Below are 238,798 nucleotides of genomic sequence, written 5' to 3' on the forward strand. Positions count from 1 at the left end.
ATGGCAACTCAATTGCACAGGACTCTAAAAGCAAAAAGCTGAATGAATAAATGCAAGACATCTCTATGCTGTTGTTAAGAATATGAAGACAAGAATTTATTTTTACGTTTCAAAATTAAGATTCTAGTACAAGGGCTTTTCTGAAAGTATTGGCCCACGACATCAGAGGTGAATGTTTATGGGATGGTTGTAGAGGCTGAACCTCCCTGCCAGTATCCCATTACATTTTGTTGCTGTGTGACAGATGGCAGCGGGAGGGCAGTCTGACCAAATGGCATCTGACATGGAAGTCTGTCTGAAGCAAAAGTGTATCACTGAATTCCTCCATGTGAGAAAAATTGCACCCATTAACATTCATCAATATTAGCTGAATGTTTATGAGAACAACCAGTGGGTGTGAGCACAGTGATGTGGTCAGTAGTCTTTCATCAGTGACAACAGTAAAAGTGATTCATCTCCTTTGGTGCAGATTTTTGTGAGTGTGGCATGCAGGCCACAACACTGATGAAAATGCAGAGCTAGTGGTGGTGGCTCTGTTAGAAAATAGTGTTTTGTAGCTTAGAATTTGCTCCATCAAATGGTGTTCTTGTTTGCTTTTTCGTTGTTGTAGTTTCCATGGAAATAAATAGGAGGCATTACTTTTAGAGGGACCTACATATTTTAATGCTGTATTAGACATATGAAGAGAAGTTATCATATGTTACTCTAACAATGTTTTTAAATTTTCCTGGTAATGTATATTCTGACATTTGTTCTGTCAGAACAAATTGAAACTGTGTTTAGACCTGTCAAGCAATGGAGAAAGGAATGGTATTTGCAAGTTACTGAACCCAGTTATCTGCCTATGACTATTGTGACACTGTCTCAGGATGTGTCACTGGTAGCCACTATTCTGTATTGTCCAGAACATCTGTGATGTAAACTTTCTGTAACATAAACCCTTTATTTGTCCTTAAGATGCACTTCCATATGAACAGAAAATGCCCTTAGTCTTGGCACATGCCAAGAATCTGAATAAAAAATATGCCTATTTCTGATTTCAAGAGTTGTCATTAAAAAGCAGCTCAGAGGTAAACACATAAAGTAGTTTTATTTTTCCTGGTATTGTAAATTTATGTAGCGTGAACAGGGAAAAAGAAACGATATGAATTTGGTAGTTCTGATAACCCTTTCTGTTACCTGTCTAATATTTTCCTGATTACCTCCTGCATACAACAGAAAAACCCTTCTGTATTTTATTTAACACTGACAGTTACCACTGATGGAAACAAAATTGCAGTCCCCTGAACAGTATCCGCGTTTCACTGTAAAGACAGTAAGCCAAATCTGTGAGGATGAATTGCATTTCTATGAGACATTCTACATATCTTTAACTCTCTTAGGGTCAAGGAGTCATTGCATCTTCAGCGTTTAATTATCTTTATCATCTAAAAGCAATTTACATTTAAGAAGAATGTTAAATCATTTACTGCTTGAAGAAGCAAACAAAATACACAATTTTATGCCTCGTCTACCTGAAAAATTTCTTGAAGTTATTCCTTGTAATGGGCCAAAGACCACTCACTGTTTAAAATCCCTGGCTTCTATTTTTGCTTCCTTAATAGTCTTCAGAATGTTATCACTCAAATCTTGAAGTAGAGAACAATAAGAAATAATTTATTGTTTGAATCCTTCTGGTTACAAGCAAAGGACTGGAACTATCGGAATTCTATCATCTTTCATCTGTGTCAAATGTCCAATAAGGATGTTTCTGTTCATATCTCCTTTCCGTACTTATCATTGAATATCTCCATTATGTTTTCAATTTATTTCTCAGAACTTATTAGAAAAGGAAGAGGAACTCATGTATGCAAGCGGTGGCTGCGTGGAGTCTCTGTATTGGAAATGTAAGATCTCACTTCTCTGCATAAATACAATATGATTCTTCATTTTGGAAAGTGTGATTTCTAGGGATAAAAAAGGCTGTGGTCAGTGTCAAGCTGTGTCGTCTTCTTTGTAAGAGCAGATGTAATGTTAAATCACTTGCTTTGACTTTTCTAACATGTTCTATACAATGGTGCTTGTAGGATTCCCACCAAGTTATTCAGGAGAGGAAAATTTGCAGGGAGGTTTGTGGAAAAACTGCTGAGCTTCTCCAAAATGAATCTGGTTTAAAAATATATATGTACATACTAGCCAACAAAAAACAAGCTTGGAATTGGGTTGTAAGCTACAAAAAATATTTGATATGTACTCATCTACTTACTAAATACAGGTGTTTTAGAGTTCCTCTTGAATTTATAGCAGAACCTGCAAAACTATCAGAGAAGGAGAGTTTCCTTAAAGTCTTTACCTGAACAATGCTGGTCATTGTTTGGTAAGCAGCAGAAATTGACTTCTTTATAAATATTTACATTGTAATAGCATGGAAGTCTCCCACATAGCAGCTTATGGTAGACACTGAAATGTATTTCTTCTCCCTGGTATTTTACAGACCATGTACCAGATTGTGCTGTCAGATCCATACCACCTGAACCAGACTTTTGGCACAGAGGACTTTGTGCAGTCAAAACAGTGTGTGCCTGTGTGGATCTGATTACAGGGTCCGTGGCTCTGAGAGTGATAAAAGCCAAATCATCTTTCACATGCCATGCCTGGATATCAGGGCAGGATGGGAGACACTACCTGTAGGATGGTGGCATGGCCTGCAGACATGGAAGTAGCCCTGTGACCATCTATTTCAAACTTAGAGTAGTTACTGTGACTACGGAAACTATGGAGTCTTTGTTATATGAGGCTGCAATTCATTTTAACCTGCACTGTGCTAATGCAAGTCGCGTCTTAGCACTGACAACATTTATAAATTCTTTTCTAACCCTACCTGATTTCATTCTTTTTTAATCAACTGTGAATGAAACATTTTGATTTGATAGAAAATGTGGCAGTGCACTGGTGAAGCTATGCCTGATAAAATGATTTACATGGAGTGAAATCCCAGCAGGGTTCAAGCTTTTATCAGTTTGGTTTTGATAAGATATAATTTTCTGTGTCTTCCTTGATTTTTCCATCACAATGAAAAATATAGATCTTGAATTTGCTAGCTGGACCCTTTGCTCAGACTGTGCCAAGGACTTTATCCACCACTATGATTGAAAGTTCTTCCTTTCTGCCTTAGGGCTTCCATGCATAATTTTGACAGCTTGTGCTTTATCAAAGAAATTATGTCAATAGTTAAAACCACTGCTTTCCTTATTTACTTGCAAGTTTTGAATATCAAATTCCAAGAGGAAAAGAAAAGCAATGTGAAAGAAAACTTTCAAGGGAATGTAAAACCAAAGGGAGGAGGTATGAGGTATCCACACAAATGTGCGCAAGAACTTCTTTACAGTGAGGGTGATGGAGCACTGGAACAGGCTGCCCAGGGAGGTGGTGGAGTCTCCTTCTCCGGAGATATTCAAGACCCGCCTGGACACCTACCTGTGTGATGTGGTGTAGGGAGCCTGCTTTGGCAGGGGGGTTGGACTTGATGATCTCTAGAGGTCCCTTCCAACCCCTACAATTCTGTGATTCTGTGCTTTTGTTTCAGGTCTTTGCTAGCTTTGCTCTGCAATGCTGCTTTGCCTTTCAGTTATAATTTTTTAAGCTTCCTTGGAGCTGTGCTGATGGAATCTTCTCAGCACTCTTCTTCGTGTTCTCCTTGTTTCCGCCGAAGGAAGAGAATCATTATTATACTTTATATGTGTGTTGCCTTAAATCTGCCAGATGCTCCATCCATCTCCTTTTCAGTGGGTCCTTCTCCCTAGCCTCCTTGCTCTTGACTCCCTCGTTACAAAGTTGCTAGTGAGGCTAGAAGTAGTATTTTTAATCCTAAAATATTTTCCTTGGTCTGGAGCCGCACACACCATGGTGCTGTCACTAGTGTGATTAATGGGCACCAAAGAACAGCAGGAAAAGGCACATTTTAAGCTGGTTCTTAAGCTGATAACTTTTGAGGAGGCATTGATTAAGGCACTTAAGGCATTTTCACTCATTTTATTGGAACGTTTCCTTCTGAAACAAGGAAATGCTCCTGAATTTGAGTGGTTCCTATTCTCAAGTAGCTTCATGACCTGGCAGCTGGCTGGGTAGTTCAGACAATGTATAATTTGCCTGTGAAAAGATGGCTTGGCTACTGCAAGTATTCTCACTTATAACAGCACAGTGGTTTGTGTGAGTTAATTTACTGCATCATTCAAAACACAAGCACTGTAGAGAAAATCTGTTTTTCTGAAGTTCTAGCCGGCCATTGACTAGCTGCTTGATGCCCAAGCTTGTGGTTTACATGTATTGCTTATGAGGTCTTGACTTTCAAACTGTGCTTCAAAAGCAGCTTAATGAGGAGGATGTTTGTGGGCAAAGGCTAAAATGGGTGTTAAGAGCTGTTCTTTAATGTAACAGTTTTATTCTTATTTCTTTGTCTTTTTTTTCCCATACTGTACCTGTCTTATGAAATATCTACAGTGACATTGCACAGTTATTGCTCCTGATTTGGTGATCAGGAGTGATTTTAATAGTTGTCAGGTCACTCTAGGCCTGGAATTTTAAAAAAGTTGGATCAAAACTCCAAAAAAGCTTAAATGAATTTAAGGGAGGACTGAAAGTTACATTACAGTAATAACTTTTCTTCATTTATTGAAATAACTATGAAGAGTGCATAATGATTTTCATATTCAACCAGAACCACTAACACCAAAGACAGTTCTGTACATGAATCACATATAATAGTATGTTCCTTATGTGTATGTTTATACACTAATGAAAAGAATGAAGTGCAGAAGGCAGGTCACAATTGGAACAACTGGTCTGCCCTTTGCCAGATAACAAGTGTAAACTCAAAGGGAAGAGATGAATACTTGCAGATAGAGACTCACATAATCTTTCAAAGTCCAATTTTAAACTTGCCCCATTCTCTTAGACATGCGTCTGTCAAATCAGATACCTACTGAGGAATTTATAAGAACAAAAAATGTCTGTGACTTTGTTTCATTTTTGCAGATTTTATTTTCTTCCCAAAAGAGATCTTTGAATACATTTATGTTGAAGGAGTAGTGATGGGAAAGAGAAAGAGGGCGTCAAGTCTTCCTAGATGCAGTCTTATGAATGCTTTCTCTTTGTATAAAATAGCATCAAGTAGGCTACATATCTTAAGATTTTTCTCTTCCTTACATGCAGCTCTGGCATATTTTTTTGTTTACTATTCTCCCAGGCATGTGGGAAGTTCTGATTATAGTAACATTAAGCTGTTTAATTCCCTTTCTCACTTATAGATACCATAACAGAAACATTTTTTGCACCATCCAAAGTCTATTAGTAAGCTGTGGAATTTTCTGCAATCTGACTGCCCGTGCAGATATGTTCCATATTTCTCTGTGTATTGGTAGCATGTATGCTCATGGACATTTCTCAGTTTTTATGCCACTGTGAGCACAAAGCAAATTTTAAGAGCAACTTCTACTAAAGAACTCAAATTGATATTGGAAATCAATATTTGAAGCATTTTTTAGGTTTTATTGTTCTATTTTCTTCTTCTTGTAGTCATTTTTAATATCCTGTTGCATTTCCAGCTTGCATGTCCTGAGTTTTCTTTTCACCATTATACATAATTTCTGACTTGTTATAAGTAATTCAGGGTTAGTTGTTGGTAAACACTAACTATGCTTTTTTTGCTGATGCAGTATGTAGTTTTTAGTGGGAGGAGAATCCCCTGATAGAATCACCTGCTCTTTGAATGACTCCTGCATAGGGACAAGAGGGAGAGAGAAATTCCTCGCACAAAAGAAGCAAATCTGTTGTGACAGCTGTCACTGTAGCAGTGCAAACCACACCACTTCAAAGCTGAGATGCTATTTCCCATCAGCATCACTATCTGTGCTGCTGCTGGGCTTTCTCTGGTCACTCCACAGGGAGAGGATAAATACCTGAATTCTCAAATATTTTCTATTATTTAAGCTTCCTTCTGGCTTAGGTGAAGATATAGTGCACAGCTGTTATCTGCAGTCCTCTCTCAATGACATAGCAGGTAAATTTGCAAGGTTAGTCTGTTAGCTAGTGATAAAGGCTGTCTCTGGGCAGGCAAATGAATGACAAGTCCAGGACATAAACATTAGTAATGAAAAAAATTTAACTGAATAGATGACGATAATAATGTACATTCAACCACCTAATTCAAAACACTGCTTCTATTGTGACACAGTTGCTATTTCCATTCTTATTTCTTCTCTATTGGAGGAGGAAAAGCACATATATATGTTAGCAATCAGTTCTTTGGATGATTCTCCCTATCTTCAAAATCATACAAATATGGCATATACTGTACTAACTGTCTAATTTGTGCAGCGATCCTGGCTCTTTTTGTGTAACAATGTTATCAAATGAGAAGCAAAAAATGCAAAACACCTGAACTGCAAACAGTGCAGTGAGCACATTTCACAGCATCTTGCACACTCTTCATCCACAGGCTTCTACTTGTAAAACACAAGAAATGGGGAGAGACAATGAATGCCTGTCTCTGTTCTCAAATAAATCAAATCTCTGAACATTGCTGGTAGCATAAAAATAGATTAATTATGGAAAATGGAAAATTGTGATTGAATCTTAGCTAGATGTGTGGCTGAGCATTTCATTGATGTTTGTCAGACCTAGATATTTTACACTGTCATTTTTCAGCACTTTTCAGATCTATTATGAGTAGACTAGGCATTCCAGGACACTGGAGATAGACATGGAGGGGAAGAAATAAGCAAAGGAAAAACTCAGATTTGGAGTTAATTACTAAAACTTGCAAATGTAGAAGTAGGTCAATATGACTAACACAATTCTTAGGCTGCAGAGAGTGAAAAAGACTTCAGTGGCAATAGATATGGAAATCTAAGATTATCTGAATTAGCTTCTGTGAGACATACTATTAAATAGAGCAAATATTTAAAAAACACACACCACTTCATGCAGTGAAAATCAGTATGTATAATGTAGGCATTGTGAAATTATTAGTTCCTACTGTCATTTCAGTTCCTAGTGAAAAACTCTGTAGCTCGTATGTACTGTCCAGTTCTTGAGATACTCGGGCTATCTGAGTTTTTAAGTTTCCATGTAATAGTCTTTGCTGTATCTTGGGTCAAAGATTTCAGTACCCTCCTTGTGTGTGTTGGCTTGAGTATTCCTACACCCAGTTCCTCCCATCCTTTCAGTTCTAGTGGAAGCATGGAAAACAACTGGTGTCTCTGTACTCATTCAATCAGTGTGCAGTTGCATATCCAAGAGTTTGATGGAAAAATCCATCTATGCTTGTTGGAGCTGCCTGTGTTAGACTGCTCAGAGATGTTACTTGGAATCTGGGTCATAGTTATTTTTTCATCAGACTAATGATGATTGTGAAATCAGTCACCAGATGATATGTATTATAAATAAAAATATTTTCTTGTATCAAATGTTAAGAATCTAACTTTCTTGGATTATTGATACAGGAAAAAATACTTAGGGGCATAGAGACTGACTTCCTGTACAAAAACCAAGTGTCTGAGGTCAAGCTGTTTCTCTATGTTGGCCATTCTGTACAGAATTGTTTGTTTCACTTTGCCTATATTGTGGTTTAAATAATACACTCTGAACCGTGGTTAGAGTAAATCAATTTTCAGATTATTTATATTGAAAATATGTTGGTTTTGAATTTTATTTCTTAATGGTAGAAAAAAAAAATAGCTAAGAACATAGTGATAATTTTCTTCTATACCACCCTTTTATTCAAATCCAAAGGATTCTGCGGTTAAGAAGTGTAACATGGTTATTCATGTTCATTGGAATACGTGCTGTGATCAAAACACAGACTTGGAAATGCATATAGAATTGGGCTGCAGGATGTGCGCCTGTTACAGAGGTGGTCTAGGCTGGAAAACATTGTTCAGTAATGACTCACTTTCATTTATTAAATATAGCTATCTACTCCACATTTTGATCTTTCTTGTGAAGGCAACTGATTGAGTTAACTTTAGCAAATATGTCATGCAAAACGCCCCACTGACAGTATGCTAAGTGTATGTAGAGCCTGTATATTTTGATTGCTTTTGACTTTGAATCAAAAGCTTCTCTTGCCTAGTGGATGAAACAAGTTCTTCATAGAAAATAGGCTGTGTCCCATTGCACAGCAAAGAGCAGGCCCTCCCTTTGACCTGATGCAGGCACAGCTCCTGCCTACAGTGTATCCAGGGATAAAGATTTCCTTCTTCTACCTGGTCTGATTACTGTGCTAATCTTGGATGTCTGAAAGGAGAACACAAATCTGATCTCTGAAAACTTTATACAGTACACCCTACTTCAAGTTTCTAGCACTGGTTTAAGATAATTGCTTCGGGAGATCAAATTTAACAACAACAGAAACAAAAATCCACCCAAAATCTAGATCTATTCTGTGATGAAAAGAGGATATGATTATTAATTTATTTCCATATGACAGCATGAGATTCAAAGCACAATCACAGTTCCTTATAAGTTGTTGATATATTGTTTCCATTTTTGCTATTTAGACTGCTTTATAGAGTGGCAGAGTATTATTGTTGCTTAATCCAGGATTCTAATCATGGCAGTAGTACAAGTAATCAGTAGCTGGTGATGAAAGCAAATGCATTTTTCTGGATTTGTTGGGGCAGTTTTGTCAGTAGCTATTGTTCACTGAGCAAGACCTATGTTATTAAAAACTGATTCACTGGGGTATTTTCCAGGTACAAAGATGAAGTTTGAGTTAATTAAAATGCATAAGGAAATCAAGAGAGGGAAGCAAATGAATGTTTCTGCTGAAAAATATGTTTCCCTAACCTGCTAATGTGCTGTTCAGAAGCAGAGTTTCTAACAAGTTTAGCTGCAAATGTTACTTTCCCTTGGATTAGTTACTGTTTTCATGGTGTACTGTATCAGCTATTTTCTGGTTACAATATAATAAAGGTAATTATTTCATGAAGGTATTATAAACATAATTACCCCTAAGTTAATTTTAAAATACTGATATATTGCTGTTTTCAGAATCAGTAAATTTTAATTTGCAACATTGGAATTGAAATTACATGGAATTAATTTCATTAATTAATGTATTAACTAAAGTGCAAAAATCACCTCTCATTTCGATAGAAATATATATCTGTTAGTTATCATAATCTCCTTGCTGTTTTCCAAATTATGCAGTGTAAGTTTCTGCTGCAGTTTGTGGATCAGTGTAGCTTGCAGATATTTCTCAGCTTACACTAAAACCTTGCCAAAAGAAACAGATTCTACAACGTGAATGTTTTGAAGCAATTCTTAGTTTAAGAATAATATAAGTTATGCAGGCTTTAGTTCCTAGCTCTTAACTAGGATACGAATATGTGATAAAATTAAGATGCTTAGCTTGGTGTCCTTTCTTGTTTCAGTTCCTAAGGGACTTTAGACGAAGGATATTGTATTTATCAACATTTTGTGTTTTCTATGCACAGTTTTTTTCCCTGGATCTTATTGAGCTGATTGAGATAACTGTATGATCCTGAAAAAGAATGAGATTGTTTTCTCTGTTGTAATGAATGAGATAGAAATAAAGGAAGGAGTACAGGCTCATGAGCTTGGAAGCATTTCTTCTTGGCAGGAGGTAGGCTGTCTGGTGCTAGCAGTCATCAGAGGGTTTTTCCCGAAAGGCTCTGGTGATCAGCGTGACTCGGGAATTTAGAGGATAGCATTTCCTCTGTTCTCCTAGATAAGAAGCTTTCTTTGTACGGATTTGTCTGCTGTATATTTCTTATGTGAGAGATGTGATCTGAATGTCTGTACAGCAAATAAAGTAGCTATCCACATGCACTGAATTCACAAGAAGTACCGAAACAAGTTTTTAAAGAGATCTGAGGCTGTGCATGGTTGTTATCGTACACAGATTTTTAGTAAAGTCTCTTAAGTCTTACTGTAAGAGCTTTGATTGTGTTTGCTGTTTGGCACCAACATGTGGTTTATAGCATCCTAGGCATATGCACAACAAGAAGTTACTTAATTTTTTATTATTATTTTTGCATGGATAAAACATGTTTTAATCTTCATTTTCAATTTTTACAGGTTTCTTTTCAAAGACCAATCTGGTCTCATGCTGATTCAGTTGCCTGAAAACACCTGATATGAATGACTGAGCTTGCTTCTTTCTGTCAATCAGATCTTGTCCTTGGTAGGAAAAGAGAGAAAAACCCAGGATAATGAATGAAATATCACTTTAATGTCAAATCCAGAAAACAAAACTCAGTCATTAAAGCCAGAAGTGCACAATACCAAAATCTTCTGTAAATTTACTGTAAAACTCAGTGAAAAATTTGGTCCTTCAGACTGTGGAAAAGCAACTTCATACTCTGCCTGCATGTCTTTCAGAAGAAGTCATCTTTTTGTATATGAATGATGCTAAGGCACCAACTCACTCAAGCATCTTTTTTTCTCTGAGATTCTCAAGTTTTATATAGATTACAGATAAGGAGATGCATTCCCTTCGTGTATAGATTTACAGTTAGGGAAATATTTAAATGATACATTTCATGGCTTCGCTTTGAAACATTTTCTTTGCTTCATTTAAGAAGTACCTATTTTTTACCTACTTTGCTCATTTCAAACTCGTTAACTTTTAGGTTAATTTTGTTTAGAACAAGCAGAGTTAGAATGTTGGCATCTTTGCAGTACAATCTCATGTAGATCAACAATTTCCACCAATTTCTTAGGCTTTTTGTTCCCCCCTCCCCCCCCCCCCCTTGTTTGTTTTTCAAACTTGCCAAATGCTCCCACTTTCATTTTAGTTAGTTTTTGGCAGATAGAGCTTACCAACTATCATCCTACCATCATCATTTTTGGCAGTAATAAAAGCCTTGCCAGTGCTTATATACCAATAGTTCCTGTATTTCAGCATTTACTGGCTAGCAGCTGTCATAAAGTATGTTCCAGAAACCTGCAAGTGAATTATTTTGATTTACTGTCTTGGCCCAGTGTGTATGATGCCTACTATGTCAGAACTGACAGATGTGTAGGAGAAGGCAGTAAATGATCTTGACAGAGAGTTTAGAGCTCTCTGTTGGATAGAGATACAACATTTTTGTTCCACGTTGGGCAGGAGCCCAGCAGAAACTTAATACTCTTATTAAGAAACAAGTGAGTTTCACTCTGATAATCCTATTGTTGACCCTAACAGTGGCAGTGAATTTTCTTTATTGGTTTTAATTCTGACATTAATGGACTCATCAGAGACTTTACAGTAGGGTGGATTTCCTAGAATTTTTTAAACTGTTTTAAAGTTAGGATAGGAAAAACTTTCCAGAATGAAGAAGAGATAAACATTTCTCTGTGAGAATGCCAAGAAAAAAGACTGTTTCCAGAATCTGATGTGATGACATTAGTTTCCAGATAGTTCAGCACACTTGGATTTAAAGCTTTTTCATATTATATTCAATTTCGTTTGCAGTCCTTTCTAGCAAAGTACTTACAAGTTGTTCATATTAAGGACATACTCTTTAGCAGATATAACGACTTCTGAAGCTGGTGAGCCAAGGGTAACAACCCAGGGAGCTCCTTCTTACATGCAAATGCCTAGTAGTACTGAGAATTTGATCACTATGAAAAATCAGATTTGCTGCAATGAGCTTATTTGCAACCATCTCGTTAGGAAGCCTTTTTGCTCTGATGTCTGTGACAGTTAAGGCAGTTCTGTACAGCTTCAATCCTGGATAGAACTTGAGAAATTCTAGACTGGCTCTAGTGCTGAAATACCAGCCTATGCACCATGGGCAGACATAAGGGAAAGGGGCTTAGCAGTAGGGCTACCTACTACCAAATTCTAGTGCTTAGATCTGCATTATTCTTTGTGCCGCACCTATCTGGAAATATATTCAAATTTGGCAGACAGATGATAAAGCATTTCCAATTCTGCAGCAGGCACTTTCAGCCAGGAACAAATATTGGTCAAAAACGGTTTGTGGAATAATAAAGAGACCCCACGTCATGAATAGATCAGAAGGCTGCTATGATTTTTGTAGTGGGGAGAATTTTTTTACTTATTACAAGAAGGTGTAATCTTTGCAGCTGAATGTACGTTAATGGTTTTGCAACAGCCATGGCAGCTAGTACTGTAATTTAGTACTTCAGTCACGTAACTCTGAAGTTGATTACCAAAATCAAATGCTATTGAGTTATTTGGATTCACGTGAATAAAGTTGTTTATACAAATATGCATTCTGTTATTGCCTGAAGAGATACCAGGGCAGAAAATCTGTAGCTTGCAACATCCCCTACATCTGGGAGTTTTCATACTGAAGGAAAAAGTCTTTCACTACTTCTCAAAACAAGAGAATACAAAACTCAAACCCCTGAAATGTTCCAAAAGAACTGAAAGGCAGAAATAACAGAGTTAATGGGTATACATTTATGTTACTACATTAAAATTATGTAAGATTCTTATAGGAATGACTTACATTATGTGTTGGCTGATGCATTTGTGGAGGCAGGGATGGGGAAAGAGAGTAAGCCTGTGAAACTACAGCACAGAATTAAAGAGCAACTCTGTATTTGCAGTTATTTTGAGATCAGATAGAATAGATGCCTCAGAACAGTTTAATTTTTTTTGTCTGTGTGACATTTTTTGATGGTATACACTAATAGAAAGCAGTTATGAAAGTGTTTGAAAATCAAAGTGATTGCTGAGCTAGCCATAAACAGTTTAACTGTCAGAACAGTTTGAAGATATTTCAGTTGATGTAAGAATTAAACTCAAGAGTTGATTTACAGTCTAGCTAATTGTAGTACATGAGACATGAAATAAAGTACAAAGGCCAAAAGTTTATCTCTAGAGAATCTGATTTGTCATCTGAAGAAGGTCTGAAGTAGATGGAGGAAGTAAATAATCTGTATACTCAGGTCAAAAAGGGGTCTTCTTCCTCTTATGTGTATCAGAGTAATTTGGCATCTCATACAACTACTGTTAGGACTCTGACCTACATATTTTCTGTCAGTGCGCCTAAGAGAACCCAGTGGAAAAGTTCATAAGCAGTCTGCATTTCACCATCTGCAATGTGTGCTGTGTTAGGGAACTTCTATTCTCATAAAGCTAAATGACAGTAGCTATAAAAACTTGGTAGCTTTATATCAGAAAGACCACTGCATTTAACAGATAGAGGATTTGCTCTCCTTTGCCCTGGATAGTAACTTTCAACAACTGGGTTTTTCGGATGTGTATTTCTATGTTTTGGGGATGGGATAGACAAATAAAGTGTATGTTTCTCAAAAGGGTCTGTATTATCAAATCACAGAATCCCAACTTTTGGCATAGATTGTAATTCTAATTTTTTGGCAAAAGGAATCCCTGAAAAAATGTCAACAAAATGATGTATGTGTTGAATAACTTGGCCATCTGACTATATGCACCTATTTCTCTCAAGAATGTATTGTGAGAAACAGATTTTCTGTCATCTGTGGTATCTCAGTAAAATTGTCAGAAAATTACATAAACTGGTTACAGATTACTCCAAAGTGATTGATACAAATGCTGCAGATTCCAATCAGTAAATGTCAAAACCTGGACCAATTGGAAATGAGCTAAACAAAGTTAATTACCAGCCTCATTAACTGGGGTGATATGGGGAGGATTGTGTCCTTGGCAATGCAGTTTGTGAATAATTAGCGTGATGAATGGACCTGATGGAAAACAGTTCTTTGACCACTTTGTATTGGCTATTGTGGTAGTGGCTGATGCCACTTTTTGTGGTTTCGGATTGATCTGTGCACTAACAATCAAATGATTAATAGCTCTGTGTGAGGTATCTGTCACTTTTATTTGATTCAAGACCATTAAATAAACACAGATAAGCAGCAGTTTTGAGGAAAATAAACCAGTACAAAGTTGTTTTGCAATGGAATATATTTGTTGTTCAGTGGCAGCATGTGACAGGAGAACCAGAGAAGCATATTGAGGAGGAGTGGTATAGTTTTGGTTAACATGAAACACTAGCTGAAAACCTGGTGTTTAGTTAAGGAGTCTTACTTGCTGATTTAGGATGCTCTAGTTACATGGATAGCCATGGGGGGCTCTTTATTCCTCCAGCTGCTTCCTGAGCTCATACTTTTGTACTTGTTCAAAGCAGAGGAACCTAACCTTGTACACTTGTGATTTGGGGATAAAGCTTGATATGCTGTAATAAGAAATCCAGTTTTGATGGTCTGTCTGTGGAGCCTGATAGAGTGTCTGTCAGTTATCTGAGGATCTTATGTCTTTCATCTGAATGACAGCCCATTATTCATCCTTTCTGCTAGGTTCATCGGCACAGGAAAACACTGACACACACACGTCCTGGAGCAAGAAAGAATGTAGACAGAGTGGTAGATCTGAGTCTTGTTCCACCATGCAATTATGTTACTCCCCCCTTCCCCCCCTTATTATCTTAAAGATAATTCTTTGGCCAAAATGATACTCATCCTCCTCCAGACCATCTGCAACATCTCAGATTCAGGCTGCTGTGAGTAACAAAAACCTGAATTGACTTTCTCATCCAGTACTTGTTTTAACCCTTTTAAATTGTGACAAATTATCTTACCTCTGCAGGTTAAAATGATAAAAAGCTTAAAAACTGGATTCTAAGGTAGGAAGGGGAAAGTACTCTGCTGGGGATTCAGTTGGTTGAATAGAATAGTAAATGCACTGTAGTTGTGAATGTTTTTGTAAGAATTTTGTTTTTCAGCGCATGTTTTTCATTTTCTTCTGACTTGTAAATGTGAACTAGGGGATACTAAGTAGCTAACGTGAGCCAAGCATTAATCAACAGAGGTGTTTTTTATACTGGTACCGATCGCTGATGATAACTTGGAATGAATTGTTGGTTTCCCAATATTAAGAGTTTAAATGTACTGTAGTATTTTTCCATAGGCCATGATTGTCTTTAAAATTTGTAACAGTTTTATTACTATAGTATTAAACATTCTGAAGAAAAAAGGACAATGACGCAAGGACATCATTGCTAATGTATTAAGTAGTGCTATTCATGGAAGTTTGTAAAAGGCAAGTGTATGGGAAACTGCCTGTACTCACAGCCTGAGTAACTGTAATCACAGCCTGAACCTATGATTAATCAGCTGAGGCAAGTGTTGGGTCAGCTGTAGGAGCACAAGTGAGAGTAATTTAGCTGTGCTCCCAGAAGGGGTGGAGTTTGACTCCACCTCCTCTAGACCTCATTTAAGGGCTGACCACCACTAAGGCAGCATCTCTTGGAGCTTGTTCCCTGGTGGAGATTGCCTCAGCTTTTCCTAGAGAAGGCATCTGTATTGGTGAGTCTTTCCTTATAAATAACCTTTTGAACATCTGCTACCATCTTTGTATCATTTTACCTTACAGTATGCTAATAGATAAGTGTTCTGTATCTTTGAAAACAATCAAATTGCATGAATTAAACCCAAAGATACAGTAACATTTAGTAAAAATTTTGAACATTTTTGAATAAGGCTGATGGAACTTCTAGGGGCAGTCCAAGGAGTGCTACACTTGTAAAACTATGTATGTGATTTATGTACCAAATTGACTCTGTGGCAATGAAAGGCACTGCACACAGCAACTGAAGCACAACCTAGAAGACAGAGGCAAAGATTCTGTAGTTTTTTACAAAGTATGTTGTAGTGTAAATGCTAAGTCATGGCCTGAAACAGTGATGGAACGCTGGGAAGACAGGGCCAACCCAGAGGAGCTCTGGATCCACCCCTTTCCAGATCTCATTTAAGTGTTGGCAATGGAGGTGAGGGTATCTTGCTGGAGATCCCTGCCTACTGGGGCCTTCCAAAGGTAAATTGTTTTTCTCTTTGTTTCTGTGTTTGTAACTGCTGTATTTGGGCTTCTTGTTTACTGCAGCCTAGTATTGTGTCTCCCTGCTACTATCACTGCACTTTCCATCACATTATAACATTACATATGTCTTAATCTTTGGTACAAAATACATGTAGAAATAAATTATATTTTATTTTATAATTTATATAAATTATATAAACAGATACTGCAGGCATGGCAGATTTTCAGTTGTAGGTGCTACGGCTGTGTATAAAACACCCACTTCAGGATTTGGCTGAAACAGAACATGTCACTGAAGGTATTCTTGCCAATGAAAGAGTTGGATCCTGATGGCCAGTTCTTTATCTCTCTGTTTTAGAAGATTTTTTTGTGCTACAGGGATTTTGGTGCTAACCATTGATCATTGTTTTATTCAGGAGGTTTGATGCTTCATTTCTTCACACTACTGAACTGAAAATTTGATATTTTCTTCAGGAGCTCTGTATTAATTGCTGAACTAAGCATGATTTCAGATATTCATGATAAAGAACTAGTGTGTATGGATAAGCTGCATTTGACACTGCAAGACAGCATTGGGCAGTGGCACCACACAGAAGTATTTATGTGGAGAAGTGAAACAACTTCTCCAGTATTTGTACCCTTGGTAGTAACTTACACTTCTGCTTCTCTCATGCTTTCAGGTGCTGTTAGTTTTGTCTAGCTATTTCTCATTTAATATGGACATTGTTGGCACAGACCTTGTGATTACTGGTTGTAGTCAGATCAGCAGCCACAGGCTTTGGCATTAATGGTATACTGCATGATTTCAATCTGCAGGACCTCTCACAGGATTAGATGAACTGTTTATTATACAAGCAGCAAAATGATAAACTAGGAAGTGTCAACTCAGGCTTTCACTTGTGTTTGAGATTGAGTTACCACACTGACATGCAGTATGGAAATATCGGCTAGCTGGGTAGAAGCATCCAAGTAGAGAAAATGAAAGACTATTTTAATATTCATATCTCCCATCCCACACTTTTTCAGAATATTGGGTAGAGAGCCAAAGGGTTGGAGATGTAATCTTTACAGTAGCCAAGGTGGAAACCTTCACATTTAGCAAAAGTACACTACAGTCCAAAATTTGGACCTGTGGGAAATGGTTCTTTGCACATATTTGCTAGAGTGCACAATATATGTAATAATAAGAAAAAAAAAAAAAGATCCAGAATTGAAAACTTAAGAACACAGGGCATCAGATATATGACTAAATGAAACAGCCATCTTTAGTGGATGATTATATTTTCCGTACATCTCATGTAGTTATGCAGTACAGTTCATTTTGTGTCTGTCCCGATGTTGGCTTCTCTTATGAACCAGTTTGCATAGTCACCACTCCAATTTTTTTTTTTTCAGTGATTTTGTGCATTTTGAATTTTTAAATATAGTGGCAGAGTTTTAGTGTTTATTTTTATTTTTTTCTGCAAGTGCACCATCCTTTTTGGCAGCTGACATTTATAGACTTAAATACAAATCGTTGCATAGCCTTATAAGCAAAAATTGCTTATTTTGTGACAATAAAAGGCAAATGTTCAACATCCTTGAAGTTTAGGCTCTTCCAAAGCTACTTTTAGTCACATACTACTTCACTTACAGAGTCAAAAACTAAATTCAGTGAATTATTTAGGTTTTCCCCAGCTTGCTTCTTCAGAAAATGATATAACACAATACATAGTTCAGAGTGAATGCTAGATACTTCTGTTTTTCTCTTCAAATTTACACTTTCTTTCTTTCAAACACTGTATGTTTTATACTGAAGTAAAAAATTAGGAATGTAAATTTGACTATTGCTGCATATGGAATGTTAAAGTAATGCTTGCTAATTTCTCCCATGTTGGGAGATTTTTTTTTATAGATTCCCAATACTCTCAAGTTGCAAATCATTTGCATCACAAATAATAGATTGAAATTACATTAAGCAATAGTTACTTAGAATAGACACCCTGCAAAATCTCACAGTGCAAATAAAACTAATTAGTTCTTGTCACCACTGTGCTCTACAGTATCAAGATAGAGTATAAGACTGGATTGCAAGGGGGAATGTTTCCTTCAGAGGAAGAGCATCCTAGTCCTTGGACCAGCAACAATGCTTTCTGTATTGACAAGATTTAATTCAGATATCTAGGTTCTGGAAGTTCTTTAATTTAACATGAGACATTGCAATTTGCTTCTGACAAAATAACCATAGTATGGTAATTACACAGATGAATGAAAATGAAGTAGCTTTCTCTGTAATTGAGTCGGTATAGTCTTTATCAATTTCCATGCTTTTTATCTGTTTGATTTTTAAAGATCCAAAAGAGTGAATCACATTTTTCAAGATGGGAGCTGGAGTTATGCGTATTTTAATGTATGGATCTAGCATCTTAAGTTCTTCCCTGTGGTCTCATCTCTGTGCAGATATATTTGGAGAAAGGAGTTTGCTCCTGTAGGTTTTTGTTTTTATGCTCATAATAAATGTATAATATGACAGAGAAGCTTCAACAAACCAATGTGCAAATATTTTCTGGCAGAATATTTTTCATATGCAGGTATGTGCCAGTTCCTTTTGATAAGATGTCTGTAATGTGTCAATTATTTCTGAGTCCATTTAATGGATAGTATGTGTACCAACTGAGAGGTGTATATGTAAAGTAGAATGTTCTTCCTTCACTAGAAGAGAAATACCATAATATCCATATTTAATGATTGACTGCCTTATGTCTTTTTCAAAGCAGGAACTTTCTGTTGTGTATTTAGAAAGCTTGTCCTTTTAGTCATTGCCTGACATGACCATTTGGAGTCCAAGCTGATTTTCTTGTTTTAGGCTTATTGCCTAGCCATTTGTATCTGCATTGTGTCATAGTTCTGGTTTACTCTGGCTTGCCTAGATAGCATTTGGAAAAGTGAATGATGTGTGCAGCTCTTACGGTGTGCCTGAGAATAAGAACTGCTCCCTTTTCTACCTAGTGGGTCAGTCATGACTGGGGGACTGCTGGTCTCTTGAATTTTTGTGCTCCCCTACCCCGAGGCCACTGGCAAGTCTTGTCCCCCAAACCTAATTTCTTTGAGAAGAATGGGTTCGGTTTATAACAAAGAAATAAATAATAATAATAAAAAAAATCAATCAAGGTAATTTTGAAAACAATTCTTTGTTGTAAATGAAGAAATCTGGTTGATAAATAGTTGGTAGTGCAACCAAAAATTAAATGAGTTTGAGTCAAGAAAAGCATCCACCGTCTCAGACACTCTGTAGCCTGAAAATACCCTGATAAATTTGTAATGAAGTGTTTATTAAATGTCTGCTGTTTCTTTCTAATTGAATATTACTGCTTCATTGTTTGATTAGATCTCAGATCTGATTTTGACAAAATGTAAGTGCTGCTAATTAGTTAATAGTACTGTCAGTTATTAACAAGTTAGTTAGAAAGCAGAGAAAGAAATTAGCAACATTAGTTAACATTAGCTGTGCAAAATAAACATTCAGTTTGGGTTGGAATCTCCTTTTAAGCTGTTCTTACATTTTTAAAAACTGCCATTTTCTATTCTCCAGTTTTGTGCAGATAAAAAAAAAATCTGTGTTGAAACATAGAAAATATCCCATTATTAATATAGAATTCGTTGGACAATAAAGGAAAAATGTTCTAATGAAAATCATCTATTTGCTTTGAAGCAGTGATCAAACATGCTAGAAATGGGTGGTAATAAACAGTGAAAGCTTATCACTTCATCACTTCATGAAAGAATTAATTTATTTTAGCAATTAGTCATCTCAGGGGGCAGCTGTAACTCATATTTCTTAAGATAATTTTATTTAAATATAAATTGGTTAGAGAATGATAAGGTATTTTGTCTGTACACTCATATATCCCTCATATATTCCTCATCCATAGTCAATACACAGAACAAATGTAGTTTTTTTGTTTTGTTTTGTTTTTTCTCTTAAACTGTTTAGGGATTGGCTGTGGTTTTTGGCACCAGAATGTACAATTTCTGGTCTAGATTGATTTAAAACTGTTGTGGGTTGACCATGGCCAGCAGTTAGCCATCCATGTGCTTGCTCACTCAATCCTCCTAGTCAGAAGAATGGTGAGAGATAATAGAACAAAAGCAAGAAATCTTGTGGGTTGAAATAAAAACAGTTTAAGTGCAGGAAAGAGGGGAAAAAAACCCACAAACAAGTGATGCAAAGGCATCACTGCTTCCCACAAGCAGACCAATTCCAAGGCAGTCTCCAAGCAACAGCCAGCCACCTTGGAAATCATACCCCTCTACTCCTCTGCACCAGGTAGAGAAAGGTACGTGAAATGTGTTGCTAGCCTTTGAAATAGTTGCAAACAATTAGAACAAGTTGATTTCAATCAGCATAATATCTGGTCATGGATATGTTATGTATTAATCGAAGATCAAAAGTCAGTGCTTGATCCTTTTGTACAAATAGCAACAGCATTTGATTGCTTAATAGAAGTAGATTTTATGTATGTGTCAAGAGTAAATGCAGTTTGTTGGTAACTAGATGACAACTGGAAAAAAAAAAAAATCCTTTGAGACAGATTATTCTATATTTTTTAAAAGATTTTTTACAACTTCCTAAGAAGAATTTGATCCTCATCGCTAGCTGAATTTAAAAGAACTGTGTAACAAGATTTTATGGTAGTTGCTATACTGTAACACGTAACATTTTTGTTTGTTTGTTTTAAAAACTTCATTGTGAGTGGCTGAGTATCTCTTGGATTTAGATGTAAATTAATGGGAAAAAAAAATCATTTACTTTCATACCGTTTTCCAGAAAGGAGCAAGAGACAGCTTCTACTAGGCCTGCAAGGCAACATACTAAGTGAGTGCTTGTTATAGACTGCTTGTATGCTAAGGAATCGTTGTGTGTTTTCCAAGTGAAACATATAAAGTTAACTGCCATTTCTGAAATTAATCTTTTTTTCTTTATCTTGCACATTACATTACAGGATAAATGTATTTTTGCCACTTAAACTCTGATGTGTCAGATTCTATAAATGCAGTCCTTTTTTTAACTTCTAAGGTCTTAAAGATCAAGTAAATCACCCCACTCAAAATTGCTTGCCCTACCTCCAGCAAAAATCCAGACAGCAGGTGACCCTCTTGGCTAAGTACTGATATTGCTCACTCTTCTTCTCACTGCAGAAATAGTATGAATGAGGACAGTTAGTCTAAGTAGGGAGGGGTACCTAGGAGTCAAGCCTTGCCCCTGACTGCATCAATTCTGTATTGTATAGAGTTATGTGGTAGTAAATTTTAAAATGAATAGAATCATTGTTGTATGAAAAGTAAATTAATGTCCTGTTAATTTAGAGATAGGTAAATAATGCTTTACTTGACTTCACTTTTGATTCCTGTTTATCCACAGAAAAATTAGCTAAATCTTCAGGCCTACTGTCATCTCAAATAAGGGAAAAGCAGGACTTGTATTTATTTATTTATTTATTCCCCTACACAAGACTTTTTCTCTGAGAAAGCCATTTGAATTTTGTTCAGTTTCAAGTTCTTTGTTATAATGGCAATTTTTCAAATTGAAATCTTGGCTTTGACACCAAGATTTTGCTTTACATACCCTGAAAGAACTGAGTACCTAAAATTTTGGCTTGATTTATGAAATCTCAAAATTGAATGAGTTTGAATTAGTCACTTTTTTCCCCCTTGTATTCCAAGTAATCAATAACTTCTTCCGAAGGGCTTATGTACTAGTATTAGAGATAGCATTTGAGGATCAAAAGGCATTCATGCTGCGTAACAGAGCTGTAAGACCTTGCAAAGAGTGGTGGAACCTGGTTTCTTTATTGATACTGGATCAAATGCAAGAACTCTGTTCAATCTTAGAGCTGTCTGTGTCTGTAGACAACAGCAAGCATTTCTGTACTGGCAGTCAGGTTTCCTCTTTTCTTCCTATTTTAACCATACATTTTGGGTTTGAAGTAGTTAACAAGTGAGGTTAAGAATCAGTCTAAACACTGGGCAATTTGAGGGGGTTAAGGGTTATAGAGACTAGTGATGCAGTTTGCTCATGTGGGCTAAATTGCAGAAGCTAAATACTAAGAGGAGTGCCGGGATCCTTGACATAATCATTGCCTGACAAGGGTCAGAATTGGTGGATGATGTCATGTTTCAAGCAAGAAGAGGACCTTCATTTTTTGAATGTTAGCTATCTGAAGGCAAACTTCTGCTTCTCAGAGGAAACCATGTTACATAAATGTCATGAATGTTTGGCCCAGTATATAATGATGCAGATTTCATCTTCATCTCTTCATTTTAAGTTTTTCCTCTGCATGGAATTTGAATAAGAAGCTGTCATCTTCTAGAACAATTGTGTGCATTGTTTTATATTTGTCTTTTACTTCATAAAATCTGAGACAACAAAAATAGGGTGACTAGAAGTAGCATTTTCATAATTTTTTATTTCTTTTTAATGTCTCAAAGGGTTATGATAGTATGAAATGCTACACCAAGAAAATAAATATTTGAGAGACTGTTTTAACATTTGAATTTGGTTCAACTGGTAAGTTCCCACACAATTTACCACAGTTTTTAATGAATGTAGAAGCCTCCCACTCTTATAAAGTGTTACATTAATTAAGGGGTCTGTTGGACAACTAATGTCCTCCATAAAAGCTGCTAGGAGGTGATGGGTTCTCATGAGTGTGAGAGCGGTATGATGTGAAGCATGATAATATTTCTAACTAGAGACAAAGGCTATTACTTATTTACAATAATGTGAGCTTGGCTGTTTAGTATACTTGTATAAATTGTCTTCCCACCTTTCAGGTGTTGGGAAAGAAATACAAGATTTCCATGATATAAAAGTTGTACCCATATCTATTATCATTTGAAGTGCTTGTGGAAAGTGTCTACTCTATTGACAACCATGCAATCAAAACAAATAATGCTAAGAACATGAGGCATTTTCTCAAAATCAGTATCTGTGAATATCAGTTACCATGAAAAGTAGTACTATAACAAAGCCAACAAGCATTTAAGCAATTAATGTTTGTTTCTCAAGATGTATTAAGCACATGGGCAGGCAGAAGACTGGCTGCAAATACTTAAAACATCATGTGCTATGAAATAAACTTTGAAAGATCTACTTGCTAAGTGAAAGAAAAATGCTGTAATTTATGCCATGACTGTAATACCTGCAAAGTTGGTTCTACATGGTCTTTTTCAAGACAAAAAATTATGAATACTTCAGCCAAAGGCTCTCCCTCTTGCTGTAATGCTATTGATGATATCTTTTATTTTGTCCATGTAGTTACAAAAGTTCAATTTTGATTCTCTAAGATGTAGTTTCTGTAACCAAACAGAAAGTGTAGCATTGTTAAGAAGCCTTTCCTTCAAGGAAAGCTTAATTACTGTGTCTCAGGGCAGTGAGGTGGTAGATCTGGAACCTTACTGCTCAGTCCTGAGGAAGAGTTCTGCTTAATCACACTGAATTCATGATACATCTTTCTGAGAATCTGCAACTAGGCCTCTGTATGATGTTAACTGCAGTTAACATATTTTGAAACAGATTTTCTTATTGGATCATGTTGAGCTATGTAATGCTCAACACGAACTAAATACAACTACAATATAAACACAATATAAAAGTTAGTTCCTGAGATCCAAAACACTGGCTTCTCTTTCTAGAGAAAATGGAGGTAACACAAACTTGCACAGTGACAAAAGCTCATTGAAACTATGTACGTATAACTGCAGTTACTGCAAGATCCTTCTGCAGAATTTCTTTTGTCAAGCTTTTGCTTTCTACTGAGCAACCTAGGACTGTGATGCCTGAACTAGATCTCTAGGTACTGCCACATTTAAAAAATAAACAACAACACAAACAGCAACAGAAAGAAAATATAGAGACGTTTGGTTGCAGTGACAGTTCTTCGAATTAAAACGTGTGTTAGTTCATTTTGAATTAACTTGAAAAATAAGAGAATTTGTTTCCAAGAAGCTTGTATAAATTATGTATCTACATCTTTTGAATTCTGACTGATTGCTATTAGTTCCTAAAATGTATCTTTTAATGACTTTCTGAAGTATCATTAGTGCATTAAGCAAAACTGTAGAACTTAAGACTGGGTAAACTTTGGATCCCATTAAAAACCACATCTTTCTGCTTGAGCCCTCATTCCAAGAAAATGTAAAAGTTAGAGTTCTTCCTACAAGCCTGCAAAATAGGAAATAGCTTTGCTGTTATATCACCCTTTCTGTCACCTGTTATGCACAATACTTGCTAGGCTATTTATCTCAACAGGTCTTTGGGATACAGATTTCATATCAGATCACCTGCCAAAGAATTTTTGCATGACAGATAAGTAAAAATCTCAGTTTATTCAAACAGTTGCATGACTTGGGGAGGAAGGGAAGGCTAGAAGAGCATGTTTAACCAAAAGTAATTTAATACATTTATTAGTAACTTCTAATTATTGGTATAAAGTGGAAAGTAGATGCTGGGCAGAGTGAGGGTAAGCTTGTGCTCTCTGCACAAATTACTAAACCATAATAATATTCCCAAGAATATCAAGAACATTGCCACAGTCACATTAAAAATGTCATGGTGCTGAAGCTACAGAATCAGACACTGAAACATCTGGTTGAGGAGAGTATCTTTAGGCTTCAGAAACTTGAACAAAGCTGAATTCAAGTTTCTGACAAACTCAACATCCTCTCTGTGGCCTTCAGTAAAATTCAGACACTGCAGACCAAGGAAGTGAAAAATTGGCAGCCATCCTCTCACAGTCTTAATTTCATTGAACAGTGTCTGCTGTTGTCTTTAACCACCACAGTCTCCCAGTTTTTATAAATACTAAAAATTCCTTTGGAAGACTAAAACATAGTACCTGTCCTTTCCAAATACAACCTTTGCCTACCCCTCAAGCTCTTCTTACTTTCACCACTGCCAGAAAATAGAATCATAGAATGACTTAGGTTGGAAGGGATCTTAAAGGTTATTGAGCTCCAACCCCCTGCGGTAGGCAGGGTTGCCATGGCACATCAAGTGACATAGAACAACCTCTATCTGCTGACAACATCTTCTGTTTTTCATGTGAACTTGTGAAGAGAAAACAGTGTGAGAATCTGTGAACTGAATTCAACTGAACATGTGTTTTTTCTTCTGTTGTTATTACAAGCTGTATAAATTTGCTAAGCTGGATACTACTGATTACTGCATTTTTTTGTTGTTGTTGTTTTTTTTTTGCTAAAACTTCGGTATGCTGTTCACATTAACCAAAAGGGAAGCATGTTAACTAATTCAAATTACATCAAATGTCTCAGTCTTGAAAACTTACAGTTTAGGGCAACAAAAAGTACGGAGGCATAAGAAGTGCCAGCAGCACACCGTAACCGAGCAACTTTTAATCTGTAGTCCAACAAAATTGGCTGTAAATGTGAGTCTGCATTTAACTAGGTAAAGCATTTTAGTCCTGCTTATCCCTGTGAGCAAAGCATGATATATGAATGTCTTTCTGTGGATATCTGAAGCCACAGTTCATCTTTATGCTTTGAGGAATAGTGGTTCATTCTGTGAAAATGAAAAATATGTTTCTTTTGTCTTAATAACCAGCTTACCTGGAGCTTTTGCCTTGATTTGCAAGGTAAGATCATTGTGTTTGTTCTTCAGTACGTGCACATTTATCCTCCTAGATTTATTTATGTGAGTGACATTACTGCAATCAGGCAACAAGGGTGGGTCAGGCTGACTTTTCAGATAAGTTGTTATCTTTTTGTGTGTGTTATGTTATGAAGATGATTGTCTCCCACAAACAGTGGATGAGTCTTGTTGGGCACAGGAGGAAAACTGATCTTTAGACATTAGTAGTAACTGGAGATAGAATTCAATGAAGAAACACATCTGAGCATATTTAAAAAGGTTATTGACTGAACTTTCCTTTCTTTTTTGTATCCTGCAAATTCAGCAGGGTTTTTCTTTCAATGTAGACTTGTGTTGCTAGGCTTGACTAAATCTTCATCAGCAAGTAAAGATGGCATACATTTTAAATTAAGTGAAACTTCAGTTAGTTACTTTTAATCCACTTCTTGTGCTTGGAAAAGAGCCAGTGCAGTTTGTATGCATGTACACATGTGCAAGTTCACACTCACACATACTCCCAGAATTATGCTATCTACCTCAGACTTCATTTCTGTAAGCAGTTGTGTATTCACAGTCATCAATGATTAATTCAGTATCTTAATTATATTTAAGTGGTTTTCATAGTGTGAAACAAGAAGTGATTCCTGTTATCTCTCAAATTTAGAGATGTTAGTAAGCAACAACATGAATTCTGGATGGTAGTTTTTAAGCTTTGATCATTACTTTCTTAAAAAGAAGTAAGAATGAGGCATGAGGGAACATATTACAGAGTTATGTCATCAATGAGGTATGTTGAGACTGATGATTTTACTGTTGCTAGAAAGAAATACCCCTGTTAATTAAGAACAACAAACTGAATGAGAACCTAGCAATTATAAGTTCTGTATCGAAATGAAAAGCAGCATAGGAGACCAGTCTATTCATATATCTCTGCCAGCATGCTGACTAGGAAAGAAAATCTGGGAAGATGACACACTGGAAATAAAATAGCAGCATTTGAGGATGGCCCATTGCCAGTACAGCTAGAATATCCACTTCATGGGATATTTGAGCACCTTCAACTCAAGTGGAAATGTGGAAACTAGAAAGCAACCAAGTGAACAAGATCAGAAGTACTTTGCCCATCTGTGCACAGTACAGCAATTCTAATTCAAATAAAGTTCACTGGGCCGGGCTTAGACACTGGAATCAGTCTTCCATGCCCGAATGAATGGGAAGCTGGAGCATCCCAATAGAGAGTTAACTCTGTCAGTGTGGGTGCTTGAGAGAACAATGCAAATGTAGCAATTGCAGATGAAATTTGGGTATGCACTTGTTTAGCATCTCTAGCATAATGCCAGACTATAAAGAGATATGAAGGTTCCTGTAGAGCCATTAATTTATTGTTTCAAGATAAAAAACAAACAAACTATTGATGAGGTTTGAGTGGGATGTGGTTGTAAAACACATTTTTTATAGTGATGGAAAATGCCTGTACTGCTTTAATAATAAGAATGAAGTTTATATTGCTTCTGTGGTAGGTTGCTGTTAAGCAGCTGGAGAATGTGTACAACAGGCCATATCCTTGATACTTAGAGAAGCAAAATATGAAGCTTGGAAGCTGCTTAAAGAATAGCACAAAAAATGAGACAGCCTTGTTCTAAATACTGTTTGGATGGCACGAGGTGGATTCGGATTATTATCGCCAGAGTCTGAACCACTAATTAAGAGAAGCACAAGGAATAAACTGAAGCACTTTGTGTGTTGAATTGCTATTTAAAAACTGAGAGAAGAGAAAAACTTTATGTGTGTACGTACTATTCATGGGGGAGCATAACAGGTTAAAATAAGACACCAAGATAAATATGGACCTCCTTATCTTTTCAGATGATTAAGAACTCCTCATACAGGGACGAAGGTATCAGAACTGGGGATGAGGATGCAGTGTTGCAATTCCCATGAAGTTGTAACAGATGGTTTTTTCTAGTGTCTGCATATTGTCATTTGAGAAGAAGGGAACACCATGACAGGACAATACTGTGAATCCAGAGTGCTTCCTGGATTGCTCCACTGGTCCTTTTTTGAAAATGTAGCAATTCTCTGTATGGATAATAACTTAAGCATATTTTAATTATAGCATCACACAGTTTTTAACTGCTTATGAATGTGCCTTTGTCTCTTCTATAGCTTCTAAATCCCATATTCCTCTATGTATGGAAGTTAATTTTGCAACTAGAGAAGCTGCAGATTACAGACTTATCTTGATCTCCTGTCCAGGGATACTACTGATAATTAACTACTCCATTTATACAAAGAACACTGTAGTATTGAGCAGACAGTACATTTCAATCCATTATGTTCTTTTCTATTCTCATGATGTCCCTTTTCTGATACACTTTGACTGTCTAAGGCACTGAACACTATGTAGAAGGCAAAAATGCATATTGCCATAACTTAGTATGGCAAACTAAACATGACACCAATTTGATATTAGCATAACAAAGTAACTCCTTTTCAGAACAGAACTTGTGTTTAGTACACAGCAAATATTTCCTGTACATGATATCCCTTAGTCCTCAGTTTGAAATGTTTTCATTTACAACAGATCAAGGTGTTTGGCTTTCAGCAGACACTTGCAGAGTGAAGAAAAACAAACGTCTGCATTCTACAAAGTTAACAAAACCCAATGCTACTAACAGCTTAATATATCAGTAGTCTGTGGAACAGCATATTGCTACTCTGTGTTGCTTTAAGATGAAGAAATGAGGGAAAGGAATAAGTTTGTCTTAGGATGAAATGGCAAAAATGTGTAACTGGAAACAAAATGCAGGGGGTTAACTTAAGAGAAGGATGATAAACATATGCCTTGCATTGGAAATACCTTGAGTAGATATCTCCCCATTCCAAGGAAAATGGTAAGGAAACCCATCAATCATTGACAGGTGTAACATTATGGTGTTGGTTACATATATGAAGAGATCACTTGCATAATTTGTCCAGCTGGCTTGTTGATGGTAAATACGGTCAAGGTGAGAAAGTTAAAGCACTTATTTTTAACTTGGCTAGTTCAGACAATGGAAAATATGTATTTCTGTTGTTGAATGTAAAGTAGGAAATAACTTGAATTTGCCTAACTTGGTTGAGTTTTTTACACAGAGGAGGGAAAACAACAAGGAAAACAACTTCTGTCCTTTCTCTGTTGTATCTGAATGGTCATACTTGAAATAGCTCTACCTTTCTGTTACCACCTCCTTATTCTGAATGCGTATGAACTCATTTCTTACAGATCTAGCAGCAAGGCAAACAGCAGGCTAGGGAAGAGCTTCAGTAAAACAGGAATAAATGGCTGGCTGGCTTCTGTGTTGTGTTTGTTATTCGAATATGTATCTTTTATTGAGTCTTTGAGATGCATATTTCTAGCATTGTTGCACCATGGTTACCTTTTATTCAGATTCTAATGTCAATTCAGACATGCAAAATGAAGTATTTTGAAATGAAGAAAATCTGCAATGAAGAAGTAATTACAATGGAAATGTAATTATCACATTTTAATTACTGCTATACCAATTGTTAATAAGAAAGAAGTAACAAAGACAGAAAGGTAGAACTATTTCAAGAATGACCATACGGATACAATTGCCATACCATTTGCTAAAATGCAAGTAAAATACATTGCAGCTGAGCTGTAACGAACTTTGAGGATCTACTGATTTAATCCGTCTTGTTTTGAGCCTTTCTGCTGTAAAGTACAGGTAGTTAGCAAGACACCTGTTTTTGACTTAGTGAAACTATGTCAGCAGAAGGAAGGGAAAGCAATGCATTCAATAATACCATCAGTCTTTGTCAGGAAGATAATTGCTTCCACTTGTGTGCTTCACAGATGGCTTGAGTCAGTGTAACCACATTTCTGCTGGAGGCTTTCTCTCACCCAGACCCGCAGGCTAAATTGCTGTCCTGGGGTGAGTTCCTGTGCACCAGTATGAGCTCTGGTGATTGGTAGCAGTTGGACGAAGGGGAGGGAGAGATGTAATTTTATAAGCATCCGGCTTTGTTGGCAGCCTGGTAGATAGACTTAACTTGCTTAGTTCATCAGCCATCTATTCATTAATGTGGACACCAGGAGGCTTATGAATACCTGACAGGAACAGTTCGTTCTTTTGGTTGTAGCGCTTTACTCAGGCTTGAACTGGCAGTGTAACCACATCCTGACAGCACGGTAAAGTCTCAAGTCATTAAGTTACTGACTGTTGAATAGGAGAATGGTATTGTTTCTATCTTTCATTTCATGGATTGAGTCTGCATATCCTGATTTAAATTTGGTAATAGCATTGGGAAATCTAACTTGCTCTCATAAGTCAATTTGAATCTCATTGCAAAAATTATCATGAGGTATTCATTGTAAGACTTCCTACCTTAATTCCCTTTCATAGTTGTAGATTATATTTTGCCTTAAATGATGTGCATAGCACAATTCTTTCTTTCCTCCCTTTTGCTTGCCGATGTTCTCCATATGAAAGATGCTGTGCTTTTGTTTTTTAACCTGTAATTTGACATATGTTTGCATGTGGATTTTGTGACATGTACCTGTAGAAATGTTCATTATGGGAACTTAAGAGAACTTTGTAAATGCAGTATTCATCTCTGATATATGGGAGGAGAACTTGTAAGAGTTTAGCTGTGTATCTAAATGCTATGATCTTGAACCCATAAAGCTACCTTGGTTAGCACAAACTCTTCCTTAATTTTACAATCTCCTTAAAACCCCATGTGTGCCAGTTTGCAAGAATGCTGAACCTTGATGTCTAAAGCAAAAATTTTCAGGTATGGTAAGTGACGAATGCAGACACCTTTTGGTTTTACTACGTTGCTCAGTTGTGCAGTTCTTGGTCTTCATAAGGAAGCAGTGTAACTGCAGTTGGAGTTGTTATTTGGTTGAGTGTACAGTGGTGGCTCACTTACACTAATTCACAGAAATCCGAAAACATTTGCAGCTCTGTTCAAGCTAGTATTTTCCCAGTGCTAACTGATCCAGTGTAGCAATTACAGCGAGCCTTTTCCACTGCAGACTCATGTTCTGCTGAGAAATCCACTGAGAGGAAATCAGTCTGTCATGTTAAATTGAGACAGTTCTTTATATGAACTTATCTCAAAGAATTATTTAGTCCACATCTTTTTTTTTTTTTTTTTTTTTTTTCCCCCAGTTAAATGCTATTGACCAAACATCGCCTTGCCTTATGCTCGTGGCTACTTCACTGTTCACTTAATAGCAGTTGACTTTGTGGATTCTGGGTATTTTTTGTCTTTTAAATTTCATGCTTCATTTAATGAAATCATGGAAGTGTCATATTAAGCTGAAATGGCACTGGAACCATGAGTTCAGTTGCCATTACCAAAGCCAAGAGATTAATCCACTTATCAGATGCAACTAGCATAGGTTTCAGGCTGCCTCTGCTCAGGGCTTCTGGATCCCAAATGAGAAGGATTTTTGGTTGTTGGCTTTTTTTTTCCTACTGATCCAGCATTTGAGAAAATCATTCAGAGAGATAACAGCAAACAATGCCTGAACACTTCCTTTGGAAGGGAGGAAATGATTGATAAGTTTTGATGCTGTGAATGGTAATGCCGAGCGGCAATAGTTAAGGCTGATGCGGCTTCGTTTTCAATTATGTTTTCAAGGTATGCATTTTCTGATATAGACTTGATTAGTTGAAGCCCACGTTAAGATATAAAGTTTGAATATGAGTGAAAATGTATCCTCATATAGCTGAAAATTAAATATTTTTAAGCTAATGCCAGCAGGTGCGGACAATTTTGAATGTTTTATTTCCTTTTCACTGTTCATCAGAAAAGGAGGTGTGTAACAAGCAGATACAACTGGTGTGTAACAAGCAGATACAACTGGTGTGTAACAAGCAGATACAACTTCAGAAAACCTGACACATTTTGATCTTTGGATGAGGTCCCAGAAAAACACCAGAGTGAGTTGAAGCTGTTGGAAGGAGCTGTCTGGGTGCGAGTCTCCCCAGAGTGCTTCTGTCATGTGAAGGCAGCTCTCAGTTCTGCCTGTCTGTGTCTTTGCCCAGAGAGCTGCGTGTGCCCCATCCCTGGAGGTGCGCAAGGCCAGGCTGGATGGGGCTGGGCAGCCTAAGCTAAATGTGTATGGGTGGGCGGCAGCATGGCAGGCGGTTGGAACTGGGTGGGCTTTGAGGTGCCTTCTACCTTAAGCCATTCTGTTGTTTTCTGTGGACTTCTTGCAGGAAGCCTGTTGTTTGTACCACTGGTTTCCACGCTGCAGCTCAGCCCGAGAATGGCTTTCTCAGCGGGAGGCTCGAGAGCACCTGGAGCTGCCCAAGGCACCGCTCCGAGCTGAGACTCTTTCCTAGCACGAGAAGCGCTGGGTCCGACCCGCTCCCCCTCGGCTCCGAGCAGGTCCCTCCCTCCGAGCACGCCCCGTTCCGAGGGTCGAGCGGCGGGCGGGGCCGCGGCAGGTGCCGGGCGGTCGGATGACGTCACGGGGCGGGGCGGGCCGGCGGCCGCTCGGCGGCGGGCCGGGGCGGACGGCGGAGCGCGGGAGGTGGTCGTGCCCGCTGGGAGGCCGCCGGTGAGTGGGCGTCTGCGGGCCGCGCCGCGTAGCTCGGGGCTTCGGAGGGCGCTCGCGGCGGGCGGCGGCGCGTTCCTATAGCCTCCACCCCGTCGGGCGGAACGGGCAGGGGCGCGGGGCTGAGGGTTCCGCCTGGCTGCTGCCCCGCGGTGCCGAGCGTCCCGCCGCGAGAGCGCTGGGAGCGACCGGGAGCACCGTCCTTTGTTCGCCGTCAGCTCTCCTGCGGCGCTGCTCCGCGTGCGTGCGGGGAGGGCAGCAGCTGCACCGCCCTGCTAAAACGGGAGAGCAAAACCTGTGAAATAGCGAAGGAAGGCGTTCGGAGTTGCGCTGCCGTCAGCGTGCCGTGCCGTAGCCAGCCCGGGTTCCTCTTCATCGTAAATTTGCCTTTACTTTCCGTGCACCCCGTGCGCTCTTCCCGCACTTCGGGGGATATCGGCGCTGGACGCCGTCTTTCCCGGCCCTCCCGTTCGCCGTGCCGGCACGCCGGCAGCCCGAGGAGAGCGGGGTGGAGGGGCCGTTCCCGAGCGCGATGTGTATCGGCTGTGTAGCACGAGGGGCAGGGCAGTGCGCTGCCTTGGATTTCCGCTTTTCTGCTTGTGCTGCGAATATCAATCGTCCCGCTGCACGTGGAGGTGCCGATAACTGTTGCAGCGTGTTTTCTCAAATCCCTCTGGTAATTACGGGAATTGATGTACATAACTGATGTATTGCCTAAGAGAAAGCTTATCTTGCGTGGCATTTGCTTTTTAATACGGAACAGCTAATGTGGACACAGCCACAGTACTTCATTAAAAAGTTGGGAGCTAATTAGCTGTTTCTTGCAGCCAGCGTTCCAGATTTTAATTAGGGTTCCTGTCTCCAAGTTTAAACTGATTAAAGCTAAGCCAAAGCCTCTTCGGTTCTTTCTGAGTGTTTGTTTAAAAACGATTGAAAAAGGAAGAAGTAATTTTCAGCTCTTTGAACTTCGTGTTGGAAAAACAAACCCTTCTGTTTGGGGACCGTCTCTGGCTGCGCTGGCCTGCGTGTTGTGTGTTTGGTGTTATGGGGAGGGAGGAAACTAATGATGGTGGCAAAGTGTGTAGCTTTGTGGCTTGCAGGACATTGCAAGTTTCAGTTGGTAAACCATCGTTTGAAAAAGAAAACTACCAAAGGCAGCACTGGGTACTTTGGAGTCGTATGGGTGCATTTCCCAGCACACAAACAAGGTGTGTGTTTGGAGATGCAATGGTGATGCTTCTAGTAATACTAAAAACTTTCCTGCCTACTAATTCCTGACCAAAAAGTTCACCCACATATAAATGAAGCTGTCATGATGATTAAATATTGCTCCCTGTTACTTCTTCATTCATCTGATGCATGTACTTATGTCTATTCTGTTGAAGAGTCGTTATTTGCTCCAGATTGTTTTTTAAGAACATCCCTATATGGCTCATTCATGAGTACCCTGCTATGTTTTTAACAACTTTTCTACCCCTTTGAGGTGTTTGAAGGACTTGCACATTGGTAATTCCTGAGGGAGCTGTTATGCTGATGAAGCTTGCGTAGCTGGTTTATTCTGAATATTTCAGTTCTCTTGATATCTTCATGGGAAGAGCTTAGTATGTCTTTTTCACACTATCTCCTGTGATGATGCTTTGCAGTGGGTGTGTTAAAACATTTCAATATATATATGTTTGGAAATTGCATGCTAAGTGATTGAGGTTCTGACGTGCTTCTAAGGTGCACAGATGGGTCAAGCAACAAGTGCCTTCAGCTCTTCTCTATGGGACAGCTGAGCTCAACTCTGTGAGCTTGCACCACATTTGTGTTCAACCCAGTCAGCTAAGTAATATTAATCTGATGATAGAAATCGCTCCTCACTTCTAGCATTTAAATTATTTTATTATTGTTATTTAGTAGTGACTGACTTTTGTGCTTTATTTTGAATACCTGTGCAGAACCCCCTATGAGGACAGACAGAGAAAGCTGGGGCTCTTCAGCCTGGGGAAGAGGAGGCTCTGGGGGACCTTATAGCAGCCTTACAGTACCTGAAGGGAGCTAACAGGAAAGCTGGGGAGGGACTTTTTAGAAGGGAATGTAGTGACAGGACGAGGAGAAATGGCTTTGAACTGGAAGAGAGTAGATTTAGACTAGATATTGGGAAGAAATTCTTTCCTGTGAGGGTGGTGAAACACTGGAGCAGGTTGCCCAGTGAGAATGGGGATGTCCCCTCCCTGGAGGCATTCAGTGCCAGGCTGGATAGGGCTCTGAGCAGCCTGATCTAGTGAGAGGTGTTCCTGCCTATAGAAAGGGGTTGGAACTAGGTGATCGTAAAGGGCCCTTACAACACAAACTACTCTATCATTCTAATTTGGCACTGCAAGGTATTGACAATCAAGGTGTTTGGATGCTGTGGTGTAGACATCATTAGCTGGTAAATCCAGGTACGTGATATAGGAACAAAATTGCCGAAATGAGCATTACTACACTTCCACTGTGTAGAGCAGGGGAACTGGATGTTTCTATAGCACGCCCAGTCTTACAAGATTGGTCAAGCCAGGAGCTGCTTCATATGCTTTTGTTTTAGCAAGCTCTGGATATCTGTCTGTGCTCTTGGTTGTTTATTCCTTTTCTAGCTGTTGCTGGCTGCCATGGCCATGTTGCTACCAAGTGCCCCTCTTCTATTTTTGTTGCTTTTTGGTTTACTACCTTAGCACTTCATGGTTTTCAAGTTGGATTTTTTTTTTGTTTGGTGTCCATATGTATATTATTAATTCTTTCATCCAGTAGATTCACTGTCATGTAGTGTATGTGGCAATGAAATTATGTGCCTTTATAGTAATATCCCTAAACAGAGAAACACCTTATGTGAAATTAAAACCTGAATAAGCTTGTTTTCTACTAGCAGCACGAATTCAAATAATGAGTTAATAGAGGAACTTAAATCTTTTATGGGATGAGAATAACCTGGTTAATTACCAGAGTTAATGAGGTGTGATCCTTTGAAATGAGTAGAGTGATCACAGGCCAAGAAAAAAAATCAACAACTAAAAAAACAGCAGCAAAAAAAACCCCAACTCCTCAACTGGAGAGTATTTTTCCAAATCATTGGCAATTGAAAAATTGATTTTCTTCCAGGCAGATGTGAGGTGTTATAGCAGTTCTCATCACATTCTTTGTAAAAGAATAAAATGCCTGTTAAAGAGCAGACTGTGTGATACAAGCAATCAAACCAATGTGAAACGGTCAAAATAAGTAACTTGTTTTGTGTAGCTGTCCTGTTGGCTCAGTGTCTTTTCTTCCAAAGTCGCTGGCAACCAGACAATCACTGAAATGTGGATCTCATTAGTTGGAGTGCTGTTATTTGCAAGGAGAAGGGAGTTTGATAATTCTGCACACTCCATATTGTTCTACACCTCCCCAGAGTATTTCTGTGCTACTCATAAATTCATCCAGCTTGTCCTGCTAAATGACCAAGGCATGCAAGGGAATTTAAGGTGATTGCTCTGTACCATGATACTGTACTGGATACAAGTGTGCAAATTAGATCCTGTGCTGTCAGTGTGAGGCTGAGGGATTCGTCGGTGTCAAGCAATGGAAGAGTATAAGGTTAACTTAAGAGGAGATGACTAGTGAAAAACAAATTTCTGATTTCCTAGTGGATATGATGCTATATTTATAGCTCTTTTATAGTCTTAGAAAACTAATGTGGTGGAGTTTCTTGTTTGTTTTGTGTTTTTTTACATGAGGAGTATAGTATTTAAGGTGTTGAGAGTGTTTCTGGTAGCTGATTATAGAATCATAGAACGGCCTTGATTGAAATGGACCACAATGATCATCTAGTTTCAACCTCCCTGCTATGTACATGGTCACCAACCATCAGACCAGGCTGCCCAGAGCCACATGCAATCTGGCCTTGAATGCCTCTAGGGATGGGGCATCCACAGGCTCCTTGGGCAGCCTGTTCCTGTGCAGTTCCAGTTCCCTCTGTGTGAGAAAATGCCTTCTAAAATCTAACCTAAATCTCCCCCATCTCAGTTTAAAAATACCCCCCCTTGTCCTATCACTATCCCTCCCTTATAAACAGCTGTTCTCCCTCCTGTTTAAACACTCCCTTCAGGTACTTTAAGGACACAATGAGGTCTCCCCAGAACCTTCTCTTTTCCAAGCTAAACAAGCCCAGTTCCCTCAACCTTTCTTCATAGGAGAGGTGCTCCAGCCCTCTGGAGTGCCTCTCCTCAGGACCCATCCAAGAGCTCTGCATCCTTCTTGTGCTGTGGACCCCAGGCCTGGATGCAGTACTCCTGACGGGGTCTCACAAGAGCTGAGTAGAGGGGGACAATCACCTTCCTCTCCCTGCTGGCCACTCCTCTTTTAATGCAGTGTATGAAGAGTTCTGCAGTTCCTGCCTGAGTGATGTCCCATGGGCTTTGCTTGTCTGCTGGAGATGTCTTCACAAGCATGCAATCTGGAACAGGTCTGTGGCTTCCCAGGGTCTGTGAGAGTGCCTGCTCTGGGATATACTGTGAGATGAAGCACCACAGGAAGCCTTTGCTGCTCTCTGGTACTGACTGGGGTAGCCTGGAGTGTACTGTCAGGAGCCTGCTGGCTGTGCCATGTGCTTGGGTTGTGCCTACACAGGCAGCTCTGAAAATATGGTGAGGGCCAGTGGTTCTGTCTGAACTCAGGGAACTGTTAATGGTGAGAAGTAGTTGATTTTGAGGATGGGGGAAAGGATGGTCAGGGACTGTAGCATGAACAAAAGGTTCAAATAGGAAATATTGATTAATACATTGAGTCATCTGTAACACTGATGTAGCCTGACCCAAGGTAGATGGATGCCTGACCTCAGGGACAAAATATTGGCATGAGATCAAGTAGCAATAAAGTAAGGACAACAAACACTGCTGGAGCTGTCCTCTGGCAGAGGGATGGTGTACATATGTTGTGTGGTTAGAATTTTAAGGCAGAGAGTGAGCTCAGTTTAAGGCACTGTAGGACTTGATAACTGATAAAAGTAGTACTGGAAAATAATCTTGCTCATGGAGAGTAGCATAAATCCCGGTGTGTTGCTAGAAGTGATTGGCTAGCTGCCTTTTGCATAGCAAATGAATGGAGGTGAACTCCAGCTCTCTAGCTATCAGGCCCAGCTGAGTGCAGTGAGCTCTGTTGTTCAGCTGTTCGAGGACCTTGTTGCCATCGCTCAGAATAAGAACAAGTCTTGTGCAAGAGTAGGCTGTGGAGTGAGTCCTCTTTGTTAGCAGGACGTGATGTGTAGCAGAACTGAATCTGATAATGCTGTCCTGATTTTGGGCTCTCTTGGGAAGGGGTTGGGTATGGTCCCCATGGGAAGACCTGTCATGCATGCTTCAGCAATCTCAATATGTCAAACTCACATCAGGCTGTGTGACCAGATGTCTGTCCTTGCAGTGTGATCCATTTACACAAGCAGAGTCCTGTCCCAGCTGCTGACTGGCAATGTGCTGTTTCACTTCTTTACTGTTTCAGAGCAAAGCAAGTCTTAATGTTTTTTCTTGTTGTTGTTTTGGAGATAAACCAAAAGTGTGGATCCTGGGTACCAAACCCTTTGAAGTATGTATGTTGTCTTCTTGCAGTGCTGTGGTCTCCTCTTTAAAGCCCTTCTACTAGATGCAGCCAAACACAGGTCGGGCAATGTGAATTAATTGTTTCTCTGGGGAGTGATGATAATTTCAGTGAAGTGCAGAAAATTCCTCTACATAATAATAGCTTCAAATTGTCCTCCTCTGTACTAGCTCTACATATGGCTAAACAGTAGTATAAGGGTCAGCTGATGGTTATGGGTTTTTGTGGGGATGTGCTTTACTACAAGGCCGGTAACGATTTTCAGTTCTCTAATGTTATCTTGAAAATGCATTTGTCTTGTGTAGTACTCTTTTAAAATCATATAGGCTAGTAAATGTCCTAACAGAAAAAATGTGATAGTGAATTTGCTAAAAAGCCAAATTAATCTCATCTCTGCTTACCCCTCGAATGCTGGTCTTCCCAGTCAGATAGATTCAGTATTCTGTGGAGCTGGAAGGGAGCGGCTGACTGTTCGTATAAGGCAGAATGCTTCAAAAATTGAAAAGCTCTCTGATAAACTCCTGCTAAAGAACTTAGTTTTGCAACCACATGGAGATTTACTAAGGCTGTAGCTTGAGGTAGTACAAAGCCTGGGAATTGAATTTGTGGAAAGAGAAGTGTGTGAAAGTGGTCTCCTTTCTGCAGCCACACACAGGGAAAGAGGGAATAGAGAAATAGTTAATCGTAGGATATTTTCTTAGTGGGTTTGTTACATGTGCGGTCTCTCTCTCTTTATGACAAACTCTGTTTTCTGAATTTTTTGACTCTTTTGAACTACGTTTGTAGTAATAGTCTGTAGATTTTATTCTGTCCTCCTATGAAAAAAAATTGACTACAAACCCTGTTCACTCAGTAAGTGTTTGAAAATAACCATGTTTTATTTAAGTGCGGAGAAGAGTGCCTCAATTGTATGTGTTTCTCTTTGAAGAAGAGCAAAAGGTGACGCTACAGAGAATGAATTTTGGCAAGCAGGAAGAAAGCTGAAGAGAAATGACAGACTGTATAAGGGGCAGTTTTTATCCCTGCTGAAAAGGATGTTGAAGAATTTAGAGGAAATGATAAAAAGAATTTCTTGAAGAGGAAGATGAATGTAAGATTATAGAAAATGGAGAAAGGCCTAAGCAAGCTTGAGGAAAACAAACCTTCAAAAACTGAGGTGGGGGTAGAGTGGGAGTGAAAAGGAGGGGAGGAAATATCTGTGATAAGAGAAAACTGATATGAAGTGGGTGAAATGATCTGAGTGGGTAATAGTGGAAAAAGAACAGAATTGAGTTATAGAATGAAAGATGATGATCATTGTATATGGAATGGAAGAAGAAAATCTCATTTTAAGTATGCGTTACGTTCAACTTTTCAGAAGCCTTTTCTTTGCTTGTGCTAGGCGTAAATGCCAAATTGGAGCCAGGAGCTGGAAAGAGACGAGGCAGCCACAGCTGTGGACATGCATGTCCCTGTTCCTCCTCTATTTTCTCACAATTACTCCTCCCCAAATAATGTAAAACCACTCCTTTCATTCCTTTTGTATCCCACAGTAACCCCTGTACAATTCCCAAATGCTCTTCCCTTTCATCTTATAACTTGTCCTGTACCCCTCAGTCCAGAAGTTGCTCTGACACTTGCTTATCCTACTTGGTTTTGCTTCTGGGAGGGGTCTGGATAGGATGTCCCCCCTCCTTTCCCAGCCTTTTCTTTGGGTTCTTTCCCATCTCTGCACTCTGCTGGCCTTGTGAAGGCAGGCTTTTGGTAGGCCTGGGAGGAGCTGGGCAGGATCTTGTTTACGCTTCCCTCCTGCCAGTGTGCTCTCTGTGCTCTTTTGCCAGGCTGCAGATGAACTTCTTTCAATATAACTTAATGCTATACAACCATCTTCATGTTCATTTTCTATGGTTACTTCGAAGAACAAGCTTGTGATGAAACTACTTTGTTAAATAATATATAGGAGAGAAGTTTTGAAGCGATATAGCAGGTGCCTGCTGCCTCGTCTGGATTTATGCTGTGGCATACAATATGTATTGTATGACCTGCTGAGCTTGATGAAATTAGATTTATATTTTAAATGTGAAAGGTGTTATTTCTCAACTAAAAGTCTAGTCAGTAGCAATAAGTTGCAATGCATGTTAAGATCTACCTAAAACATCTGTGAGGAGTCCAGGTAATGATGATATACATGAAACAAAACCTGAAGGATTGATTATGGCTGCCTGCAGCAAAGTTGTTGTCAATGGAATGACATGCAGTTTTTCTTCTTCAGGATTGCTATAAATGTGTCTTTATGCATCTTGGTAAGAACTTAGACTACTTTTAAGAGCTGTAACCATTGTAATCCTTTATAAACTGTGTTCAAATGGTATACGTGCTTGGCAGAGCTGTCATTAAGATACACTTCAAGATGGAAAAATGATCATGTTCATCATCACAGCTGGGTTTTCCAGTGTCTTAGAACTGAAGATAGCCTGCACAGTTCAACTGTTGGGCTGGATTAAAGAGTACAGACTTCATCTGGTATGTTTCCAAGAAATGAACGAACTATTGGAAGGCTGCAGTGGAGATGAGGAAGCATTAAAAGTTGGTTTGCTTAAAAACTCATGTACGGTGATTTTTCACCAAGTGATTACAGCTCAACAGTATGGTGCAAAGAGGTATAGAAATAGTCAAGGTAGAGACTGAGTACAGATCTGCAGGAAAGTAGAGGTCTTGCTATTTAGAAGTTAACAGTGCATTATATTATCTCTGAGAAAGGGGGAAAATTAATCTGGTCAACTGCATGATTATGAGTCTGACCTTAATGTTATTCAAGTTCTTAAACTAGGCAATGAATAGTTCTATACATAAGGGTAAAGGGAAAGTAGAAGAAGGTACTGTGAATTTACCAAAGAAAAGTTGTGCTCAACTAATGGGATGTGGCTGATTGAAGGCCCCTTTGCCTCAGCTGTGATTATATAGCGGTTTATGTAGCTGTACTTAAATATACTCTCAACCTTTTTGATACATCATGTTGTTAGGTGGGAGCTTGGCTTCTTGGGATAAAAGGGAAAGTTGAGAGGAGGTATGTGCGCTCTGTAAATGTGTGGAGATGGAGACAAGGAAAGAGTTACGTAAGACATTACTAATGGGAGGGAGCAAAGGAATGTACAGACTGAATAAATTTACACTAGAAGTCAGAATAGGGTTTCTAATTTACCAAACAGCGTTTTAGGTGTAGTAGTGGATTTCAAAACATCTCGTACTGCATTAAAGTAGAGCCCAGGAAATTTAAGAATTTTCCTTTGTGAAGGTGATGAAATGCCTGTCAGAGCAAGGAACTAAATTTGTGGAGCAAGGCAACTCTTTTCTGTATTATTTTTCTAAAATGAAATTCACTTGACGTGAATGTGTCAATATAAAGAAAGCAGAATTGAAGTCTGTGGTCCAAAGATGAGTACGTTTGACAGCACGTCTGGCTCTTTCTCTCTGGTATAGAGAGAATGGAAGTGATATGAAGAGAATTTTTGCAAACAGAAACAGCGTTTCCAAAACAACAAAGCAAAAGCAATTTGGAGGTAACAGGATTTTCTACTGAAAGGCAATGGAGATGAAACCTGTGGAAATATGAAATTGATATAAAAAGCTAGAAACTGGCTAAATATTCTAAAACAGATTGTGGAAAAACTTCTGAAATAGTTGAAAAAAGAACCTTGTATAGTCTAATGTGATAAATCATGCATGCTCTACTTTTACCCTAATAATCTGTTTACAGTTACATTTCTTTGATATAGGACGCTGGTCACTGTTACCTGTGCCTTTTTCTAGGTATTAGATGCACAGTGTGATGTGTATCAGTCTTTTGAGCAGAAATTGTTGCTGTTTTCAGCAAGGTTAGAGAACTGAGCTGGGAGAAGAAGATAAATTGTTGGAAAGTTACGTGCACCAATGCTTTAAGATGGCGCCTTGAAACAAAATAGTTTTGTTCTTGCGCAATGAATGTGCTTCTCCCCTTGCTAAGGAGACTTATCCATTTGTGTAAGACAGTAGACAATGAAAACCACCTGTTCTTGTACTGTGAAGTCTTAGACTTCATTAGCTAAAACCACTCTAATTTTTCATGACTGAGGCAAAGCAGGACTCTGAAACTGTGGATGTGAGTCACTTGAGCTGTGGGAGATCAGGGGTGTGCTCAGCTTTGCTGGGATGGGATCCAGAGTCCCAGCTAGAAAAGTGAGATGTACTTGAAAAGAAAGTACAAGATGTCTGGGCATGATTCAGATGAAGGGAAGTGACAAGGAGGTGGTTCAGCAGAGTGTAGGCTCAGCAACACCTGTACCATTTGAGTGGGGGAGGCAAGTGTACCTGTTTGCTGTTGGCATGGATGAACTGTCCCATTGATCTGGGCAGTTGATGGCACAGGTAGTGGCACCTTGGCACTTGGAATAGCGCAATAAACCTCTGCTGCTCTGCAGGTTTTTGAATGCCTTTGAGTATGCATTGCAACTGTGCTGAGCTTTCTTCCCCTTCTCTCCGCAGAAGTATTGCATGAGATTCTGATGTGCTGGGGATAAATCAGAGTTTTAGACATTTTTATCAGTAGAGCTCTAGCCTTATTTTATTGTGCATGGTGAATGAGCAGGGATTACTAGGGGAGAAATGTAGTTTGTAGGTAGCTAAGCATTGCTTAGGAGATAGGGCTTATATCCTTTCTGCTCACGTAGGTCCTGTTTAATGTTGCTCAGAGTATATGCAGATGTCTTTTAACTGTATATTCTTCTCATTTTCTGGATGCCCAATGAAGAAGTCAAGATTTAATCATTAGAAGATAAAGAATTAGATGCTTGCAATGAAGTTGAAGGAATGCTTGTTTGCTGTAGGCACAGTGATAGCTCTGCCTATTAGTATCTGGTGATTTCTGAGCCAGGTGTCATATCTGTGTATTAAAGTAACCCTCAGTATTCTTTAGGAGATTGTGTTATGAAGGATGGCTTTTGGTTCAGTAAAGGTAATGTAAAGAAGAATTCTATTCTTACTTTTAATACTTTAGCCTCAGACTTGTCTTCTCATACTGACATGGAGTAGTGTGAAACTGACTCCAGTTCCCCTTCTGCTTTACTTTGTAGTAGCTGTGGCCTTTGGAAGACCTTTGCAGCTGTGTGAGCTTCATTTTTATTCTCTTGATACAGCTGGAAAGTTCTCCATGCCTCAGTGCTGTATTGGGTATGCAGTTTCATGGTAGTACTTCACATATTCTATTGCCTGATTTCTTGTGCAACCATTGCAGATCCTGCTGCATTACTTAAAAATGCAGAGTGAGGATGTAATGAATTACTGGAAGTAGGCAACAAAGTAGCCTATCTTTTTTTTTTTTTTTGAAATACATTATTTTTCCATTTCACTTGTAATTGAATAAGAATTGAAGCCCATTTTTGGATCTCTAAATTACAGTGATTCTCCCGCTCCCGAAGCGTCAAAAACTTTGTTACTGCAAGGCCAATAAATGACGTTCTTTGTGAATGAACTAGCTAGAATTGCAACAGAAAGTTTTGTTTTGTGAATAATAGGAGAGTTTCTTAATTTCCTCAAATAATTTATCAGATATCTCACAACATGGTAATTAAAAATCTCAGAGGGAAAGGTTTCCTTTCCTCAATGCTATAAACATAAAGGAAAAATAGTAATAAGGATTCTGTTTAGAGTATAATAAATATCCAGTACATTATTTGCACCCTAGATCCCTTTATGTCTCTTGCAAAGGTGAGAGATGCCAGCATTGATGGAGACTCTAGGTAGTGTTTAACTGCCTATAAGAGGAACTGTTAACCTGAATGGTCCCTCAGCTTTATAGGAATAAAAAATGGCATAAAATAAATAATTGGATGAGATTACAGGAATGAGGACAAAAAGATAATATCTACTTATTTGCCTAGGCTGTAAACTGATAAGATTAAAGAAGATGCATCTTCCCCAGATGAGCACATTTAACTTAAATTTCACGATCTTATTTCCCTTTCATATTAAAACAAACAATTAAAATTATCCTACCATCATTTATCCTTTTATTTTTCCTTGGTAAGATAATTCCTGTAGCCTATGTTGCATAAGATAGTGCTAAGCAGTGCTTACTATAGGCTGGGAAGTCTAATAAAATATTTATACCAATATTTAATTACAGGACATAACTTTTAAGATTTAACGGACCACCTGCTCAGCATCTCCAATAGAGCAATTCTGTTTTCACAGATCAGTGTTGTTATTCATGGCCAAGGAAACACCCTGGGTAGAAATCCCAAAAACCTGTTTGCTCATCCAGTTAATTCTGCTCAGCCTCTAAAAAAGAATTCCTTGAGAAATCATCAGGCTTCCCCAGGAAAAAGAAGCATGGGGGTGGGGAGTAGAAGGGAAATGAGGAGAGTGTTCAAGAGAAGCATTTCAGCTTAGAATCCTAGAGCATTTGCTCTTAACACAGTCAACTCAAGGTCGAACCTGTAACAGCTCTGCCTTATTCTAATTGCCGGCTAGTTTAACACAGGAGTTTTTCACCTGGTATTCAGAGCTGTCTGTGCTTAGCTGTTATATCAAAAGCAAGATGATGCTCAGTTGGTGTGACTGAATCCAGCTTGCTGGCACTGTTTCATGAGCCTTATTAGTGGCAACACAGTGCTCATCCTGGATTTTCATGTTTTTGTGCGCTGAGGTGGCATGTGTTAAACTGAAGGGGAAAGCAGAGAAAGTTAGCACTCCTGTATCATCAGCCCACATAATTCTTTCTGTGAGACTGCAGAGATTAGGTTTTTTTGCTGTTAGTGGGATGTGCAGATGCTTAAATGTTGAGTATAGAGGCTCTTTGGGCTTCTATCTCCGTATTCCAGAATCAGGAATTCATACGCGCATTTGTGTTTGTATCTTCTTTGTACATTGTGGGACATTGCTGGGTGTCAGGAACCTGTATTTGTTATGCTACTGTGATTTAAGTTACACATGGTCCTATTTAATTAATCCTGGAACTTAATCCCATGCTAACATGCAGTTGTTGAAAAGTAAATGCTTTAGTATTTAGTCTCTGGAGTTGGAAAAGGAAACTGCCTTCTCCAGTGCTCTCTCTCCCCTGAACCTTGAGCAAAGGTCAGTTTAACCCGTTATATTTATTCATTTATTTTTCCTCCAGGATTAATATCACACACATGCTGTTGTAAATAACTTAATACAAGATGCATAGAATGCTATTTGTTGACATCTGTTGGTGGCTCTATAGGTGTACACTGCTGTGTTTTTATTGGAGAATAACATAATAAAAGGCAAAGAAGGCAGTAAGGGAAGCTTTCAGGTTCTGCAGCTCTCAGTGTCAGCAAAATAACTGATCTGCATAGCAGATTCTGGTGAAGTTTTTTTGAGGTTGCTTTTGTTCCTTCTTGTAGACAGTCAATATTCTGTAGAAAGACAATTTCAAGAAAAGCTGTTTTCAAAAAAATCATTAATTGGCCGCCATGCTTCTAATATGCTTGTGAATTCCAGCAGTTTTTTAGCCCCGACTCTTTGCAAACCTGGGAGAATATATTCAGGTTGCTTTTTTTTTTTTTTTTTTTTTTTTTTTTCTTCTTCTTCTTCTTTTCTTTGGTCATTTGATGCCATTCCCTGAAACTTTATAGTTGTGGTTGCAGATATCTTTAGCTCTGAAACTTAACAATATTGCTAAATACAGTGGGCAGCAGTTCTTTACTTCCAGGCTCGCAGAGCTGGAATGGCTCTAATTGCTGTCCATTTAAGAGTACTTGAAGCAAATGTCACCTGTTATGACAAGAAATATCACTGCCTTAACTGCTGGGATTTTTCTTCTAACTATAGAAATCCAGGAGCAGACAAGCATATCAAAATAATTTTTACTGTATCTGTTCCAGTAAGTACTCAGTCTGAAATAAATAGATAGATGCATCTTTCAAGTATAGCATCAGATAGTGATTAAGTGCAACATTTTGTCTTGCAGGGGTTTGAGATACTTGTTAGACACGGTTGTTGCACTACCATTTTTTGCATTTTAAAATTGTTTTCATCTTTCTTCAGCCTGTGACAGTGGCATGGCCTATCCTCCATAATTGTGTCTTGAACAAGATGAGATTCTCCAGGTTATGCAGTGAATGCCGCTTCAGCGGCGTTCACACAATGGATACCTATCTGTAGGTTCTTCTGCCCAAACAGGCAACGAGGAGAGGACTGTAGAGGAGTTCCACAACTGGAAAGAGTCTGAAGAGTTAATTTACCAAATACACACCATTGACTAATTAACAAACTGTAGATGTGGAATTAGGAGCCTAGAATTTGCGAATTTGTATCTGAACTGCTACAAGTCACTTCTGTTGTGAACATGGAAAAATGATGATTTATTTTCCTGTAAAATGAAAGGAATTGTTCTCAAATAGATCTTGAAAGCTTGATCCTTTTTTTCACAGATAAGGAATATAATGTTATCCACCTTTTAGGTCCATGTTTTGTATGCTGAAGCAACCAAGAAGACGATTTCCACTATTTTAGTATGTTGGTAGTTGCCACCATATAGTTACCCCTAACTGTTATATAGCTACTTTGTTAGTACCACATACAGTAGTAACTATATGATAGTAGCTACCACTGGGGAAAGACATCTGTCATACTCTGCAGGAGGGTGGAAATCTTGGTTCGTACTAGAAATTTGCTTCTCTCTGTGAACAATTGTAGCATCCTCACTAGACAGATATACCAAGTTTTACTCAGCTTTGAGAGTGGACAGACAGGGACAAGCTCCCACAGCTTGCAGGACATGAACTGAATATTCATTGTTGTAAACTTAAAACTGAAAAAGTGAATGTGCTGCCACAGCTCTCATTACCACAATGTCAAGATTTCAAGTTGAAACAACTTGCTTCTCATTTTTGGCATAGCATCCTAAATGTTGGGAATCAAGCCATTTTCTCCAGCGTTAAGTCAGCATTTTAAGCTTAGAGTTTGTATTTTTCCTGTTACAAATGTTATAGGATTGCAGAATTGGCAGGTACTGCAAGTACTCCAAAATTACAAATAGAGGCCTTTTCAGCTAGCAAAAGGTTTGACAATTGTATGACTTTCTGCCAGGCATCATTGCTAGCATCCAATTAAGGAAGTTTCTGTGACAAGAATGCCCTGTATCGTTTTTTATATGGGTTGGAAATCACTTTTTTGACACCACACCTTGTAAAGAAAGCAGAAACTAATGGTTAGTTCAGAGCTTTGTTGGAGAGTCTAGTTTGAACTGTTGGTCTAGTTGCCTTTCTCAGTATCGCTGCTTGTTTACTTAATGGGCGACCTAAAAATGGATTTAAAATTCAGTGTGACTTACTAATTTCTACTGCTAACTTGGTTCTCTGTTGTAAAAGTTTTCATAATTAATAATAATAAAACGATTTTGGCTCAGAAGGAATCCGTCTCCTTCAATCATAAGTTTGTTTTTCCGGTTTTATAAGTTTATGTACTAAATCATAAGTTTTTTTTAAGAACGTGAGTTCTCAGAGTAGAGGTGTTAAACATGAGGCTTGATAGCTGTTGAAAGTATGTGCAGTTGATAAATTGTCCCATATATCTACAGCTGTATGGAACCTTTGGGCAGAAGGACTTGGACACCAGCTCAGAGAAAAGTAGGGACAATCATGTGAAACTGACCGTACTGAGCCTCTTAGCATTGTTATTCATTTCTTGAGGCAAATACAGTTTTTAGCTAGTTTGGTGGTAGAGGTTAATTCCTCTTTGTTAAGCTGGATGTTGGATAGGGTTTGCTGTGCTACTTCTATGTTTCCACTGAAATGCTTTTTAAGCTGATAGCTTTGTAACTCTGAAATTCTGAAACGTGTCTTCAAATAATACTTATTGATACTGTTCACATATTTAGTTATAGTAAAAATGTTTTAGGGGGTTTTTAAGTCCTCTTGGCAATTTCCATTGGGTAGTGCATTCTTACAGTTCATGCAGAATTTCTGCAGTCAGTTGATTCAACCTACACTTAACTTTAAAAAGTCAGTTCAGTTGTTGAGGAAGACTTGATACTCAGAGCTGGAAACCAAACTCTTTCATTACCCATGGGACATAGCGATGCACCTACAATCTCCTTCAAGCAGCTCCAAAAGCACCTCAGTGCTTTTGGGATTGAGCTGCATGCGTTGGGATCTTAATTTTTGGTAGTCAACAGATTTTGATTTCTTTAATGAGATTTCTAAGGAATTTGTGCCATTTGTGATGGCTGGACTTTCTTTAGTAAACCCTTTTTAGAGATTTGTTAAAGGGTTGACGTGAATGATGTAGTAATGGAGGAGTGCGTTTGAGTATTAGCAGCAGCAGAAGGGTTAAATGAAAGACCTGTTTCACTGATGAAGAACAATGCTCCAGGATACCATTCCCAGTGGTAAAACTGAGAGATGTGTTAGTTATGTCAAGACAAGAAGACTTGTGCTCAGACTAGACTGCTGGGCAGATGACTCACCAGGGGAAGCTTGTCATGTATAGTGTTTCTTTTTCTGCTAACCCAAGAGCAGGATAGACTATATACAGTATAATTTCAAAATGAGGAAAAACAGAGGGGTAGTGGCTTGGCTTAAGATTTATGGAGACCGAAGTAAGTAGGATTGTGAGGGAGATGACTAGCATGTAACAGCTGCTTGTTCTTAATCACAACAAAAGAGCTGTCCAAACACCAATTTGGTGTTGCCAGTCAAGAAGTGCAGAAATACAGTGCAGACTTGAGAGCTGAGCCTGTTGACCTCTTTGTCACATAGGTGATTTTGGTCAGACAACCTGAGCGTATTCCACTTGTGTGCGTATATGTGAGGCTGTAAGCAGATAAGTAGGATATTTGTAAATATGCGTCCTCCCATTTCATAAGAGCTAGCAAAAGGTTCTCTTACAGTAACTTTCCCTGCACTAATACTATCTTGTTTCACATGGAAATCAAGCTGTTGGTCATCCCCAGATGGGAGCAGCTTGCAGTTTCCATGACAACCTAGGAACTGTCAGTAGGATTAGGTGTTGCCAGAGGGAGAAATGGGCTAAGCTAGTTTAGAGTTTTGGAAAGTCTTGTGGGACAAGAGAATTCTAAAATGTAAGCAGTAGACGAAAAACAGGTTGGAGGGGAAGGAGAAAGACAGGATAGAACATTTGCTACTGAGTATCCTCCTAGGCATTTTGTGTTTAGTATCAGCATATGTTTGTAGTTTCATTTTAATACATCAGTATTAATTTTCTAAATTGGGAATGTTAATATATACAAATATTAATGTGTTACATTTTACTATTTGTTGTTTTTTTATGTAAGTGCTTTTAAAAAGGATGCATAGGATCCTTAAAGGCACCAACATCCTTAGATTTGATGAACAAACCCTGCAAAGCCTTTGTCCATGGTCATTTCTGCACCAAAAATGTGACACTATCACCATCACTGTTGCCTCTGTTTGCAAGAGGTGTGTTATTGCTGATGGTAATTTCAGGCTAGGTAGTAAGGAGGAAAAACAGAGAACAGATAGGGGACAGCAAGAAGCAGCTGTTTTGTAGAGTTGAGCAAGGAAAAAGGCAGGTGAGCACGAGGCATTTTGTAAGCCTGAAGAATAGCCATGTGGCACACTCTATTTTGTGAACTGTGTTTTCAGCCTGAAAACAAGCATCAAGATAAACTTCTGTCTGAACATGAGCTGTGTTCAGTACATGTTCAAATGTACACAACAAACAGGTGGGAAGAGTGCATAAGAGATGAATTGATTTACTGTCTAGGAGAGATTTCAGGTTATTTTCAGTATTTAAAGCAGTTTGTCATTTGTAGTATTTTGTATGCTCATTAGATGTTTAGTAGAATACAACATGGAAGTTCTTGTGCTTGGAACCTGTTGTTTCCTAGAGCCTTGCATAAAGATAACTGACAGCAGAGTTTCGGGGGAAAATTTTGGGACTGAGCTTCTTTAGAGAGCTGTGTGGAACTGTAAGAATAGTAGAAGTAGCAGTGTGCCTGGTTGCTTTATGTGTACCTATAGTTCCACTGAAAAAGAGCCTACGTGGTTAAATTGAGGAGCACTTCTAAAACAAAATCAAATGCTGTCCTTAAAATATTTTCTGCTGTTTTTCTTACTGGAAGCCCATACAGTAATTCTGAGCTTTTGTTTTGTTTTGAATTAAAAAATAAAATAAAAAATTGTAGTTCATTAAACCTCCTTGATAATATCCTGATTTTTCAGACTCAGTTACTTCTCTGACATCTTTTCCTCATTGCTTATGTAGCAAACATATTTTGTTCTGTTATGAGCTCTTTCCTAATTTCAGCGTCTGGAAGAGAGTGTGGTAATTTAACTGCGTTGATACTTTATTTGATTTTTATTTTGTGTAGAGTATAGAGATGCTCTGGATTCCTTAATTGCTCGGGGAGAGTGCAGTTGAATCCATTTGCTGGGTGTAATGAGAAATTCATGCGTTATTTCATGCTGGCAATGTGAAGCAGTTGTCTTGAGTTTTCATATTGAACAAATTGTGCTTTGAGCATCTACCTTTGACTTAAACTGAGAATCAACAACGTGAACTAAATGGTGGGTATGATTCCATATGAAATAGATTAAACTGGATCAAAAATTTTGTCATCCTGAATCTGTTTAGTGCAAGTTGACCTTGCAACCATTATTTTCCTTCTTGTTTCTAAGCAACAGGAAACTTTTCTGCACGATGACTATTTAATATCCTAATCTGTTCTTGAAGTTTTTATACCTAAAGGGGAACAGATGGTTTAAGGAAATTTTGTTTGTAGCAGTAGAAATAGGAAATAGCTATAGGTTTTTTTTCCACCCTGATTTTATACCCTATTGTCCTGTGTATACCATTATGGAGTATCTTGTTGATAGCAGCTAAGAACTTCTGTTAGGAACAGGGAAAAAATAGCAGTCTTCAGATGCTGCAAGTTTCTTTCCTCTATATGATGCAAAACAGTGGTTATATTTGTACAGTCGTGATTGTGTTCCTTATACAAAGCGCTAAAAATGAGTAATTGCATTCTCAAAGTGTTGAGTTATACCTTAGTAAATGAAAAAAGCCTTATCTGCAACGTAATGCCCGTGAATTTTTATTTGGCATTGCTTACTCTCAGAATCATGTGGGTTTTTTTCCTCCTTTATTATGGATTCCAGAGTCTCTTTATATTTCATGAAGAATAATGTCTGAATGGTTATTTTTATGTGACATGCCATTCATGGAAAATATCATTTAAGTTATTATATATACTGAAATGGGAAGGTTTGAAATGCTATGCTGTGATTATTTTATTATGGGCTTAGTGAAGAACTAATTCTGTTTATTTTTCTAGTGACATGAACCTAAATTCCAAAGAAGCAGGCTGAATATTTGTGGAGATTGGATATTCTTGGTCTTTTCCTCCGTGAATTTAAAATAACACGAGCCTTGATTCTTGTTAGTGCAGCAGTCAGCAAGGGATGCAGCAAGAAGACCTGTTCCCTTCTAATTCTTCCTCTGAGTGCTGAATGGCATGTTCCCTTTGTAGCTCTTGAAGATCTTTGTGCAAAGAAAGTTAGGTACCCCATTACTAAGTTGCTGTCCTAATAAAAGGCCTGCTATGATGCCTGTGAACACCTGACAATAAATTCAACAGGCTGACTGTGATTGCTGCTTTATCATGGAGATGCTTCATACTCTGTAAGTCCTGGTTAACAAGCAGAGACATGACATGAGTTTTGCTAAAGTGCTGCTGTGAGGTATGTTTAAACAAATGACGTATTCAACACTATGGCATAGTTCTCTTTAGTAAATCATGTGATGTAACTTTTTTTAACTTTGTTTAAGTAATACCTAGAATCCATTAATTTTCTTCTCATGCATAATACAGCTCTTAGCAATTTTAATGCATAAGGTAGCACTTTCTTGCTTTGCTTATTTTAGATTTCTTAATCAGGAATATAACCTACTCCTACTGTCCTCAATAAAAATAACCTGATGGCGTCACAGTTGGCTTCTTGAAAGCAGTTTACTGTATGTAATCCATTGTAATATAACTCATCTGTCACGTTCTTTTACTAACATATGTCAGCATCTGTTAACTGGTTCTCAGTAGACGTCATTGTAATGGACTTCAGGTTCCTTAGTTCATAGTTCATCTTTGTGCATCAGCCAGACAAGGATTATTTTGGTCTCGGTGAGCATTTTGCCCTTCCTGGGGCAACAAATCTAACACTAGTGATTAATTAAAAAAATATATTAAAAAAAAAAAGTATTTCATTGATGCATTTCTGCTGAATTCATGTTGGAGACAAGTTTGAGTATATTCTACTATATTTGAACTCTCTGTATGTAAATATCATTTTACAAAGGTGTTTGTTATGCCAGTTGTTTTGTAATTTGGTTTTGAAGCCACCTTCCGGTTTCTCTTTTCATTCTTATGTCATTGCAATATTTGAAGAGAGTAGGGAAATAAGCTCATGTAGCCTTTTAGTCTTATTCACACGTGTTTGTCTTCTGTTCGTGCATGGCTATATTTTCAGGAAAATGGAAAATTGCATTCCAGATAAATGCAGTTTGCCTATAATGTTAGACGTTGCAAGAATTTGTTTTAATACAAATGCACATGACTGGTCCATTGAGTATGAAAAAGCAATTTAAATTCTTTAAACATATCAGAATTCACACAGACCCACACAGAAGCTTTGGGTATGGTGTGTCATCTAATCCTTCTTCTCGGTTTGGCTCCAACTTCCTTGAGATTGTGTCTCTCTTCTCAGTGAATATTGATGGCAGGGACAATAAGATAAATGTGTAGCAATATATCAGTTTCCCTCCTGGGATATTGGTCTGTACATAATGTGTTGATATTTATTTATTTTTTTAACAATAAACAAGCTTGAGAAAGTTTGGAACATTTAAAAATTCATGTAATGATCCCCCTCTTCCTCATAGCATTGTGATGTGCTTTGTGAAGCCTACAGAATATGTGAGAAATGTGTTAAGAGACATATTCAACATATAACAAATCATAGAATAATTCTAGTTGAAGAGCATCTGTGGTGGGCTGATCTTAGCCAACAGCCAAATACCAGCCCGGCATCTTGCTCATTCCCTTCTCCCATGGAATAAAGATACAATAGAAGGAGAGAATTGCTTGAGATAATGATTACTTAATAGGGAAAACAAAAGCCTTATGCTCAAGTAAAGCATAAAAGTAAATGAATTCTCTACTTCCCAAAGGCAGACAGATGTCTGAGCACTTCTTGGAAAGCAGGGTCTCAGCATGTAGAGCTGTTACTTTGAAGAGGAACACCGTAACCACAAATGTCTCCCTTCCTCCACCTCCTCCCCCAGAGATGAGGTAAGCATCATCTCATGGTCAGTGGTGTGTTGGCTGTGGCTCCCTCTCATCTCCACCCTACTGCATTGGTACTGTGCAGGCTCTTTTTTGCCATAGCTAAAGTGCAGTTGTGCTGCCAGTGCTGTTTTGGCCACAAACATGACACCAGAAGGGCTGCTGTGAAGAACTTTTCCAGCCTGGCCAGCCCCATATAGTTGCCGGCTAGCATAATTCCAGAATGTTTCTGTACCATCTGGAACTGATCTGCTGCAACTGCCTTCCCAGTGCAGAACCAAAGGTATATGGGATATTATAGGCTGTGTCCACTTGTTCTGAATGTTTTCAAGGGTATAGATTACTTAGTTTTTCAGAGCAACCTGTTCCAGTTTTGATGACTCCAGCATTTGAGATTTTTTTCCTTATATCTAATCTGAATTTCTTTTGCTGTGTTTAACATCTGTTGTCTTCTTTCAGTTGGACTTGATGATCTTGAACTTGGACAGTTGTGATTTCCACAGTAATTTCCTTTTGTTGAATTTTTCCCAGCAAGTCTGTTTGTTTTTACATAGTAGAATACAGTGAGAGGGATTGAACAGACTGTTCTCTCAGCCTCTGCTTATGTATCCTGGATGCACGTAGCCTCAAACCATTTTGTTGTCTCTGCACTGTAGGAATTTTTTGATCACTAGTATAAAACATGACATTGAGTGCTGAAGATGTGGCCTTACAGATGAGGAGAAGGGTAATTATATCTTTGCTTTACTTGCTGCTTTCACTATAGCTGGTGCAGTCTGGGTCTGGTATGCCCCTAGCATTCAGTTCTACAAGGGTGCAGTTTTGACTCAGTTTCAAGTTGCCTGTCAGACCCTGCCTGTTTATTTGTGATTAGTGAGCCCCAGTGCTACATTGGGCTGTTTTGTTGTTGTTGTTTTTTCCCCCCTCCATTTCCAGTATGCTGTGTTCACCTACTGTTGGTGATGTTTCTGTCAGCCCATTTCTTTATTCTGTTGAGTTCCTTCTGTGCCAGAGCCATATTCTCTAGTATGAGCCCCTTGTGTGTATTGGCGGCCAACTTGCCAAACTATGTTCATCCCACCGCCTCCACATCAGTAAGTTAAATGCCATTGTTTTAGTGATACTGCTCATTCTGTGCTCTTATGGACAAGAAACTGGAGGGGGGGGTGTAGGGAAAGGGGCTTTTGAGGTTTTCAGGCTGCAGTCTGTAGTGCTGAATGCAGTCTGTTTCAAAACAAATGGCAGCTTAAAGGTTTAGATGTCGTTTGGGTTCAATTTGTAGTCAAATGGCTGAAATAAATCTGCAGTACTCATTCTGCTGGGAGATATTTATTGCCTGGGGAAAGGGCAGTTGATTGCAATACTGTTACTAGTGAGAGGTGGAAGAGGGCTGTGAAAGTCTGATGGCAATGGAACATCTTCCTGGGGCAAGTGAGTGTTCTGGTTATGGCTGTGCTCTTCACCTGTTCTCTGAGCTTTAGAATCGTAGAATCATAGAATTACTCAGGCTGGAAAAGACCTCAAAGATCATCAAGTCCAACTACAGCCTAACCATAGTACCCTAACTCTAACAACCCTCTGCTAAATCATATCCCTGAGCACAAGATCCAAACAGCTCTTGAAAACATCCAGGGATGCTTTAGCAAGTCTCTGTGCTTCCAGTATTTGTGTTGCATACATTTTGCTCAGTTTCAGCAGAGGTATAAGAATATAGGTAAAATACTTAGGTTCAGCCTAAGTATTGTAAATTCAGCTACCTACTTAAGTTAGCCAATGACAGCAGAGGATTTTGATGATGGAGTGAATTAAGGAGAAGGTTGGAATTGTGGTAGTTCATAACTTTGTTTCCTACGTTCTGTTTCTCTACAGTAACTTTGAGTAATATATTGAGATAGTTACCTACTCATGTTATAGAAAGCCCCAGATAACCTACAGCAAGTTGGAGCATAATGGGTATTAAATTGTAAGGTTAAATGTTTTGTAAAGTAGTTCAAATTTTGTCTGTGCTCAGAATTTTATTACTGAAAATTGGACAACTCTTAAAGAATTTCTGACTGAGGCACTCCAGATCACCCACAAGCTGTGAAAGATGCTGCATGACTGGTAGATCATCTTTCAAATATGAACCTACTGCTGTCAGAAATTCCATTTTTAACTATGGGCAATATAAAAATAGTTTCTGTGTTTCACCTCTACTTGGCACAATTTAGCTTGAGGCTAAAACAGTTTGTTTAGGGCTCCAAGCTATTGTTAGAGATGGAATTGCAGGAGTGCAGCGGTTACTCTGATTACTGGTACAATTTAATACAGAGAAAAATACTGGGAATTAATCCCTGAATTTCTTAAAACCAACAACAAATGAAAAATACTGTAATAAAATCAGTATGTAACTGAAAACACAAGCTCTTAAACTTTCTTTTCAGAAGTCACTGCAGTGTATACACAGTCATGATCTTTGCAAAGATGCGATCTTTGCAGCTTGCTAGGAGGCTCCTTTTCTCCTAGTGAAAGTACTGGAGAGTTGTAAAGTTGAGGTAGAAAGTATGATAAGAATGAGTAAACTTGGTCATGCTTTGAAGTCTACTTGCTTATATCTTTGTTGGTGTGTTTTCCTACATGCTGTTTGTGCTGTACAATACAATACAAGAACATAGTTTAATTGTCAGAATAAGAAAGACCAGTAAAAGTAAGCCTCTAGTGAATTAATTGATTTGTGACTGTTGCACTGACAGGAAGTCTAAGTTGTTTCTCATTTTCCTTGTGTAATTGAGTTTTGATATCTTTCCTAAATTGTTAAAGGCTCTGATCTGTTTTCAGAAGCCTTTATTAAAGCAAGAGTTCTGTGTATTGATGGTAGGGGAGTTTTGCTGATTCCCAATAGAATATAGCAGTAGAGTAGGATAAAGCAGTTGCAATAAAACGTTTGTAAAATTTAATTGCCTTTACTGTTGATTAAATCAAATTCGATGCACTAGCAGAATCAGCTGAGTTTTAATTATGTCCTTTTAAACATCTTTTTTTTTTTTTTTTTTTTTTTTTTTTTTTTGCTGGTGTTTGCTACTTTTTGCCAGTATTTATATGTAGAATAAATGAAATAGTTGAAAATGTTTTCTTAGTTCCTTTGTCAGTCTTATTAAAGCTCTGTGTTTATTAATGCTTTTCCTCCTGTAAGTTTTGTGTGACTTACCGAACACTTCACAGTAGTTTTGGTGAGTTTGATGGCTCAAATGGTCTTCAAAGCTGAAGAAATTATTTAACAAGCAGAAAGATGCCATTTCTTTATACAAACAATTTTATTAGCATATCTTTCAACACTTCATTTATATATATATATATATATATTTATATATATATATATATCTGTGGTACCTCAGAGTTTAACTACTGGTTGTTAACTGTACTTATGTAGGAGTCTGATAAATACAGCATTGGTATTTTCAACTAATTTGCATATTTGCACTCTGAAACACATTGCTTATTTAAATTTTGAGTTACACAGCTGTAATATTGATTGTTTCCAGGTATATTTTTTCCCTTCCTAACGACTCAATCTCTCCATATAGTCATTATTGGCCTAGTAAGTTCTTCCATTACTACCATGGCAAAAAAAGCAGGAACATTGTGTGGCAGCTTTGACATCTCCTCATTGGACACAAGCATCTGAAACACTCTTGTTACAGCTACTGATTGCTCTGGTGCTTTGTCAGAAGGTTGAGGACAACTTTTCTTTGCTGTATTTCTAAACTGTAAATGTCTTCCTGAGGATAACATTTCTTTCAAGTCATAGCAAGTATATTAAGTTGCCATGCATGCAGCAATTCATTTAAGTCATCATTTGATTTCTTGCTGGGCACTGAATGCTGTAATCTTGTTTACAAAGTGGTGTGCAGCTTTCACACGTCTCTTGCAGATGCTTTCAGAATTACAGAATAAATCTCTTCTTGATTCATCTGTTGAGGGACCAATGAATCCACGAGTCCAGAATTTAGTGAAAACCCAGGTAGTACGTATTTTTTTGCGTATGAACAGATTTTTACTTGACTTTGACTCAAAATTCTGGCAGCTTTTCCTAAATCTTTTAGAGTGAAATAAAACTTGATTTCTAGAGGTCTACCAGGTAAACCTTCAGTTGCTGCCTCACACTGTGTTTGTCCAACCTTTATATGAAATTTGTGTGGAGGAATCTGCAACCCCATGCAATCAAAAAGAAAAAGACAAAACCTCTCAAAGAAACCTGTCAGGTTTAGTGTGTTTGTTCAGTTATTTTCTCTTCCCTCTTCCCTGCTCGTTTCTTTTATGTCATATTTCCAGCAGTGCAAACTATTGTACTTGATGTTTCTCTTTCCTTTCTGTTCTCACTGCTCACGAAGCTTGTTTCCCTGTATTGTTAACTCCCTCCCCAGACAATTTGTTGGCTTTTCCCTCCTGATTTTAGACATCGCTCTATCCTGTGTTTCCTCTATAGCATTAATTTTGAGTGATGTTTTTGTTTGAAAGTTAGTTGCTGGCTTTAGTTACAAGCTGCAAGTCTTCTTCTCTGTAAGTATGCCAGAGATGCAATTCGGGGTTGGGGAAGGGGAGGGGTTATATTAATTTTCTGCAAATATTTTTTTTCTAGCTTGTTTGTAGTCTGTTGAGAAACATTGCAATCATTCTATTGCACTTCGTAGCTCTCCAAGCACTTATGCAGATACATGCCGTAATTTTCTGTTGATATTACAATGTGAATATACAGAGTTGTCAAATGTGACTAATCTTTCCCTGCAAAGTATTTGTTGTGTTTTGGCATTTAGATAGGTCTATTTTTCATATGCGTGTAATGTGATATAGCTAAGTTCATAGTGTCGCTAATTTACAGCAACATAGTTTTTGGGAAAGTTTAGCTTTTCTTATTATTCATTTGTTGACAGTTATCTGATGGGAAGATGTGAGGGATTGACATGGAGGTAGAGGTAGGCTTTGCTGCTGTGTGTATTGTGCATTAAACAGTGGTTGCATTTCAGTGCAAGCACTTGAAATTAAAGCAAAAGGATTATGCTGTTTGTTGATTTATAATAGAAATTGTGTGAAATGAAAATTTTTTTATCTGCTTCAAAATCACAATTTGCAGTGTAGTTTTACAACTAGAAAACAGGAAAAAGTTTAAAATTGACTCTATAGCATCCTATCTGTTTCTTTCACTTTTTGTCCTGTTTCTTTAAAGCTTTCTGGTAAATAGGATATTGGTTTTATCTTACAGCAACAAAATGCTGCTATGTGAGCAGCTGTAGAGTGCTTTAGTCACGTACCATCTGCATTTCACAAACTGTATAAGAGAAAATCAAGTTGCTCTTAAATATTTTACAGTTACAGCCAATCCCTTATAAACCACCTATGGCAAAGGTCAAAACCTATTTCATAGACGTTCTTTTCATGCTGCTGCAAATTGACTTAAGTTCATTTAAGACAATTTTGAATATGACAATATTTGGGAGGGTGGTGATGGGGAAGAGAGTCATAAGACAGTGAGAAGGATATACCATTGACAAAAAGTTATCCTATTCTAAAGTTTGCTAAGTATGAGCTGTGAGGTGCATTTGCCTATTTCTGCTGTCTTGAAAACTGTACTTTTAAGTTACCAAGTCTCTAATTTGCATGGAAATGGTCTTGCAGGTTGTGTACGTGGAGACATGCTGTCTGCATCTCAGTCGTGTTTAACGAAAAAAAAAACCCCACCAAACTAACCACTAATCTTTTTTATTACATTGTTATTGGAAGCAGGCTTGCAGTTGAAGAAGATGAAACAGGCAGTGCTTTCTGCTAAAGAGCAATTTTGTTTTCTCTTACAGACAGTGGTTCTCATAGAGTTTAGACAGGCTCTTTAAAACTGTTCTGTGGATAGAGCAAACCAAGAAGATGAAATAAAGCATTCTTACCCTTTGATGTAATCTAAAAAGAAAGTATCTGCTGGCAATATATTTTATACAAAAATCAATGCGTAGAGTTGTGGAAGAATAAATTGATGTCTAATTACCTAATGCCACAGATGGAGAACAGAAAGAGCTTGTTCTTTTAATTTACCTTGTGTTTTAGTACTAGAAAGCTGCAGTACTTGTTATCGATATGTGGTAATTCAGAACAGAACAATATTCGCATGCTCTAATGACTTCTTGTTTCCTGTTCGTTCAAGTTGTGGAAACTTTCAAAAGTTAATGAAGCATTAGGCCAAGGAAATTATCTTCAAGGGTTTCACTGTGTTGACTACCAATTGTCAGTAATCCATGCCTAGCATTTTTATTGTTTATTGTCTTCCAGTTTATTTTGTTCTGGTTGTACTGTTTTTCAAAAAGAAACTTTGAGTTTCCTTGGTGATGGAATGGATAATAAGTAGAACAGTATCTGATGCTGTGTGCTGCTGATGTGTCCTACGGAGCAGGCATCAAACATTGTATCCCAGATGCTTCTCCAGCATTCAAGTGGTTAATGCGAGACATTTTTGAATTACTTGCTCCAGTTTACTCTGTAACTCTGAAATGCTGTTGTAGGCTAAGGAAGTTGACAACTGAATGCTAAAATTTTTTGGAAAAGTAAGGATTAGGACTCTTAGGAGTAATTTTAAATTAGATTTCAGTTCAGTAAATAGTTTTCAAAATAATGGATACAACATTTATTTAAAAAAAAAATAAATAAGTATCAGTGGATTAGGAGAATATTTGGATATCTAACTTAGGAGGACCTGTGGGCCAGATTGCCCTTCTTTGGGAATGCTGCTCCCCTTCGTGTGTAGCTTCTTCAGGATCTCTGGGCTAACTACAGTCAGCTGTGCAACAAAAGGCAGTGTGGTTTGCTTAGTTATTTTCATCCTTGAAGGTCTGCTCAAAATAAGAGTTGTTATATTTCCATTCTGGCAACTATCATGTAAGTTTTCTGGAACAGGTCTTGCCAATTACTTGTAAGAATTAAATTATCTTTGAAGTTTCTCCGGACACAGAGAACGAGGTGTTCTGCTTTCCCGCTTTCTTTCTTCGAGTCCGTTTCTTTGATTTCTCATCAGCATTCTTAGTCTGGACTGATGTTGCCTGCCCTATTCACTGTTATGTTCAGTAGTTACACTGCTGACTGGAAAGATTACTGTCTCCATACAGTTACCTTATTCTGCCTTAATCGATTCACACATACTCAGGTATCAAATTCAGTCATGACTCGTGTGTTGACTACTCCTGACTTCTTGGCGTGATAAATAAAGTAGTTTTGAATTTGCAGGCAGGCAGTCTCTGTTCTGCGACAAGTTGGAAATTTTCCTCTAAATGAAGTTATGGAGCAATGAGCTGCTGTGTGTGCATGCTGGTAAGCTCGTGTTCTTTCTGTGTTTTGCAAAGGAGGAGCAGGAGTCATCTTCAGGTCTTTGCATGGAGTACCCCAAGTGCACTTGTGTGGTGAAAACACTGTTGTGTATGGAGATACAACTTCACACAATGGTGGCCTGCAGTGGAGCACTCAAAGCTAGGTAGTCCCACAGCTCTGGATGGGCTGGAGGCTTTTGTGGACCAGGGCAATGCTTACTTCAGATCTTCAAACTGACTTACAGAGCATTTCTATCCATTTGGGAAACACTCGTGTCGGGATTCCATTTACCTGATGGTTAATGAATTCTCTAGGATAGTAAGTGTTTCAAGATAGCATGTAGTAATGTAACAGAAGCCAAAAGTCTTGTTTTATTATACATGAAGAAATGTTAGATTTGTTGATCTACATCTCATACTATGTTTTTTTCTAATTTCCTGGAATCTGTCATGTGCTGTTTGAAATGTGTGAGTTAATCAAGCTCTCAATGGGGTTCTCACAGTCTAATTATGGCCTGTTTTGTGTTAATAAACTGGTTTGCTATAGTGCTTTAAGCAGCTGATCTGTGTTAGACAAACTGGCTGAAACGTTCACAGGAATTGGCTGATTTGTTTTTCTTTGCTTACTTTCCTGTTAAACAAAAATGTGAAAGAGATCCTACTGAAAGTTACTGCTCTCTGGGTAGCCACTAGCTATCTTTATATTAGTGAAAAAATTCTTAAAATGTGAGTGAAAGTACTGTAGGGAAGGACTGAGAAACACTTAAGTTTTACTTTTTAGATGCCTGTATGTAAAATACTATTAAAAATAACAACAACAGCAACAACAAAAGTAAAATGAAACCTTGTTCCAGTGCTCCATCTTCCTGTTCTTGCATTGCTTTTTAACAGTTGGAAGAATTGCATTTATTCCCATGGAAGGGCAAATACTGAAGGCCTGTATTTCAGTAGCATCTAATTTGCTTTAGGTTTCAATTTCATTTTTTCTGCTCTGGTCAAGCTTCTTCAAAGGATTTATTCACAGCCAACAAAGATTCTGTCAGGTAGGTACTTGTACTCTTGACTACTCCATCATCCCTATTGTTCATCTCTGGAACATTACACAGGTAAGATGGATTCTGTAGCTACTTCCAGATTCAGCTGCCAAAATTCTTTCCCGCCCTGCCTCCCACTCTGTTCTTCCCAGGCATTGTTACTGCGACAAAATGTCACAAATCTTCTGTGGTAGCCAATAGGGAGAAGAAAGTTGTTATGGAAAACTCCAATGGTTTCTCAGAAGCTTCACATTTGTTTTCTCATAATCAATTTTAGACCTTCCTAGAAACTGTAAATGCTAATTTTTGAAAGCTAACACTAGTGTTAATCAAACATAAATTATTTAATGTTGTAAAATTTCTAGTTATTGTGTGGTGATTTGGATTAATGGCTCGATGAAACAATTGAAATTGACTATAACATTCATGGTAATAGTCTAATTTGCCATGTTAGAAATGGAGAATGTGTATGTGTGTGTGCCTGTGGGGAGGGGGATGGGGGGAAGGCCACAATTTTAAAATTAAAAATGGAAAATCTTAATTTTTTTTCATTCGAACTATTCCATTAATTTTATAGTACTGTACTCTTAAGGAAAGTAATTTGCTTTGAAATCACATGGGAAGAAGATAGTGAGGAGTATGGTTGTTGAAGTCACTGACTGTGGTGTGTGTGTATGAAGTCATTCTAGGGTCTTCAGATGTGGGAGGAGGTGGCCATGGAAGTTTTAGGAGACTCATTTCACACTGTGCTTAGGATGATGTGGAAGTATTCACTTCATCTCTCCATAATACTGGAATAGAAGTGATGAAAGCTGAGCCTAAGCCTGAGAATTGGGTAGTTCTGACAATGTGGTTGTCTATTGAGAATGTGTAGATGGAGATATTTAAGGACTTAAATCAATACTGCACGGTTAGACAGCCGGGAAAAAGCCTTAATTTTTATTTTTGGCATTATTGCCTGTGGGAGAAACTGCTGAGAAGTTCACGCTGTGCATTCTCAAGATGAATGATGCAAGAAGGCTGATAGAAGTCATTCAAGCTTCTGATTTGCTGTAGTCCAATTGCTGCGAGTTTCAGAGCATTCAGCCAATGGGAGAATTTGTTCTTCCATCATTTTAGCTACATGTGTAAAAATATTAGCTTCACTGCTGTATGGTTCAGTAACTAGTATCAAAACTATAAAAGCACTGAACTGAAATGGGTAAGTGTGGTTTGTGTGCAGCACGGGAAGTGATGCAATGACATGGAGCTGCAGAACTATCTGATTAGGGTCTAATTGCCATATGACATCCCTTAAATACGTGAATACTGCTGCTTTCTGTAAATGGCATTTCTTTGTAACTCTTTTCTCTTGGCAGTTGTGTGTGAATATTTTAGCTTTGTGTTGTTCTTCATAGACTTAAATAAAATTTTACCCTATGAGAGAAATTATAGCGCATTAATCACCCTGCAGTCAGTTTTGTTCCTCCTTTTGTTAAAATTAGATATGAAAGCCAATTAGTTTTGAATATTTCCAAGCTAGATGCTTAGTTGCCACTGATTTTAAAACTGTGAGGATAACATGCAGAAAGCAAAGAGGCCTGAATATCAGAAAAATAAGGAGCAAATAATGCTATAACAATTCAAAGTATATTATATATGTTATGAGAAGAAAAAGTGCTGATTTTCAGCGAAAACCATACCCTTCTAAACATAAGGATGATAGGCTTGAAATAAAAGAATCATTTAGTTGCACGTGGTTAACTTTATGATATGTAATCTTTATGATGTACCGTATTTTCACGGAGGTGACTAGAAGTTTGTTTCAGTTCTTCTTTTTGTTTAGGTGTCATATATTCTACGTACTATTTTTAGTGTTCTAAGCTAATGAAGACCACTGTAATTTTGTCCCAAAAGTGTTGATATAGAACTTTCTGAAAATATGCGTAATAAATAGCAATCATAAAATTAACAATTGGAAGCTTCAGTGAAAATCAAGAAAATAGAAAACTCAGATGTGTTCAATATAAGTTTAATTCAAATAAAATTGTTTAATATTAGTGAGTGTTGCATTGTGCAAGAATTCCTGGGAAGTCACTGGTTACAATTCAGAAGTGTAGGCCATTACTGATTTACTGTCTAGTTAATGGAGCAAACTTATGTACGTACTAAAAGCCATTGCTCAGTATTTAAAAAAGTGTATTTGTAAACTCATCTTGAGAGCGGTAACGCTCCAACCAGATTGATGTTTCTTCTCCAATTATGCAATTTATAATCTTTATTTTTCTACTTTCTGAATTTTTTCATGATTGCTTCTATAAAGAGTAGTGCATCCTGAAAGGTGTAAATTGCGTTCTTATTAGAGAAAGAAATGGATATTTACCTGGCTTTTTAACATCTAAATTAGTCGCGACAGGAGCAGTTTGAACAGTTTGGCAGTGTTCAGAAAATACAAACTGCTAATTGTTTGGCTTCTTAGGAAATCCTGAAATTTACTGCAGTTAGTGATGAGTGGAACTGAATCCTTCTCCATTTTCCTTGCACATAGATCTATTAAATCTTCTCAGTGGTGTAAGTAGACATTGATGGAAGCTATTTATGGCTTAACCAAGAATAAGTAATTGTTTACCTAAAACTAGTGGGAGACTAAATACTAGCATGCTTGTAGTTTAATCAAAACAATTGATGGGCCACTTTTCCTGTACTGAATTTGGTTGGTTTGTTTGTTTGTTTGACCAGTCATTTCAGATCATAGTAACCTTTGGTACATGCAGCCACCTACATTTACACAGTAAACTGGAGCTGTTATTATACAGATGTTTTGGAGGTAATTAAGTTAGTCTATAGTCTTAGTCATATTAGTATTATCATGAGAAGATATATACATTCACAGAAGGAAATCAACATTTGTGTAAATGTTTACACCTATGCTATCCATTTCAGTTTTCTAGTTTCCTGTTCTGATTTGTAACTGTTCTATTTAATTTATACGTAATGTATTAAAAGGACATAAGAACATGTCTGGGCACATAGGACTGTATTTTAAATTCAGTGACTATCAAAATGATGATAGCTTTCAGCATCTGTAGGAGCAAACATTATCTGAAAACAAATATCTTAGGCTTTAAGTGTTGTTTTGATGATATATTACAGAGAAATGTACCACAACTGTAAGAGGAATGCTAATAACATGGCTGGCCCAAATCTAACCTCAGAAAGTTCATCAAAGGTTCAGTGAGCTGCTGATCAGGTCAGAGGGAATGATAACTGCCTTACAGTTTGTCTTGTAGTGGTACAAAAGCTTTGTAGACCGATCCTTAAAAAGAAAATCAGAACATCCGTAGTGTGATTTCAGAGTAGTTAATGGTCCTTTGAATGAGCTCTAGAAGGGTTTCGAAGTGTTTTGACTCAGTTTATACATTAAACGTGTTTTGTCTGGGCAATTAATGTTGCGCCTTTAATGCAAGATGACTGCTCTGTACATATTCTCAGTATTACTTAGAGAAATGAATGGCAGATGTGCATCCTGTCTGCCTAGAGTACCAGCAGGCAAGATTTTCTGGCCTCCATACTAGAGTGTGGTGGCTTTTTTCAAATACAAAAGAGTGCATGTATATTTTGAATGGAATTGAATTGAATGCATATAATGTTATGACATACTTTACTTTAAGGCTTCTTATGTCATTTAACTGACAAATCTCTTTGCGTGTTTAAAATGTGTAGAAATCCATAACTACCAGTATTTGAGAAGAAAGATGAATTGAAGGAGGAAAACAGGGGAGAATGTAGGTAGCAAGAGGCTAATTCTTACAGCGTAACTTTAAATGTCAGGGATTTTATCTAGCTGTCAGAAAGTTTTTCTTCAGTGTAAAGTCAATATTAAATTTTGACAAGTTGTTAGATCGGGGATTGGGAAGAAAACAAAAAGGATGAATCAGAAACTTATTCTGTACAAGAAGTCTCTAGTAGTCTACTTCATTGTGTTGCTTAACTTCATTCCTGCAAATCATAATGTGCATATGAAATAAGTGAGTTTACATCAGTAGTTTATGTAGAGGCTTTAAAATTTCTCAAAGTAGTCATTTTCATGGTAGAATGGTTAACATGTTCTCCATATGTGCATGGCTTCTGTTCAACCAGTAATTGATGGCTGAATGGATTTTAAATCCTTACCAAGAAGATGAAAAAAGGAGACATCATGTATATTAGCATATTATTGATATATATACTCTTATGGTTATTCATTTGTTAAAACATCGTGTTTTCCTGATCCTGTATACCAGTTCTGAGTTTTGAAATATGTTGTCTTTGTATGAAGTCTGTGTGTTGGCTTTCTGTGTATAATATTGTTATACAAATATCATTCATTATAGAAGCACCTTCTAACTTGTAAAATATGCTTTCCCAAGAGATTAGAGGTTAGGTTACTTAGCACATCTGGAATTGATTTACATTTGCATTGCTAACTTGATTCAATTTGCTTGGCTTAATAGAGATGAATGTTAGTGGTTCAGTTTCCAGTTGTAGTGATGAGTAGTAATTTTATAAAGGTGCAGTAAGGATTAGCAAGCTTTTATTAAAATATGAAATGTCTGAAGGTAAAAGTGTTGATTATTATTATATATTGAGGGTTGAATTTTTTGTGCTTCAACATTTCTGTACCCAAAATAGAAAAGAACATTTAAAGACAGCAAATAGCAGTAGGTTTCTGTTGCCAGAAACTGGCTTCATTTGTCATTTGGTCCCAGAAGAGCTGACATATGTAGTGTTCACGGTAGCATTGTGAATGAAGGTTTCTGGCCACCCGCTTTCCATCATTTTTATCTCTGTATGATTCTCAGGATGTGCACTGGATGAAACAACTTGAACAAGGAACCAAAATAAGCTTTTAGGTTATGGAATCTTAATGTAAGAGGGAGCTTTTCTTAAGGTCCTCCTAACTATAACAGATTATGGTACGATTAAAGGCTGAAAAGCTGTGCAAACAATATGTAATTATTCACTTTAATTGAAGCATTCCAACTTGTTTTATACACACATATGACATTATGTACCCAAGAAGTTAAACATTTAAATACAGTGGAATTTAAAAGTTCCTTTCTGTTACCAGTACCCTACATATAAAAATTGCAAAGGAAACCAATGTTTTTAAAAGTAATTTAAGTTTCTTATAAAGGCTTTTTTTTTTCTTTTTTCTTTTTTCATCCAGGCAGCTTTGTAATATTTGATATTAATGAATAAGTGATATATTCTAAGGTTAGAACATAAGGATTTTTGTGCCATGGTTTTTTTCATTGATGTCTCTACTTAGAGTGTAAAGAACAGTATTCTTTATCCTCAAGGGCATTTTCAATATTTTTATAAATGCATTCATTCTGGATGGTCAGGAGCATGGAAACTTATCTTTGAGAATGTGTATGTGAAGCTACAGCTGTTTGATGGTTGATAGTACTTGTAAAATGAGGTCATTCACTTGAGGTGACAAATGCTGTTTTGGTTTCATTTAAAAATTGTAATGGGCAATTTTTTTGTCTCTCCGGTATCCAAATGAATGCCTGATATTTTGTCTAATATGTCTAAGTGTGTTTTTGACCAAAATTCTGCAATGACCATAAAAATTTTCCTGATTAAAGCCTTACAATTGGTATTCTGGCTTGAAGTGACTGTGTTTTGAGTTAACCCAGCAGGCAGCTCAGCACCACACAGCCACTCACTTTCTGCCCCTGCAGCGGGATAAGGGAGAGAATCATAAAGATAAAAGTGCGAGAACCCATGGGACTGAGACTTAAGATAGCTCTCCATGTAAAGCAAAAGCTGCTCATGCAAGCAAATCAAAACCAGGAATTCATGTGCTTCTTCCCATCAGGAGGCAGATGTTCAGCCACCCCGAGGAAAGCAGAGCTTGTCACATATAATGGTTTCTTGGGAAGGCAAGTGCCATCACTCTTACTGTCTTTTCTTATCCTTCTTTCCTTCAATTTGGATTGCTGAATGTGACACCATACAGTATGGGATGTCCCTGTGGTCACTCTGGGTCAGCTGTTCTGGTTCTTTTCCTTCCCAGCAACTTGTTTACCCCTAGTGCCTCGCAGGCAGGGTGATAGGAGCTGAAACAACCTTGCCTGTGTGCAAAACTGTTCTGTAGCAACTAAACATCAGAGTGCTGTCACCATTATTTTTTTATCCTAAACCCAAACTTTCACACCAGCTACTAGGGAGAAAATTAATTAGATCCCAGCCAAAATCAGGACTAACTGATATTTTCCTGTAAGATTTAATTAGAGTGGGAAATTCTCAATGTTTTGGAATTTAAAGTATAATTAATATTGCTGATTAGAATTGGTATAGAGTGAACACATGCTTGTATCATAAATGTGTATTTTAAAGCAGAAAAATATCTTTTCCCCATCTGTTTGAATTGTTTGGTTTCATATTTTTCAAATGCATATGTCAAAATAGGATCCCATAGAATGTTTTTACTTGAGCAAGTCAATGCTTCTTAAGAACAAAATATGTTGCAATACATTTTGATTAATGATCTCCTTTTAGACAAGCATTCCATCTTGCCCAGCATCTACCAGTGATTGTTATGGACGCCTACTGGGAAGACTGTAGCAAGTCAGATGTAGCTCTTTTCTGGTACAGTTTGTCAATAAGATTTTGGCATCTTTTACTTATACAACCCACACTGAGAGACTCACATTCAAATCATCATGTCTAGTAACCATCAGCTTATTTATCCTTCATGTGTTATGATTTATCCATGCTTTGGAACTCTTGGAGATGTTGAGCATGTTTTTTTTTCTCATGGTGGTAACACAATGTGATTATGTCATATGTGAAATTAAAGAATTATTTTCGTTTCTAACCTGTTATCCAGTAATTCTCTGGGAAGCTCACTCGCTGTCATGCTCTGAAGGGTATTGCAGCCTTACAGGTGGCTGCCATCGTGTTTTCCTGTGAAGACAGCGGTTGGCTGTGTGATGACTGGCCCTATGGCCAGGCTATAGGAGCAGAGAAGGCATAGTGATGATCAGTGGGTGTGGAGGGAAGGTACTTTCGAAGGGAATTGGGGAGAAGGAGGGTTAAAGGCTTGTCAAGGCATCAGGAGCCTGTGGAGGTCCTTCTGATGTGTTCCTGAAGGTGAGGGAAGCAGCCAGAGGATGGGAAAAGGTTGTCCTAGGGAAATTTTTTGTATAGGAGGACTTACGTACTGGGACGTCAGATTGCTTTAATGGATCAGGGTCAGGAACCATGTGAAATGTACAGTGAGGCTTCTCAGTTTCTCCTCTAGCAAGTACCAGAAGCTGTGATACAAGTCCAAAAGAGTTGGAGGAATTTGTAACTCTGTTATAACATGGAGGAAAAACCTGTCCCTGAAAAGACCACGTGGGAGAGGAGAAAGAAGCCTGTAAAACTTAAAAATATGAGAAAGGGAAATTGTCCAAAAAAATGGGTTTTAAAGACTGGATGTAATGTAGTTGTTCTTCAAAATGGCAGAAAGTGAACATGCCATTTGCAGGCTAAAGTGGGGTGGACTGTAACAGCATATAAACGCTCTGTCATTGCATTTCATTTAACTGCAGCGCAGTCTCTTTCAGGGAAAGTACTTGGGCAGGGGGATTTTTCCCTTTGCAGTAATGCCCTCCTTTGCTGGTATCACCAAGAGATCTAACTGCTGTTTTGTAATCAGCGAAGCGGGAGAATTGTAAAGCACAGCAGATTTGAAAAGGTAATCTTAAATGCAAGGAAATCAGCTTGTAGTTGCTGCCGCTTCCTGTGGATTGTCTTTATTTGAAGTAGTTATGTTTTCTAATTCTTAAAAGTTTACTGAGTTGGTGACTTGCACAGAGCTTAATGATGAGTGATGTGTTTTGGAAAGAGGAAGAAACCACATGGAAGAAATATTTTCCCCCATGAAAAAGAGTTCTGAAATCAGTAGTTTGTTCAAACTGTACTTAAGTTTCTGGAATGCTGGGTCCACAGAAACCTCAGTACTACTAAAGTTTCTAATATTTTTCTTCGTCATATAATTATCCCCGCCTACAGTTTTAAGATGGCAATCCTTGGCTGACAGAACAAGCGCCTCCTCACCTCTCTTTAATCACACTTTCTATTTATTTATTTTTTTCTTCAAGAATGTGTCTTGATTCATATTCACAAGCTGTTTGTTATGTTTCAAGCGTGAAAATTGTTTGTGGGTGGCATGCTTTCTTTTATTGTGTGCCTGTATCAGAAATCATCTGTCATCTGATTTCACCTTCAATTTAGTCAGCACAGTATCTCAATTCAGAGAAAATTGGACTCCATTATGAAATACAATCCAATAAGATTATGGTTTTATGGTAATGTATGTAATTTATCATTCTTATTATTATGCAACAGATTGTAGAGTAATGTTTTGACTTAGTCTTTTAAAATTGCTTTGGAACTTTAAAATGATGATACTACTTTGATGTGCTCTTTCCATTTTCCCTTTTCATCCAGAATTTGATGGCGAGATACAATAGCTTGAATTTCCTGGATAACATTATAAGGCATTCTCTAAATAGTTTTGTTACTATGAGACAGGTAAATAAGGGATACAGTATTTGAGCAAGAAATTAGGATGGGATGTTTATTCAGTAATGACGTGAAGATCTTTGAATTAAGTTGTATTTCATCTATTTTTATTCAGCAAAATGTGGTACTTTGCAGTATAGTCTTTAAAGATTCCTTGTCTTTGAGCAGATTTAATGGTAAAATGGTAAAATTTGCAAAAGATGTAAAACGAAGCAAACTTTGTTTCTCAGAAAGAACTGAATAGCAATTTAGCAGATGTGGAACTATGATAGCAGTTCTGAGATTATAAGAATTTGAAACTGGGCCTTATGGACCCTGCAGATATGCAACCCCCCAAGGATTACGTGACCTGGGATTATAATTCATAATAATAATGAGGTTGTCAGTTGTTGAAGTGAATTTTGAAAACAGTAGTGTCCATAAAGAATTTAAGGATTGGGGTTGCAGTTAGTATTGTCCTTGAGAAGCTACATTCTGGACCCAGGTAGAAATTTTCATCAACCATTGTCCCAGTCTGTGTAGTCCCTGAGAGGCTGAATTCTGTCCTTTGGATTTGCAGTTTCTCCTTAAAACACCATACCTGTGCTAGTGTCCACTAGTTCCTCTGCTCTAGAAGGGTGAGGGCTGAGATGGTTGAGTTTCTCATGGCTGTTGGTTAACTGAAAACCTCCCTACAAAATAGGCAGCTCCCTTCCATTTTAGAAATGTGGTTTGCAATGAATGCCAAACGTAAAGGTTCTCTCTGCTGTTGTTGTTGATCAGTTTTATTTCATATGTCTGATTTATTCTGTTACCAGAGTACATTGATACATTTACATATTCAGTTGCATTTAGCTTATGTTTTTTTTTGTTTGTTTGTTTGTTTGTTTTTTGAAGTGCTGTAATCAATATGTAATAATTTGAGGTTAGGCTGAAACTCATTATTTCATTCTTTGTCAATTCTATTTGTTTCTTCTTTATGTAAGTGATGGGGAACCCCAGGAAATTTGTATGGGCAAAATTATATCTAACTTAGGAAAATGAATTCTTAAAATGCTACATTAATTGTTTTCAGGCACTGACAGTCTTGACCTCCACAGAAATTGCTGCTGATAATCATGCACTGTGCAGCGTCCTGAAGCTGTATATATGTATACAGCTATATATATATATACACACATATGTATATATATGTATATGTGATGAATTAGATGAAAAGTGGTGTTCTTTGAATCCTCATAAAGTGAACTCTGTGATGATGGTGAAAAAGCTGTTAATTTCTTGGAGGAGCTCTTGTCATCATATGAAACAGCACAAGCAAGGATTTGCAGGTGGGCTCTGCTGATCAGGGCCATTGCCTTGTGAAGGCAGGAGACCAGGCAGCAGGATATTCACTTGTGAGATGTGCGTTCTTATGTCAGTGCTGCAGAGAAGGACAGCAGTGGGAGTGAATGCTTGTCAGATCTCCTCAGTACATCGTCAAGAATAGTTTGACAGGGTAAAAGTGAAGATATTGCTGAATGTTTTTGGAAGATTTTTATTTTGTTTGGAAAAAACAAACAAACAAAACCAAGCAGAATTTAGTCTTAATCTCATTCAGATTGTTTTTAATTTTTTCCTTAATATATGCATTTCAGAGTATAGTCCCATGGCATACTTCCTGCAGTAGTCTTTCTTTGCTCTAAGCATGTTTATTCCCTGAAAAAATGTTTAGTTCTTTTGTTTTCTTGTACTAAATGCTGTCCCTGCCAGGCTGGAGAGCAAATGGACAGTAAGATAGGTGGAATTAATTTTGCAGTAACAGAGGTGAGCTACATAATATGATGCAATGCAAGCTCATGTACTGCAGTCAAGCTTTTGGCTAATTAACGTTGGAGCTGTTCTCTTGATCAGTAATTAACCTTATCCCCAAGTCTGTGCTCCTTTAATAAAAGGAAGCTGAAATTTTCATTGCCAATCTTTTTTTTTCTTTGTTTTAACTTTCAATTAATTAAATTTATACAGATTGTTTTGTTCACATCCTCTGTCTGTTTTTGTACGGCAAATTATTTATCAGTTCATTGCTTTGCCAGTTTTTTCAGCAATAGGCTTCCTTTTTTTTTTTTTTAAATCATAAGATGTAAATACAGCTTTAATAGTGTCTTTCAATGTAATGGATTAAAAAAGAAGATTCAGGGGAAATTGGTACAAGCAAAGTTATAATTCTTTGTGCTGTTTTTCTTTGCTTATCTAATGTCAGCTTCTCCTGTGGAATAGACAAGCTTTTATGTCTCTCTGCAGCTGTATCATGTGATTGTTACTTTAAGCATATTTCTTGATAAATTCTCAATATTGGGGAATAGCTTTTGGTCTAGTAGGAAGGACTAAAGAATCTGTAAATGTCAAGTCAATTTACTGAGCGTTTTTCTTTTTCTACAACCTGTTTTTTTTAAACCCAGGAGGGTAATTTTGTCATAGCTATTCTATTCTGGGATTTTAAGTTTGATTTATTCTGAGGGTTGTTAAGTTTTTGTAATGGGCCAAGACCTCAAGAAACGGAAAGGTATAAAAACAAAACCAAGACAAAATGGAATCAGAAAACCCTGAAGTCACACCTCCACCTCTCCTTCAAGAATAACAAAAGAGGAAGGAGGAGGAGGAGGAGGACTTTCTCTGCTTGGAAGTCTTGCAGTAGAGACACAAATTGTAATACAGATTGAGAAGAGAGAACAAGGTGACAAGATGATGTTATTGATTTATTTTATAATAAAAAGCAAAAAATTGTTCAGTGATTTGACTGCTTTAACCTTATACGCTGTGATACCTTTGCTGTGGTTTCATGACAAAGTGTGCGAATCTCTTGTTCACTTACACATGGAAACCATGGGGACTTGGACGCTGGAGGACAGTCTCTACCTCCTGATGAAAAACTGTACCATTTGGTTGCCTCTGCGAATTCATTCTCAGTTAGCTTGTATTTAGTCATTCTAGTGCCAATTTTTCATGTTACTGTTCTTTCTCTTCAAGGCTTTTAATTGTCTGTTGTCCTGCCACCTCTCAAATTGTTTAATTAGTCCACTATTGAAAAACTGGTTATAACCAATATAGGATATTACTCTCTCTGTTCTCTCTCTCTATGCATATATTCATTTATATTTTAAGTAAGCCTCAGTACATTTCTGTTCCAGTGAAGTTCTTGGTTTCTGAAAATGGTTGCTCAGGAAAGTGCATAACATTTATTGTGTTGTTTGTTATGCTATGTTTGATGATATTGAATTCCTTTTCTGTCAGGCTAAAAATACCTTACTATTCTCACCTTTTCATGCAATCATAGAATGGCGCGGGTGGAAGGGAGCTCAAGCATCAAGTTCTAACGCCTGCTGCAGGCAGGATTGCTGACTACTAGATCAAGTATTAGATCAGATTGCCCAGGGCACCATCCAGTCTGACTTTGAACACACCTCCAGGGATAGGGAATCTCCAGCCTCACTGGGCAGTCAATGCTAGTACCTCAACACTCTCTCAGTGAAAAACTTTTCCATGGCTGCTTGTTAAGTCTTGGTCTTATGTATTGAAAATGAGTACCTGAAGGCTCAGTTTGGTCTTCTGTTATACAGGATTATTATTTTGGGCTTTTCTGTGAGAGTTTCTCCCTTCTTTAGAAAGGCAATCAGCAGCACTCATAGATTTGAGCAGGGATTTCCCAACTAACTTTGGAAAACAAAAAACAAAACCCGCTGAAGGAAATGTGTTAAGCACTGCTGATGGCCCTCAGCTCTGCAAGCAACTGCTTCCATTTATTTGAGATATCTTAGGATCTATGACAGAACTCTTCAGCTGCAACCATTTGAATTTTAAATTACTTGTCAGCATGCTCAGAATTAGCTACATCATCAGACATACTTTTAGTGAAATGTATGAACGCTAACATGCAGATATTTTTTGCACATAGCACTGCACAGTGTGTAGGTTCCCCAGCTGGAATCTCCTTATGATGATAATATAATTTTAGCTGTAATGGTGCTGCTGAAGACGTCTCACTAAGGATTGATTTGTTAAAGCTACATTAATAATAATGGTTCTCCTTTAATTGAAAGGGGCTGTTTAGTTCCCATCTGTCTACATGCCTGTGTTTTCCTGCTCTTTTGAGCAAGATACTGTAGGTTCTCATAGGAGTATTTCTATTTTCAGAAGACTGGAATTCTAGCATAAACGAATTCAAAGACTGATGTAATTTCCCTCTTTCTATGTAGTCTTGTTTACAGGTATCTTCCATTGAGATACTGATATTTACTCTATTTTTCTGTCCTGATAAAGGGCTTGTGTGCCTGAAGTTTATCTGTGGGTTCACTTGCTACCAATGGGTATTAGTGTAATCAAAATAATATTTTCCCCCTGCAAACTTTGTTTCTTAATAAAACTCATTACTTGTTTTGGTACGGTACTGATTGAGTGGTGTTGTTTTGGAATTCATTGGAAAGTATCACAGCAGACAGTAGAAAAATGTAAGCTTTGGGTGTGTTCAATTAATTAGATGAACAGTTTTTTGACAGACACCTAGTAATTAGAATTATAAGTGATCTTTATTTTGCATTTTAATTAAGTTTTATTTCAGTTATTTGCTGAGAAGGTTTTCATAAGCTGTTGTCATAACTGTATTTCATAAAGGAATGTACATCCTGGCATTGTGGCCATTCATGTGTAGAAGTTTTTGAATTTGTTTTACTGAAATGGTCTCTTAAGCTCTGGGTGCTGTGTATATACTAAGTAAATTGTTTTAAGAATCAATTTAAGCAGGGGGAAATAAACTCAGATTGTATATAGCTGGTCATCCTGTCCTATTACAATTTCTAGTACTGTTGAATTATGTGAGTACGGTAACTGTGTTAATTCTACCCACGGTTATAATTAAATCTTCCACGAAAGTATTGTACTTCAGTTTATCCCCTCAGTCCCTGGGTTCTTAGGTAAGACAGATGGGCAACCTTTTGCTGTTACTCCTTTTCCTTGAAACACTTGGTGTGAGAACATTCTGCTGATGCTGTTCGGTGGCACTGATTAGAAGCTTGTTTCTATCTGAAGCACTGATTTGCCTTGTTTAAAAAACAAATCTGAACAAACAAATGAAAAGGAAAGAAAAAAATCCAGTGTGTAGGACTTGTTTCTCTGACGTGCTTTTTCTTAAACCTTGATGCAAGCAATAAATAGATGCAAAGACCATTTTTATCATGAAGGAATTGAGTGTATACATTTATTCTTCCATGTTCCCCAGAGAGTGTTAAGGTATTTATCTCTCTATTAACCTCCTCTGTCAAGTTATGGCATAGCTTTTGCAAATGTATTTTTCTTATTCTATTTTGAATTACACATGTAGTACATCCCTGTGCTCACAGATGCAGCAGAGAGGCATAATACAACGCATGCAACAATGCTCTTACCCTGAGTCAATTTGTGATGTGCTTTCTTGACATACCAGGTTTTCTTTCACATTTAATTTGAGAATATTAGTAAATTTGTCCATATGGTGCACACAAAATTGTATGGCTCACAATATACGCTTTTGTGAGCACTGCATATGAACAAAAATCATGAATTATTCATGACTATCACTCATTTGGAATTCATATGTTGAGAGAGAGGTAAGGAGCCACGTGCCTCTGAGCTGTGATCAGGCGGCTGTCCGTTTTAATCTATCGTTTGATGCAAAGTGTGGAAGGTTAAGTGATCGCAAAGACCTGTCTCGAATGCCTCAGGCTCTTCAGATCTTTTAATGAACTCTTTCACTGTTGTTCTTTCTCATTTTGATTTATTTATTTTGCTGTTCAGAAGTCATGGCAGTGGTGAGAGTATATGGTGAGTTTACAGTGTAAAACATTGAGGAGCCTTTCTACTTCGGCAGTCCTTAGAACAAAAAGAGAACAGATTAACCTAGAAATCTGTTGTTTAATTTGAGTTACTGTAGGAGCTGAGTGTGAGAATTTATGAAGAACGGTGCTGGCAAAGAAGCATCTCTTCCAATGTGTAAGAAATAATTCTAGCCTTTTCTTAAGGAAATCCCCCTGAGTTTCAGAGATTTTTGTGTGGAATCTGACCTGAAGAAGCTGAGTCAATGGAGTGCCTGCAGGACTCCTTACTCTGGAGTAAAAGATTGGCTCTCGTATATATCTTCAATAATCTTTTAACTTTTTTTCCCCTCTGACTTACTTATATCTAGATGTGAAAGCAGCGGCATTAAGGAATGTTCCTTTGGGTACATGTGCTAATGGCTTCACATCTGTTTCTTTATTGTCTTTCAGCATTCTTTAGTTTGTTACTAACTTATAGGGGGAATCCTGAACCTGAATTTAAATACAGCCATTAAACAGTGGAGAGATGTGTTGACATCATAGACAGTACATATTTGCCCCATTATTCAGAAAGCACTCAGTTTTCACCAACCAAGATGATTATTTTTATTTAAAAAATGCAAATTAGAAAAAGCGTAACTGTATAAAAATGAAACTGTAACTGAGTCAGTTGACTACAGAGCATATAATACTGCCTGACAGCAAATAACCACATGCTCACAGGGGTAAGGTAGGTGTCTAATTTAAGTTCTGCTTTTGGATGTAAAATTCTATCACTTTTCTTAACAACAGAAGTGAAAAGGTATGACAAAATTTCAGGAAAGCTGACAATCAAAGGAGGCTGACAGGAATGTTTTCACTACAGCATCACTTGTCAAAAGGAGTAGTCTTTGCTTGCACTAGTGTTTTCCTTTACCTCTGCATTATCAGATGCTATCTGATGCTACTTAAAAAACAACAACAACAACAAAAAAACATTTAATAATGTGATAAAATTCCAACCAACATTTTTACAAGATCTTCGCGTGCATGCATTTGTTTTAGTAAAGTGTGAAATGAATGTATTATTAAGGAGCAACCCAGGAGAAGGTAACAGTCAAAGTGGTTCATGTTGTGTCTCTTCTTACTACTGGCTTACTTTTATGACTAGCTATATCAGTTTGTCATTAAGTCATCTGATCTGCACAGTTCATTGATAGATGTGTGGCACAGTAGAAGTAAAATGTTTTAGGCTCTCGGAATGCTCCTTATTTGTATTGTAGATTTTGAGTGACAGCCCTTAGTTGTTCTTCCATTGAGACTGAGATTTATCCCTCCTAAATAGAAAGTTAAAGTGAATATTAGAACAGAAGCCCAACTAGTTAACATGAATATCATTTTTCAGTCCAATACAGCATTTTCTGAAAGTGGAACGTCTCTTGAAATATTTGGAAGCTGCAGCCAGTTAGTGGCAGAGAATGTCAAAACTGGACAAGGGATCATATGGCTGCTTCTTGTGGTTTTCTTTCTGCTTTCCATGATACGTGACAACACAAGTGTTTGTTTTCATGTCACTAAAATGTCACGGTGCTCTGTTTTATTTTTCCTTTTGTCATTAACTGATGCTGCATCTATTCTGGCAGATATCCATCTCTGCTTCATGTTGGTTTTAGTATGTAGCTTTAAATTATGAGTTACTCTTCAAACTTTTTTCTAGCCTTTGGTTTCTTTTGTTCGGTTCACTGAGGTGTGCGATTCTTTTTATCATCATCTGAATATAACCTAAGCTTTTTATTTTATTATTATTATTTTTTAATTTCAAATTTAAATTTTCTTGTTCCTGGAAGCTTCCCTTTGGCCTGCTTCTCCATGTCAGTTTCCTTTTAGCTTTTAATCAAGCCTTTCTTGATAAGTGATATGCACTTATGACTCTGTTTTCAATATGGCACCTTCCGGTGATGTCCACGAGGTCTGTAGGGATTCAGTTCTTTTAGCAGTTCTTAATGTGTTCATTTTAATAGGCTGTTTTCTTTGTGTCATATTTCTCTTGGAAGTTGCACATAAGTCTGGTGGATTTTCTAGCTTTTGTATATCCTGTATGGTTATTGTATCCATTTGTGTTATTAGCGTGCCTTTTCAACAGACACATTTTGAACAAGACCCTCTCTGCGATTCAATAGCAAGTTTCTAATAGTTTCCCTAATTATCTGTCCATGATGTGATTTTGTGTCCCAGTGCAACACTTGCTCATCATTTATGGGTCTCTCTCATTACAGTTGTATTTCAGTCCCTCGTTGCTCTTGCCTCTCTTATAATGCCATAATTGGTCAGTGCCAGCATTCTATTAATGAAACTGATAAAACAGACCTTCTTTGTGCTCTTACATTTAAGTCCAGAAACACAGATTTACTGAAATCCTCATTCTCTCCGATGTTCAGCCAGAGACCAAGTATTACATTGGAACTTGACAGCTGAGGCCATCTACTTACAAAACTTCACTCAACTTAATACCCTGTTGTCATCCAATTGAAATAGCAATTTACCAAGTCCCAGGTCTTTTATTATGGGTCTGACAAGTGTGGAATTTCACAAGAAAAGGGCAGTACAAAAGACTTCAAGTTTGTTACTATTCCGTTACTGTGTATTTTCAGTTTTCTTTATTAACCCAAACTGTTACCATCTTCAGAGCTCTTTATTGTAATCACATACTTAACATTCTTGTTGTATTGTGGGAATTGTACAGATGCCCTCAGAATGTCAAATGATAATTGAAATTAACAGGACTTCCTGTCTCTTTTTATTCAGATATCTGCTGGTTTCCACACACTAGTTAACTCTGCATTTATTTGCTCAGATTACTTTCTGTTCAGAACATCGTATTACATCTAGTAATAGTTGACTGGTATTTTAATGCTAATCCATACTATTCAGCTTCTGGGACCAATTACTTATTGTTGTGGGACTAGAGAAATCAACGGTGATATATATAGTATATATACTATATAGCTATATAATAATAAATATATATAATATATATAGTATATAACTGTTTAAAACTAAAAAAAAAAAAGTTTGATTCCAAGAATAGAACGCTATTATTGTATTGCTGGCTACTTACTTTCAATATATATATGAAAGGTAGTTTTTTTTTGTTTTGTTTTGTTTTTTTCCTTTTTTAGTGGGATTCATTTAAAGTGATAATATCAATGGTAATAATGAAAACATTTGAATAAGCTATTGTGGTTCAAAACATTGAGCTTTTATGTATTACTCCATAAAAGCAGTATTTGCTCAACTAAAATTAGCTCCATGGCAACAGTTACTTTTTTCTTTTTTTTTTTGTTTTGTTTTTTTTGTTTCCTGCATGTCTTGTGAAATTTTTATGGCTTACGCATGAAAATGTTTTTCACATCAGGCTTTGTAAATGACTTGCATGGCAGTGCCACTTATTAAGTAATTCTGAAAGAAATCTGCTGAATTAATTGTACTTCAAATTAGACAGATAATTCCACTCATTGCAGACACAATTTTTGCATTAAATGTGGGGTTAGCTTGCTGTCTTAAATGAGGAAAAATGTAACCTGAAAGCCAGACAGGGAAGCATCCATCCTAATTTTAATCACAAACAAACTATGAGAATATTTCAAAGCATAGAAATTATTTTTTTTACTGCAAAGATGTAAGTGAAGTGGTGGTAGGTGCTCTTACAAAGCAAACGAAAATAAAGAGAAAGAAAATAATTCATCATGCAAGTCTTTCTCTGATGTAAGATTGTAATAGTCTGATGAATCTGAAAAGTGTAATTGTTTCCTGAAATCATACATAAGATTTGAGATTATTCTGAGAATTATTGATTTTTAAAGTTTGAGAAGAGTGTCTGTAATCACCATAGCAATCTGACTTCTTAATTAGTCTATTCCCTTGAGTCCCATATTCTGTGTTCATGAATGTAATCAACCAGACAGAAAAACATACCAAAACAAAACCAAACCCAAACTGATATAGTTACTGTATTTATTTATTTATTTATTTAAATTCACAAAGGAATAAGAAGATACATATTGGGGGTCTTGGTTCTGTGATAATTAAAACATGCATCTGAAGAAACAAATGAAAAAGAAGTGCCCAAGGCATATATGAATATTAGAGAATGAGGCCCATAAGAAACTAACAGAAATGAGAGAATGAAAGAAACTCTTTGACTATGCCTGAGATCAAATACTGGTTAACTATTGAACTGATATGCAGCGACTTTTTTTTTGCTGAGGATTTATCAACTCACAGTAAATCATACGTGAGGTTTTGGTTTTGTTTTGACGTTAGTCTTAACACAAAATTTTGTGCTGCCTGTTGCTAATTATGATAGATTTGTCTTGTTTCTTACTGATAAAAGTGTTGGTAATTTGAATTTGTCATTAGTTGTCCTTACTGCATGAAATTATTTCTAGTGAAAATATCTAGAAGCCATAGTTAGATTACACAGTATACTGAATCTGACTTTGATATTTCTTGGAGAAGAGCTCTTCTGTTTCCTCTACTCAGTAGATTGGTTGATCATTCAGCATCTATTCAGGGCTTGAAGATTTTGAGCTCTGTATTTGGTATCGAAGCCAAGTTCTCAACTGCAAATATTTAAACTTTGAATTATGCTCTGGTTGTTATGCAGACAAATTGCCATAGGAGTTCAGGAGCTAGCATCTGTCTATGGTTTATTCATGCAGTTTATTTCTTTAGGGAAGAAGTTTATATGGTGGCCTTCTTGTCATAGATACGGAAGATGTAGTTTTTGGTTGTGTGCTGTGCTTGTACCGAAAGGTTGAGTTCATAAATGCCTGTAAGAGAGTTGTGATGATTTCTGTGGTAGGTCAGAAGTCCTTTACAACTAAAGAACTCTGGTTTTACACAGATAAGCTTTTCCTAGTGGCAGGCAATTCTGTTTTGCTTCTGGAGAGATGCTGTTCTGTTAATTTATTCCTGAGTTCTTTTACAGGCTTATCTCTATACTTACACTCAGCCAGTGGCCACTTGAGGTTGTGGACTGAACCCCAACACTTGATACTATTTCAGATAAAGAGCAGAATACAAAATACAAAATTATTGTCTCAGAAAAATTAACTTTATTGTAAATAGTCAGAAGAGACTTACAAGGTTACTTGTTTCTAACCCTGGGAAAAAAATGGTGCTCTGGAAGCTCTTTGGTGTGAGTTCCTCTTTAATAAGCCACCTTATGGCAGCTGTAAGAATTAGAGGTATTTCATTAACTTGGTGAGATCTGCTATTGTATGATGCCTATTACAGATCAGGATTTAGCCCCACGATCGTGAAAGCAGTATGCATACACGTATGGATGTACTTAGTCACTCTTATTCTGTATGCCTCCAGCACACTGAGTGGACTGTCTTAGAAGCCAGAAGCACATTTCTGCATAGAGATCCTTTTTCTGTTATCATTCCTGGTAGGCTTGCCTGGGTATTACCTGTTAGTGGTGGGTTTTAATTTTTTTCCCCTCTTTTTTCCCTCTTCCCCTTAAGGTCCAGTTTTCAGCTAGGACCAATAACAAGGTGATCGTGTCCTTTTTCAGTTCAGTAAAATTTCAAATGAAATGTAATAGGAAGGCAATCTTCAGCATCTACAGATGATGTGAAAAAATACACTTGATAATAGGGATATTTATTTAAGTGCTACACAGTGATGGAGCTTTTAGATGCTGAGCTTTAAGATGCAGAACTTGATATCTGAAGTAATAACGAAAGTCTGCCAGTTTCTGCTATGGGATCTTTAACAGCATGCTAGTCATCATGTCATGCTTCTTTGAGGCAGAATCTATTGGAAGAACATCACAAAGTAGCAAAGAACAAATGCTATTGAGATACGAGGAAGGAACCTATAGCAATTGGGTGTTTCTCCTAAGAATTTATTCAGACTTTTCCAAAATTGCCCACATTTTCTACCTAATCAGTGAAGAGTCAGCATGCATGAAGGACAGCTGGTGGTATTTGCAGCTTTCTGTAGGTTCTGTATCCTGTTCTGCTGGAAGGGGGAGCAGCTGGAGCTGTGTGAAAGAGGGCTGCTTTCCTCCAGGTGCTATAAATTGGTTGAGTATGGATCTTGGGAAGGAAAGGGGACACAGTAACCACCTTGCAGATTCACCTAGAGAGACACTTTGCTAGTGGTGGATAGTTCAGAAAGTGGGAGACCGTCACTTAGCTTTCAGAAGTCTTAAAACAGGAGGTACAATGGGCTTTTGAGTAACAAAGCGAAGTGTATTTCTGCAGGGACAAGTTTTAAAGGTCATTAGAAATGTATTTATATGAAAGGTTAACAAGGAACTGCATGGAGTTTGTTAGAAGGAAGAGGGTTGCTAGAAGTTCAGGCTTGATCTGGGACCAGAGAAAAGCAATGTACTGTGCAGAGATAGGAGTGTGAAGTGATGTCTGTGTTCAATTTGGTGTTTTTATGCTGCTTACCCTTTAGAAAGAGATTTATTTTAGGATTTCATTGTTCTAGTTAATTTTGAAAGAAAGCATTCTATGTAAATTTGAATGCCCTTTTAGTGTTCTTGATCATTTCAATTTAAAGTGGTAGTGTGGGCAAATCCATCTGAAGCTCTGGTCAATTTGAAATGCATATATATAGCATATATATATATATATATATATATACGTGTATGTGCTATATAGTATATCAAATATACTTTTATAGTAGAAGGGGTGAGGGGGGTGTCTCATTAATGTGTAAAAAAACTTGAAGGAATGATGAAGTGATGTAACCAGGCTCTTCCAGTGATGCTCAGTGATGGGAGGAGAGGCAGTGTGCACAAATGAGAACGTGGGAGGTTCCCTCTAAACACCAGGCAACACTTCTGTGCTGTGTAGGTGCTGAAGCCCTGGCACAGGCTTCCCAGAGAGGCTGTGGATTCTCCTCCTTGGGGATCTCCCAAAGCTATCCAGACTTGGGCCTGGGCAGCTGCTGTGGGTGACCTGGCTGGGACTCACACTTAGTTTTAGATTCTGAGGATGTAGATTCATAAGCACTAGATCAGTAATATCCTAAGGACCCTCTTTTTGTTTATTGTTATTATTTCCCTAGTGTCACTTTCTTCCTTGTGCCTAGAAGAATCATTGGAGCAACCTACTGGTGACTGAAAGTGTTTGAAGAGACACAGGTTAAAATGAATTCGGCAAATTGAAAAGAAACTAGTCATGATTTTTAGTGAGGAAAGAAAATCTAACTAGATTCAGAGATAGGAGGAAAATGTTTCAGGAGGAGGCAGAATATCTCCCTGCAACTCTATGAGGAATGAGGTTCTGAAATGGGAGATAGCATTTGGGAGTATGTAGTGTGTGTAATAATTCCCCATGTGGTACTTCCATGTGACAGCTTGCTGAATATCCCCTGACAGCAAGGTATTGCAAAGTATCAAATTCATGAGCTATGCAGAGCTGAATTTTCTTCAATTAAATAGTAGTTTAAGTGCTGGATGAATATTCTATTCACAAAGCATCAAAACTCAACATTAAAGGAGGTTACGGATGTATAACATACCATTTAAATTTTAAAAGTCTTTTCATAAGCATGAAATATGAAAGGAGAGGTACCACTAACTTCACAGAGGATTACAAATGCTGAGAATACCTTCTTAAATTTGGAGTGAAATGCACGATCTATTTTGTACAGTAATGAGGGTGGTTGGAACTTAATTGTGGGAGATATCAAGGACGAGACTTACCAGGAGTGGGAAAACAGCTGATAGTTCAAATAATTCATGCACTAAAACCCAAGTATGAAATTGTTTTTGAAAGGTGGCTGAGAGATTGCAGAATATTGGCTCCTATAAACGCTCTTCTTTATTTTTAATCTAAGGTATGTTTATGTGCTTCAGCTCAAATGCAAGGGAGGGACTGAAGTTTTGTTTGGAAATAGTTGGGCATCAGTGGTACTGATGAATATAAGAATTGTCCTTTTTAAATAGCTAATAATGAGAATATGAGTTCATTTGCTCATAAAGTCTGACACTGTGCAACAACAAAGTGGATTGCAGCAAAGTATTGAATAGGCACAATAATTCTCACTGTGGGAGAGAAACCTCAAGCAGGTTCTGTTTTAAGCCAGAGCTCTTAGTTCATAGCAGAATCACAGGAGAGTGGAGGTTGGGTGCAGACTCTGGAGATCCCAGACAGACTAAGAAACAAATGTGTATGCTGCAAAGGGCTGAATTCTCACAGATGGCTTTTTGTCTGTTATTCTAAGGTTAGAACTGGCATGAAATTTTCAAGTACATTCATATAAGAACAGAGTTTTAGGAGAGCAAGTGCAGGGTGATGTTGCTCTGCATATAAAAGATCACAGAATTTCACAAGATGAATATCAAAATAACCTCGCATTATTCTCCTTAATACTGTTGAGCTACTGTTATTCTGACTATGATTTACAAATTGTTTATATGCTAATAGGTGGGTGACATTCACGTAACTTTGTTTGATACTTTTGCCTCAGCGTCATATCAATGTGACCTGGATGGGTTCTAAATTCGGTGACTTACCTGTTATGGGCATAACACCTGTCTTTTAGATTATCATCGCTGTGACTTTAGTCGTCTCTAAAGCTTAGGAAAATGGTTGCTATTGGTGTATTTTGTGCTTCTGAGTCAAGTTCTTATTCACCTGGATGTGTAGCAACTCAGTGGGGAACATGAATCTGTAAGAGCTGTAAGTTCTGCTTACTCAGGTGTGACTTAGGAAACAGTTTACGATTTTTCTTCTTCTTTTTTTTTTATTTTTTTTTATTTTTTTTTATTATTATTTTTTTTTTTATTTGGAAAGAGAAACCTGGTTACATTTGGTTCCAGTTCATGCTTTAAATCCACTTGAATTAAAATTAAAATGACTTGTCTAAATGATCAGAATATAATCAAGAGTCATACCATGGTTTTAGTTCCTATACCTTCATTGTGACAGAACTGCAAATGTAATATTCACTCTTCAAAACAAGCTTTTGTCTGAATGCTCGTTGGCACCTGCCAATCTTTCTGTGAAATTTTGTGGCAGAATTTCTTTGCAAATCCTGAAATATTCTGCAAGCTCAGAGCCTTTGGGTTTTTATTGAATGTGAGATCATTACTTAGTCTATGGCCATGTAAAATGGTAGCCATGACAACTGCAGCATGTTGGAATGGAGGTGAGCAGGGAGGCTGCTATGAAAACAGTCGTATCCTCTCACATAGAAAACAACTTCTCCAGGCGTCCTCTGGTAAAGATATTATCAGGTTGTTTTATTCTTAGGGTCTTCTGTTGTTTTCTAATGTCATGGAAAACTGAACTTTCCAAGACTAGTCCTCTTCCAAGTTTAATCAGTACCATGGGTTTTAGAGAAGCCTACTTCATAATTTAAGCATGCTAGAATATTCTTGGGGCTTTAAAGGCATTAAATGCTTAGAATTTAATGCAGCAAAACCCAAAGCTATGAGAATACTTGGCTTTGCATGCTGGGATTTCTTTAGTTTTATTAAATAAACTGGAAGATCAATTAAAAAACAGGAGGAATATTTGCTTTTGAATTTTGAAAAAATCAAGTATGGAATAATGCTAAGATAACAAAAATAAGCATGTTCAAAGAGAGTGGTATATTCTTATATGAAGCTCATGGGAATCAAGAAGGTCTTCTGTTTCTCAAGATATTCAGAGATGGACAGTTTGCAAAAAGTCTCATTGGATTCTATAGCAACATACAAGTCTTCTGAAAATGCCTACACCTATTCCTATTGTATCACATTTCGAGTTTTTCTAAGTTTTGTTTTCAACTCTCCACCCATAGATAATTTCTCTTCCCACAGCTTGATTTACTTTCCTGTGAGTTGTCCTATCAGTGCTGCTTCCATGTATAAGTGTTTTGCAAAAAAAGTTCTGGGTGAGGAAAGTGCTGATATATGGAATCATAGAATCACCAATGTTGGAAAAGACCTCCGAGGTCATCCAGTCCAACCATGTGTTGCTCTCTTCTCCAAATATTATTGTTCAAATATTATTATGATGCTGCTTTTATTTTTTTTATTATTTTATTTTTTGGTGGTAGCATAGGACAAAAGATTTAATCCTGTTTTATACCTACATTTTCCTTCAGGTGTATTCTTGTGCTTCATGCCAACACCCATTATTTGTGCCGTTATACAGAAGTGTATCTTCATGGATTGCATATGGAAGCAACAACTGATTTTTTTCAACTACAACTTTGTGTAATGCTGTGTGAATTTAGAAGCTTTTTTTTAATATTCAAGAATTACATTATAAATGGAACATACTTCATTGCAAATAGAACTACTAACAAAGATTTCTTTCCTTGCATATGGGAAACTGTTGATCACAGCCTGAACCTCTGATTAACCATCTGAGGCAAGCAACGAGTCAGCTGTGGGAGCACAGGTGAAAGTAGTTCAGCTGTGCTCCCAGAAGGGGGGGAGCTTGACTTCACATCTCCTAGATCTCACTTAAGTGCTGACCACCACTAAGACAGGATCTGTTTCTGGAGATTGCTCCTGTGTGGAGTTTACTGTGAGCCTCAACGTTGGTGAGCATTTATCCTTTTTCTACTACATAACCTCTGTTTATCCATCAACTTTATAACTGTACAATTGTAACCATATACCTTGGCAGACATTTCACTTTTGTCTGAGTCATGCTTGATTCTACATAATGCAGATGTGAATGGAAGTGTAAAATGAATATAGCAGAATTTGATCTTGACAACTCAACAGCTGAGGTAGCAATGAAAATTTTTAGTTAAGGAATGTGTTATTTAATACATCAAATACTTGAGGAGTCCTTAATTTTTAAGTTAGTGGCCCAAACATTGTATTTCAACGCTGCCAATTCTGACTTTCTTGCTGAAAAATATAGCACCTGCTAGGTCCCAGGTGTAAATGCTGGCCAGGAAGGTTCAAGCAAACAGTGGCAGTGCCACTAGGGCCAGTTCTTTGTGTAACTAGTGTCAGGACTAAGCTGATGCTGAAGTGTCCCATGACAGAAACCACCATATCCAAATATGATCTGATAAAGCTTAGCCTAGTCTTCTGCAACACTTAACTTCTTTTAAAGTTGTCACACAGAAGAGGAATCCCGTATTTTGCAGTGCAAATCCTGGTCTTCCAGATACCTTCAACTTAGTCTGCTGTTGGAACAGGTAGTTTTGTTGTGAGTCTGATTTGAGAAATGTGTGATTCCTGATGCTGACCAAGGTTTAAAAGAGAATTTGAATTTATCTTTTGATGTCTTTTTAAACTTTTGGTTTCTTTTGCTGTTGTGGATAAGGAATATGAATGCAGAAACTGCTTCTAAAATAAACGCTTGTCACAATAATCTTTCTTTATCATATATATTTTTTAAAAAAATCTTTGGCTTTGATTTTGTGGTAGCATTGAATTCCAGATTGAAACCAGCTAATGGATTTCACAGAGAAGAGGCATAGTTACTATGGCTACACAGCACCCTGAAAGCTTAAAAGGACAAAGTATAAATGAATACGGTAGGGGCTGCTTAGCCATTTCTGGAATAGATTCTAATAATTTAAAGGCTTTTATAGTCTTTCTGATACCGTCAGGGAAAGTAAGATGTTAGTCCTTAAAGATTTCACTTTTTATTCTTAGTTTAGATCATTACTTTTGAAGTAGCATATTTGAAAATTATTTTTCAAACGTTCTCATCTTCTAGCCAGTTATATAGCTCAAATGTATCTGTTGCATGTAATGAAGCTGGCTAGTCCTTATAATTTTATCACTGATATTTTTTACTATGGTGCATTAAAATTAGTAGAAATCCAGTCTTCATGTGGAGAAGCAAAACAGAATAAGTGAGGCTTGGTCAAAACATGTAGCAGTGCACTTAGGACTAGCGCTCTAATTTTGGCTAAAATACTTGTCTTAAATGTGTAGATCGATTTATCAGAAAACAAGAGTAAAAGTAAGTTGAATGTAGTAAAGAATAACAGAAAACATTAACTTAATGCAATTAAGGAATTAAATTATTTTAGCATTTCCTTGGTGGCTGATGACAAGTCACTGCTACTTGGTTTTGCTCGAGAAATAAACTGTGGGTAGAAGTTGTCAGTAATTGCCTTCAGTGTTCTTTGGCTGATTTGGTAGTAAAACATCAGTGGGAAGGTGGCAGGTAGCCTTGCCTAAACAAGATTTTGCTTTTGTTGAGAGAGAGATTTCATGTGGTGCTCTTCTTGCAGGCCAGGAGATTTTGGATTTCTTTTGCATTTATCTGCCTAGCAATGTTTGCGTGTATTAATAAAGCCAACGGGACTTTCAGTTTATGCAGTAGACAAGTGGAGTGGTCCTCCTGTTGCAGATCTTCTCTGTGGTCTGTAGAGATGCCAGATTTGCTATATAGTACACAGTTTTATTTATGTTCAAGATGGGAAAGAAGCCTTTCCATGAAAGACCATCAGAACTTCAGTACAGAGCTTCACTGGTAAGAGATCTGTATTAATCTGTCAAGTCTGTTTGGTTCAAATTCAGAGATGAGCAAATGAGAATGTCTGGAGAAAACCGAGAATAATGAAGGTAAAGGTATAGGTGAAAAGAATACATACTTAAAAATGTGGGAGTTTGATCCTGTTGTTCACTTTGGTTTTAAGAATGCATAAACATACGTAGGGTATTTTTAGAGTAGCTCCAAGTTATAAATACAGAACAATGATGTAGAAGTGAGCCAGAATCTATGATTACAGATAAACTCACCAGAGGTCCTGTTCCTTGCTGCTTCTGATCGCTTTGGTTTGGCAAACCTAAAGTACAAATATTAGACCTTAGGAAAATTCTGCTTTTGTGAAAGCTGTAAATTAATTAATTCAACAAGGGCTGTTTCAGTCTCACCATGAGTGCACAGAACCCTTGTACTCAAAACTATCTTATGGTATTTAGTGTTGGTGGTGGTGTTGTTGTTTTTTTTTTTTTTTTTTGAGTTTTTTCAAAGGTTTTCACTTAAAAATCAATTTTGTATATGCTTACTACTACTTAAAATTGATCAGGGTTTCTCTAGATAGCTTCTCCATTGAAATTTCAGCTATTTATGGGAAATTAACGTTAACTGTATTTAATAAGTGTGAAATGTATCGCAAAGATTTCATTTTTATTTCTTTGATCATTGTAAACATGAAGATGAAAAAAATTGGATCACTGATAGTTTGTAGGTGATGTTTGTTGTCCCAGAGTAGGCAGAAATTGTGGACTTCTGATTCTAAATCTTACATCAGCATAGTGTATTCTTACTCTATATCTCTGAATTGTACGCATCATTTGCTTTTCTATACGTAAAGATTTTGAAATTTTAATCAAGAAAAAGCTATCAACAGGTCACCAGTTATTTTCTCTCCTGCCCCTGCCAAATACTGCTTAAATGTCATTCTGTACAGAAATAGCTTGCTAATGCAGAACAAAAACCCTAATTGCAGGGGTTATGTTCATGGGTGTTTATTTCATTCATGTGTGCTTTTTCTTTGGTGAAAGACTGCATTTATTTCTTATTTAGTTAAGTACTGCAGGAAAAAAAAGATGGTGCTTGAAATTCAGAAGTGGATCAGTTAGAGTGCTTCAGTGGAAGACTGGGACTGTGATATTTGATGTTGCTATGGGAAACTGCTTTGTGAGAACATTTGCAGAGCAGATGGACCAAGATAGATAAAACAGATACAGGTATTGAATAGAGATTGTGCAATGTTCTGTGAAACAACAGGAAAACATGAGCTGAAATCTGTGTAACATAGTTCCTTGATTCACCTTTCTTTTAATGGATATGCTGCTAGCTAAAATTTGAACACACAGCTCTTTATAGCAAACTCGCTGTGTTTTCCTTTAAATGGGATGGTATGTTTTCATGGTATTTTATCTTATGCTGTTGAATTGAAACAACTGCCTGATGTGGATTGTTCAGCAGTGAAGGTTTCTCAAAGTTTTGGGCTTTTTAACGTGTCAAAGGCAACGGGAGAGTTTATCCACCCCATCTTCTGTTATATGCAAAAACAATTACATCCTAACTTTATTGCTGTTATAAATCTTTCTGTACAAGCCTTGGAAGTTACGTCAGTACACAGACACTGTGGAATGGGAAAACTTTGTATTTTAGATGTTAAGATTTTCATAGCTTAACATACTCTTGGCTATTGAGAACTCTTCTGTATCCTTGTACGCTAGCCTTATTTCCCTGTTCATAAATAAATAAAACAAATACCCATCCTGTTTAAAAGTGAAATGTGTTTGGAATTGTTGGGCGCAGTATTGGTTTCCCTAGCAACGTGGTACCCAAAGATACCCATGTGATGGCATATGTGCAGTGTGCTTTAGTAAGAGTGTATATGTGCAGGAATACTTTGTTGATCTAACACATATTCTTTGTTCTCTCTGGCAATGAATGAAATAGTCGCGTGTTATTTAATTCTTCTCTTAGAAAAATAGAGAATTTGAATATTTTTAGTATCTGTGCCTTCTCAAACACTGGAAGGCAGGCTTGTTAAAAAAAAGTGAAAAAAATAAAACCTGTTCTCCTGAGAATTTATAATTTCAATTGCTGAATTTTTATATAAATAATACATTGGCAGTTAATAATAATAATTATATGTGCGTATTTATATATATAAATCACGCACATCACAGTATCACAGTATCGTGCGAGTTGGAAGGGACCTTAGAGATCATCGAGTCCAACTCCTGGGTTTCGAGCCCCCTGTGTAGCGAAGCAGCACTTGTACCCCTGCGCCACAGGGGGGATTCGAACCCGGGCCCTCCGGTGCCGCAAGCAGCAGCTTATACCACTGCGCCACTTTATATAAACACTTTATATAAATACTTTTAAGCTTTAGTGTATCCCTCCTATTCTTGATGAGTTATAAAATTTATTCCATGGGTTGATTTCTGCACATATGCTGAAGCTGTTTGTTGGGTTATGCAAACACAAACCTGTGACTGCACACATAATCATCTAACCATCAGTGCTTTTCATTTCTGATTTCATTAGGAACTACCATACCACTCAATACTGTATAATTGATTAATATTTCTGGAGTGTATCTTAAATCTTTTGAGAGCGGCAAGAGTAATGTTTGTTTGTGGGGGTATTTCTTATTGTTCAACAAAATACATCTGATGTGTTTGTCGTTAATCCATTTTAAATACCGCTGCTGAATATCTTCTAGAAGATATGTACTGCTGTATTTTCTGCTGTTTCAACATAGGAAGAATGAGAGAAGTTTGAGGCAGAAATTACTGATGGAAATTGTAGAGCCCTTGTTGTACAGTGAAACGGGCCCAAAATATCAAAATTTCTTCTGTTAATTCTCCGAAACTCTTTCTTTGAGCCCAGTATGTTTATAGTTATGCAGCTGCATATAGACTTTTTACAGTACTTGTTTTTGTTTTCTGAGCTGTGAATGTTAGTGGACAGGCCCTTCAGAATCTGCCACAGCCATGTAGTCAGCGCTTGGTGCTTTGCTGATCTCTCTTGATGTCACTTTGTCTCACATATAAACAGCCAGGGGTGATAGTCTGTAGCAGCCTTCCCATGACACCCAAACTCCCAGGAAGAAGCCATCTTCTCTAGGCCACAGGTTAGAGGCCAGCTGGGTGTCTTAGCATGGAGTTGCCTGCTGTGAACACCCAGTGCTTTCTCCTGTATGGCTTATGTTTGTTTAGCTGGTCTGGGTACTTTGCTACACTGTGTTTCTGGGTACTTTGCTACACTGTGTTTCTGGGTACTTTGCTACACTGTGTTTCTGGGTACTTTGCTACACTGTATTTCTTCCCCTTTGAAGACAGCTAGTTCAGTTAAATATTATATTTCACTCTTTGTTTGGCAAGCAAATATGTGTAAAAACATTACTAATGAACTAATTATGTATTTCAGTCTTTTTATTAAGCTTTATTTATCCTTGTTTACGTAATGATGCTTTGCAAGCACTATGTATAGGTGTCTGTAAAAAGACTTCTTCCACTAGTATGTCTAATAAACTCAAGTACAGTTTTCCTCTGCTTAGGGAGATCAAAAATAATCTCACATCAATTTGAGAGTCTACAGAAATATGAGTGGGAACCAGTATCTAGCATAGGAGATGATAAATATTGTTTAAGACTTATGTTCAAGTCCAGAAGTGTTGTGTTAGAATTATTTGTACATAGGTTGCTTAGAAGGTAATGCTGCCTATTGATTTCCTTGAAAATTATGACAGATGCAGCACAGTGTGATAGAGCAAATTCTCTTCTACAAAATAATATCTTTCAACATAGTCACCACCGTTATCTGTGCATTTTTCACCAGCAATGAGCAAGAGCCTGCATGACATGTGCTTGAAGAAACACACCACCCACCCACTGCTTCACTATGCTCACATTTACAGTTTGGTCTCCACCAGTGTAAAACAAGTGTCAGTGAATATCTGTGGGTGCCATTTTTTCCTCATGGAGGGATTCAGTAACACCCATTTGCTTCACACGCACTTCCGTGTTAGAAGTGATTTTGTCAGACCGCCCCTCTGCTGCCATCTGTCACAACATGTAATGGAGTATTGGTGGGAAGGTTCAACCTCTGTTGCTGTATCATCACTAGTGGCCTCTGGCATCATTGGCCAACATAATAAAATCAGAGGCATTACTTTCAGATCAGCCGTATATGATCTGAAAGACACTAGTATTTTTTCCAAAGTGACACAGCATGATTTAAGGCAGTTTACATACATTATATGATATTTTAACATAATATAGCTAGTTTCATATGACTTGTTTCTGTTTATTCTAGGAAATGAAACCAGGAAGTAATGTGAAGGGCCATGTGAAGCTCCTGCATAGCAGAAATTTGCTAAAAGATTGCTTTACCTGTAAGTTCTACTTTTCCGTTGTTAAACGCTAAGTTATATTCACATTTGTGGGAAAAAAAAAAACACATTTATTTTGGCATTTTGATTTGCAGCTTGATTGTGAAGAAAACCCTACCCAAATGTTGTGTGTTGAATCTGTGCCATTATTAATTGACTGTATTTCAGCAATATCAGCGTAGAGCAAATGGACACATTTTTCTGTTAAGAATTTGAATGGAATGATTAAATTTTTCATGTTTTATCATTACACATTATGCATGCAGTGTAATGTATGCTAGGCTGCAGTAACAATTTTCAGAAACTCCAAATGAAAAATAGAAAATGCCTGAATTTGTATAAAAGCACGAAACTTTACAGTTGAAAAGTTATTTAGCAAAGATTGCCTGTGCAGATAGATGCCTGTGGTAACTCAAGCCTGTTCTGGTATGGTCATGTTTTCCCTGAGTTATTAAATGATATGATAGCACCACTTCCAGTCTTGCTATTTGTAGAAAACACTTTTCTTTGAGCTCTGGGCATTTAATTTTATATACGTTACTTAACAAAATCCACTTAATGTAAACTTTTGTTTCCATCTTGACTTTAGTTGCCCACATAGAAGTATTTCAATGTATGAGAGAAATGAACTTAGCCTCACAACACTACTGCAAGGAAAATATTAGAAATTCAGTTTTACACAAAGAAACAAAAGCATTTGACTGAGTATGGATTTTTGTAGATTGATTGAGCTGAGAACAGAATTCAGAAGTTCTTAGCCTCAATCAAGAGTTATTATTCAGAAATAAATTATGCCATTGGGAAGTGAGATGGCTCATGCCAAAAAAGTACATCTTGAAGGAAATTGAGAGTTTACAGAAATAGTTAGCAATCTGGAATTTAAATAGTATGTTAATTATCATCATTGTTTATTTAATTATTATAATTTAACCAAGCATAATCTAATAAGATCTTAAAAACTGTGGGAGGGAAAGAATTAGCTAATAGTGTTTCAGAATTGGTAATGTCTACTTAATACAACAAAATTTATTGTCTTAATTCTTTTTCTTTATAGTCTAGCACTCCCTTTGAAAGTAATGGCAGCTTCTACAGCTGGGGGCAGCATGTAGGGAATGTAACATAACCCACAACTAAACTGAAACTTACGACTTCTAGTCTTCCACAATTCAAATTCTTAATGAAGTGTCAGAAAATGCTTTGATATTTATTTGTAATTTTCTTGAAAAAATTCTTGTCCTAGTGTGTCTTTATTTTTCTATTATAGCTGCTGAAACAACCACAAATGAAATGCAGATGCAAAGATAAATGTTAGAGAGTAGAATCTGAGTTATGTTTTTTTGTATGTTTTAAAGTAAAAATTGAATGTTATTTTCTTCATTTTATTAATATTCACACAGTACTGGGGAACTTCAGTCATTAGTCTTCTTGTTTCCTAAGTATATTGACATTGAAGAATGTCCTTTTGGTTTCATTAAAGAATCTGGGGGGGATATTCCAAGACATTGCTAGGAAACTTTTCATGATGAAGTCAGTGAAGAGAGAAGGGAAACTGCTGCTCTGGTCATGCTGCCTTAATAACTGAATTTGTCTAATGTTCGGTATTGTTCACTAGATTTAATTGCTTAGCACTTCTTGGGCAAGTGGATTTCCAGCGAAACAGAGTTAGAATTTACTATAGCTTACTTTAACCTCTCCTTTGAATTTTTATATTTTTCTCTTCACATCTGCCTAAGAAACACAATAAGGTATTTTATATGTTTATCTATGTAAGAGAGCATCAATTATTTTATGTAAATGTAGATTCTCTGGAGGGAAGACAGTGGGACAAGGTACTGAGTTGGCTTGAACAAGTCTTAGGTGAGAACATGGAGGAAAGCTGCTGGCAGTTTGCAAAAGCATTTGATACAACATTGAAAAGCACAGAACTGAAGTATTATTTTAAAATTCAATATTAATAGGAAAGGCAAATGCATTTCAATGATTTTTTTTTTTTTTTTTTTTTTTTAATCTGGAATTCTTTTACAAGATAGCTGTTGGAAGATATTAAATGTAGAAATGACCTTTTTCTCTAGCAGTGCATTATTGTTCATTACAGTGTATTCAAGTTGCTTAAATGTGAGTCTGTTCCATTACTTTTTCAAGGCACTGACTAGAAAGAGATGTTAGAGCTGAACCACTGACTGGGTCCATGTGCTGATTTATTAGCTGAGCAGTTTTTCTCATTCTGCTTTTCTTAGCTTTGCATACTTGGAAGTAACATCAGCTACTTATTCATGCTTTAGGTTTTGTATTGAGCTTAATGTGTCCACAGCCTTACTTCTTTTAAAAGTAGCCTGGGTGTGTTGCATGTTGAACAGCTCAAGTTAGGTGATGTGAAACTTGCCATGAAAGGGAAAACATAATCTGGCTGTAAACAGAATTACAATAATTACTTTTACATTTCAAGTATTAGTTGTCTGTTACTATATACTGATTGACAGTTCTGAGGTCTGGATAGAGAGCTGGTAATATGTATGCAGATGTATTTTCTTCTCTGCCTTAAGAACTGAACTCGTATCTACTCCTACCAAATGCCTGTGAACTGGTGTGTGTTATGGTCGAATCATCACTTGCACAAAATTCTAGCAGAGTATGAGCATTCCTAAAGTAGAACAAAGGTGTTGTAGTCCTAAACTCCATTACCACCGCTTTTACTCTTACACAAACCATTGTCCTCTGTGTGTAACTTCACTTCAGCAGGAGTGTTGAGGGTATTTGTACACTTAATGTAAAGATCCTTCGTATGGTACTGCTCTTATGTAGAGTTGCAGGTTTCTTTGAAGACCAGAGATTTGAGAATTACAGCGGGCTGCAGTGTGGGTAAGGATGGCAAAAAACAAACCCGTGCTCCTTATTCACGTGGGCAAAGGAACTGTGTTTTGTAGGAAGTGCTGCTACAGCTTGTGCTTCTGAAACCTGCTGCACTGGGAATTAGTGCTTGGCACTAGTGTCCATTTCTCCATTTTTAATCTGCACACTTAGCGCTTGTGCATTCTGATGCCCTGGCAAGAGTGAGCAAAGGCTACGCTCCATCTCATTGCTGGCACACTGTCATACTCTTCTGTGCAGCTGGATTTTATTAGGCATTATAGAAAGGAAGATGTACTTCTGTCTCTGATATATTTGTATTGAAATGCTTTTAGGAATTTAATTTCTTCAAAGATTGTCTATTTGTACAATTCTGACCGTGGGCATTTAAAATGCTAAAGATGGTGTTGAGAGTTTCTGCAGACAATTTGTACTGAATAACCTGAACAGGAAGAGGCTTGTAAGCAATGATTAGATAAATGCACTAGCAGTTTTCTAAGATTGACATCAGTCAGTACAGACTTTTGGTTAAGCTTTGGATGTACCATTTTCATTAAGTCTGCCTGCTTTGACAGCATGGTTCATAGAAGGACTGGGAAGAAAAGGAAAATGGTTCTGGAGACTGATTGTTGATTTAATAAGGACCAAATAAAAAAATGTAATAATGCAGTTTCTGTTTGGAATAACTTCTGACTGATACTATAGGCAGGCCAGAAGGAATAGCGTTCATTATTTAATCAATTAAATCTTGCTTGGAGAGCTGTAAATAAGCAATTCTGGTTCTGTTTTCTTTGAATTCTCTTTTGTATTGGTTGTCAATAAGTTAATGAAGCTATGGCAGCATTCTGTTTTTTCACAGATGGCTGGACTGATTTATTTTAAGTCCTTCTATACATCTCTTTCTCGGTGCTAAATCTGTTCACTTCTTGTTAAAGAAATTGTGAACAATATCACACAGGCATGTCTCAAAGCAGCATCTATCTATGCGGCTTTGTACTCAAGGCTGCAACTGATTCTGGAATTCACGTATTCAACCATCATATTGATATAAAAAGAGAAAAGACAACATGGGGGATAGGAAAAGGGTATTATGTATTCTGAGCACAAGTTGCTGGAAGAGAGAGAAATTGAACATTATCAAACATGAGGTAGTTCCAAGTTCTTTGTCTTAAGTCTTTTTGCCAGGAATAATACCATAGTAACTGTTAATTGTGATACCAATTAAAGTATTTATCATACATTTATTGTATCTGGTAGTAACCCAAATGAGTTAATCAGTATTGTAAAACTGCCTTTCATTAAATACAGACGAGTAACAATATGACTTGCTGATATTGTAGATCATAGTGGCAATTAATTCATTATGATAACTTTTGTAGCTGTTATATTTTGATTCCAAGGGTAATTTGCATAATTCCCGTTAATGCTAGTTGATGAACAAATAAGAAAACAATCTTCTTCTACTTTGCATAACCCTCAGCTGGGTCTTCTATGTTTAGCCAGTGACTCTTAACGTCTGTCCTTTGAAATATTGAATCTGTTGATATCTTACCAAGCTATATGTAAAATAAATAGTAGCACAGAGTGTACTTGTACTTTGCTTACAGAAACATGGCAATTTCTAAACATGACAGCTATTCATTTTGATAGAACTTTAAGAGCCCAAATGTTCTGATTACATAGATGAGACTGTAAATCATTGCTGTCCATGAAAGGCGCCTTTTCTGATGCAAGATGAGTTCATCATTTTCTCTAAATACCTCTCTTCCTGGATCTCTGGAGCATGTGGTTCCTTCCTCCCCCTGCCATTCTTCTCATGCCTTGTGAAAAAAGGTTTGAAACACCTCTTCTTGTTTCTACTGAGAATACAGGATTGGCTCGCTTATTTGGAGATCTTGTGGAGAGTCCAGTGCATCCTACACAGAAGATGAAACTGACCACATGAAAAATCAAAAATATGGTGTCAAAATCAGTAGAAAGACTTTAAATTGTATATGATTTAGTGAAGAGTTGAGTAGAAGATTGTGGTAGATATTCACTGTAGAAGACTGTGAGTCCCTGGGAGTATATTAATTTCAAGGAGTGTCTGCACAGCTCTGATCAAGGTTTCACTGGTTGTTTATCTTCCTCTGCTCTCCCCATGCCTTCCTTTTGTCTTTCTCAACCAAACCTGTATTTGAACTTCAGTCTCATATGCTACCTGATTTAAGCTTTTGTGTCAGCTACTGTGAATACATTCTGGGTGATATCAGTTTTAATTATAGTGTTTTGGCATACTGTAATAATCTTCCTGATCGTCAGGTAGTGCAAGGGTATCTTACAGAATAGGGAGAATAAAATTACTGCAGAGTTCTTTCATCCTTTCCTTAAGTACTTATGTTTTGTTGTTGTTGTTTTTTAATAAAGGATCTACTGAGGAAAATAAGTTGGTGTTTCTAAAGTGATGATATTAGGAAATACAGCACCTGTTCCTGGTGTTGCTTGTTAAATTACTCTGCTGAGAGATAATTTCACGCCTTGTTAGAATCAGATGGACACAGCTACAATTCACTGAAGGTGAAATAATGGCACAAGCTTAGGAAGGAACTTGTTTTATTTAAAATGTTTGATACCAAAATTTCCACTGGCTGTACTGAAAACTGCAGTCAAGAGAAATGTCCTACAGTTTCAATGGGATGATGTGAGACAAAAATATCAGTGCAACTGAGTAAAAATATGTATTCCTTGGGTCAGCATGCAGCCTAGGCTTTGCTTGAGATGCAAACTTCCTGCATCTGGTATAGTGTCAGAATGCGCATAGTTATTAAAACAGTGCTGGTGAGTTTATAAGCAGCATTTGCGAGCCACTAGCCATGGCCTCTCATTAGCTTCTGAATGTGAGGAAAGCTGGAGAATTTTGCAGCCTGCCTAGCCATTCGATGATTGCCAGACACACGCTTTTCTCCTGCTTTGCTGTTCTGTTGTGCATGCTGTGAAAAAAAAGAACTCAGGTTCAGATTTTGTTTTTGACTTAGACATATACCAGAATAGCAGTAAACTGTATTGCATTCATCCCCATGCATCAGTCAGGATTATTGATGCAAGTGTTTCTGCTCATGGTGCTAAAGACAGATAGAACTTTGCAGGTGTGCTTTTGTTCCTCAAGCACATTGTGTGATGCTGGAGACGGGGAGTGGATGTGAGGAGAGGAGAAAGTTTATCTCAAAAATAATAATACAGTGCGAAGGGAGATATTTCTAAGTTTCTAAACTACAATTATATATGATAGAAATGACATTTGTCCCTCTTAGCTTTTAGCTGAGGTTTATATCTGAGAGGTTCCCTGATTTTCCAGGATTGTAGCAGCTGTTTTCTTCCTGTATGCTGATGTGGCATTGTGGATTGTAGTTGTCAGTCTTAGGAAATAGATTTCTACCTGGAGACCGTAATGCCGTTGACTTTCCTTGCCTTCCTCAAAGCCCACAGGAATAATTATAAGCATTTCCTTAATGTAGTGGGCCAAAGCCTCCACAGTTTTTCTGTGCTGATTGACGCAAGAGTGATCTAAAGAGTATTTATTTCTGCTGCCACTAATGCCGTTTCCTGGAGAAAGTATGATTTCTTGGCTTTAACTTGAATGGGAGAGGCAAATTCATGTTCTGTAACTATTTTGGTTGCACTTTATCGTTGCAGACTATTAAAAAAGAAAGAAAAAAGACCGCACTGCATGAGTCATAAGAATTTACAAGCTTGAATTCAGAGTTAAAATGTTCAGAGGTGCTTTTGCTCCACAAATAACTAGTTCTCCATGGATGTCGGGTCTGTGTGGCTGGAATCTTTTCTGATTCTTTTGTGTGTGCGTTGTAAAAACACTGCTTTTCTACTGTGCAGTAATCTCTGGTGGGAGGCTTGTACTTTCAGATGCAGTATGACTTCTGTACTTGTCAGATTTTAATGTAGCAGGTTTTTTTTTTTGTACAGGTTTTTGTAATATTTCAAAGTGACCATGACTATGAATGGAAGGCTTATTTAAGCAGAAAATAAGCTAAAGAAGAACATGTGAAATAACTGTTCCACTGATGAGAGGGCAGTATAAATACCGATGTTTCCTGTATATGTTTTTATTTATTATTTACTACTATTTATTAACTTCTGTTGCCCACAGCTTCCTTTCAACCATGAAATATTAACTGTTAGCAACCTTTTTTTTCCCTTTGAGTAGCCTGGTAGCACATATTATATAGAGCTAGGCACAAGACCTTGAGAAAACAAGGTTTTGTGTAAGATTGACACCTCCTAATCTGACATAGCATAGTTCCAGGCCTTCCTTCCAAAATCCTATACATGTGCAAATGCAGCTGAAGATCTGAACTTAGAGGGAAAACTGCCAGAGATGTCAGTCCTGTCCTAGCTCAGAAGTGGCATTTATGACTGGGCTGAGAACTGTCTTCTGCACAGGGAAACCCTACTGAGACTCCCAGGCAATGGAGCCGCAGGCTCATGCTTTTTATTTACTTTTTAATGAGCTGAAGGAAAGAGAAATCCCTTGCTTGTTACATCTTGTTGTATCAATACCAAATGTGAAGGTATGGTTGCATCGCTGCAAGACAGCTTTTGAAAAGATTAATGAAGAGATGATGTTTATGCCACTAGTAGTGTTTGTGGTAGAGGATTACATTCTGGTAGAACTTTCCTACAGTGATGATCCCTTTATAACATTAAAGTTTGCTCTATCATTTAAAACAGAAGACTATTAGAAACTGCAGAATGAAAACTTGGGAGGCAGGGAAGAGGGCAGATGAGAAATGCCTAGAGCAAATGTCAGGTAAAGTCTTGGTCAAGCAGGTTACTGAGGGGACAGTGTCAGGCAAACCTGCCAGCTCTGTTTAAATGGAGCTGAATATTTGAAATAGAGAAGACTTAATGCAGAAGCAGAATTTTAAAGAGAGAAACAAATAAAAAGGGAGTTGCTCTTTTTTTCTGGAAAAGAATAATAATATTTTCAATTTTTTTTTAACAATTGACATAAAGCAGTTTTTTAAGTTGTACTCTAACAGGGTCACTATGAGTAGTAGTTTGGTTATTAGAGATTTGAGGTGTGTGTTTCAGTACATCTGTAGTAATATTTATAATTATTAATTGGACTGGTGCGATATTAAAGTCTTGGAAACAGGCAGATGTGAAACTGTACGGATGAATGTATTTGTAACCAGTAATAATTTTATAAACTCTCAGAAGTCTGTCTAGGACCTAAATTTGGACTTTGCTAATATTTCTGAGAAACTCTGCTTTTAACTGCATATGTAATCATTTGCTGACTCATAATGTCACTTTGGCTTTAAATCCAACCTGCAACTGAATTCTTCTATGTTTTATGAGAATTCCATCCTTTAACAATTCATGATTTTTTTAAAATTTTTTATTTTTTTATCTTTTGACTTCACAGTTTCATTTAATAGGCCTTTGCTTTCCTGGTTTTCATCCTGACAAATTTCATCTACTTTTCTCTGTGCCATTCATTGCTCTGTTTGTTTTTTGTTGTTCTTTATTCATCTACCCCAATTAAATTATCTGTCCTTCTCATCTGTATTTCTACAGATGAAATTTATGGTTTCTAGCTTCTAACTGCGTAAGTGAGCCTAACAGGTTAGGAGAGTTCATACAGAATCTTTGTGACTGTGACAGCTGTCTCTGTGAAACAGAGACAGTTTCCTCAAAAAAAAAGGAGAGTGAGAGCATGACAGATTTTTTTTTTTGTTTGTTTCATTTGAGATTTTAGAGTAATTTTTGCCCATTCATCTTCTCTAGTCTCTCTTCCTTCTGTTAATTATGCAGAGTTTTGATGTGATCCTGTTAGGTTGCATCTGCAGTACACTTTAATGTGATTCATAGCTGTGGTCTGCCTTGCTTGTGGCAATAAAAATACCCCAATACCTATGATTAGTTGTGGTCTCTGAATGGAAAAAGACTGCTGTTTGCAGACATAAGTTGAACACTGTTATTATTGCAAGAAGTGGGAGGTGGAAAGGGTTGTAAATATTCTAATTTGCTAAATATGACATGCATGTAAAGAAATAGTCTTTTCCTGTGGGAGTGCCTGCTGTCCAAATGTACAAAACATGCATGGGCTGAAAGTCAGGTTTTACTACGCTGGCATTTCTTTTGAACCTATGAACTTACTTCCTTTATCCATTTATCTCTTGTATCACGATTTAATGTTTCTTGAATAGTAACTTGTAAGGAAAATTGCTATGGAGTGGTGATTCACTGCAAAGAAATCATAACAGGTGGCTCTTGAAAGCAGGAAGTCGTATGTGTGTGATACGTAGTCATCCAGTTTGTTGAGTAAACTGGTCTGTGTAATTTATCCTTTGCAACTTTTAGTTTTCCATCATTTACCCCTGATGACTTGTGCTCCAGGGGTGGTGGGGAATTTCAGCTCTTCTCTAAAGAAAAAAATTCCCAAAATTGCAGCTGCTGGCAACTGTGGATCTTATTTAAAAACAGATTTGTACCTGCTTTTAGCCGAATCTGGGAGTGGGCTTCACAGCCTGCAGCAGGAAAGGAAGATTTTGTCTGCAACATGAATGTACTGAAAGTCTTGACCCACTGCAACTAATAGCCGCGCCTTTGGTGCTACTAGTAGCTACACCTTGGGTGACCCAATCTTGTGGCACTGCATTTTTAAGTTAGTAGGTCAGCCCTGTCTCCGGGCTGTGAATAAGATTTCATTCTTCACTGAGTAATAGCTGAGAACAAAACTGCTTCATTTGTTTCTTTGTGTCACAGAGGCATCTGGTTTCTAGCATTTCTGGTAAATGCATGTTACTGTATTGTTATTATAGGTCTTATTCTCTGTGGTGTTGCTTCGAGTTTCCTTAGTACCAGTAAGGACCCTTTTTTTTCTTTTTCTTCATGTGTGTCTGAGATGAGAATTTCAGTGGGATAAGAGTAATGGCTTTTCATTTTAGTTGGCTGAAACTTACTGTTTACATTGGAAAAGCCAGTGTGAGGAGATGTGGGTTATAAAATATCTTGATAGGCAGCTGAGGGTTATTGGAGGAGGTGAGCAAGAGAGAATTAAGATAAAATTCTAAAAGCTATTAATAAAATTGATTTTTTTTTTTTGAAGTAAATGATTCTTTAAGTGTCACATGTATGAAGTTTATCAGTGGGTGATTAGAAAAAATAATAACCAGAACAAGATGTGCCTTGTTAGTTTTTGTGAATACTTAAAGGGTACGGGCTTTGTTCAAGATGGTTTGAGACATGTCACTCTGGGAAATATTGAAATGTTGTGTATGCATCCTTGCCTGATGGACTTCAGAAATGGCCCTGCTCTGCTTCAAACTATTGTTTGACTGAAATAGAAATTTTGTTAGTGTGAGGTATCTTTTGGTTTTAGCTTAAAAAGTACTTTTTTAGGTTTCTGTTACTTTGAATGAACTGGTTCGTTGACGTCATGAAGCATGTTTGATATGTAATATATCCTTTTTTTATGGTAAGACCAAAATTGAACTTAATGAGGAAAACTCAAAGAGGAGTCAAGAAAATCTTCCAAGGATATTTGGAAAGTGATAATGCTTTTATTTATTCATTTTAATACTACAGCTAGCATTTGTTTCTTATCTGGTGCTTGTTAAATGAACATAGTATCATCTAATAGGAATATTGTACAAAGCTTTTGTTCATTTCATTCATATTGTATTTGCCTCTGGTATATACAAGGCTTTAAAATGAACACTTAGGTGTATATGCCTCATTAGTCAAAGCTTTGAAGAAACGGGTTTTTCACACATTAGCTGGAGCTCGGGTGATGTGGTCTGATGTCTGTATGTAGTGTCTACTTTGAGACAGAAGATGTTCCCCTGTGTTTGCCATACTGAGTACCATAATGATAACTGTGATACTCTGCTTGCAGGATTTATTAACAGAAAATGGCAAATATGACCCACAGAATGGAACGCCCCTCCTAGGAGGACAGGCAGAAAGAACTGTTCATAGTTCAGGTTCATAGTGTAAGTGATTTTGAAATGGGAAGCCTTCCTTAATTTCACACTGAAAAAGAGTTTTCCAGTGAAAAAAGGAAGAAGAGGAAAACAGTGAAAACAGGGAAAAAGGTTGTCAAAATTACAACAAAAATGACTATTTCCTGTGATTTTGTTTTTGAGTCCACATTTCCTAGTGGCAGCTGTTTCTGAGTGCATCCTTGCTGCCTAAGAGGCATGTGATGCTTCCTTCTAGGCAGTGATCTTGTTTATATCTTCAGTAGTAACTTTCGAATCTCAGAAGTGGGTAGCTGGGAGTGATTTCTTAGAGTCATACAATGGTTTGGGTTGGAAGGGACCTTTAAGATCACCTAGTTCCAGCTCCTCTGCTATAGGCAGGGACATCTCCCTCAAGCCCAGGCTGCTCACAGCCCCATCCAGCCTGGCCTTGAGTGCTTCCAGGGAGGGCGCATCCACAGCCTCACTTGGCAGCCTGTTCCAGTGTTGCACACCCTCACAGGAAATGATTTCTTCCTAATATCTAGGGAGAGGGAGGCGATTGTTCTCCTTTACTCAGCTCTTGTGAGCCCCATCTGCAGTACTGCATCCAGGCCTGGGGCCCACAGTACAAGAAAGACACAGAGCTCTTGGAACTGGTCCAGAGGAGGGCCACTGAGATTATCAGGGGGCTGGAGCACCTCTCCTATGAGGCTGGTTTTGATTAGAAAAGGGAAGCCTCCAGGGAGACCTCATTGTGGCCTTCCAGTACTCAATGGGAGCATATAAACAGGAGGGGGAACAACTGTTTATGGGGGTGGATAGTGATAGGACAAGAGAGAATGGTTTTAAACTGAGACAGAGGAGGTTTAGTTTAGATGTTAGGAGGAAGTTTTTCACTCAGAGGGTGATGACACACTGGAACAAGTTGCCTGGAGAGGTTGTGGATGCCCCCATCTCTGGATGCATTCAAGATGAGCCTGGATGTGGCTCTGGGCTGCCTCTTCCTATTGGTTGGAAACCCTGCACATAGCAGGGGAGCTGAAACTAGATAAACATTGTGGTCCTTTCCGGGCTGTTCTGTGACTCTATGATTGCTGGCTCATGTTGAATCTTTCATCAACTGTCATACCCAAGTCCTTCTTCTCAGGGCTGCTCTCAAGCCATTCTCTGCTCGTTCTGTATCTGTCTTGGGACTGCCCCTACCCAGGTGCAGGACCTTGCACTTGGCCTTGCTGAACTTCATGAGGTTGGTATGGGCCTACCTTTCAAGCCTGGCCAGGTCCCTCTGGATAGCATCCCTTCCCTCTAGCATGTCAGCTGCACTGCTCAGCTTAGTGTAGTCTGCAAACTTGAGTTTATATTTCACTTTTTATTTGTAGTTTTTTTGTATTACACTTGAGTGTGTATTTCATCCAGCTGTCAGTTTCTCTGCCCATTTTCCAGATTTCTGCTTAACCCTGATGCTGTCATTGTGAGCTACTGGAAAACAAACTTATTTTCATGAAGGTGGGATTTCCTTTACATGGTGTAAGTGGTGTCAGGGCCATTGCTACTGCATGGAAATTGCTCTTCTACTGTAATTTGAAGGACTGTTAAATTAAAGCTACTCTTTAAGGATGCTGTCATCTTACACTTGTGAACAAGGACAAATTTTAGCCTGTAATGAACACAAAATGTTCATGTGAAGAAAACAATCTGAAGAATTTTGTTTTCTGTTGTCTTGTTCTATTAATTGCTTCCTGACCAGAGACTTTAGAGGCTTTTGTAAGTGTTATTTTGTACCCTAGATTCCTAGTGAGTCTTAGAGCTGTTCTGCTTTGTGATAATGACTAATGTGGTAAGATATTATGCATTACAAAATAACCTATTTAAAGGATGTGCTGTGAATAAATTGGCAAAGGGGGCAAACTAGTCAATCTCACTTACTTTAATGCAATCTTGAAAATGAATTTCAATAGTTTTCAAGCCAGAGATTGACAAATCTGACCCTTCTTAAATTAAAATTCTTCATGACCACTTCTAACTGCCTTTAAAAAAGAAAAGGAAAAAAACAATTTTTCATTGAGATGCTATACTTGTTTTGTATAATAGTGTTCTTTAGAAGGATGTCTTTAGCAAGTGTAGTGGATAGTAGCTTTTTTCCTTATTGATGTGTGCAAATGATGAAAAATCCTGCTCAGCAAAGACAAAGCAGCGGAGCAGGGAAACTTGCCTCTCTGAAGTGCTTAGTGAAACTTAAAGAATGTGACTTTTCAGATTGGTTTTTACCCTAATGCTGAAGTATTGGTGTAATTAAAGAGCAAAGTGGTTTTCTTGTATTGTCTTCATGCAGGAGTTCACAATAAAAACAGTACCTTCATATGTTATTGAAGAGTATTCAGTCTTAAATTGAATCTTGAAAGACAAACAAATGTCATTCATCTTTGTCTGTGAAAGCAAATGTCCAGGTAGAGGTAAGATAAAAGAATAATTACATTACTCTTTTAATGTTTAGGAAGCCAATAATGGGTATGTGAACAAATAATGTGACTTAAGTCTGTGGGAGTGTTGTGCTAGTTAGTGACTGGAGAGCTGGGGGGGGGGGAAGGGAGGTGGAGGTGTTAGTCAGCAGCTGGCAGAATATGATCCAATAGTGTGCCTAGGTGGCCAATAAGACCAAAGGCATCCTGGCTTGTATCAGAAATAGTGCGGACAGCAGGAGCAGGAAGTAATCATCACTGTACTTGGCTAAGTAGGATAAGGCTGCATCTTAAGTACTGTGTTCGTTTTTGGGACCCTCACTACAAGGAAGCCAATGAGGCCCTGGAGTGTGTCCAGAGTAGAGTAACAGAGCTGTACTCAGTCTGGAGCACAGACTTTATGGGGAGTGGCTGAGGGAGCTGGGATTGTTCAGTCTGGAGAAGAGGATGCTCAGAGGAGACCTTGTTCTCTACTATGACCTGAAAGGAGCCTCTTGTCCCAGGTAGCAGCAATTAGGACAAGAGGCAATGACCTCAAGTTGCTGGGAGTTTTAGGTTAAATATGAGGAAAAATTTCTTCTCAGAAAGAGTGGTGAGGCTTTGGTACAGGCTGTTGAAGGAGGCGGTGGAGTCACCATCCCTGGAGGCATTCAAGAACCATAAAGACGTGGTGCTTAGTGACATGGTTTAGTGGGCATGGTAGTAGTGATGGATTGATGATTGGACTAGATGATCAGAGAGATCTTTTCCAGACAGAGCAGCAGAGAGTTGTCTATGTTGAAAGGTGCTTTTACTTTAGGAAGTAATCTTATTGTTCTTCTCTGTCCCCCTGCCCAAATTACCATTGTTGTATCTCTGACTCCATAGTAAAGTAACAGACTCTCGCAAAACTCTTGGCTACTTGACAGTGAACACCATATGACAACCTGAGTAGGTCCTACTTCAGTGTGCTTCTTCAGAAAGTGCAAACAGATCTGATAATGGCATCACATCAAACCTGTCAGAAGAATTTGAGGAATTTGTTTTCTGAATCTGGGTCCCTTAAAATGAAACAACTCTGTTATGGTAGTAAACTCATGCAGCATTCATCCAAAAATTAACAAATAATTACAGAGTTATATAAGTATCATAAAAATTATATTTTGTTAGAACAAAATGTCCTTTTATTGTTATGCAGCTTAGCTTTTGGTATATAACTTTTATATAAAACTAACCTTCCTATCTTTTGACGTGCCATATATAATGCTTTAGAATTCTTTTTTTGTTTTTGTGGAGAAAATAAAGAGAAACTGAGAAGAAAAGGCTTGCCTATGTAAGCATGTGCAGTAGCATGCCTCTAGTGTGTGTTTCTAATTCTAATTATCTTATTTAATCAGAAATGTCTTCCATTTGTTAAAGAAACAACCTCTTCTGTTTTTGTTAGGCTTCTCAGGCATGGAGTTTCAGCCAGGGAATGTGCTTTGTTTTGAACTCAGTCAGCAACCCCTAGAAAAACTGTTTAATTAACTTTTTGCCAATGTCAATTTAATTCTATTATCCTCCGAAGGCTGGATGGGCTCCCTCTGGTGGCTCATTTGCATTGAAGTTCTTCACTTTACTTACGGATCTGTGTACTCAGGCAAACAAGGCTGCTGACCCTATGTATCAGTCAGACATCAGTTCCTTGTGGGCTTACTTTTTAATTGAAAAACATCAGTAATTTCCTTACATAATGAAACACCAGCATTTAAATTCACAGCCATTTCAATTTGTTAGCAAAAGAAATAAAGAGATACTGAGTAACAAAGTAAGCAAATAATACGGAATTTATCTCCTTCAAAGTATAAATTGCATAGTAGGCAGCAATGCTCTAGGAGTGGTACTGATTTATAATGGATCAGTTTAGTCTTAAATTTATGAAATATTTGGATATTAAGGACAGTTTTTCAAGAATATGAAGTCCACGTTTTAAAAATTATTTAATCCTATACTGGAACTACAATTAGATGTGAAATGAATCTCAGTATTAGAACTTACTTTAATCTGTTTTATAGCATTACAGAGAAACATAATACATCTCACTTGAATGCAGTTGTTTTATGATGATGAAGCTAGGAGGTTTTGTGGGTCAGAAACACCAGTGAGTTCAAAGTGAATTTTCCACCTCTGTAATGTAAATTTCCACAGGTCTTTTTGAACTCCATGCTGCTATAATTTAATGGTGTCTTTATCATAATGGAATAAGCCATCCTCTCTCTGAAGCAGCAGGAGGAGCCTCAAAGCCAGACAACATGCAGGCTGGACATAAGGGTGAAAACTTCCTCATATAGAAGATTTCTTTTATTGAGCTATTTTCAATAAAAGCTGATTAAGGAATTGAATATCAAAAACAGACAGCAGAGAAATGATGGTTTTTATAATATGAATATTTTGTCAGGGTTAAAACTCTATCCAGGCATTTCTGAAGAAGGTGGGCTGGAGGGAAGGGGTCACTGCAAAATGAGAATAGGGGGAAATGGCAGTATTTTAAGTTTATAAGAAATAATTATAAAATAAAGGAAGAAATGCAGAATAATAAGCAGTGAGCATCTGTGGGCAGTTGACAAAGTATAAAGGGTGTTTTTAATGAATATTCTTTTGAATTTTATACTCTTCTTGCATTTTTTTTCGAGTCCCTTGAGCATTCTGGTACCTGAAGTTGACAAAGCAGCTAATGCTCAGCAAGTATGAAAGATGTTATCTAAAAATAAACTTTTAATATTCGCACAGTTGGATCTGGTTGTAAGGTTTTAGCTTTGCTCACTAATTGTGAGTGTCTTTGTCATTTGTCAAACAGCAACAGAGAGAATGATTGATATTGTAATCTCAAATATCCTGTGCACCTGAATATGCATTTAAAAACAAACAAAAAAATCCCAATACTAGAAGCATCTTTGGTCTTAAAATCTTAATATATGTAGCCAGTAGCAGATGCAGGTGGGATAGCAAATAGCTACTTCTTGTTGGGCACTTTTTTTTTTTTTTAAAGAAGTCTCTCACTGTGTCAGTGTCACCAACTCCAGGATGGTGATAATTATCTCTGAGAGTAGGGAAAAGTCTAATGTTTGAGGAAATTACTGGTGAAGTTTGTTCAAACAAATAAGAGTTTGGAATAACTTGCTCTGTGCACTGTAGCGCATATTTACAGCTGATGGTAATTAGCATTTCGTAATCATCCTCTGGACGTTCTTACTCATCTGGACTAATGGCTGCTACCATCCCTTTTTTTTTTCCTGTTCTACCAGAGCTCTGGCCTAATGCTACTGATCATGTTTCTAATGCTCGTATCTAGATTTTCAAGGTCTTCCCACAGGGCACTGGCCCTGTGTCAAGTGATAGCTTTGAATCTTGGCCAAGAACTTACATCCAGACTTTCTGAGTAATGCCATTACTTTTGAGCTTGCTGATCTCAGTTTTGCAGCATATAACCTAAGTCTAAGCAGATGGATTCCACTGACTGCTTTGTTTCAGTGATTCTGTCGTAACCATTGTTGAGTGCTTTCTGAGAGCTAAGCTGAATTAACTTTACAGGAGTGTCATTAAGAAGTTACCTAATGAAGAACCAAACATACTGCTATGAGTGGCAGTACCTGTATTTACCCTCTACTCTTTAGTATTTTTAATTTTTTTTTCCTGTCATAAGCATAACCCAACTACTTGGTAGTCACTTGCCAGGCAGCTGGGCTCATGTGCACAGAGTTCTATGTGTTGACTGTGGTAAAACCAAGAATGTGAAGTCATACAATAAAATTTTATGAAATAACGTTGTCTTTCTTTTTATACTGCTAAGGCTTGCTAGTGCTCCTAGGGAGAGCTGTGGTTGTGAGGGCAGTGTTCATCTTGAAGGTGGAACTACCTGAACTGGAGAGGTGATAGGACAGACTTCTCAGCACCTACAGACATAGACACAAGTTTGCTGCTGCAAGTCAAGGCTGTCTGTGTAGTGAGTAGCTACACATCACTAAAGTGTAGTCGCTTCTTGAGTGCTTCTTATTTTATGATGTACATTGATTAAAGAAGGAGCCTCACATTCAAAGTACGAGTTTGTCATTTAACTTTTATGTTTATTTTTTTGAGGCATAGTTACATGTAGACAAATATCTCAAGTTGTTGCTATACTCTGTGAAAGTGATAGGCTGTTTAGACAGCTGGCACTTCGGAGAAACTTCTGTGCAAGTCTTCCCTTGTTTCCTGGAGTCACTGTGGCATGATGAGGGAATAGTGTGCTTTGTTTTGTTTAGATAAGACAAACTTAGTGCTAACACTGTATTGGAGGTATCCATTTGAAAGATTTTTCTGTTTAACAGTACAAATCAGTCACTGCTTTTAATTCAACTATTGAGCAGACACAAAAATAATTATTTTAAGAGCTAGGGGCAGCATCTGTTTCAATTTATCATTGTTCTGTTGTTTCATATCTCACTTTTATTGAATCTAACCTGCAGCTGTATCTTAGGTAAACATTTTGATACTTTGGTTACAGTATGCTTATGGAGCATTTTGGAGAAAGAAGCATCCCAGAAACTTAAGACTGCTGAATAGAATGTCTTCTGAGGAGTCTCAATTTATGTGTGTTGCTTATACTACATTTTTGATGTGTTGCTATTCACTGGAAAGATTTCTACAGTGAGTCCTGTCAATTTGTTGAATATTGTTCCTGTACTGTGTTGCCTTAAGTTTTACATTATTTTCTAAAACCACTTTACGTACTTATAGAAAAAGTGGAAGTGATGAACATATTGGCAAACACAAGCCTTGACAAAAAGAAATGTAGGAATCTCTGAAAGGGAAATATCCAGAACTAGTTGTTCCATGCAAAGCAGAAGAGATGGGACAGTCTCAGCTGCTTTTGATATTAACATTTGAAATCATGTATTTTCTGTGCAGATGTGCAATTGGCAGGCAGTACCTGTGGTAGTCTGTGACTTGAGGGAGGTTGATGTACTGAAGATACATTACTTCAAGTGCATGTCATTTGTAGGTGTCTGCCTTTAGCATAACAGTGGTAGGAGGCAAAGGCAACATTGAATCTCAATGCAGCTTTTAGTCCCTAATTCCACTTGTTTATGGTCCCTCTCTCTTGTTACTGCTTACTGCCATATGCATTTTAATTTCCCTTAGTGTAATCTACAGTGTTATTTGAGCCATTCCTGGTCATAATTACAAAAACAAAATAAATGAATGCATGCACCTCTTAAAAACTGAAGCCATCTGCAGAGCTTCGGGACCAAGATCATATCAATCCTGATGAAAGTCAAGGGGCACTGCCAGTTTCTTTGGTGCAGGCACTTAATGAATTTCTAATGTAAGTTCTGTAAGTGCATTTATACTCTTGTTCTGAAACTTACTTACAGGAAACTGCACTGGTAGCGTAAATTTTGTTTAATTGCTGGAATTAATATATGTCTGTCTGTCTGTCTGTCTGTCTGTCTGTCTGTCTGTCTATCTGTCTATCTGTCTATCTGTCTATCTGTCTATCTGTCTATCTGTCTATCTGTCTATCTGTCTATCTGTCTATCTGTCTATCTGTCTATCTGTCTATCTGTCTATCTGTCTATCTGTCTATCTGTCTATCTGTCTATCTGTCTATCTGTCTATCTGTCTATCTGTCTATCTGTCTATCTGTCTCACCCTAGCAGCAGTCTGCTGGTTTGTTTGCTTCAACAGGCAGAGGGTAATAATCCAGTCTTGTGAGATATTCTTTCTTGATTCGCTTTAATGAATTGCTTCCTTAATACTTTCAGCACAGTGTATTCATACTGCATCAAGTACTACTTCCCAGCACTGAATTCAGTTATGATTCTAAAGGTGGACTGGAGGGGCAGCTACATAGTTGTCTGGTGACATAGGATCATAGATCATAAAATCGACATGATGGCTACATTCAAGTCTAGGCATATCAACTCAATGTGTTGTTTGTAAAGTGGCTTCTGATAGGACATCTTGGAACCATTTGATGTTCTAACTTGCAAAGAAGTCAATTTCTATTCACTTTGTTTAAACAGCTTCTAAATTGTGCTTTTTATGAGGCTTCTCTTGTGCAAGAGTTCTGCTTAAAGCTCTCATTCCTGGGGCATCTCTGCTGGAAGTTAGCACACAGTATGATGGTTAAGACTTACTGGTCAGACAGCAGAGAAGAGCAAGTGTTCCCGTTCAGGAAAATTAGAACAATTAAAAATAATCTCCTCAGTTATATTTTGCTGAAGATATCTTTCATGTTTGCCCTAATTCCAGGATTAGCTTTTCACTGCAGTAGGTTTTAGCTTTTATTTTCATTCTTTTTAACTCTGAGGGAAGGGAGATCTAAGGCAATTTTTCATTTATCTAAGAATTTCATTTGGTTCTGATGTGATGTAATTTGAAGATGCTGTGAAGCCCAAGGGTTTGGTTTACACTGGTCTTGATTGGTCTGTTTTAGATACCTACTACCTGCATTTTTAATTTAGGTGATAGAAACTATTGCTCATATCAGAACATCATCCTGGCTGATCATTATCTAGTGTAGGTATCCACTTCCACAGGTACTGTGATGATCAGACTTGCTTCTCTGTACCTAAGGTGCAAATGTGGGACAGACTGAAAGTTCCAACTGGTACCCTGAATAAAAGTTTCTAATAAAGATGAGATTATTTTCTTTCTTTTCTCAAAACTTAATATAAGAGAGAAAATGCTGTGTTGAGGGAGGGGAAACCACACTATTTATTTGAGTGAAAGTGATCTCCTTTCTGTCTTTTTCTTTCTAATATGACAGTAAATTTTAAATTGATCATACATGTAGAGATTACTTAATTCTGAATTTTCTGTAAAACAGAAAAGAGAAATATTCTGTTTAGAGAATGTTATTGGAAATACCTTTGTGTGTGTTTAGTAATAAATACATGTGTAGGATTACATTTTTTGTATGTAAGCTTAAGTCATAGCTGTGTGCTGATAGAGTGTTGTTAGGCTGTAAGGCTGTAGACAGGATTCTTTGTCATTCGATGGTTGAACTAGATGATCTTGCTGATCTTTTCCAACCATAATGATTTGATGATTCTTTAACAGTTCTTATCATTAATTGTCTGCAGTTATATGCTTGACCCCTCTGTAATTTTGTCATCTGTGTAGATCAGAGGTGGGATCTCAGTTGATTTGATGTGCTTGTTAGCATGAGAGAAAAATGAAATGATACCATTGATGCCATTGCAGAAACTGTTTCACAGACAGTTTTGTACTTCACACACTGATCTAGAAATGCTGTGCATCTGCCAGCCTCTTTTGATAAAAACACACTGTGTGTTGTTTCCTTAAATAAACCTGTGATGAGAATAACTGGGATGGTAGAGTTATACTTATTGTAAGTTTCCTATTAATAAAGTAATGGTAACATAGTTCTGGTGGGCCATATATGTTGAAGTGGCCCTTGATGGCAGTGGAGATAGAGAGACTAGCTGTCAGAGGAGATGTTTGAAGTGTGTGGGGAACATTCTAATATGTATGGAAACCTTTGAGGGAACACGATCTCCCCGCTTAGGTATTAAAGGGAGCACAGTATACACAGTGTAACTTTTCTGCACTATTTCTGGGAACCATGCATCTTATTGCTAGATATCAAAAGTACTGTCTATAAGTTTCTACCTTTTCTTACAACTTGCATTCATAGCCAGTGTTCAGTTGTGATTAATTATATGCAATCTACTATATCAACATCTAAAGACTTTTATAGTCCTTCTTCTATAGTTGTTAGTGGCATAGTTAGGTTCATTGGGAGGGAAAGGGGCCACAAGACTTAGTAATTTTAAAAAGAACTAAGCACATCACACCCTTTAAGGTCTTTATTCTGACTAACTCAGAAAGACATAGATGAGATTACAGAGATTACTGGCTAACCTAGAAATCTGATTTGAACCTCACATTTAGATGATTTAAAATGGAGAATTATTGGCACAGTATTAAAAGGCAGGTTGACTTTTTAAAACTTTGCTAGACATGGTAATACACTAACAGAAAGCTCGTTTTGATACCTCAACATGCCTAGTTTCTGACCAGTGATTTTATCAAAGGGGTAAATGATTAGCATGACAAAGCAGAGCCAAGTTCAAGGATTCTTAATCCTCTTGTTCCTTAGAGGAAAGAAAAGAGTTTATCTGTAGCTTTAAAACTTTTTGTAACACTAAGGAGGAGTTTCATTTACATTATAGTACAGTTTAAGATCAATAGTTAAACTTTACCAGTCTGAGATATGACATTTCTTGTTTTTGAATGCTGTCAAAGATACAGTTGCTTTGATAAGTGGGTTCTTTTATTTTCTTCCACTGGATTTATATTTAAAATTCAGAAAAATCTGCCTGTGTTAACATGCATTCAGGCTGACTTGGACATTAACTGCAAATCAATGTCATTAATACGAATATATATCAACAGTGCTTTAACTTCTCACCATGTTGTTCTGTAAGAAAAAACGTAAGCTGTTTGTATTCAGTAGTTACTTGGGAGAATTAAAAATCATGGAATCATAGAATTGCTTGGGTTGGAAAGGACCTTAAAGATCATTGAGTCCAACCACAATTTAACCATACTACCCTAACAACCCTCCTTTAAACCCCGTCCCTGAGCACCACCTCCAAATTGTTTTTAAACACATTCAGGGATGGTGACTCAACCATGCAAATGCATGAAAATGCGATTGTATAAAGCTAGATATGAAGATCATTTATCCCAAGAAAGAGTAATACTTTTCTTAATTGACAACATATTAAAACATAGTTGGTGTTTACTCTGTTTATTTTTCCTTGCTTTCATTCCTGTGTTATTTATACAGTGCTATGGATTGGATTTCTGATCTTAAATGTATCTTCGCTTTTTCTAAAATTAAAATCAGTTTTGCATGAATTCGTAATTTTTATCAAGACTAGTTGATATGTTAAGAGGTACAAATTATATAAAAATTTGTCTTCTTATCTGCTTTTGTTATGCTGCACCTTGGATATTCTGTTCTCTATTTTTGGGGTAGAGGAGATGGTGAATCGTTTTTTTTTTTTTGGTGGGTTTTGCTTTTTATAACAGAGAGCTGAAGCTGTTGGATGGGTAAAGTTCATGTAAACTAAGTGTTCAGTGCAGGTGACTGCTGTAAAGATATGGGTCTGCCTTTGGCTTCTTGTACCAAGCTTGCTTCTGGGGGTGTCTCAGGAAAACAAGAGCCCAGCAAAGGGTTAACATTTTACTATCAGCTTCAGAAAGGCACATTTGCAATTGCTCCCAGTCTTGTCTTCATTTTTACACCTCATTCACTCAATGCTGCTCTTCACTTCAAGGCAGATCCTTTGACCTAAGCAGATTATTGTAGACGCATGAAGGACACAGCAAGCTCTCCGTGCTTTTGAAGGAGGAGATTTTGACTCCAAAATAGGGCACTAAGCTTTTCAGCCTTATGCTGCTTTACCTAGTCAGCACAACGAACGCGGTGCCTCTGGGTGCTTAGCGGACTCCTGTGGAATCAGATGGGAAACAAAAGCAGAAGTGGCAGCCGCTGCAAATGTGGGAGTCTGTGCCATTAAAGGGAAGCGATTGCTAATAAGGGCCTGCGAGACCTAGGTTTCCTTGGTTTCCATGACAGTTATTAGGTAACACAGAAATTGAATCGTCTCCTACAATGCTTTTGAGGGCTAGGGGGGAAAGGGGGTGCTCTAGGGACACGGCAGAGGAGTTACAACTTACAGCAACTCATCACTCTGAGAATGTGAAACTCTGGATTATTACACCTTACTTCTTTGCTCATTTGTGATTTCAGTTTGCTTTGCTTTACGTTTTTTGAAGGAAGATCCTGGCATATGCTACACGGTTTCTCAAATAATATTTTCCCATTTTTATTTAGAGCTGAGCTTGGCAAAGCAAGGATATGAACAATTATACAGGTGGGCTTCACAGGGGGAGTGAAGATATAAGGCATCCAATCAGGTATTGGCAACCTGCAGCACTGTAGAAATGCCCCTCCAACAGATTTCTGTAGTTCCAGCGCGGGAGACTGCCAGCAATGGGAGAAGTTCAATGGGCAGAAACAAAGAGAAGAGCAAGGAAGTCGAGGTAAGAGAGAGGCTTTACTTTGGTACGGTAGAAAAAGTCTGCCTTTTGTAGCCAGTGTTTCTGGCTCCTCAGCAGGATGCACTGTGCTGTAGATGCAGCCTGCTTTAGCACGCTGAATCAGGCTCCTCTGAGAACATCTCAGCTTTATAAGAAAAAAGAGCATGCTGGAAGAAAATAAAAGAAGTTACAAACTGCACTGGGGAGTGGGGAGGTTTTAACATTTTTATTTCTGTGCATGTAGCCCACTACTGCTGACAAGTCATTGTTCCTTAAAGGTTTCAAGTAGCAGTTGCTTTATTATTGGTTAGATGAAAAAGTAGCCTTAATAAGATTCCTATCTCTGCTTAAAAACAGCAAAATACCATGTTAAAGCCTGCCTTTCTGATGTGCATGTGTCATTCATAGCAAATGTAGGCATGAGCTTAGCAACTTACTCTTTATTATCATTTAAAAAGCATCAGTGTTTTTTGATTCATAAATGTAGTAGTGTTCCTTAAGTATTGTATGCTGTTGTTCCAATTAAGAAATTGTAGGTTCATATTACAGTTATGGTTAAAAGAAAAAGTACAGAAAAAATAGTGCCATTTTCTAATGGTACTTTTACAGGTAGACATTTCTTTGTATAGTTTGAACATACAAGACCAAAAAGAATCTCCAACAAAACCAAACATCCCTCCCCACTCCCCTGAAAAAACAAGCAGCTTGTTTCTATATGTAGCAGTAGATGTACGTAACAGGCATCTGCTGTTTCTTGTCTCTGGTGTTTTATTTATTTCTTTTCCCCCTGTTGCTGTATGGAAAGTAAGAAACTGTAAAAAAATAAGTGATTTTTTTTTTTAAGTATTATCTTGTGTGATTAGGTGGTAAGCTGCGTCCCTGTGTTTTAACTTACTGTTGTGTGGTGTGTTTGACCTAGTTTGCAGGAAATTGTAACGTTCAACACATGATTGATACTCCTAGCATGTTTGATTGCAGAAAAATATTGGTAAGCTTGCAGACTTTTCATTTAGCATGCCTTTTTTTTCTTTTTTTTTTTTTTCAATATTTGGCTCCGACAAGTTCATGGGTTATGGTTATGCTGCTGTTGTTTGAACACCTATGTATAAATGTTGTCCTTATCTGGAAGTAGTTACTTATTGGTACTATTGACATCAGAATGAATTGTCTCGATATCTCTGTTCTGAAACAGAAAGCTTTTGCTTTATCTTTTTTTTTTTTTTTTTTCCCCTAGTGATTGGTTAAGGGTCAGGGTTCAAGTGGAAACTGTGCTTTGTATTGAAACTTAACATTTGAAAAACAGAAGCATAAAACATAGCCTTAAGAATGCATGCAAAAATACAAAACATGCTCATGGCTTAAAATTGTTCTCTAGCATTGTAGCTTTGGCTTGATCAGTAGACTCATCTGGGGAATGCATGCAACGTGTACAGATCAGATAGGTCTGGTAGTTAATTTAGCGTGTGTAGGGGGGAATTGTGGAGCATTTGAATCAGAAGAATAATTTGATATGCTTTTATTCATTTCCCCCCCCCCCCCCCCCCCACCGTGGACTAGGTTGTATGCTTTTGTTAATACTTCAATATCTCAGTGTACAGTTGTACAATCAATAGGTAAACAGGTTTAAACAGATGTTTCATTAAGAAAGATTATCGTGATGGAAAAATAATACATAATAAATGGAGATGCTCACCAGTGTTGAAGGCTTGCTGTAAACTTCACAAAGGAGTGATTTCCAGAGAAAGAGATCCTGCCTTAGTGGTAGTCAGCCCTTAAATGAGATCTGGGAGAGGTGGAGCCAAGCTCCACCCCTTGCAGTAGCACAGCTGAATTACCTTCACCTGCGCTCCTGCAGCTGACTCATTGCTTGTCTTAGGTGGTCAATCAGAGGTTCAGGTTGTGATCAGCAGTTTCCCATACACTCAGAAAAAACGCAAGAAACTTTTCTCATTTTTTTTATAAATTATATAGCAAAAAAATAGTAAAATGGCCTGGTTGGCTAAGCTTGTGGAAGTTTTCTTCCTTTTAGAAGAACAATATTAAATAACAAACAAACACCCAGCTTCCAGTTTGTCAAACTGTCCTCCACTGGCAGAGCTGAATCCTACTGCACAGAATCATGCTCCTCCCTTATGACTATCAGTTATGCAGAGTGATGGACATGGTAGCTCAAGTATTATACTGTTTTTCACGTAATACCTACACCTTTAGTAAATTATGAAGATAAAGTTGTTTTTGTGGATGTGCATTTGGAATAGTGAACAAGGCTTCTTACTGTCCTGAAAAAACTTCTCAAGCCTATTGAAATAGTTTTCTATCCCTGCCTTTCCTGCACAGCATGGTTATCACAAAGGGAAACTTTCTTGCTTTTACCCTGCGTTTCTTTGTGTTCCTGGATATACTGCTTTTCAGTTGCTCTGTATTCATGTTATTCACTGATCCCGTTTGTGTGAGTACCTGCTCCCTCTGCCTTTCCACTAGTAGGGATCTTGAAGTGAAAAGAAATAGAGAAAGAAATTAAATGATCATTCTAGGGTGGTGAGAGCATCGTCATGTGGAAAATTGAAGTATTTTCCAATTGCTAGGATAGCAGTTTTTAGGATTGTGTGCCAATTACTATTGCTGCTTGGGAATTTTACATGAGATATCCTTATAACAGTGTTAACTGTAAAGAAGTGTTCATCTTCTGTCTAATTGCAAAGCTCTTTGCAGAGAATGGTTCACCAGGTTCACAGTGAATTACATAGATTTGTATGAATTAAGAACCTCTGTTGCATATGATTCATGATGCAGCTCATTTTATAATGCTCTTCTATAATTACAGTTGCTTGAATACATGTTTTATCTGAAAGTTTTCACAAGGGACTTCACACTCTTACCAGTGCTTTCCAAATGTTGTGAATGCGAAGTGCAATATTTGTTATGGGCCACTTCATTATTAATTATGGGCCATAGGTTCCTATAATGAAAAAAAACGATGAAAGTTAGGAATGCCAACATGATAATAATGTCTGGATAGTCCTTCTATACTACATCCCTTGTTTGAGAAAAACCTTTTCTGCCGTCAACTCCTGTAATCTTTAGTGACTTGCCTCCTCTGTAGTTACTGAAGTTGTAGTTAACAAGAGCTTGTGTAACAAATGTAACTAGGAAGCTTCAACTGTAGTCTCAAGACAAGGTAGCTTTTTTCCATAATGAAACACTGTAAATGCTGAAGTGTTTTGTAACTTGTTACAGCAGCACTGTACTATAAGTCCGTATGCAAATACAATATGGCTCTAGGAAGGCTTAACACTTATTAATGCTATTGGACTTGCAGTGAATAACTGAACATGTTGTCTATCTTATTCTTTATTAATGCTGTTGGAAAAGATTGTTGCAGTAAGGAAGACTGAAGTGTAGAATATTGGATGTATTTGCACCGCTATGTAGACTTCTTTGGTATTCAATAGATAATTCAGCTTGATTCGGTATTTGAGAAAAGTCATAGATATACATCAATACTTGTGATTGTGTTTCTGTGATGGAAAAAAACCCACACAGACTTCTCTTTTTGGAAGAGTTTGTTAATAAAACTTTTAATCAAAGTGAATTAAGTCAGTGACCAAGTAATCAAATAATGCTATCAGGACTCCAAATCTTTTAGTTTTTTAAAACATTGACTTGATTGCATTGGGGCTACATAAATAAATGTTCCCCATTTGGTATTTGTATAACATTTAAACCATTATTCCGTACCTGCTTTTCTTTATTCTGGTAACACGGGCTGAAGAAATGAAATGTGTGTGTTTTCTGAATAAACATATTCTTGTTTCTCAAAGAATATGGATGATGATATGCTTGCTCTGTCTCATAATTGCATTGATTTGTTTGTGAATATACACTGTTTCATAAAACAGCCTTTTTACATTGTTTTGTGTACACAGTTGGATTATTATTTTAAGGTGAGATTAAGCACATAAAAAGTTTTCATACATAAAAGGTTGGACTGGGTAGCTGAGTGAAGTTTAGTGAGCTTATCAAGAGAAACTAACCTGGAATTTGCAGGTGTTAAAGAACAACTACCGTGACCACTGTGCAAAAAATAAATGTATGCTCAGACTGATAGTAGTACATTTATAAAAGCACAGTTGCACAAGTTACACAATCTTTTTAAAAAGGATTAGCATAATGACATGTTTTTGATGAACTGTCAGTGAGAAGCAAAAATGATTTTTGTTTACCTGAGAGTAATTGTCTCAGAGAGTACGAGACAGTGACAGACACAAGGCAGTACTTGACAGGTTTACCTTACAAGAATTTTCTTTAAAAGAAGAAAAAAAAAAAAAAAAAAAAAAAAAAGAAAGCCAAACCCAATGTCCTCAAGATATTATAGTACTTGGAATTTAGTAGTTAGTATTAGCAAGCAGTGATTTTTCTATGGTATTGTTGCTCTATTTTTAACTTTGAATTTTCATGAATGAAAAGTACAGCTGTTAAATTATCATTAAATGTTGATTTTTTTTTTTTCTACTTGTGCCTACTACATTCCTGTAGTCCTAATCTTGTCTGATAGAAGTGATGAGGAACATTATTTTCCTTCATAGAACTTCATAGTGTGTAATAAAACACAAGGAGGAATTTTCTTTTTCTCCATCATATGTAAAAAATGAGTGCTGCTACATTCATTTGTGAATGTATCTGATCAAATGCCTTTCTCTTTCCCTTTCAGATCCCCAACCCAATGTTTATCATACTTTAAATTAAATGTAGTTCTGCTTTGTGTTATGGAAGAGGCATAGGACTTCACTTTCTTTTTCAGTAATGATTTCACATTCTGCCATCTCCAAGGCAGAAAGACTACAACTTTTGAGAATATAAGTACTGTCCAAGTAGTATGTAGACATTTAGGGAGATGGTACAGTACATTAGATTTGAACCTGTTATTTTTACTGTGATGTTTGTACCTTTTAAAAAAAGCAAATCATTTGATTTTTTTTCTTAACCTGATGTATGTCCATTTTATTGTGGTCTGCTTGTGTGTGTGTATGTGTGTGTGTGTGTAAACAGATCTTCTTTTCAAGTCAGAAATGAAGCTGAAACCTAATGGTGATTTCAAATGCCAAAGTAGAGTAGCTGCTAACATTTACTTTAAATGCCAGACTAGGGTTAAAGCTAATATTTTCCCTAAATCTTATAAACAGGTTAAGAGATGTTGTCTTGATTTTGAGTGGTAGCTCAGTGTTCTTTATGGGAATATATATATATTTAATAGGTACTCTCATGTGATACTTGCTTAACTTTAAGCAGATGTAATGACAGATAACATTGTAAAAAACATTTTCTTGCGTGCTACAAGAAAATACTTACACATCACTATGAAATTATTTTTGTGGCAATTGTGAAGCACAGTGGTATTTGATACTCAAAACCTGTCCGTAATTGGAGAAAAATAGTATGGTTTTACATGTCTACCTTTGTTTTATTGTCTTATAACTTAAAGTCAAGCAACACATTGGATGTTTTAGACAGGGAATCACAGTGCTTAGTGTAGTTAAATTTGTAAATGGCTTTGATCACTTTATCAGAATGGAAAATCAGAGTGATTTGCCAAAATTTCACTGATATCAGTGCTAATATATTTTCATTCATTCTCTTTTTTGCTTTTCTTTTTTGCATGTCTTGAGGACACCGAATAAATGTCTTATAATTCTAGGAAATTAATGAAATAATTTTTAATATGGATAACAGATGTTTGTGTTTTTGGTGGTGATTGTCTTACATTCTGCTCTTTAATTTTCATAATTATAATTTAACAGCTGAATAGGTACAGTCATCTATTACCTAACATACAGTAATGCTGTTCCGGGAAGTGTAAGGATGTTTGTTTTCAAGTATAGCTGTGTCTAAAGCACCATAAAATTCTTGTCTTTAGGAGATTTAATTTTCATTCATGTTGAGGAAGACGGGGAGTCATGGGTTGAACTCCAGCATACGAATCTGCTTGTTGACACATACTTTGACACACGTTTTTTTTTTTTTTTTTTTTTTTTCCATGTTTGAATATAACACACCTATTACTCATGATTTTAAATACAATAGATGATGAAATCTCTGACCATGTATTTGTCAGTATTTCCTGGTATTCTCAGAAGACATAGGGTGTTATTTTTCTTTTCTTGACACGACCACTGTTTGGACAATCATACTTGGCTTGCGTGGAAATCCACCTGTATCTGCAGTTATAACACACTTAATGCTTGCTGGTGATGTTTTTCTGTAATGCTGTGATAATAACTGCTGTTATTACTTTGAACTGGAAATTTCATGACAGTAAGAGAAAAGAGAAGTGTTACTTAACACAGGTTAGGTTTGTTCTACTAATTTGGGGTACTTTTATCTTTTTAAAATTTCTTGTGAATAAAACCTATTTCTTCTGCTGTCAGTAAGAAAATAGTTTTCTTGGTGTGCTTGTAGTAGCTTACTGCAAGATACTGCCAGTTCTTTACAGGCTGCTCTTCCTGATAAGACTGCATAAATGATACTGATTGCATAGAATGATTGTCAGGCCTTTTTTTTTTTTTTTTTTTATGAAAAGAAGATGGTAAAAGCATATTTCAGCAACTTGAGTTGCTGTGTATTGACTGTGTGTCAAATAGCAGTATTGATTTTAAAATTGGTCTTCTCACTAATAAAGGACTTGAAGCTTAAGATTTTGTATCTCTGTAGCTTGTTTCCTGAACTCCTGAACGTTTATAGACAGGACTTAGAATCTGCTGACACATGTGTTCTGGTGTTGGATGCTCATAATTCTTTTTATCTTTGAAATTCCCAGTTCCAATAAATTGAAAATCCACGAGAGTGTGAGTGCCCTTTCCCTCTCCTTCTCAAAAGCTGTTTTCAGTTCAGAACACTAGGATTTCACTATGGATTTTCTTCTAATGTTAGTTTGAGATTTTATGAAGGAAGCATTTGCCACACTAGAAAGTTAATGTAATTTTTTCCTGCTAAATATTTGTTGTTGTTTTTTAAATAAATAAATAGGAAACCTATTAAAACAAACCAACCAAATGAAATAATCTGACATCGTTTCCAATTAGCGATTGTTCTGTCTTCAGATATAACCTTCCATTCACTTGAGCTTCATGACTCAGATCCTGAATTATGTTGAAGTAGTAGTTGTGATTGAGCTGGTTTACTAAATCAGTTCTCGTTTCTAAGTCTGGTGGCTGAATGGGGTTATATGGAACTGGAAGCAAATCAGGAAGAAAACACGCTGGTAATTTGCTCCAGGTATTATTCATACTGACTTCTATTATGAACTGTTGCAGATGATGCAATTCAAACAAAAGTTATCTGGGACAGGGCTTAGTCATCAATAAAGCCTGCGTTCCAAGACTCTTTTTAGAGGAATACTCTCAAATCTAAAGAGCATTTTAGCATGCAGCTGTTGTGGTCACATATAGCCACAAAATCTTGTTCTCATTAAAGGCAACTTACTGATGTGGAGATTCAGATGATTTCAATTATTCATTTAGTTAAGGAACATCAGGAAGGCTGAGAGACTGTGAGTGTACTCCCACCTTATGAAAACTTGTGATGCCAGTACTACAGGTATATCCATTTTGTCTAAGTCTTGCAATCTGAACAAGAAGAATTTTTAAGGAAAAATCCTGTAAGTTCTGGCTACCTTAAGAATGTAGTCCACCAACATATTGATTTATATAAAAATACTTTTATGCTTATATTTATTCTTCTTGATGATGGACAAAATAATACTGAATTTGACTCATTTTATTTCTAAGGCAGATCAGACTTTCTGTCACAAGATTTTAATTGAGCTCATTTTAATAGTGAAAGTGAAAAACCCTTTTCTTTGTAGCACAGGCAAGGCTTTCTCCTTTAGTTTTGAATTGGACTTTGTTTGAATGGAGTTCAGTCTGCTGTGTTCTGCATGCATGTGACTCTGTGTGGGACTTCAGCACAAGGGACAGCGCCCGTGGCCTCCTCTCTCCCGTTTCTTAGCTCTTGGTTGATAGGTTTATGTGAAAGCTTTATTATTTGGGGGAGGTTCTTCCTTTAGTTTTGTATTATTTTTGATTAAAAGAGAAAAGGCAAGATTACGTATTGAGGAGTGGAATGTACTAGGTTGGGATTATTTAAATAAGAAACTGGTTCATAGTATACTTTGAAGTAATAGTAGATCACTGCACTGTTTTCTGCGCTTCTCAAGAGTCATGAATAATTTATCATTACCTTAAATTGTGGCAGCAGTAACAGTCTGCAGCCAATGGAAGCACTTCCTTGTTCAGAATGTGGTTGTAGACTGCATCCATATTGTGTAATAAGACCTTTCAGTCATTACCATGAAATCTGTACCTTTTATGAAACACTTTTATGAGCCAGATTTGACCAGCTATACCATCTTGAGTTTATAGAAAGGTGAGAGTGTTTTAACAACAGTAATTAGAAAAATGTCTCTTAGATTCAGACATCTCATCTACTTGTTCTATATTTTACAGCATTTTCATGCTGAAACATTTTAAAGCAGTTGTAGTGTAATGCCACCTTGATTTTAAAGTTTTGTTTCTCTTCTTTGATTTCTTGTTGCATCCTTGATTTTAAAAGCCAACAAACAAAAAACAACCCATACATGCTACTTATGGTCAGAAAATGAGGTTCCGCAGAACCTTAAAAGGAAGCTTCTCCAGTCTGTTCTGTACCATTACTGAAGCAACCTGTTGCCCTGCTTTCACTGGTTTTGTAGATCATAAAAAAGATACATATAACATTTCACCGTCCTGTTACCTGTTACAGTTCTAAGCAAGAAAATTTAAGTCAGTGCACGACTTAAATTTCAAGAATCTGCACCAAGTGCGGTTCAGGTTGGATGTTAGAAAAAATTTCTTCTCAGAAAGAATGGTGTATTATGGGCTGATTAGAGAAGTGGTGGAGTTGTTGTCTCTGGGGATTTTCAAGGAAATAGACATGGCACTGAGTGATGTGGTTTAGAGAAGGAAGCAAAATAGTGGAGTGTGCTATATCCCATGATAGATATAGCCAGGGAAGGTTGCAATTGGACAGTGTCAAAAGGACCAAACAGGTGTTTGTTCAGTTGCTAATGAGGGCTGTAGTGCTGCATGAGGGAGTGGAAGGTGCTGAACTGCATGAAATGGCGACTGCATGGGAGTTGTGAAGGCTCTCTTACTCCCTCTCCCAGGCTTTTGATCAAATCCAGCCTATTGCGTAGAATACAGGAGATGTGGTATAGATGTGGATGTGAATGGGTCTTCCCAAGCCCTGTGTCAGGACTGTCACACTTTGAGATATGTGGTGCCAGGAAGGCATGTTAGGAGTCTTGAAATCTGTTGCTTCTGCCTACAGTGCAGAAAGGAGGCCACAGCAAACATAGAGATGATACTGCTGTGAGCTCAGCCTAATGGCATGCCTTGCCTAAAGTGTGCTTAGAGTCTCATTAGTGAGTAATCCCCACTGTAAGCTCATGTCTGCAGGTAGCACTGTCTGACTCTCCTAAGCTGTAATGGTTGAATCATTCCTGGTTCTTTGCTGGACTTCATTAAAAAGTCTGCTCCAATTAAAAAAACAAAACAAAAAAAACAAAACAAAAAAAAAAAAAAAAATACATATCCATAAACTTTAATATATGTATATATTCTCACAGATTGCATTATCAAGCTAATTGCAAGACAGTAGATTTTCAGAGAAATTTGATATTGTTTCTTAGTAACACTGCCCTATGAATGAGCTTAACGTTCTTTACTCTGAGATTTTGTAATCCAAGCATCTGTTACCAGTAAGGCTGGATGGAAAATTTTGAATTATTTGGAAAAACAACAACAAAAACACACCACAAACCACAGCAAGAAAATGTTGTTGTAATTCTGCAGCAAAGTAACCTTATGAAAGCTTGATTTCACTTTAGAGTAAGTTACAGTGTGGAAAAAATACATTTTCTATGACCTGCAGTGAAGTTACAGTGCAAAGTTTCTTTTCCTGTTCTTTTCTGTGGCCTTACTAATTGTTCCACCCTCCAAATTACTGTTTAGAAACACTGAAAGTTGGAATACTTTAAGGAAGAAAATATCACAGAAAAGAAATACAGATTTTTTGGGGGGTTTCCTAGCTCAGTTTACTCTGGCAAGTTTCAGTGAATTCTTTAACTGTGGAAGTGTTCACTACTCCATTCAGTGTCTCTCCTGTGGATGATAGATTGATCTAGAAGGGGAATGTGCCATGGGATAGATTTGGGACTGACTAAACTGATGTAACTGCAATGCAGATCATTTGTGTGCTGTAGAAGAGGTGGGTATATAAACATCTAAATGCTAACAGGTGTTTCTGTTGATTTCAACTGTCTTTTTTGGGATAGGTACAAAAAGAATATTGAATGAAGTGCAAATCCCTCAGCAGGAAAGAATTATAAGCATTCCAGTGACATATTTAGGTTAAAGGTATATGAATATAAATACAGGAATATATTTAAAAGATAGATGAATATGCCTAATATTGAATATTAATGCTTGTGTTGCTGGTTTTCCTGGAGAAATGATCCACCATGTGCTTCAGCTGGGTGCTAGTTAACAGATGAGATTTCAGATGATTTAAGAAATTAGTGAGGCATTAAGCATTTGTTATCTTGCTCAGTTTGAATCCTAGTTGATATTTTAACTAAACCCATCTTAGCTGAAGGTAGACTGAGATTTTCTTTCTGACTAGGAAGGTTAAGGAGTTGTGTTGGGCTGTAAGAGGCAGGTCAGTGCAATACTTAATATCTGCAGATACTTAGATACTCACGTTACCTAGGTTAATCTTTAAACTTCTCATTCTATCTAAACTTTTTCTTTTTTTCTTTTTCTTTTTTTTTTTTTTCTTCCCATTTTTTTCCCCTAATGGGTTTTAGATGCTTTACATCACTGCTATCTTGACTTCATCAATGTGACCGATCATTTCAGGTTATTAAGTAATGTGTAAAGGAAGTGCTTTGGCTGTAAAATGAGTTCTGAAAAAATGTTAAAATAAATCTATTATGTGCTAAGAATTTCTTTTTGGTGTGGCATATAGATTGCTTTTCTATCTATTTGAGCTTCTTGTAGGGTCTTGTCCTTTATGTTAATCCCAAAGGGTTTTATTTTATACCTCCATGCAGCTACCTGGTGATAAAACTTCAACAAAAGGCGGCTGTCAGGGATTGAATAAAAGCACGTATAGAGTAGTCACAGGTCTGTAGAAGTACTGTTGTGAGTGACAGAGTCTGGGAAAAATATGAACCACTTGAACAGTCCTGTACAAGTTTAATACGACTTTTGATTTAAAAAGCAAAAAACAAAAAAGTTTTGGAAAACCTGGGGAATGGTGATTGTTTCAGGATAAAGGTCGTGTTCTACTTTGTGCACAAAACAATATGGTACTTTTACCAGATGTCCTCATAAAGTTAGTTATAATTCATATAGTGTTAAGGCCTCCAAAAAACACATTATGAAACATTGGCCTTCACTTCTGCACCTGAAAATAATGTCTAACGAGCTATGATTTGTCATGCATGTAAAATTGTGGGTATAAAAACAGCAGAGCGTGTCATAATGAAAATCAATTCTAAACACTTTGAGCACTCGATAAATGTGCCATAAAATTCATCTTACACAAAAGGAAATAAATGCATAGGCAGTAAAGAAGTGCAAAGCAGAAGTGTTTGTAATTTTAATTTTTTTTTTTTTTTTTTCTTACTAAAGAACAAAAGGTGTAAAAATCTTTCCAAAAATCCCCCCTCTGGTGAGCTAAGCAGCTCATGGACGGTGCCCCTTGACATCAGTGGCCGTAATGATCATGTGTTACTATAAGTTTGTACAACTTTAATAGCATTTGGGACTAAAAATCTGTGGCTTGAAGGTACCACACAAGTGAATTAAATGTGTATATGCCTGCAAGTCCCTAAAGTCTGACTTGAGTACATAGAAGTCTCTGCCATGTATAGTAATTATCTAACATAGTTACTTTTTCATGCTGTTGTGGACATTTGAATATATTTCTGCAATTGCAATTAGTTTTTTTTGTTGTTGTTGTTTTGTTTTGTTTTTAATATATATATATAAAAATAAATATAAAACTGTAATTTCAATTAAGTCTGAATTTGTATATAACAATTAATAGCTCATCAAATAATTACGACAAGATTGAAAACCCTATTTCACACCAAAAAAATGTTGAAGCTTGTGATCAAGCATTTTAGTATACCTGCATTGTTTTTTACCTATTAATGTGTGGGAAATTATTTGCAAAGATTTAAGTCAAATCATTACATTTTGCTCATTCTGCTTACGTGTTCCTCATGGTTTCTTAAAGCCCTTACCTATTTGGCTTTTAGAAATGAAACTTCCTAATACCTAGTACTCTCCTACTTTCAGTTCTGGAGTAAGGGATTCATGAAGAAAAATAACTTATATTAAATCTGAAATATTACATAGCTGTTAAATACAGAGATGAAATACAGCATGCAGTGTTATATTTGCAGAATAATAAGTAGTATTTACATTCAAATGATGTTTTCTGACTGCACAACTCTAATAGAGAAATCTTCAGACTTGAAATAGGATGAAAGTTCTCTGGATCCTTGATCATCGCTCTTGATGGTCCAGTCCAGTTCCCTTTGCTCAGAAGAATGGTTTAAAATGAGATGATGGCTGAGAGGGCTCTTATTAGCACTTCTTATTGCTGTTGAATATAAGTGGTCAGCCTAAGTTGTCAGTTGTCTCATTGGTTGCATAGCCCTAGCTAATCTCTGATTTTTTTCCTGTATTTCAAAAGCCACATAGTTATTGTTACCTGGGTAACTATTACTTTATGGTCTTTACTTACAAATTTGTTACAATGATGTAAAGCCATAGAACAGGATAAACCTTCCAATTTAGTGATTTGGGTAAGCTTCCCAATGGTTAGTTGTGTTATCTGCGGCAATTATGTTTGTTTTTTGGGCATGTTCAGACCCTGTGTTTTCTGAGAAGTACCTTCAGATGAGTATTACCCTATGTATACAGGTATGTGAATGTATTTATTCCTTTTAAAGAAGATTGGTAACACAAACGAATCCATTTCAACAGATAACAATATCTACTCTTACTGATGCTCAGCGCTTCCCATTTTGAGGATATTTTTAGCTGCTAATGATTTTGCTGGTCATTAAATGTTTGGCTTAAGTACTCTGTGCTCTCTGTAATACTTTCAGAATACACCTTAAAAACTTTCATCTTGCTCTCCAGAGTTTATTATTTAAAACCTTTAAAGTTGTTTTGCTTCCAAAATGCAAAAGACTGTCATGCCATTTAACAGTAAACAACAAAAATATATTTGGATAGGTACACCAGCAAAATTTACAACCCCAGTAAATTGAGAACACATTTGGCATTCTGCTACAAGTTTAATTATATTGCACTGGGAATGTAATACTGTAATCCTTGCTTCAGTTCCTTTTCATGAGTCAAAAACAAAATAAACAATAAGAGAGAATTCAGCATCATGTGAGATACTAATAGAAGGCTTTAAATCTTTAAACTAGATAGTATTAAACTTTTCTAACCAGATTAGACTATACACAAAAAGTGCAGTTTCTTAAATCCCCTCACTGCTTTTTCAGTGTATCTAATCACAATATAATGTTGATACTGCAAATGTTTTCAGTTTGCTCATTTATTCGTAATTACTGTACATAACTAGAATGACACCAAGAAGTACAAGCAGTTCCTGCTGAGACACATAGTGGAAACAGATGAAGAATGATGAAAAAGACCTGGATGGGGACAGTGAATGCACCCTTAGAAAATTTGCAGATTACACCAGCTGGAAGTGTTGATCTGCCTGGGGGTAGGAAGGACCTGCAGAGGGATCTGGACAGGCTGGATCACTTGGCTGAGGCTAGTTCAGCAAGACCAAGTGCTGGGCCCTGCACATTGGTCACAACAATCCCAGACAGTGCTACAGGCTTGGGGCAGAGTGGCTGGAAGACTGCAGAGCAAATGGACCTGGGGATATTGGTAAATACTCAGCTGAATATGAGCCAGCAGTGTGCCCTGGTGGCCAGAAAGGCCAATGACGTCCTGACTTATATCTGAAATGGTGTTGCCAGCAGGAGCAAAGAGGTAATCATCCCCCGGTACTCCACACTGGTGATGCCACACCTCAAGTACTTCATTAATTTTTGAGCCCTTCACTACATGAAAGACTCTGAGGCCCGGGAGCTTGTCCAGAGAAGGGCAACAAAGCTGTTGGGGGATCTGGAGCACAAGGCTTATGAGGAGTAGCTGAAAGAGCTGGGATTGTTCAGTCTGGAGAAGAGGATGCTCAGCGGTGACCTTATCGCTCTCTACAACTATCTGAAGGGAGGTGGGGGTCAACCTTTTCTCATGTGTAACTAGCAATAGGGCAAGAGAGAATGGCCTCAAGTTGTGTCAAGGGAGATTCAGGTTGGCCATTAGGAAATAATTCTTCTCTGAGAGAGTGGTCAGGTGCTGGAATGGGCTGCCCAGGGAGGTAGTGGAGTCATGAACTCTGGAGGTATTCAGTAAATGTTTAGGTGTTGTTACTAAAGGACATGCTTTAGTGGGAAATATTGTTGATAGGTAGATGGTTGGAATGGGTGAACTTGTAGGTCTTTTCCAACCCTGGTGGTTCTGTGATTCTAAGTTCAAGAACATCACTTCCCCTCACAAAAGATTGAAGTCCCACTGGAACTTAGAAAAGTTGAATCAAAAATAGTTAGTTTAAAAATTAATTATTCTTAACACATTTTACAGGGTTCCCTTCTTTTTCCATATGCAGAAAGCAGTAAATGTTTTGAGATTAACATCCCTGGGAGTCACTGGCAGCAGCAACTTTTTCATTCCCCCATGGATAAACAGCATGGTGTTACTGAAAATGCTGACTGAAATGAGGGTGTTTTCTGTAGATCCTAGAGCATCAGAGTAAGGAATAAGTAGAAATAGGAAGGAAGCGTTGTTTGACCTTTTGTATGTTTTCTAGTTAATTTCAATGTGATTTGCTATTTGTAATCCATAATAACTTCTTTTCTCAATAATATCCCAGTTTCTAATTATTACTAATACACTACTGTTGCTGTATTATTAAGAGCAAGTGTAACATCTTTTTGTTAACAACTTTTTAGTTGTTAAAGAAGCTTTTCTGCTTGTTAAGTATGATTGCCCATGTTCTACCTGCTATAGGACTGTATTCCTTGTGTCACTGTTGCTTGTAACATAGCAGTTCAATTTTTTTCTCTAAATAAGGTAAATGGAGCCTTGCTCTTTATGATTGTGTGACTGTACAGTCAATATGAAGTAAGAGAGCAGAAAAATGCATGTAAAGCTATTGCAGAGTTCTGCTTCTGCAACCTGACCAGGATCACTGAAGCCTAGACTTTGAAAGTCAGAAGTTTGAGTCATAGCTGGTTTCCAGACTGCAACCAGCACAGTTGCTTTACTGCCTTATTTTCTGAATGTGATGTGACCCCATAATCTGTACAGGAACTATGATGACAGAATAGCAAACCAACAGCAAGAATAAACTGGGCCTGCAGTAGTGAAGATTACAAAGGTATCTTTTAACTTATTATTGCTAAGTTATTGCACCCTATTTTCAGGAACTTAGGCTCAGATATACCAAAATATCGTGGTGCCCAAACTGACCTGATGCAGGTTTAGCTACTGAATCTCTTCAAAAGTCTTGAGTGTGAGGCACAGCCATAGAAATTTAAAGATGTTTTATAATAGTAGTTAAAGGGGCAGATCTTATTTCTGTTTTCCTTTTTTTAGGAAGCAATAAAGTGCATTTGATAGAGGTGTCCTACAAGCTTAACATTGCTCTTCATGTTTACTAGAATTCTGCAACCAGAGAGCAGGAATAGAGTTAATTATTTAAAGAAAGAGTAATGTTTATCAGGACACTAAGTTCTTCATTTTAAAGTTATTGTAAAATACATTTTTTTTTTTGTTTTTTTGAAAAAGTAGTTTGGAATGTAGACTCTGTATTGAAGGAGCATACTGAGTGGATTTTTTTTAAGTAGGAAAAACAGTAAGAACCTATTTTAATTGGCCCATGGTAGCAGACTTCCAAGAAACTAGATTAGGTATAATTGTCTTGGGAGGTTAAGCAACCCTCTTATCCCCATTAGTGTACTTACATAATGCATATTTTAATACCGTCTCACAGTAAGACTATGGGTAAACCATATGAGATATGCAGATTCCCAGTGTTGTCTTTTCTTTATAAAAGTCTCAGAAGAGTTATCACATTTCCTGGAAGTATGGTTTATTTCCTTACCCTCTTTTTGATGTAGCATGTTACAAACAGTTTTAATTTTCCCACTGGCTTAGCCTCATGTATTTGGTTATTCTCAATGAAGGGAAAAGGTACTGTGACTAACTGGGTTTTTTTGGTCTCTTGGGAAGAGGGTTGCTCAGCTAATTAATGTATGGTCAATCTGCTGGCAGAAATTAGAAGTAGAAAAAGAAGGATCATGATTTCATGGATTTTCTGTAGGGGAGAAATATGAGATTTGAGGCAAATATATAAGAGAATCAGTTGTGGCTCTAACTTTGCTAGTAAGGAATGTATATAGATAAAAAGAGTCTTAAAACAGTTGAACAGGTAACATGAGTTAACAAAAATTTTAGGTTAAGTTCAGTGTAACTACATATTTGGCAAAGCACTTTTATTTGATTCTAGGCTGACTTTTAAGAAAACCACTGTGTGGTGATTTTTTTTCCTTTCTTTCTTTCTTTCATCCCCCCCCCCCCCCAAAAAAAAAGGGGGGGGGGGGGTTCAGATATTACAGTGGTTCAGTGTTTTCTGTGTTTGGAGGTACTGCATTTATTGCTTCAGAATGCAGTATTTTTGTGTGTGTTTGAAATGCTCAGAATATATATAAAACAAACCTTTTGGGACGTCACTACAGGAATTTGTTCGAAAACTTCTTCCTTTGATTTCTTTTGTTTACTTTGTTTTTACAACATATATTTCAGGAAGAAAAGTTCTGTTTTGGTGAGTTCACCTCTTCCTTAAGGGGAAAGGATATTCTCCAACCACGTTTAGATAAGAAAAAAATGTAAAACGTGAGGGTTTGGGTTTTTTTGAAGGATGAGAATAAAATATCAAAGATACAAGGCAGTCTGTTTTTGATGTTTTTGATTAATAAGATGAGTTATTTCTGGTGGACTGCATTTTTAAAGAGGGATGTATTAAGTGAAAGTACTGTGTGAGGTCTTACAAAGACATTTTGAGTAACAAACTTGTTTTTTTGAGTAGTTTATTTGTAGCTATGTGCTTTGCTTTGTGTTTGAGTGAGTAAGCTGTGTAGTGGTCATAGTAATACTTATTTTATTTCTTTTGTCAATATTCATGACTGTGAAAACAAGATAAAATCCTTATGTCTTAAATATAGAATTTACAAACTACCGTACAGAAATATCTGTAAATATTATTCTGAATAGTTAAAAAAAAGTTTCACGTACGTGTTTTGACCTCTCAGTCAGTTGCTTGCCTTTGGCTATGAGATCGTTATAAGCTGAGGCTCATTTACATTGGCATATGCTATCAGATGAGTTTAAACACAGATCTTACTTCTATGTGTTATTCTTCCTACTTCCACAGGGATGACTACATTAATATGTCTTCCTTAGTGTTCTCCAGTCTATATATGCTCTCTCCGTTACCTGTGAACTCTGCCACTTGTTTTACACAATAATTTGTTATTTCACAGGTCTCTTATTTTTTCCCCAAGTTTTGTATTTTCCCAGACTATAAACTCATGTAGAGTGACACCAGGTTTTTTACTTGGAGAAGTTCCTTATTTTCTATTCCTGTTCATTTCTTTTATTTGTACTGTTAAAATGTGAGACGATGCAAAGCAATAATTGTGATTTTATTCCTTGTGTGCAGTTAGTACTGTTTTACTAAATTCCGGGCACTTTCATCCATATGAGAAACAGTAGAATTGCAAAGCTATGAAGAGAGAATGCTATGTAGCTTGTGGATTTTTTTGAATGATAGATGAGAAGACAGGAGCTCATTTTCAAATTCTAGGCGGATTTGGCAGCATTTACTTTTGGTAAATGTGTTGTATTCAACATTTCACAGTGAACACTGAAAAAGGAATTCTGAGATCACAGCACCGTTTTTACTTGTTGCAATTGCAATACAACTAAATTCTGTACTACTTAACTATTTAATTCATGGTGCTTAACTGGGTAGCTTCACTGCCATCTTTATGGTTCCAGTAATGGAACATGGCAAGAGGAGAAAGTAAGAGTATTTTAAAATATCACTTTCTGTTGTTAAAACTGCTGGAAAAAAAACAAACAGGTTTTCCCATAAGCTCTGTTTGTTATTCCTGCTCCAGCCTCTTACCGCACTGTATGTAGACAGAAGTGTTGTGTTTGCATCTCATTACTCTTTGCTACTGTCTTGTGTCCACCTCTGTGCTATATGTTTCTTTACTCCTAGAGCATTTGTGGGCATAGTTGTGAGCAGAACACAGCATATGCAGTAAGGAAGGAGATCTGATCATATATACTGTTCCTCTAAAGCTGGGCCTCTTGGCAAAGTATTTGTTTGCCAGGCCAGATTTCAACTTGTTCTTCATTTCAAATCAAAGTTTCTCTTCTCTGAAGAGCTGCTTTCCTGCTGGATTGCACCCTCCTTCTGTCGGCTTTGAATTGGTTGAAAAATATGCCACAAAAAGCTATACTTCATTCTTTTATGTTTTTAAAACCAGAACGATTTCATGGGAAAGAGCTACCTGCCAACATTTAGTATCAGCTGAAAAGGTAAATATTTCAAATATTGAAGACTGTTTTTTGTTTTTTGTTTAAAAAAAACATGGCATTAAATATGATCTAAATTATAGATCTAGCTAATAGTATTTTTTTCATTTGAACAGTAGTTCAGATCATCACACAAGAGGTGTTACATGTTAATTTGTTTAAATTAGTGTAGGTGGATAAGTTGTTGGTTTCTGATTATAATACTGATTCTTCTGAAATTTAGAATGCTCTGCCATCTACTGTGTATTTGGTTCTCACTCTTAAATAGGGAGGGATTTATTGTTCCTTAGTCTTGCTAAGTCCTATGGTTATAGCAGAGAAAATATGGAAGTCCTTATAGAGATTTGTGTTCATGGAATGTTAGTTTTGTCCCATTTTCATATGAGTTTCTTTGAAAATTTTAACCTGAATTACGCAAAGATTGTTTTGTACTTTGTTAGAAATCTTTAATTCTTCAAATGCCCCTCTAATGAAGCAATGAGGTAGTGTTTTACTAATTACTTTACATGCAGGAAAATGGAATTTTCTATAAAAATCAGTTATCCATTTTCAGTATTTGATCAAATAAATCTCTAGCAGAAAAATGAGGCAAGGGAGGTATGTCAAGTGAGAGGCCATCAAAATGACCTATTCATTTCTAAATTAGGTTACTACAAGTGCTAATTTATACAGAGGTGAACATAACAGTGCCATCCTAGAAAACATTTTGCTTTTTTTTTTTTTCTTAAACATGAGCTGAAATCAAGTATAACAACAAGTATCACATTTATATAGGCATATTTGTCTGTTTGAAAGCCTGTGATACATGGTAGTTTGATTAATTAAAAAAACAAAAAAACAAAAACAACAACTGTAGCACTGGAAACTTTCAGAATTTTTTCCCCAAAACAAAACTCTATACTTGCTGGGAAAAATTCCTCGTATTTATTTAAATGTTATTGATGCCAGAGACAAATCAGTTTGGTTATTGACTTTGTTCTTTTCTACTAAGCTGAGAAATTTCTCGACAAAATGCTGATTTTTTTTTTTTAAATTATTTTATTGATTTCTGGAGCAAATGTTTGTTTTCTCTATGAAACATAAATTGCAGGATGTGGTAAAGTTCATGAAGTTTACGGTTTCCATAGCCTTCAAAAGTTGTTGTAAAATAGCACCAGCTGTGTTCTCATGGGCTTGTCACTAAAGTGCCCTGCTTGAATGTACATGATCCTTGAAAGTTTGGGAATGACAGATTTCACTGAGTCAATTCTGAAATTAAATAATATGGATTTGCTTAATTAGGTGAAACATAATCTTGAAATATGAGATTTTTACTTTCTCTCAAACTCAGAGAAATCCTTCTTAAATGCCTAGGCCCATATGTTCGTCATGCTGTGCGAAACTGTTCAGAGGGAACAAAGCCAATTAAAACTTCACATATCAAGTGGAACTAGATAGCTGAGTAAGATGCATGATTCCATGGGTTTGCATGAAGGATTTCAGTCTATAGCCAAGGACTAGTGGGTGTTTAAACCCAGCTGACTTTTTCTTTCTGTTGGCTACTGAAGAATTCCTGGCAGTTCAAGTAGGATGTGGTAGTGCTGCAATCCAGGATGAGCAGAGCTGTGGTGAAGACACTGTGCTGTGGGGATGTGACAGCGTGAACCTTAGGTGAACTAATGATCTGCTACTGCAAGTCTGGCAGCCCCTTCCAGGCTTTGTGAATTATGTACAGGACTGCTTTTACCTCCAGAGTGTGTTAGGAATAGAAAGGCAGGAATGTTACTGTGAGGCAGATTTCTTTCTCCTCAGTTATAGTGTGGAATAACATGTGTTGCAGAGGAGAAGAACAAAATGATGCTATATATCTGTGAAAGACTTTACAAATAATGCTCATGGTTGTAACATGAGTGCTCTAATAATAATGAAAATCTTATTGAAAGGTAAATATATATTTTATTCCTAGTAAAAGAGCCAGAGCGAGAGAATAGTTGCGGGAAGAATTTTTCCTTCCTAGTTCTGGCTGCGTGCATTGCAGTGAGGATTGCTCATTGCATAAATCCAGCAGGAGTACCTACAAGAAGCATCTTCCCTTGAAAGGGGCATAATAGTAAGAAGAGGTAGTAACCTGTATTTCACAAGTATCAAAGTGCGGAAAAAAATGCAACAACTTAACTCTAAGATTATACATGTATAGGGCATAAAGGGAGCTGACTTGGAGAATTTTCCTGTTCACTTGAACTGATTCATACAGGAATGCTTGAATGTTTTTGCACAAAATTTGCTAGTGCTTTAGGTGGGGAACTGATCTTGCTCAGGTGTGTTGTGGCTTCATATGGCTTTGTTTGTTCCTGCTGTGGCTTTGTTAGCAGACCTTTACAGGCTGTGGGTCCTGGCTTTTTGAAAATCACTTCCATGTAGATTTGCTTACCATCCATTTTATTGTTGACCTGCTTCTTGCCTTGTAACCCATGCAGCTACAGCCATCCTGTACTTCAACAAAAGGAAGTGCTGAGAATCAGGCTGTGAGGATGGCTTTGTGACAGCATCTGACATGCAGGTGATTCAACACTTCTGTGGTTAGTGACATCTGAATGATAGAGACTTTTTTGTGCATCTATTCCTGCTGCAGTCAAAACTATGATGAAATAGACTGGTTTTGTTTTGTAAGTTTTGTGGGTTTTTTAGTGTTTGTTTGTTTTCCCCGGTTTGTTTGATTTGTCAAATTCAGTGACTGCCTTCAAGCAACACTCAGTAATTTGCAGAATTGAAAGATCACAGTGTAAAAACGTGGAGCTATACTATTTCCACACTAGGAACAGTTCTTTTATTCCTGTGCACAGTTGTGCATGTACGATTTTTTTGCAACTCAAGGCTATGCAGGTTGGTTGTGAATAGTTACTTAAAGATCTTTTTCAGTAAATAACGATCTAAAGAATGTATCTCCAACCTCTTGGCTTACTAGGTCCACAATGAGTGAAGAGGAGTCGTCTTGGGCAGCATATACATGTTCTCTGAAAGTAATGCCTTCTGTTTATTTCTGTGGAAACAATACCAGATACAAAGAGCACAATGACACTATTTAATAGAGTACATTCTCAACTACAAAGCACCATTTTTTTTCAGCGTTTTCACCAGCATGAGCTGTGCATTTTCACCAGGGATGAACAACGCCTGCATGTTGCACATGTAAAAATCTGCATGTCCATCCAGAACATGACTTATATTTTAGACTGCTGTTGCCACTGCTGAAATGCACCACCTGCCACCTCATTGCACTCACATCCATTGTTGGGTCTCCATCAGTGGTCAGCAAATGTCAGTAGGTGCCATTTTTTTCTGCAGGGAGGAACTCAGTTACTCATCTTTCCTTAAAAGCACTTCCATGCCAGACACCACTCTGCTGCCTTTGTCTTATGGCACCAAAATGTGACAGAATATGGGTGGGAAGGTTCAACCCCTACCGTCAGAGCACCTTCCTCTGACACTGTGGGCCAGCAAAACAGGATAGGAGACATTACTTTCAGAGCAGCCTTTGTAAAATATATGATATTGTTTGTATTTCAGTGACAAAGCATTTTTTTCATATTTTTTTTCTTAAACTATTTTTTAAAAAGGAAAGAAAACCATGAAACTAGTGGGATATCTGACCTTGTTTTTGTGGAACTAAAACGTCTCTCTGGTTCAGTGACAGTGACTGGAATTCTCAGTGAGCTCAGAAGGTCTTCATCAGATATTCTTGATGAAATTTTACTCTTTCTGTACTTAGTCCTTGAAAATATTTTTTCACAAATATACATAGTGCTAAAAAGTGATGACATGAATAATGTATGACCGTGAAGAGAAGGGTTTTTCTTTCTGGTAAGAGAAGGATCATGATAGTCTGGTAAAGAGACAATCAGGTTTTTGAGTTGAATGTTTGATTGGAAATCTGTACATGCTTTTTAAAAATTTGCAGGTGGTGTATTTATATCAACTGAAAATAGCATTGCTAACAAATTGATAACTTTCATACAATCTTGAAACCTATTCTCAAGCTCCTTCATCAAAACAGAAAGCATGGCTTCATGTTCTTCATTGTTCAGAGGGACATACCAAAATGCCATCACTTGAGTCTGCACTGCACAGCATTGCCCCCCCCATGCCCTGGTTTCAATTGATGCTGATGGTTTGGATGTTGCTGAGTGAGCCACTTCATAGTGAAGAGCTGCCACTTTTATTGTGTAGGGCAAAGGGTGGGCTGCATTGCTATATATACTAGGCAGCATGTGGCCCACGGGCCATGGGTTGGACATGCTAAAAAGTTTTTAGCGAGTCCAGGCAAATAGTAATTTCTCTTCTGCATTTGTTTTACTGTTGACTTTCCTCCAAGAAGTGTAAGGAGTTAGAGAAACAGGATTTGTCTTGCTGGAATTCTGTCCATTCATCTGTATTACATCACGGTTCCCTGTTCTAGTTTAGATTTAGCTCATCCTGAAGTAATTTTCCCAGTAATTCTGGAGATCAATGCTAGTGTTTCTTCTAAAGGGAGTGATGACACTAATTGCTTAGGTAACCTCCAGCTTTTACATGAATCCAAAGAACCAAGGCCGGCTTTCACCTCTGTATGAGTTCTAACTAATCCAAACCATATTATCTAGTAATGCAGAATAATTTCATTACTTGCAGCTTTTGCTCCTTACAAATATTGTTATACCTCACTATTAGCAAATGATGCTGTCAAGTGAACATATCCCAAATGTTTAAAGCCACTCAGTGTAATTTGCTATTAAGCTGAGATTCTCTGCCTTGTAAAACAAAGTAACCACAGTTTACAGTAATCTTAATGTACAATTGTTGAAAACTGTACTTTGTAGCTTAAATATTTAGGTACTCAGAATCTTCAGAGTTGTAATAAGCATGTCTGAAAATTAGATTTGTAACAACAATAGCTCTGTTATGACTTGTAAAATGCTTTTAGCATAATGATTCCCTTAGCAACACGTAGTTCATCAATTCTGAATATATAAGTTCAAAAAGTGCTAGAGAGGTGTCTGGAGGTGTCTGTGGGGTGTTTCTCTAAGTAGCTTTAAAATTTTGAGAAGATCCTGTTAGATTTCCCTCCAAGGACAGTTATTCTTAACCTAGTTGTCACAAAACAGAAATATATAGAAATAGTTAAAAAAAAAAACAAACCAAGCTCCTTGAGGCAATGTTATAGGGAATAAGTCTCTTCCTATCCGGCCTGTTAACCTATCAAGCAATCTTGATTTGATTTCGGCTTCTTGACACAAATTGGAAGATTGAGCAGCTGCTTCATTTTCAGAAGAATATTTGACATATTTATCTACTTCTTGATGAATGGAGAGATGAATTATTCTGTGAAGCAAAGTCTGAGCGATGAGTGTAAACTATTAGCAGGGAATTTTAATTGATGCCATGCTGAGAATGCTGCGGGTTGTTTACTGGTAGTTCTTAACTTGGGAGAAAAAGATTTCAGCATTGAGGCACATTATTCCTGCTCCTGTTTACAGTTTGTTTCCAAAGGGAGGGACAAAAACCAGTGAGCATGAAATATTTCCTATTTTGGGGAGTGTATTTAGTTCTATTGCCATATGTTTTTTATTGTAAGCCTGTGATAACTTTCTGCTGATCTGATAAATTGCCTAGACTGATTAGTGGTTGTCAGTAAAGTGTGTCTATATAGTGTTGTCTTAACATCTAATTAGATTTATATAACCAGCATCCTCTGACATTGCTGTGTTAACTGTAATGTAGAAGACTAATTAGTGAACTCCCATAGTGTTTAAAGGGTGTGCCTGACATTCTTGTCAGTACGTTTTGATAATTTTGCCAGTTTTTGAATATGAAAAATACACATTCTAGTATGCTGAGTAGATTCTATACCCTATTCATATTGCAGGACTCATTCTCCTTTTTTTCTTTCTTTCTTTTTTTTTTTTTTTTTCTTTTTTTCTTTTTAGAAAGTAGTTAGTAGTTAGTCTGAGGAGTAAAGAAAATGTGTAATTTTCACACTTCTGATATCATGCCACTTCATACTTGATTTTAGGTGTTGTTTCTATTTCAGGATACTTTTATAACTTATTATAACTTGAAGGACTTATATGGTGCCTTCTGTAGCAGAGCTGCTGCACCACTCAAAAACAAATGTGAGTTGGCGCCTTCATTCTTTGCCACTCCTCTAGTGGGTTTTTTACTTGGTGGAAAAGTAACTTTTTGGAATAAGATTTTATATATATGCTAACGACTCAGATGTATTTCTTTCTATTCTCTTGTGGAACATGTATTTAAATGCCACTTGAAAAAAAAAACCAAAAACAAACAAAAAAAACCCTAAAGTTTGTTGCACCTGTTTTGCTTGATGAAGCAATCATAGGTATCAAGTATAATTATATTATTAGTGAAAATACATTTTCTATTTTCTTATATTCCAGTTTCTTTTATAATGCATATAAATGCATAATATTAATCTGTAATAACAACAGGCATTAACACTAAAATGTAGTTCTATGGATTGTCAGTAAAGACTTAAGTAAATGCATACTCGGTAAATCAGTATGTACAATGTGTGTGAATATTCTGTCCCTTTCTGAGGACATGGTGTCATGGTGTTGTGTTGACGTAGATAAATGGCTTGTCATTTTATACACACCAGAACGTATCTTCTGGCAGCCCAAGTGGTGTTGACCCTTCTAGTTCTGAAATAGCTTTAGCACAGACACAAGATTAACTAACAGGCTGTCTGTTCTTTGTGTCTTTACTTGACCAACCCATAAAGATTTGCGAAGTGGATTAATGAGTGCTTAATGAATGCTGTGGAAGGTCAACAGCAGAAACAAAATGCCCAGAGAGCGCTGCCATATTGGGTTGTATGACTCCTGTACCCACTACTTTGCTTTTTTATATAGATTGTCTGTGCACATTTCATTTCCTTGTTTCTCACATCACAGACTGAGTGGGTTTGACCCCGTTATCTGATCATCCTATCTGTACCTTTCTGTTTGTCTTTCACTTGTTCCTGTCCATTTTCACATGATTATCAGAGCTCTGACCTGGATTTGCACTACCACATCTACTGCAAAAAACTCAGAGGAGAGTAGTCTTCATTTTTTTTTTCTTGGAGTTTTCTAAAATTAGTACTTCAGTAGCAATAACAAGCAAGCCCATGTGTGATTATTTTTACCTACGCTTTTCCCCTCAAGACTTCTCCAAATGCTCCTTACTTTTGTGGGTGCCTGGCCTGCTGTTAAATACAACTCGTACTTTCAAGATTAGTTTCTCCCTGTTTGGATTTCTGAATAAGTATTAAAGCTGAATATAGGCCACCTACCTACATGTGCTTGTGCGTTCATCTCTTTTCCATTATTTCTTGTTTCCTGAGGCAAACTTGGTTTCTGTGGAACTCTATACATAGAAAGGGTCTTTAATCAAGTTGTATCTGTTGAGCCTATGCTTAGCAAGTACATTCTCCTGCATTTGAAAAAGGGAGAATGGAATGACATTGGCAAGGTATATTCGTTCCCATTATTTAGTTTAGACATAGGGCATGACATGTGTTTTAAAACTGTAAGCAGGTATCCTGGTAATGAAGCAAAAAGTGGTTTGTTAAAATTATGTTGGTTTGTAGATTAGCTTTTTTGAATGTTTAGTAAATTTTGTAACGTGTTTACAGCTGATTGCCAGAATTTTGTTGTTGAAATTCATGTTTACAAACTTCTTTGACACAGAATTCCTAGTTTGATATATTTTTCTGAAGAGAATAAAAACATTAGTGCCTTTAGCAAGGAAGGTCACTTGCTTCAAGTAACAGCAAATCTTCATGATCAGAGATCTAAATAAACAGTTTAAAAGAGAAGAAACATCCAAGTACTACAGATGCTATGAAACATTAAAGCAATAAAAATGTGTGAATTTGGTGTAAAATGTGTAAATGTACAAATTACTAAAATTAGACTTCAAATAACTGTACAGCTTAATAAAGGAGACATAGCCTATGGGCCAGCTGAAGAAGCTGTTTAATGCAGAAATATGTCACTGACTGGAACTAAAAGAGTACATTGATTGGTACAGATTGCAGAAAAAGTGACTATAAGGAGGGAGTGATTTCAGAAAAAAATAAAAAGAGCACACTGAAAAAGCAGTCATTACTACCAGACTGCGTAGGGGAACAGTTTTGCCTGTGTAGTCTGTGGAAGGCTCTGCGTCCAGATCTTGTGGAATCAGAAATATGGTTATTCTCGACAAGGAACTGAGTGAAGGTGATGAATGGTGTAAGGTATCTGTGGAAAGCTAATATTTACCTCTGTTGCATCCCATCTGTACGCTTATCTCATAGGGACCATGGGAAAAACAAATGATTCAAAATTTTGGAGTGCTCAGGCATTATGGGCAAAGGGCCCATTAAATACAGATAGCTTATTATTAAATGACACTGCAGAGCGAACTCAGGCCAGCGGTGAGCTGATTTGGGGCCCCATGTGACTGCTTATGGAAGTCTCACACTGCTGAGAAGTGGTTCCTGTGAGGTCAAGGCTTATGGCTTAGCCGTGGAGTTAAACAGCTTTTAGAGCAGTCTTTGTTGCAGGATGGCTCTGTGTTATGTGGCTGGGCCAGGTCACATCCAATGCTGCCAGCAGCATCTCTGTACCATGCTATGCTGCATACCCTTGTCTCAGGCTCAACATTCAGCACAGTGCAAACCTACTCTCCAGTAGCACATTTGGAGGAAGTTGGAACTGCAAGGTGGTATACATCAATGGATAGTCTGAGTTACAGATCTGACCTTCTGGGTGTCACAGGATGGGACACTGCTGACTAAGCTGCCTCACTGCAGTGGTGTCAGAGTTGTCAGTCTTTGTGTGTTCACCAAGGCACTATAGGGAAACAGGGAAAAATGCTGCTCAATCACACGTTATCTTTGTTTTCTCTTGTATGAGCAGGATGTCATAACAGGAGAAGCTGGTTCTGCGCTTAAGTATTCCACAGAAATTACCCAACACAGCAAGTAGTGTCATAGAATTTCTGAAGGCATATAAAGAGTGGCATGCTACAGATATGATGCATGTACAATCTGTGCAAGCCTTAGCCTTATGACAGCCATGGATACTGCAGTAACAACTGCAAATTATGCCTTGTTTGCATTTTATGAGGGCTGCTGTAAAAGTAATGCTTCCTATTTTGTTCTATTAGCTCACAATATCAGTGGTGGATGTTGGTGGTATGGCAGTAGGGGTTGAACGAATCTTCCCACCAATATTCTTTTACATTTTGTCTCTGTGTGACAGTTGTCAGCAGAGAAAATCTGACAAAATGGTGTCTGACACGGAAGTGCTTTTAAGGAACTGTGCATGACTGAATTCTTCCATGCAGAAGAAATGGCACCCATTGACATTCATTGACATTTCCTGACCACTGATGGAGACCAAACAGTGGATGTGAGCACACTGAGGTGGTGGGTAGTGCATTTCAGCAGTGGCAACAGCAGTCTAAAAGACAAGCCATGTTCTGAATGACCATGCAGATTTTTACAAGTGCAGCATGCAGGCTGTTGTTTATCACTGGTGAAAATGTACAGCTCATGGTGGTGGATACGTTGAAAGAAAAATGGTGTTTTGTAGTTGAGAATGTGCTCTATCAAATAGTGTCATTGTGCTCTTTGTATCTTGTGTTGTTTCAATGGAAATAAACAGGAGGCATTACTATCAGGCTGACCTACATATACAGAAGCAAAATCAATATTCTGTATGGAAAATAATTAGTAAGTCATTATGGTCTTGTATGATAATGTCTTTGGTTTTGTTCAGCTGTCAGTTCATTAGTCATTTCCCTTCATAGCCCTTAAGATAATTCTATAACACATTATGGCTGCATTGGTTTCTGGCTGCATTTAACTTACTATTTTTAATACGTCAGGCTTGTAAGAAATTTACTCCTGTTTATCTATTAATACAAATTTTTAGCTATTCTGTGACTAATGAATTGTCATAAAATAGTTTTTCTATTGTTCTTCTAACACCTCCTACCACTTCTGATTTATGTTCTGACGATCATTGCTTAGGATCTGATCTCTTCTAGCATGAAACCATTGCAGATGGTCTCTTCAGGGTTTTTCAGGGTAAATGGATTCCAGTTGTTTAAGTTATAATTAATTGGCCTAATGCTGCAGTTACTGTAACAGGTTGAATAACTTCTCCCTCACATAAATACATTATCTTTTAGCCTAAAAGTGAATAGTTCTTTGAATTTTCGTAAATTAAACAGAAAGGCAGGTATTAGACTGAAGGCCTACATTAAAATTCAGAGTCCAAGAGCTATAATAATACTTTATTGTAATGGAGTTCTAATTAGCTGATAGTTACTGGAAACAATCTTGTTTGTCTGGCAGCTGTCAAAAAGTAAGTTGATAACAAGGGAAAAGAAGTTTAAGGTAGCCCTTCTAATTTTTATGTTTTTGGTTAACTTAGTGAAATAAATGTGTTTTGCTGAGATTAGGTAAGAATGATACTGAGACCAGCGTTGATAAAGTAACAATGGCCTTCTGATATAGCCAATTATAAGAGCAATAGCATCTAAACAATCAGTGTATTTAATTCCAGCACTGATGATCTTTGTCTGCTATAGGTACAGTATGACAAGCCTGTCACAGAAACAGTAACCAAATTGCTCACAAGAATGAGGTTTCCATATTTAAGGTTGTCAGAGAAAGATGGCTTATGACTGCCCAAAAAATAGCATTTGACAGAAGAACTTCCATTAAAAATGCTTTTCTGTCTAAGAAGAGATGTTTCTCCTCCTGGAACAGCTGTGGTACAAAGAGGGATGTGTTGTTGGGCATTTCAATGAAATACAATTTTCTCTTTCCTTATCCATTTAAATTCAGTATCCATTGCCTATCATTTGAAACAGGGGTGTTTGGTGGTTTAACTATGCTTTTCAGACATCTAACCTTAATTGGACTGAAAAACCTTATATTTCTGTCATCATTTTTTTTAGTCAGTCGTGATCTCTTCCTTATTCAAAGTGACTTTTATCTTATGCAGTAAGCATACTCTTCTAAATAAACCATGTGGAAAAGATTAGGAATATAGGCTTCTACTTTTGCATATGCCTCCTATGCCTAGTGTGTTTGGATAACTAAACACATAACTTTATTATTTCATAGAATCATAGAAAATCCCGAGTTGGAAGGGACCCATGAGGATCGTTGCTCCACACAGCATGGCCCAAAAATCAGACCGTATGACTGAGAGTGTTTTCCAGACGCTTCAGCAAGCTCAAGGCCATGAGAGCTGCCCTGTTCCGGGGTCTGACCACTCTCTGATGAATAACCATTTCCTGAGATACAACCAGACCCTACCCTGACCCAGCTCCATGCTGTCTCCTTGTGCTTTGTTGCTGTCACCAAAGAGCAGAGTTTATCACTACCTCTCCATGCTCCTCAGAAAGAGCTGTATGCCATGATGAGGCCTCCCTTCAGCCTACGCTTTTCTGGGCTGAACAAACTAAGGGACCTCAGCTGCTTCACATGTTTTTGTCTTCTCTTTGCAGCCCTTCTTTGGACATTCAGTAATAGTTTTATGACTCGTCTGTACACTGCACACAGTGTTCAAGGTGAGGCCACACCAGCTCAGATCAGAGCAGGACAGTCCCTTCCCTTGCCTGCCTGGCAGTGCTGTGTTTTATTCATCCCAGGGTATGGTTGGCCTTCTGCTTGAGCACACTGTTGACCATGTTCAACTTGTTGTCAACTAAATCCACCAGATCCCTTTCAGTGGGGCTGTTCCTTCAGCATCTCAGCTCCCGTTCTGTATACATAGCCAGCATTGTTCCTTCCCAATTGCAGAAACTGGCACTTGTTATTGTTTAACTTCATGTGGTTGGTGGTTGCTCAGCTCTGTAGTCTATGTCACCCTGCAAGGCCTCTTCACCCTTGACAGAGTCAACAACTTTTCCCAGCTTAGCACTGTCATGGTTTTGCAATTTTGTAATTGCTAAACCATGACAAGCATCATCAGCAAACTTTCTCTTAACACCTTCTAGTTCTATATCCAAGTTATTTATGAAAACAGAGAAGAGTAATAGTTCTAAAATTGAGCTATAGAGATCCCCATTAATGACTAACCACCAGCCTTATGTAACCATTTTGGGCCTCTGGGCCCAGTTTGTCAGCCAATTATTCTCTCATCACATTATATTTCTGTAGAGCTGTATGCTGGACATTTTATCCAGAAGGATATTTTGTGACACAGCATTGAGAGCTTTACTGAAATCCAAGAAGATAACAGTTAATGCTTTACTATCTGTGTTTTCTGAATGTTATACTTACTCCTGATCCTATGACTCTCCTGAAGAATGTCCATCTGCCAAGTATTCAGTATAGTTTTAACTCATGCACTTCCCAGATGTGCCTTTAGGGTTGATTTGAAGCTTTGGCTTAAGCATCTTGGCAACGGCATGTGGTTAAATATATGCAAACTCACAAAGCAAAAACATGTTATTTGTTCTTGTTCTCAAATCTATGATTTTTTTTTTTCAAGGCTGTTTTTTTTTTTTTTTTTTTGTTTTTTTTTTTTTTCTTTGTGCTTGGGAGTCAGATGCATCTTGAAATTCATGCAGGGATCTTCAGGAAGGATTAGGCAGCCTTTTGTCATTCACCTGTAGACAGAAACATGCAAGAAGCGCATACTGCTGCTTTGATTTTGAAATCTCTGAAGAGAACGGTGATGTCTAGCTTTTGTTGAACAAAAGATTCCTAAGAGTTATTGAGAGCAAAAACCTGTAGAAAAAAAAAAAAAAAAAAAAAAGAAAAAAAAAGTTGTACTTAATTATAGTACAGAGGTTGCTTATTAAAATGGTTTCGGACAACAAATAAAATTGAACTCTGCATAGAAAAATACAAACTTGGCAACATATACATATGTAAAGATATTTTGTGTATTATAAGTAGCCAAAAATACTGTCTCCTTCTTCTAACGTGTTGACATTCTCTTTCAATTTTCACAAATGCAAGGAGGTAGAATTATAATGCTGAGAACATACCCAGGAGAAAGAAAAACTCTGTTATCGTTTCTCTAAAGAGCCTCAAGTGATTTAAAAATGCTTTCAGCTGCACTCAAAAGGTGCTTTTCTTTCTGCCAGAAAGAGTATGTGGACTATGGAGACAAACATTCCAACATCTTTAGGTCTTTAGAGAGTGGAAAGCTTTCTTTAAAAACCTTTAAAGATTTCATGTCACCGACTGGCTGTAGTGGTTATAGTCAAAGGAATTTTACCTGCAATAATATTTACAGGTGTATTTGCATATTAAATTGGTTTTGAGTAATGAATGAAGTTTGAATCCTTTATTATGACCGATTCAGGATCTCGAAAGGCTAAGGGTAACTAAAATTGTGACAGTACGTAACTAAAAGTTCAAAGCTCTTGATTGCTCAAAGTTGGAAATGATGTTGTCAATTATGGTAGAGAGAAATTAAAATAGTCACTCTCTAGCCACTGAAAATTGATTAGATATCATTTAAAAATTTAAGAAAATGCTAGTTGATTAATTGACTGCAGACTTAAATAAACAATTAATTCAAGCTAGTTCTGGAAAAGTTTATAATCTTAGAGTATGGCATCTACATTAGAGGTGAGCATTAATTCTGTGGTTATATTTCTTAAGCAGGGATAAGTTACACCACAGCATTGTTTTGATGTTACAGATAGGAAATGCATTTACTTGGGTATAATTGTGTCCTTTACTCTTCATGTTGTGCTGAAAACTGTCATTAAGAAAAATGAGAACATGTTTGAATTCAGAGCCTTGCATCTGATTGGTTCAGAAGAGTTTGACTGTGTATGTGCAGTAGCTATTCAAGAACACTGGTACTGGTAGACTTTAATTGGTACTATCTTTCTGGGTATCACTTGAGTTATTTCTGGGCTTGTGATTTCGGCTGAATTATATTGAACTGGAATACAGCATTGGGATGATCACATATATTCTAATACGATTTATTAAAAAAAAAAAAAAGTAATTTTCAAGCTTGAATTTGAGCTTCTTATGTCTAAAAACACAGACTTAGTCATTATGCTCTTAAACTATTGTTACACTGAATTGTTCTTGCTATACACAGCAGTTGTAGGATAATATTGACTAGTTGGTTTAGTAAAGCCTATGGCTCCCTCGTGATACAAAAGCAGCACAAACTCCTGGAGCTTTCCAATGCCTCCAGACCATGAATTTACATTTCTATTCAAATCAGAATAATTGATTGGAAGTCACAGCTTGATAAGACTCAAACAAGCAATACACAGCGAACAACAGGGACTGTATTTCTCTCGCCAGAGCTCTGCAATTGAAGGCTATTTGCATTTAAATATTCCTTCAGCTCTGCTCCTGGAATATTTTGCTGATATGCCAAGTCATGCAGCGTGTTAAGGTGCAGGGCAAATACCATTACTTTGTAGCTCTTTGGACTCTTCAAACACAGAGAACAAAACAGTTTAGCTTAGGTAAAGAATAGAATGTTTTGTGCTTGATTAAATTCTGGTTCATGGAAGTGGCTAGATCCTGGTAAACACCGGGAAAAGCAAAAATGTCATGTAATAATTCAGCCTTTGTTACTTGAATCTAATTGTGTTCATGTTAAGTTTACCATTTCTTTACCCTTCTAAGAGTAATGAACTGTTTTGTTTCATGTACCCAGTTACTTTCTAGTAAGTCATACTTAACTGTCTATTGAATCTCTAATTCTTGTTGTCCTTTTCCTTGCCAGATTTCTAAGTAATAGTTGTTTCCCTGAGGAAATATGTATAAAGTAATTTATAGGAACTGAATTAAGATTTTTTTCTATGCAATTTATTTGCAGTCATTGTTCTTCAGTTGAATACAGAAATGTAAAGTCCTTTCAATTACAGTCTTTATGGTTGTAGACATCAGTTTGACTTGTCAAGGCAAAAGCAAGATTTGCAACTATTTTGAATTATTCTGTGTCCTCAGAGGAACCCTGATAGAACTGTGGATTTAGTGAGAAGATTCCCTATCTTCACAAGTGTGGGGTTTAATGATCTTTTATTGAGGCATAATGTTAGTGGTAGTCTTTAGAATGGTATCCTTGCAGATTCTTGGAATGAGGCTTTGCTGCAGGTGGACTGTGTGCACTGCTGCCAGACATCCACATCTTGCTACAGCTGTGGCCCACATAGACAGTGCGAGCTCTAAACATCTGTTTTAAACAGGCTGTAAAATTTCCAAGAGCCTATACTTCTTGCCAGCTGACATCATAGGGGAGCAAATTGTTAAAATGTGATAGACTTTTCACAGCTGTGTAGAAATTCATAACAGCTTCAAGTAGTTGCCTTTGTCATACTGAACTACAGCTGTTGTTTATGGTTTATGCTCCGTTGCCAGTTTTAAGTACTAGGGATATCCAGCTGTGCAGAAAGTCATTTTGTAGAATATTCCCCATACTAGGTTCATCTGTGATCAAATCAAACCTGTGTAGTACAAGACACTGTATGATCATGTGGTATGTGGAATAGTGTTCTCAGGTTAAATTGGATCATACTCACCCCAAGTATGAGAATTACATGGATCCAGAGGTGGTGGATTTTGACTTTACACTGACACTTCTCTGGGAGAATTCACTAGACACTGAAACATGCAGTAGTATAGGTTTGTTTCTGCTAAAAATTTACTTGAGATTTGATAAACAACAGAGGTTTGGAAGCAAAGAAAGTAGGCTGATACAAAAAGCTACTTTAAAATACAAGCCCTAAAATAAATATAAGGTAATAATTAATAAGAAATAATAGAATATTAATGAAGTTCTTCAGTGAAGACTTGAATACATTGTATTCTTCTAGAGGAGATCTAAAGAAAATTAATACATCTATTTAAAATGTATTTTTTTTTGAGTAGATGGGTTTTTTGTGTGTTTTTTTTTTTCTTCCAGCCAAAATTAATCCCTAGTTTCTATGCATCTGCACCAAAAATCCCACCACCTATGTGTATAGTGAAAAGTTCTTTTAATGAGTAACAGGTGGATGTTACCAAAATGGAGAACCACTTCCCCAAAGCTGTTTTTCTCTTTGTTAATATTCAAGTGGAATGTAAGTTTGACACTGTATTCCTTCTACAGATTTCACTTGCCAATTGTATGTTGAGTAATATCTCTTTGCCTAGCCCCAAGTGCAGTCATAAACAGAGCAGCAGCAGCTCTTCTCTTTTCATCCAGGTTGAACTGACCAGTATCACACCTCATGCAGTATTATAAATCATCTCCTTCACTTAAAAACTTCACTTATGTGACTGTATGTGAAGAAACTCCACAACAGATTCCACAGCAGCAGAACCAAATGGCTCTTATTTTGAAAACCTAAACATGACTGAAATAGTTTCTACTTGAAATTTTGAATGAAAAATGGGAAATTCCAGAGACATCAGAATACTTCCGCAGGCATTCAATTTTCTCAGAAGATTTTGTGTTCTCCAGTTAGAAAAAGGTGAAGAATAAGGACACTATCAGTTGATAAATAGTATTACAGCCCAAACAACGTAGAAGTGAGCTGGAGTATGTAGCAGAAGCTTGAAAAAATAAAAGTTGGATGCTTCTTATTAACTGCTTGATTTTCCAAGTTGCACAGTAGGGCATGTGCAGACATTTTCCCTTCTGTTACTTGTTTCAATTATCTGGATTTAATTCATGATATGTTGGCTATACAGTGAAAAGTATTTATAGCAGTTGGCACACAATGTTCTGCTAGCTCTGTTCACAAAGTCAATGAAAATAAACAGCCTCTTAAAGATTGCAAGACAGTGGATGCCCCAGACCAATGGAAGTGGAAGCTACTGCTAAATTGGTGGCAGTGAGTTTAATCAGTGCTTCATTAGACCTTTGCTGGTCTGTACTCCAGTCCTGAAGGACTGAGATCATGGAAGTCTATGACTGAAATATTTTGTAATTGAAAAACTGATAAAAAAGTTCAATTACACAACACTGTTCACATTAAATAGATGCTACTTTGCCAGGTAGGGTCTTTAGCATTGTGTTATGTACATTACAGATCAGATCTATTCAGATTAGTGTTGAAGTACTAGTCAGTCAGCCTGGTAGGTTACTCGTTTTCTTTACAATATTTCATGATGTTAATGAGTAAAACACTTGAATTCAAAATGCTATAAACAATCAGATTACAAATGCTTTAGAAGTAGTGGATTAAAAAGAAAAAAAAAAATCAAGTCACATTTTGTAATTAATTAAGAGTGTTTTGCTCTGAAGACCTGCATTATACATTACAACTGGCAAACATAGATGGTTGCTTATGGATGTTTCTTATATTTAAACAAACATCAAACTTAGTAGTTTGGTAGTTCTGGAATGTGTTAGTGTTACTTAAATTTTATTACTATTATAAACTAAAACATTCATATGTAACTTACAGTTAGCATGTAGCATTTATTACTCATGTGCATACATTACTTTTGGATATTTGCAGTAATATATCCTAGTTTATCATTTAAAGAAAAGGCAGGCATTGTGCTTTGTGCGGGCACAAGTACGTACATATGTATTTTCACACTGTTGATTTATATTTAATATCTTCCACTGCTTTTGTGCTGTTTGTAGTGGTTTCAGATAACATGAGGTATTGTATTAAAATGCTCTATGGATTTAAGTATGATGTGATTTTAAGTTAATTTGAAACAAACATCTTTGAAAGTAATAGAAAAGTGTCAAGAAAGATTAAATGTGGAAAGAAGACACTGCATTTGCTGTCACTAAAACAGTATTAATATGTGTAACCTGTGCTGAAAGTGCATAGCTGTCTACTAACCTGCATGGCATAACCCTTCAAAGTACTTAAAATAAACATGTTCTAAAAATGTTTATTAGCCTGTTTAGATGCAACTTTAAAAGCTGTTTTTTTAAAGGCATGCATCCAGAGACAAGCACACAATAAATTCATTGTTTCAGGGACTCTAAATTATTTTCAGAATTTCAGAAATTGAGAAGGGATAAGTGGAAGGAGAAAATGTTGGGCTGGTGCCAAGCGATAGCTCGTAACCCTCACAGACTTCCAAACAGCACAAGAACACCCGAGGTCTCAGGTGATGCTTCGCATAACTCCACTCTGGTGAGTGAAAAGTTGCATTTTATGATGGTTGCATGCGCAAATGAATTTCAGAGGTATTATTTATTTAAATGTAGTATTTGCCTCTGACTGCATTGCCTCAATGCATGAAGCCTTTTGACATTGTCTACATACTCTCTCCATTTGCTGTTTCTTCATCTTTTCTGTTATGTATGGTCCATTCTGATTTGCATGCTATGTTTATAAGTCAGTATTGATGTTTTTGGAATGATAAAGTCTTTATGAAGGAAACTGACTTGGATTGCTTAGATTCTTTGCAATCTTAATCAATGCAGTGACATTTGGTTCCTGATGATTACAGCTGGACGTTGTCTGCAGGTTTGCTCTTTGCTCCTGCCTGTAACAGGAACAACGTATGATATGTCTACAGTTGTCTTAAAGACATGGGGTTTTAATTGATCTTAAAATATTTCATGTGATTCTACAGTAGATGGTGAGTGTTCTGCATGAAAAACTATTGATAGAAGATGTTCAGACCTTATTTTGTCAATACTGAAATTATCTTGAATTGTATCAAGATGAATAAATAGCCTTGCTGATGATAAATTAAATCCTGCAGTTTTCACTCATTCAAATAAATCCCCTTACATCAGTCGACCTTCCCAGGTGAGTAAGTAGTTATTTGTAAAGACTTCAAAGTGACTCATATGTATGAACAAAACTGAATATTTATTTGCTTCTCTTAAACTGTATTGAAAATGTTAGTGTGCACCAAAGCCACATCTGAAACATTTTCAGTTAAATATGCCTCATCCAGTTCATTGCTGACTTTAAAATGGACGTAACATTTTTCTGTCCAGAGAAGCACAAGGTATCAAGAAGAGCTGCTCTTCTGTTGTTGGAACTTGCACATAATAATGTCTAAATAGAAAAGTGAATGATTCCTTGTAACCACTGATGAACGTGGTATTCTGAAGAGAAAGTGGAGTTATAAATTAAGAGGCAGTGTTCTGTTGTTTGAAATTTGTTGTCATTTTGTTAAGAAAAGACGCTACTTAATATGGCAAAATTCTCTAGTTCAGTGGTAGGTTATTCCGAATGTAAGTTTCTGCTAAGGATGAAAATAAAAAAGGCAGCACTAAAAATTGTAAATTTTAGTTTACTTAACATACAGGGCTATTATTATTATAACTCATTTTTACCTGGAATTATTTACTTTAAGATAAAAAGGAAATGAAAAACAATGAGTCACAAAGTGAGAAATTTAATGTATAATATACTCCTATTTAATTGTTCTTTTTAATTTTTTTCTTTTACTTAATTGATAATAATGTCTAGGTAATACTAGTAAAAGGAGACAGCTGTCATTAAATTAAAATATGTGAAAATTTGCACATTTTGATTTCTGCTTGATTGCTAGTCACATAGCTTTGACTGGTATTCCAGAGGTAAGCATGCAAATCCTCCAGATGTGATTTAGCAATGATATGCTGGGAATACAGTTGATAACAGCTGAATCAGTGGAGTCAGCATGTTTTAATGTTAGTAATATAAGGGTAATTTTAAAACTAACTTATGTGAAAATCTAGATTGCTGCATAGTTGATGAAATGCCTAAAAAAAACAGGGCTATATACAGTTGAGGATGATAAGATACATCCTGTAGTGCCCTGATTGGTTATAGAATAAGAATTTTCATAACAGAAAATGGTATTTCTTCAGGCTTATCAGACTTCCCTCTTCATTTGTCCTCACTTCCTGCTTTCTCAATGATTATTCCTTCTATATTACACTTTGTCATTAGATGGATGACTTCTATCATAACCTTTTTCTGGCAGCGTCTTTCTAACTTGTGGACTGTAGGCTGAAAATCTCCATTTTACTCATGAGGAAGTATCTTTTCAATCTTCTCAATCTTATCTTTTCAAATAAGTTTTTATTCTGGTCAGTTGTAGACTTCCATTGTTGAATTTATTTATTTTTCTTTTCTGGTCAGATGTGAAGATAGACTGTAGATGACAAGTCTGCTTTTGCTAGGAAGCAAACTTTGAGCTCTACCATATTCCTTTTGTGTATATTTCTAATTAATCAGAATTTCTTCTGCTGGGTGCATTTAAAAATGTTGCATCTTTGCCAAAATTCATTCTTTTGGTCTCACTGCCTTTGTCACCTGGTAAAATGTTGTTTCAGGGGACTGGATTGTTGCAATTCTTGCATTTCCATCCAGTTTCTCAGATTTGCTCTGCTGCTCTAAGGATTGTATATTTTTTGAATCCTGCAGGAGATTGAACGTAGTAGTATAAAAATAGACTGTAAAAATGCTACAGTTTGCGTGTAGTATGAAGTGTTGATAGCAACGGTAATTACTATTCACCATGACAACCAGCTCATGCAGTTAAACAGAGATGTAGCCATGTGTGCATGATTCTGAAAGCGTGATTCTAAAGTATGGCTTTTTCATAGGTGTTTCATAGTAAAACTGGTTTTAACTTTCCCCACCAGTTAATAAATACACTGTTGAGGAAAAAAAAAAACAACAAAAAAAACCCCAAACCAACAGTTTGTGTTCTGCATTTTAAACACAGAAGTTATCTTTAAAGCTCCTTTTCAGAGCTTCTGGTAAGGCTTTTCAGGAAAAAAATTTGTTTCCATTTAAGCATAGAACCCCAAGTGGTCATTTCACAATGGCACTTTCACAGAGGGTAATGATCTGAAAATTGCAACACATTTTATTTTTTATGAAAAGAAATATTTTCTGTCATTGTGAAAGTAAGAAGTGTCATAGAGAATGAAGCAGATTGTGATCATTAACAAATAAAATTAGCTATTTTTTTCATTAAGTAAGTAACAGGGATGCTGAAAGGCAGTGCAGAAGGGGAAAAGAAAAGGAAGTTGTGCCATGACGTCACTGACATAACATAGAGTTCAATAAAATCAATTACACCATCTCAGTTTAACTGATGTTAAAACATTCTGTCTTTACTCAAATCAAATAAATTCTGAAGTATTTCAGAAGGAGTCAGTTAAATATTGTTGGCAACGTTTTCCATTATTATTCAGTTATTCTTTTCAAAATGAACAGAATTTTATCCTCAGACTTTATAACTTCAGTCTAATTTATTTGCAGATTGAAGTCTTTGTGTTCAATTCTAGATGGAACTCTGTATTCAGTAGAGAACAACAGGCTGATTCTGAGCTACTTGTTCCTGCATATGCTTTTTCTAAATTTTAAAAGTTCATCTTTCCTAATGTCCATAATGAGATTTTCTGGGGAGCTGTATTGTACCACTTCAGCTTCTTATAATAATTTCTATGTGCATATGAATGTCTTAAAAGGTCTGGTACGTTCCTGCTCAGATTTGAAAGACTAGTTGTAGACGGTATTACATGTCAAGTCTTCCATTCCTAACTGCTGTGATACTAATTACTCTATATCCAGTAACATACCTACCATACTGAGTGGGTTTAAGATCACTTTATCAATAAATTTGTATAACTGAATATTGATTTAAAACCAAACTTAGGCTATGATAAGTCTTGGTCAATATACAAAGGCTGTATGAATTCTCAGTGTATTTGCCCCTCTATTCTTTCTCAATCATTAATTTTTACTTTTGTGTTTTCAAGAAGACCCTTTTCTGTTTAGTTTTGTTTTAAAAGATTAATTTTTGTGGTTTTCTGTGTTTGTTTTTTTGTTTGTCTGTTTGTTTGCTTATTTGGCTGATTTGTTTTGTTTTCCTGGTAATTACTGCTTTGTATAATACTTCTTAGCATGTTTTTTATTCTTCTATTTTTAGGATTTTATCTACTATATTTATCTTTTCTGGAATGAGTGTTTATTCACACAAACATAAAGTTGCTACAGTTTTTTCCTTTTCTTAAATGCAAATTCATGTTTTTCATCTTTCTCTGACTTTTGCTAGTTTGTGAAAAGAGTAATGTTTTCTTCCATAACTGTAAAGATTATGGGTCTTCAAAGCTCATTATTCAATGCTATAATATTTGCATTCTTTTTTGTCATCTTCTGAAAGATTAATGGATATGATGATTGAAAAATTTCAATTTTAAATGCTTTATTCATGAGTCACATATCTCCATACTGCATGTATCTTTTTATTCAGTGATCCTGTAAGCTTATGTGTGTATTACTAGTTCAAATGATTTGATGGAGATATTTATATATTTTTTTAACTCTGGTTAAATAATTTCACTAGAACTGGGTCTTTGTGTATACCTTAGCCCAATGTCTAGTGTGTATTCATATCCTAACTCAGAACATGGGAATTATCAGAGTATATGCCCTTAATAGTTATGTAAACCCTGTACTGGATAGGGTAGGTACTGGTCTTTGATTCAGTAAATTGTGTTAAACACATGAAACTAATGGGACATGAGCATATATGTAATGCTGAACTGTAGTCAATAATACATACTACTTCACCCTTTCATATTCCCCACTGGAGTTATGGGTGCGTGTATATGGATGGGTAATAATGAGAACAAATAGGAAACTTACAGTAGAATATGGAACTGTGTGAAGGTATTTAATATGATGCCTTCTGCTTCTCCAAGAGAAAGTAAAATACACATTTGAGTTGTCCATAGGTACAAGGATCCCAAGTTGCTGGGTTTGGTCTCCTGGTGTTAACTTAGCACAGTTATAGTAAAGTCAGTGATCATTCAAAAGTACAATTAATGAAACAGTGGAAGAGTCCAACCATGAAGATCAGTCTCTTTTCTCAGGTAACTAGTGATAGGATGAGATAAGGGCTTTAAGTTGTGCCAGATGAGGTTAAGTTTGGATATTAAAAAACAAACAAACAAAAAAAAACCTCTCAGAAAGAGTGGTGAGGCATTGGAACAGGCTGCACATGGTGTTGGTGGAGTCAGTGACTCTTGGAGGTGTTCAGGAACCATGCAGGTATGGTACTTAGGGTTATGGTTTAGTTGGCATGATGGTGATGGGTTGGTGTTTGAACTAGATAATCTTGGAGGTCTTCTCCAACCTTAATGATTCTATGATTCCAATGATAATATAAGTGGGAAGGTAATTATTTAAATCATTTGGGGTGTAATTTTCAGTTATACTAACTATATGAAAGCTCTGAATAAGAGTAAGAATAGTTTGTCTAAAATGCAAAATTTAACACAGAACATGGAAGGCCTTCATCTGAGCCTGCTGTTTGGCTGCCTGAGTTTTACCAAAGTAGTATAATTCCTTGCTGAAAATCCTATGAAATGGGATCCCTGTAGGTTTCTATTGACAATGAAAGCCTGTTATTGTTCATCTCATGGGATAAAGTGATGCTTAAGACCAGTGTTTTAATTTATTATAAGGAAATTGTGTAGTTTAATACCCTAAAACTAGATGTAAGTGATGAAAAAGTAATTACCTAAGATAGAGTTGGTTTCATCTGAATTACTTTCATATTTGTATAACTATTAAGTATACATTACATTAATTGGGCTGAACAACCAGCTTGTAATTCAACAATCCTGTACTTAGAAAATTCTATACAGACACAGCTTTTGGAAATCTACTGATACTTTTAATGTAGTGTGTGCCAGTGTGTGTATGTGGAAAAATCTGTGGAAAAGAAAGAAATGTAATTTTAAAAGAGCCAGAATTATTCACTCTGTATAATAAATCATACACTGTTTAAACCTTCGCTTAGGCTTTACAAGAATGCTGCTGGATGCAGCATACAGCATATTTAATTACACACAGAAAAAAGAAACTGTTAAAAATATTACCATTTGTGGTTCAGATGAGTCACTGATAAATTCTGTATTAGACTGCTTGTGGAAAAATGTATGAGATCTGAGTAAATTTTTGGGATGTGGGGATTTCTAGATATCTCATATTAGCTTGTGCTGCAGGTTTGTATCTCAGCTGGACTGATACTTTCTGTTCTTCTGGTACTGAGAAGCGGTTAGAGTCACTTAAAGTGACTAGATTTGGTTTACCTCTAATAGGCACTATTAAAATTCTACAGCATTTCAGTAAAAGTCAGCATGTATTCTGGTATTCTTCTTTTTGCCATTTTCACTGTTTTTTTATTTATTTCACTTTTAATTTTCTTTCCTTGGATGGTCTTGATCAGGGCTTTCCTGAATGCTGACTTGTATTTCAGAATACACTGCTGTTATTTATTCAAGTAAGACTTTATTTAGCTTTATACTTAAGCACAGTATTTCTGTTTTCTAGGCATTAAGTAATCATTTTTTCAAACATTTTTGTTCATGGAATTTGGAAGTTACTTTTTGTAGATCAGATTACTATAAGAAGGCATTTGCAATATATATTTGTTAAGTATCTGTATAGCTGGTTGAATAGAGTGCATTCAGGTCCTTTACTCTTTCACCAAAATATTCAGTGCACTTTATTTCTCATAGCAACACGCAGTCACAAGGTTGATTCAAATATCTTTCATATCAATTATTCATGATCTGTTACTTTTTTATAGTTGAAGCTGTCTAGTTAGTCTCTGCCACTTAGGAAAAGGCTTGTCTTTTAAGTGTGGAATTTTAAATGTGCTAACTTTTGGTAGTTTTGGAGAGAACTATGTCTCAGTACAATAGAATTGTTTACATAACTTCTGACTGAAATCTCAGAAATGATTTTTGCAGTGATTTTTTTAATATGTCCATAAAAATGTTAAGTTTGCTCAAAAGTGCAGAGAGCTCCAGATTATATGACACAGTGTTACAGATGCTAAAACAAAAAAGAGTATTACCAGGTCACCATTAAAGTTTTTATTTGGAAAGTAAGTTCTAGAAAATGTGAAAATCAGACAGGGCCAAATAATTAACCTAAATGCTTGAAAAGGTGAAATGTGTTAATCTCAGTTTAGCTCTGTGAAGCCTTCAATGCTGTTATTACCTGAGTACCTACCTTGCAATGAGGAAGCCTTGTTTATGGGAAGCATCAAATAAATGTCTCTGCTTATTCATTTGTTGAAAGAGTAATACATGTAAAGAAAGGTGATGATCAGAGGGCTGGAGCACCACTCCTGTGAGGAAAGGTTGAGGGAATTGGGCTTGTTTGGCTTAGAGAAGGTTCCAGGAAGACCTCATTGTGGTCTTCCAATGCTTAAAGTGAGCATTTAAACAGGAGGGGGAACGCCTGTTTATGAGGGTGGATAGTGATAGGACAAGGGGGGAATGGTTTTAAGTTAAGACAGGGGAGGTTTAGGTTAGAGATTAGGAGAAAGTTTTTCACGCAAAGAGTGGTGATGCACTGGAACAGGTTGCCCAGGGAGATTGTAGATGCCCCATCCCTAGAGGCATTCAAGGCCAGGCTGGATGTGGCTCTGGGCAGCCTGGTCTAGTGGTTGGTGGCCCTGCATACGGTGAGGGGGTTGAAGCTGGATGATCATTGTGATTCTTTGAAAGCTAAGATTTGTACTTAGGATAAAAGAAACTGGTGAGAAATGATCCTGTAATCTCTAAAATTTCATGCTGATTATATTAGATGCTTAATTTAAGTTACAAGTTTGCATAGTACTGCCACTGCCAAGGACCCATATTTTTTTCCATGGTGTTTTGCAGTACAGTATTACTCAAATTACAAGATCTGGAGATAGTTATAGGATAAGCTTTGTACTGTGCTGATTGCCACAGTCTGTGCAACTCCTATAAATAGAAATGTATATATGTAATTTGCTTTGAAGACTTTATACTTATACTGGCACCTGCTTGAAGTTCATGCAGCAGCTGTTTAGAGAAGGTAGAGGAGGGTAGGAATCAGAATTTCCATCATATACCTCATTTTCTTTCTAGTTCTCACTAGTTTAAATTGTACCTAATCACATAAGTTTGTGCTGTTTCTGCAACTGGATTCATTCTCACCGTTTAGCCTTTTACAAATGCTTCCAAAAATATTCTTTTAATATAAAATGGGACTGTATGACTAAGTAGAGAAGCCTTTTCATGCATTCATAGTAGAGTGTGAGTTCTACTACAGACAGAAGTGGGAGAGAAAGAAAGTAATAAACTGCAGAGAGCTGTGTGTCCCCTAGATACATCCCTAATACAGTCTTTCGCTATGGTATCCTCTGTAAGAGTCTTCACAACACTATAACTAACATGTTGTATGTTTAGTGGATTAGTATAAAGCACATCCTATCTCTGCAGCTAGCCAGTCCACTGATGCAGTGTTACATCGAAGTGTCCTAGAGCCATTTTAGCCTACGTACTGCACTGTCATCCAACCTGCTGGTGGGCTTTCCTGCAGCATGATTAGACTGCACATATGAGGACTGAAAACAGTGGCACAGTTTTGTTTTTAAATTAGTAATTTAAATACAGTGCTCTGTAGTTGCTAGAGGACATCGATAACAGTATATGTATATAAAAATATACTCTTTTCTAGAGGTATGGACAATATCAATTTCTAGTTTTGTGTAGCTTGGTTGCAGCTGCAATTATGGCCTCCCTTTTATAGCAAAGAACAGCAGCAAGAAGCACTGGAATAATGAACTCAAAAGGAAGAATGATTATGATTATTATGGATGTTGAAATGCTGATTTGCATTGTAGGTAACTTCCATGTGAGTTTGTGAAAGTCATGTCTACTTTATTACTTTAGTCTCTGTAATATGAACTAATGATAACATCTGGGATAAAATTTCACTTATGATTGTAAGGTACTTAACTCCTGCAAATACAAAGACATTAGTCTTATCGTGGTTGACAGTGGAAAAATTAAATAAGTTTGGGAAACCAGTACAGCAGAGGAGAAGATAGCACAGTAGTCAAAGTGGTTTTCTACAGATGAAGCTTCACACAGGCTTTGGAATTAACAACATGAACTAGGAACTAAAATGCATATCCTCATTGTTGATTCAAATCTTGATTTGTGTTTGTAGGAAAAGCCAATGCTATCAATTTATAAATGGCTACCTGGTCAAAGATTGTTGTATTGCATTTGTTGACCTAATGGCCTAAAACTTGAACACAGGAAGTTCTGTACTAACTTGCAGAAGAATTTCTTTACAGTAAGGGTAAAGGAGCCCAGATACAAGTTGTCCAGAGAGGTTGTGGAGTCTCCTTCTATGGAGATATTTGAGACCCATCTGTATGCCTACCTGTGTGACCTACTGTAGGGAACCTGCTTTAGCAAAGGCTTGGACTGGATGATCTCTTGAAGTCCCTTCCAATCCCTACAATTCAGTGGTTCTGTATCTGCTGGATGTGAAAGAAATCTGCCTGACCTCATTAGGCTAATTACATCTGAGGTTAATCCCCATATCCTTTCATAAAGTATGAAACAAGAGGAGTAATAGGATGAGATTAAGAGGGGAAAAATTAGGCTAAACGTGAAATCTGGAATGATCGATGACATCACTTTGTGTGTGATGTCTGTGGTACCATTTTACTATTCCTGATTTTCTTTCCACGTGTTTAGCTGTGTTGTTTTTTTTCCAACCCCCTATCTCTGAATGAAATATGTCCTTGTTTTTCTATCCTTGATAATCATTTCACTGGATTTTTTTTTTATTGCATTTTTTTTCACTTTTTTTTTTTTTTTTTTTTTTTTTTGCTTCTGTGAGCAGGAAGGTATTTATTTATTTTTATTTACTTTTATTTTTGCATTTGAAGAACATAGGAGATTGTACATTTTCAATATAGTTCCACTTTATTCTTCTAGAGTATGACTTCACAGTGTCTTGAAGTTCCAGTGAAGAATGAAGAATCAGTACTCCGTTGCAAGGCTGTCCAGCAGCTCATAATTATCATTCTCACTGTAAACTGCTGGGAGAAATATTTAATAGGAGTGTATAAACAGGGAGAAAAGGTGTATTGTAGAATAAATGTGATTATGAGAACACATTTACTGATTAAACAACTAATTTGAACTTTTCATTTTCCCTTAAAAAGAAACCACCCACAACAAAGAGAAAAATATCCAAGTGTGAGGTAGCTGCAGAATTGCCTCTGCTTTTATTTCACACAGAAGCTGCTGAGTGCAAGCAGTGTAAGTTTGAGGGTAGGTTGAAGAAATTTATAGTAGTGTATAATATAACTTAGGAAGTGAACACTGAACTAGGAGACATGTAGATCTAATGGACTTCAAACCAACTATAGGTAAAGAAAGATAAGGCATTATAGGCGCTTCTGGGAGCTCTTGAATGTTTCTGTTGAGTCTGGGCATGTAGTGCATTAAAGTGATATGATCCATATAAATGATATGGACTAAATGTGTAGTGGAGAAATAGAATTTCAGTTATTCAGATTTAAGCATATATTCTTCTCAGTAAATGACATTAATTTAGACTACCACATTTCCTGATTATGAAATAATTGAATTTATTTTTTATTATGAAAACCTGAGTTTACTTAATCATGGTTGATGTTTGTTTTCTCTGGGTAATACTATTTCAGAATGTACTAATTGCTTCTTGTAATCTTTGTAATCTATAAATATTAATGCTCATGAAATGTTAATAACAGCTGATAAAAACAAAATGTGAAAAATGAGCAATTGAATTAATCAATTTATACTAATTTTATATCTGCTTAGATAATTACTAGATAGTCAAAACATCAATAATGTTTCCTGTTGAACTATAGTAGTATTAGGGGAGTTTGAATATTTTATAGAGAATAAATATTATTTTCCTTTAGTTTCTTTGCATATGTGGTTTAAGGCCATTTTAATTAAAACTGAGATGATAAAGTCCTGAGGATTGAAAATTATGTGCTTAGCATATCTGAAATTATGTTTGAGTTTGGTAATTTGTTAAAGTGTGACTTTTAGGTACAAAGTCCAAATCAGGATTCTGCAATGTCAGGAACTGTTTGAAATAACATGATTCAGTCAGGTGGTTATATTTTCTTGTGTTTTGTTTTTTTCCCAGTTAAAAAAAAAACACACAACTGATTCTTTTTTTTCCATACTTTTTTCCCCAATCATTACATATTCACAATTCAGGTAATGTATTGAGCAGTAGGGTTGGGCAGTACCTTCTCAAGGCTAAATATTCAATATGTTGATAATAAAATCTAAATAGGTTTTGGAAGTGTTCCATGAGTGCCTACGATCTCATGGTAATATAAGTTTACATATGCAAATACATTTAAAACACACTGTAAAAATGCAAACTATCATCATTAATTAATTTGTTATTTCTGAAGATCTGTTGCAAGGAACTTCTGAGGACAGTTAGACATTTTCCTTCTGATTTCTATGCTTTAATCATAAGATCACTCCTTTTTCTGCTTCATATGAATGTTCATTGTGTTTATTTTCTAGCCATGGATGTAATAATCACACAATACAACTTAATTAATGTAAATGTATTTCTCAGTAAACCTTTTTACCCATGAATCTGAAGAAGTGATTAAAAAGTAAATAATTCAGCCAGGTGTAACGGTAAAACTTCGTTTCAATGATGCAGGTAATCTAGAAGCTTTTTGTTTATGTACAAAAAGCATGCAAGTAATGTGTCTACACAGCAGTGGCTCAAAACACACTAAATTTAGTACTGAAAAAGCATGCAAGTAATGTGTCTACACAGCAGTGGCTCAAAACACACTAAATTTAGTACTGATCTTGAAAGTAAAATCTACTTTTTCTTAAAAAAACAAACAAACGGCAGCAAACATAAGAGCTTTCTTACCTAATTCAGATGGGACAGGATGTCATAAATATTTTAAAAATCTAACTCACACCAGCAGCACTTTGCCATTCCACAGAGTCTCGTCTGTCACTGACAATACCTTGTCTTCAGATTGTGTAGGGAAGATTGCTGCATGGCTCTTGCTGCATTCTGTCACGAATACACTGCCCTGATTTTGTGCTGGCACAAAGATCTCATCAACCAACTGCAATTTCTTTGGAATTAGTTAATGGAGAAGATGTAGGAGTGTCGGTGCTGTGTTTTTTTTCTAGCTCAGTGCTTAGCATTTATAGAACCATTAGCGGAGTTGGTTTTTTTGTTGCTGTTGTTGTTTGTTTTTTTAAATAATAATATGAATGGCAGTAACATGTGTTAATACTTTGGTCAGTCAAAGCCTGTCAGTAAAAATGTATTGCCTAACAACTTCTCAGATGTATGGGACATACAATTAGCCCTGTAATTTTGTGCATTTAGTCTCAATTCAAAGCATTCAGTAAAGCAATTAGTTCCTTGTAGATAAAAATAAAAAATAAAAATTGAAAGGAATTTATGTTCAAACATGAGAAAATTCGGTGTACTTTGGTTATCTATGTATTCAGTTTATTTTGGGGATATAATTAACTGCATAAAGGCCAGCTGGAATAGTATCTGTTCCTGTCTATCTCTCTGTCAGTGTGTTCAGAAATGACTATCAAATCGTCTACCTAAGATAACATACTTAGGTCCAGAATGTACTTTAAATATAAAAAGCCACAAATCCGTACAGGCAGATATACACTTTTGTTTTTAAAACATTTTAGTCATCTAGAGATCTACTCATATTATTGTGAATTTTCTTTGTAGGGGCCATTGTCTGAGGTTCTTCTTGTTTTATTTTTCACATTCTAATTGAGCAGTATAGGTGAATTGTTTCTTTACCAAAATATGCACATGGGTTACTTTCTGTTTCTGAAAATATTACTTTCTGATAGTGTAGAGGAGATCAGAATAACTTCACTGGTCTTTTTTTGTTGGTGGTGTTTTGGTTTATTTCTGTCTGCATTCGGAGCAGAATAATGGGATGAATGGCATGTGTATTGTTTGTTCTAACATGAGAGACTAAAAACCTAGTATTTGTAATTTCCTCATTATGACTCTGTATTTTGCTTAGACAATATGAACTTCTTCAGAAAAGAAACTAACAAGCCTTCCAGCCAGCTTGCAGAACTGCAGCATGACTATCTCAGGAAATTAAAATGGAATTTCTAGTTTAGATGTGTTAGAACTTTAAAAAGCTGTTTCCCACTTTTACCTAATTAAAGCAATGCTCATTTGAATATCTTAGACATGGGAATTAAGCTGCTGTTTCATGTGCCATGGTAAAGAATGAAGAGAAGATAAACTTTTTTTTTTTTTTTTTTTTTTAATGGAAGATGTAGGGAGAATCAACTATGTAAAACAGAAACATAAGATGTGTATTTACTCCTTTCTCCTTCAACCCCAATGCTCAGTGAAGTCCAATACTAAGAAATGCCAGGTTTTAAAGAGTATTGCTTAGAAAGCTGAGAGTGAAAACCGAATATATTTATTTAAATGTATTTGACCTATGGGTTATCTTGGAAACTGAATATTAAAGAAAAAAACAGATTCAGAAGTGTGTATGTGAATAATGCCTGTTCTAGAAAGTTATTACTGTTCTCTGATAGTTCTCTAGCTGCTGCCTTTAGCTTTGGATGGTCTGAGGTAGTTATATTCATGAAGATATTGAAACTATTTTGTATTTCTTAGTACGTTCTATACTGCCAAGAAAATGCTCTGATGAAAGTTTCATAGTCCTGAAGTTGTTTTTGCCTCCTCCTTGCTAACTTCCATTTTTGTACTATAAATCTTACCTTCTATAAATAGACAAAGTGAATTTTGCTTTGTCTTGTAAAAAAAATGATTGTTTTCACCATAAATGAAAGACCGGTGATTGTTGAGTTCCATTGCTTGGAAAAGATTTTTACAAATACAATTTAAAAGGTTTAGGTTTATTTTTTCTTGTTTCAAATGCTTGAAACTTTTCAATGCTTTTTAAACTTGCATATTACATTCAGAGCATATATATATATATATATATATATATATATATATATATATATATGTATGTATGTATGTATATATGTTGGTTCTTTTCATTTCCCATAGTATAATACATTCACAGTTGTTTGTATCTGTCATCCCCATTTGTAAAGATCTTTCAGTTGGGGAGGAAGTATTGTAGAATTTTGTTTCAAAGTCTTAATAATATTCAGTATAGATGTCTTACAGAGATTTATCTTCCTTTTACCAAGGATGATCAAAACTATTCTGTACTATTTATCTTTCAACTTTATACAAATTTTAAATATACTGCAACTCACATCATACTGCAAGCATGTATTTTTAGCTGAGTTTTGCTTTGTCATGAAAGCTTAAAAACTACACATTAGAAAAATATTTGTCCTGATTTGCAAAATCTTTTCTAATTTCCAGATTGGAATAGATTTGGGCAATACCGGGCCATACAAAAATCAACTGCAGAAGATTTAGCCATTAGTATTAAACAGGATTAATTGTGCAGTCATCGTAGTAATGCACAGGGAGCTAAGATGGGAGATGTAACAAAAGATATTTATTACAACTTTACCAAGGGCCATCTTTTTCAATTGATGGTGTAACTAAGCACATTCATAAGAACATTCCTTAGCCATAGGTACAGTGGCCATAAAATACAAGCTGAGGATTGCAAAGAATGAACATATTTGGGCCTACCTGATGTATATGCATTTATTTATTTTTTCTCCCTGAATTCCTTCTCTCACCTCACTGTGGAGGAGCAGTCAGTACAATAACAAAGAAAATCAATCCTTTATAGGTATAATGTCAGGAGCCGTTATCTTGTGAGATAATCAAACTTGGACCTGGTAAGAACTTAAAGAGATCAGCAGTATAAAAAAACCCAAAAAAATAGGTCTGAAAGACAGGTAGCTCTTTTCTTGACAAGCTTTCATTAGTTTTTTTTTCAACATATGCTGGTTTTGTATGATTTTTATATTTATCTCTTATAGGAGAATTGTTAAGTAAAATTCATGAAAATACCATCACTGCATGCTTGAACACACAGCCATTACAACATTAATTTTCTAGTTTTCATGTTGCATAGTGGATACAGCCTTTATGTAAGCACTTAAACATGTAAGATACTACTTAGCATGCAATAATGACATCATTCCAAATAAACATACTTTTTGCTGTAGTTACAAATACAGTGTTTGTGTATGAGGTTGAGTAATTAAATAAAGCAAGCAATTCACTGCATTTCTGGTTTTCTGCAGTATGGCTGAGATGGTATTATTCATTGAACTTCCAGTTTTGAAGTAATATGCTTCTCTTAGATTTGTTTTCCTGTTTTGTCGAATAGTGTTGGACTGTGAAAAAGCTATGACAAAATTCAAAACTGAAGAGCTCTACTACATCTTTTGTCTACATAAAAGTGGGGGGCATAAACATGGTTATCAAAGCCAGATTCATACAGAATGAAATGATTTGGGTGGCCACCAGTAGATTCATCCAGCCCACTGTCAAATCTCCTCATGCAGCTGTGTATAGAAGTATGTGCTATCTGTGATATGCTCCTCCAGTTTGGGGATATTTGCAGTCACAAGTCCACCTCATGGAATATCATAGTATACTTGACAGCCTTAGTTAAATGTTTTTGCTTTCATTAATTCCTCCAGTTGCTTACATTTCAATATCCATCAAATATTAACTTCGAACATTGCTGAAATTATCTGACAGAATTCCAATGTTTAACTACTGATTGTGTGAAGAATTACTGCTTTTTATTACCATTAACTAAATCCCTGGGCTCCTACTTTGGTGTGTAGTGAAATAAATTATCAAAACTGATGTAGGTTCTTTAGAAAGATCGCTCTTAATGCCTTCTTCATAGCCCAAATTAAAAAAAAAATTGCAAGAGTCCCCGAGGGCTTAGCATACATTTGCTCATTTGCTGTTTCTGAACAGTTCTGAGACTGTTGTGTGAATTTTACAAAAAACAGCAATCTTATAAGTACTCTATATTTCATTTTCACTCATTGATACAGTTTCTAAGGTGCCGTTATCACTTTTCAACCTTTGAATGAATTGCAATTAAAAAAATTAAACTAGGCAATTTTATTTGTTTATTTTTTTCCTGTGAGAGATGTAAAGAATGTGAATTACCTTCAAAAGCACACCAAGAAGAGTGCTACTCCTGACTTCTCGTGAATCCCCAAATAATTGTATCAGGAGGAAATTTGACATCGTGTGCACAGGTGCTGCAAATTCAATAAAAGGAGAGAAGGGAAAGTGACATTCACTGTTCCATTCTGGCAGATCCCACTGTTCTCGGGTCTTTGCAGTGTGCCTGGCCACTTAGGGAATGAGTGGCAGGGAAATGGTGGTGAGCAGATGGAAAGCTAATCCTAGATCCCCATTGAGGTGTATGCGTGCTCCACCTTCAGTTTCATGGTTTGCTTTTTTGTTACTTCATAGAATCATCAAATGGCTTGGGTTGGAAGGGACCTCAAGAATAATCAAGCTCCAACCCCCCGCCACAGAAGCTATGCTGGTGTTAAGGGATTTGTGAATTGAAGTAGAAGCTTGGTGTAAATAAACAGCTGACTTTATAATTGATACTAGGTAAGATATAAGCTGTTGTAAGGAAGGTACGCTGCAACAGTATTTGTGAAAGGTCTCAGAGTGCGTGTGAGGGAGGAGGAAAATGGTTAGCCAAGATTTCTTCTGTAGGCAACACCTGGGAAGAAAGTTTGTTCGAACCCAAAGTCCCCAGAGATGTGGGTTAGTCTGGCATGAAGAGGTCTTCTCTGAATAAATGTAGGAAGGATTTTGGGTCCTAATATATTACCCAAGGTAATTCTTTTATGCAATTGGCACAAGAGTTACTGTTATCAGGCATAAGTGCCTAGAGCTAAATCAAAACTGTAAGCCTTTTGTTTCTAAATAGATCATCTGAGAGTAGCAAATGTGGAGTTAGGTTTTTATGAAAAGTGTTTATGAGATGGATCCTATGTTATTTCTGTACATTCAGCAGTGTTAAACAGTCATACATATTTCAAGAGTGATTTTGGGATGCCTTGAAATTCTATATCTTCGACAGTGCGCTAGATTATTTGGTATTGCACAGTATGGTTGACTAAATAGCAAAAGTTGGTGAAAGTATGAGGCTGAATTTGGTCTGTAACACATGCAGACATTCTGCAAAATATAAATGCAGTAACACTAGATAGACATTTGGCTTTCTACTTTAACTCCCAAAGTCTGATCTAAATCTTTCCCTCAATTTCATTTCATAGTTATTTTTCTGCCTGACATATTTACATGGGAAGAAGGCTTTCATCTGTCTTCATGAATTATGCAGACAACTGAGTTATCATGCAAAGGTTGAAAAAGCTTTATGTTCAAAGAGTTTACTGCAATCATGTGCTAACACTAGAAGCTCTCTCATTGGAAAATAATTAAATTTTTGCTGTGATTTTATTGTGGTGAAAATCTAAAAGGGGGAGATCAAGACAATCAGTTCTAAGAGGGGGAAGGGCTCTGCAGGCTGGAAGCAAAGCAGCACAGTGTTGTCAGACTAATTCTGCAGCTAGCATTGCAGTTGACCTGTTGAGTCTGCACTCTGTAACATTTTTGGCCCACACCTGGGAGACGTGATGATGTACTCCTTGGCAAAAGGTGCACAGACAGTGAGCTTGACAGCTGCATGGAGAGCTTTCATACACTTCCATATTATATGTTATCTTTTATGCCTGTTATCAGTTGTGCAGTCCTTTAAATTGTGTGCTTATATTTAGAAGTAGATATTTTTTTATTTATGCCTTCTGTTAGTCGTGTGTATATTTAATTTCATCTTTTTGTTATCCTATACCATTAGCCTCAGATTATTTCAAATTAAGATTTCTAAATGAGATGTTATATCCTTAGAAATGAGACACTTAGCTTTTGTAAGAGAACCTTGAAATATGTATGAAACATTCAGATTGTTTTAGACATAGCTCAGGGCTTTACATGTTGAGGTGAATGTTAAATGTCCTTTTGGTTTTTGTGCGTTACACAGGCTTTAGGATGTGTAAATGCAGCATGTTCAAGCAGCTACGTGGCTAGTGTTTTAAACCTGGCAGCAAACCTTATTTCTATGATTTTAGTAATTCTGAAATTATTTAACAATTACACATTCTATTGTATGCATGCTGTGCAGAAGTATATGTTAAGGTGTGTCAGTTCCTAGTTAAAATTGTCAACCATTGTTAAAATTGTTAACCATAGTACTAGTTTATCAGAATAAGGTATTCATTTAAAAAAAAAATTATTCCAGTTACTTAGTGAATGCAAAAAGGGATTGGGTTCCTGCTAAATTGATAAATATCAATATATATCAGGTATTTTGTGTAAATGAAAATGTTGATACAGTGATATGGGAACTGCTTCCAATTGTATGATTAAGTACATTCTATTTAAGGTCATCTGCTATTTCAGTAATCTGAAAATACCACCATACATGGATAAACTATTTGAGTTCGTGTTACTTCTCTTTTGTTTTGTTTTTCTAATGCTTGAGTATTTCGGAACTAACTGAGATACAAATTCTGCATTGTTTACAGATAATAGGAAGTTTACAAGTCTCCCATGATGCCAGCAGGAGCATCTGTGTTCCCAAATTTATCCATGGAAAATAATGAATAATTTTATTGTATTATACTCCACTTTCTTTAACCACAGGAATTTCCAGAGCAATTCAAGTAAATGGACTTTTTGAAGAAGAAAAATAGCCTTGGTTGAAAAAGGTAAACTAGTATAAAAGGTCAACTTTTTTCTTTTTTAATTCTTAACTTGAGTGGCTATAAACATTCCCTGGCAGTTTGGCAAGGAGTTGGGGATGTGCAGGTAGCTTCTTCCTTTGTTCTTAAAACAGACTTTGACTTCAAAATAAATCTGCTTTTCAGAAAAAGGCAATGTAGGAAAATGTTTCTAATAACAGGGTAGCGCAGGACTTGTAATGAATGCTGGTGGTAGCTTTCACTGGGACCATCAGCAGGCACATTCTATTAATTCTTTTATTTCCTGTATTACAATAACTGTATTACAATTATGCAGCTATGTAGCCATACCCGCGTAGCAGGTTTCAATTTATGAGTGAATGGAATAAATGAAAGCAAAATAACCATCAACTCTAATCATTCAAGCTGAGGCTTTACATGCAGTGTGCAAGTTTGCATTAACGCTCTTTATATTGATACCCAACTAAATGGGAATTTTGCATGTTGTTTTCTCTATTGTAAATAAAGTCTGAATGAATAAACAGGGGCACCATTGCATTTGGTTGAAAACGGTAAGCAGAATGCTGAGCACAGATTGAAGATAACACAGAGATGTACAGTTCTTCATGTGTCCTGTTCTGGAGTCAGTGACACAACAGTCAGTTTGTATCAGTACAGTCTTGCACATATGTTAGCAAGATTTTCTCGGAAAATATGAAAACATATTTTCTCACTACCTGTTTCTTTGTAGCCGAAGGAAGACATATGATCAAAACAGAACGTGCTTCTTTCAGGTGCTACAGCTGGCATGGAGCTTGTCCATTTAGCAAAGATTAAAACATGGTTTTCTTCAGCTTTCCCCTCTCCCCCCCACAAATTTTGTTCTGCAAGCATATGATGGTCTTATGTCAGATGTGGGTAGTCCAAACCATGCAATTAGACAAAAGCTTGTAACTTATATTATAGCATACTAGTGAAATGCATGGTGTTACAAAGTCGAAGGAGGTGTATATTGGTGTTTGCAGTGTTTTAGAATTTTGAATGTAACGAATCCTAGACAATAGCATTGTGAAAGTTGTATAGATTTTTGAAATAGTTTTGTTGTCTATAACTTCATATAAAAAGAACTGACAGTTACTGAGTCAGCTGTGCCGTGTGGAAATGTTAGGAGTAGGTGGAAGGGGAGAAGAAGCTTCTTCCCATGAATAGAACATCTTGTTATTAACGGATAAGTGTTGTTGAGTGGAGTTTCCCTTGCAAGAATTTTACTGTCTTGTTTTTCATTACTGGCAGATTTGCAATAGCTCTCCTTCAGAGTTTTATAGTAATCTTACTATGAAGGATCCACTTACAAACCATTCATTCTGATGGCATTAGTAATTTGAAATTTCAAAAATCAAACGGAAGGCAAGCTGCTCTAGGAGAAATATTTTCCTGCTCAACAGTTTTGGTGAAAATGGGTAAAAGTCTCTAAGAAAAACTAAAAAATGTTTTTTCCATCCTCAATTCTAGTCACCTGCTGCTATAGTTTTCATACAATTCTCTAACTTACTGTCAAATGGTTGTATTTTTTCTATTTTCTGTTTTCAGGACATTGTCTAACAACTGAGAACCCTGTGTCTTGCTTGAATTTACTCTGCCTTTACTTTAGGCATCCAAATTTCATGCAAACTTTGGCACATCTCAATTTTTCCCATCCCTGGTGATCTACTGTAAAAGTATTTATACTTAGTAGATATCCCATCTCATACTTCATTTTTGCTAATCTAAAGCAGTCAAACTCTTTAAGACACACTTGGATAACACACTTTCCATTTCTCTAATGATTCTCCTGGCCTTTCTGCCCCCATTCCAGCCGCAATTAATATTTCTTATGTGACTGTCCTTGACTGTGCCATTCTGGATGTGATCTCGTCAGGGTACAGAGCAACAAGGATAACGTTTTCCTGATTCTTTTTAGAAAGCGTACATCTTTCTTTTACTATCATTTAAGAAAAGAAGTATAAGGAAAATCGTCACTGAAGATTTTGAATTAAAAGTTGCCTATACAAACTACTGTGCAAAAATGAATGTTATTAAATAAGAGAGGAACTGCAGTTTTAATCTTGAGCAGGAGGAAGGGTGCAGGAAAGTAAAGAAGCAAAGTTTTCAGCTAGAAATTCATTATTTTGCATAGTAGAGATGGAAGCTGAATGTTCAGTAGAGGTTTTCTACCTTAGGTGATAAAAAAGTAGTAAGACTAGTACAAAGCCAATTTATTTACCACTGATAAGTACTGAAACATATCAGTAGACCATACGTAGTGTAAAACTGTCTCTTCTGGAAAAAAAAATGGCCAGTATGATCTCATCGGGGCAATCAGAAGGCTCTAAAATCAAGTTAGTTCAGAACTCCACAGGAGGGGAAACTAGTTTTTGGAATTGTACTGTGGTCAAGCCTATATCTAGCAACAATAAAAATTGATTCCCTGTTCAGTGTTCAGAATAGCATAAAACCAGGACTTTTTTTTCCCCTCCTCTTTCTCCTCACTCTTCCTCATTGCTGTTCTTTAACTGCCTGCAGAATAAGATCTGCTGCTTTAAAAATCTGTAGCTATGCGTGCACACAGATAATTAAGGATAACATCTGGGAGTTTAGTTTCTGGGCTTTGTATCTCAGAGCAAATTCGCTTATTGTCTGCTACTTTACACACCTAAGTATTTTTAAATGGCAATATACAGAGCAAGAATATGATCTGTAAAGTGATGTCTTAAGCAGAAAGTGCAAAGATACTAGCTTTGAAACTTGGTAAAAGCTTTAAGTGTCAAGAGGATGCTCAGGTGCTATCACAGCTCTCCTGTTATTGGTCCAAGTATTGTAAATTGGCTGGGTGTTATTCTGTTTCTTACTGTTGTAAAAAATGTTTTAAATATCATAGGACTACAATCTTGGATACCTGTGTGACTGTGTTTTGTTTTATAGAAAAGATACATTTGAATTTTACCAAATTTCTCATGGTTTAATGTGCATTCTTTCTCCACTTGGTAAATGAAATGCATCTAAATATCAGAGTGCTAAGTAGTGAGGTCATGCTGTCAGAGGTGAAGCATCCGTGTAAGCAGGTGTTTGATACTTAAAAAGGAAGAACAAAAACTTCCCATAGATGGGTTTAGAATAAATGAAAGGCTAATTTAAATGACAGAAAGATGAGCTAATCTGGCACTAAAGCAGATATCCAGATTTATGTAAAGGGCAAATTGGTCAACTAAATTTGTTCTAGAAATATAGGCAAAGATCAAATGCCTCAGAATTATATTGTATGGTGTGTTTACTGCCTTTTAACAGTTATTGCATCTTTTTGCACAGCTTTTCTAACTCTTTTTGCACAGCTTTTCTAACTCATTGAATTTGGTTTGTTTATAAATTGTAATTTTTCAAAACAGAAAAATGAAAAAAGAATGAACCCCAAGAGTTTTTTTTAACTTGTTCTCCGAGGAGTAGAATCTGGACAAAGGAGTGGACAATGGTCTAAATTTCAAGCCTTTTTCCAAGTCTTTATACACAGATTCGTTTTACTCAGTGGGAATTTTCCCAAATATTGATGAATTAGGAATTTATGATTGTATCACATTGATTTCGTCTGTGTGATTTCATCTAACCTTCAAGCAGTCTGAATTCATGACAAGTTTTGACATTTACATAAAAAGTGATCTCACAGTTTTCAATGCTGTTGAGTTTCCAGAAACTATTATTTATGCTAGTGGGAGCATTAAGTGCCGAGTCCATCCCAAAATCCGTGTTTTACATTTGTCAGGATGTCTTCAAGCACTGAATTAGTGAAATGTTGTTAGAAGATGTAATGCTTGTACAGCAGCTCTGTTGAGTGATGCAAAATGTTCTCACGTATCCCTGTCTTGGTTATTGAAATGACAAATACCAATTTTATTGTTACCCATTTTATGTCTATTAAAGTAAGGCAAGCCAACTGATGGCAAATTGGAAGGATGGTGCTGAGGCAGTGCTTATTTAACAGACACTTACAGTATGGAACTAAGACCTTTCGCTTGTTCAAACTTTGAAACTGTTGCCAACTAATTTGACTTGATGTTCTCCTGTTCTTGTACTGATTGCTTGGAGGTTCATTTCCTATTTGCCTTGCCTCTTATGGCTTTTTGTTCCTCTATTGCGTTTTGCCTCTGTCATCCCACTTCCCGTTTGAACAGCTGTAGTTTATTTAACTGTTTCTTGTGTGGGCACCCTTCCATCTAATGACAGTACAAATTTTCTAGTAGGATCTTGGTCTCCATGTGGTTGAAGGAAGAAAGGAATTAATGTGAATGCTAATTTATTTTGCAAGTTGCTGCTTGTAGTTACTTTTTACCGACCCTATCTTTCTACATATATTCATCCAGAGAGTGTATTTCTTTGTATTTTCAACACATAGGCCTAACTTAGGCTTTTGTCTTTTCCCAACACAGAGGTACTGAATGCAATATAAAAAGAATGTAGTGGAAAATTCTGAAATTCTCAATTTTTGAAGTGTGGAATAAATGCATAAGTGCTAAGGCAAAGAAAAAGCTCGTGTCCAAGAGCTTTGTGAGCCAAGATGCAGAATTCAATTTTGACAGATTTGATCTCCAAAGAGATATAGGTGAATCTCAGCTTTCTTCATAGGGATTAATGTTATTATTAATTTCTCTTCAGTTTTGAAAACGTTTATACATAGCTTAGAATTATAATGCTTTTTCTAATATTTGGGTTTGACTGTGTGTGCCAATATGAAGAACTGCAGAGGTACAGTCAGGTCACCAACAATTCTAAAGCAAAATACAGAGAAATAAATTAAATAAGAATGGCTTGCCTGTGCTAACTTAATTGACAAACTGTCTCACAAGTGACTTAATCATAGGAGGAAAAGAGGACAGATGGCTTGATAAGAAGATGCATTTTTCTCTGGTGGCCACAGATGAATTTGAAAAGATTATGGCAAGGGACCTTTGGAAGGAATGTGATTCAGCTCCACTATGAAAATAGAATACAATACAGTGCATATATGCAATACAATACAGTGCATTTTCTAGAAAGTCTTTGTTATGGCAGTTTATAATACATTGCAAATGCATAATTAATAAACTAGTGATACAGCAGTGAATGTTTATGTGACAGGTATGATTCTTGTCCAACTAAATTTATTGAAACCAGTAATTATATAAAACCTTTTAGTGGCAATTCTTTACTGCCAGATAATACCTATGGTGGTACATATAATTTTTACCCTAAAAATATAACGAGTTCTTTATTATATTTCTCTTTATTTCCTTTTTATGCTCTTTAAAGTGCGTGAGAGTAAAAGAGGAGAGGAAATTACCCTTAATTTACCAGATTTTTAATTGCCCAATATACAACCTTGTTTCCATGGAGATTAGCACACAATTGATTCACTCACTGCTGCTGCAGATCCTGATAAGGGAACACCTTAATGGGTTATTGGGTGAACATCTGACTGTACTAAATAGTTGAATAAAGCATGGGGATCATTTATTTTTTGTCTGCAGTGAAGGTTACCGGTAACCCAATGTCTACTCTCAGATTTCAGTAAGGATTTTTAAATGACATGCAACTTTTCATCCTCTGTTCACGTTTCACGTCATGTTTTCTCAGTGCAGTAAAAATACGTGTACCAATTACAGCCCCTGGAGAAGCACACTGAAAAACTGAACTGAAAAGTAATGTAAATATGAACTCAAAGCTTTGTGCCCTGTGGCACTTAGGGCTGGAATCAAGCTTGGAACGTGGTATAGATTTGATTTGTGAAAAAGGTGTTGCTTCTTCATAATTAAAGTGGAAGACTAGATCCTTGCTGCTGACAGGGTATCAGCTGTTGCAGGGGGAGATCTTCCTTGCACTTTGCAGATCCTGCAGCTGGCTCAGTACTCCTGGTACTGATTTTTGCAGTGAAAGAACTGCAACTAATTGCAGACTGCCAATTACTTGTGTATGAGGAAACAGAGTATGAGAGAGTGACTGCAGGGGTATGAATATGAATGCCTCCTTCTCTGGAGACAGACAAGACCTGTCTAAACATCTGCCCTTATAACCTTCTTTTGGGAAGCTGCTTTAGCAGGAGGTTGGACTTAGTGATCACTGGAGATCCCTTCCAACCCCAACAAGCCTTTGATTCTGTGATTATGGCATTGCCCATTGCATGGAAAGAGAGCTGAGACATTTATATGGCTTTTCTCTCTCAGTTGCTTTGTATAAAGAGTGCTTTGCCTTATAGGTTTTTTACATCATGTAGGCCTGACCTATTTTATCTATATAATACTAAATGTTCTGTCTTTTATCTAGATCTGCTGAGCATACTTTAATTCAATTTATGTAGGAAGCATAATCCAGGGAAGGAGAGGATCTCAGTCTGTGCTTACCAAGAATAGTGCAGGCTGATATAATTGGAGTGGCTAAGATACCGTGTTCACCAGGAATGTGATTGTCTGCCTCTGTGTGCTTCCACTGTCCATTCCAGCTAGATGGTGGGTAAATGGTAGCACAGTTTTGTACTTCCCATTTGTTGCAATCCCATAAAACTAGCAATAAAAAGGTAGAAAACAGTAACAGGATTTTATTAGATTTAAATAAATAAATAAAAATGTAATTTCAAGTTAGTAAGCATCCAGTGGTTTTAAAAGAGAAGTCATCAAGTAACTATTGCTATTAGGGATTAGATTTTCCTTTTTTATTGTCAGTAAAAATTTTTTGTGCACAATATAAGGTTATGTTCCTCATCATACTATTGACATCACATTGAGAAGTTCTGTCCATTTGTCCTTGTCTTCCCTTCTCAGTCTCTAATGTAGCTGAGTTATGTGCTGTAGCACCTGGCTGTATTACAGTTCAGTGGCTGTAGCACAGTCTACTTGCTTTGAATGCAAAAGGTTAATTTTGTTTCAGTGCAGATTAAATCTAGACACTGACCTTTACAACTGGGAAAACAGATAGAATTATAGCTTAATGAACCATCCAACCGGGATGCGTATTTGAAACGTGCTCAAGCAAACACAGATTTTTTGCACTACTGGGAGCCACATAGGAATAGTGGGTCACTGATATCCAGAAATACTATAATTATTCAGAATTAGACAAAAGAAAAAGTATATTATTGAAGCGATGAACCATATAGCTGAGCTTGGAAAGGATGAAGTTTACCTTGAATTGTAATACTGAAATTATGTCTTCATACTTTGTGTTTATTGTGAAATGGGAACAATGGAGAAGATACTGAAGTTCTTTGTTTTTCTAATTACATTTTTTGGTGATCTTTCCTGCTTCCTGACTCTGTAAGACAGTGTTAAAACTAAGTTCTTTGAAATTAAGGTGTATGCATCTAAATCTTACAAGAAACTCAACTTTGGAAGCAAGTGAAAAAATTGGTTCAATACCTTTAAGCCTGAAATTGAATGTCTGATCCTTTATCTGAGGCTCCTCTCCCTATTTTTTTTTTTTTTCCTTATTGTCTCAGATTGTGAAACTGCTATTTTGCTTGTTTATATCAATAACAGATAAGAATGCTCTTTTTGTCAGATAAAAAAAAAAAAAAAAAAAGTAAATTGGAGCTAAAGATGTTTTTTAGATCTGGAAGAGTCACTTGGGTGCCGTTTGCATTTTCATGGCCATGTAAGACAGTGTAGAACTGGTTCTCAAATATGTGAAAGATGGATGTTGTTGAGGATGCTCTGCATGCATCATACTGCAAACTGTGGATCGCTGCTGGAGATGAGTGAGCCAGATCTTCAATGGAGCTGATTCATGGTTGAGACTGCCTAAGTTATCAGATAAATATCTGCTTCAGGTATGAATGACAAAGTGTCATTTGTTTTCTTGCAATAATAAAACTGTACTCAAAGTCCTTTCCAACACAGCCTGCTAGAAATCCAAAAGCATGTTGCAGACTAAGAACCTAGAGCACTTATTATGCTCAAGACTTGCCATTCTGAAAAGAGAGAAGGTATGGTACCTGGTTAGAAAACAACAACAGTGATTTGTATGTAGCTTTGTTTCATACGACTTGTTGTGACTAAGTGGCACTCCTTGGTGAGAAAGTAGGTAAGAGAATAAAATGGGATCAAAGAAATGTCATTGTTGCCTGCAGTAATGGAAAAAAAGAAAAAAGGCAAAGCAGAAGGTATTAACTGATATTAAAGACGGTAATTAAAATGTTTCCTGAATGAGGGACTATTATTCAGTAGTGTTTTTAACAGCTAGAGCCAATGCATACAGGCAAACATAAATGCATAGAATATTGTGTGCAAATACTGGAGTAAATTACAATGTCAGGATGTTGCTCCCAACTCATTAGTTTAAAATCTATGCAGTAATTAACAGATATGAATAAAATAAATATAGTCTATTCTATATTCTGGTAAGTAGCTATTTATAGCCACTCTGGGAAAGTTTGAATTATCGTCTGTCCTAATTATGCCAAGGACTTTTTTATTATGTTTGAAGGTCTGACTGGGACTAATTAACAACTGCTTACAGTGTCTTTACATTATAGCTAATCAGATAATTTGGCAGAACCTCTTTTTATATTTCAGTTTTATTTTTCTGTTCTTCCTTTTATTAGTCACATCTGGATTATGAAATTGTGCTATCAACAGTAGAATCTTCCCTTGTCTTAAGTAAGGCTTTTTCTCTCTGTAGGGCAGTCTTCTCATTATCTCTTCCCCCCAGACTTCCTCCTTTTCTTCCCCTCGGTGTTTTTCTTTCCATCAGACATATTTGTCAGAAGGAGGTGTCACGTACATGTCTGTCTCTCAAGTCATCTTAGAGATGAATATGTAGGTTTCATCTGTCTGGGAGGAAAAGCTCCATAAAAGGCCTCTGTTATGAACATTTCTGACTTGCTTTTCAAGTCTGCTTAGAAATATGTGTATTATAAGTAACATGGGTTCCACACTTGTTTTTACTTACGTCTTTGTAAGTAGAAAATAAGATCAAAATTTTGCCATTTAATTAAACATGAATGTAGCTATAAAGAAAAAACATCAAAAAACAACTTCGTATAATGTTTTCCCTCTACCCTCTAGCTGAATAAATGAATATATAGTACCAGGCAGGCTTTGAGTGCTAAGAATAAGCCCAATTTGGTTGTAAATTCTCCAGCACTCCTTCACTACTGAATATATGGAATGTTTAAGGAAGACTAAAAACCAGAGAAAAGGAAAAAAACAAAAACAAAATGAAATAACTATGGCCTTGATCCTGAGCCTTGCTGACATAAAATACTCCAGACATAACTGAAATAAAAATCCAGCTGTTGTCACAGCAGCTCTACTAAGTAGAGTAGAGTGCGAGTAAATGACACATTTCTGAGTTTGTGCTGTAGTGACCCTGTATTAGCTTCTGTTATGATATTGTTTATGACAAGTTTCAGTAACTTTACAGATGCCAATCAGACAGAGGTTACTTGTAACAACATAATTGTTTCTGTATTGGAGTTCTGTAGTGATGTATGTGGAAAATTCCTGGTCTGAAGGTTGATGTGTGACTTGTCATTTATGGCGTATCAAATAATGTAGAAATAAGATTTGAACAAACTTTAGAACTAGTTCCGAAGCAGAGGGAAATTCATTGTCTATTTTAATCTGATGCTGTCTGATTCCTCCAAGTGTTCTATATGTTAATATGAATAAGTGTATCATTCAGTGAGCTTTCATGAGGATCTTTGTTGAAAATAAATATTTGACAGATCTTTGTCATCCAAGCACAAAATGTATTTTGCTTTGACATTTAGACAAGGGTTTGTAACATTCAAATTTAAGGTGAAAATCACAGACTATCTAATTGACTAACTTAATGAGTATATAATTAAACAATGAGCCACAAATTATCTCTGATAATTTAGCTATTAACCTCAGTTAATCTAACACTAAGATGTACTTTGGGATTTATAGAAGAGAGAGGAAAGTTGCTGATAAATGAGTCTGAGGAATCTATGTGCATCTTGGATTCATGTGGTATGACATTCCTTCATGTTCTTATATTTATTGTTTTCAGTTTGTGATTCTAGGGTTTCAGACATACTAAGGCTATAATGGTGTTTTAGGCCTTTGAATCTAGGGCTACAGGTACACAATTTATTCAGCTGGTAATATTTCTGATTTTGTGGCTGCGTCTGGCATTCACAATCACCAGGGCTGAAGCCAAGTTCTCTTAATCCCACTTCTGTTTAATTTTCTGTGAGCTGTTCTTATAAGTTCATCTACATTATGCACACAGAGATCCTTGAGATGCAAGTTTGCCGCACGGACAATGTGTCACAAGTGAGATCTGTAATAATGAGTTGTTTATTGTCCAGTTCTGTTTCTGTTGATTTTTTTTCTTAGCTCTTAGACTGGCAAAATACTACTTTGCACTTAAGCACATCCATGAATCTATATGCTATCTTTCTGGTTTTGCCATGGGCTCCTTTTAAGGTACTATAATATGAGGAATGGAGGTGCACTGGAATGCTTATTATATGTCACTTATATCCTATTATAGTATTTTCTGAGAGGATGTAGAAAGTACTGTTATATTTATGTAAGTGTACATATAGTGACCCAATATATAAACCTATTTTAAATTTTGTTTTGAAAACTGTTTTATGCAATCTTCTGATAGTTAATTCCTGCAAAGCAATAATATACAGTTTTCCAGGAGAACTAGATTTCTAACACTGATAGTAGGTGTAACCAAATTGTTCTTGCCACTTATGAAATTAGGATTCAGACTACTGCATTTTTTACATTAGTGTGACTGAAAGAAGAAGTTGGCCAAGTTGTTGCATATTAACTCTAATAATTAGAGTTTGAGTTAGTGTGGGGGTAGCAATGTATTATATATACCTTAAAGCATTCTACAAATTAGCTGGAGAATAATTTAGAAATTACAACTTCTTGAAATCTTGGGCTTAAGAACACCAAAGTGCAGCAGCAGCTTTTTCTAATGTATGTATTAAATCTTGGATCAAGAACTTAATTTTCTTCAAAGTTTTTTTTGTTTTGTTTTTGTTTTTTTGGGTTTTTTTTGTTTGTTTGTTTGTTTTTCCTGGTTCTTGTTGAAGTTTAGCCTGAATACTGAGTTAGAGTGGCCAGTGATTATAATAACATGAGACTATGAAAGAGAAAATACTTTGACGTGACGGAAAGGGAATGGGTGAGTTGAAAGACAAACGATTTTGAATTTTTATGGAACTAGTATTTATTCTGTAATGTGTTAAGATTCTGGCCTGTCACATATGCCTAATGTTTGTGATATATAAGTACCATATATCAATATATTCTGCTCTGAAATTAATTTCCATGTTGTTTAGCTCATTTCCATTCTTTTTTTTCTTATTCTGCTGTCCCAGGCCACCAGTACCTATTGAATGCCTAGACAGCCTTTAAAGGACTGGGAAAAATGTGATTTCCTTTCATTTTCCCTTTTACTTGGGGAAGTTTGAGTTTACAGTTTATAGAGACAATGATGACTTAATACCTGTAATCAGATAAAGACATACAAAAATGGTGGTCGATGGTGGTAGATGAACATACAGCATGTAAACAAGGCTTTTTTTTTTTTTTTTTAATAGCTCTGTTTTAAATTAGACACTTTGACTTTGTATATTTAATTACTCTCTTGTCCTTTGATAAACATTTGGCTGTTAGACAAGTTCTTGGACAGCCGGAGCCTTTAATCTCTGATATTAATTGGCTACGATCCAGCAGATCACAGTAACTGGCAGACAAGATAGTGGCCTTTGAATTCTGGCCTGTGGAAGAAATTAGTCTGTTTTTTCATTAAAGAATTTGAATATATTGATACTTAACAAATAAAAAGATGGAATGCATATCATACTGGGAATTCAAGTTTGGATGACATGGTCCACAGACAATTGTCTGTATCTATTTTTAAAAAAGCAAAAAAACAAAATGAAACAAAAAAAATGTGTTCTGACCACCAAAAGTGTTCATGCAAGACAGGATCATTGCATGGACCAGATGTTTGGGGAAACATTTCAACAGATGAGGAATGGATGTCTTACATAGCAGAAAAAAGTAATCAGCTTGATAATTGAATTGCCTTTGATTGGAGTTCAATATGGCAATGAAAAGATTGTCATCTTCATCTTAATGAGGAAGCCCCTGAGTGAGCTTCCTCAGACTTACAAAAAAGCTAAATTTTATTATGCTATGAGCTTTGGAAAATATAGTATCTATAAATCAGTTCCTGATAGCAATGAATAAAAATCACTGTTTATTGATCAGAGATGAAAATGATTAAATATGTTATCAGTAAGTGACAGAAATATGTGTAAATAATAGTTCAAGAAAGCTGCAGTGAAACTGCAAGTTTGTGTTGCATTTTTGTTCATCATAGAAGAGAGATAAACTGATATTTTGATCTCGTAGTGATTCTGTTTCACTTTCTTTTTCCATAGGTCAGACCTATTTAAAAGTAATTATATGCTGTGAATTTAAGTGATAAGTAAAAACTCGACTTATTTCATTGTCACATTGCCTTATTATTGTCACTGGACAATATTTGAAAGAGATTTGTTTAGTAACATATATGTCACACCTATGTAGCAGTGATAAAACAACATTAAACTGACTGTCAGGTATTAGGAAAACAGTGACGAATTACAAGCTCCAGACCATTTGTTATATTTGTATGCAGAGAGAAAAAAATTGGTGGTTGTCTTCATTTTCTGTAGCTGATTAATTCCAAGGAAAAATGATTTAAAAATAGTATTTGCAGTTTTCATAGGTGAGGTGTCTTTACCAACAACGCCCAAACACATTTCTCATAACATGTCTCTAGTAATAAGTGAATGTGAATCATGTATTAGTGCAATCACACAGGCTGTATATCATTGCCAGGTGATTTAGATATTATCAACCAAGTAGAGGGTGGTTTTGACATGTGGAAATCTTTCTTAAATTCTATCAGTTATAACTGAAGTATTCTGATTAATATAGTAAAATGATAGACATTAAATAGGCTGTAGTTAGACATTGATATTATAATAATAAAACACTCAATTTTTGCTGAATAGAAGTATCAGCAAAGAACAGTGTAACAGAAATGTTAGGAAGGTGTCTGTAGGATGAGTTTTAATTGTAAGTGTGACAGATAAATCTTCTATTGAAACTATATATCAGAGAAGTTAGAGTCTTGTATTTGAGTATGTATAGACTCAATATTTTCTGGCCATGAGCTGGCAGTAATGAATCGATGCAATTACTCTCCATCCCTGCAGAATACTCTTTTGACTCTAAGGAGCATGGTCTTCTAAATGCTTTTATGCATGGGGAAAAATTCACTTTTTGTCATTCCATATCGTGACATGACAGGTAAAATTAGTGATATTTTTGTACATTTATTTTTTTTATTTTCTCCTTTTTACTTTTCCCTTTAATTTGCTTTTTACTGTTTTTTTTTCTTTTTTAAGAATAATCTTTATTTATCACTAGCTTCTCCAGATTTAGTTAGTTACATGATCCCTCACTGCATTTCTCATTTAATTCTATCTGTAAGTAGTATTCCATTCACCTTTGTTGTACTTATGTATGTCATTCTATATAGACTGGTTTTTAAATTCATAGAATCACCAGGATTTGAAAAGATGTTTGTGGCCCAGAAGGTTAACCATATCCTTGGTTGCATCAAGAGAAGTGTGACCAGCAGGTTGAAGGAAGTGATTCTGCCCCTCAACGCTTCCCTTGTGAGACCCCACTTAGAGTACTGCATCTAGTTCTGGAGCCCCCAGCATGGAGCTGTTGGAGCAGATCCAGAGGAAGGCCACAAAGATGATCAGATGGCTGGAGCACCTCCACTATGAGGACAGACAGACGGAGCTGGGGCTCTTCAGTCTGGAGAAGAGAAAGAGGGACCTTATAGCAGCCTTCCAGGACCTGAAGGCAGCCTGTTGGAAAGCTGGGGAGGAACTTTTTTGATGGGCAGGTAGTGGCAGGATGAAGAGAAATGGTTTTAAACTGGAAGAGGGTAGACTAGATATCAGAAATATCAGAAAGAAATTCTTTCCTGTGAGGGTGGTGAGACACTGGAACAGGTTGTCCAGTGAAGCTGTGAACGCCCCCTCCCTGGAAGCATTCAAGGCCAGGCTGGAAGGGGCTGTGAGCAACCTGGTCTAGAGAAAGGTGTCCCTGCTGGGGGGGGGGGGGGGGGGGGGGTAAGAGGGTTGGAAGTAGATGATCTTATAGGGCCTTTCCAACCCATACCATTCTGTGATTTAATCCAGCCATACACCTACCACCACTATTTCCCCAGTAAATGATGTCCCTTTGGTTCTTCCTCTGTGTCTTTTTAAGAAGTAAGTAGTGGCAAGTTTCACTTGTCCTTCATTCCACACTTCATAATTTTTATCTCTGTGGTCAGCCCTGGATAAAGACAGGACCTTGCTGCTCAGCTAACAAGATCAGACAGTGAGGATATTTGGTCATTTTGTGCCAAGTCCTGTGAAATTGGAATCTTCCCTGTATTTTTAAGGGGAAAATTTATTGATACAGGCAGAAAGTGAAAATTTATTATCTGAATATGTTTCTTAAAAAAAATTGAAAGAGCAACAACAAAACAGATGCCAGGAGCACTGAGAATATGTGCAAAATGTAGGAGAAGTAAACTAAAGAGAAATATGATTTGTGAATATAGGCAAATGTAGAAGTAGAGTGAAATTCCAAGAAATTTGACTTAAATAGTGTGAATGTAGACTCAGTGATGTTAAGCCTTATTTTGTTACTGTATTTTTGTGTGAAAAAAGTGATACAGTAAACATGAGTGTTTACAGCAAAAATACATTCATTGCCTTGCATCCAAGGAGGTAGAAGGATCCACTGGCACCAGAGGCTGTGTGTGTTGCTTACTGTCTAAGTGTATGCTGAGTGCCTCACAGCTCCACTTCCTTGTACCAGAGGAGGTTTAGACTAGACACTAAGAAGGAACTCTTTCTCTCCGAGAGTGGTCAGGCACTGGAATGGCTGCCCAGGGAGGTGCTGGAGTCGCCATCCGTGGCAGTGTTCAAGAAGCGTCTGGATGGAGGAGCCACAAGATATGGTTTAGTGGTTTGCTGTAGCTACGGTAATGGGAGAACGGTTGGACTGGATGATCTTGTAGGTCCTGTGAGAAAAATTGTTCTGAGCCTCATTAAAATGCAATTAGCATTTTCAAATTAAGAGGATATTGTATCCGTTTCCAGGATATGTCTCATGCTTGTTATCAGCTTGTGCTACAAGTAAGCTGCTACGTTGTCTCCAGTGAGACTGATGTGATGTAAAGTAAGAGAGAAAAGGACCCAAATGCTCTGGAAATACCTTTAGAAGAAGCAGATGTGGTAACTCTGTCATATGCCTGTGTCATGCTATTGGAATTACAGGTTTCTCTTTAAAGGAAAAAATGCTGATAAAGAAAATAATTTCATAAAATGTTATGGGTCCAGAGGACGCCCACAGGGATTATTTAAGGGCTGAAGCACCTCTCCTGTGAAGGCAAGCTGATGGAACTGGGCTCATTCAGGATGGGAAAGAGAAGGCTGTGGGGAGGCCTTATTATGGCTTTCCAGTATTGAAAGGGAGATTATAAACAGGAGGGAAATAAGTTTTTTGCATGGGTAGATAGTGATAGGACAAGAGGGAATAATTTAAAACTAAAGGAAGGGAGATTTAGATTAGATGTCAGGGGGAAGTTCTTTACAGAGAGTGGTGAGGTGCTAAAACAGGCTGCCCAGATGCTGAGGATGTCCTGTCCCTGTAGGTGTTTAATGCCAGGTTGGATGGAGCCCTGGGCAGCTGATCTAGTACTTGATCCAGTATCTGTCAGGCCCTGCCTGTTACAGGAGGATGGAACTTGATGATCCTTAGGGTCCCTTCCAACCCAAGTAATTTTGTGAATGTGATTATTATTGCAGCCAAAGGAGTCAGAGAATATGGCAAGTAATGCATCTCTACATGATACTTCTGAAGGGCAACCCAAAAGCCCACTAATAGGGAAGTTGCTATATGATGGTTAGCTACTCTTCTACCCATATGTATGCTATATATTGTGCAAATAGAATGGAAAATAAGCAACTTATAGGATAGTACTTCTAGGTAACTGCTTTATGTCATGATGGATTAAATTGTTTCCACAGATGACAGCCAGAATGGAGTTTTTGAAGTGCTTTTGGCTTCCTAGGAAGCTTTATTTATGAAGATCAGCTGTTTCTTTACAGCAGTGGTGTATGGTATGGACCTTCAGTCTTCTAATGTTAACCTTCTGTGTGGGCTTTTTGTCTAATGACCTTGTAGGTGGTTTGACATTAACGTTTAACTTCTTAGTGAATAAACCCTATATATGTATCAAAGTAGTGAGTTATTTGCTTCAAAAGAAGAGAGATCAATTATTTCTTACATTAAAAAAGAAAGAAAAATTGATCTCTTATATCACTTACTCATTTCCATCCTCTCAATGTATAACCTCTCAAATGTAAAATAATAATGTGTGGGAAAGCAACTTTTATTATCACTGTTTAGCAAGCCTGCAAGAAAAACAATCTTCAGTGCAGAAAGTTCTTCACTGATGTTAGGAAGATAAATCAATTGTTCTTAATGATATATTTCATAAAAAGAAGTCATTGTAATAGAAGCACACAGGCATTCTTTAAAGACAGAATTTCAAAAGAAATAACTGTTCTGTGTTTTCCTTGTACAAGCAATCATGTAGCTTCATTGTGAAAGTGAATGAGGAATTCTATCTTCAATTTATGTTTAGTTACTGCAATTTTTATTTATTTTTTTATTTTTTTATCCTCTTTGGGATAAATTGCCATGAAATGCCGGAAATGGGGGATTATGACAAAAAGTGTTGTTTTTTGGTCTTGAAAGAACGCCAGCATTCTTTCTCTCAATTAGACCATTCAGCAGATGGCTGGTACTTTGCGGTTTGGATGCTGGAATTGTCACTTGGAGGATCTGGAGCTTGTTGCAACTGAAGTAATGGAGATATATGCCATAGTGAAGAATGCATCATGTGAAAATCCTGGAGAGCTGCAGCCAGGGAACAGGATTTAGAAGTGAACCTTTGCTGACAATTAAAAGAGAGGAAGTTAGGCTTCCAGAGTTCACAACACTGTCAGAAAGTACAAAGTATTTCTTTAGCCTTAGTGGTGGAGGATAAAGGTTGCATACTTTCAGCAGGGAGTTTCTCAACTACGAACCCCATTCATATTTCCTAGCAGTGAAAGGGGAGTTAATTTCATGGGTCTGTAACTTTGGTTATTTTGAGGTCAAATCTGAGCTTCTCTGAACATTAACCCAGAAAATATGAAGTATATTTTTAATGGATATATATGAAGACATTCAAAAGTGAATTTATTGAATATTGTCTAGAAAGTATAAGAAAATGGTAATTTATTAAGCATATATGCCAAAGCTACAGCGCATAACATATCACAGAAGTAACAATAAAATCAAAGAATATGTCAGGTCAGGAGTCATCTGGTTCAGTTCCCTGCTCAAAGCAAGGCCAGCCTCAAGGACAAGATAGAATGGATGCCTGATAACTTGAATTTTTCCTTTCCAGGAAGAATTAAATAAGAACAACAACAACAGCAAAAAGATACTCTGACAGTTTAACCTGAAAGTGTTTAAATCCTGCGAAGAAGCCTGCATATGAGAATAAAATGAGGAATGATGTATGGTCAGGTAGTTCAGTGATGCTGGTTTTCTGAGAGCAGGAATATGTAGTGCTACTTACTGCTAGCGAAGATAAAGTGAAAAGAGTGAAGCATATTAATATCTCCTGTATAAAAGATCGATGATGCTAAAGGACGGAACAAAAACATAAGCTGCCTATGGTCTTGAGGAAGAGAAACACAGTAGATAAATATGAAACAGCAAGTAGGTTTGAAATTTTCTGTAGAGACTAATAAATTGTTGTGCAACTGTGTTTGGTTTTCATTTGTGTGTGCTTACTGGAGTTGTGAGATTGAAGTAACTCTTTTAATATAAAAATAGTTTACTAAATAGTTTACTGATAAATTGCCTAAGCTTCTTTTTTTCCTTATTTTTTCAACTTTTGCCATTGCATAACTGTTCTGTGCTACAAATTAACAGGGAAATACCTATTTTTAGACCAGAAATGTGCATTATAAATGAAGGAAATTTAAACGTTTTAATGGGCAGCTCCTGTATTTTTCTTTCACTCTTTAAATGAAAGATGAGGAGAGATGGATCATTATAAGGCTTTTATTGACGTATACATAGGAAATTACTCCCTGATTTGTCTGCCTGCTACAGTGATGCATGCATTGCTAATTAAACTGCAAGGGTGAACACTCTGCTTTGGTTTTTGTGCCCCTCTCCCAGTACACAGTCTAACAGTCTTGGATGAATAATATCTGATTCAACTAGGTAAAAATACATTTTGTTTTTATAGATGTTTCTCTTCAGTGCTTGAACCATATTTTCATTGCTGAGAGAAGCATTTCTATAATTACCATAAGATGACATGAATTTACCATGGGGATGAACATTCTTTCCAAAATATTTTTTTAACTGAAATAGTAATGTATTCAGCTGAAATACTGAACCATTGTTGGAGAAGCATAAATATTGATGATATAATTGTACCATTGCTTCACTTCATTTGAATTACCAGAGGGAGTTGCGGGGGGGAAAGGTTGTGCTGTAGAAATGTAGCTATTCAATGTATACTTCCTTAGTGGATTTCAGACTCTTGCTTTGCTCTGCGTGTGTAATTTTTGTGGAGGTGAGAGGATGGAAGAGTGAATGTTAAATTGAACCATATGTACCAGTAGCTACAATTTTTGTTCGTCAAATATGTCTGACCAAAAAGTCGTATATAGTGCTGTTTAATCTACCTGAATGGCAGGTTCAACTTTTTGAGTAGGTCTGTGTCCAGTGTAAGTAGGTGGATTTTATTCTTTGTCACACTGCATTTCTGTTCATACAAGAGTAGCAGTTTTCATGACAGGCCACGATGATGCATTAATCACAATGCTGTTTTAAAAAATCACAACCACCAACAAAAGAGGGCAACAGTAAATTAGTTGCTAACATTCATTTCTTGCAGCATGTCTTTCTGCTATACTGGTGTAAGTCGCCTAAATATTGTAATGGTTTGGGTGTTGAACTGTCTTCCACTGTGCAGTTGGTGACCAAACTGAAAGCAGAGAAACTGTATATTTGCAATCACAAGAAGAGTACTTCTTCTTAAGTAAAATTTGCATGGCATAATTTTTTTTCATCTAATTATCTTTTCCAGAATGACAAATCCCCAGGGCGTTCCACGAGTCGATCAAGTAATATTTCAAAGGTATGTGAAATCTCTTGCCTTTATGAAAAATTCAAAAACCACTAAGTGGATTAAATACAGTATAGTACTCTATTTAACTAATATATGCATATTCTGATGTATCCTTTATAAACATGATGTTTTATTTTTTTTTTGCGGCATACTATTGTGATTACCAAGTAAAATCCATCATAAAGAATAAATATCCAATTAGTCCTTACTGTGGTATGTAGGAATAATAAGTAAATAACAAGTGCATTTTTTGCCTCCCTTCTCCAGTTGCTAAAACTTACATTAACACTTGGCTTAAAGTAGAATTACCTGTTGATGTTTCTCCGTCTGCTCCACCCACTCAAGTAACAATAGGTGTTATGTGTGAATTCTGAATTCCTTTTACAGAGATTGTGCTTTGATGAAGTTAGGACTTTATATCCAGATGTTTTTAGTTTCTAGGTAATAGAGAAGGGAAGATGGAAGGAACAGTAAAATGAGATTTGGACTGCAGTCCTTTGTAATCCCATTTTTGTGTGTTTTTGGTTCAGATGTGGCTTACATCTATTCCAGAAAGCCAAGATTTAGATGAGGTAAAAGCTCAAAACTCACTATCTTGGAATCCCAATCTCTTTATCTGCCATGTTTTATGTTTGCATTTGAAGATGAAATATTTTGCCTCCAGTGTAATATTTTGCCTCCCCTACAACATTGTCAGCAGGGTGCACAGGAAAATGTTTACTTTGCAGAGCCCTAAAAAGATAAGATTTCTTACCTAAAGAAACTAAGTGTATGTTAGGTTCTGCTCATTTACACCGAGAAGAAGATTTTAAAAAGAAGGGAAGGATAAATGTGATTATATCTAGTCTGCTGTAGAATGTGGCCTAATCTCCTCCGGATTTGCCTTTTTAAAAAAAGTATGTATACTTTCAAATTTGATCTCAGTCAATTATATGTGTTATTTTCAATAAGAGTTTTAAATGCGTGTCTATAGTTATAGTTGCTGTAAAATGATGGGGATTTTCTACAAATTTCAGTGGTACATGTTACACTGTAGCAAATCATATATATATATTCACCAATATGAGACACAGCAGTGTCATTTATTTTGAAGTATCTTCTGCAGAAATCAGTATAGATCCTTATTAGAAGTGTTTGCAGCTTTTTAAGTGGCATTTTAATGAGCTGGATTTTCATGCATGCAGTTAACTCAATCTACTTCTGTTGTATGTGTTTGTAGAATATGCTCAGGCAGTTCTACACACTAGGTACATTAAGTCTGAATTGCATGGTGTTACAGATTAAACTGAGTTGATGGACATTGAATATCTCTTATCCGGACATAATGAGAAGGAATAGCTTTGGTTTAGTTTACTATTTACCAGATACTAGTTATTATGTACCTATTTAATCCATGGATTTTAAAATCTACCATTCCTCAGATGAGTAAAAATATCAACACTTAAGTCTTACAATTCACTTTTGCTGTCCATTGAGAGTGCCACTATAGGATGTTTTTAAGACCTCCCTGATAAGAAATTTCAGTAATCTAGGCAGATATGAGGATGGATTCTAATACGTTTAGATATAATTTCAACACATGATTATTTGCAAAGTCCAAAGTAAAGAAAACAATAGCTGGGCAATGTTTATCTGTACATGTTCTAGCATTAATTTATGCCAGTAGTTTGCAAATGATTTTCATATAACTGTGAAGGTAGGTAGCTCTAACTGTGGGTTGTTTTTTTTTATGTAATAGAGTACTTTATCATGAGGGCAGAAGAAAAGCAAAATCCTATGTTTGTATTTGCCAGATGCAGAACAGAGCTACGTGCTATTTTATTTGTGAGCAAAAGTACATGAACACTGAAAATGAAGCATGGTAGGCCTTGACCTTGGGCTGTCCCTTGTCCCTCTAGAACAGAGTGGTGCTTTGGTGCTCCTGTTCATAGAATCATAGAATGGCCTGGGTTGAAACAGGCCACAGTGATCATCTGCTACATGCAGGGTCACCAACCACCAGACCAGGCTGCCCAGAGCCACATGCAGACTTGCCTTGAATGCATCCAGGGATGGGGCATCCACAACCTCTCTGGGCAATCCATTCCAGTGTGTCACCACCCTCTGAGTGAAAAAATTCGTCCTAATATCTAACCTAAACCTCACCTGTCTCAGTTTAAAACCATTCCCACTTGTCCTATCATTACCCACCCTCGTAAACAGCCTTTCCCCCTCCTGTTTATATGCTTGCTTTGACTATTGGAAGGGTGCCTTACCAGCACTGCTTTATTCAGTGGGAGCGAGAGCATTTCTCCAGATGGATTTGCTCATCCATCTCTGTGTGCTTCTTCAGCACATTTCTTTGACCACTTGTGTGGTAACCACTGAGTTAACCGCAGGTTTTTAAAAGTAATCTCACACGATTTTGTACCCTCCATACTCTGCCTCTGCCATAGTGCTTCTGATTGACAGGCAGCTGTGGCTGTCCTCTGTGAATATCCATCTGAGATATTCGCTCATTATCTTCAGCCTACACCTCATTAAAACTGCCCTGGGATTCCAAAAGCAAGTACTTGAGTTGGCTTTCCAAGCAAAGATAATAAGGAAAGTGTGTTGGTGTCTGGCTTGTTTTGCACTTCTGGTAATAACCTAGACGTTTTCTATAGACTCAACATATCAATAAACAGGTGGTCTTGCCTTCTTCCTGGCTAGCACTGGGATTCATGGATTGTATTTGGAACTGATCTCCATTTCATATTATCTTTCAGTGATGAGGTGGAGCCTGAATTACTGATCGTGGCTTTCAAAGCTTACCTATTGTAAAAGAAACAGAAGTATTGAATGTGTGTTATGAACAACCTTTCCTGGTTTATTTTTTTACTTTCTCTCCCACCTATCGCCCACAGTTAGTCTTATAAACTGTTCTGGATTTCTGAATTAGAATTATTTTCTCTAGGTGTGTTTTAACTTTCAAGTAAATAAATTTAAAAAAAAAAAAAAGAATAATAATTTGTTCATTAGCTATTTGCCACTAGTTAGTCCCGTGTATTGTAGCTTTTCTCAGTAAATTGCTTATGTGTAAGTAACTTAAGAGGAAATCTAGTCTGAGAAGGATCTGGTAGATTCATTTTTCTGTTGTGATTAACAAGTGGAAAACTTGTTGTGGTTGAATTGCAGCCCCATAGAAGTTACGCTTGCATGTGTTTGTGAGGCTGCCTGGTTGTGTTAAAATGCTTTCTGGAAGAAACATTTCTAGCACGTTGTAATTATCTTTCTGCATGTTAAGTACAAATCGAGAGCTCCTTAGAGGAGAATTTCGAATTTCCAGTTCTCTGTTGGGAGCTTTAGGCTTATTTTTCAGCAAAGCTCAGACTTGGAGCAATTTTATGTTTAAGATCAAGTGTTTCTCAAAAGCAGGTGTCAGTACACTTCTTGTTTACCAGTCTCTGAAGCATCTATGTAATAAAATTCAGTTAATTTACGTCAGTGAGATGGCTGTTCTGGAATAGTCATTATTGTGACATTCATTAGTCTGATTTAATATATGAAAACCAACAGAGAAAGTGAAAAAAGGCAAGAATTGGTTCCACTATATGTTTGTCTCCACTCTGTGCAATGATTTCTTATGTCAGGTCTGGCTCCTCTCAGTGATACAAAGTTTTAGATGAAGTATGTATTGTTGCCAGTTTACTGTTTTGAGGTGCTCAGATTGTGAGAGAGGACTGTTCCAGGGTAACTGTTGCATGACGGAATCCTAAAGAGTAATTGTGTGGCCCCTTGCATTTTGATACAGGGGACTGTACAGCTAAAATCAAATCAATTTATACCATTCTTCCTATTCTTTGCCAGTCTCACACCACTCATAAGTGGCAATTCTCTTCAGATTGCCACAGATTCCCTATTTTAAGTCCTTTCAAAGTGTAACTCATATTTTTTCTTTACTTACTTTATTTTAAAATAATCTAGTAAGTTGGTATAAAATTGATGTGAGGTTCTATCTTAACAGAACTGAGAGAAAACCTAGAGCTTTTAAAAAAGAAAATAAGCCAAGAACAAACAAGTCCTTATTCTTGTAAAGTGCAAAATGTCAGCCTTCAAAAGCACTGTTACAATGAATAATATAATGTATACAAAACTGGCATTAAAATTTGAGTGTAAATGTTATGTTAGTCATCTAAATGATTCTTCTTGCTCATAAACAAAATCATTATTTTCAAAGGTGGAGACTTGCTTAGCTCTTAACTCTCATTATGATTCTATTACTGTAGAAAACAGCAGTGCAGAGCAAACAAGTTAGTGAAGAGTGTTTTGTTCATCAAAACATAGAGTGGAAAAGACAAAAACAAGAATGAGGTGCAACAGCTTAAAATTATTGCTGATTTTTTTCCTATTAAATGCAAACGTGTGACTTCTTTAACAACAGAATGCTTTGTGGCTTGTCCATGGAATTCATTGTCAAGTTGCAGTAAGCTTAACAAAAGGATACGGTTGACCTGTTTTAAACTAGTGCTCTAGTGAAAAGGAGTGCATGCAAAAAAAACCAGTGTAATATTTCATACAGATTCTGTTTTCTCAAGTCATAATTCTTACCAGCAGTTTACACTGGAGTTTCCCTAAATGAACCTCACCAGCTCATCCTGATAGAACTGGATGTATATTTGAAATGTGTTAAGAACTGCAAATTTTATGTCAGTACTGGTCTTCTTCATGCATTATGCCTATGTAATTTCCACTTCTGTAGATGGAGAGATGACAGTGTTTTATAACCAACTTCAACCCTGTCCTATGCAATGCAATAACAGGTGAAGTAGCTATGATTTGTTTCCATTAGGTATGGCATTCAAGTTATGAGATATACTTACTGGCCAGTTTTTAACAGGAGCTACAATCTATAAATACCAACTCCATATGTCCTGGAATTTGTTATGTCATTTATTTTTTTCACAGGGGGTGGCACACAAAAGCACATTTCAGGGCTGTGTCCTAAGAATAATCCAATTAAGCAAACTTTACATCCACACTGACATAAAGTATTCTTTTGCTTAAAGTCTGAAGCTTTTTGTACTGCAAAAAATATGGTGTCTTCTGTTTTTTAAAATGATATGTTAAGGTTTCACTATCTTTTGGCTTAGTCATATAAATATTCTTTAAGCAGCTCTTTCGCTCTGGGACATTTAGATCTCTTTCTTCCGTAGGGCCAGAATAAATAAATATTACATAAACGCACCAGGTTGTTTGAATATAATGACGATATCCTTACATGTACACACATGGGAGAATTGCAGGAGTGCCACATGATTGAAAGCTGTTTAGTTAGTATACAGAAATATTTTGAGGCTTTATGTCCTGGAGGTAGAGGGATATGTAGAAATGTACACTCTGTATGAAAGAAAAAATTCTAAACAGTGAATACTGATATTGGCTGCTTTGGAAGTAAAATACTATAAAATCCAGTAGCAAGAGGTGAATGTTTTGTGCTTCACCTTTCCTTGGGCAACATTTGTACTGAGCTCCTTGCAGGCAGTCAAAAGCTGCTGACTTCAGGGCTCTGCACCTTCTGCAAAAAGAGCAGCTCCCTCTGGGGTTTCAGTTGCATAATTCGGTGAATCAATGAATAGTGTAAGTTTTTCTAGGATCTGTATAATATTTTTTGCTAACAAAGGAATAATGCCTAAAAAAATCCCTAAAAAGAATGAAGAGAAATATAAATCAAAAGTATTGCAGAGCTGCAGTACAAAGACTTAAGAAAACTGTAATCCAGCTGATAATTCAAAGCCTGTTACCAGAGCTTCTGGGAAGAACAACATTTTGATTAGAATTGCTAAGTATACAATAAAGGTCAACACAGCTCAGTAAGACAGAAGAAGAAAAAAAGAGTGGAAGCTCATTGAATCTACAAGTCGAATTTGTAATTGCCCTTAGTTAGTTTCTTTTTCTTTTTCTTTTTCTTTTTTTTTTTTTTAAACAACAAGGTAGACTTGGCACTTGTGGTTTTTATTTTACTTTGGTGGCAAGTAAGCCTGCTTTAGTGGTTTAGATTTCAAACTCTTCCATAACAGGATCTCAGTGAGTTTCAGAGGAGCTGAACAGTTTCAGTCAGCACAATCATAACTATATTTCATTTCTTTCTGTGTTACTTTTTATTTATTCCTTGCCTTCAGAGGCTGATGGAAGGAGGGGAGAGAAGACAGGAGGAAAATAAAAGACCTAGAGAAGAAGTATGCCAAAAAGAAGACAAAACCAAACCTTGTTGTGAAAGTAAATGTAACAAATTGAGTTACCAGTTCCTTTAATGGTTGCTGGAAAGCCATCAGTCAGACAGTAATGATGTCTAGATCTGAATGCAGGAGCTCCGTTCTGAATTACTGAAGAGGGGGGAAAGAAAAACAGCATAAGTTTCAATTCCAAATGGAAATGGAATCTCAGAAGACATGTTATAAAATACACCTGGCTGTAGGGTTAGGATTTGAGCCTGAGTTATTTCAGCCATCGTTTTGATCTTTTTAGACCTGAGAAATTACCGTATTATCTTACAAACTTTTAAAAGTTTATAAACTTAAAAAAGTTTATGAAGACTGATGTGTTCTATAAAAAGCTACATTGTTTACCAAGTAGGATTTTCAGGTGTAAATATGCAGACTGGATCTCCTGCTGAGCTTTATTGCTGTGCAAACTGCTATAATCTTCTAAGGTATCTGTTCCTTGGGGTACCATTATTTTAATAGGATAAAGCTTCAGCTTTTTAACTGTATTAGCAGGTGGGATCTGGAGGATTCTGTGATGCATTGCTGCTATAAAGCACACTTAGTGTGAGCATAAAAGCATTAGTCATATTCCCTGCCTGCCCTACCTCCGCCAATTTTCTGTGACTTTCTACCCGAGTGGTGCTGTAGGCTGAGCAGCTTTTTGAAATGCCTCTGGCCTTCCTTATTCAGAACAGAGGCATTAGAAGATTTGTCAACCTTTCGGGGGGTATCTGTGAGGCCATTTGATGTCAGCTGGATTGTTATTTTAGAGCCTACCTCTGTTCAGACACGAATGCTTTGCACTTGTGAAACATCTCTTTACTGAGCTCTTCTGTTAGTTGCAAAGAGCCCTTTGCTCATAAAGAAGAGTACGATCCCTGTTCCTGGTCTAGGTTCAATATGCAGTGCTAAGCAGTAGTTGGTCAGTAAGGACTTTCATTGTCTGTTACTAACTGGGAACTTCTATCAGATTCTGGACATCCATTACAAAGCAATGTGGGTTTTTGCTGCAGTCCTTTAACACAGAGACATGAGTGTGGCATCAGATTCCCATTGGGTGAAATAAATGATTATCTTGCTTGCCCTGAAAATGCCACATTTTACCAATGTTGTGTTTGAAAAACGTATGACCAACTTCTGTTGAACATATTGAAAATAATTATGAATAAGCGCCATCTCATGTTTATTAACTGGATTGCACATCCTTGATGCATCTCAACTGGCCAAGACAGCAGAAGGCGGTGACTGAAAATTTCTACTGACAGCATTTTTGAATTGCCAAACCAAATCATCTGGAGTTGGTTTTATCCCTCAGGTTTTCTTTCTTGTGTTGATGTCATAGAGAGATGAGATGTCTTGCTTATAGGATTGTCAGACAAGTTTATTTTGAATTATCACCCTTAATTATGCTACTGGTATAATTTGTTTATGATAAAATCAGTACAGTGCTAGTTTAGTTTTGCCATTCTGATGAGCATCACAGTACTGCTGTCTGAAATAGACATCAGCTCAAGGAATACTATTTCTAAAAGAATTCGCTGTTCGGTCTGCCAAGTGGAATTGGAGTCCACAGCATCAATCTGATCCCTCTATTCAATGAATAGAGTATCTGAACATATTCAGTGTGCTAAATAGTCATATAGCAACGTGGTAGAGATTCTGACAGTGAAATCTGTGTGCCTGAGACTGTTTCCATCATCTGTTATATATGCATTCCCATAAGAGCTCATTATCAAGATGGATACGGTATGAGCAGGCCATATACAAATGATCATGGTTTGACCGATACACCTGTAAAATAAACTTGATACCAGATACAGAATTTTGTATTTTGCTACTGAGACCAGCACTAAAGATGATTAAAAAACAAAAAGCATATATTATGAGTGGGGGTGATGAACTTGTTCAGTGCTGCTTTTTGTAGCAGCACAGTGTATCAGGCAGTCCAAGGCAGCAGCAAGTTAATGATGTGTGCAGTGCTGTGCTATGTCAGTGCAGGTCATGCTGTCAGAATATGGGTTGGTTGAAAGTGCAAAGAGATTTGGGGTAAAGTTCTGGAATGGTCTTTCAGCTGAGCTGAAATTCATATGTTTTTCAAAACAACTTAAGTCCTTAAGTGTGATTGCATTCATGTGGTAGCGTGAGCAGACTTGACAATAACAGGTCTTTCCGCTTCTGTATAGTTTAGAGGGATAAATCTGGAATTAGATGTAAAATAAGACCCTCCCCCCAGTGCCTGCGAGGCACAAAGGTTCTACTTGTTAATGTTTTCAGTTTTGGAAATAACTCCATAGCTCATTTTACCATTAGAAGCTATTGTAAAGTAGATAAAACCATTTGTATTTAAAAGTTTTAGATGCCTGCTGAATGGAATGTGATTTGAGATGAGAACCTGAATTATCTCACACGTAACTTGGCATGTTGGAGTTCTCTCGCTTTGTTTCTGAGTATTGAATCAGCACATAACCTCTCTGCCTGCTCATACATCAGGTTTGCTCCAATATGGATTAAATAAGCAAAAGGCATTCATTTTTCAGGAATTTGTTGAAAATTGTTTTAGAAGAAAAGAAACCATCCTTTGAGTTACGTGCAACTGAACAAAATGTAATTATGCCAGTGCAGGGGAACTAGAAAGTAAATGTGACTGAGCAGGGCTGAAACTGTCCAGACCTCTGTGCAGCTGAGAGTGAAATGTAAGATTTAAGCAATCAAGCTGCTAATGTAATTTTTATCATAAAATAATTAGATTTCCACCTGTCTCCAGCCCCAAATAATAAGTGTAAAAGCTTTTCAAACAATTTGTTTTAATTCTTGGCTTGAATCCAACCCTCTTAAGGACTGCCAGGCTGACTTCCTGCCTTAATAGCTGCTGGAACGTTCTTGAACTTATGCAGAACTACAGTACCGTTATTGTGCTGTTTTGATCTTCTCTGTATCCATTCAAAGGGTAAATCTTGCCTTTATGGTGTGGGCATAACCTGACCACTAACTGAAGATCATATTTGAACTGCATGTAATACAGATCCAGGGAGAAGCACTGATAAAAGTCCTGCAGCTGCAAAGTAGAAAGAAAATAAAATGACAACCTAGAAAAGGGGAAGTAGGGATGAAATTCAGTACTCCACCCTCAGTTGGGGCTGGATTTCTTCAGCAGTCCTTCACCTGCTTTTTATCTGGAGGGACATTTATTCAAACTGTATCAGCATGTAGTCCAACAAGGTAGATCTGATGCTCGTGTCATCTTTCCTCTTTAAGTAGCTGTGCAAACAGCTTAAGGTGTGCCTAATCACTTAAAACAGATTACAGAGGCTAAAGTGGAAAAAGATTATGTGTGTGTGTGTGTGTATATATATATATACATATATATATATATACACACACATATATATATATATGTACCAACCATGCATATTCCAATTGTTCATAGTGTGTGTAATCATATTCCTTCAGGGAACGTGAAGTGATACTTTGCTGTTTTTAGAAAAGGATATTTGATGTATGAATGTGTTTTTTTCTCATTGATACTTGTTCTGCAGATATTCTAGTGTTCCTCCATTGCCTGGTGGACCAAAGCATTGAAATACCTTCTGAATATTGTGCCCAAATGCTTTATCAGTTTGATTTCTCATGTTAGTTTCATTTTCATACCTCCAAGTTTCATTTTGCGTATGTAGTAGTAAACAACTGGTCACATTTTTATTGTTGTGATAGCGTATCATGAGGTAAATAGGAGTGCCTGAATTCCTAAAGCTAGATTGTTTGAGTGCAAACGCGTTGCTGTTAAGTCTCTGATGGTATCCTGATCGGACCATTCTTTTGTCTCCATTTGGTAGTGGCACTCACAGTGGCACAGAGTTCCATACAGAAAGGTAATGTCCTCATGAATTTTATAGGAATGCTATCGCCTTAATAATGCTATACATTTCCTCACAATACTGTACCAGGTGAGTGAAGAATCACAAGGCTTTGGATTAAAACTTGGATTCCGTGCAGCTATGCTGCTGAAAAAAAAATGTGAGACAGATTGAAAGGGTTTTCTGTTAATGCCCTCAAAATAAGTTTCCAGCAGAAGTATTGAGCAATGGAGTTTGCAATTTGTAGCAACAATCTTAAGAGCAAAATGTGATATACTAAACATGTTCTCTCTCTCTCCTGCTGTTTGCAAATGTGATCAGCTCTGTAGAATTGCAGCCTGCACATAGGTCTTTCCGGGCTCATCGGATTAACATTTTTCAGCTCTTCTTGAAGATGCAGTTGCCTTAAAAACCTTTTAAAACATACTTTAATTTTCTTGAAGTTTCCTCAGGCTGCTCAGCATAGGTTTACTTTGTGTTCTTCATCACTCTAGAGCATAATGTAGAAGCTCTTCATTTTGTTTTGAAAGGAATAATCACGATTGTTTTACTGCATGAAATTAAACCAGCATCCCTTCCCATCAGACATTTACGGTAGATAGAAACCAAATTGAAATCTCAGATGTTGAAAGCTGCTTCCTCAAACAGTGACAAGAAGTAGTCATAAGCAAATGACAGCTGAAACACTTCAGTCATATTTAGTTCCACAAATAGGTTTTGCTTTTGGTCAGGCTTCCTGTATTTTTGAACTTGCATTTGTTCAGCAGTACGCTATGAACAGCAGCAGCAGCAGCAGTTACTTTAATTTTGTAATCATGTGGCAAAGCAGTAAAATATCTGCTATGTATTTCATGGACAAAGATTCCAAACTGTCTAACTTATTTCAACAGGCAAGCAGCCCTACAACAGGAACAGCTCCCAGGAGTCAGTCACGATTGTCTGTCTGCCCTTCCACTCAGGACATTTGTAGGTATGTGCTGAGAAAAACGTATCTGATCAGACTGATATTCCTTTGTTATTGCCTTTACTAAGTAATATGTAGAACATGTAGTTCTTGCTTCTGCATAACACTGTTCATAATTTCATAGACTTTAGTTTTTTTTCCTTTTGATCTGTTTTATTTCTGTTTTGGTTTTTCAGTCTCATATCACAATTCATGTTTCCTTTTCATCCCTTTTTTTCTGATTTCTGTCTCTCTCTTTCCACCCACCCATACCATTTCCATCCCTTTCCTTTGCTCACCGCTTTGTCTAGATCTACTACTTTGCATGATTTGTCAGAAGATGAGCTTGAAAATGCAACCCCTGTCATGGTGCTGACCCCTTCCAATAGGGAGTCTGGTAAGAAACAAGTGAAACGAAGGTTTAGGCGGAAAAGAGAAACTGGAGACAATGGTGAGCATGCAGAAAAGCAAGGAAAGGGGAAAGACTGCAAATTACATCCAGAGGCTGCAAAATTCAACTGGAATGCGCCTGATTCATCATCATCCTCAGATGAGAGTCAGTGGGCTCAGGCTAGGAGGAGAGCAAGAGAAAAAGCCAGAATGTCCAGGAAAGGGAGAAAGAGTAAGGGATCATGCAGTAACCAGGATGGGTCCTCGAACAATAATGCTGTTGAACTTGTCACTCTGGAGACAGGGAAAAAGAAGCAGGACACATCTGACACTGAGAATCCTGCTTTAAATCATCGCAGAAGAAGGATTCCAAGGTTTAAGGAATCACAGTCTTCAGCATCATCTCAGGAAGCGAGGATTTCATCACGAAAATGTGGAAAAAGCAAAGGGAAAAGCTATTGCAGAGATGGGCAGCCTGCATCTTTGTGCCTCGGACACAATAAAGACATCAAGGACTGCTTTGCAGAGGCAGGCTCTGGCAGTGACGCTCTGGCTGCCCCAGACAGTGGAGCACCTTTTGGGGCAGGGCCCACAGTGACTGACACTGCTCAGAAGCCTCCAGTGTTGTATGATGACTGGTCTGATGATTTAGAAGTATGCAGGTTAGTCCTTGATAAGAAAGATTTTACATTCATAGAAGGAATTTCTTACCACTGTGGACCTTCTGTTCTGTCATTGTTTCTCTGTCATAAACTGCTAGACAGGCTGTAAGAAGTGGCACAAAACCTCTGCTACAGAGAAGTGAGCAGGTATTATTCTGAATGTGTACTTCCCTTGTTAAAAACCAATAATTCTGTGAGGGAACCCAATGTTTTCATGCATTAGGTTTTTCCTCAGGGGGATGGACACATTGTGTGCTCTGACAGAGTATTATTGTTTTACATCTCCAGACAGAGAATGAGGAAGAGTGCCAGGTAGCTCAGTGCAATGGGATATAGAGTTTTTCACTCTGAGATTATTGGTTTGAATCCAGCTTTTCTCCCTCTGTGTCATTTTTCATTGACTTATGCGGAACAAATTTCTGGTCCTGACTCAGTGTCATTACCACAACAATCTGATGGATGGTGCCTGCAAAACAATCTTTCCAGTCAGGCCTAAGCTGTGTTACACTCCTGAACACCTCTGCACTGTGAACATGTAGAGGCTCTTAGTTTAGTAGCCATCACACCTTCATGGGCAGAGTAAGCGTTAGAATAAGGTTTGAGAAAGAAAAAGCAACACCAGCAGTTCTCTTTATAGAAGAATTGGTATCTGACAGTTTCATATCCCCATGGTGAAACATGCAATCAAAAGGTGTGTGCTTTCCCTGGAAATGAAGGCAAGCTGCCCACTTCCGAGCTAATATCTGAATTTGGATTACAAAACTATGTGGATGTAAGTTACTCAGTTAGATGGTAAATGAAAATGTGCTGTTCCGTAAGTTTGACAGAATTGAAACAGGACTGTGTTCTCTTTCAAAACTTGTGTGCTAGCATTGACTTTCCTCTACAGAGTATAAATCAGGATGAGGCTTAGTTTGTTGATGTGGTAACCAGAAATGTCTTATTTTCTTTGCTGTGAAGAAATTTGCATGAAAATGTAAGCAGTCAGGATGAGGATGTTCAGTATCCCACGGCATGCAGTTTCAGGATGTACTTGAACCCAGTAACACATTTCAAAGATCCTAGTGTTGAAAAGAAAACTAGACAACTGGCAGACATTGTGCTTTTTCATAGCAAGAGATGGAAGCCCTTACTCATACAGCTAGTTCTGTATTCCCTGTTACACTTACCAAGTAAGAATGGGCCTTTCAGTTGCCTGACTGGTGTCTCCCCTGGTAATTTAAGAGCGTTCTGAGTGAAGTCCAGCTGTGTCTGTACATGAGCTTGCAAGGTTGTAACACACCATGGGCTTGGGACCTCTTCACCTTACCACCACTGCTGTGTCTTTGTATTTCTGTAACTGTGTTATAGATTTTTGAAGCACTTGAAATATGTCTGCCTGGAGTGATACAGAAATGGGCAGAGGTAACTACTTCAGTATCTGCAGAGTTGTCTTAAATTTCTGAACCACCAAGCAAGCAAGTATTGAAGATATGATTCTATCATCCAGTGTCATAGGTACAGTACATATATAGTAGGACCACTTAGTCATTAGTAACTGAATAGAAACATTCAACAAATGAAACATTTTCTTTAGTGTGGATCTTTCTGCAGTCTTGACTACAGCACTAAAGATTAGGTCACAGCTTTTTAACTTTGTCATGTGTAGTTTAGTTCTGCCACTTAAGTCTCCAAACTTAGACTTTGCTTTCAGATGAAAGTGAACTTCAGAGTTTGTATTCAGTTTGTATCAATTCATTCAATCTCATTATAATTATTCAGGCACTTTTTGCAAGAGGGGTGTGCGTGCAAACTTTTCATCTAGGCTCTTGTTTAGTAGGGGAAGATTGGAAACTTTTGATGGGGAAATGTTCCTGCTCTCACCATCACTCAAGGTGCTCTTTGGACAACTGGAGTTAAAGCCAGCACAGGGGATAACTTGACCTGTTGTGCAAAATTTGTCAAGAGTCGTAATTGCTCTTTTCTTCATTGTCAGGGATAATGATTTATTATTTGCTGTCATTGCCTGATGTATTGTAGTGATGAAAATACATTGAGGAAGAACATTACAGAATCAGTAGAGTGTTAATTTTTTATAGCTGCTAAGTTATCTTAATAGGAAAAAAAAGGAAGATGTGTTTTTATGGCTGTAGTTTCTGTTTTTCAGGTCAGGTCCACACACTTGGTTAACTCATCTGTGGCATTTTTTTTCTTCAGATTCACAATCTCTCTGCTTCTGAAACAAACAAACAAAAAATCATTTTAATAGAGATGTGCATGTGTACAGGAACCATTTTTTTCTGCATAAGTAATATAAAAGGCTTTTTTGTTACAGTTGTTCAATACTGGAATTAACGTAGCTGGTTGTGATGTGGAAATTTTATTTTCTTGAAGTGTTTCTGAAGGTTTTCATCAAAGATATTCCTGTCTTGTAATTGACGTGACAAAACTGGAAAGAGGAATGTCTCTCACCTAGATGAGGTGAGTGTGTGAAGATACAGAGGAGTCTTAAACCTACACTGGTGCCAGTTGTTTTTTCTTCAAATGCTTTGCTTTACTTCCTCATCTGTTACTGGCAGTGGGAATACATTTATACATGCAGGATAAGTATAAGCAGTTTCTTCTGTTTGCATTTAGCTGTATTTGTGGGAATGTGACAGGAAGACAGAAGTATAGTACCATGGTGCAATATATACTTTAGCTGGTCTGACTCAAGCCTTTTGGTCATTTCAAGTGATCCATTTCCCCTTCTGTATTGTTCTTCCTCTGTTTCCAAAATGATGAAACAATGACACGATATTAATGATGTTCTTTACAACCTCTTCCCTGAACCTATTTCTTTCTTCTTGAGTCTATTAGAAGGAAGGTTTCTGCCTCTGTGATTACAGACAACTATATCAGTTCTGTCAATTCTGAGTTGCTATAGCACCTGCTATCTTTCTGTTTATTTATGAGATTCACAGATAGGTTTTCTACTACTTTCAGCTTTTCCTTCTCTGCCCTGTTTCTGAGATTCTCCTTGTGTATGAAGTTTGACATGTGGCTTAAGGAGCAGCCTTGGAAGTATCTTTCTCTGGTTTGCAGGAGGGTTTGTCCCTGAAGGAAGAAGCTGTGTGTGGGACTTGATAAAGTGAATGAATTGTGAGGATTTGGTCCTGTGGCTTTTCAGATACGACCTACTAAGCAAAGAAAAAGGATTAGGTGATAACATGCTAATAGTAAGTGTATTGTAAGTGCTTTGCGTATCAACTCTGAGTTAATTGTATGGTCTATTTCTTATTTATATTGGAAGAATCGAAAGTTACTTGTTTGCGCTGATGCAGTCATGTCAGCAATAACACTGAAACATTATTAGCTGTAAGAAACCACACACATTTAGATAAGATGGAATTTCTCACTATTAAAAAAAGAAAGCATACTGGAAGTAGAATGCTGATTACTTTGAGCTCCATAATGACTCTCTATGTAGTCAGGTAGAGGAATGCCCTTATTAGAGGAGTAAATACCACAGCAGAGCATACAAGAAGACTGTTAAGGATTGCCAGAAGTAATAAGTGGATTAATGAAGTTGGATAATGAAATCTGCAGAATATACTTTATCACTTTTGAAAATCGTCTTTAAATTCTAGGACATTAATTAAAGAGTAGTTACAGGAGTGGGTATTTCTATGTGTTAACACAATCATAGATAGAAAGAAATGGTATACATTGCACTATACAGCAGACTGTAGGCTGAGTAGTTTATCTCTGTGAAATCAAGTTTTTTAACACTTTATTTCATAGTATGAAATAAAGCAGAACCTGGAAAAGTAATATACCACATTAAAAACCCTTAAATCCTCCGTTACTTGTACAGTAGAGTGCTCTCAGACTCAACAGACAAGAAGCCTCTTGGGAAAAAACAAGTCTTCAGAGATTGGCCTTGAGGAAAGAAGATAAACAGTGAAAGATATGTAGACTCAAATACTACCACTGAAATTGAACACTCGTTTGAAATATTTATGGTGAAACTGAAGCTGGATTCAGTGAATAATTTAAACTGTAGTGCAGAATATATAGACTTGAAATACCATACAGAGTTCTCCAGAATCACCAGGAACTAGAGGATGCTGAACTGCCATCTCACAGTGCTAGGCTGAAGGGGCTGTTTAACACATATTCCTTATGTTCATAAGTTGCTACATTCCCTTTTATGAACCAAATCTCCGAATCTTTTCCCACCTGTTGGCTCCTCGTAAGAATTACTACTGCGGTTTCCATTCCTGATTAAAGCTTTCTTGTTATAAGTGATGTTTCAATAGGAATTTCCTCATCTAGATAATGGCAGTTCATCAACCTTTGAAGCAGTATCAAATCCTGGTTAGTTTTCTTCTCTGCCTGATGGCTCGGAGCCCCACCTATCACCTGTTTAGCCATCTGGTTATGCATTATCTTTTGGGAGTTCTCCATGGTTCAGTACAATGCAAAAATATCTGAAAGAAGGCAGGCAAATTTTTGTTGTGGTTAAGGTCACATACGGAGTAAGAAATGAGTCCTGCTCCTGCTTCTTTCTCTCAAAACCTGTTATTTTCTTTATCTAACATTTAGTTAATGAAATAACACAATTTCCTGCCAGAAAGTTAGGATAAGAGGATGTTTGAAGGGTCCTATTAGTAAGTACTTTAAGATTGGAAGTGTTCCATAGGCAGTTTTGTTATTCGACTTTAAATAGGTGAGTAGAAAGAAATCTAGATCTCTTTAAGATGCAGTCCTTAGTTTCTTCACCTTGTATCAGCGCAGTAAATCTTGTCTGACATGTATGTTGAATTGTATTGGCAGTGCATCTGAGGCAGAAATTACTTGTAACTTTAGATGGTTAGATATCCTATTTATCACCTATAATGGAAGATTAATGGAAGGACAGGAAAGGCTGACAAAATAAATGATTTAGTGTACTTTTGCTAATGTGATTTGCTCTTGGGTCTCTTGCAAATTTTGATCACGTTTACAGAAATCAAGAGAAAGCTTTGCTTAAACTGTTCTGAAATTACACTGGTGTGGTGTAACATTTTGAAAATGTGTTTTTCTCTAGTCAGATAAAGGCAGCTGACTGTATAATATAATGGAAGGGCAAGAGTGACAGGGAAGAGGCATACAAATTGATTACATTTGGTATGCAGAATTAATGTGCTTCATTCAGACTGTTTTTAAATGGAGGGGAAGACCGGTTTACATTTCGATCACTTTAAGATTTAATAGGAAAAAAATGGAAATGAAATCAGGAACTGAAAAAAACAAAACAAAACAAAAAACAGCCTGCAAAATATAAGTAGGAGAAACATGGCATGCTGTAGTTAGTATATTGATAGGTGACCGTGTTTAGTGATTTTTTTTTTAGTGTTAAATTATGCAGGAGCACAGTTTGATATTTTTTCAGTTTCTTTAATAATGAATAATTCACTCATTTTCTTTAAGTTGTTCATAAAGTATTGCTATTACAGCATTAGGTTCAAACTATCTAAAAGCACTATAGGAACTATATAAGCTGCGGGAAAGGGAGAGCATTCTTTTTCTTGGACAGAACAAATTGTTTTTTTAAAGTGTATCAGATAGTAATAAGGAATTCTAGGGAACCTTTTGCAAAATCTGTGGAGTTCCTTTTGGTCCGAATAAGACAGTCTAGGAGCACATGGTAATTCCTGCTGGCAGCTAATCATCTGCATAGTTCTGATCAAAGGCACGGATCCACTTGGCTCAGCATTTTACAGCTATGTTGCTTCCCCCTGACTGAGCCGTCTTCGGTAACAGTTAAATATTGCTATGAGATGTACTCACCAAACTAGGTAATGGTCTGTCATTGCATAATCATTATCAGTCCAGACATGCTTTCCTGTGATGGGAAACATTTTGATTGATTTTTCAGTCTCTTCTCACCAAAAATAATATTTTTTTAGAATAGACACATTTTTGAGAAAGTTTAGTAAAGTTCCCTGTGCTTCCTTGCTGCAGCAAAACCCTCTGTCTATATGCAATGGCCAAAAATCCTTGAACATTTTATTAGCCGCTTGGATGGCTTCTTAATTCCCTAATACAGAAACTACTGAAGGAGTTCTGGTGATGCAAAATTGCTGCAAACTCTTTTCCAGCTGCCAATTATGACATTCTTACATAGCTTGAAGCTCTAACTGGGGCATGCTGATTGATTCTTATCCTTAATCAACCCTCTTTGACAACAGTCTACAGAAATCAGCTGTATAGATTATGTTGTACAGGAGCGCTTGCCAAATAGTTTTCATAGTGCACATATAATTCCTGCAGAATATATTCATTTTCTACTTGGCTATTTTCTTAATTACCAAAGAGTAATGTGGATTAGTGAAAGGCAGGTGAGGATAACTGCTGTTTTTTCCGGTGAGAGTAGAGATTAGCAGCTGTTCTCTTAAATAATATTGTCACCTTGCATGCAACGAGAAAGCTCCAAGCATGTTTAAATCTATTTGTGTCTCCTGTAATAAGCATCTCAGGTAATAAGCAACCACATAAGGTTACCTAGTATTCCTAGATCCTAATTTTGGTTACTGTGATTTTGCCAGACGAAACCACTGTCATGAAAAACTGAAAATCTTCCATCTGAGCTCTTTGCTTAATACTTATTTTAGCTGACCTTTGAAACTAGGATTATATAAGAAGTGGTTATCTGAATGAAAGAAACTCCACAACTTACTTTGAGATGTGAAGGACATCTGAAATATTTCTTGCTTTTTTTTTTTCTGTATATGAACCTAAATCCAATTTGTGTATGAATGTCTGCAAAGGGTTGCCATCTCATTTCATACTCTTCTTCCCATCTCCTAACTTTTGCAAGGAACAGGACCAGGGGAAAGAATGAAAAATAGTTCACTGACATGGATTTAAAGACGGTACCAAATTCTCAAGATGCCTAACTTCCAAGTTCTTAGTTTAGCAGTACCTCCTGATTTGAATAAAATCAATTTCTGTATATGCAGTATCAAAATGCCCTTCAGTGAAGGAGATGATAGACCTTAAATTGTTAGCAACTCCTTTTGTGTAGTCATTGTGGTACAAAGTTTAATATGTCACACACAATCAAGCACTGTATTGTCAGTGAAATTTTCATTATCATTTGGATGATTATTTGATTGGATTAATTTGAACCAAAGGGAATGCTGAGAAATCATTTTCAATTGTTTCTTCTCAGTAAACTTTACTTTTTCATTTTGACTTACATCTCCCTCTAAAAAAATTCTAACTTGAATTCTTTTATGTTTCTGTTTAGGAATTGGGTTTTGTGTAGGGAACATACAAAGAAAGCTACAATAGTTTTTATATGAATTATGCAAAATCCTTTGAAAGAACAAATTTTGTTCCCAGTAGTCTGATTTTGATTTATTTATTTTGTGTTAAATCTTCTGGCTTTCTCTCTGCTAACTGAAGGCATTACAGGGCGAGCCTGTTATTTTAAAGAATTTTTATCAGGTATGTGCAGCGTTGGCATAAATTTCTCCATTTTGTACATCTGTGCTGAAGTTGTTGAAGCAAATCACTGTCGCATAAAGCAGAAAGTTGAGCATAAGAAAGACTGTGCGCTATGAGAGTATTATCTAATAAAATTTCATAGCGAACTTTCTTAAACGAAAAATAAGCACGCACAACGTACGTACGTCTGACTCAGGTGGTTGTCTAATAGCTCACATATGCTCTGTTGTCATGTTTACGCATGATTTTTGAAGCCTGACCTCAACGCAGCCATAGCACTCATCTTTTTCCCTAGACAATGCAGGTAGGAATCTTAGCAGCGCTAAGCTGCCAAACCTGAAAAATACATAAATAAATAAATAAAATTGCAGGCTCAGTGAATGACTGAAAAGGGATTCTAATATAAGGGTTCCAGTCAGACAGCTGTCTTCCTTCCCTCCCTTCCTTTGCCAGAGAGTCAAAAGTACTGCTGTATAATGAAGGCCATTTTTCTAGCTAAGGACTAGAAGGTTCAGAATAGCTGAACACACAAATCCTGTAGGCCTGTCTGAGCTATTAACCAGTGTTATACTACAACTTGTACATAAATCTCCATCACCTCACTTCTGAAGGATGTAAGCCAGTGTTAGCCCCAGGATGAGTTCAGGCCTTTAAAGTCTCAGCAGTGGTTGTGATGATGTAAAAATAGGTGACTAGAATGGAAGTCCTCTGCTTCCCACCTGCTTTAGCTACACTTCATATGAGTCTATGCTTTGTATCCCCACCTCAGTATTAACACAGCAAATTTTTCAAAAACCACTGTTTATAATGTATTTCCTGTGATTGTGATAATTATGATACACATGGTAAGTAAATATAGCAAAGAGCAAAACCACAGGAAATTCTGTTTTAGTGCTCATTCTAAGTGAGATTTTAAAAGTTAGTAAAAGTCTTTAAAAAAATTAAGCAGGCAGCCAAGGATCTGTTTCAATCACTGTCAGCACCCACCTATCTTTAAAGACTGTGTTTCTGAGTTCAGGCAGCACAGGTTTCTTCTGAGCTAATTTCTTCTGGATAAACAAATAATGAATACCTAAATTGCACCAAAGAGCATTCAAGCTAATGAAAATCATGCCTTTGGTTGTGTTCTCTGAACTTTAATTCCATTTGAAGTTTACTTTTCTTCTCATTACATATTTCTTGGTTAGAAAGCTAGAAGAGATCTTTAGATTAATTAGCTGGAACCTCTGTATATTGTACATACTTAACATTACCTTATTATTTATATATTGAGCTTGTAACTTATGTACAACACAAGCACAAATAGAATGTATAATTCATATGCTATTTTTTATATAACTATTTTATCTGAACAGTGCTTTTATTCATTTCAAATTTGCAATGTCACTTTATCTGAAGATCCCAGTGGAGTTTTAGGATTGTATTTTAGCGCTTACAGTAATTTAAAACAATTCTGGCAATAGTAGAAAAAACACTCTTGGGTACCTGGATCAGTTGTATAATTTCTAAACGGTTTAAAAGCTAAGCCTGTAAAATAAATTATGTATAGCTTGAATTTAAATGAACAAAGAATACTAGCTTTCCTTTGGGAAATAGCTTTAATTTAAAAAGAAAATGATGTTTTTTGTGTAACTCTCAGCTGGGAATGGGAATTTGTTAGAGAAATAACTATTCCCTGTTTTGACAAATTTAGTTCTGCTGCAGGTTCAATAAGAAGACAGCATACAGCACATTTCTGTGTAAGAACTAAGCCACTGCTACATTTAACTTGCCTGAGACAAAGACAAGATTGCAAATGGAGTTCTTGTAAAGTGTGTCTCTAAACTAGAACGTGTCCAAGACAGAAGTGGCAGATCTTTTCCTCTCCTGCTCCCATGGGTAGAAGATGCTTATGGGCACCAAGTCGGACACTGAAAATCCTGCTTTTATGTACCATGTTTGCAGAGCTTCATTTTTTTCCCTGGCTTTTCTCTCTCTTGCTACAGATCTAGCAAAGCAGCATTGTTCTGCTTTCTCGTGATTGTGGATTTCTTTTCTCCTGGCTTTAGGCCATGCCACAAAAGAATAGTGAAGCTGCTATTCTTGATCCATAAAGTTTTCCTTTAGACCTTGATCCCTCTTCCTCATGCTTGTGGGATCTTTGCTTGGGTGCCTGCTGTGGGCTCACTGCTCCTATGGGTGAAGCAATCACCCTCCCTCCTGTGCCCAGCTCTAGGAAGGCTGATTCTCTCTGCAAGGGCCCTCCTGAGCCCTTTTTCTACCTCAGGAGCAATGTGGTCACTCTTCCACAGCTGCTCCTCAGACCAGGATTGCTGAGACTTTTGCATGCATGTATGCAAGCCTGCCTTGCCGAAGGGCTAGGCTGAAAGTTTTGTTTGCGTGATGCAAGGATCTGTGCTGTTGCTATTACTTCCCTATTTTGAAGTAACAGTTTTCAGACTTCCCCCCCTCCACTCTCAGACATTCATTAAGCCTTGAGTGTTTTGTTGTTTATTATCTGAGATGTAGATGGGAGGGACTTACTCTTCCCTGAGGTAGACCCTCCTTCCCTTCAGGTATTTGATTAGGCCTCATGCTTAATGCAGAGCTTGCTCTGTCCTCAAAGGGATGCTTACAAATAAAGTTGATGTTGTTTTCAACGAGTGACTGTTCTGCTGTGATCATGAGTCTGTCCGGAATAGAGGAAGATCAACCAGATGTTTGGACATATGTCACAGGAAATAAAATAAAATCAGATTGTAATAGTATGACACTTACTGTATGTGAAACTGCAGTGTGAAAAGCTCTGTATCCCATTACAAGGTCATAACACTTCTGAGACCACTGTCTGCCTTAGGGTCTGCTTGCAGCTGTATTAGTTTTTGTTTTCCCAGATAATGCAGATATCTACTTCAGAGGGATAGTGAAGACTGAAAAGGATTATGAATTTCTAACACCTGCCTCCTAGAAAGTACATGGATGTATGTACGTGTGCTATAGGCATTACTCCAGAGTGTGCTCAGAACTGTTCTCTAATCCTTTTAATTGTGTAACTACTAATATGTATCCCAGGAACTTACTGTACTTTTCATACTGGATATTTTCAATTTGATATTAGATTATGCTGATTTGGGGTGTTTTCTTTTATTAATTACAGACCAAGAGCTATTCAACTCTAACGGAAAGAAAGAGCACAGATATTTGTCTTAAAGGTTTTGCCATGCAGAACTGGAAAACAGTGTTATTCCTATTGATTCACCTTCAGCTCACATAGCAAATTCAAAGGGAAATAGCTAAACGAAGAGGAATTACTAAGTGACAGAGGGGAACAAGGAGTATGTTCACGGGCCTTAATCTGAAGGGTCATATACCTTGTGTCTTATAAATGTCAAGTCTGAAAATGAGAGTAAACCAGTGCCTTTTCAATGCTGATTTGAAGGTTTCCTCACTAGTTCTTGCTGTCTGCCTTGTCAGGATCTGTCACTGTGAGGGAGATGATGAAAGTCCCCTCATCACACCGTGTCGCTGCACAGGGACCTTGCGCTTTGTACATCAGGCCTGCCTGCACCAGTGGATTAAGAGCTCAGACACACGCTGCTGTGAACTCTGCAAGTACGACTTTATAATGGAGACCAAGCTCAAACCTCTTCGGAAGGTATGGTGCTTTTGAAATTAATTACACTGTAGTGTCAGCTGGCTTGAATGGCTGCACAAAGTGCCAGCACATTTACAGAAATGTCCAAAATGTCTTTGTATTTGCTGTTATTAAATCAGTCCCAGAGATTTTTTCTTGTTGTTGTTGTCGTTGGCATATAAGTTAATTATTTTAGAGTGAATAAAGGCACTCTTTCCACATGCATATGTTATAAATGTGCAAATAATAGTTTTTTTGCATTTAGAATATTTGTATTCTGCATTTTTTCTACAGTTTGATCTGCCTATTTTTAAGCCAGAAAGAAATCTTACTTATCACATCTTACTCCTGAATTACACAGCTCTCTTTGGCCATTAGTTCTTTCACTGAGTGCGTAACTTCTGCTTGAGAATTAGGCTTATAGTAATGTGGAGATGGCAGTTATGAAATAACACAGTCACTTTAGCTGCATCTGTTTTAACTGTTACAGCTGTGGGCAAATTAATCACTCGTATGTTGATTAGTTAATGCCACCTGAACTACAGGGAAATCTTGCATCTTGAAAGTTGAATCTGTGTTATCTGTACTCATCTATCTTCCAGGATAAATCAACTTAATGGTACACGGGTTGTCAATATGGGGAAAGTGAAGGGTTTGTTAAGCATATGTGGCTTTTGTTTTCTTTGGAGTAAATTTCTCATGTAGGTTTTCTATAAAAATGCTTTCATCCATTTTGGATTTTGCCACATCTTTGAAGTATGAGTCAATCTAGTACATGGCAGCTTTTGACTTAAATTTCAGTGTGAGATGCGTGAAAAACATATAGATGCTATTTGCTTATAGCTAGTATATGCATATGTGGTGGTGTTTTGAAGGCAGAAGACATTTTGTCATGTCAGCTTTGCACTGGTAGTACTCAAGAGTAAGTAATGCTAATAGAATACCTTGCTCATTTTTCATCCAGAGATATTGTCCATTAAGTCCCTGATGATAACTGTTGGAGAGAGTGCTGGAGCTGATTTGACAAGCAAAGCCTGTGATAGGAAGGAATGCAGATCTGGAGTGCCTGGCAGATCTTGCCAGATAGAAAGGCAATTGAAACTTATGTAAATCAATAGATGATGGCTCAAAACTTAATTACATTGACTCAATTTTTAGTAATAACAGATAAATTTTAGATAATGTGACAGGAAGGAGATAATGGTATAAAATCCCCTGCCTGTAGCATATCTTTTTTGCAGTGTTTTAAGCATTATGTTAGGTAATTAGTGTCCTAAAAATTGGGAAATAAGACATACAGCATCCTACATGAAAAGGAGAGAGAAATGTGCGTAACTATTGATATTCTATATCACAAGTGCCATTGATACCAGAAGTAGTCACTTTTAACTGTGTGTTATCATTGCAACCCACCCACATTTTTTTTTTTTTTTGGCATGTGACTAAATTAGTGCAGTACTGGCTGATTTAAAATGTCATTGCCATTCCTACAAGTCTGTATTTTCTTAATTGGATGATAAGCACATTATTAAGCTCTTCAGCCACATCGCTTTATCATTGGTTCTCAGGTACGGTTTTGATTTCCAGAGTAGCAAAGATGAACCTCTTCTTTCAGAGAGAATATTTTTGTTTCGGCTCAAGACAGTACTGTAGTTTATCTCTCTTGACAGTAAAAAGATGGCAAAATACTTCCTTCAAACACATTACTAAAAAAAATATTTTTCAATACAGTATGGAACCAGCATCTAATTGCAGAGTCTGCCTTATAACTAGAATCTGGAAACTTTTTCACTGTTTAAAGTTAAAATTGATTATGTTATTTACATTTTTCGCTTTCCAAGCATGACAGTTTTCATGTGTTAAACTAAATGTATGATCCTTAGTAAGTGTATGCACTATCATCACCATCTTTCACAGATTTATGAAATGCTATCCAGTTTATGAGAAGCTGTTCGATAAAGCATGCAATTTTAACAGCTATAGCAAAAACAGGTTAAAGGGGAAGAGAATTTTTGTAAGGAGAATTACCACAAGAGCACAGTTGCCTGGTAACTTTCCAACAAAACATCTTTTTTAAAAGTCATTAAAAACTCTGTTTTGTTAAATTTGTGTATATATTTTGCAAAAAGAGGAAAATTTTGGTGAAACAACTTGAAGTTTCTTGCTCATTCATTGTGCAAGCTTTTTTGGAGCCTGGGAGTCCAGAATGCCATCTGTGGGGCATTCTCAATAGTGCCTAAAGATTGCCAGAGACCACAGAGCTGTGGGACTGGCAGCTCATAAAGCTGAAGATCTCCACAAACTTTGCTGGAGGATCTGAAGGTCACTAAGGTGACTCTGGGACTTCCAGGCTTTCCTCGGAGCTGTAGGTTTTGCCAAGACTTGGCTTTGTACTTTGAGACATTCTGAAAAGACATTTCATTTCAGTGTTTCTCTGACAAAAGACCACAGGTATAGCTCTGAGAGGAAACTGCTTATTCAGTTCCCCATGTAAATCATTTAATTAGGAAAAAAAAAAAAAAAAAAAAAAAAAAAAGAAAAAGAAAAGAAAAAGAAATAAGTTTTCCCTAAATTGAAACTTTCTGGCCAGCTCCAGAGGTAGTTTTTTCCATGGGAAACAGACCTCGGTTTGAGGTGGCATTTTATAAAGGGTCGTGTTTCCAACCAATTTTGATTTTTAATTCCTACCTTACTTACAGGGTGAAACTGTGGAGTTAGGTTCTTGATTGCATATTGCATCACTCCGATAAATTTAATCACAGGATCATAGAATGTCTTGGATTGGAAGGAACCCCAAGGATCATAAGTTTCCAACCAGCCTGCCACAGGCAGAGCCACCAACCTACAGATCTGATGCTAGACTAGGCTGCCTTCCAACCTGGCCTTGAACACCAGGGATGAGGCATCCACAACATCTTAGGGAAGCCTCTTCCAGCACCTCACTACTCTGTCTGTGAAGAACTTCTCCCTGACATCCAATCTAAACCTTCCCTCCTTGACGTTCATTGTAATACTTCTGTAGTGCTCCAGATGCTGGTCTGCATAAAGAAGAACTTACAGAGCTAAATTTCAGATACCTACACATTTTGGCAGTATCACAAAGGCAGGAAATAACTGTAGCACAAAACTGTTTCAACTCAGCTGGTGAATTTCCATCTTTATTCATACATCCTCAACGTTTTGTAACCATTTTTTAAAATCAAAGTCTTGAGCTTTATAACAAAATCCTTTTTGAATATCAAGCCATATGGCTGTTAGCACCCAAAGGCGACAATGTGCAGTGTATTAGGTTAATATAATTCAATACATCTCCATTAAAATCAAAACCCTTGTCCCTATATGGACTAGTAATCTAATTACAGAGTCCCTGAAAGCATCAGATGTCAAATACAACTTTGGTTAATCATTTTACTGAATTTTTGCAGTGATGTAATCTTTTTAAGTAATGATCAACAGGCAGTGCATGTGTTTCATAAATTTTGGGAGGTCTAATTACTTGTCTGAATATCAATTTAGAGATTAAATATTAAGCACTGCTTAGTGTGTGTTTTTATTTCTCCTGGTCTCAATTGTGACTATCTATGGCTGTATAAATAATATGGTTGCTGTACTTTTTGGATTTGCGGTGCATAGTGCAGAAATTCTTGTCTATAATAACCTTATTTATCAAGCAGGGAATTACAAAGTGACAATAAGCTTGTGTCAGTTTCTTATTGAACTTCCTCAGGTAATAGCTTCATCCTGAGGAAATCACTTTTTCATTAAAAAGGATGAGATCCTGATAAAGTAGCACCTGCCTTTTCTATCTCTTGCATTTGCTATTCAAAGCAAAGTAGAAACAGGAACGGCTTCAAAATATTTGAGTAAGAAATGGATTAGAGCACTTAAAATGCAGAAATACCTTCATATGGAGATTTTTCCACCATGTCTTGTTACTCTTCAGAATATTTTTTATATTTAAATTTGGCAGTCTGGTATCTGATCTTTTCCTTTGATGGCTTATCCCAACAGATTATTGTGGGATGTCAGATAGGTCTGTTTTCTCTCATGATTTTGTTTTCCCTTTGAAGTGGTTTACAGATAGTGCCTTACATATATCTAGCATAAGTAATATGGCGTTGCTGCCATGCAGTAACTGTTGATCATTAAGAAAGAACAAGTCATTATTTTTGTTTAGGAAAACACTACGTACCAGTTAATGTACATTGTATTTCTGATTTGGAAAGGCATCTAAATATTCAGGATTAAGGGTGTTCTTTTAGAATTCAAAGATAAGTTTCTGTTAATTAAACAAAAGAAAAGCCAATCTAAATCTACTGATAATGCGAGAAACTTACTTTGAATGTATATATTCCAGGCTGGATGTGGCTCTGGGCATCGTGGTCAAATGGGTGACAACCATGCCCATGGCAGGGGGCTGAAATTGTATGAACTTTGAGGTCCTTTTCAACCCAGGCCATTCTATGATTCTATGATTCTACGTATCTTCTAAGTATTTACTCCCCTTGCATTCTGTATTTTTATTTTATTTTATTGTGTACTGATTAATAGTACTTCTAAATCTGATAAAAGATGCATTTCTGTGGGTCTTGCCCCCTGAACTCTGTGGAATTTCTCGTGTGCCCACCTGCTGTCCTTAGAAAAGAAGGAAGGAATGCTCTCTCCCTCCTTGGTACCATTCATTTTAAAAATCAGCAGCTTGTAATACGAGTGATCAAGATTCCATGCCTGCTCTGACTGCCATACAGCATTCAAGAGTTTAAGTCTCCGTTGCAGATATGTGTTTCACTGCTCCCCAGAACCGGGTATGTAAGTCCTGGAGGGAAGCCACCTGTGGCAGTCATATCAGCACCTAGATTAGTGGTCAACCAGTTAAATCACCTTGATTAAGGAAGATGTCAGCTGATGGGTATGGCACTGATTTACCTATTGGATCAAAAGCAAATACTTCGTTTTAGCATAAGAGGTTAGAGATATTTGTTTGCCCCAAGGCCACCAGATCAGGAGAAGGAGCTGTGTAACCAATTAGGTTTTGAGCCAACAGGCAATGCATGGTGCAGGTTAATGCTCAAATTTAAAACAGAGAAACCAGTAATTCTGAGGGCTCCTCAATAAAAGGTTGATTACCTTTAATTAGCAGGAGAAGAAAATCAGAATTGTGCTTTGAGTGCTGAGGTGGACAAAAGGAAAGTCCCCGTGTCCTGTTTCTCACCCAGATATTATGTGCAGGGGCGCATCTGCTTCTGTTTCCTTTGTCTGAGTTAAGAGAGTACAGGGTGCCTTTTTTACAAAGCAAGTGTCACCAACAGTACTCTAAATCTAGTTTGTAGAGCTCTTAGCTAATGTTAGCAGATTGAGCTCCCTTCCAGGTGCTTGGTGCAATCCTGTATTAAGAGTAAATCTTAAGAAATATGTCTGCCTGCAGGGACTCATTCAGAACTGGATGCTGTGTGGATAAATCTTTATTTGAAGAAATCTGGTGGCATGCGTGATAAATTCAGGGAGGGCAAAATATGTTAAGGGAATTGATTTATTTTCAGTTAAAAACTTGGAGAGTTTGTATTTACACTTTTTAGTTAGGAATGTGCTGCTGACTGCTGGAAGGGAAGTAGCCTGCAGGGACATCGTTGTGAAATCAAGTCTGGTCACCATTAGAAAACACTCCTGCCTCCAGAGCAGACCCTCAGAGCCAGACGTGACCTGCAGTCTCCTAGGAACAAATGAAACTTGGAGCAGTCATTACCATAGAGCAAGTTGTTTACTTCTTACTGCCCTCAGCAATGAAGTATGTACCATCTGGCTTTGTCATCAGTTTTCTAATAAGGCTTATGATAAGAAGTGATAGCTATTATTGCGTAGGTCAGGTAGCGTTGACTTGCCGTGGGATTGGTTCGCTTTTAACTCAATTTGGTGAATACTTTGCAATGATTAACATAGCAGAAGATCCTACATTTCCTTTTGATTTCTGGTGTAACTGTGCAGTGTCGTCAAGGCAACCTGCTTCAGTGTTTTCTTTCGCAGAATAAACCATCTCAAAACATTGCTAGCCTCAAATAATTTCTTGTAATATGCAGGGTCAGATACTTCTCCAGTATGCACAAAGGCACAAAGCTATTACTTTCTTATTGGCTATCACGTCACTGTAGTGAATAACTGTGTGCTTGGGGAAAAAGTGTATATTAAAGCTTTTAAAGTTAAAATAAATCTGTAGCATTTGTATCCCACTGTGATGCCTTGAGGATGTAAGGAACTAGTTTGTTCAGACAACTGTATGTGTAATATTTGAGAGTGTAATGGAGCATTACCACTAATTTATCTGTATACAGATAACATGCTGTAGTTCCTAGGATTGTCTTGTATACTGTGCCATAGGAACAATGATATATTTTACCATGCTTGTGGTGGTAGAATTTGGTTAGGTTTGCATCTCTATATTTATTTTTCTTTCATTCAGCACAGCTTTTAGTTACACGGCTGTTCCAGATCCCAAAGGCTGGAGATGCTGACATGTGCCTCATGCTTTGAAACCATTATGGCACACCATTAGGCTTGCAAAAAGCCATCTTTCTGTGGTGCTTTGTTGGGATGCTGGCCAACAAAAAAATCTTACACCAGAGAATGAAATGAAAACTGTTTCCTTTTCTAATTAACTGCTAGTGTCCAAGTTTGCTACTTCTGCTGCTTCGTAGCATTTACGAATATAAAGAGAATTCAGGAGATTGTCCCGTTCTAGGTATTATTATTGTCATCCACTTTTGCACACAGACATGAACATGAGCTCTGGGAGGTACAGATTCTTCAGCGCTGTCTGGAGTTGCAGTAAATGGCTTTGGTCTGAGCTCTTTTAGAAGTGCAGCTTGCATCAGAAGATTTCGCATCCATTTCATGTAATATGAAGTTTAAATAACAGAATGAACCCAGGCATTGACTTAAACAGCCATTGCTATTCATGCTCTAATGGGAGCAGGCTACTATTCATGATCTGGTTAATGTGTCTATTAGTCTCTCACTTAAGTAACCCACACAATTTTACAGTGGTTATTTGCATCAAATTTATTTTATGTGAGAACTGATGATACGAGAATGATCTGAACTGAGTTTTAGTTCATAAGCTGATGCTTACTGCTGGAACGCATGCAAAAAATATATTCTCTCGAGTGTAGCAATTGTGTGTATGGTACTTGATCAAAATTGTGATCATTTGGAAAAATTGGCATAGTTTATTCCCCAAACTTATGATTTTGTACTGTTAATTGATTTTTATTCCTGTGGCATTTTATTAAAATTACTTGAAATGAGAGCCTTCTCCTCCAGGAGTTTATATCTTTAATCATCTGTTCTAGTTTGTATGTGACAAAATTGGAATGTAGGGTGTTTGTTGGAGTTCTTTCACACTGAATAGGTTCCCTCAGCTCAGCATGCCAGAGCACTAGACTGTAGTTTTATGTTAATTACTGTAGCTTTTCCTCAGCACAGATTTCCTGTATTTCATTTTTATTTAATTGGATCAAAAGAGTGTATCTTGTGGGAAAACTAAAGTAGAAAAAGTAACTGTAGTTATTCGTTTGGAAATGAGCAGTATTCGGATCATATTTAGAGATTATGAAGCACGTCAGCTCCTTTTTTTTAATCTTGGGAAGTGGCATATCAGCCATACATGTATGTAGTATATACCAAGTTGCAAAAATGAGGTACAACTAGATGTATTTAAACAAAAATAAATTTAACAGTGCTTGAGTTTTGGTACACAGGGGTATAAAGGCATATTTTTGTAATGGAGCAGACTGATAAAGTCAAAGAAAGAGGTTAAGTTACACATTACTTGCAGTGTAGGTCGGTTGCTCTCAACTTTGGGAAATGACAATGGTATAACATGCTTAAAACAGCATCAAGAAAAAACACCACCTCATTGTTCAGGACCACTTGTACTACTTACTTAGTGGGTGGTAGGAGAGGAAAGGAAGAATTATGAAAAGTTTATTTGATCTAAATGAGAGAAGGACAGAAACAGAGATGTACAGCTCAGTTGTACTCCTTAAAAGACTCCTTCATATGCAAACTCATCTCTGTGCCCTTCCCTCCCCTGCTTACTGCTATACTTAGCTCTCTCCGTCGTGTGACATGTGATGCTGAAGGGACTTAGACTGTAGAGGTTTGGTACATGGTTTTGTAGCTCAAGTCACATGTAAGTTCTCACATGTAAGTTGTGCAAACAAAAAAAGCCAAGTGCCTCTTGTGCAAGGCAGTAACGTGAATTTTCATGCTTGCACTAAGAGAAGGCAAACAAGTGAAAATATTTTCTAGGTGGACTATTCTATTGTAACTTCTGGAGAAGACACTGTGCGCCATTTACAACTACAGCTAAAGAAAAAGTGTATTTGTTGATTTCGCTTTTCAGTTGTCATCAATTTTATTTCATCAGCTCTAATTTTGAAATGCACATTTCAGCAGGGATAGGGAGGTGATTGTCCCTCTCTCTTCTGATCTTGTGAGGCCCCATATGTAGTACTGTGTCCAGGTATGGAGCCCTCAGTACAAGAAAGACAGAGCTGTTGGAAAGGGTCCAGAGGAGGGCCACCAAGATGATCAGGGGGCTGGGACACCTCCCCTGTGAAGACAGGCTGAGGGAGCTGGGCTTGTTCAGCCTGGAGAAAAGAAGGCTGTGGCGTGACCTGATTGCAGCCTTTCAGTACCTGAAGGGAACCTATAATCAGGAGGGGAGTAAACTCTTTGAAAGGGCCGATAATAGCAGGACAAGGGGAAATGGTTTTAAGTTGAAAGAAGGAAGATTTAGGTTGGATGTTAGGGGGAAGTTCTTTGCTAGGAGTGTGGTGAGGTCCTGGAACAGGCTGACAGGTAGATTGTGGATGTCCCATCACTGGAGGTGTTCAAGGCCAGGTTGGATGGGGCCCTGGGCAACCTGATCTAGTAAACATGAAAGTTTGGTGGCCCTGCCAGGCAGGGGGCTTGGAGCTTCATGATCTTTGAGGTCCCTTCCAACCCAGGTCATTCTGTGATTCTGTGTTTCAAGATATTTCTCAGCAGGCTAGACAATTAGATACCAAGGAAATTAAGCAGTGTAATGAATGTTGAATAAAAAGCGATTCAGGTGAAGACATCTCATTAACAAACTTAAGGTCATAAATTAAAAGCGTATGCCTTAGGGAACACAATGAAGATGCATTCTTCTGGGAATTTTCTAGTAATTGGAAAAGAAGCTGCAGAGGCATACAATAGCATGTAATGGGATGTTGACCTCTGGCATGTTGCCGTGCACTTCTCTCTAATTTCTCTTCTTTTCCTATTTCTCTCTTGCTCTGTTAGCTTTTTCTTGCACTATTTAAGACCCAGATGCACTCATGTATGTGAAGACAGCCCATGGTATTTGGTGTTCAGAGTCAGGGACCTTGACATGAGCTGCTGAGAGGTGGTTTGCTATGGCTGCTCTACTGAAGAAGGACTTGGGTCTGCTTTGGCTGCATCACGCTCTGTCTTGAGTCCAGCACTGGACATGTCACAGCTATTCTTCACTCACCCATAGAGCACATACCACAAAATGCAGTACCTTCAACTGCTTTGGCTGGAAATTGTAATCTCGTTTTAAATGGCCTTGAAGCAAAATTATAATCAGAATTTTAATAAAAATGTTTTTTAGCACGGTAGTTAGGTTGATCTTTATTTTGGTCTAAGTTAGTTAATGTTTTTTTGAAACCTGGACTGTGATTTCTATACTTATGCAGTGAAATGACAGCGCAAGGAACAGAATCAATTTTAAAAGCTTGTGACAGTAACAGAGGCTGGTCATGTAGATCCCTATTGAAGAAAGTTATGTTGTTTCAGCATTCAGAAGAGCACTGGAAAGTAAACGTTTCAGAGAATACATTTACATTCTGTATAGTAATGTAAATTTCTTCCTTGTGGATAGGAGATTGGAAGAATCTTGAGGTATGGAGAGTTTATGGTATAGTTCCTTGGGGGTTTCTTACACATTTCTCTGAAGTATCTGTTGTTGGCTGCTGTCAGAGACAGAATATTGTATGACAAAGGTCTGTTGAGGTGCGGCAACTCCTGTATTGCCAAAATGTGATATTTCTTCATTTAGTTTGTGTTGGAATGATTAGGATGCAGGTACTGAAGTTCTTCTGGTTGGTAAATGACAAGTATTCTCAATGGTACTTCTAGACTGCAAAAACAGCTACTTCATTTTAGAAATCGTCTCAAATTGCTTAATATCCCTACTTTGCACTTTTTAGGGGTCTGCTAATTGACAACGTACGTAGTTAAAGATCCCATAAGTTTGTGAAGTGTGCTCACTGATTATATCACTCAAGTCCAGTCCTATTAGCAGTTGCATTGAAATTATAGGACTGTCTTCATTTTGATAAAGCTGTGTTACCAGTTCTATGTGGGTGGTAATCTCTAAGTATGTATCCAAGTGAGATCTTTCATTAAGTAGTTCTTTCAATAGTGTAGGCATGCATATTGCTCGTAAAAGGGAATTAAAGTGTTTGTCTTTAGAGATGCACCTAAGGTTTAAACTTTTTAAACGGTTGTTTAAAACTCAACACAGGCATTAATTTGCATTCCAGCTGGGTTTGTTTAGTGTCACATGGGGGACAGAAATAGATTTTATGTAAACTTGAGTCACGTTTGTCAGAGGAGGATTTGTAGCACTTAATCTAATGAGCTAACTAGGTCAAGGTAGGGCTGTGCATGGATATGGCCATACAATGTACCAGATGACATTGGGGTTTCTAAAATTTGCATTTATTTTGTTGTTGTGCTTAGTGGTGGGGTTCTTACTCTGGTCCTTAGAAGATTTTCTTCTCTGGGATGCATCTTTTGACAAAAGGTGATCACAAACATGTTTCCTGTGTCTTAATGAACCCACTGAGCTCTTCCTCTCTGAACACGCTCTGGAAGTGTTTGGGGAACAGAACAAGGAGGTTTCATGGCCCATTCCTTTCAGTTTTAGCCAGGAGACTTGGTACGTGCTGTTTGCATGGCAGGTACTTCATTTGGAACAGGATGCAGGGAAGGCACTTTTTCCTTCTCTAAGATGCAGTCCCCCAGGTACAGACTATAACCACAGGTTGTTTAAATAGCACAGTGTGCTCCAAAATGCTTTTCCTTAAATTACAAGGCTTAAAGTCTCATCTCGGATCGATACTTCAGATCTACATGAAGCTGTTTTGTTCCTCTGATGTAGGGAACCCTGTAGTCTTTCATTACTGTTATTTCTTCCTCTTTCACCCACTACACAAATCCCATTCCTGCAAACTACCATCGAGCGTCTTTCCTCCAGCTGTCATTTGATAGCAGTGAGACTGAGCGAATTAGGACTGCAACAAGCCACCAAAGAACCCTCCCCACCTCACAGACAGTAAGTAACTCTAAGCTGCATGTTCACACTGCTGACATATCTTCCCTGCTCAGCTTACCGCTCTGTGCGCTGCTCCAGACTGTGGGAGCTTTTTTAAAAGCACAGCCTGGATCCTTCAGGCCTCTTTTGAGACAAGAAAGGTGCTTTTATGAGTAACCCTAACCTGTGTGCAAAATGCAGTTTCTCTGATGCCCCCTAACAAATTAGCCTATGTTTTGCATAATTATTTCAAGATTGAGGTTGGTTTAGAGTCTTTCTTTAGAAAATGCTTCATGACTTCAGCTGTGAGAACAGAAGGAAATCTGTTTGCATGACATCCATTGTGATTTTTTTTGCTAAATAGTGACAGACGGTTACCCCTAGCAGGAGCTAACGCAAGGACACAAAATTGTTAGGTCTACAGTGTGACAATGGGAAAAGGAATACAGGCAGCAAAGCTTGCAGAGAGCGGTTCTGTGGAACAGGAACAGCATTGTGTGAATGGTGCAAAGCTGTTACTTCTGCACTGGGGCACCCTGACACTGCTCTGTGGAAGGCTCGGTATGAAGGAGAGAACTAAAACTGTGGGATGTGATTCTGTCTGTAAGAAGAAAGGCTGTACTGGTATTTCTGGGATATGAAGCAGCATCTTCAGACCCTTGGGCAATCATTTTTCAGAGGATATTAAAAAATATCCCTATTTATTTGTTGCATATTGGTTAACTGAGGTTTTATGAATGTCACGTGGGGTGGCAAATTGCATCCTTCAAAACAAACATCAGGGATTTTCTCAAGCTGTGTAACAGGAAGGGGAAGTGGTTGACAGCACATGATTTAGATGTTTCTTGAGTATGAGGCTGTTCACATCTTTTCTCTCTCTCTCTCCCAGAGGACTCATGACTGCAGTTTTAAATTGCAAGAGCGTGTTATGAAGCCAGCAACTGTTTCCTTTTTTTTCTGAGTAAGATGGTTGGTAAGGAGCAAAACACAACGTAGAAATCTACAGCAGGTCACAAGCTTATTACAGACTTCTTGACAGTGAAGCACAGAACTCGGGCTCAGTTGCATGTCATGTTTTAGAAGCAGCTGTAAGTGCCGATTGGGCTGGGAAGAGCTCAGCAGGGAATGGTTTGGTTTTCTGACAGCCCGTTTCCCTTGACACTTGGTTTGCTTCGGCTTGTTAGGAACTTCTGCAGCACATGTGTTGTCTCCCACCGCCCTCCAGTGGTTTGCAGAGCACGGTGCAAGCTTCCTTAGGATACGTGCTTCCAAGGAAATTGCATTGACACTCTTATTTTAGTTATTAGTCAAAATGTGATGCAACTTCATGTAGCTGTGGGAATTGAGGAAGCCAGGAAGTTCCATAGAGCTTTAGTTTAATAGGAGTTAAGGAGGCATACCTATGCTGTATGATGTGATAGCTGCTGCCAGATGCACCCATCCAGCTTTAGCATATATGGAACCCTGGACAACAAAGCACAAGTAAAAGGTTCTGATGCTTTTACTGTCCAGTATATTGTTGCTTCAAAGCCTTTGCTGCGGGCTTTCAAGCAGTTTTTACTTCCTCTGTGTTTGCTTTTATCCAAACAAGTCTGTGCTAACATTAACATTTAAATGTTAGATTTAAGCTTACTGCAAAAATCCTAAAATAGCAAATTGCTCATTTAAATTGCTAGCAGATCACTCATCCAACAGAGAATGACAGCAGTCACAACATTCTCTGTTCATCCAAGCTACAGTACGTGTTTAAGACAACAAAATTACCTCATCTACCACACAGATCACTAGGACTACTGTACAGATGTTATAATTTGACTTCCCTGTCTGATCTCAGACTGCAGTGACTGGAATAGAGGACAACTGGGACTACAGCTGGAGCCAGGTGGACCAGCAGCACTGCCTTGGGAGATACTGAGGAGCTGTAAGCTGCTCCCAAGTACTCACATCCCCCTTGCATCCATTCCAGTGAGCAAGATCCTCCCTGTGCCCTTCTTTTTTACTGCAGTTGAGAGTAGGAGGTGTTCTGTGTGATGTTCCAGCTCTGTAACCACCCAGTGGCCTCTACCATTCTGTTCCCAGCCTCCTTATTTCTGGTGTGGTAACATGGTTATAAGAAGCACACAGATATACTTTCTTGTGAGAGAAGATGCCAGAGAAGAAGCAAGATCTTGACTTGCTGTGTGGCCATATCTTGGGTATTGCATTCAGTTTTGTGTTCCTCACTACAAGAGAGACATTGTGGCCCAGGGGCATGGTCAGGGAAGGACAGTGGAGCTATAGAGGGTCTCATGAGGAGTGGCTGAGGGAACTGGGATTGTTTTATCTGGGGGAGGCTCAGGGAAGACCTTATCACTGTCTGCAACTCCCTGAAAGGAGGATGTAGCGAGGTGGGGGGTGTCCTCTTTCCCATGTAACAGCAATCAGACAAGAGGTGATGGCCTCAAGTTGTGCCAGGGAAGTTTCAGGTTAGATATTAGGAAACATTTCTTCTCAGAAAGAGTGGTGAGGTACTGGAATGGGCTGCACAGGGAGCTGTCACTGGAAGTGTTCAAGAAAAGGGAAGATGAGTAACATGGTCTAGAGGGGTCCTAGGCATGGGTTGTTGGTTGGACTAGATTATCTTATTGGTCTTTTCAACCTTATTGATTCTGTGATCATGGGATGTTAGCAAATAAGGCCTGCTGTATCCTATTTCTGCTGTTTCGCTCTCCCCCAGCTGTCAAACTGTCCCCCCCGCCCCCTTTTTTTTTAATCTGTTGTCAATTTTTCCACCTACAAAATGTTTACATTTATATTAATGAGATCAACATTCTTCATTTTAAACTTTCAAATTCTGTATGGAAAAGACTTATTTGACTTTGCATTCAGATGAACTCCCAAAGGCTTTTGACTGTATTACAGAGAATAGAAAGGCTATAATGAGCTGCTGATATGCATGGTAATAAAAAATTCAGCATAGAATTTTCCCTCCAGTAGAACAAAACTGTAGTATAAGAGATGACTGAATCACTTTAATTACCAGTTCATTTTTCTTTGAACTTCATCTTTTCTTTTCTTCACCGATCTTCCACAAAGCATCCAAAGCTACATGAAGTGTTGAAGTAGAATCCTTTCTTCCTTAAGGACAAAGACAACTGTTTCTATGGCAAGAAATCCTCATGCAAGTCTAGAATTGAATTTTTCATTGCATAAATGATCAAAGTCTGCAGTTCAAACGCTGTGTAACCTGGTCACTGTTAAGATACGACTGTAACGATAACGTTCTTTTTAACTACTGAATACTACTAACACAAACCACATGACCTAAGGTTCTGTTTTTAATTACCTTTTTAACGCCTCCAATTTTTTAGACTTATATTTAAATATGAGTTTTCACTACAGCAGTAACCGGTGGAAATTTGACGAGTGTTCAGACTCTGAGAACATCCAATTAGCCAATTTGGTTCAGCTTAAAGATCTACTTAGCTTAGGATGCCATTTCCAACAGTGGCTGTAAGCAATTTGGGAAGTTTGTTGCTTCCCCAGAACAAAACTTCATGTGTGGTATTCCCAGCTGCAGCCCAGGTGAGCATTTGCATGGCTGGGAGATGGGTGGCACTGTTGTACCACGCTTTGCATTTGCTGTGTTCCAGCTAAGGGCTGCAAGATCATCCATCAAAATCGAGGCATTATGCTCATAAATGTCATATTCTTCTATCTGTTTTCAAAGGCAAGCATTTTAGCAGGGAAGGTTTTGTTTTATAACAGTGCTGATATAGCAAAAGCTTTCACAAGCAAGATTAAAAAAAAAAAAAGTCAGAAGTTACATTGTTCAAATGAAGAGAATTGCTTATTTCACCTTAAGATGGCCTTAACTTAAGCTAGAATTTAGTGCCATAATTCACAAGCATGTACCTTGACTTAGTGCTGTAATATGCAAATGTATACTTAGGTTACTGAGATCGTTTCCACATGATCATCTTTTCAAGTGTGTTGAATGTAATCCTCAGTGGAGCTGCATTTCTTCAGTTTTTATTTTATGGGATTGCTGCTTCATCATTGTGTTCCTCTAATTGTGAGCAACTGAGAATATCTGAGAATGGTTTGAATATTACAAGCTAATGTTTGCATATTCTTCTCAGCTGTGAATCAGGTAAAGTTAAAATAAATGTTCAGCTTTTGACTTGTCTATAAACAACATGTTGTGGCTGTACTGCAACAAAATGACTTGAGATGTCATTCACAAGCAGATCAAGAACAGAACTCTCTTCCTTATTTTTCATTCCTGCGAACCTGTGAAAATGAGTTCATTATGAATTTCATGGTGACAGTGCAGACATCACTGTTCTGTATTTTACTGAAATGAAAGGATTTGTTAAGTCTATAAGGGCAGCATGGCCTAATTCGTTTATTGCCATATTTTGCTAGTCTAATTTTCTTTCTTTCTATCGTTTATTTATTTATTTTTTAATTGTAGTGGGAAAAACTACAGATGACGACAAGCGAGAGGAGGAAAATAGTTTGTTCAGTCACATTCCATGTAATTGCAATTACCTGTGTTGTCTGGTCATTGTATGTCTTAATTGATAGAACCGCTGAGGAAATTAAACAAGGCAATGATAATGGTAAGTGTCTTTCATCTTCTTCTATCTTGTTGATAATGCAGTGGATGGATTTGAAATGTGGCTATGTAACCAGTCACATTCTGTTCTCAATACCTCAGATACACGGCTACATCAAATACTTTAATGCAGAAGTAATGAACACATCTGTGTTAAAAGCTTACGTTATGCCCCTGCAGAGAGATCTCAACTAAGTGTAACCATTAGAGATGGCTTAACTAGCCTGCTGCTTCTACTTAAGTTAATCTCCCTGTATTGAGAAAAGCTTACACAAGGAGATGAGTCAAAATCAAACAGCTCATTGCAAGTTCAGTTCACAAAATAAGAATATATTACCTAACCGAGCCTCTGTATTCTGTAAATATATATATACAAACACACATATATACACACACACACACACACACACACATATATATATGAATTTTATATGTATATATATATATGTAGTCATTTCACTAACAAGCTTCCTAGTAAGGAATTCCAAGAGAGTGAGTTCCAGTTGTGTTGGTCCACACTGTGGGAATTAAGTAGCACTGAAAGCTATTCCTGCATTCTTTCAAACATAATTTCACTGTGATTCTGATTCACAGAATCACAGAATGGTTTGGGTTGGAAGGGCCCTTTAAGATCACCTAGTTCCAACCCCCTGCTATAGGCAGGGTCACCTCCCTCTAGACCAGGCTGCTTACAGCCCCATCCAGCCTGGGATTAATCTAGTTGTATTTGCTGTGAAGGATGGCCAAAGACATTGGAGCTTTTTGCCTTCCTGGTTAGATAAATATTTGATACTCCTGATGCTTGCATTTCTGACCTATGCAAGAAAAATATGTAACAAGCCTCGCTAAGTAACAGATAAATGTATAATACAAAGTCTTGGTTTGCCACCTTTCTAATACCCTGAGGACAGATAGGACTAGGAGTGGCTTTGTAATTTGTACTAGTACAGCATCAACCATCCCATTTGTTCAAAAGGAGAAAGGTATGGGCTTTGAATTAGCTGAGTTTACACAGCAAATCAGCCGACATGAATTTACATAAAGTGCATGAGAATTGCATTAATTAATCTTGATAGACTCAGAAAGTATTTACAAGTTGGATGGAACTCAGTGTTTGCCAAATGTTTGTGGATGATTCTCCACACTAAAAAATGAACAGAGATGCGTGAGAGCTAGTTACAGCACACAAAAATAAGTGTTGGTGAAGAGTGCTCTTTTGCCCACGAACTTGCTTGCTGGGAGGAGAAAAGGTATTTCTACAGACAAATGTCTGTAATGAGTGAGGAGAGAGATGTGCAGTTTGCTTTTCCCTCCTTTCATCATTACTGTTTTGGTGGAAATGCTGGGGAAAAGACCCTGAACACTGGAGGAAAAGAAATGTTAGCTATGTTGAGGAGGGGAAGAACTTAAAGCCCAGGATAGCAATAGTATTGCTAATATTGCATAAGTTTAAAATTCCTTGTTCAAGTGTATATCTCAAAAAATATTTAAACTTTACTTTTCTCTCTACAAATGCTAATAAATAAAAGCACAAACCTCTGAATTGGCAAACCTGTCATTGGTTTGTGGAATGGCAATCTGAAGTATATATTTTAAATATTCTTGAACTAATAAGGCTCCAGTGCTTCGGGGTCAAGTTTCAAATGAATTTGCTCTGCTTGAAGAAACTGGCCTGGGCTTACCTGAGCTTTGTCTCTTCTAATAGAGCTCAAGTCTTTGAAAATGTGGCAATCTTGGAATACAGAGGTGTGGAATTCACTGTGTTATACTCTGGCTTAAGCAAAAGATGATGTATCCAATGTTAGCACATAAGAAGTAGTCAGCACGTCCTTACTGCTGCGGTGTGGAACAGACTCTACAGGAAAGCTGAGCTGTTTATTCATCTTCTGTATTTTGTGTTCAGCTCTCCAGCTATGGCTTGCTGGTTCTAAATGTCATAAGCCACTGACAGGTCTTAGACAGATGCAAACCATGCTGTTTTCATTGTTAAGAGCAGGAAGGTGATGGTGTTTTCTAAAAGCAATTATTAAAGATGTTTTTCCCGAAAGGAAAAAAACACACCACTGGATATGCTGCCATACAGATTTGTTAGCAAATTCAACAAATCTAAATAGGTTTTTTCACCTTAATTTGAACTAAAGACAGTATGTGATTAGTGAGACACAAAATGATTTGCATCGGCTTTGCATGCTTTCATTTTGCTGCAAATTTCAACAATTAATTGGTCAACACCATCAGTTAATGCAGTTAATACGCTAATTAAGTAAGAGGTATCACATGAAGGCTGATCCAAAAGTCATACCTCCTGTTTTATTATGTTAGCCCACAGCGTCAGAGGTGGATGTTGGCAATATGGCAGTAGAGGCTGAATCCAATATTCCATAACATTTTGTTGCTGTGTGCCAGGTTGCTCAAAGCCTGACAGCTTAATAATCATTGGTACAGAAGTCTAACTCTCATGTATAGTATGCTGATCACATCTTTAATGTGGTGAGGCAGTGTGCAATGGAAGTAGCTGTTCCATTACATTATGCTACTGAATGTTTGACAAAAGCAGATGCAGGGACACGAATTAATGAGCGGAAGGCTGTTCTTAATGCAACAGCAATTCATTCTGTTAAAATCATGAGATCACATGTAGGTCAGTGCAAATCATCTTAACATTTTTCATATCAGATCCAAGTACAAATGCTTTTGTCTCTAGCTCTTTAGTGTCAGCATCCTTGGATTTTTTTATCTGCAAGTATCAATGTGATTGCTGTTTATTCACTGTAACTGATCTGATAAAGATTAAGGCAATGAGAAAAATAATAACAGATAAACCCAAAACTATAAGGTTTTACTGCATCTTTCTGACACTGCTGAATTCTGGAGGTAGTACAAACAGAATAGCAGGAAAGAAAGGAAGGCAAAGAAGATCAGGAAATTGAGTTGTTTCCACTACGTTTTTTACTGTACCCTGGCTTCAAACTGAATCTAGAATCGGGCAGAAATGTTGGCCTCCCAGGTACTGTAGCACTGCCATGTTTCTAGGATTATATAAAAATAATTGTTGGTGAAGATGTGCATAGTATTTCTAGGTGTTCAGTAACCTCTCAGTTGTGGTATTTGTATTCTTGGTTAAGTAAACACATGGGGCTAAAAATGTTTGGTTTGTTTAGTGTGGCACTATCAAGCATAGTGCACCTTTTGTGATTGTGCCTCAATTTCTTATCTGACCAAACTGTGGAGAAATCAGAAGTGGGAGTCAGGTGCAGTGCCTTGTCTGTCACTCTAGCTATGGGAAACAGCTGCTGTTCCCTTTAGCAAAAATTGCCACTCATATTTGGGAATGCTTAGCAACTGACTTCTTTTCAACAAATTTTACTGATATTCAGTACTTGATGTGCATTGTTGAACAATGGTAATAAATGTAGATGTTTTATTTCCGAGGTGTCCTCGAATGGCCGTTTTGGACCAAACTCGTCGTGGTGGCCATTGGTTTCACGGGAGGCCTCGTCTTCATGTACGTGCAGTGTAAGGTTTATGTTCAGCTGTGGCGCAGGCTGAAAGCCTACAACAGAGTGATCTTTGTTCAGAACTGCCCAGACACCGCCAAAAAACTGGAGGAGAAGAACTCTTCGTGCACTCAGAGCTCAGACATGAAGGATGCAGTGGTGGTGCCAGTAGCACAGACAGGTACAAACTCTCAACTGGCAGCTGAAGAAATGACATCTGAGGTCATGCCAGTTTGACAGAGACAGCATTGTTTCTTCCTTGCAGAATAAGGCATAGTGTTTTCTACACTACAAATGCTGAAAGAGAGTAGAAACGACTGTGCATTTTTTGAGTAAAAACACAAAAATCAAATCCCTATGAGGAAAATGGATCCAGCAAAGCAACTTGTTACTGTATGGAATGTGACCATTTGTGAAGTAGTTTCTCAACTAGTCAGCAAGTGTAGTGAAAGTGGAAGTGTAGAAAGTGCAATAGAGAACAGGTTAAACAGACAATGCCAAACTAACGTGATGAGATTATTATTGTTATTTTTTAACAAATGAGGATTGGGTGGCTGGGCTTAGTAGACACAGACCTGCTATAACCATTTTGTTTACAGGAAAGAAAACCAAACCTCTCAACTGTTTACTACTGAAAGTTGTATTTACTATTTACCTTCCTAAAGATACACTTCAGAAGTGTACCATGCAAGATATATGCATTAAGAGAATCGAAGGATAAAGAGCTGTACTGCAGTGTGCACTCCCTCTGCCTCGTGAAGTAAAAGATGTTTGTGTGACTCCAGCGGAGCCTGAATGTTTGGGCAGCTGTGTCAGCTGAGGGTGTGTGAAACATTTGAAGGGTAGCACTGCTTTTGGATATGCCTGCATTTTTTACAAGTAGGCAGTTCCAGCCATTATAAACTCTTGTCTCCATAGGCTACAGATATGTAACTGCAGCTGTCAACAAAACTAGTACGGGAAGGAGAAAAATCATAGATAATGTATTTAAAGCTGCAGCTCGGCTGTTTATTTTGTTTTGTAAAAGTGAATTTGATTTTTTTTTTTTTTCATAAATCGGATACACAAAATCTTGAGGCAAAACTATAAATTAAAAATGCATGCAAAAACATAGAAGTGAATTGCTTTTAGCAAAGGTCTGAGGAAGGATTACATCGGGAAGATGGAAAGTGTTTTTCATTTCAAGCTTGTCAGATTTGTGATACCTTTGAGAAAGGTAGACATGAAAGAATATAAGTAGGTGTCTTAAAGGAATGTTAGTTCTTATTCCCCTGTTCTGAGAAGTTAGTTTTTATCTTTCTGACTGCAGAAATAAACCACTGGTTTCTCTCTGTACAGGTAAACTTGAAATGTTAGATATTCAACAGTTCAGTTGTTAATTTCATGTTTTGAGCATTCTCATATAAGAATGAAGTGCGGATAGCATTAAAGGGTGCAATAGATAAACGAATGTAGATGTAACACTGTGTCCAACAGGCTGTAATACATAATGAACACATTTTGTGATTTGCTTCTCATATCAGTGATGTTTACCATCAGGACAGCAAGGATAGACTTGGAATAGTTACATGTTGGCTTAGACGAGTCTACGGTTTGAACTTACATATATTTTAAACATAATGTTTAAAGGCTTGGGGTTGTTTTTTGTTGTTTTTGTTTTGTATTTAGCAAAGCAAGAAAAGCAAACAGGCAAATAAAGAACCAGAGTAAACAGAGTAAGAAAGCACAGGTTCATTCACAAGAGGAATTTGCTGTATTTGCCATGAACTAGTCTTCTACAGAAGCTTTGCAGTTTCTAATGGTAAATTTCCTCTTTACTTGTTCAAACATCTCCAGTTCAATAAGAGAATCATCACATTCTCCCAAATGCAAAGGGTGCTGGGCCTAATCTGTATTGGAATTCATCTGTTAGGTATTCCTTTGTGACTGTGTTTAATGGTTTAAGGCTCAGGGATCACTGGAAATGGCAGTATTAGTGAGAATCTTTTCTCAGAGCATTGTATTCCTCTTTTAGAATCACTTGTGTAATGTGGCTGTGACTAAGTGCCATCTGGCTAGACAAGACACAAACTCTCAGTGCCTGAATAGGTCTGAAGTACGTATTAATTTTTGCTCAGAGTTGTTCTGGATGAGTTGGATTAATGTTTTAAGTCTTCATATAAAATAACTTTCCAATTGTACACCAGCAGAATTGGGATTCTAACAGTTTCCACTTGAAATCAGATGAGTGAGTACCCAAATATTTTCTGTTTATTATTGCAGAGAAGACTTTACAAGTTCTGTAGGAAACCGTGACAAGTATTAAGGACTGCCTCGTAATTGCACATGCTTAAGGTGGTTTTCTAATAGCGTATTACTAATAATTGGAATTTCAAGAGGGCAAGGAGCTGTCCGCACCAACATGCCTTAGGTGCAGGTCTGCATGAGTAATGGTGGTGCATGAATTCAGATGCTAGACAGCTGCTTATCAACCAATCAGTTCTCTTTCCCACAAAAAGGACAGCTTTCCAAGCTGCAAAAACCATCATCCTGAAAGTTTTAAAAGACCTTCTGAAATACATATATAGTTCATAATGAAAGGAGATATTAAATTCGGATCAGTATCAAGCTACCTGTGTAGCCACTGTACATCTCAGGCAAACAAACACCCCAACAGTGGAATTTATCTTGGCTACAATCCTCCAAGGGCTGAACCTTGCTCTAAGCTGCCATTACTGAGTAGAGCCTGATTTGCATTCCTGTTTAAGTAAAGCTTCAGTGAAGGCAGGTGGAAGTAATCTGGTGTGAGAGCTCAAATCTTAAACAAGATTCTCCTAATCTGTGGACGCGCACGTTTCTTCTCTTGGTTTAAGTTACAAGCATTATGAAGTTTATTTCAACCTGGTTTAAATATACCGGTTTTAACTATCATTAGCATTACAAAGATTATTGACTAGTCCAATTGTGCCATTTACACACTGCTTTATCTGCAAGCAGTGCTTATTTTTATTGTGTAGGAAGAAATAGTAAGTTCCCCATCACCAGGACAAACCATTTACAATTTCTAATAATGTGATGAATCTTTATGATGAAAGTATTTTACTGTGTATAATATTTGGAACTACAAGTTTGTGTTACTTGTCCGACTCCCTCTCTTTTGCAAAAGAAACAAAATGTATGTTTTTTTGTGGGTGAATGTGTACTGAAAGACAGAAAGGAAGGGAAACAAAAGTAATATATCTGCTTATTGTTGTGAAAAAAAATGTATTTGTATTAAACAAATGATCCAAATTTCTGTAGTATCCTACGTTTGTCAGTTTGTTTTATAGAGCATCGCATGCGGGACATGACTTTGGCAACACGACACTCTGGCAAGAAAGGTGAACAGTATAATCAGCTTCACACAACTGATGAACCTGCTGGACTGGGGTGCCCAGGTACCGGTAGCACACTTTGGCAGAAAAACATCTCGCTGTACAAAAACAAAGGGGAAGGAAGATTGTGAAGGGATAAGGTATGTAAGAGCAGGCTTCAACAACATAGTAATCTGTTTTTAGAGCCATAGCAAAATGGACAAGTAGAACTGGCTTTCAGCTGCAGCAAGGGTAGAAGGGTGAACATTTTCTTAGGAGCACAATGCTTTGGAATGAACGGTGATATGTGATACTGTAATGTCCACCACAAGAAACTCTTAAAAGTGAGTGGGACAAATATTAGAGATTTAAATTGTTTAAAGCTAATTGTACCTGTCTAACTCAATAAACAGTTCCAGCCAAGCTAAATCATTTGTTTTCTGAAGAGGATTGCATCCACCTACCACAGATCATTGTTGGCAGCTAGGAAGGAGGTGGGCTGAGTTTCCAGTCTTCAGTGTTCTAGCTGGAATAGGTCACTGTATGGCTGCTGCCTGCTACAGATGTAATCCAAACACAGGGAAAGTATTCTAACAAATTTCATTCTCTACCTCCAAGGCCAACAGATTGGTCATTTTGTTAAAGCTACCCTGACAGTAGCTCTCTGTTTAAATAAGATATGGGTTCATGGATCTCTACAAGGTATAAAAAGAAGGAAAATCATAACCAAAAATATCCTAGTAATAAATATATAATTGCATGTTAACATATATAAATAATACTACCATGTTTATTATTAGAATCTGTAGGTATAAGCCTGCTACACCTTTTTGCATCACACACAAGAGTTAGAATCTCTTGATCAAGTGAATCACCGCTCAGTAATACATCACTTTTCTGTTCAGTTTGCACTCTGTGCACATGAAGAAGGATGCTAGACGATACTTAACTCCCCCAGTAAAATATCGAGGCTATTCTGTAAGCTAAGATCTGAAAGCCAAAACACCTCATTGAAAAAGTAGCTCACCCACAGTACTTTGTACCACATAACCACTACGTATGATACTGTGCTCAGAAAATAACCTCAGCTCAATTTAACACAGTGGCTGGGAACAGAAAAGATTACAGATCTGCTGGAGAAATCCATCTGTCCTCACAACCTACATTAATGGAATTACAGAACATTCTTTTGTTTGTCAGCAGCTCTAAGATTATTCTATATATACACACACAAGTAAACATATATATATATACACACATACATGCTTGTTGTATTCTTATGTTATTTATATACAAATAACAATCAACGCTATTCCAAACAAAGAAGACAGAAGATGATTACTATCATTTTAAAACAAGTAAGTTTGTTAGCAAAATCAAGGCTTATTTTAGCGATGGATAACCTGTCTTGAGAAGTGTATGAGAAACTGTCCCACCTGTTTGACACAAAGGATCCACTGCTCTGATTTCTTTAGTTCAATAAACAGCATGTTATTTCTTTAAGCAGTACTGTTGCATAGCTAATATAGCCAATAGATCCTATGCAATGTATTATTTGAGGAAGTAAGGTTAGAATGAAGCATGGCTCCTTTTATCTACATGTCTGTGTCTGGGAGGTAATCAGCATGTTCTACAAAGTTTGATGGTAGCTCACAAACAACACATGAAAAGAAAATAATGAGATTGTCAATGGTTTTATTAAAAATAAACAAAAACAACTTAATAGGTCTTAGAAGCAGGACTGCTGCTTACAGGAGACCCAAAGGCAGCAGTCAAAAGAGCAAATCAGCTGAAGTTCTGGGAAAGGCTTTAGTAATTCTTCCTCAAATGCTGCTTTGCCTCCTGGTCTGCCAGCACATTTCTAGAGCTGGAGGGTTGGGGAAAAGAATACTTCATTAAAAATCTATGGGAAAGAACTTCTGACCATTTCATGACCCAGAAAGAGGTACTGTTGCTTAGTAAATTTTTAAATCAGCATGTTGCTGTCTTGGTTAACTACATGTGAATCTACTTACACGAATAAGAGCAGCTATGAATAGAATGCTGCTGCCTTCCTCTTGTCCTTCTAGAAAATGACTGTTTTTAAAGTAATAACAGCACTTTAGTCTAGTAAATTTGTTTTATTTTTCATTTATACCAGGTAACTTGTTGCACACTCAGCTATTTCTTTTAAGAGAACAGGTTTGTATTTGCTATTTGAGTAGTTAAGCTTTAGGGAATTCAATTGCTGGACTATTGCAGAAAGTCTCAGCTGGCTTTGAGAGTTTCATACTGGTTGCACTTAAGGTCATAGGTTAAATTGCAGAACAGCTCATTAGCAAAGGAAAACAGAAAGGTGATGTATGGATCATATCATGCTGGCACTGATACATCTCTTAAGATCAAACCAGCTCATCTGACATACTTAAGAAGTACAGTTGCTTGCCCCGTACTAGAAAACAGCT

The 238,798-nt window shown here is 37.1% G+C and overlaps 1 protein-coding gene across 5 annotated transcripts; it reads left to right on the plus strand.

The window, feature by feature from the left end:
* The first annotated feature begins 31,915 nt into the window (after window positions 1-31,915).
* MARCHF1 (membrane associated ring-CH-type finger 1) lies at window positions 31,916-236,292 on the plus strand. Of its 5 annotated transcripts, XM_072334317.1 has the most exons (9): window positions 31,916-32,025; window positions 92,371-92,449; window positions 115,591-115,799; window positions 152,559-152,698; window positions 190,381-190,431; window positions 201,391-201,470; window positions 213,404-213,584; window positions 229,382-229,529; window positions 232,958-236,292. In XM_072334317.1, exons 4-9 carry the CDS (start codon window positions 152,597-152,599, stop codon window positions 233,257-233,259), a joined length of 864 nt encoding a protein of 287 aa, XP_072190418.1. In that variant the 5' UTR covers window positions 31,916-32,025; window positions 92,371-92,449; window positions 115,591-115,799; window positions 152,559-152,596; the 3' UTR covers window positions 233,260-236,292. The 5 variants fall into 5 exon arrangements, with proteins under 5 accessions (XP_072190418.1, XP_072190420.1, XP_072190417.1 ...); XM_072334319.1 differs by lacking the exon at window positions 152,559-152,698; XM_072334316.1 differs by lacking the exon at window positions 115,591-115,799.
* Window positions 236,293-238,798: the final 2,506 nt, after the last annotated feature.

Source organism: Excalfactoria chinensis, chromosome 4, assembly GCF_039878825.1.
Source record: "Excalfactoria chinensis isolate bCotChi1 chromosome 4, bCotChi1.hap2, whole genome shotgun sequence".
Classification (NCBI taxonomy): domain Eukaryota; kingdom Metazoa; phylum Chordata; class Aves; order Galliformes; family Phasianidae; genus Excalfactoria; species Excalfactoria chinensis.

What these genes read in the sequence shown, in the direction of transcription:
- MARCHF1 (XM_072334317.1), top strand. Translation starts at nt 152,597, where the DNA reads ATGTTGGGCTGGTGCCAAGCGATAGCTCGTAACCCTCACAGACTTCCA. An exon ending in AGCTCAAACCTCTTCGGAAG is followed by an intron (nt 213,585 to 229,381) that starts GTATGGTGCTTT and finishes TTTTAATTGTAG; the next exon opens with TGGGAAAAACTACAGATGAC. An exon ending in TAAACAAGGCAATGATAATG is followed by an intron (nt 229,530 to 232,957) that starts GTAAGTGTCTTT and finishes TTTATTTCCGAG; the next exon opens with GTGTCCTCGAATGGCCGTTT.